The sequence below is a fragment of the Trichomycterus rosablanca genome, chromosome 26 (assembly GCF_030014385.1).
Source record: "Trichomycterus rosablanca isolate fTriRos1 chromosome 26, fTriRos1.hap1, whole genome shotgun sequence".
Classification (NCBI taxonomy): Eukaryota; Metazoa; Chordata; class Actinopteri; order Siluriformes; family Trichomycteridae; genus Trichomycterus; species Trichomycterus rosablanca.
The window spans coordinates 12,842,810-13,131,167 of NC_086013.1; the positions used below are offsets into that span (position 1 = coordinate 12,842,810).

General features: G+C 38.2%; 16 protein-coding genes across 33 annotated transcripts; 7 read left to right on the plus strand and 9 right to left on the minus strand.

The window, feature by feature from the left end:
- Positions 1-808: 808 nt before the first annotated feature.
- ftr83 (finTRIM family, member 83) lies at positions 809-10,028 on the minus strand. Of its 2 annotated transcripts, XM_062988728.1 has the most exons (8): positions 9,402-10,028; positions 7,260-7,355; positions 6,564-6,797; positions 5,169-5,328; positions 4,888-4,944; positions 3,967-4,056; positions 2,973-3,045; positions 1,438-1,526 (listed from the first exon to the last, which is right to left on the minus strand). In XM_062988728.1, exons 1-7 carry the CDS (start codon positions 9,975-9,977, stop codon positions 2,984-2,986), a joined length of 1,275 nt encoding a protein of 424 aa, XP_062844798.1. In that variant the 5' UTR covers positions 9,978-10,028; the 3' UTR covers positions 1,438-1,526; positions 2,973-2,983. The 2 variants fall into 2 exon arrangements, with proteins under 2 accessions (XP_062844797.1, XP_062844798.1); XM_062988727.1 differs by lacking the exon at positions 2,973-3,045 and having other exon boundaries at positions 809-1,526.
- A 16,228-nt stretch (positions 10,029-26,256) lies between these two features.
- ftr82 (finTRIM family, member 82) lies at positions 26,257-32,316 on the plus strand. 2 transcript variants are annotated; one of them, XM_062989102.1, is made up of 8 exons: positions 26,257-26,378; positions 26,489-27,133; positions 28,646-28,741; positions 29,124-29,357; positions 29,975-30,134; positions 30,616-30,675; positions 30,782-30,850; positions 31,411-32,316. In XM_062989102.1, exons 2-8 carry the CDS (start codon positions 26,528-26,530, stop codon positions 31,929-31,931), a joined length of 1,746 nt encoding a protein of 581 aa, XP_062845172.1. In that variant the 5' UTR covers positions 26,257-26,378; positions 26,489-26,527; the 3' UTR covers positions 31,932-32,316. The 2 variants fall into 2 exon arrangements, with proteins under 2 accessions (XP_062845172.1, XP_062845173.1); XM_062989103.1 differs by lacking the exon at positions 26,257-26,378 and having other exon boundaries at positions 26,398-27,133.
- Positions 32,317-35,256: 2,940 nt separating this feature from the next.
- ift22 (intraflagellar transport 22 homolog (Chlamydomonas)) lies at positions 35,257-37,461 on the plus strand. 2 transcript variants are annotated; one of them, XM_062989105.1, is made up of 5 exons: positions 35,257-35,510; positions 36,235-36,317; positions 36,402-36,482; positions 36,867-37,069; positions 37,177-37,461. In XM_062989105.1, the coding sequence occupies exons 1-5, from the start codon at positions 35,472-35,474 to the stop codon at positions 37,323-37,325; spliced, it is 555 nt and encodes a 184-aa protein (XP_062845175.1). In that variant the 5' UTR covers positions 35,257-35,471; the 3' UTR covers positions 37,326-37,461. The 2 variants fall into 2 exon arrangements, with proteins under 2 accessions (XP_062845175.1, XP_062845176.1); XM_062989106.1 differs by lacking the exon at positions 35,257-35,510 and having other exon boundaries at positions 36,235-36,312.
- A 256-nt stretch (positions 37,462-37,717) lies between these two features.
- atp5l (ATP synthase, H+ transporting, mitochondrial F0 complex, subunit g) lies at positions 37,718-39,356 on the minus strand. Its single transcript, XM_062989107.1, has 3 exons — positions 39,223-39,356; positions 38,562-38,722; positions 37,718-37,917 (listed from the first exon to the last, which is right to left on the minus strand). The coding sequence occupies exons 1-3, from the start codon at positions 39,272-39,274 to the stop codon at positions 37,819-37,821; spliced, it is 312 nt and encodes a 103-aa protein (XP_062845177.1). The 5' UTR covers positions 39,275-39,356; the 3' UTR covers positions 37,718-37,818.
- Positions 39,357-40,796: 1,440 nt separating this feature from the next.
- Positions 40,797-47,775, minus strand: nherf4b (NHERF family PDZ scaffold protein 4b). Its single transcript, XM_062988947.1, has 10 exons — positions 47,762-47,775; positions 47,415-47,476; positions 46,600-46,811; positions 46,248-46,452; positions 44,513-44,649; positions 43,255-43,459; positions 42,416-42,612; positions 41,780-42,019; positions 41,268-41,492; positions 40,797-41,026 (listed from the first exon to the last, which is right to left on the minus strand). Exons 1-10 carry the CDS (start codon positions 47,773-47,775, stop codon positions 40,982-40,984), a joined length of 1,542 nt encoding a protein of 513 aa, XP_062845017.1. The 3' UTR covers positions 40,797-40,981.
- Positions 47,776-56,079: 8,304 nt separating this feature from the next.
- abcg4a (ATP-binding cassette, sub-family G (WHITE), member 4a) lies at positions 56,080-75,038 on the minus strand. Its single transcript, XM_062988678.1, has 15 exons — positions 74,953-75,038; positions 69,712-69,949; positions 63,195-63,312; positions 62,495-62,627; positions 62,329-62,379; positions 61,801-61,946; positions 60,961-61,084; positions 60,309-60,423; positions 59,878-60,023; positions 58,866-58,964; positions 58,527-58,695; positions 57,815-57,915; positions 57,471-57,629; positions 57,238-57,356; positions 56,080-56,436 (listed from the first exon to the last, which is right to left on the minus strand). The coding sequence occupies exons 2-15, from the start codon at positions 69,938-69,940 to the stop codon at positions 56,211-56,213; spliced, it is 1,935 nt and encodes a 644-aa protein (XP_062844748.1). The 5' UTR covers positions 69,941-69,949; positions 74,953-75,038; the 3' UTR covers positions 56,080-56,210.
- A 2,742-nt stretch (positions 75,039-77,780) lies between these two features.
- hinfp (histone H4 transcription factor) lies at positions 77,781-85,152 on the minus strand. The gene is made up of 10 exons (XM_062988569.1): positions 85,063-85,152; positions 83,220-83,427; positions 82,616-82,845; positions 82,376-82,475; positions 81,670-81,822; positions 81,497-81,574; positions 81,066-81,186; positions 80,140-80,278; positions 79,897-80,021; positions 77,781-79,542 (listed from the first exon to the last, which is right to left on the minus strand). Exons 2-10 carry the CDS (start codon positions 83,386-83,388, stop codon positions 79,203-79,205), a joined length of 1,455 nt encoding a protein of 484 aa, XP_062844639.1. The 5' UTR covers positions 83,389-83,427; positions 85,063-85,152; the 3' UTR covers positions 77,781-79,202.
- An 886-nt stretch (positions 85,153-86,038) lies between these two features.
- Positions 86,039-90,654, minus strand: dpagt1 (dolichyl-phosphate (UDP-N-acetylglucosamine) N-acetylglucosaminephosphotransferase 1 (GlcNAc-1-P transferase)). The gene is made up of 9 exons (XM_062988566.1): positions 90,220-90,654; positions 89,665-89,785; positions 89,083-89,296; positions 88,696-88,842; positions 88,216-88,300; positions 87,885-88,073; positions 87,693-87,780; positions 87,083-87,238; positions 86,039-86,915 (listed from the first exon to the last, which is right to left on the minus strand). Exons 1-9 carry the CDS (start codon positions 90,372-90,374, stop codon positions 86,850-86,852), a joined length of 1,221 nt encoding a protein of 406 aa, XP_062844636.1. The 5' UTR covers positions 90,375-90,654; the 3' UTR covers positions 86,039-86,849.
- Positions 90,655-97,089: 6,435 nt separating this feature from the next.
- On the plus strand, positions 97,090-126,921 carry c2cd2l (c2cd2 like). Its single transcript, XM_062988536.1, has 15 exons — positions 97,090-97,200; positions 100,082-100,497; positions 114,662-114,757; positions 116,084-116,203; positions 117,372-117,485; positions 118,401-118,514; positions 119,216-119,318; positions 119,732-119,864; positions 120,862-120,926; positions 121,119-121,240; positions 121,362-121,533; positions 121,923-122,042; positions 122,172-122,302; positions 123,639-123,876; positions 124,358-126,921. Exons 2-15 carry the CDS (start codon positions 100,138-100,140, stop codon positions 124,609-124,611), a joined length of 2,142 nt encoding a protein of 713 aa, XP_062844606.1. The 5' UTR covers positions 97,090-97,200; positions 100,082-100,137; the 3' UTR covers positions 124,612-126,921.
- Positions 126,922-128,508: 1,587 nt separating this feature from the next.
- LOC134303355 (histone H2AX) lies at positions 128,509-129,130 on the plus strand. Its single transcript, XM_062988736.1, has one exon. It carries the CDS (start codon positions 128,560-128,562, stop codon positions 128,986-128,988), a length of 429 nt encoding a protein of 142 aa, XP_062844806.1. The 5' UTR covers positions 128,509-128,559; the 3' UTR covers positions 128,989-129,130.
- Positions 129,131-130,890: 1,760 nt separating this feature from the next.
- hmbsa (hydroxymethylbilane synthase a) lies at positions 130,891-139,900 on the minus strand. The gene is made up of 14 exons (XM_062989112.1): positions 139,727-139,900; positions 137,799-137,852; positions 136,426-136,498; positions 135,885-135,934; positions 135,588-135,643; positions 134,928-135,005; positions 134,756-134,833; positions 134,495-134,570; positions 134,208-134,321; positions 133,847-133,885; positions 132,771-132,890; positions 132,519-132,572; positions 132,294-132,380; positions 130,891-131,341 (listed from the first exon to the last, which is right to left on the minus strand). The coding sequence occupies exons 1-14, from the start codon at positions 139,751-139,753 to the stop codon at positions 131,171-131,173; spliced, it is 1,077 nt and encodes a 358-aa protein (XP_062845182.1). The 5' UTR covers positions 139,754-139,900; the 3' UTR covers positions 130,891-131,170.
- Positions 135,481-151,437, plus strand: arcn1a (archain 1a). Of its 4 annotated transcripts, none has more exons than XM_062989109.1 (12): positions 135,481-135,704; positions 135,995-136,150; positions 136,436-136,565; positions 143,755-144,018; positions 144,285-144,464; positions 144,803-145,002; positions 145,723-145,887; positions 146,184-146,349; positions 147,103-147,250; positions 147,364-147,472; positions 147,615-147,819; positions 148,484-151,437. In XM_062989109.1, exons 4-12 carry the CDS (start codon positions 143,821-143,823, stop codon positions 148,571-148,573), a joined length of 1,461 nt encoding a protein of 486 aa, XP_062845179.1. In that variant the 5' UTR covers positions 135,481-135,704; positions 135,995-136,150; positions 136,436-136,565; positions 143,755-143,820; the 3' UTR covers positions 148,574-151,437. The 4 variants fall into 4 exon arrangements, with proteins under 4 accessions (XP_062845179.1, XP_062845181.1, XP_062845180.1 ...); XM_062989111.1 differs by having other exon boundaries at positions 135,995-136,080; XM_062989110.1 differs by having other exon boundaries at positions 136,020-136,150.
- Positions 151,438-152,693: 1,256 nt separating this feature from the next.
- On the plus strand, positions 152,694-214,275 carry phldb1a (pleckstrin homology-like domain, family B, member 1a). 11 transcript variants are annotated; one of them, XM_062988404.1, is made up of 25 exons: positions 152,694-152,699; positions 167,585-167,686; positions 170,273-170,396; positions 171,615-171,785; positions 176,875-177,000; positions 179,130-180,406; positions 190,598-190,837; positions 191,777-191,914; positions 193,430-193,567; positions 195,000-195,128; positions 196,850-197,005; positions 197,596-197,706; positions 197,796-197,885; positions 198,286-198,405; positions 200,119-200,244; positions 200,892-201,038; positions 201,660-201,797; positions 202,020-202,094; positions 203,481-203,544; positions 203,651-203,933; positions 205,631-205,721; positions 206,030-206,176; positions 207,681-207,900; positions 208,999-209,084; positions 212,922-214,274. In XM_062988404.1, exons 2-25 carry the CDS (start codon positions 167,627-167,629, stop codon positions 213,060-213,062), a joined length of 4,398 nt encoding a protein of 1,465 aa, XP_062844474.1. In that variant the 5' UTR covers positions 152,694-152,699; positions 167,585-167,626; the 3' UTR covers positions 213,063-214,274. The 11 variants fall into 11 exon arrangements, with proteins under 11 accessions (XP_062844474.1, XP_062844473.1, XP_062844472.1 ...); XM_062988403.1 differs by lacking the exon at positions 152,694-152,699 and adding an exon at positions 156,222-156,472; XM_062988402.1 differs by lacking the exon at positions 152,694-152,699 and adding an exon at positions 163,248-163,342.
- Positions 214,276-229,044: 14,769 nt separating this feature from the next.
- On the plus strand, positions 229,045-233,570 carry atf5a (activating transcription factor 5a). The gene is made up of 4 exons (XM_062988844.1): positions 229,045-229,290; positions 231,110-231,355; positions 231,694-232,906; positions 233,106-233,570. Exons 2-4 carry the CDS (start codon positions 231,214-231,216, stop codon positions 233,290-233,292), a joined length of 1,542 nt encoding a protein of 513 aa, XP_062844914.1. The 5' UTR covers positions 229,045-229,290; positions 231,110-231,213; the 3' UTR covers positions 233,293-233,570.
- A 5,137-nt stretch (positions 233,571-238,707) lies between these two features.
- stk36 (serine/threonine kinase 36 (fused homolog, Drosophila)) lies at positions 238,708-253,096 on the minus strand. Of its 2 annotated transcripts, none has more exons than XM_062989004.1 (20): positions 252,833-253,096; positions 252,596-252,736; positions 251,254-251,331; positions 249,721-249,851; positions 249,256-249,505; positions 247,468-247,561; positions 246,814-246,980; positions 246,121-246,293; positions 244,927-245,068; positions 244,552-244,686; positions 244,193-244,369; positions 242,991-243,082; positions 242,745-242,808; positions 242,547-242,657; positions 242,369-242,440; positions 241,825-241,942; positions 241,619-241,742; positions 241,335-241,509; positions 239,770-241,230; positions 238,708-239,409 (listed from the first exon to the last, which is right to left on the minus strand). In XM_062989004.1, exons 1-20 carry the CDS (start codon positions 252,914-252,916, stop codon positions 239,275-239,277), a joined length of 3,924 nt encoding a protein of 1,307 aa, XP_062845074.1. In that variant the 5' UTR covers positions 252,917-253,096; the 3' UTR covers positions 238,708-239,274. The 2 variants fall into 2 exon arrangements, with proteins under 2 accessions (XP_062845074.1, XP_062845072.1); XM_062989002.1 differs by having other exon boundaries at positions 241,825-241,945.
- Positions 253,097-254,959: 1,863 nt separating this feature from the next.
- pou2af2 (POU class 2 homeobox associating factor 2) lies at positions 254,960-260,347 on the minus strand. Its single transcript, XM_062989005.1, has 5 exons — positions 260,335-260,347; positions 257,314-257,414; positions 256,002-256,044; positions 255,551-255,855; positions 254,960-255,364 (listed from the first exon to the last, which is right to left on the minus strand). Exons 1-5 carry the CDS (start codon positions 260,345-260,347, stop codon positions 254,960-254,962), a joined length of 867 nt encoding a protein of 288 aa, XP_062845075.1.
- Between the last annotated feature and the right edge of the window lie 28,011 nt (positions 260,348-288,358).

A 288,358-nucleotide genomic window follows, 5' to 3' on the forward strand; every position in this document is an offset into this window, starting at 1 on the left:
AGAAGAATCTGTGGTTTGTTTATTCTCTGGAATCTTTATTTAACTGATAAAAAAAGAAAGAAAAGTTTTCTAATGCTTTCATTGATCAACTTTATTGTATTTTGTAAATACATTTAGAGTTTTATGCCCGCAACACACTCCAAAATGTTGGGACAGAGGCATGTTTACCCCTGTGTTCCATCACCTTTCCTATTAATGAGACTTTTTAACGGTTTGGAAACTGAGAACACTAATTGTTGTAGTTTTGCAAGTGGAATTTTTGTCTTACTTCCTACTTGATACAAGACTTTAGTTGCTCAGGGGTCTGTGGTGTTTATATTTACAAACTACAATAAAGTTGATCAGTGAAAACATTGGAAATCTTTTCTTTCTCCTTCTGATAGAAACTAACTGATCCTAACTGCAAAGCTAGTGAGTGGAATATGTGTATTTAAAATGTATACATCAGTATTTTGGAGGGGGGGGGGGGGTGAGCATAATTGAATATTATCTTGGATATTACTACAGCCTTGTATCAATGCAGTTAGATGTGTTTACTTGTACCTGCTTCAGTAGTTAATGCAAATACAAATCAGTGGAGAACCAGTCATTTCAGATTGAATTTTTATTGTCTTTATTTGTGCATACAAATCAGTGTTGTGTTAATATATACAGTATACAGATCATCATCTTTGTTAACAAAGAAAAAAAAATTTCAATAAAAAAATATTTTGTTCAATAAAATGATTTTAATTAAGTTTGTTATTCTATCAAGAACATACATATTACATTTATTGGAGAATTAAATGTAATGCAATATATTCCGTATAATAATATAATAAAAATCCTCAATAATGTGAGGCCAACAATGTCACTTATTTAATGGCCCATGATATCACACTGTAAATAACTTAATTACAGGAAAAATACAGACCCAAAAAATCTGTTTTAAACTTTTACATGTACATGTTACATGTACATGTACAAAACACAGCTAACCAAGTAGACTATGCAGCAAAACTAAAGCTGACAGATACAGATGGCAGACTCATACCACACCCAGAAGCCAGGATAAACAGGCTCAGCAAAGGAGGCTTTAAACTGGTGTATAAGTGACATGGTTTCAGCCACGCTATAGAAGGACAGAGTGCCAGAATCATAGTCCAAGAAAACCCCAATACGAGAAGAGTAGGGTGCATTGATCTCCACCTGATCTTTGCTGTGGCGAGCCGAGTAGCTGGAATCAGAGCAAAAAAGGCTCCAGGATTTACGGTTGTAGCCAATGCGGGCTGAATCCCCATAGCCAGTTCTCTTGATGCCTTTGTATGTGATGCCAAGGGAGACACCCTCTCCGCTCCAATCCACTTCCCAGTAGTATGCACCACTGGACAGGGCTTCCTTGCACAGCACCTGAGGGAGGCAGTCAAACCTATTTGGGCTCTCGAGGTAGGACTGGGGGTCTCTTTTCAGTGCAGCTTTCCTGTTGCTTCTCGAGAGGTAGAGCTGTTTGTACGCTGTGTTTGGGTCGAGAGTTAGCTGGCAGGCATCTGTTTAACAGGGCAGAAAACATCAAAGAGAGAGTTAATCATTGTTAGACATGCCTGAGTAACTTGTATTAATGGTACATATTTCCTCAAGCTACAACAAAGACAGACATATGAAATCCAACAAATGAGAACACCCTTTAAAGAAATATTCCAGGGTTTTTTAGACCAATCTACCACATCTGTAGCATGCAGCTATTACCACACAGTGTAACTGTCATATTAAACTGTATACAAAAAACAGAACACTGAAATAATGCTACTAGAAATGTACTTTTACAAATGTGTAGTTTTAGCTTTGAAAAACGAGACTACACGTGGACCACTATTTGAGGTTATACACTACATATACTAAACCTTATACAGGAATATTTACGTTTTTGGTCAGATCAGCCTATTTAGAAAGAACATTGAGCAGGTGGGCCAACACTTTACTCACCTTCTCCTAAAAAATATCAGATACGTAGTTTTACTAACCATGTTTTTTAATGTTTTTTTGTCTAGGCTAACATCAAAATCCCAGAATATTTAGCAAATCCTCAACGTAAGATCCTTCACAGCCAAGTTGGTTGAATGAAAACACATGGACTATTGTTTGTTTATTAGGATTTTAACATCATGTTTTACCCTCTTTGGTTACATTCCTGACAGAAACGGTAGTTACTCATTACATAAGATTCATCAGTTCACAAGGTTATATCGAACACAGTCATGGACAATTTAGTATCTCCAATTCACCTCACTTGCATGTCTTTGAAAGAACCCAGACCGCCCCACCTGAGGATCAAACCCCTTCTTGCTCTAAGGCGACAGTGCTACCCACCGAGCCACCATCCCTGGACTATTGAGACTGACACCAATCTCACCCAGTCAAACATGCTCATCATACTGATTTTGTTTGAAGCAATTTCTGGGAGACATTTTACCATACCTCTTTAAAGTGTAAAAGCTCTGCATTACTTCTGGATATCTTTAGCAACACATTCTTTTATGTCTGTCTTATCCTAATAGCTTTATGTGCATAACATTCATTTATTTCAAGCCTTACAGACAGAATTCAACATCTGTCCAGAGGCTTCTATTAATATTAAGTTGCAAATAGTCGCGATTTCTGTTATTTTTCAGTTTGATTATTTTGTCTGTGGTAATTACTCACATGCACCAGATGGGCTGGTTAGAGACAAAGGTTAAAAAACACCAAAGTATGTCTAATAGACTCTAACAGACCTTAAATGACATAATAGACCCTAAAGGTGAGGTGAAGAGCAGGGCTTCTTAAAATAGGAATGCTGACCTGGAATCAGTATTGTTGTTGTTTTTTTTACCAGTTTAGAGGAGAAGAGTGGTGAATGGACAAATGGGCAAAAGCTGTTTTATGGTGGTCAGCACTTCTATATAAGGTGGTTAATGAGTAGAGACCCAACATGCAATAAAATAGAGTCTGCCCACCTCATTGGCTCTCAGAGTTGGTTGTACATAAGAAGGTTGCGGCTGTCTGAGGAACCATTTGATCGCCTTTGATCTAGAGGGCCGAGAGTGGCAGTACACAATTCAGACTGACTCCACACCCATGCACTTACATCAGAAATTCAATGACTTGTGCTACTTACCTGTATGTACAATGTTCAAACCTTCAAGGTGTTAATCTAACTAAAAGCTGGCCTGATTACTGGTGCTAGCTGGTAAAATTATTCATATTTTTATTTGTAGCGTTTGAAATATAATGCTATGAAGTAAGGAGAGTACAGTGGTGACTCCAATTATGACGACTAATCAAGGCGTAACAAGTCAAGCCAAGTAAAATTTGTTTTTATAGTGCTTTTTTTACAATGGACATTGTTTCAAAGCAACTTTACAGATTCTAGATGAAACGTTGAGCGTGTTTTTTGTAGCCCTGGCCTTATTGTACATTTCAGTTAGACAGGAACAACAAACCTTTCGGCTAAGCAGTTCCAGCTGGAGAAGAACAACAAACAGTTTGGAAGAACTTCCATGCAAATAAAAGTATGATGCTTTCCTTTCTGAGTGGAGTCACAATAAGCACCAAGCTCCAGGGAAAACATGGTGCGGTGAACTTTTAAACATACATCAGCAAAAAGGAAAAATAGAAAGGAATCCAGGCCAGGTTTGCTCACAAATTTTTCACACCAGTTCTTGGAATTTTCTCCCTCCTTTAACAAACCATACACCCACTTGCCCAACAAGTTCTTTCAGTCCGTTAAGGCACAAATCCTGTATCTAAGGAATGCTGCAGGACTACTCCCACAACAATCAGCCTAGGACTGGGCCAAATGCCAGCACGTCTCTTAGCTTTGTTGAAGATATAATTAGGTAGCCTATGTAATATCTTGCATGAATGCTGTACACATCTCTTTTACCCACTGACCTGTTTTGTGTAAATATGTGTAGTATAAGAAGCCTAAATACGTTTCTTAAAACTTACATTTGAGAAATTCGTCCCTGGTGCGAGGTGCCTGGCTGCGAGGCGCTGAACTTAGGGTCCTCTGCACCTTAGACACGTCAACTTCATCAGCTAGAGACAAAACATAGAGTAAGTGCAAAGGAAACGGGACAGTGACCATGATTATCTCATGTAAAACACTAATTTTGTAAAGGAATGGATGATTAAAGCCTAAAAACAATTGAAGCAAAAGGCAAAACTAATTAATTCTGCCCAACTTTTGACTTCAACTGTGTGTAGACATCAAAAGGCCATTTAAAAGAGTTCTGGGTACTTTCTGTTAATAAAAGCCTGTGCTGTCCAGTAATTGCCAAGTAATTCAAGAAAACAGTAATTTGCTACACTTTATGAGCTATTCAGTTGACTGGAAAATAACATAAAATCATTTATATTAATATACACACTATATAGACAAAAGTTTTGGGACACCCTTTCTTATTATTGAATTCATGTGTTTCAGCCACAACAATCTCTAACTAGTTTAATAAATCAGCTCTATAAAGAAAATAATGTGCTTCCAACTTTGCAGCAACCGTTTAGGAAAGAACCTTTCCTGTTCCAGCATGACTGTGCCCCTGTGCACAAAGCAAGCTCTATAAAGACATGACAATAAGCTTGGTTTAAAGAAACTCCAGCCGCCTACACAGAGCCCTGACCTCAGCCCCACTGAACAGCTCTGGAATGAACTGGGCACAAATTCCCACTTCTCAGAACAGTTGCTGTTGTTCTAGCTGAGAAGATGACATAGAGGTCAGTCTATTTTAATACCATTTGTTTTTGAAATGGGACGTCCAGCAAGCTCATGGTCAGGTGTCCAAATAAATTTGGTCATATTGTGTGTTTATTAACAGCATCTTCAAATCAGGTCTGGAGACCAAGATAATCTAATTCAGACAAACTCACCCTTGATAGACTTCCTCCCCTTTCGATCATCTAGTTGACAGAAAGGCATTTTGTTCACTGAAAAGGAAATGAGAGACATTAATAAATGAGTACTATGCTAGAAAAGAAGATACAGTGTTTTTATTAATATTACAGTATATAAATATGGGTCCATTTCTCATTTCTCAGTATTTTTGTTGTGTCAAAATACCTGGTAAACAAATTAAATAATATGAAATATAATTAAATAAAAAGAAGTAATCAATGCCACCTTTAAATAAAGTATTAGTGCTGTAACTGACCTGTGGTGGCCACTTTGACCAGCTCCTCATTGCCATACTCGTTCAGATGCTGCTTCAGCTCAGAAACAGCCTTAGTGACCGAGCCGAAGGAGAAGTATGGGTTGACGCTGACCGTGGGCAGCTCTTCAGCATCTGTCTGAGCATCAATCATGTGATAACTCTACAAAAAAAAGAGACCACATAATTATCAGCTGAAATATTAGGACCACCAAATCCAAGATTAGATCAGGATTTGATCAGGACAGAGACCAGAGAGCCAAATTATTATGGCCAGATGACTGACTGGATTGAAGTATCTCCAAAGCAGCAAATGGTGCTCATAGACGGCCTTTAGATTACCCACTGACTGTGGTACGAGGAGGAACAAGCCACAATGCAATGGAAGACAGCCGACTGGTCCTGTTCACCAAGATCATCTAGACGGCCGGGCATGTGTGCATATTTTACCCATACAGAAGCTACCAGCTAAAGGACCTGCTGGTAAATGTACTCGTACCAGATACCACAGAGGTCCTTTGATTGTCTTCTGGAGTCTATGTCTTGGCGGGTCAGAGCTGTTTTGACAACATATTAGGCGGGTGGTCCAAACGTTTTGGCTCATTAATGTGTGTACATTTCAGATGTTTATTTAAACTTGTATGTAATGAGTCTTTCAATCCTCTCTGTAACATGGAGTTTAAATCTCAGCTCTGCTATCAGCTGGCCTAAACAGACACACGATTGGCTTTCGAGGAAGGGACAATGGCTGGGTGGCTGATCACGGATGGCAGTGCATGGCTCTCCACAAGCACTACTGTACCCCCACTCCACCATCCCCCAGCAGGTAAAAAGAAGTGATTGCGTGTGTGTTTAAGGGGACGCTTGACAGCCTCAGCAACTCCTCAATCGTCTATGGGGGTGCCGGCACCAATAAGAGAGAGATAAGCTCCAACTGGTCACAACTTGGTAGAAACTTCTATATTGTTTGTGGCTTGGTGTCCTGATTATTTACATTAGCTTTTGCATTTTCTCCCAATTTAGTCATTTCCACTTCCCTATTATAATTCCTCTGCAGTTTGCACCACGCCCACACGAATTGGGTTTCTCCTCTATCCAACCTTTCCTACCTCACACGGCCAAGGTGGTAGCATTGCTCAAACCTTCCACAGTGATGAGCTAGCCTGCTAGTCTGCTGATTCACCAGAGCAAAACATGGCCTCCTAGTTCTTATCAATATTCATAAATGACATCAGCTGGTGACTTCTCTGTGCCAGTTTCCTTCATTTAAATGTATTTTTTATTAAGCAAAAACAGGAGACCATGTTCTTTTTCATTATGGACAAACAGGAGACTATGTTCTAGCACAAGCTTCTTCATTGCGAATCACATAGACGTTACACAGGGCCTATATTACACCTGGATGAAGTGAATGTGGTCCTCGGTGCGTGACAGCTGAGTTAGCTCGTTGTCTCTCCTCTTTAGGTCGGTGATCTCTTGGCTCAGACGGTCCATGTGGCTCTCGGCGGTATTAAGCGCCGATTTCTTATTGGATGAAATCAGTTTAGCCATTTCCTGCTGCATCCTCTCAATGCTGTGGAGCATGTCTCCAAAAAGTTTCTCGCTCTCCTGCAGTGCCCTCGTCGCTGAGTTCTGAAGAGAAAACATTCAATTATCATTTATTATGTACAGTAACTGCTATTGTATACAAATTTGTTGTGCTATTTGTTGAGCAAATGACAGAAGAAAATCTGGATTAATTTAATGTAGATTTAATGTAGATTATAAGTTTAAGATCCATGGTTTATAACAAGATGGCACAGCGGGAGTGGGGTTGATGCCACACATCAATGTGGGTCCTGGAAATCTGTGTTTGAGCCCTATTTTTTAAAGAGATACATTTGTTCTTTCAGTGCCTGTGTTTAGTTTCCTTTAAGTACTTTAATTTGCCAACATGAAGCTGGACTTGCTGCTCTAAATTGCCCCTAAGTATTAAGGTTTCAATCCACCTCTAAGCATTATGCATTTCCTTATATACTCACAATTCTTGGTCACTGTGGTCAGTAGTTTGGCTTTTCTAAATGGCTTAATTTCATTTAAAAAATCATGCTTTACCTTCAGTGCTTCCACAGCTTGCTTCAACTCGTCCATCTGTTTCACTCTGTCGTGGATCTTCTCCTGGATCTCGGCTTGTGTGGCACCCAGACGTTGCTATAAAGAGATGCACCGCAACGTGATGAATTTGCAATTCAAATGAATTGAAGTCATTTTATACAAAGTCTTTATTATAGTACAGTACATCTAACGTATTTATTTACTATGTTGGAAAAAACTGAGCACAAGGCAGGAAAACATTCTGTGCAGGGTTCTAAATGAGGTCCTGGATAAAACCCAATAAGAAAAGCTGAGAAAGAGAGTCATTTTCGGGGTGAGGGTTGCAAAATTAATTATTTATTGAGTTTTCTTTCATTACTTGGTTATCCAGTTCACAGACGTGGTGCCACTGAGAACACTGGGCATAACTGCATGGTTTTTTTGAGTCTTTATAGGGGGCCACTGAGGCCAAATTTACCACTAACAAAAATCAGCAAGCCATAACATTAGTGCTTTAATAGACACCATCTGAAATCAAATTCCAGTTCTTGCATACAGGTGGGTGATAAAATACCTGTTTATTTATCCACTTGTTATTTTATCAGGGGGTTCAAACTAACTCAAATATTTGGGGATTCTTAAAACATGATAAACTTCTCACAGATGACTGGAGGAAACGTTTGCACCCCCCAGTATGTAAAGGTCCAAACAGATTCTACACAAATTTGACTCACACATTGTACAGGGTTGACGCTACAACCTACAGCACTATTAAAATACTACTTGCATGTTGACTTGCCACCATTAAATTAATCCCAGACTGAAATGTTCTGCTTAGCACAACACATTCACATACACTCTTTTTATTTATAAAATAATAACAGGGATCCATGTGGGGTAACTGGAGTGCACTTTGAAAAGAAACAATAGAGGAATTCTGCCATGAAAAACAGTTAGAACCTTCCCACACTAGTAATTCTGCACAGACGACTTCTTTATCCTATTCCGGGTGGAGATCGCTCAAACATTGAAATGTTTGTTTTAGAAGATAGCCTATGGGTTGTTATTTTATATTCAATGAATTTCCTTGTGAGAGCTACTACATTAACATCATTGTGCAGTAATAAGGGTGAAAGACCAGTTTGATGGGGGGAAATGAAATACAAACCTACACTTTATAGTTAAAGTATTATGTTCAGGTGTTTAAGGCACACCTGTTGCTTACAGGTATAAAATGCAAGTATGTAAAATAATGTAGTATGCCTCCAAACTACGTGGCAACAGTTTGGTGAAGACCCTTCCCCACCGAGTGTCCCTGTGCATAAAGCAATATCAATTAAAGTGGTTTGATGAGTTTGGTGTGAAAAAACTCAATTGGCCTGCTCATAGCTCTGACCTTAATCCCACTAAACACCTAAATCATAAGGAAATCCTTAACAGAAGAGTGGAGACTGTTAATGCCACATTTAACAGATGGGCTAAATCCATTTTTTCATGGTTTTGAAATGGGATCTCCAACAAGATCATGGTCAGGTGTCATATAGTTAAAGTTATATATTGTTTATATATTGTTCCACTACCGTCAGCCAAGAACAGCAGTGGCTACAGTGGGCATAGGTTTTGCAAAACTGGACAACTGAAGATTGGAAAATTTGGATTAATCAATTGATCAAATGAAAAACAAGGAGCAACATGTTCTTGTCCGACAAGAAAAAAACCCAATTGGTCTTTTATGGTCTTTTTTGGTCACCTCAAGGTTTGATGTGTTAAGCCTTCGGCGATGCTTTTCAGATCACCACAGTTATATAACAGGGTAATTTAGTAACTATAGCCTTGCTATTAGCTTGAAGTAGTCTGGCCATCCCTTTTCTGTCCTCTTTCACAGATATTCCTTCCTACAGAACTGCTGCTTACTGGATGTTTTCTTACATACACATTAAACCATGGCTTTATGGCCTATTTATTATGCATATTGGCTCAGATATTTTCCCAAATTGTTGCCACAAAGTTGTATGCATGTAATTTATTTAGTATAATTGATTTTATACACCAGTTAGGAAGGTCCACATACTTTTGGCTACATATTGTACATGGTATAATGGATCATTAACTGAAAACAAACAGACCATTACTGATGACTTCTCTCTCTCACTTCACACTTACCTGCATCTCGTTCCGTTCCTGTTCAGCCGACACCATGTCATGGCCCTTGTGCTCCTTCACGGTGCATAACACACAGATACACATCTGATCGGTGCGGCAGTAAAGCTCCAATCCCTTCTGGTGCTGAGGGCAAATCTGCCGATCCAGATGCCCGATCTCGTCCACCAGCTTGTGCCTCTTGAACGTAGCAGACTCATAGTGGGGCTTTAGATGCTTCTCGCAGTACGAAGCTAGGCACATGAGGCAAGACTTGACAGCTTTAAGCTTCTTTCCAATGCAGATGTCACACGCCACATCTCTTGCTCCGGCATAGTTGTAATCTGGAGATGGAGGGGCCGGAGGGGCGGCTTCGGAAAGCTTAACGGCGGACAAACTCCTTGAGGTCTGCAGGCGACGTGGTGCAGGCCTCTTGTTGTAGCTGACCCTGCACTGTGGGCACAGGTACTGACCCGTATGGTCTGCATGGTCCCAATAGGTTCTGAGGCAAATGGAGCAGAAAATGTGGCCACAAGGAATGGACACAGGGTCCCTGAGGTCTTCTTTGCAGAGAAAGCAGATGTCCTGGTCGAACGACATGACCACTGATTAACTGAGAGGAACGGATCGTGACCTGTGTGCCTTTGTGACAGAGTTCGGCCAAAGTGAGACGAAGGCAACACAGAAGTTTTTTATATAGTCAACAGGCAGGTAAAGTGGGAGGACAAACTGGTTGAGCAGAAACTAGTACAACGTGAAGGGGAGTGGCAGGGAGTGCGGCCAGGCATCAATCAAAGAATAGTATGAAGGAAAGGTGAAAAGAATGAATGAAATCTATGATAGCAAGTTTCAGTGTGCCTTGTGAAGTATGTGTTTCTACCAGCGCTACATTTGCATCATCTGTATGACATTTTTATAAACAAGCCACACATCCAGCTATTGTTACGAGTTTATGTAGCTGTGGCACAGGTATGAATAAAATGCCACATTAAATATCCCACATGGTTTCTGTCTGTCCAAGGGTAACACAGATTACAAATTCTACTGATACATTTGAAGTCACATGTATGTGAGCTTAATAGACATCGTAATCCAAAACTTAAAAAATTAATAACAAGTTGGGCACCCCCTTTGTAGTCTCCACTTTTTTGTAAAGGTATTTACAGGATTTCAGATTGTGTTTGTGAGAATATGTGCCCGTTTAGATTAGTAAAGAGCCTGTGTAAGGTCTGCTACTGATGCTGAATAAGAAAACCTGGCTCACAATCAACATTTCAATTCATCCCAAAGGTGTCAGGTCAGGAGGTCAGGAGGTCAGGGCTCTGTGTAGGGCACTGGAGTTCCTCTATACCAACCTGAAACTGAAGGCCCAAACTGTTGACAATATAATTGATTTTATAAACCTGTCAGCACTGGGTGTGGCTGAAACACCAGAACAAATTAGTTAGGATAAGTGTCCACTTATGGTCCACAAACTGACCATATTATACCATAGATATATTTGTCATAATAGTCTCTGGATGTCAGTGGTTTCTGCTGTTTTCATCTGGGACTGCTTTAGTCTAAAATTATTTAATGAATTTAAATTATTTTAAACATTTGGGTTGTTATAGATTGACATACCTATAACAACAAAGTTCTATTATGCCATTAAACCTGTGACATGGTCTCTAATTTCTATTTTTATTGTTTACAATTTTATTGGTTATAATTTTTCTACAGCTGGTGGTTTTTCCATACCCATATATGTGGTGCTAATTTGACTACATCCATTAGATTAAACAACAAGCATTGTGATGAAAAAGGGAACCAGTTAGGACTGTCAATTGGAGCCATTTCAAGCAACGTCAGCTCCTCATGTTGTTTGGAAAAAAAAATACATGGAAGAGCATACATGAAACACAAACTGTCAACAAAGGTTTAAAGAAATTGTGCTTGGAACTGAAGCCCCCCTTCCCCCAAAAAAACAAGTCTGCCATAATTTTGAGGCTGCTCAAACACATATAACACTGTTTGCAGTCAAGCATAAAGTATGTATTTATCCTTTACAGTGCATAGATTTATTAAAGATTCTGGGAACCCAGAAAAAAAAACATTGCATTAAGAGCAAAGACAAAATCACTACTGAAAGTCTGTGACCTTTGATTCCTTACACGGTCCTGCATTACAAAGCAGCATGCTTATGTGATGAATATCAACACATGGGCTCAGAAATAGTATGACAAACTGTTGTCAGTAAACACTGTTCATAGCTGCATTTACAGATGTACTCTGGACATCCAAAAACATCTCAGTCAAGAAATGCTGCTGACTTGCTGGATTGATATATTATGTATTCAGTAAATCATTATTGTAGCAGTATTTACTAAACCATCTGGACAAAAATCTATTCATCAGGAGTTTCATGAATTAGGTATCCATGGCCAAGGACCCCAGCAATGGCATAATGGATTAAAGCACACCACCACTGGACTCAAGCAGTGAAAAAATATTCTCTTTAGGGAATCATTATGTATTTGGGATTGACATGCGTGGAGGAATGATACTTGTTAACACAGTGTCAGGTGTTAGGTTTGGTGGAGGAGGCATAATGATGAGGTGTTGTTTGTTTTGGTATGGACTGGGACCCTTAGTTCCAGTAAAAGGAATGTTAATGCTATAGTATACAATTGCATTCTAACCATTTTTATGCCATCTTTGTGGGGGAGTTTGGAGAAGGCCCCAATGCACAAAGTTAGTCCACTGAGTAATAGTTTGCTGTTTTTGGTATAAAACTAAGGCTTCAGTTACAAATACCTTGGAAGAATGACTGCAGTCCAGAAAATTTCATGTTTTGCATACATATGTATTGACGTCTGTACATTTGCTCTTAATAATAAGTGAGTTTTTGGTAAAACAGGTTTTTCTGTTCTTCTCTCAGTACAGGAATATGTGTCAAGATTCTTGCATGTGAACATCACCCATTTTGTGCACATTTACTTGATATTAATTATGTTTAAAACGTGCTTTTCCACCTGTGAGCTGTGCCCCCCTGGTGGGTCTTGGTGGTACTGCATGCCCTAATGCGTTTTGATGTGTACACTTGAAAAGTGGGCTTCCGATTTGGCAAGGTAGTGGGTCTTCTGATGTCCATGTTCATAGTTGTTTGTACCTTGATTTTCTGGTATTATTTTTGACTATTTTTGTGGAAAAGAAGCGTACCCAAGACTAGATCTTGACTTCGTGTTGAATCAGAGTATTCTAAGATACTAAGTACTAAGATAATACTGGAGATAAATAAATAGTGCAGGTCTGTTGGTTTGTTACTTTCAGTGTGCAAATTTGCATTAATTGAGTCATAATTATTAGATTTTAGGTGTGTAATAGCTAACCAATAACAACACTGACTACATTTTGTAATTGGTATTTTTATTGTTATTGTAATTGGTATTTTGTAATTGGGCAGTTGTAGCCTAGTGTTTAAGATACACAACTAGTAATCAAAGGTTTGCTGGTTTAAGCCCCACCACTGCCAGTTTACCACTGTTGGACCCTTGAGCAAGGCACTTAACCCTCAATTGCTTAGACAATATACTGTCACAGAACTGTGTCACTTTGGATAAAAGCGTCTGCTAAATGCTGCAAATGTAAATGTAGTGCTAAACAAACTGGTATCAATAATCAGATCTGGTATTGTCATCAGTTGGGTGGGCTACGTGTTGCAAAAGGTTGTACTCATGTGCTGAAGTATTTCCTTTGACAATATGACTAATTAGTGTTGCTGTCCTAATGCTTCCTCCCCCACTGACCACAACAAGTAGAGATTTTGTTAAGATATGACCTCACTGCTGCACTATCTGTGGGAGTTGCATTCTCAAGGGGCCCCTGTGCTAAAATCGTGTCTTAATCCAAAGCATCATGGTTTACTTTGGGGGTTTCTGTGATGGATATCCATTTAGTATGTGACCTTTTAATGCATGTCACCCTAGAAAGAATTTACTTAATAAACTCAAGCTATTGCATGGCTGTAACTGGTCAAGAGATCCAAGTTTGAATCTTAATTGTTCTATCAACTGGCTAGGCGGTGATATGGACCTGCATGCACTGCATTGCACACTTTTTTCCAATATTATTAGTTTCTCTAACTTATGGTTCCATCTGCCAATCAGCATTTATAACAAGATAATTCTAAATTCAGTGTCTCCAAGATAAGCTCTATTTTTTCACCCTTAATAGATAAAGTCGAAAATGAAAAAGCAGTTGTATTCTTTTTTATTAAATAATATTAAGCATAAATAAATAAAAGGGTAAATAAATGTCAAAGGGTCCAACTTTAGTGGACCTTTTGTCCAGTAAACTTTGCCCTATCCATTCTTCCACACCTTTCCCCAACTATGCCCAACCTCTACTTCCACTCCTTTTTTAAGAATTTTTATTACTTCCAAATGTGGCTCCAGTGAAAACTCTTATGAATCCTATCTAACTATTTTGGTAAATATTCAGAGCTGATTTTTTTTTTAGCTGGGAAACATTTCAGAGAGCACAACAAACTCATCCCCTGCTTATAGACCATGATGGGTTATTGAGTTTCTGTACAGGGTCTCAACGCAGGGCACAGAATGTGTCAAGAATGTACCTTGGCCTGATAAGCCAGATAACTACAATTCAGAGAAGAGAGGCCTGGAAAGAGATGTTTTCACCATGTGAAAAGGAGGATTATGTGTTTTTTTTGCCTAGGGGAGTCTAAAGCATAGTGCAGGTCTGTATGATATCAGCACGACATGCCATAAACTCCTAATCTTACTCCTGTACCACAGATTTAAGTGCTGTTAACTATAAACCAGGAGTGTGTAAAATATCATAGCAATGACTGAGATTTCTGCTAAATCACATCAGCATAAAGCACTATGGTTAGAATGAAAAATTTACATTTACGAAACAGTATAGAAGAATTAACTTAACCATACATATGTACAGAGTCATAAATGTTAAGTAATACTGTAAATTACAAAGCTCTTACTGCCTTCGTCAAATATTTATGAAAGCATTTGTGGCCTCTTTGATTTATTGCTGCCAAGCCCTCCACAATCATGTGAAGCGGAGTGATAAAACACAGTTCTACTCTGATAAAGCGCAATCACTTTCTGCAAATACAGACATTCTTCTGAATACTGCAATGCTTTTTTAGAAGAATATTTATGAATATGCAAATATATACAGTATATATATACACTCATAAATATAAGCATTGTACATAAGTAGCAATAGCATACAGGTAAAAGCCAGCCTGCTAGTGGCTAAATGTACTTGTATTGTTCATGGGTATAAATGACTTACATTTTGGCATTATCAGATAGGAGTTGCCCCAAAATAGCTATTCTTATGGCAGATTGTCATAATCCACGGGTGTTATTTAAAACCATTGACTCTGTTCTTAAGGCCCCTCAGCCCATCTGTTCAGAAGCATCCCCTGAAATGTGTGATAACTTTCTGCACTTTTTTATTGACAAGATTGTCGCAGCACGAGCTCCTACCACAGCTCCTGCCTTCGACCCCTCTGACTCTGTCCCTTGCCTGACTGTGTTTGATAGTTTTGAGCCGGTGACTCTGTCGCACTTGGAGGATGTGGTAGGCCATTTAAAGCCTTCTGGTTCTCCCTGTGACGATATGCCTCCTCACTTTTTTAAAGAGATTTTTCATAGTATAGGGCAACAGGTTCTGGCCATTATTAACAGGAGTCTATCCTCTGGTGTTGTTCCTGTGAGTTTTAAACATGCTGTAGTGCAACCCCTGCTTAAGAAACCTGGCCTTGACCACACGGTATTGGCTAATTATAGGCCTATTTCCAAGCTGCCCTTTATTTCAAAGATCTTGGAGAAAGTTGTTTATGCTCAGCTGAAAGTTTTTCTGGATGAGCATAATATCCTGGAGGTCTTTCAGTCTGGTTTTAAAACCCTGCACAGCACAGAGTCAGCGTTGCTTAGGGTTTTCAATGACATCCTCCTGGCCAATGATTCTGGTGACCATGTGATCCTTGTCCTGTTGGATCTAACCGCGGCTTTTGACACGGTAGATCATAACATTTTAGTCTCCCGGTTGCAGCACCTAGTGGGCATTTGTGGTAGTGCTTTGGAATGGTTTAGGTCCTATCTGACGGACAGAACTTTGTGTGTGAGTTTTGCTGGTTCAGACTCCTCCCCAGCTCCCCTGCCGTATGGGGTTCCACAGGGCTCAATTTTAGGACCCCTCCTCTTCTCACTTTATCTGCTTCCACTGGGCTCCATTTTGAGAAAGCATGGCATCTCATTTCATTGCTACGCTGATGACAGTCAGATATATGTCCCGCTGAAGAAGAAAGATGCTTTCTCTATTAAGCCACTTCTGTTATGTCTTAATGACATTAAAGCCTGGATGGCCTTAAATTTTCTGAATTTCAATGAAAAGAAAACAGAAGTGATGGTGTTTGGTCCCAGTGGTTCCTGTGAAGCCCCTCCTGTTGATTTGGGCCCTGGCTGGCAAAGGTGAAGTCAATCCTTTCACATGAGCACTTTCAAACAGTGATCCATGCCTTCATCACATCTCGGCTGGACTACTGTAATGCACTTTATTTTGGAGTCAGCCAGTCCTCCCTCAAACGTCTCCAGTTAGTGCAAAATGCTGCGGCCCGACTTTTAATGGGATCACGTAAGAGAGAGCATATAACCCCCATTCTGGCCTCCCTCCATTGGCTGCCCGTGCATTTCAGAGTACATTTTAAGATTCTGTTGTTTGTTTTTAAATCTTTAAATGGACTTGCCCCGCCTTACCTCGCTGAACTGCTCCATCCCCACACTTCTGCTCGGTGCCTCAGGTCAGCTGATCAGCTGCTCCTGGAGGTACCAAGGTCAAAGCGTAAGCTCAGAGGGGATAGAGCTTTTTCAATCGCTGCCCCTAAATTATGGAACAACCTACCACTCCATATTAGACAGGCCTCTTCACTGGCTATTTTTAAAACTAGTCTTAAAACCCATTTTTATTCCTTGGCTTTCAATCCAGCATGAGACTTCTCATTGTTTCTAGTGTTTGTTTTATGTTTTATAATTATCTATGTACAGCACTTTGTCACAGCTGTTGTTGTTTTTAAAGTGCTCTATAAATAAAGTTGACTTGACTTATATCTGTTTAAAATTACTAATTGCTGTTCTGCAAATGTGATGGAAAAGGTTTGCTTTGCTTTTAAGCTGCTCTCTAGAATCCATACAAATCTGTACCAAGTCAAGGATGTCATACATTTCGGTACTTTATTACATAATAAAACAGGCATGTCACTGACTAGTTCCTTGTTGTGCAATCAGTTGGGTAGCTCGTATGTTTGTTGTTGGTCAGCACGTAGCAGTTTCATGTACGAAAAGCTTAAGCTATATTGTAAATGCACGTCGAATCAGATGCTACGTGAAAACTTTGGGCACAGGGCTGGAATACAACCTGGATGGGGAAGCAATCAATCACAGAGCAAACTTACACATTTACTTACTCACTCACACCTAGGAGCAAATGAAAGGTTTTCATGACCCATGTTGCTGTGCTGTGTACTACCATGCACCACTGTGGTACCCAAAAAGTACCTTGGGTAACTAGATAGTCAGCTTTAAACTGTACACTCTTAAAAAGATTGTACTTTCCACAAGTATGCAAATGCTTCAAACTACACAAGATCAGTTTTAATCAAGTTCCAAAACGTGTCAAACACAATGCATACCGCAATGCAAGAGCAAGCTGCATTCTTATCGTTGCAGCAAGGAGTGATGAAGCAATCCATCACAGTGCATCACACTCTCACCCATTCAGTCACTCACACCTTGGGGCAGTTTACTATAGTATATTTACCTACTGGCATGTTTTAGGGAAGTGAAATTAAACCAGTTTCACTGATGTGTTTAGGTTTAATTAAAGTCCCTAGGAACTTAGCCATGCCATCCTTTGTGTAATTAATATAAACTGCCCCACCCAAAATACAAACACCATATAGTCAACAAACAATATGTTATTTCCAGAAACTTAAACACATACAGAAATGTGCTTAATAAAGTATCACAATTCTATTTTTAAAACCCACTAAACTGCAGGCAGCATTTTTGAAATGGTCTCTTTGTCTCTGCTGATTGCAGTGTAACTGGAACTGCTTCTCTTGTTACTGCAACACCTTCAGACTGCAGTGGAGGTTACTACACCGTGAGAACATGATCCGGCTCTTTATCTTTTCCCTTTTTTGGCAGGCCCCAACAGCCTTGCATCTAATCTACTGTAGCTGTGAAAATGACTGAACTGTGTGGTGTACACTCCTGGGCGAGATAAGTGGGCCAAATCCAAAAGAGCACAAAGTTTTTAAGAAAAAAAGAGTCAGAACATATTTTTAAATAGGCATACTTGTGTTAGTTTTATATCAAACATATATCTTGATATGAATTTAACTTTGCATATAAAAATTCTGTAATCTATGTAGTTCAGTGCAGGAGGGTGGCACTGTGGCTCAGTGGGTAGCACTGTCGCCTTGTCTTGTCGGTAGCAAGAAGGTCCTGGGTTTTATTCCCAGGTGGAGTGATTTGGATTGTTTTTGTGTGGAGTTTGCATGTTCTTCCCATGTCCGCATGGATTTCCTACGGGTGTTCCAGTTTTCTCCCACAGTCCAACACAGTCCAAAGACATGCAGTCAGGTTATTTGGAGATACAAAATTGCCCTAGTGGTCTGTGTGTGTGTGTGTGTGTTTGCCATGTGATGGAGTGGTGACTTGTCCAGCGTGTTTCCTACCTTTCGCCTAGTGAAATGCACCCACCGTGACCCTGACCACAATAATGAGGTGGTTAAACAGACAATGAATTAATGAATGAGTTTACAGCAGCAACAAGCAGTGGTAAAGAAATGGTGACAGAGATCACAGGAATGCATTTTCCTAATTCTTGCTCATTTTGTGACAAATGATATGTTGTTAGAACCAGTAAAAGGAATTTTGGGTTCGGCTCATTTTTATTTGCCCAGATGTGTAGTTTCAACTTCAGGGTTGGGCAGTTTTATTCTTAACACAAGAGTTTAGAATATGTAATAAAGTGCTTCTAGTTTAACGTGGGCTTTTTATGTTAAGATGATAATAAAACGAGCTGGAGACTTTTCTGTGCCAGTATAATAATCTTAGCTTGTGTAGTAGGGAAAAGTGTTTTGCATTGAAACCACACCTCTAACAACAGGGTATAGCTCTATCCATGTCTGTATTCTGTTTTCCTGTTACAGGATGCAGTCCAAACATCACTGCAAACAGTCCAGATGCAGGAGGAGGAAGCTTTCTGAATCAGACCACCAGAGAAAATAATAAAGAGAATCATAAAAACAGCTGGTGACACCTCAGTGCAGATACAAATAGGGTTAGTTTGGCTGCACCCCATATAAAGTACATGGAACAGTGGTTATAGTGTCAAGGACTAAAAGAACACCCAAACTGTCACCTTATGCAGAGGGTACATTTGTCCAGATAAACATATATAATTCAATAACTACTAAAAGCATGTTTGTAATGAATTAAAAGCTGCTGGAACATGGGTAACACAGTCTACAGTCAAGCTAGTGTTATAGTGCCATGGATGAAAGAAAGCTGTTAGTATTAGCATAGCATTAGCATAACAATATACAGGGCATTGTCAGGTAAATGTCACACTTTTAATTGATTATTTTAAATTTTAAAACCCACTTTAGTAGAAAATCTAAATCGACCGTGGCACTTGTACAAAATTTAAGTATTTACATTCACACTAGCATCTACCTATCGACCTACGTATCTATTTTATTAGTTGGAATTGGAATTTTTGCCTTGAAATCAACTTCACAGTATAGCTTGATTCATTTTTCTGTTTCTGGTACAGGATTCAGTCCAGACATTGCTGCACCCTTCACACAAGAAAGGTAAACCAGAGCACCGGAATGCCAACTTACCTTTTAAAATAGGGAATAGCTAAAGCCATGTTTACATAATTTTGAATGAGTTCAGAACAGCTTCAGGCATACCTGCACAGTTCTGAAAGCACAAATACAATAACAGGCAACAATATCAGACAGGTAATAGCAGACAGACACGGTCATGACTGGAAAAATGCTGGGATTGTACTATAGTGCACAGGCAGTCCGTCATTCATGCAAAATTGTGCTTTCATGCAAAAAAGAGTACAAGGTGAAGGAGAAAGCTGAACACTGTCTATTAGTTCATATGTTAATATTGAGGTGGTGTTAGTTAGTTTATTTATTATTTATTACCATTATTTTTTACACCACAACATGATGTACAGTCCATCGCAGGGCAGACACACATACACACACACATACACTCACCATTCACTTTGCAATTCAGTGTCTCCAATTAACCTGACTGCATGTTTTTGGACTGTGGGAGGAAACCGGAGCCCCCGGAGGAAACCCATGCAGACACGGGGAGAACATGCAAACTACGCACAGAAAGGACCCGGACCACCCCGCCAGGGATAGACCCAGGACCTTATTGCTGTGAGGCGACAGTGCTACCCACCGTGCCGCCCGGAAGCAGATCAATCTTTGTAAATATTGGAGAGGGGAAACTTCCCCACTGTCCCTCCCGGTTTCTACGTCCCTCCAAATGTAAGAAAAGGTTTCAATTAAATCGACAATTTAATTCACAGCTGCCAAACTACGCAATGAGTGGCACCTTTGCAGCCAGAGTCCTCAAATCTACTAAACAGTCTGCCCACATCACTACCATCCTCCACCATTCTGCTTACTTTTAAAGACCTTCATGGCCTTGCCATGTGAAAGGGTATGTGAAAGGCACTATATAAATTAAACTTATTATTATTTATTATAGACTTATAAATCACTGACCCTGCATTAAACAACAAGCTATTGCTAAAGCAGTGTTTATATTCTTTGAGGCAAACACCACCAAAGATACAATAATGGTTCATCCCAGCATACTGTATTTAATTAACAGCTACCAGAATGTGAACCTCACTCAGATTAAGGCAAATTGATGTAGAAAAGATTTTCTGGCTTTTCTGCCCACACCCTAATAACAGAGTATAGTTTTATTGGTGTTATTTTCAATGGGTGCATTGTGTGCTAATAGAAGTTGCAATAAAATCAGTCAGAATATTAGAAAAACTGTAACTAAAACAAAACAACGAAAACAAACATCCTGACCCCCACCATTAACACGATCATAAATTAAACATAATGCCTACATTCTTTGTTCATGGTGAAGGATTTCTCCCAGATGATTCTGCAAAGTTACGCAACAAAAGGATTGTTTTTATTGAAAGATAAGGCTTTGATTCTTTTTACTGAACAGCCTGTTTCACTGTGCAGGTGTTTGTCTTTCCATTCCTCCAAAACATCCAAAGCTTGGCTCCACTAAATGAACAGAAGCATCTGTGTCCATTAGACCTGGTCCGGCCTGTATTTTTTTCTCCCTCTGCTGCATTTGCACTATGCAACCTGTTCACTTCGACCTGGCGTTTCTCCAAACTTCAAGCAACACGCACCATGAACATTTGGCCAAGACTGACATCTTGGCTCAGGCTGACAAAGGTAACCATTGTTAGAGGGAAACACTTGTAAATACCTCGTTTCCATGCACCGGTGATCAGCAAGGGCTGAGGCAAACTTTTCTACATGCACATTATGCATTCCCACAGTTCATATATACATGGTCGCCCTTTCGGAGAACTAATGGCACTAATAGCATGCAGGCTCACTTCTGTAACCTTCATTTGACCCTGGCAAACTGAAACATGACCCCTGACCTGTAATGTACACAAGAGGGCATAAACTTTCCTGAATGGAATTTGTCTAACAGGGTCCCAAACTGCTTCAGGTCTTGCTTATGTTGTGTAAATGCATCTAGTGCCATCTAATTTGTACACAGAGTTAAAAAAAAACCTTTTTGAATTCTTTTGAAGTCTGCATTTCTACCTGAATTACAATGCATTGTGGTCAGAACTTTATCTAACTTGATAACTGATAATACTAGAAAACAAATTTTGTCTAAACTTATAAAATAATCAAATGTACTTTTTCTCAAGCCCGTATAGATCACATTGATTAATCATTGACATTCCAGGCTAAAAATTATGTGAACCTTGTATTTATTAACCAGTAGACCCTCCTTTAACAGCAACAGTCCCACTTGATCAAATTTGAACAACAGATAAAAAAATCTTTCAGTCCATTAATATTGCATGAACTGCCCTATTCACCTTCATGCCACAGCATATTAGCAACAGTCCAATATGGAAAAATATGTAAACCATGCCACTACCAGCATACAAGTCATTGGTTCACAAATCCACACAGTTCAGTCCTGCTGCTCTGTCTAGTAAAAGGTGTCAAAGGTGCAAATATCAGATTAAAAGCACAGTGCTGTCTGAAGAAGGATTATAGCACAAGAACAGCACAAATCTATTGAACAAATCTGTTAGTCACAGTTTATGTGCCAAAACACTGAACAAGAATAATGTGGAACCATAAAAGTTTTTTTAAACAAAGAAGTATGTGTTAATTTGTCTCATTTTCTAGCATTATGTGTGTTTTATTGTCTGTGACTGGAATGTGGGGAGAACTTTATCCAATAAAAAAAAAAAAAGTTTGTTTTGGATGAAACTCGGTGAGTCCTCTTCAAAACGACCTTACTTAAAAATGTGTGTTTATACATGAAATCTCAGAACTGTAAAAATTAGCTTGTACTGCAGTTCTGATCAAGAGATCCAGGAAATATTTTTTTGCTGCAAAAGGAGGTACTACCAGTAATGTGATATAAGAATGACAGTATTTTAAGCATTAAATGTGAATAAATAATGTGTAAAGTAAAGACATAGAAAGTCGAAAGATTTTTTTACAAATCTCAATTCCAAAGGATACACCAATTCTGAAATTGAGGCACATGTTCCAAAAAAGTGAGAAAGGTAAATTAAAAAGACATTTCAAACAGTTAATGATATAATGCTTGGATTTAAAAGAAAAGCATTGGTAAAATTTAATCAGCAAGACATTTGAAGGAAAATGAGGAATTTCATCCTCTACCGTGTATAATATCATAAAAAAAAACTTCAGGTAATTTAGAGAAATGTGTGTGCATAAAGGAAATGGACAAAAACTACCACTGGATGCCCACAACCTTTAATTCACAAGATGCCACCACACGTCTGTGATTTATATCAATGTATGTCTGGATTTCTTATAGACCATTTGTGGCTGCATCCATAAATGCAAGTCAAAGCTGCATTTGCACATGCACAGCAAATGCCATGTATTAAAACACCAAGAAACAAAGCTGACTTCTCTGGGCTTAAGCTCACCACAAGAATTTGACTGATGCCCAGTTGAAATGTGTATTGTGGTGAATTTGCTGAAGTTAAGTTTGTAGTTTAGGAAAATATGTGTTTATTATAATGATCTGTATAAAGATCAAACTAAAAGTAATTAATGCAGACACCCAGGGCCCCATTTTTGAAGATTTAATAGTGCACGTCTCCGAGTAGAAGATAAGCGTCTCCACCCTGAGAAGACTTCATCTGGCTCTGTGTTAGTTATTTAGCAGTCACAAGCAGACAATCGCAGGAAAAGCTGTGTGCGCCAGCCTTTCCTGGAATCTGATCAACTTAAAAAAAAAAGGAAGGAAAGAGAAACTGGCTTATCAGAAAGCACTCCAAATAAGGAGCGAGGCGAAACCGTCTACCCAGTGATGTCAGGTTACTGGGTGGAGCTGACGAAACTGGTCTTGTGCAGCCAGTCAAAATTTAACATGTGTCAGTTCATGCTCACCTGGTGCTGACCAAACCAGTTTTAAATCATAACAGGGGTGGGGGAGCAGTGTGTGTACTTTAGTTTGAATTTTAATGCACTTTTAAATTAAATATCTGGATTTTAATGCACTTTTAAATTAAATATCTGGATTGTAATGCACTTTTAAACTGATTATCCAAGCTCTAAAGCTCAAAAGCAGCAAATAATCACCATGCATTTATTAAAAGAAGATTTACAAAGTAAAAACACTCCAAATAATTAGATAAACACAATTTTGTTTCTTTTAGGACAGAATAAAACAAATTGGGTGCATCCAAGCTCAGCCCATCCTCACTGACGACGCATTGTGTTTGTAGTAGACATGCAAATGAGAGGTGGAACATTGAAACTAATGCCTTTCGAAGTATCATGTGGCAGATCATACAAACCCTAAAAAGCTAAAGAAAGTATCAATGGTCCTCCTAAACGAGGTATCAGGTGAAACGAAAAAAAGGTCGAGGGCGACCTCTATGAGCTGCCAAGCATGAAACTAATCTCAAGAATACTAATAAAACAGTAGACTGGCAATCAGTATGACACAAATACATTCCCTGAGATTGCTTCATCACGGTGGCATGACGTGCAGAATGTTCTTTGGCATTCAGGTGCGTGAAAACATGACAGAAATTTATGCTCAAGACATGCGAGGAATGTGAGACACAACAATTTGTAGTAAGAGGCGGAGAGGAGGTTTATACCTCAACGTCATTTCTAAAATGTGATTAAAAAAACTATGATGTCAAATGAGAACATTTAAAAGATTTAGCCAATTATAATAATTTAGCCAATAATAATAAAAATAATAATCAATCATTTTAATTCCATTATTTAGTAACAACACTATCCTGATCTGGGTTGCGTTAAGTCTGGAGCCTACCTGAAACACTGAGCCCAAGGAAGATTACGCTGTAGACAGGGCAACGGCCCATTGCATGGCATCATACGCTCACCAACTTAGTAACTCATTTACTCACTTACTACTAGGAAAAAATTAAAGAAGCCAGTCCTCATAATTCTCTTATTCAGAAGAACCCCAAACTAATGTCTTGTCAGCTTATGCCTAGAACTAGTGATAACATCCAAGTGTTTTGGGTTAATAAATGGGGGTAAACACAATTGCTCAGCATATGGGGTTAGCTGGCATGGTATAGTTTATCAAGTAGTATCATGTATGTGATACATAACAAATATCGAAACGTGCCAAATAAGCCTGCTCTGTCATGATAATAACAGTATGATTATATATGGGATCTGCATTTGCATATACTGAGTTATCTTCTTTTAAAATTTCAAATGACTGTAATAAATATTTTCACTAACTATAAGAACACTGGATGCAGGACAGGAATACGCTTATAAAAGAGTACCAACACATTGCAAAGCAACACATACTCAAATATTCACACATTTATTTAGACCTTGAGGCAATTTACAGCTGCCAGTTCACATTCTGGAAGTTGACTGGAGGTGATTATCAAACCCAGGTCCTCAGGGCCCATGTTTTATTCACCTTTGTGCCACTATTAATATTTGTATTTATTTTATATTTATATAACTAACCCCCACCTGTAATGTCTTTATTGTCAAAGTATAAAATATTACATCCACATTTTTAGCTGATGCATATCAGTAACATTTCTGTAATATGCACACAAGTCCAAAGTCCTCTTATAATAAATTACACAAGCCTGGACAGTGACTGGTACTTTCATTATCACAGTAGAAAAAGTCTTCTCATACTGTCCTAACAGCTAAATCTGAGTCACAGTGAAGAACTGTCCACTCCAACCTTCTTTGTGTCTGCCCCATCCTAAGCCAAATTTTAAATCAGTAAAGCCCCTCCCTAAGAAAGCATTTGGGATTTTTGATGTTGTTGTTGTGTGGTGAACAAAAAATGTAAATAATTGTACAATAATAATGCAAAACCCTGATTTCCTGTGTACATTTTTTACACTTTGTGTATTTAAAACTTACTAATTATAGTCAACTATATATATAGCAACTATATATTAATATCTATAATTTATTTAAGGCTTAAACATTGGCTTATTCTCACCTAGAGCAACCTTGCAACATTAAACATTAAAATAACATTAAAGTATTCCACACGCTGCTAGCTTACATTATCTGTATATTACTGTATATTGCCATCGGTATGTTAAATATATGTGTACCTCTGCTTATATGTACATACATTGGTCACTGAATACTGTACATACACACGTCCTTACATTTTCTATACATTGCCTGTATATAGTTTTATAGTATATTTTTGTGTTTCATGTTTAATGTTCTTGTGCATTGTCTGCAACTTGTACATTGCTTGTATACTGGATTTATACTAGAGAGATACCATCACTTGGAACCAAATTATTTGCGTGTATCCACATATTTGGCCAATAAATCTGATTCTGATTCTGATTAATCCACCAGCTAAAATCTTCATAGAAAGCTGATAGAAAAGGTTTTAAGAAATGTTTAAGAAAAATAAACTATAGTTTACATAATCAAGATGGGGATCAAACACATGACCTTAGACATGCCTTTAAATCCTTCTTTAACCTCAAATCTTCAGTAAAGGATTTCTTTGCAATTCTTTGTATGTTTTGCATAATAATAACATTTACTACATTCATGAAAAGTAGTGTGCAATTCGTATTGTTATTATGTTTTTTTATTAAAATTGATTTAAATTAGCTATTATAGTTAGCAATTATACATAGTGTATGAACTTTTATAGAGTATGGTTGTTTTAAACACACAACAAATGTATTCACAAGAAAACATTTGAAATCAATGAATTTAATATTATACATTATTTAAAAATAACATTTGACTTATATATTAGTTCTAAATATAGTATAAACCAGCTAACATACTGCACAACTATCAGTGTCTTTATTAAAGAATACCGAGTTTCATCTTGATCCCCTCTGGATTACAATTCACTCATTCTCAATAGCCCTGCCCTATTTTCTTTCACTCCACCCTCTTACACTCTTGTACTTTCTCTCGGTCTCTTTAAAAGCTCCACCAGTCCTGCTTTGACTCGTTTCTCTCAACCAGGCAGTGCTGTCTCATTTTCTCTCTGTCTCACGCCCTCTCTCTCTCTCTCTGTCTCTCTCTGTGAAGGAAGGGGAGGGATCTGCCTGCTTTCAATCAATAACTTGTGGAATTCGGCAATACAAGTAAGTCTGTCTCCAGCTGGCTTCACAGCTCCACAGATTGCAAACTTCCAAGATTTGTGTCTGTTTCTGTGTGTGCTTCTCATTTACCTGGACGCTCCCTGTTTTTCTAGGCAGGTGTTTGGACCCATTTTGCTTTCACTTGTCTGTACATGGGTGAGGTAAACATGGCTGAACCCATGTCCCCGGATTACTTCAGCTGCCACCTTTGTACGAGTCTCCTGAGAGACCCGGTGGCTATACCCTGTGGGCACAGCTTTTGCATGGACTGTATCAGTGGCTACTGGAATGAAGCAGACTACACTGGGATCTACATCTGCCCCCAGTGCAGGATCACTTTTACCCAAAGACCAGTGCTCAGGCCGAACGCGACACTCAGCAAGGTCGCTGAGAAGATTAAGAAGACTGGCCTGAACCTTAACCTGGTGCCTCCGAGCAATGGGAGCTATGCCGGCCCCTCGGACGTCCCGTGTGACTTCTGCTTGGGCAAAAAGTTAAAGGCGGTGAAGTCGTGCCTGAACTGCCTGGCTTCGTACTGCGAGAAGCACCTGAAGCCGCACTATGAATCGGCCACATTCAAGAGGCACAAGCTGGTAGACGAACTAGGGAACTTGGATAGAAAGATCTGCCCACAGCACCAGAAGAGTCTGGAGCTGTTCTGCCGCACCGACCAGATGTGTATCTGTGCCATCTGTACTGTCAGCGAACACAGGGGTCATGATATTGTCTCGGCTGAGGCAGAAAGAGGTGAAAAACAGGTGAGGAATGCTTTAAAACTGCTCTTTTAAGTGATACTGTGATTGTGACAGATACTGGTACAGAAAAGTGACAATAGTAATTACTAAGGTGTGACCTAATATGTGAGGAGGTGGATGTCTATCAGAATCTGTTAAACCATTCTTACTCTTTTTTTCACAATTTGCTTTCAGTCAAACTAGTTCAGTGTTCATGAAACAAGTTAGTCAGGAATAACTGGCAGGCAAATAAAAAAACGTGTCAACTTTAGAGTAGATTATTGTGAAACCTCGAGAGACCACAGTTTTCATACTATTGGAATAAAAGTCACAGCCAGATAAACTTATCACACCCTGGCGGTCAACCACACAGGGAGTGTCTCTACAGCAAGTTAGCCAAAGGTGACTGAGTGGGCTTTGCTCAGGAAACAGATTGCTCAAAGAAGAATAGTTTTTGTGTTTTTTTTTTAAACATGAGGGAGCTGACTGGAAATGGGATGGTCTAGGCTTGTGGTCTAGGGAGAGGCCAATCCTTCAGAATAAGGCATGTTCATTTGGGGAAGTCGAACAAGAGTTTATGCCTTGACCACCCCCCTAAACTTTTCTGTTATCAGTCAGAGAAACAGAAAGAGAGACCTTCTGCTAAACCTGGAGGACTGAGATAATATACAGATGGCTGCCCCCCTCAGAGCTGTCCTTAGGCCCGTCTCTTATTAAAATACCCCACTGTATTGAGCCATTACAACTGGCCTGTATAATGACACCGAGATTTGCTTTAGAGAGTACCTGTGGGAAAGTGGAATAACCACCAAAATCTACCCTTCAAAAGTTCTCACTTTCCAGGACAGTTACAAGACAGCCATCATCGTTGTTTGTTCAGAAATATTTTACTTTAATTTAATTTTAACTCTATCAAAACCTGGCAATCAAAGTCAGCGCTGGACCGTTCTGCTAAACCGTCTGATCCTGTGCCAGAACGGGAACCAGCAGGCGCTCACAGGGGACGGTTTGTTTATTCTGCTGAGATCAGAAGGACCTTATCACAGATTTAAGACCCCCTGTTTTTTCTCTCACCACACACTCCCTTTACTCACCCCCTCCCCAGATTCTCCACATTCCTTTAAGCTTATCTTAAAGAATGGTCCCGTGGTGTCGATGAAATGCTGCACCAAAGCCCCTTCTTCATTCTTCAAGGGGCCAGGGCATGTGCACCTTGAAATGCCTCTCCAAAAGGCAGGCCAGACTGGTTTCACATTCCCGGCGTGGTTGGCATTCCTGCGCTCTTTTCTTTTTTTACTGTTTCTCGAGATGGAGGCCCACATACGATATCTGCTATTAAAAACACTTAATAATAGATTCAATTAGTAAGTAGTAAGTACTTGTTAAGGTTTTCAAAACATGAAGCGTGATAAATGTAGCTTGAACCAGCTTAATATTTGGCATACAGTAAGATATGTAAATAATTTGAGTACCCAGTTCTTCTCAGAGCACAATGTAAATAATAATCAAATGGTCTTTTGTGTCGTTCCTTGACAGAAACTTCTTGGAGTGTCCCAAGCTGAGATTAAACAAAAATGCCAGATGAGGACCAAAGAACTGGAGGAACTCAAGACGGCCGTCGATTCATTAAAGGTAGGTCATGGTTTCAATGCTTCTTTCCAAAATAGCTAGTTCTAGTTTATCAAAAGAAACCTGTAACATAATCAGACCAGCTTATAAAGGCCAAAGGCCGTATTATCTAGCTATGAGCAGCAGTGACCCAGGGGAGAACCCTTATCTCTTTAGTAACTCTATAACTTCCTTATGTGAGGGAACACAAATAAACCTTGAGACTTTTCTATAGTCGTCCTTTTGTCTGATAAAAATGAAACCAGTTGTTGACACATTGTACCGTTTGGTCTAGTGAAGCTGAAGGTCAGGTAAAAAAAAATATGAACACTGAAGCAAAAAATTATTGTGTAGTCTAAACTGAAGAGATTAGCCAGTGAATACGTGTATTTGTTCGATTTTTTAGAGCTCGGCTCAAAGGGCCATGGTTGAGAGCAAAAAGATGTTCGACGAGATGATCACTTCCATTGAGAGAATGAGGGCAGAAGTCACCAAGCTCATAAACATTAACGAGAAGGCTGCGTTCAGCCAGGCCGAAGGGCTGATGGAGCGCCTTGAACAGGAGATTGAGGAGCTCAAGAAGAAAGAGACGGGACTGAAGCAACTTTACAGCACTGAGGACCACATCCATTTCTTACAGGTACGAACCCACTGGTTAGATTCTATTAAACAGCATTCCACTACTAAATTTGCTAATCAAAACACATTCTGACGCAATATACACTGTTAGTTTTAAGTTCTCTGCATTTGCAACCTTACTAGTCAAATTTATCTCTGGTAAAGAAACCACTTTTTAATCATTTTAGCAGTATGTATGGTGAAGTTATATGGAAATACCACACAAATACCATGCCATAGGGTGCAAGTGGTCCTGTAAAATTGCTTTACATTTGCTGGCTTTTAAACCATTTTAAGATGTTACTGGACCTAATGATTTTAACTAAATGATGATCAGACAGCACAAGTCATTGTTGCAGTAGCAAGAAAGTGATTCCACGTCTGGCTTTTCCCCCTTATGACACTGCCAGCTGTGCTGTTGAACTTCCAGCTAGTCCAGTAAGAAAGCTTGGACTAAAACAGTCTCTGCCATTACAACTGCTTTTTGCATCACAATCTTTAGACAAAATAATAATAATAATAGATTTAGTAATGCATTAAATACAACTCAATCACTGACTGTACTGTCAATAGGAAAATCTATCATGCAGTTATCGTAATAGTTTTTAACAAAGAACTTGTTTTTGTATTTTCAAACAGAATTTCAACTATCTCTGCACCCCGACTGATGATGGCTTCATTCCCAAAGTATCTCTGAACCCGGATTTTTCATTCAGTGCCGCCAGGAAAGCTGTAGCTGAAATCAAAGAGAGACTCGAAGAACTGGGCAGAGAGGAACTCGTGAAGATCTCAAAATCAGGTCTGAACACACGTCTCCCTAGTAAATTCAGTGCTCACTGCTAAACATTTTTATATTTTTTAAGAACAAAACTGTACTTTTTATTGGTAACTTATAACCAGTTAGAAATGTTAGATCTATTGCAACTTCTCTGACCTAACTCTAAATGGTCTAATCTGAAATTTAACAAGCACGTGGTCTGAGGTATGAGCAAACTCATAATCCACGTGGCACATGACCGTGAACTGACATGAGCCAAGGCGAGGGATCATGTGATCCTGTTAACAAAGGAAAAAGTAAATAGTACTTTGAATGGTGACCGTTTTGTGGTACACAAACTGAACTGTTACGGGTGAAGCTAGCATTTTATAAACATCCTTTTCTATTCCAGGAAGATGTTATATGTTGACACAAAGGTGCTGTTTGGGCAGCTCTGGACACTAATGAGTTTTACAAGCAAATTAAATGGTTTACAAATGTGTGTTTTGCTTGTGCTTTACAGTGAACGAAGTGCCTGTTTACACCCTGGAGAATCGTTCTGTCCGGGAGAAAAGCAGCCGAGGTAACGCATCAGAATAATCATATTAGCATTATTTAAAGCTGCTATATGTCACTGTATGGATTTAAAAGCTATTAATAAAACTTAATGTCATTTATTTATTTTTTAGTCAAAGATGTTCTTGCAGTAGACAGCGCTCCTCCTTCACAACCCAGAAGCAGGTCAGAATTCCTGAAATGTAAGTATATTTTGTTGAAGCTCTACTATAAGTGTACTTAAGTATATAAGTGTATTTTGTCTTGAATAATATACCATATGTTTGGCATATTTTCATTCATGCTTTCTTCCAACAGGAAGCATATAGAAGGGCATTTTTGTTGTTTTTATGGGATAAAATGTTTATAAATCTGTGTTAGCTACTCAATGAGAAACAGCAGGCCTGTGTACATAAATAACACCAACCAAAAATCTACTTACGGCCTTATGCACCATAACAAAAAAGTTTTCACTTTATTAATATACACATTTTTAACTGGGATAAATATTTTTCAGGATATTTGTGACATTTTAGTAAATTTCTAATTGTTCCAATTTTTCATTTATCCATTAACTACTAAGCTAACTACTGTCTCAAACTCAATTTGCATCACAGCACCCACCAAGTCAGCTGTGCCATTGTTTTCGCCACAATTTTTATGTATTTTTAAAATACATAATACATAAAAAAGATGGATTTTCAAAGTTAAAACCCATAGAAATCTATAAGAGATAACTAATCTTTTTCATTCGTACCCACAGATTTCTGTCAGCTCCGACTCGACCCCAACTCGGCCTACAAAGAGCTCTACTTATCCGAAGGTAACCGGAAGGTAACTCGAACCCGCAATCCACAGGCCTACTCTGACAGCCCTGAGCGTTTCGATAGCTTCGCCCAGGTCCTGTGTCGCGAGGCTCTGTCTGGTGGCCGCTTCTACTGGGAGATCGAATGGAACGGAGAATTCTCTGTCGGAGTGGCCTACCGAGGCATAAGCCGCAAGGGCAAGGGTTCCCTCTGTCTGCTGGGGTACAACGATAAATCCTGGAGTCTCCTGTGTTCTGATTCGGGCTATTCCGCCTGGCATGACCGGGTGGACAAAACCATTAACGCGCCTCACTCTCCGAGAATAGGGGTGTACCTAGACCACAGCGCAGGGCTGCTGTCCTTCTACAGCATCGGTGAGACCATGACCTGCCTTCATCGCTTTGAGACCACCTTCGACGAGCCTCTGTATGCCGGGTTTGGAGTTGGAACTTCGGTTAAGATCTGCCAACTGAAATGAACACTTTAAAGATTTAAGGAGATTTGTTTTCTCTTAAAAAAAATTTTTTTTTTTTTAATCCAGCATGAAGGAGAGAATATTTTTAGTTTTTCACTATTTGAGACTTTTATACACAGTATCTTATGTTTTATGTCATTTTTAGTTATCAATAAAGCCATTGCGGTTGCTTTGCGAATAAATAATTACTTAAAATTCACAGTCACAAATACCAGTAGTGAACAAAAACACTAGTCTGACACCCCATGTACCTTTTTGTTGTAAATATTGTTTTAAATACTAAACCTTGTATTTCTTCAGCCACCAAGTATCATTGTCATTTTTGTCATAAGAAGCTATGATTCATCAACAATGATATTTCAATTAAAGTTTTTACTAACTTTTAAAATGCGTCCTTGTATTTTTTTAAAAGCTCTCAGCCAGTCAACTGCAACATCAGATACATCCGAAGTCAAACGGTTACTGTCCACACTGTCCCCTACATATTCCAGCAGTTTTTAATTCATGGCAGATCTGTGTTCTGGTGGCAGTCAGATTCTCAATTTGTGTGTCAGGTTTATATTACCACCCCCTTGCAAATTTTTCACTTTCCATATTTTCCAATCCACTTGTGAATGTAGAGGTTATTATACTGTAGAAGCCATTATACTATTAGCAAGAACAGCAAATACAGACAAAACTAGATCTGGCTGTTTGCCACTGGCTGTTCCTGCACTCACAGCTGCATGCATGAAGTTTAGGAAGGAAACATGCTCCCAAGCCCTTCCTTTTGCATTTCACAAAACCAGTTCCAGGATGACAAACCTTCCGAGTATAATGGTGTTTACTGGATGATTCCCACAGCTGCTAAATATCTCAGTTCATTAATCAGCCAATGCGTGTAATAAATATTATTTTACCTTTTTTATTTATTAATAGTTTTAGTTTTATGATTTTGGCTCTGGGGACAAACAGCAGCCCTGATTAACCAAGATTCTGAATAAAGAGTGATATTTATATGTGCAGCAGAATTTATAATGGGCATGCTGTGGGTGACTATATGACTGTATTTGTATAATGTATACTGTATTGTTTCATGTAATCATCATTTTAAAAAATTAATTATATGCTTCCAACTATGTGGCAACAGTTCTACTCTTGTGTGACTGTGCTGCTGTGCACAATGGGAGTGCCATAAGACATGATGAGTTTTGTGTGGAGGAACTTGACTGGCCTGCACAGAGCCCTGACCTTAACCCCACTGAACACCTTTGGGATGTAATGAAATGCTGGCTGCAGAGTCTGTTCTCATCCAACATTAATGCCCGACCTTAGGAATTCTCTTTAGACGAAATGGGCACACCTTGCAACTTTAAAATGGAAAGAAGAGGGGGGCACTTTATATTAATTCACTTGGATTTGGATGGGATGTTTAAAAAAGAAAGACATTTAACAGAGAAAAGAAAGTATTCAGAAATACAAGCTTTTTTTTTCACTACTTTTTTTAGAAATCAGTCCTGAGTTAAAATTCCCTCTGTGTTTGCTGTTTTTGGGATCTAAGAACAACCCTCCTTTCTATAAACATGACAAGCTAATTATTGCCAAAGACTTCTGTTTAGTTTCATCTGATTACTGATGATTTGATTAAATGCTTGTGTACAGTTTTTCTCGTGAATTATTTAAGGTTTGCATGGTGTAGGAACAAAGATGATTGTGATGCACTTCATTGCCCATTGTTCACTGTGTATCATTTGTTTTTGCTGCATTTAGCTTTCTAAGTGAGTGTCTGCTTCGCTTTAGCTTCTTTATCATTAGTCTAAAACAACTTTTGTGTGGCAGAATATTAAGTAATGCAAACTAGTATAAGGACCTGTTTTTCTAAAACAAAAATCTGTGATTAAGTACCAAAGTGGTTCATTTTAGTTGACTAAAAGCTATTATAGTTTACATTTACAATAATAATCCTAAACTAAACACAGTGTATGAATATCAGAAATAGCATATGTACACTGTACACCAGCCTTTGACAGATAGTTAACAGATAGTTAAAAGAAAATCTGAGGAAAAAATCCACTCGAAACAAGATAGGAAAGTAATAAATTTTTTAAATGCCACAGAAAAGTATTTATACTCAAATAAATAAAGTTTTTTCAGTTAATGGAGTTATGTAATATGTTATGTTTAGCAGAAAGGACACTCCTAATTGACTGCCTATATATTTACCAATCATAATCTTTCTTGATAATTCCTTGCACCCCCCTCCTCCCAATTTCCTCCACAGCACTTTAAGTTTTTGTTTTCCCAAATAAATAAATAAAAAGGGGTGGGCGGTTTGGCTCCCCAGCACAAAAAGGAAGCCACCATGAACTCCAGCCCAACATTCTCAGTTCCCCTCCCTTCCCTTTACAGTCACATAAACACTCTTCATTTACTACAGTTAAAGGTGTGGCCTGCACTCGAAAATCATTAAAACACAATGTCATTAATGTGAAGCACAAGTGTGAGTGGTCCTGACAAGTATTCAATTCCATGGTTTAAGCTATACTTTTTTAACATATAGTTAAACACATGAAATTTACATGCACTTGTAAGGAACATGTATACCAGCTTTGGGATTTCCGTGTTTTCTTCAGCTGTTCTTTGTTCAAACACAAATCCATAAATTAAAAAAGGAGCATCTTACCAAAGTGGGGAGGAAAAACTTAAACAGTTACAAGCATATTTGACTTTGCATATAATCGTCTATGCCAGTAGCAGTCTTCAGCTTGCTTGACTGTGGACACTGGTGCCAATTTTCACCAGCTTCTTTTATTCTTTTAACACAGAGAAATTACAAACTATACAGTCATACATATAGTAAGGTGAAATTGGGAGGCTATGCAATAATTTTAAATGACAATGTCTAACATACTACACCATTAAATTGATAATGTAGGTTTCTGTATGTATATATGCAGAAAACTCATACAAATACAAAAACACTTCCCTGGTTAATGCTTCAAGTCAGCTCCTAAGTCTTACAAACCACACAGTGTTTACTATATAGTGCACTAGTGAGTAAGCTTTGCCATGCAATGGACACGCTTGAAAGCATAATGTAAATTATTTTGCACATTCTTGTAATCACACAATGCCCAGAACCCAACTCCCTACATAATCTAGTCTAAAACGCGAGTATAACAGAAAAAGCACTTTTAGGGAATAGGGAATATAAAGCTATTTGGGATACAGCCCTGAAATGTAGCCATTACTACGCTGAGCTACCGCTACACTGAGCTGACGCTGTAGCGCCCTGGCAACGGGTTTGTTTATATTAGCCGAAGGTCCATTCAGTTATCTAGATATCGCCGTGTTCACATAAATTTATTGACATTATGTATTGTATACTTACTATATTTAGTAGGTAATACATTATTGGTGTATCTTTAAAGAAATGATAAGCAAACATATTGCTTTAAAAAAAAAAAAAAAATTTATAGCGGCTAATTTAGCTAGCTGCCCTTAGCTAATTCAGTTAGCTAAGTTTGTTGACAAGTCAGTTCGGCGTCTGATTAACGTTAAAATATGTTAAAAGCGAAAATACTTATAATTGGACCCAGTGAGGTGAGTAAAGTTTCGTTTTTTATTTACTTATTAAATTGCGCGTATTAAACAATGTGTTTGTGTGCGCCCTGGTAAATTCCAAAAGTAAAGAAAAATTTATATTATCAGTCATGCCACACTTTTACATAATAGCATCTTCACTTTAGCTATTAAATACATAAATACAAAAACTTACCCTATTGAGATACTTCTTAGACTAAAGCTCAGAATGTGAGCTTGGAATGATCCAGTCTACTGGAAAGGTGCTGTGACTGATATGCCATGTTTGTTCCAAAGGTGATGGATGGGGTCAAGAAATAGTTTGCCGAAATTGGTGGCACAATAGCATTGTATTACTGGAACTGTATTCCATTGTAAACTGTAGCTACACAAACATTTGGTTAATTGTCATGAAATATCCCCTTGGGAAAAAAAAAAAGGTCCAGTCCAAATTATTAAAACAGCCACATGGGATGGCAAAACTGCTGCCAGTGAAACTACTCACTTGTGAAGTTCATGCTTCCTTTTTCAACTGATTGTGAATAAATTCCCATGGTGCTTAACTCCCCCTTGGTCCAGAGTACTCCGTGTATCAGAATGGCACAGCCCACTCTTTTACCATCAAAACAGTTCAAGATTAATTCTACTTCACAACGTTACAGTTGACCTTATGTTAGCCAATTGGAAAAAAAAATCAATCAATTAATCTCTTATAATATGTATAACATTATCAAATTGTTTACAGTGTGGCAAGACTGCTCTGGCTAATTTTCTTTCCGACACTGTGGAGACAATTGGGACAGATTACAGCCCAACACAGGGAGTAAGGTAAACTCCTTACAAAGTTGTACAGTTTGAACAGTAAACAATAAATTTTTTATTGATATGTTTGGTCATAAATGTGTTTGTAAGGATACTGGAGTTTGAGTCACAAAATGGGGCCAAAGATGCTGCATGTGAAGTAGAACTGTGGGATTGTGCTGGAGATTTCAGGTGAGTTTCTCAGTGTATAAAAAGGTTAGTGTAAATATTCTTTTGGTTAATTAGCCTAATCTCTAACTAGAAATGGGAGAGATCTAACAACCAGGTTAAAATGTCTTGAAACTACAACACCATTTTACTAACACATTTGTGTAATATTATTTTGCAGTACTGAGGGCTGGATGGACAAAGGTGGTGGGTAAATGTTAAGCATGAAGCTGTTTTTCTAATAGCTTGATGAGGGTAACTGATAGTCAACACCCTTATTTAATTATATTCTCTATTTTATGGCCCATTAAAGTTGCAAGGGATCTGCAAGTAATTGTAATGAATGACTTTCTTTGGACAGTTATTTTAAGGATTAACTTTTATCACTTGTTAATATTTTTGGTAAAGGTTTGAAGCCTGCTGGCCTGCTCTGATGAAAGACTCCAATGGAGTTGTAATTGTATTTAACCCAGATGTTCCAAGTCATCTTAAGGAAGTAGAGACCTGGCACTCCACTTTTATCTCCTCACAAGGTCTACAGGCTGGACAGTGTCTGCTCATAGCACACCACAAGCCTGGAAGTGGAGCTGATAATTCTCACCCTCAGTTAGGTATGACAGTTGAACCATAAATATTGATCATTACATCTAGCTAAAAAGAGAATACAAACAAGGCCGGCCACTGAAATGTTGAACTTCTCTGTAATTTTTGTCCTCAGCTCCTCAACTGAACAGACTGCCTCTTATTCATTCCAATCTGGAGGAAGACCCTGAGGAGGTTCGTCAGGAGTTTCGTAGATATTTGGGAAATGTTGTGCAAAGCTTGTCAGAAAGCAGAGAGCGGGAGGAGATGTCCATCATAGCATAATAGCATACATTTTTATATTCAAGTCCTACCCTCGGTATTCATGTGTATATAATTTGAACATTCCTATATAAGAACAAGTAATTATATATTAATAGTACCTATTACTCTTTTTCTATGAATAAATGATTAAAACACTCATTGTATACAGTTTATTGTGGGTTTAGATATTGTAGCAGTCTATTATGCTAGCCCACCACCGCTGACATCCAGATTTAAATCTATGCACAATCTATACAGCTACATTAACATAATGTAGCTATTCTGACCAATCAGCAAGGATTTAACAGCCCTGAAAAAGCCAAATAATACTGGCCTTGCATAAACCTATTTCTTTGAATTTCAGTGAAATTAATTCATTGCCAATCACTTGTGTGTGCAAAGGCAATCAAGACTTTTTAGTTTAACAATACATATTTATTTACTTCCTGCATTCCAAAAAGTTCAGACCGGAAACAAAGGGCTTAGGAAAACAAGCAACAAGGACAGTCCACATTTACACATCATATCCCACAAAGCCACCTTTTCCAATGATCTCGCCAATGTAAAACCACATCAGAACTTCTGTGGCGACCAGGCCGTTCCTCAGAGCGTCCTGTAAAAGAAAAAAGGAATTGCTTAATTGTTAAACAAAACAGTGACATGACACTTTGTTTTACTTTGGTAAAGACTATTAAAATGTTGCCAGCACATAGTTCAAGCAGAAGGCTGAGGGTCCAACAGTGGCTGTCCTACATAAATGTTTCTGTATTTGTTCCACTATTCCATTCCTTGATTCCTAGTATTTTCTTTGAATGAGAGAAAAAGCAATAGTAGATGAATCAAGACCAAAACACATTTAAACTTTATTTAGATGCCGAAAAATGCATCTAAATAATAAGAAACACGGAAGAGAAACAGATTCTTACTGATATGCAGTATTTTGAGCTGTTATATACAAGTGCACATTGTGCCGTAAGAAAAGATACGGCAGAATGTTCTGATGAATTTTGTTTTCTTTAAACTCATGTAGACAGCCTGGCACGTGTACATTGTTACACAGGATGCTCCACTGGACGATCTGCCTCACAACATACAAAAGTTGAAGGACCTGCTAGTAATGTCCAGGGTAAAAAAAAATTCACAAGACTTTCTTAGATGAGTCTATGTCTCAAAGGGTCACATTGGATGGATGGTCCTAATGTTTTAATGTTATTAGCAAGTACCACTGCTAATCATTTTTGGATCAAGCATGCTCACCCTGACTGTGGTCTGACCCAGGCGTCCTGCCTGGAAAGCCTTTACAAGGTCGGACACTCCAGCCACTGCCTTGGAGACCTCAGCAGGGGAAGGTGGCACCAGCTCCACACGGGCATAGTACCAGAAGGTTGATAGCCGGGGTTTTGAGAAGCTCACAGCAGCTTTAAAATAAAAAGAAAGTTATTCATATTAAAACATATGCATTAGGAAGAAATTGACTTTACAAGTAAACAGTTGGTATACATGACAGAATGTGTGGTTAACTTATAAGGTCACAAATATTACAAGAGTGACATTCTTTATTACGTTTACAAAGTATGAATTATGTCAACAAAACAAACAACACAGGAAATTAGTTTTAAAGATTAGCTGTTTGGACTGTATGGAATACTGTTAAAACTAGCAGGTGAATATTGGGCACTTTAGCTTTGACAGGTCTACCTTAGGCAAACCGGGGCTTAAAATGCAAAAAATCACTAACAATGCAACTTTATTCTTGTACATTAGTGTATTACTGCTAGTTAGTTATATAGTTAGCATTACAATGCTAACCAGTTAGCTAACGAACAGACGAAGCGCCATCGGTATTCAACAAGCACAACCGCTAACTGACTGAATAACAGTCGCTATTTCTCATTAGATGAAACCCAACGAGTCTTACCGCCAACCAAACCTGGCACTTTAGCAACCAGTTTCTGTACCGCCTGTGCCATGGTTCCTAGTCTGTAGATTCTGTGCAGCTCCTGCTTCACCACAGCCGGTCCCCTTCAGATGAATGTCACCTACACAAGGACCTCTATAAGGAGGAGACTACGTACGTGCCTGAATTCGCCTACTGAACTACAAAACAAACGTGCAAACAGATTTTACTTATTATTACATATATTAATATATTATTTTATATACGTCATATAGCTATGTTATTCTGACAAAAAGTCGATGTAGAAAATTATTTTTCTACCTGAATGAGCGCTAGAGAAAAGGCGGTCAGCGTTATATTAGCCTACAATACAAACGCTGTATCCCAAACCACAGCTTGTTTACTACGTAGTGCACTTAGTAGGGAGCCTTTTATTATCAGAACGCCAAAAAACAAAACAGGAGAAAAACATAACTTAGCCTAAACTGTACAGTACACAATGGTAGTAAATACTATTTTGTTGTACTCAAGTACATTTTAGTAGGTTGACCATACGTCTTCTTTGCTCTTTTTTGGACCTAAAATGCGTCCGGCATATTTTATTACTTCGTTATATTACACCGCTGCCTGTTTTTGGTGTTTACGTAACCCACCTCTATTTAGTTCTGATAAAACGCACCTGTTTTCAGTTTTTATATAACCCACCTCTATTTAGTTCTGATAAAACGCACCTCTTTTCGTAACCCACCTCTATTCATATTCCACCTCTATTTGTAATCCACCTGTTTTCATACCCCACCCCTATTTATAATCCACCTCTATTTGTAACCCACCTGTTTTTATACCCCACCTCTATTTATAATCCACTTCTATTCAAAAACCCACCTGTTTTTATAACCCACCTCTATTCGGTTGAGCTGTAACCCACTTTGTGGCATCACCAGCAGAACTTCAAATATCTTGTCTTTGTACTTTAAATGTGTGTGAAACTGATTTGCAAATGATTGAGGTCTGTTTTATTTACATTTTTTTTCTACTGTCAATACTTAATTACAATTGTTTTTCTTCTTCTTTAATTCTTGCTGCGTTTTCTACATCTGGACAGGACCCTGGAGCTTTGCTGCACTTTTACTACCTGTTGTGCCTTGTGCCTTGTGCTTGTGATTATTTATGTTTTTATTATTTATGTTTTATTATTTATGTGTAAAGGCCCACAAACCTGGGGTCCTAGAGATTAAGGTTCAAACCTAGTCACTGTCTGTGAGAAGTTTAGTATATTCTTATCATGTCTGAGTGGGTTTCCTCCCACCTCTCATAAGCAATAAATCTGATTCCTGGGGAAAGTGTGAATTAGTAAGTAAATGTGTGTTGCTGTTGGATGGTTTGAATGTTTTCTTGCCATGCACTTAGTGATTCCAGGTAGGCTCTGGACCTTTCATGACTCTGATCAGAATAAAGCAGTTACTAAATAAATAAATAAATACATACATTTTGACAAAAGTAATATGTCGGTAGGTTAATGCATAATGCTGTCACTCATCTGAGGTAACATTACTTACCAAAGGAAATTCAACAACAGTAAGCCTTTTGTCATTTATTTGTATTACATACAAGTGGAATTCAGTACAGCAAGACAATAAGTCTTAAGAATCAAGTTTTCTTTGGCAAAACAACAGTGAGCTAAATCCACCGTCTGAGCACAGTCTGGTGCAGTGATGTTAGATGATTTCTCAGCATTGTTTTTCAATGGATACGAATGCACTTCACAAATCTTCAGAGATTAGAGAGTTGGCTCTGGGGGAGATGAACTCTCATTGTTTTCTACCTACAAAAAATAAAGCTATTTCCTGTTTAATAAACATAGGTAAAGGGCAGCGGTAGCTCAGCATTTTAGGTACAGTAATCAGAGGGTCTATGCTTCAAGTCCCACCAATGCACGACAGCCACTGCCGGGTCCTTAAGCAAGGCCCTTAACACTTCATTACCTGAATTTTATAAGGTAAATAAGTTTGATAATAAATATGTGTGCATGAATGGGTGTTTTCTCAAATGTCTGCATATCATACCTCACATGCCCTGCTTTGATTTTTAGCTGTGATAGGCATGCCATTCTTTTTCATCCACTCATAACCTGGTTCGTCTATCAACAGTAAAGACAGCGAGTCTCCTCCTTTCTTTGCGAGTAAAATCACATCTTCTAAATACATTTCCTCTACATTCTGTCCATTTACCTCCAACAATACATCATCTTGCAATAGACCAGAACTCTCTGCTGGGCCTCCAGGTGTTACCTGCACATTATAAGGACAAAAGAAAACATATACAATGTAAAATACAGCACCTCTTCAAATTAGTGGATTTTCTTTGTTTTGGCCACACTCATACTCACACTAGTAGTACAATAGCAAACAGCAAATGAATAAGTATACATTATAGAAGTATATTTTTCCACATCATATATCCATTCTTAATTAACATTTATAATGACTTTGTATGTGTAAATATGAACAAAAGCTATGTACAGTACACTGTATGTGTTACTGACAGAAAAGCTGTTGGGTTTAAAACTGCTCTGTACCTGACTGATGAAGGTGCCAGGTTTCTGTTGAATGAAACCCAAATGGAAGCCGAATCCCACAGGGCCCCTCTGTATCACACACAATTTTGGTGTGGGCTTGACCTCCAGTTCCTCTTTGGCTTCAGCTGAGACAACTGAATGCTTCAGTGGTGATGGACTTTGCTCTTGAGAACTAAGATTTTTCTGTTGCTCATTTCCAGGAGAACAATCCTCACAGAATAGCAAAGGAGACAGGCCTAGCTAAAAAAATTAAAGAAATAAATTTAGGTATCCAAAACACATAATTACATGCTATATTAATGTAGCTTTTACATTTGCTTTGATTTATTAGTAGCAGGTTCATCAGGTAAACATGGACAAGATGAATTCTTACTTAATGAAAAGTTATTCATACAGTATGGTCTAATCTGAACTAAACATACACTGAAAATGTGTTAACCTATTAACAAACAAAATGTTTTTATGTCTTAACTCTAACACATTCTTTAATCATTCAAGTGAGTGTCCACATACTTTTGGCCAAAAAGCATACTTCCTAAAAAATATTCTTGCAACTATAGATGATACAAAACTGCTCACGTAATAAAGATTACACGTAAAAAAGACAAAAGTCTTTTGTGTTTTTCACATACACACCTTAGTATAGAAGTCTTGGCCATGGAGAGTTATAGAGGTGAAACTGACTTGTTGTCCACTGTCTTTAATTCTGTTTACAACATATTTGTGACTCAGATGATCAATAGATTCTCCATTCACCTCCAGCAGGAGCTCCCCATCCTTAATCCCTGCTTTATCTGCTGGACTGCCTGCATCCACCTCCCGCACCATGTGGACTAGACACAAATACAAACTTATAAAATGCTACAAACAGATGACATTTAGAACATTTGGAAATCCAGTGGAGTGGGTATATGCTATGGTTATACCAAGAGCACAATGTGCAATGAAAGAGTAGAAAAAACCCTAACCAGTGTGTAATGGCAAAATCAATCTCTAAACATCTGTGCCACCCGAGTGCCCTAGCTTATAGAACAACAAAACAAAGATAAAAAAAATCCACTTGCTGTTATCCAAAAAAGTCTGATTCTGGGATGTTTTGTAGAAAGCTAAGACAATATAGTCAATGCACCAAAAACCTGTAAAGCGTGATGGATAGAGCAGAAACCTGCAAATGATCCTAAATACCCCCTCCTTCTTACATGATTAGTAGATTCCATTTTCACTTCTAGCATCTTTAATACTATATTTACTATATTTCCACGACTCTCTGAATTCACCTCTATCTGAACTGCACTATGTGAAATTTCCACACAGACAGGCATATGGAATTAATAATTACACTAAACCTCTCCTCTCACTCTAATTTTAATTTATCTTTATTAATTTGGCAACTTTTAATTTAGAAGCAAAATCAATCTCAGAGATTGGGATCAACAAGCTCAACCCCAGTGCATGCTTGATTGTTTGTGTCCTACCTTTACGTCCTGCTGAAGTGGTTTCCTGCCTGAGCAGGAAGCCATAGCCATCTGGCCCTTGCACCAGGTGCACTCTTCTAGGCCTTTGTGGCAGACTCTGGGCATCAGCCATGGTGGGCAGGATGGTCATCTTTCTACGAGCATAGGTCTTCTCACTCTTGCTGTCTATCACCAGTACGGTCATGTGATCACTGCATTTCTTCACCTAGGTGATGATGATACATGTGTAGGTACTTCTTGGCTTTGTTCTGATGTTTAATGGCATGTATTATTCATTATATAAGAAAAATGAATTTAAAAACAAATGAAATTGCTAGAACCGCCCTATGCTACTTTTTAAGTCTCTTGCATATACAGTGGTTTAAAAAAGTAATCGCCTCTTTCTGATTCCCTCTAATAAATCCTGTTATACTTATGATTTTAAGGTATTAAATAAAACATACCAGTACACAAACAGATTTTGAAATACACACACAGTGCAAACAAATGTCATTTATTTAAGGATAAAATGTTATACAACACCTTCAGAAACAGGTGTTACCAAATACAGTAGCAGGTACTGCAACTAATGCTAAATCACTGTAGAGGAATTTTAGCCCACTCTTTTCTATAAAACTGGTATAAACCAACCACAGTGGGTTTCTTCTTGCTTTGCTGACCATCTAGACACAGTTCTTCTGTTTATCTAAACATGACTTGGCTCTTTTGTGACTTCATGGATGAACTGTCATTGAGCCCTTGAAAAACATTTTAGCTGGCTGCCCAATTCTGGCCACCTACTGTGTTCCAACTTTTCTTTGTTTGGAGATATTCTCATTGTGGTTTGGTGGAGACGGCTTACATTGTGTTACTGTTTCTGTAGATATTGTACTTTAATGTACCTGCTTGTTGGTAAAGTTAAACTTACAACATTACAAGCCTAGCTGTGTTTAATCTGCTAAAATGGATAATAAAGTAGAATAATCAAGTAGGTGATTACATTTTTACAAGGGTAATTTGGATGTTGAATACATTTATTTCTAAAAAAAAAAAAAAAGATTTATAAAATGTTCTTACTCAAGTATTATTTGCGTAATATGGTTAGTTTAATTAGCTGTAATCATTTACTGTATAAAATATTCAGTACTGGACCTTCAGAAATGGGTCAGTTACTTTTTAACACCAGTGTAGCTCTGTAATTGAATGTATTGTATTTTGTAGCCTGTAATTAGCATCATTTCGTGCTTGGACCTTTAAATAAGCAGTAGTAAATACACACCATCTTGCTAAAAGCTGAGTTTGTGAGTTCACCAGCCATGGCACCGTTTATCCAGACCAGTCGGTCTCCTTTATCTATTCCTGCCTTCTCAGCAGATCCACCACATGCTGGACTCATGGTGAACTTTCCTTTCTCACCTACAGAGGGCGCACACAGCATAAACACGTCAATGTACAGTACAGGGATGTAAACACATAAACACTGTTAGCTAAATAGTTTAGCATGTCGCATGTAGACTTTATGCATAGTCAGTGTTTATTACAAGTGCTAACTTAACATGCTAATGATAAAAATAATCTTTCTGACAACATTGGTGTAGTTATTATAAGACAATAAGCATTATTCTACCCTCAGAATGGAACATAAAGCAAAATATCCACATTGTTGTATCACATAAATTCACCAGGTGATGCTACATCGTTTACCATGCATTTAGACTTGGTACTGACTTGTGTAATTTAAGTTATATGCACTGTAACTATATCAAATAACAAACAATTTAATAAGAGTTTAATAAACTCTATATGGCCGAAAGATTTGTTGAGTTCTGTTATGAAAGAAACGAGCAACTCGATTAGTGAGTTCAAACACAAGTATTTATTACAAAGATAGTAAGAAGATCGAACAGGATAAACCCAGCCAGGGACCTTTTCCCTGTCACAGTCAGCTATCTGAGCAATAAGAAAAGGCCCAGATCTGAGATCGGACTCAGGTACTTATACTTCCTCTCCACCCTTCCCTGTAACCATCTTTCTGATTCTAGCTCTATCAGTCTCAGCTCCTTGTATGGTCATCTTTTAGGTTTACTAATAAACTGTAGATTACCTGACACACATTTTTGCTGATCTACATATGTCTGTCTCTATATGCACACTTCCTTGTCTGCATCTGCTCCCTTTCATTCTCATGACCTCGTCTTGACATTTTACTATTTTCAGTTCTCATTCCCTCGACCGGGTACAAAAAGATACACAAGTCTATATGATTTGAAACTACATAGACCCTGTGAAACTTTGAAAGACCACGGTTGGTAGTGACCTTTCAAGATTCCACAGTATGTGGCACACCTGACCATAAGCTTGTTGGCCACCCCATTCCAAATCCATGAGCATTATTATAAAGTTACAGCAATACATCGTAAATTTTTCTTGGAAGGCTTAGCACAAGATTTTATATACAGTATGTCTGAGGAAACCCATTTTTGTCTGGGTTGTCTCATGTCTGAGGAGCCCATTTTGTTAAAAGAAAATTAGTTGGAAGTGAAGGATTGGATTACAATTAATGCTCTGGTTTATCCCAGAGGTGTTTGATGTGGATGAGGTCAGGGCTTTGTGCGAGCTACTGAATATCCTTCACACCAAACTTTTCAAAGCTTTATGACTGTGCCAATTTCTGCTCACTGATGGAGCCACGAACAGCCTTTACAACTTTTACATTTACATTTTCAGCATTTAGCAGACGCTTTTTTATCCAAAGCGACTTACACAGTGAGTGGAACACAATGAGCAATTGAGGGTTAAGGGCCTTGCTCAGGGACCCAACAGTGGCAACTTGGTGGTGGCGGGGCTTGAACCGGCAACCTTCTGTTTACTAGTCCAGTACCTTAACCATTGAGCTATCACTGGCCCTCCTTTTATCCTATATAAAGTGAAGTGTGTCCACATACTTTTGGCCATATAGTGTATGTTTTCCTCTTACCGTATACATTACATATGGCCACTAATAGAAATCTCACCCTCCACCGGCAAGATGCTGAGACCCAGGCCAGCCGCAGGGTCTTTAATGATATGGCATAGACGAGGAGGTCTCCAGTCCTCTCCACGCTGAGCTCTGCACACTTCCTTCAGGTTCCAGCCCTGAGCCACAGCCTGTTCATACTCTTCACTGCTCAGGACAAGAAGGCACAGCTGAGGCCCACTCATCTGGATCCTGCGGGCAACCTGGAAACGAGAAAAAGTATGAATGACAGAGCTGTTTTATATCACTTAATAATTTTTTTGTCCTTGAAATTTTGGGGTACCAATAATTGTGGAAGGGATTATATAGTTTTAATGTTTCTGCTGGCTGCAGGTTTTATGGGCTCTTACCTCCATGTGCTCAAGATCATCCACAAAGTGTTCATTGACCTCCAGGAGACGATCCCCATCCCTAAGCCCACTCCTTTCAGCCACACCACCCAATTCCACCTTTCTGATCACATGACCTGGTCGTCCTTTCTCCACACGTAAATGGAAGCCAAAAGTCTCCCTGTCCTCTCTCTTCAGCATACACACCCTAGGTGTGGGACAAGAGGTAATCTCTGCATATAGAAATATTTGCAAATGTGATAAATATACAATATTGTTAAATTACATACAGAGCATTTTTGTAAAAGTATTCAGACTTTTTGCTGTGACACTCCAAACTGTGGTCAGGGGCGTCCTGTATGCTTTAATTCTTCTGGATATGTATCTAGAACTTAACTGGAGTCTGTATAAAAAACCTAAACATGGCATTTCACAGACAATCGCCATTCAGTCTGATGGAGATTAAGAGGATCTGCCGTGAACAGTGGGATAAACTGCTCAAACCCAGATATGCAAAGCTTTTACAGACATATACTTAAAGTATTGCAGCTGGCACTGCTGCCAAAACGGCGTATACAAAGTATTCAAAAATAGGTCTGGATACTAAAACGTCATGTTTTGAATTTTAAATATGTTTTTACTCCATCATTATGAGTGTTTAAGTGTACTTTTTTGGGTAAAAATGGCTAAATCTAAAACACAATAAAGTGCACAAAATCCATCTAACCCACTGTATGTAAAATTATGGATTGCATACAGAGCTCATTTAAAACATTTAAAAAAAAATAATAAAACATAACCAGTGAGAAACAAAGACATGCTTAAAGTTTCCATACCTGTATCTTCAGCAACGACCATGGCTAGATTATCTATTCCCTCCTTAGCATTAAAGACAAATCTGTTTAGTGCACATTAAAAGAAAAAGTCATTTATCTGAAACATGATCACAGTCTTCATACTAATAACCAATGGGATACAAATTGGTTTCATAAAACCATAAACGTTTGGTCATTATCAATTTTTCTCAGACAGGGAGGCTGTTGATTAGATATGCAGTAAGTCATATCAATGTGTCTTTGTGCTCATGCGTGCAAATGTCTTGAGGTTCAAAGTCTCACATTAATTAAAATGTAGGTCTTACACAAACTGAAGATAGGCAAGAACAAGACGAATCACAACTTACTCAGTCAGTTCCATGGCCTCTTTTAATACTGAAATAAAGATAATAATAAAATCAGGCTGATACATATAGGCTGATTATTCTTTGCAAAGTGTTCTGAACCATGCCCTATAGCTACTGAAGAGCTTATGAATTTACTTTGTAATTAGTTTTTGTAAGATGGGGCAACATAAAACGAATAATTTAACAAGGAAAAACAAACAATAACAGTAAATGGCAGCATTTCAGTCAGAAACTACTTTAGAAACTACCCATTAGAAAATGTAAAAGTTTAAAATAATAAGTAAAAGACAACACGTATAAATACAAATTGTAGTGTTTATATAATCATTCTATTGATTTAGGAAATGTATTGAAGATTTAAGAAATTCTATCACCTGTGTGAAAAAGTAATTGCCCCCCTAAAAGTAAAAACTGGTTGTGTCAGCCTTGGCAATACTAACTTTGTTTGCGAGACCTTGATTTTTGGTGATTAATGTAGAACCAATAATGTAGAACCTTACACAATTTTTGTTTCCTTTTTGCATATTTACTATTAATTGCTGAACTTTTTTATGCATTTGTTTTTGCATGTTTGTTACAGATTTTAACAAATTAAAATCACAAAACTACACCAAAGCTAACGTGAAGACTTTTCCAAGACCCATATAAACCAGGGAAAGTTTCTAAGGGTCATTACTCACAACTTATAGTTTTTGTTGAGGATAAGGTTATTAACTGACCAATACATAGAAAACTTTATTTGCAAACAAGATTCTGCTTCATCACTACAGAATGCAAGCGCGACTAAAAACAAAATGTTGCCTAAATGTAACAGACTGACAAGATCAACATGGGAAAACAATCATGTGGAGTACCTGATGAGAAATATGCATTTGCAAGTTCTCAAACAAAGGCTCTATTCATTAAAGAGAGAGTGAGAGTGGACATCAAAGTGGCATCTTTATACTATTAAATGTACTCTCAGAGCATGAGGAATAGACTGAATGTTCCGCAGAGCTAAGTTAACCAGATATGATTTAGTGTTGTTAGAAATGGTTATGTTTACTTCCCCCAAAAAACTTAAAACATAGCATGTGGGCCAATATGGAGTAATAGTAAATAAATTACAGGCTGGATTCCAGCTAACTGTGGCACCTAACTGAGAATAGGACTTCCAAGAACTCAGATCATTAATTTGTCTGACATACAGTATAAATGACATTATCAGCATAATCTCTCGGAAGCTGTTGTCTAACAAAAGTCATAACAGTGTAGGAACATCATGCTGATGCTTTCAGATAAAGAGGAAAAAAGTAGTCTATCCTATGAATATTTTATCAGGATATGTACGAAATTGAATCAGCAAGTCGATATTAATGCTACAGAGAACTGTATTACAATAAGTAACACAATAATTACTATGAAACAGAAAAGACTCTAAACAGAAATGAGAAGAGGTTAGAAGAGCACCATTATTACCTGAATTCACATGATAGCTGAAATGTGTGTGTGTATGTGTTCAGTAAGAGCACCTCCTCTTTTAGTGCTACACCCGGAACAAAGCTCCATTTAATAGTTAATCTTGATCTTGAATGCTTTTTCTCTGTGCCATTTTTGACTTGGCTTAATGTTTCCTACATGCATGCTCACACTGGGTTGCCAGTTTATTAGGTATACCTACCATGTAGAAAAGCACCTAGTAGTTATTGAGTTACTGACTATAGATTTTCTGTAGCTAAGAACAATTTTTGAGCAGCTCTTAAGCCCGTCCATCAACAAAAAGGGGCCATCAGTTGTAATAAGGGTAATTCTTTAAGAATGTGCTACATTTACTTAAGCAGGCTTTTGAAATGGTCTACTCTAAAATCTAGGGTACAAATGACTCCATACAGAGAATGACAAAATATACAATTTAACACAGTCACTGGATTTTTTAAACCACAGACTTAACTCTACCTCAGTCTCCTACGATTAAATTTACTCTTTGACAAGGAGCTTACCACCCTGTGACAAAAATATCTTTTTTTCACCCTATTTCCTTTATTGGTTGTAAAACATAAAAGCAGAAGCTGATGTAATTTACTGGGTGCAAGGGCACGTCCTTGTCCGCCTCTTGTTGGGAATATATGGGGTGGGGATTTATATTCATAAATCAGCATTAGGGAACTCTGTCACAACAATACACGTCTCACTGCTTTCTGTAGCCTTCAGTACTACTCAGTTCAATAAAAATGTCTCTCTTTTAGAGCAAGTCTTAACAAATCTTAGCAATAACACTGTTAAAATAGAATTTTGAATGTGAAGTTTTAAGGGCCATATTATGGGTCATATTATTATAAATACATTATAAACATTTTAGAATTTTTTGTCTTTGTAATGGATTTTGAGTAATCTATAAATTCCTTTTTTTTATTTTTAGCATCATTTGGCAAAACTCCTTGGCAGAAGGCTGAGAATCACACTGGATGGGGAGCCAATTAATCCCAGGGCATCACACACTCAACTACTCATTCACATTTACACTTATAGGTAATAAGCTTCTATAAGCTACTAAGTGACACACACACATTACCCCCTTTATATTAAGCCAGACTGTGGCAGGATGGAAGTCTAATGTTAAATGGTAAATCAATTTTAAAATAAAAAGCACTCTTAACAAGTACAATTTATAATAGTGGGGTCCTACAGGAATGGTGGTAGAACTTAATTTAACCTAATTTAAGCCCGATTTAGTATTCCAAACCTGTGACCTGTACTTTGGATCATTGCACTGCTGCGACACCCAACTGCATCCAAGAATAAAACTTTAAAGGGAACCTTAATTAAACCTTTATTATTCCATGTCACCAGTTCCACTGCCCCAGTGTATAATACTACCACCACCATCATGCTCAACAGTAGATACAGTGTTGTTGGGTTTGAATGCCCCACTTTAAGTTCTTCATACATACTTAATGTCATTGTAACCAAAAAAAGCTTTGCTTTATCTAGCACAAAACTCTCCCTTACACCCTCACCAAGCTTTTAACACAGTTTTTCCTGTAGCATGACAGCCTCTAAGCCCATGACAATGTGAAGCTTACTTGACCTTGAAAAAAACGCCACTGTTCCATAAACTTCGTATGTATGGAAAATAGTCTAATCTTAGGACATAATGTTGTTTGAAATGTGTCCAAGTTATATTCCTGACTTGAAACTTTATGAACCGCTTTCTGAGATTGATACAGGACTAGACATTTTCATGATAATGCATTTAGTGCAATCAAATTAGCCGTATTTATATGGGCACAGACATTTTACCAGCTCAAATCAATTTCAATCAATAACAAAATTAAAGATTATGCCAAACAGTTCATTACATTATAGAACTTTATGCACTACCAGTCTTAATGTGTAAATTAATGGTAATTATAATACTGCATATTTTTGGAAACCCAATAAACTTATGAAAAGTGTGTCCCAATAATTATAAAACGCTTGAGTGTGTTTCACTAATTGCAATATAAATTTCATAACTGCCATGAAATACTTGTTGTTTACAGTTGAATGGAAATTTCTGACTTTTAACTGTATGTAATGCCTTTTATAGACAGTCATCGGGTCAGAAAATGTTCAAAATATTTATACACAGCAAACAGGAGTAGATAATATATAAATGCATTTATTATAATCATTTAAACAGAGTTTGGTATATATAACTTGCATTTTAATGAGACAAACATAATTAAATTAAATAAAGACAATGAAAAGAAATGAAAGAAATCCCATCTCCGGTGCATGCTGTTTGTGCAATCAGCTGCGCAAGCCATTCCAACCCAAATGATTCTTTACTTAAAAAATTATTTCTGTTTAATTATAATTTCTTTTTATTTTTTATTTTGTTCAATTTGGCTATTTTTTTAGTCAGCAGCATCATTTGTTTAAAGATGAACCTTAAAGACATTGTATACTATTTATAGCATGCATGCTGCATCTGCAAAAAACAACTGGCACTGATGTGGCGTCGCTGCAGAGAATAAACAAGAAATAAAAATTAAATAGGCAATTAATAATTATGAGAGAAGATGGCACCCTGGCATCTATTGTTTTAAACATGGTATTGGAAACATGGCTAATCACACACAGGACGACTCTGTGGAACTTGAAATATAATGTTACCATAAAAAAATGCCTGACAACCACTGAAAATACCATAATACAGGGGAGAGGAAGGTATATTACGCACCAGGCACAGAACAATACTATTGCTATTAGAATCAGGTATTACCCAACTCTCTACATCACATAGACATTTAACGCATATCTTTCCTTTTATCTGTTTTACTATATTTCTGATTAGGAATCACTTCCAACTCTATCCATATCCAATAACACTACGGAATAGGCATTAGTTGGTAAACTGGTAGTGAACTGGCACCTTTACAATATTAGTACTGTATGATGTACAATTCACTAAATGTTTTACTTTTACAGACAACTGGATCATTGCACAGAACTAGCAACATAGTACTAAACCAATTACAGAAGCAGTGTGCAAAGTTTTGTGATAGTGTAAGAGTTAGAACCAGTGTCACAGATTATGTGAGCAAGTCATTATTACATCATAAAACAAAGAAACCATTTCAGACTATTACAGATAATCTACAGTGGTCCTTTCTGTGTGTGATCACACTAGTATTACATCACAAAAGATGTGGTGTAAATTTGCTTTGCACATTCATCATCTAAGGTTGTGTAATCAGGTTATGTCAGCTCACCATTATGACATCACAAAAGAAACAACTGTGATGCAATTATTATTTGCCTATACTACATATCAGGTTATGAAAGCAAATTATTAATACATCACAAAAGATGAATGAAAACAAAACCATAATTATGTAACAAAAGAATTTCTCTCAAATAAAACATTAGAAACACAATATGTATTGTTTTTTTGTGACAGAACATTTCACATTACATTTCAGAAGCACAAAAGAAAAATGAGAGTGCGCAAACAATCATATGTGCAATGGTCTTTTCGGTTGGCCCAGGTTGTGTTACCAAACAATAATTACATTCAAAAAGATACAACATAACAATAGAATTCATTTTATTCTACATACTGTACAATCTTTCTTTTAGTGTCATTATGCTTTTTGCATAAAAAAAACATTAGGTTACATTTGCAGGTTGTGTAAGCAAACAATTATTACGCCACAGATGAAATAAAAATAAAGAATGCATATATTCTTTTGTGATGTAAAATAGTCTGACCAATCAGAACGAACTATAATTACAACTATCTCAACTGATTTCAAGTAAATAATAAAAAAGCTGTACATTGTTTCATAATTGCATTGCTCATATCCAAGTTCTGAGTTCCATATTAGAAACATTTAAATCTGGTACCTAGCATTCTCATAATGCTGTTCTAAGATTAGCTGGGTGGCTGCTGTTATGTTTTTGACCACTTTTGTTTTTGTTAAATATACTTCCAGTGCAAATAACCAGTATAACTTAGACACATAACATATTTTACAGCTATACTGTAAATATGAACAAAAACGATGTATTTACAATTTTTATGACATTCATGTGAATATGAAGTATTGCAACTATATTACAATTAATATATGTGGATGCTACATGAAATGAATCAAGTTTTGGTTATTAATGCTGCAAATAAATAAGTTAAAATGTTCTCATAATAATTGCACCTGATTTTATCATAACTTATATTTCTATTAGCCACAAAGGTTTCTCTACAACATATGGCCAAAACTTTGTGGACACCTTTGTTAATAATCAGGTGTTTTTGCCACACCCATTGCTAACACGCATGTAGAATCAATCATATGCTTCCAAATTTCTGATCCAGCTAATGCCAATTTATTAGAATGGGATGTTCAGCAAGCTAATGGTCAGTTGTTCACCAAGATTTGGCCATATAGTGTATTGTATATTCAAAATCAAACACAAAAGTGGTTGAATATGTGTTTCCCTCAGAGTCGTTATGACAGTTATTTATGGAGTAATCCTAATACTAAACCATTTTTTTTTTTCTCTCAAAACAGTGACCCAGCCATTTTCAGTCAACACTGCTTGACGTACGGTGAACCTAGTCGAGAATCTTTGATTTCATTGATCCATTGTAATACAGTCACAAATAAGACAGCTTTTATTGCACAGTGGCCCTCTGAAAATATCCTAAAAGCTGTATGTGAGGCTGCAGAAGGATGGGATTGTACTAAAAAGCAATCATCAGTTTACAGTAATACGACTTAAATCAACAAATCTTAATACAGATATGAAGTTTCTATTTTTCCCTTGTGAATTTGCACAAATTTGCAATATTCTTTAGTTTTTTATATCTTTTATGAAATTTATGAAAACTGCATGATGCACCAATAGGAGTGAGATTAGAGCAAACTAGAGGAAAACTAGTTAAGAAAAAAGAATAATCCATGAACGACATGAATTCCTACTCTGCATCTTTGATTCCAGAATCCCCATGCGTATTGTATTTTCACATCCATTTCTAGCACAGCACAGAACATTCATAGAAAAATAAAATTAAATAGAAATGAAAGAGGTCAGCATTGCACATCTACATTTGTTTTGAATATACTCAGGTTATTATAATTGAGTATGAGACATACCACATAGCAAGATCAAAAAAAGTTTGCACATACTCGAGTCCATTATCAAGTAAGACGTTTGCATTGCATTAAAATATTGAGCAGGCTGACTACAGTGGGTAAGCAGTTACACTCATGTGTATAGAGAGGTGCTCTCAAATATGTATCGATGTACATCAAGCAGTATACAGTTGGCCTTAAGACGGCTGTCCATCCAGCATTTAGTATCTGGTGACACATAATTTGAAAGGCTTCCATTGGACGTGGAGCTGACAGCAAAATTAATACAGAGTATTTATACAGAGTAGTTTACACAAGCTCCACTTAATACAGCATGGAAACAGTCTTAATCAGCCCCGAATTCTGAGTAAGGGGTCAGAAATACAATGTCTACTCCTTCCTTCTGTCCAGAAATAAAAGCTCAGTATATATTATTTATATTGTAAGGTAAGGTCATGATGGTACCACTGACAGCTTGATTTGCTTGTTCTTGCTTTTAAAAAATGACATTTTTGTACAGTGTTTCATACATTAAATTCACATTCCTGTCTTGTACGTGTAGGCAGCGTGTCACATTTTGCATACGAAATCCATTTCTGTATCTGTCCACCAAAGAAAAAAGGAAAAGCACAAGCTCAGCCAGCGTCCTTCTCAGAAATGAAAAATGCAACATAGACAAATGCGTTCACATGATCCATCCAGAAACTGAATTCCTGATTCGGCAGATTGGATTTAATGATATCAGGCTCACAACAAGAGCACATGTTGTGTCCAGGCTACAGATGAAAACGATGAGATGTGAAAATGATCAATGTGTTCTAGGAAGACTACAGTGCTGAAATCGTAGATACGCTGGTTCGACCTTCCTTGCGGGCTACGATTTCCAGACCAAAGACGATGCAGTGATGTTAAAGGATGTCATGAAGTCGAGCACTTGAATTACTGCAGCATTTGAAAGTATTATCTGCATGGCTCTCAAGTGGCTTGACGAAAAGCCTTTTCACTATCATCAGGAGGTCTTAAGTTAAAGCCAAGGCTATGCCATAGTCGTCCACTGCTGGGAGTCCTAGGGAGTCCTAGAGAGTCCCTGCTCTCTTTGTTGGGAATAGGTCTTTCCTATTGTAATATCAGTTATCTGATAAGCTGTTAGTAACATGAGGCAGTTATGAGGCAGTTAGAGCCTTGGCCAAGTGATCTATTAACGCCATTCCTTTAACTAGCCCCCAACCAGACTAGTAGTAATTTTGTAACATGGTGACTAAACTGGTAAAAAAAATTAATAAATAATTAACTATATGGTAAGATGAGGATCTGGAGTAAGTGGCAAAGTGGGTAAAGGGAAATTTTTTGGCTATTTGACAGGCACTCCCTCTTAAGGCCATTCACATTGGGACAGTTCACAATATACAGGGCAAGTAAGATATTGTCAGTTGATACAGGTACTGTTGAATATGTCCCACTTCATTAAAATCCATCATGCTTCATAGACAGAATAAGCGTTTGGTCATCATGTTAAGATGTATGTAATATAACTAATAACAAAAGCTACCGTTCATATAAACAGGCATTTAAAAGAAAATCAAGTTCTTTGCTGGCAGCTATAAACCTGTGCTATTTCACCTGCTCATCAATTTAACATCCATTTATAAATAAATTCAAGTAGTGATTTTTAAGGATTTGAAAATGACTGGCAAAATGCTAAACCCAAATTTCGTTCACTGATCTATGATTTGACAGTTTATATTGCACAGGTTTGCCTCCATGTCATAAATTAATGCATATCGATTTGTATGTGCAAACTAAAAGAATTACAGTAACATAAACTAGTGCGCATGAGCTGATGTCAAGCCCTAACGTTCGGACTTCACTTTGTATCGCAGCACTAGGTAAGTGGCTAGTCGGAGGAGCAGGAAGAAAACCCCTAGAACTATGAAGTCCACGTAGAGCTTTGCATCCTCCACATCCAGCAGCTGCAGCACCTCTTCGGGCTTCTGGAACTTACACACCATGCCCGGGCACTCCAAGTCCGATCGATTCATACCATAAATTGAAAGGATCACACCCTCAAAGCCATACCTGTGAAAGCATGGGTAAATGCATGAGCTCTATAAGATAAGGTGTAGATAAAAATAATGACTGATGAGAAGGTATAGCTAAATTAAAACATTTTGGATTCCAGCATGGCTATCAACTATGAATTGAATATTTTGATCTTTACAACATTTTTGAATGATTTACATTTGTTGGGTGTAGTGTTGTCATTTTTTAACATTGTAAAGCCTAAACCACCAAATAATACTTTTGTCCATTTTTGGGTTCAGCCTGAAACCTTCACAGGGCCAAGGTTCCAGGTATTATATACTTTCACTGTGACACTGTGTCACCAAATGTACAAATACCATCTTCAGGGTCAGCAGGTTCATTTCAAGTTAATTATGTCATTTCAATATTTGATTAGTTTGCATAAATAATCAAATAGTGTTGTTGCTTCATGGAATTAATAATGCATGAAATGCATAAAATGACAGTTTACTGAGTTTATTGATAATGACCCTATATACCTGCTGTATATAATTTGATACACACATATTCAACACCATTTTACAACAAAATAAATTACAAAATATCAAGTAATTAAAATTTGCATTAATCCACTATATATTCCTATCAGTAAAAAAAAAATCCAATTTGTCCTATTGGTAAAGAAGTTAATAAATAAATAAATAAAACAATGTTTTTGGTTTGAATACAGGGTGTCGCCATCATGTCACCAAATCCAAAATTCCATGTTTAATGCTTGATTTAAACATAATTTACCTGTAAACATCCTGATTTGTGCTGTACATGTTTAAGCACGCTATGGTGACCCTCACTGACCTGACATAAGACACATAGGAGCTCCACTGCAGGTATTTGGGGATCGTGTCGAAGTTGACAAAGAAGCCAGAGAAAAGCAGGACTGGAATGGCTGTGACTGGACCTATAAATGTAGCCACCTTCAGAGAGATAGCAGAGAGGGAAAAATGTTGAGCTCAGAAAATCCTACCAAAAGTGGAAATGTATCTGCGTGTGTGTGTGTATATATAAGATATACAGAGATATAGTTATACCTGTAGGGAGGTGGAAGCAGCTCCGATAAGGAGACCCAGAGACTGGGCGACCAGGGCAGTGGAGGTAGACAGAGCCATAAAGAGCAGATACCTGCCAACTTCTGGAGGTTGTTCTGTCATCCAGTACACTATACTACAGTACATGATGGGACAGATGATCTGTGTGTGTGTGTGTGTGTGTGAGAGAGAGAGAGAGAGAGAGAGAGAGAGAGAGAGAGAGAGAGAGATGGGGTACAATTAGATTTACCTTGTAACAACTAATACAAAGATTATTAAATGTATCTTCTAATTTATAATGCTGACACAATACCTAATATTGATAGAAATAAATATTACTGCCATACCTGAAATGGAATGTCAGCCATCGTCTTGGCTAAGTAGTACGCCTTTAAACTGTACCAGTAGTTCAGATGCTCTCTCATAAACACTGACATCTCCAGAGGAACTGTAAAGTAGTAAAAACATAATGACTGCTGTATTATCACCAAAGTGGGCACTTGGTAGGAGAATGTAAGGCTTATATGACCTTTGGTACATGGCACATACAGCTGATGTAAAAATATTTAATATACACTTTATATAATGTTCACTATATGGCCGAAAAATGTTAATAAAGTAATTACATGCTTTCAACTATGTGGCAACATTTGGGGGGAAATCATATTGGTTCCAGCATAACTGGTTCATGAAGCAAAGTTCATGAAGACATGGTTTCATGATGTTGGTGACCTTAACCCCAATAGATCTAGAGAGCAGATTTAACTGGATTAGCATCGACAACAGTATAGTCAAGACTTACACTTACAAACCCCCAATTACAGCTGAAATACTTTTAAGTTGCAATTATTAGTTGACGTTATTTGACGATCAATGTCACATGAAAACAGCAGGGCTGTTTTGGCCACAGTCTGCCTCCTAGTGGATATCATGTGTAATCCTACAGGTAGAGAGCCAAGTATTTTAACAAGGTACCCATGTATTCCTAAAAAAAACAGTTCACTCTGCTTCTCTGTTAAAGCTCTTAAAACACACACACACACACACACACACACTTACATGTGAGGACGGTGGGCATAAGCGCAGCAAACATGAGGAACAGCATGGAGAAGAAGAGGAAACCGGTGTTGTTGAATACTTTGCTGGCATCGTTGCCGATATTTAGATACAGAAGTCCAATCAGAACACCAATACACAAGTGTGACATCACTCTCAAATGGGTTAACACCTGGAAACACAACATTATACATTTATATTTACAAAATAATCAACATTATAATAAAACATGATTTAACAACATTAAAATACTTTATACGGTTTTGTTATAAAATTTAAAATGCTTTTTTGTTTTAATAATATGATTAATATGATTGCTATAAATAATAATAGAAATCTCACCGTGTCTCTGCATATAGTGATGAATGTTCTTTTAAAGAGAATGCAGAACTGTGTGAGGGTACTGGTAGCAAACGTGTGTTTCTCAATGTGTCCTGAATCCTGTACAAAAAAGTGGTAAAAACAAAAAGCATTCATTTTATTACTATTATTAATTATTATTCATAAAAATATTTTTTTTAATTTAATTTTCATGAAATCACTGAACGTAATGCAGTGACACACCCCAAACAGGACGTCGATCTATAACCCCACCCTCAGTCAGGACATAGCCAGTCATGTCTGTATGTGGATGCCCAACCCGCCGATAGCACCGCTGGGGATTTGAACCCTGAGTTCCAGTGGTAGTGGGCTACTGTAATTTACCACTGCACCACCCAAGCACTCTTTATGATAATAATTATTATAACTGTTATTATTATAATAATGATAATAGATAGGTAAATATATCTTTTTTCTTATAATATAACTATGAATAAATATATTTATTTTTTTTAATCTGAAATTCATATGCAAGAAATAAAATGGTACAATGTATCTGGGACCCTCTCTGGCTAACGTATCATTTGGGATCATCTGGGATCATCAATCATGAAAAACTCACTCCATCCAATGCCCCTCATATTAAGGCATCGCAGCATTTGTGAATTACACTGAAAACAACATACTGGATTTTACATGCCATGTAGTACATAGTGAATTCTTAGATGCCTTAAAATGCTGCCTAGTAAGGTACCTTAAATTTAAAAACGGTATTCTGCCTAAATAACAAGGGAGCATCTGATGCAGCTTCCTATGTAGGCAGTAGACAGCAAGGCAGCTCACTAGGTTTTCTAACAGACCCAATAACTATATACTGGCCAGTAAACAAAAATCAATATACTTGTTACCTGTTCAAATATGTTTTAGAGATTGGCTGTAGTCCAATAACAATGCTGAGCATTAAGTGCTATCATATGTTTCATACATTAACCAGTGACCTGTCTCTTAACATAATATTTCTGACGACACTTACATTGTAACACTTAGAGGGACGGGACGACGTGGGGTCATTCCTATCAATAGAGTTCTTCTTGCCCTCGTCTGAACACAAGCCATCCTGCACTGCCTCAAACAGCACTGGATTCAAATCACCATACTCCCCTGATGCCACTTCGATTACTGCAGAAAAACAAGAGAAGACAACATAGATAAGGAGAAAAGTCCTGCAGTTTCTACTAGGTATTTACACTAGTGAGAAATACTTATATTACAGCACAGAAAATGCTAGTTACAGCAAAATAAAAAATGAAGGAATTCCCGCAAGGCACTGTTGCTATTGCTGCTGTATTTTAGGAGGCTACATTCATTAATTATTCATTCGAATCCACAGTCAAAACAAGTCTTTTTGCTTAAATACATCAATAAACTGATACAAAATAAACCAATAAAACACTGTGGACATACTGAAATCTGCAGGATTGTGGTAAGTTGGGCAGTGCAGGCCAAGGTTCTTCAGATATGGGATGAGGTATGGCACTGTACCCTTATATATGCACTGTCCCTCACTCAGAATATACAGCTGTAACAGAGGGCACAGACAGAGCAGGTTATAAATTCGATTTGAATAAACTGCACAACATTACGTAATGAAAGACAAAAATCTGAAAATGTAGTAAAGTGAATATTTTAGCACATTAACTAATAGCAATTTAAATTACTTGTTTTCAAGGATTAAAATGTGGACACTTGGGCACCCAGATGGCGCAGCAGGATAATCTGCTAGCACACCAGCACAGAGATTCTAAGCTCCGGGGTTTGAATCTCTAATCTCTAATCTTTTGAATCTCTAATCTCAGCTCTGCTACTGGTCAGCTGGGTGCCCTCTAGTAGGCACAACTGGCTAATGCCAATTGCGTCAAGGAGCACACAGGTCTGGACGTGGCTCTCCATACATGAAGCTGACTTATACGCAAAATCAGAGGGGACTGGTGGACTGCGCACACATCAGAGAGAGTCTCTGATGTCCCACCCTTGACTGCTGTAAGGTTTTAATGTTTTGGCTTTTGGTGTATCTAATGCATAAATCTGATGGTTTGCTTTTGGTCTACTGGTTTACCTGGTCAAACTTTTCAAAAAGTTTAGCGCTGGGCTGGTGAATGGTACAGATGATGGTTCTTCCTCCCTGAGCAAGAGACTTCATAAGGGATACCACCTGGAAACAGGATGCGCTATCCAGACCACTAACATGCATTCACGCACACGCACACACGCACACACACACACACACAGCTTTAGACCAGTACTAATATAATGAGCAATATAAATGTAACAGTAATAACTGGATGTATGAAGTAAAATACAATTAATTAAATACAGTCTCTCTTAAAGGAATACTCTCATGCTTTCAAACATAATCACTGTCCAGCACATTTTTACAATATGGGCTGAAGAAGGAACACAAACACTGAGGGCTAAATGCACATTGATAAGGTGATGATGCACAATGCAAAGTAAGAACTCACATTTAGTCTGGCATTAGAGTTCAGTTTACTAAAGCTGTAGCTCATTACGCAAACTGCACCATGTACCACTTAGTAAAATTGTGTAAATAGTCAACCATAGAGCTAAAATACAAATAACATATAGTTTTAGAAATAAATAGACACATTAGTGAATAAATCAAGTAATTATAGGTTTTTAAACAAATATGCAATGTTTTACCCTTATAAAAAACACTATATAGAGTCACTTTCTATCTTTAAAGTTTTCCTAGTGTCCACATTATGTTCAGGTTTTATTTATTGACCCACTTTTAAGAAGATGAAGTGATTAATGAAGATAGTAAAATAAGTGTAATATTAAATGATAATTGCCCATACAGACAAATGCACTGGACAGAGATGACATTTAAAAAGACTGGAGTATTCCTTCAATAAACACATGAAGTACAGGGCACCTGGTTGGCTCATCAAAGAACATGACTGGTGGGTTGTTGACCAGCTCAAGAGCAATGGCAAGTCGTTTGCGCTGACCTCCAGAGAGGGCGTGAGTACGAGTGTGGGCGCACTCCTGCAGGCCTAAAGCTGTGAGGATTTCCTTTACCTGTCAAACACACAATCTAATTAACGACAACCTGAAATAAAAATAGAGGGGTTGTGGTTTGTGTATTGGGGTTGCGTACAAAATTGTTAACAGTGATCTGACAGGTGAGGTAGATTGCAAACAAGGATCTGATGTGATCCTGCAAGTTAACTATGGAATATTTAATTGCATTTATTAAGCCTGTGCAATATGATGTGTTCTCTTGAAACATTGTCATTAGACGTTCTCCACTGTTACCCAGCCATGAACGACTCCAAACTTCCATATCTTACCTTTTAAATCCTGTCTTAATTAGGCATAACTTTGCCACCATTATGCCAATGTGTTTTTGTCATTGATTGATCTGATTGATCTAAAATATGCACATTTTAAACAGACTCACCAGCTCCTTCTTCCTTTCCATGCTGTCATTTAGCTTGAGGTTGACTGAAACCTTAAAAAAAAAAACATACATCTTATAACCAAGTGGATCTAATTACTGGAACTGAAAGTGATTGTGCCTAATGAGTGCGAATGTCTGGTATGTAAACGTGTGCTGACATTCTCACCATCATGGCCTCTCGTGTGGTGAGGTGTGGCAACAGCATGTCATCCTGCATGATGTAACAGGACATTTTCCTGAAGGTGCGGAGGTCCCTAGGTCGCCCATTTACCAGGATCTGACCCTCCATGCCTGTCTCCCTGGGAGATAGAGAAGTCATGTGGAAATTGAGGTCAGGCATGACGACATAGTCAGTGGAAACCAGTTAGTCCCTTTTAGTTTTGTTATTTTTCAGTACACATATCCACTTTAAATGTACACGTCTTTTGACTTTGTACTAATAAATATACATAAACAGAATATGTATATACTGTATATGCATAAACAAAGATAAAATACTGTTGCAAGTCTATTTAAGGGGACATTATAATAAAAATAGATCAATTTGCCAAGAAAAGAGGGTAAAAATTAAACCAAAATGCTAAAAAGCTAATGAATAATAAATAAATAATAATAAAGCATAAATTAAACAAGAACAGTAGATATAATCCAGAAGGACAAAAGGAGAAGCCTGCTGTGCTGTGAACTGATAATAATAATTAAACAGTCAGAACAAAGTGTACAGGTGCATGAGACCTCTGGGAAATACAGCAAGAAATATAAATATGTATTCAAAATGCAAGTGAAATGGATTAATGCAGGTAAAATGACAACATGAAGGCAGTAAATAAAAAAATGAACCCCTATGTTAATATGTAGACACTCACCTGTATCCAGCGAGAATATTCATGAGGGTAGACTTTCCAGCTCCAGAAGGTCCCATGATCCCGATGAGCTCTTGGCTGCAAAATTTCCCAGATAAACACTTGAGAAGTGCCTTGCAACCTGCAAATATGTATAATAACATATCAGTATTGGATCATGTATTGATCCGGTTCTCACTGCATTCTTACTGCAACCAGTTCTGCTTTCTGCATTTTTATAATGACAGGGATTTCTGAAAAAAACAAAAACCAAAGATCGAAACTGTCCAGAATAGGGACTTATTTGTCATTCTTTAGAGATCTGAAAGCTGGACAGTAAAAAGGAGGGACAAGAAGAATATTGATGCCTTTGTTTTAGGGTGAAGACTTTTGAGAGTACATTTTTAAGAGAAGAAAAACAAATAAATCCTCAATCAAATCAAACCAAACCTCTCACTCGAAGCCCAGATAACCAAACTGAACCTCACTTATTCTGGAAGCACTATGAGAGGAACCAATTTATTTAAAAAGTAGAGTTGAAGGTAAAAGAGGAGGAGGATGACCAGCAACAAGATGGATACATGGATGGATGGATACAAAAACAAGAGAAACAATGAACAAGCCATTATGAAGCCTGAGGACCTAAACAGAAGACAGGATGTTTTGGAGAAACACCATCCATATGGTGACCAGGAGTCAGAAATGACTTGACAGCACTAAATGATAATGACAATAATAATAACAATGGACACAGAACATAGAAAGAACATGTGAAACGTCTTACGGACAGTGACCAGAGCCAAAAATTGAGCCACATTCTTACAACCCAATAAAAACATATAAATTAATTATGAATAAACATTTGAAGACACATAGTGTTCTAAGCATTCAGTGACACACAAAGAAAAGATTGAAATCCCAGATGTAATTTAATAACATGTCGCTTTACCTAAACTGTAGCTCAGATAGTAAAATTTACTAACATCACTTACATTACATTCAGAATAATAACACTACAAGTATTTTGTGAATGAAAAGTTTCTTCAGGAAGGGCAGTTAAGTAGGAGACATTGAGGCAGCAATTATTCAACAATTTAGTGTCAAATAATCCTATGTATGTCTGCAAAAAGCAATTTTCCCTTTAAGGTCCTCTGCATTTTCTTTCTCACTGACAGGTACAAGGAAATTGTAATGGTCATTAAGAATGCAATACTTTACTCCAACCCAGCACTGTGGTTAGAACACTGAGTGATTTTCCTTTCTCAGCTTTCCATGTAGATGAAACTGCCTTCACTAGCCATTAACAGCAACTGTTTACATCTTATGACACTGTATAATTCTTTAGTCTAACCTTAAACTTTGTAACAACCTTAGCATTAAATACCCCCTCCTTTGGTTTTAAACCTAATTTCTATTCATTACATCTGTAGCAAACAAGTGACTATGTTTACTTGTAAACACACTTACCTAAAAACAAAAAGAAATAGTAATAGCAATAATCATCAAGACACTATTATTCAGCATTAGTCTCATTAAGAATAAATTAAATCAAAGATAAAGTTCAAAGCAGGAGCACTTTGATACAAAAAAGAATAATATGCAGCCATTCCTTAAAAAACCCAAGGGACACATTTTCGCACTAAATGCACAAAACTGCCGGAATGCTTTTACAATTATTAGAAGCATGCAGCTAAGCCATGGATGATTCAGGGAAAAAATCACGTTCACCATTTAAAATAAAATAGAAAAATGTTTCCACTTTAAATTTACACATGTTTTTTGTGTATATTTAAATAATATGAATTTATATTTTATATGAATTTATATATATGAATATATATTGGTTAAAAATTCAACCAAAATGCTAAAACACTATTGAATCATAAATAAATTATAATAAAGTATGAATTAGCAAAGAACGATATAGATATAAGGAGGACAAAAAAAGAGGCCAGCTGTGCTTTGAACTGATAATAATTATTAAACAACCAGAACAAAGTGTACAGGTGCATGAGACCTCTAGGAAATATGGCAAGAAATATAAATATGTATTCAAAATGCATTAAATGGATGATGTAATATTTTTGCAAGCAAAATGACAACAATATATCACATTTTATTATACTACTTTCCACAGCCTTCGTCTTCCTAAATTTTTTTATGAATTCATATAAGCATGAGATTTGCCAGCATTGCATGATTGATAAAAAAAAGAAAGGAATGCTATAGATTCTCCCACTGACCAGGGCCAATCATACCCCAGCTCCTGGATGGCTTACAGATAGTCTGCAGTCAAACTTGTGACCTCAGTAGGGTAATGAATGCGTATTTATAAACCACTGAAAATCACACATTAAAACACATTTTTACATATTTTTTTTTTTTTGCAATATCTTGAGTCATACAGAAATAAACAGTGTCACAAATCTTAGGAAAAGCTAAGTTAATCACGAAAACAGACCATGAGATACTGATGGAACTGTTACATGCATGGTCTGTAGTACTGCTGGATGGATGAAATCATTCTAATTAGACTCCTAGTTCTCAAAACTGCCCCTTTGTTATGGCAGTATAAATTATGTCCAAACCATGTTTAACCAGAACATAAAACATGTGAATGTGTTAAACCGCTCTATATGTAAAGTGCTTGGTTTGATCGGTGTGTTTTATCATGGAAATTGAATCGAATCAGCTAAAGATGCCTGGAAACACGCTGCTCCCTGAAGGCAGGACGACTGCATTTTTTTATTTTAGTAATTACACCTAATCATCAATTAGGGAAGGATTGCAAGTCCTATTCATATTGCTTTCATGAGACAAACTAGTAGCATGTTTCTAATTCAATGCCGGTAAAAATGGCACACGCTAAAGAAATGAGTCATCCAGTGTCTTGTAAAAGTATTCACCTCCGGTTCATTTTTCACATTAATGATTCTCATACTAAGATGATGTAATGAACCCCTTTTCAGGCACTGTAAGTAGAGACATAATGGACATTCAGGACTTAAACATCAGCTCCCTTTGCCAGCAGTGCCATCTCCGTTAATTACCCTCTGCATGTGCATCTTCTGCCCTCGGCTCTTAAATCTACCTTCTTGTTGTAAAACACGCCAGGACAGGAGAGCCGCGGGTGGGGGTAACACTGACAAGGAGACAGAGATTAAATGAGAGAGAGAGAGAGACCAAGTAATATACCCGCTGTATACCCTAATAACTTCCTGTTCTGTGCGCAGCATGCCGATGATTCAGCTGTGCGACGTGTGTGGCATACTTATTACAAAGAGTGGGTTTAATGTCCCGCATTCTGATTCACCTGATGAGTTAAAATAACACTCTGATTTAAGATCCAGTTCATGCTGATGTGACTCTACGCCATCAGTCTGGTTTCCTGCTGGCATTCATGAAAGAATCAGTTCTGTCTTTTGTCCTTTATGTCTCCTCATCTCTCTATCTGTATATAATTTATTTATTCATTCATTTATCCGATTCATCCACTTGATCCGATTCAGGGTGGCGTTTGGTCCACTTTACTGGGCAAGAGGTAAGAAACACACACAGGCATATCTAGGGCAGTTTAATATCTGCAATGAACCTGATTGCATGTATTTGGTTTGTGGGAAGAAACCGGAACACCCGGAGGAAACCCATGCATACATAAGGAGAACATGCATCCACACACAAAGGACCCAGACCGCTCCACCTTGGAATTGAACCCAGGACTTTCTTGCTGTGAGGCGACTGTGCTACCCACTGAGTCACTGTGCTGCCCTGTATATAATGTATAAACTAAACAGACATTAACACTCAACTTATGTCTGACTGTAATAAATGCAAGCTAATGTCATTTAGTACCAGAAATCCATCCAGTCTGTTTTTATGAGATGGCAGAAGGACCTGGAGGCATTTGACATTCAGAAAATTGGTCCTTGGGTGGCTCAGCGTTCTTATGTGCCAGCCCACCACCCTTGAGATCTCTAGAGTTTTAATATCATTTGTGTTTTTAAATTGGCTGAACGTCTAACAATTGGCACAACTGGCCGTGCTTGAGGGAGAAAGGTCAATGGGGTTTCATATTAGACCAATAGACCAATGACGGCTGGCCAAAGCACCTGCACGAGTGGTGGATGATTCCTGGAGGGCATGGTGTGACTTTCCGTATGGCGAGTCGGAGGGGGCGCCGTGACTAGACTGGGAAAATTAAATAAATAAATATTACTTGATTCTGTTATTTTAAATAAGATGTGCCATTTCTATACATTGGGGATTAGAATTTACTGAATAATTAATTATTTACAAACATCCAAAATGTGCCTAATTCTCCACCTGAAAAAAATTATGTTCACACCCTGTACTAATGAAATACAGCTAAACTTTAAATGTAATAGTCCCAAAAAAATTTATTTCAGTGTAATAAAATAAGGGGAGAGAAATAATTAGATAATGCCATTGCGTGAATTAATCAGAATCAATTTTAAACGGAGCAACTGATGTCTGATTCAATTGAGTTACACACTTTAGTATAAGCAGCAGCTGATGAATGTGACAAATTCATGACTGTGTAATGTGTGTGTGTTACAAATAAATGACAGCCACGGGTTTTGGAAAGGCCTGGATCCAAAAATGCTAATGACAGTTATAGAACATTCGTAATCCAGCAATTCTGAATGACAGAAGGCTAAGAAACAGCAGCTAGCAGAAGGCAGACAACATGACATGGAGAGAGAGCAATGAAAGGCAGAAAGCTGTTGAAATACATCAGACAAGGAAGGAAGAAAGAAGGAGGATCAATTGATCAGAGTGGAAGGAGAAGAGATAAAACACGGAGAGATGCAGCATGACATTTAAACTGATATGTTGAAGGAGGAAGACAGAAAAGCCCTACACTGGTTCCCCAGTTTAAAGGAATGCTCAACCCAATCTCTATTCATTGTATCTGTGATGTTTAATGATTCCCACAGACAATGATTATAACAAGGTATTATGTGAGGAGAAACTCCTAACATGTCTATGTTTTGGCTTTTATGGGCATTTGGGGCGCTAGATCATTGTTTAACGTTCTGGTACTGTAGCTGCCACGACCACACTTTTGTTTTTCAGTTTTTCCTTGAAGGGTGTGGCAGCTTTATGGATTGTTTAGCTGCTGCTGGTTTTCTTAGCTCCCAAATCTGCTCCTTCTGGTATTTAAGTCTGTAAAACATGTAGCTGGCGAACTTGCACCCAAGCACTATTTAGTTTTTTCTTGGGTCTGTTTGTTGTTTCCCTGAGTTTCTCAATGATCGGGTTGTGAAGAGTCCAGTGTTTCTGCTCCAGCAATGTGGTCACTCGTCTGTCTTTCCTGTCCTGTTTTGGGCTGCAGTTTTGGTTTTATCTCATAAGTTATATTTTGTTTGTTTAATTATTGTCCTTTCTGTAGTTTGTGTGGCTTTTGCCTTGGTTAAGTTCCCCTGCTTTTGGGTTTATCTTCTTACATGGCAGGTGCAGGGTTACACCTCTGTCACTAGGTGCCCACCACCCTATGATATACAACAATGATATAATTGTTTTATACTAGTTTTAACATGTGCTTTGTCAAACAGCTGTAATTTCTTGGAATGTTTAAATAAGGAGACTGACAGCACCTTTGGGTGCCAGGTCCAGAGCAGTCCTGCGCAAATTTCAACTTTATTTTTACTTTTTACAGCAGCCAATCAGCAGCAGCATATATAAAATGTTAAGTTTAAGCATTTAAAAAACTATCAAGTGAATATTCGTGGCATTGTAAGAAAATATGGCTCCTCAGACTTCTAACAGCTAAAGAATTAAAGGATAAATGTACATATGGTACTAGCTTTCCTTTGTTTTATGGGTGGTTGCAGCATTAATTGTGAAACACTGACTATAAGGTGACAAAAATGGGGGCATGTGTGTTATTCCATACATCAGAGCTTTTAAAGGAAATCCATTACTGGCAAATAAAAAAAAGTCGGATGAGGTCTGTGTCAGGCTGCAGCCCTGCAAACAGTGAGGGTTTTAAGTATGCAACAGATGTTGCAAGTGCATAAGAAATAGGCTTTGTCTACACTGGTGAGAAAAAGCAGGGGTAAACAAAGCTTTTTTTATTGATAACTCCATCACCCAACCCAGCAGTAAAAAACAAGCCAATTTTTCTTCCAGAAAATCATTTTGTGAATTGGTGTCTGTGAGCTGGTTTCACAAGGTAATCCTTTTCTTTTGTATTGATGAAATAAAAAAAAATCGCTTAGAAGGTCACTTGTTCAAACCCCACCCAAGCAAGTTTACTACGGTTGGGACCCTGAGAAAATGTTGTATGCATATTATGTACATTTTGTGTGGATTATTAGCTTTATAGTATTGTCCTGTATTGTGTGAAGTACTACAGCAAAAAAATCCTTATATATTTCTTGTATTACTCTCTGCTCTTCCCTAAATGTCTTCATTTCCTTTCCTTGTTTGCTTTTCTTTGCATCCTCTGAGGAAAGAGCTAGCAATCAAGGATTGAAACAAAACACAAAGGAAATGGGATGCATACAGACCACCATACCTCTTCTCCTCCAGCAGGGTCCTTCATGTATGGTGTAGGAGAGCTCGGTGAACTCCAGGTCTACAGCCGAGCGTTGAGGCAGGTGTGAGAACCTTTGTGCATCTTTAATGTGGTTCTCCACTTTCTTAAGGTGGGTCAGCATGGCTGCATCCGAAGTGGGTCCTCCCGCCCGCTTAGTCTCTTCCATCGGGATGGAGACTGACCCTTGTTCTAAAGACCTTTCAGCCATACCAGCAGTCTGGAAAAGACACGTTCATGTGTAAGTGCAAAGTTCAATTATTGGGTGTTTCCACCCTGACCAACTGACTGATCATTAATACGTTCTGTACCCATCCCCCTCTCTGGGGTGCATTAGTTAGCTAAAATTTTACTTCAAGCAAACCTAAGAAACTAGCTGATTAATAAGGTGTATTAAACAAGGTAGATAGCGGCTACTCACATTAACATACACAGCCTTCTCTGGCTTGTGCAACTGCAACATTAATGAAGATGTGACCAATAATGGGAGTGAAGGCAGGCAGACGAGATGAAAAACAGTATGGTCCACTTTAGGAGTGTCTAAAATTTTATTCTTTCAGTCATGAAAAGTTGTCCCCCGCCCTCAGTTCTTTGTGTTAGTCTGCTGTCTGTGCATTTAAGCATTGGTTATCTGCCTTTTCAGTTTCCAAGTCATCTTTCCTAGTTCCCAGTTATTTGTCTTTAGTTCTTCATTTTAAGCTTCTAAAAATGTTAGCTATTAGTATTGCTTTTCCAGTTCCTCATTATTTCAGTTTAAAGTGACCTTTGGTGACTGTGCACTACTTGGTCAAAGGTGTGTAGCATGGCATAAAGACATTATCGATGCCTTAACCATAGACAAACATTAGTAGTAGAATGGTTTGAAGAGCTTGGTGACTTCTAACATGGTCCTGGCATAGGATGCAACCAGGTCCAAGCAGGGACCATAAAGACTGGCTTGACTTGCACAAAGCCCTATTTGAAATGAACTTCAAAGTCAGTTTCAAGCCTAGCCTTCTAGTCTGACCTGAACTGAATGGGCATTAATTACCACAGACACACTCGAAAATCTTGAGGGAAGCATGCTCAAACTGCATGCTCTTCAAAACACACACACACAGTGCCATGTTATGGTCTCATAAAATAACAATTAATTTGCCAATGCTAATTTACCCACAGGTTAAGAAGCTGCGGTCTGTTGTGTAATATAGTTATTATCTAATGTAATAATGTGAAATATTCAGACCTGTATAGTTATATCACATGCACTCTGCCAGTTATTGTGGATATGGTGAAGGATGACTCATCTGACCATTAGGTCACTAGTACCACATCTCTAAACCACTGAACTCTTAAATGAAGGTTGTTCTTTGCATTGAGGCATTCATGCACTGCAGTACTACTATTAATAAAAATTTTAAGCAGATGTTGCTGAACAGTTTTTCCTGCCAATCTGATCACGTCCAGTATTGACAACCCAGCCAGTTTCTCCACTTATTTATTTTCAGTTTATTCGGTACACCAAATGCCTTTACATTTTTAACAAATCATGAGTAAAAACAACAAAAACAATTTTTTTTTGTGTAAGTACACTATTTGGCCAAAAGAATGTGGCCACTCCTTTTTTTTTATTATTGACTTTGAGTGTTTCAGGCACACCATTGCTAATCAATTATACTAAATTAATTATATTTCGATTATTTAGGTGTTTCAGACACACCATTGCTTATTAATAATGCTAAATAAATTCCATTTTCAACTTTGGCAACAGTTTGAGAAAGGGCTCTGAAACTCTAACTCTCTCAAGCTCTTATTTGACATCACTTAAATTGTGATACATGGGCAGGTCTTTAAGTTTTGGTATTTTTTCTGAGTTGCTGAAGATGTCTACGACTGCATGTGGGACTGCAGCATTTTCAACCCCGGAAGTGTTGTGTTAAAATTGTGGATCTGATTACACGCCCACATCATCATCGCGCTGATTCTCAAGAACTCATACCCACCACACTCAGACAAACACACACCCACACATTCGCACTAGAGCGCTGCAGATACAAAGATCTAAAAAGGGCACAAGTGTGACAAGAAAACAGAAGCATGGTGCTGAACCCAACCAGGATCTGAAAACGAACTTTTCAGACTAAACGTTGGTCAATTATCCTATACCCAAGCATCCATACAAATAATGATAGGATCTTGAAGGATCAGGCCACAGATTCCATCTCACAGGGAAAGCAAAAAGACCAATGTGCATTAAGGGGAAAACAGTATTGACCGCGCCGAAGAGGCCGGGGCATCAAATGCGTTATAGTGTTACGCATCAATAGCAATGCACTTAGGCTCAGCTTTAACACTATCAAAACCAGCTCATGCTGCTGAGCTAAAACTTACCTCATCGCTTCTTCTTTCTTTCTAGAGTGAATACAAAAGCAGCTAGTTCATCATCTTACTAACCTACACTTCTAGTTTTGTTATTTACCACACCTCAAATTTTCACACAATCTCTTTAGACTTTGTAATTATGAAAATGTTTTAATTAATACAAACAAATAGTTTTTTGCATTTTCTCCCCCAAGTTTTTTCCCGATCTAGTCATATCCAATTTCCTGATTGCATTACGCTTCCTGACTGAGGAGAGCCGTGACTAACACGCGCCCCTCCAACATGTGTGCAGTAGCTGACTGCATCTTTTCACCTGCACGAGGTGGGTTCATATGCAGATCAGCTTTGTGAACGGAGAGACACACCCTGATTACATTATCACCTGTCTCTGTGCAAGCTCCATCAATCAGCCAGCAGAGGTTGTAACTGCATCAGTTATGAGATATCCCCTCTGGCACCCTCCCTGATCTAGTCACCAGCCTGGGTGGTGGAGGAATATGATAGGACATGAGATTACAGTACAGCTCTGTCACTGGTAGGTCATAGGGAAAAGAAAATGAGCAGCCTTGGTCAATTCTGATTTGTTCCTCTTGGTCTTTAAATTCAAAAGGTTTTGAGGTGTCTCTAATGGGCTAGCAATTACTAAATATTCTTTACATCAATGAGATCTAAATCAGGAGATTTGTATTATCTTGGCTGCATGTTAGTGGATGTCATATTGGTTTTAGGTTTTGGACTAATCACATAACATTTTTGATACATCTTTTTATTTATGTTTTGTTAGTTAAAAAGTAATGAGCCAGTACCATTTGCACAGATGCAGCCCCATATGTGTCTGTAGAGTCAGTGGTGCCACCAAAATGTCAACCTGGATTTAAAGTTCTCTTTAGAAATGATTGTAGAAGTTTTCTTTTCTGACACTTGTTTTCATTTATCTAAATGCTCACAGCATCTACTGTATATAGTGGAATGAACTTTAAATAGCTGAGTCTCATGTTGCCATAAAACATCAACTGAGAATGCTACTCTGAACCGAACACTAACATTGCACTTATATTTCAATTGTGTTCTTAGATGCTTATTTGTGCTGCAGTGAGGAAATGTTTCCTGAGGGAAATACAAAGTCACTCTGGATAATTCATGGTGTAGGCTAAAGGGTTTCATAAATATCTATGCAAAACAGCACTTGAATGGAAATAGCTCCAGAGCCACAGCAATTGGGTTAAACAAGGAATCGAAATTATAGAAAAGAAACTATTTAACATCAATTTAATCAGCTGTGTTTTATATGTATATTTCAGATGCACTATATGTTGGAAAACCACAGTAAACATAAAAAACAATTTCTAATTGTTTTTTTAACCCAAAAGTACATTTCAATGTTTCAGTCACAGAAAAACATCAGTTGCAGAAATTTTACGTGTGCATGCCATTCTTTGGTGATATTTATATATGGTGATATACCATATATTGGTGATATACTTTAGTAATATTTCTTAAATCCAAGACAATAATAAAACAGTAAGAAAATAATAAAAACATCTTTACTTTTTTCCTTATTAAAAATGAGCAAAATTTAAAAAAACTTATTAGCAGGCTAATTAGAAACATCATCAGGTTCTCTTGCCATTGTAAAACAGAAGGTCAACACACGTGTTTAAAAGACAAACCACAGCCACTGTTTTGGCTTTCCCTAAACCTGAACAGTATGTCAAATTAGTACACTTTCAATACTGTTAGCACTTTGGCTATGTGGCCAGAAAGTGCCAGAAAGCCCAAGGTTAGCAACCAGCCCAATCAGCTTTCTGTCCAGCTCAAGGTCACAAGTGCAATTTCACTACAAAAACCTCAAATCAGCTTTTAATTCCCAACAATTTATTTAACAGTAGTTGAACTTGGCATGTTATAACATAATAACCGCAGTTCTGTGCAGATCATGTATGTGCCTAGCATACAGACTGACAGCTAATAAGCCTAGCAGATATAAATGAATGATATTTTCCAAAACGATCTTGACATATATTACTAGATTTAGATCAGTGTATTTAATCATAGCTAAACATCAGAATACACTTTAATATTTACAAAATTAATTATACAGCTGTGTAGCATGCAGCAAAGAAGCTGGCAGCTAGTTGTTATAAATGGCATCATGAATACAATTAAAGTTTGGATGCCTCTGCCAAGAAGCTAAAACTGTTTGTAGTTGGATCTATCTTGTCCAGCAGGACAATGATCCAAAATATAGATCCTAACCTGCACAAAAAAATGGTTAGCTGAGCACAGAATTAATGGCTACTTCAGTTTCCAGACCTAAACACTATTGAAATTTTGTGGACTGAAAAGGGAAAGTGGGGCGGCATGGTGGCTCAGTGGGTAGCACTGTTGCCTCCCAGTGTCTGCGTGGGTTTCCTCCGGGAGCTCCGGTTTCCTCCCACAGTCCAAAGACGTGCAAGTGAGGTGAATTGAAGATACGAAATTGTCCATGGCTGTGTTTGACATTAAACTTGTGAACTGATGAATCCTGTGTAACAAGTGACTACCTGCCCTGTCATAAATGTAAACAAAGTGTGTAAAACATGACATAAATTCTAATAAATAAATAAAAGGGAAAGTTTGCAAGAGAACATGAATGAAATTTAATGATCGGAAGAGATTTCATATGAGGATGGCTATCAGATTCTCTAATCTAATTAAGCATTATAGAAGAAGCCTCAGTGATGTTTAATAGCCATATCAAATTCCTTACTTATTCAGTGTGAGATTTACACATCTTTATAATGGCCAACAATTCTGAAGCCAACTTCACAAGCAAGCATACACAGGAACAGATCAAGGTACCAATAGTGTGGTGCAACTCACTTTTTGTCAAATAGAGATGAAGCGGCTAGTCTCCAGCTGGCTATTCCTCTTATTTACCTAGGTAGATATCCGATTCATACAGACATGCCCCAATGCATCAGACAGATTCAGCAGCACGAAGTAAGATGATGCCAGCTCTTCTCCTTTAGGAATCATCTACAGCTGACATTCATGACAGCCCAAAACATGCATACCGGTTATGCAGAATTCATAATGCATCGTGGTTAAACACCAGATCAAGAGTAATATTCCGCTACGGGACAGTCGGCTGTCATTTCAATCCCGTTTGGTAATACAGAGCACAGGCGCGTTCACTTCCGTTCCCAGCGTCAGCATCCAGTCATGATGGGTACCGCAACAGTCCGACGGTGGCGTCTAACAGCCGATCAGATCCTCTAGCATCCGTCGTGGCATAGACAGAGGGTATGATGTAGACCTCACAGATCCAGATGTTCTAGATTCAGATGTGCTGACCTCAGATTACAGCACAGGTTGGCAATAATACCCTCCCAGACCCGTTGGGAGGGGTGAACAAGACGGGGAGGAAAGAGGCAGGCGAGTGCGCGCGTGTGTTGGTCGGGTGGGGTGGGGTGGTGGTTTCTAGCAGCTCACATCTCTGCAGAAACATCAGGGCTGATTGGCGCGGTGCCACCCTACAGTCACGGGACAGGTGGGCATCTCGAGTTTCTCTTGGTCCAAGACGAATGCTTTTCAATCGTAATTTATTAACTCGCCCAATCCTGCTCAAGGTCGTGGTGGTTTCAGAGCTTACCAGACAGTACTGGGTGTAAGGCAGAAATACACCCAAACACTACACACGTTGTTACTTGCTTACAATTAAAGGCATTTTTATTGAATACACCTTCTGCATCTTTTGGTAGGTAGGTGTAAACTTATGTGTACATGGAAAGAACATACCAAAACTACTTAACACTAAGACCAGAGGTTAGGTTAGAGCCAAACTACCCACAATATCATTGTGCTGCTATAAGATGTGACATTTATTCATTTAATTTGCTAATCACTTTTCCTGACCAGGGTTATCATGGGTCTGCGGCATACCTGCAAAGACCTGCCACAAGCCGGGAATACACCCTGGGCAGTCACACAGTCAGGAAAGCCTTTTCTGCAGCATAAAATGGAGAAAGTATTGTTCTGATCATAAGGCTTGTCGCTGATCCATATGGCCAGACAATTCAAGCTTTGATTCGTCACTCCATAAAACTGTGTCCCAGAAATCTTCAGGCCTATCAAAATTCCTTCTGATGTATTGCAGTCGATCCTTCCAATGCTTCTTGGTCAAGAGTGGTGTGCATCATGAAGCTCTAGGTTGTTAAGTGATTTTTTTATGGTTGCCACTGGCAGATTTATCTCAGCCTTCATCAGGTCATCCTGTAAGTCTTTTGCAGTAACACTAGGGTTTTTTTGTTAACCTGATAAGATTGCTAAGGCCTCTGTATAAAGTTTTGGCCATTGTCTTACAGCCAGGCTGGTTTGCTGTTGCATAATAAGTTTGGAACTTTCAGACAGTACCCCCAATGGTGTCTCTGAAAACGTTCAAGGTCCTGAAATCTTTGTATGCCCCCATTCCCTTTTTGGATGAAATGATGTCCTCTCTTAGCCTTTTTGACAGCTCATTTGTTGGTACTATGGTTGCAACACACCTGAACACTTGAATCTCTGGGTGGTGATTATATAACACATCACAGGCTAAGCAAATTGAAGTTGTTGAGTTCCCAATGGTGTAATCAAGTTGTAAACCTGTTGCACAGAATCACATATTTCCCATTACAACTGTATTTACTCACTGTTTACTACCTAAAAGTAATTTAAAATTCTCACATATTGCTATAACGTGGAACCAGGAGAAATGTAAACAAGCCAGTCTAGCTCTGTGTTTTTAATATACTTTCTCTTTTAATTTTTCTTTCTCATGACTCTTGATATAATTAGACTGTTTTAACAATTAGTTGTGTTTTTCAGATATTTCCACTTTATTTGCAATTTAAGATGTTTTAGTATGAATATAGATTTATTTGTCTTATAATTATACATAATTCTAGTAGTACACCGTGTATCACAGTTCATCATATTAAACACACTGACGTGTATCAACAGCAGTTACAGGCGGTCACTTTAAATAGCGCAGTGCGCATGCGCTGGTGCTGATGCTGCAGTGCTCAGGTTATTTTCGGTCAGTGAGCGGGGTTACTCGCGTTCAAACGACGCCCTACATCAAGCTTGCAAACGAAACTGAAATCTACACCTTTCTCTCAGGGACTGCCCTTTCTTTGCTTTCCCCTCCCCAAATGTATTAATACTAACATTAATAAAAATGTATACCAAAATCATCACATCTAAACCTGGACTTTATTTCTTGACAACAGTAATGGCCCAGGGGGAGGACATGACAGAATCTCTCTCCAGTCCAAATAATAAATCAGGATATTTGTAATCTCAGCACAGTGTTTAAGATTTAATAAACCTTTTATAAGGATGTTAATCAGTACCCTGAGCTACACATGATATAGTAAGCACCTTTTACAGACCCACCAGTTTGGACATTTTTGAGTATGGGTTATTTTGCGACATCTAGCGGTTATATTGATAAAGAACACAAACTTTTAATCTACTGACCACACAAGTATAAATGTGATGAGAACAGACATCCAGTTTAGTTGAATACATATTTAGTTGATATGCTAGCCAGGCCAGTCTTCCTCATAAAACAAAAAAAAATACTAGCTCCGTTTACAGCAGGCCTGCCCCATACCTTAGTATAAATAAGTGTGAAGTGAAAAAATGTCAAGAATTCAGACAGTTTTTTTTATAAACGTTTATCAGTAGCATCTCCAGTTATCATGCCTTACAAACAACCATCAGAAAACTGTACAGTGTAATTATCAAGCCTACAAAACAATTTGTTCATTCTCAGTCATTGCTGTACCCACAAAACTGAATTAAAAAGCAACCTTTAAAAAGTTTAACACTTTCTAACAAGTCGGACACAAACACAATGTAAGACACGTCCACATCATTATCATCCCTTTGTCACAATAGTGCATAAAAACAGACACAAGCACATACCCGAGTACCTGTGCCCATACGTTTCATTTTAATCAATGTAATCAATGTTTACCTTTTGTGCAAACTACAGGATGGAATGTAAAGCTATGGGGCATGGTCAAACCTAGTGCACACTACACAAAGCAAAATACTTTAAATTGCTTGACAGCGCACACTGCATGACTTGTCCTGCAAATGTTTAGCGATGCACAACCAGGCAGCTATGTACATGGTTAGACTATCCTCTTTTGCTGAAACAAATACAAGTGAAGCAAAAGAACTAAAATGCACAATACAGTGCAAGATTAAAGCTGCACTGTGAAAGCATGAGTAAAAAAACACTTAACAGAATATGTCAACTCGAAAACTAAAAGGTGTATGGAGTGTTTTATTGGGTGTGTGAATTTATTCAGTGGTGCTTTGGCTAAAGGCCTGTGTCTTAAACTACACTAAATAAAGTACACATGTTCATTTAGTTCTCAAATGTTCTCAAAATATTCACTGGTGGGCATCGGTTAAGGTACTGAACCACCAGGAAACTGCTACTGCTTAACGCACTGTTTCTTGGAATGTACCATTAATTGCGAGTTCATTTGAATAAAAACGTCCAAATATAAAATCTTAATTTACTTTACAACTTTACAACAAGTGGAGCAACACATTGGCTGGTAAAGTAGATGCTGCACAGCAACATGGGTCTAAGGAACGTGGGTTTGATTCTTGCCTTTAGTTATTGTGTGTAAAACAATCCCACCATCAAATAACTTGTAGAAGGTAGACTAGCTGCTCTCTCTTTATGTTAGTAAGTGTTGTCCTGCAATGGGCAGCTGTCATGGTAAGGGTGTTTCCCTGGCTTGTGTCCAGTGTTTCCATGTGACACCAGATCCATCGAGACCATAATTTAACACACTATTTATAAGATGTTGTACTATTTGGGACAAAAAAGCTCCCCTTTACTTTGTGTGCAGTCTGATGAATTGAGTTTGGGATGAACACGGCACACTACATAACTGACGGTTGCTAATTTCAGACATGCTGAAGAAACTGCACCGTAAATGACTGATCTGTGACTGGGAGAACTGGCTCAGTGAGCAGTGCACACTACAGAAGTGCATACGATGTGCCAGGTCTTCAATACAGGAAAGATTGGGCACCTCCCTAAAATGACTCATGTGCAACAGGCATTAGACCACCTCCATGCCCAGCTGCTGGGCTGTATCCTGCAGTTGCTGCATCACTGATTCCTCCCTCAAATCATGTGAGGATGCTCTGCTTCTAAGGACAAGCAGCCCATTTTCATCTCGCTCGCCCCCCTTCGAGTTCGATTCTGTAAATGTTCCATCTGTGTTAACAGAAAGTCCACGGTCCTCTGACTCCTCCCCAGACTGGTGGCACGGTGTCTGGGGAACAGACTCGGCACTGTCCGCTTCTCCTTGCCGCTCCCGCATTAGCTGCTCCGTCAACTCTACGCTCTCGTAGCGGATTAGCTGCAGCCGCATGAAGCCGTCCTCGTGCTCCTTATACCTACACATCAAACAGGTAGTATACAAATTTTAATGTAGACAGATATAAGTTGTTCGGCATCTGATGGGGGAAGTTTACAGTCTATAGTTTGTTCTCCTGCTGTGATTCTAATCGGTCTGCCTTTTCATCGCCAGCAATGCCGCAGTGTCGAGACCAGACGATAGCACTGCTGAGATTTCAACCCAATATCTCAGCGGTAGTGGACTTGCGTTTTTTACCATGGTATTTTGGGGTTAAATCATTGGCACCACTGAGACTCAAACACAGGTATCTCAAACACAGCATGTAAGATGGCATCACCACCCAAATGCTTAAAAAACTGAAATAAGAAAATAACATAATAGAAAGGAATACCTGAATCTGGGATGTCCTGAGGGCCATTTAAACTGGTGTTTCTTGCGTAGGTGAGCAGTGAGAGTATTCCCTCTGGTGAAGCACTGCTCACAGACGTGGCACTTATAGCGAGGAGTGTCGTCTCCCTGAACACACAGCAAAAGGACAGTCATAAAAAAGATTGGATGATCATCTGTTCGTTGACTGCAGTAATCAAGTTTATGGATTTGAACACGATGTGATTCGCTTAATCGTTCGGCTCACCTCGTGCACACGTCTGTAGTGGTTTTTGAGCGAGTGAAAGGAACGAGTGAAGTAATCGCAGTCAGCAAAGTCACAGCGATAGGATGGCTCACTGCTGTGCGTTTCCAGATGTTTCCGCAAGTCTATCAGGTTCTTACAACTGAAGAAAAAAAGCACATGAGAGTATGACCGTACATAACAAACAAAACACCAAAGAAATTGCATTGCTGCTTAAAGCTATTCTCCTAAGCCTTATAATGGTTGAGCCCATTACATGAGGAGACTAATAATACCCATCACACTAGCTGTGTTATGCCATAACGGTAAAACAAAAATCTACATTACATAGCAGAGCCAGCGAAAGTGCATTTCCCTGGAGGGCATTTTAGATATGTATGGATCCAAATCTACATAACAGACGCCCCCTTCCACATGTGTGCAGTAGCCAACCTCTTTTTTTTTACCTGCATGAGGCAGGGTCACAAACTAGAGTCACACACTAATCTCCATTATCCCCTGACTCTGAGCTGGCACCATTGACCAGCCTGCAGAGGCCACAATTTACAGCCCACCCTCAGACATACCCAATCAAGTCAGTGTAGGCGTCCGGCCGGCTAGCAGAACTGAGAGAGCTCTAGATCTCGGCAGTGGTAAGCTAGTGTGTTTTACTGCTGTGCCACCTGAGCACTCATAATAAATCCTTTTTAATAACACAAGGCAAGTGCTTACATAAATCATGTACATAAGTCATTTTTCATCCAGCTTATTAATTATCGCAAGTTTACAGCCTATACTGTTACGGTCCCTTTACTTCCTCGAGTGATTATAAATGTAGTGTTTTACTACACATCTCTCACTTGTAAAGGTCAATGCCTACTTTTAGACCTTTTTGAGGTCCAGGACACTACCTAAGCTTTATAAAAGAGGGGAGGGGTAATTTTTGTTACCTGTATTCACAGTAGTCACAGCTGTAGGGTTTCTCACTGCTGTGGCGGAACTTGATGTGGTTTCTTAGTGAGGACGGTGAGGGACACGTCATGTCACACAGTGGACACTTATAATGGTTAACTGTTCAAAGAGAAAAAACATCTTTGTTCTTTAATCAGAATTTTTTTTAACATTATAAAGATTCATGTATGTAATATTTTATGTATGTGTTCAATCATTCATGTTTACCTAAAACATTGGGAATAAAGCAGAAATACAATCTTGACTGGGTGACAATACATTGCAGAGCAACACAGATTTCACAAAATTCTTTACCTTTGCCAGGCCTTCTCTTTTAACATCAGGTTTTCACTGATTTTTAGGTCTGTGATTTTAGATGAGTTCATCAATCTGTTGTGAATGAGTAGTTCGAATGAGGGAGAAGACTTACCGTGATTCCTCATGTGGTCTCTTAAAAGCCTTTCTGTGGCGAAGCGCTTCGAGCAGTGAGAGCACTGAAACCTTTGACCTACACACCAAACATTATTAGGTTGGTTGATAGCACTGCTAAGATTAACAGAATAATTTCTGTTACTACAGCTTTATGCATGTTATAATGCTCACCCTCTATAGAAGTCTGTCGTCGGATATGGTCAAAGAATTTGGTGTTGTTGGCAAACATCCCGCCACAAGATGGACACGCCACCAGCTTCTCTTGGGTGTGACTTCGCATGTGCTCCCGTAACTTGAACCGGCCATTAAAGGATGCCTCGCAATCTGACAGATTACCAAAAAATACATTACATACATTACAAGATACAATATATGATCGAAAGTATGTGGACACCACTCATAATTAGAGATGAGTAAGTACAAAATGAAATAACTTTATGGCATGGCAATCTTGGTTACACAAGATTCACCAGTTCAAGTTTAGTATCAAACACAGTCATGGACAATTTTGTATCTTCAATTCACCTCTTGACTGTGGGAGGAAACCAGAGCTTCCAGAGAAAACCACTGCAGACACAAGGAGAACATGCCACACAGAAAGGACCTGGACTGCTCCACCTGGAAATCGAACCCAGGACCTTCTTGCTCTGAGGTGACAGTGCTACCCACTGAGTGGTATGTCAAACTGGAAATCCTTGACCGATGGATGTTAATCAAGCATTCTTAGTTTCTTGAACAGTTCTATCACATTTCTAATTTTTCCTATTAGGCATCTGCTTTGTGTGTAACATACAGTACAATTTACTTTAATATGATATTTTTTGGTGTATTATAAAATCATAACCTAATGTACATATTGGTTTTAATAGTTATTTACCTTTCCAGCCACAGTACATTATGTTCTCATTATTGACCTCCAGACAATGTGCATGCATCTCCACATGTCTGTAGAACCACTCTGGATTATCCATGTTCATCTGTAAAACAAACACATTTTCTTTGATTAAATAAGTACCAGCACCAACATTCTAGACACTACTCTTACACACACACCATGTAAAGCAGTGGTTTTCAACTTTATTTATTTTAAGATGCACAAATGTTTACGAAGTCTCACCTCACAGTGCTCCCACAAGCAGATGAAGCTCTCCTGAACCTCAGGCACAATGTTACGGTTCTGAAGACCAAGTAAGCAGACACCCATACCTGGATTAGCCTTCAGCATGGCTGAGCCCCATTGTTTTAGCTTGGTGTGGTAGCTGTGGAAAAGCATGTGTCTCAGCAACTCTCCATCATACTGCACTGAGCAGAAGCCACAGTCGCGCCACAGGCAGCTTTGCACCTCCTCTGAAATAAAGCAATTTTTGACTAAAAATAGTCTATATCAACAAAGCATGTTAATCATTCATTCATCTATCATTAGTGCTTTTTTCTGATCAGGGTTGTGAGCCAGAACAGGGCATCGCACACTCATCCACTTAAACAATCTAATTAAATCTATTAGACAATGTGGACCAACAAATCCACCTTCTAGATGGTTTTGAACTGTGAAAGAAAACCCAAGCAAACTCTTTACAGCTGATGAATATGGGGCAAGGAGTGAACTACAGTCCCCAGGTCACACTATGAGGTAAGCCACCATGTTCTCCTAATACATTTCTAGCAGTTGAATTGTCCATATCTCATGCCGTTTTAAAATCCAGGGCACACAATGCTCATACCTGGTAGATCTGGCTCCTCGCTATCCGTGTCGATGGCTCTGTAATGGTCTTCCACATGCTGACAGAACTCCTGCATTCCACAGAATGTTTCATGGCATGAACCCCACTCACAGGCTAACTCTAGCACAAACTCCTCCCTGCGGGGCGCCCGCTTACATGGTGGAGCCATCACGCTCAGGCTGGCTGAACTATAAATTTCTTCAGGTCACTGAAAAACAATGTAAATGTAAAAACTGTAAAAGATTTTCTAACCAGCTCACATTTAAATTTTAAAAAGACAGTATTTTGTAGAGCTTACTAACTAACACTGGTACAAAAGACACTCCTGTTTTTATTCTTTTATACTGAAGCTCAAGAGGACAGAATGAAAAAGAGGAAAAACTATGCACCACTCGTCAGGATGCCTTGACTAGCCACCTAGCATTTGTAATGACAAATGAGGAACCCCATTAACAGCCCTCCCTTAGGCACAGCCAACTAGGCCTGGTAAGCACCCGGCAACTTATAAGCTCTTGTACAAAAGACACTCCTGGTTTTATTCTTTTATACTGAAGTTAACACATACACAAAAGGCAATAGACTTCTACACAGTGATCATACTAAACACCTATTTTTCTCGATTGAACAGGTTTAACAAATAAATTATAAATATATGCTATAATTTGCAGAAAATGTCAAAGTGTAAATGTAGTCCCAATTAAATATAATGAAAACGAATTAAGTCCCAATTATATCTAATAAAAAATATTTTCCTTTAAAAAACGTTGACAAGAAATGTCGATTTTTTGTTAAGACTTTATATAAGTGCAGATTAAATGAAATACAGTGAGTAGATAGAAAGATAGAAAGACAGACAGACAGACAGACAGATAGATACATAGATAGGCACTCAGACAGATAGACAGACAGACAGATATATAGATACATAGATAGGCACTCAGACAGATAGACAGACAGACAGACAGATAGATAGATACATAGATAGGCACTCAGACAGATAGACAGACAGACAGACAGACAAATAGATACATAGATAGGCACTCAGACAGATAGACAGACAGACAGACAGACAAACAGACAGATAGATAGATATACAGACAGACAGATAAATAGATACATAGATAGGCACTCAGACAGATAGACAGATAGACAGAGAAACAGACAGACAGACAGACAGATATACAGACAGACAGATAAATAGATACATAGATAGGCACTCAGACAGATAGACAGATAGACAGAGAAACAGACAGACAGAGACAGAGAAACAGACAGACAGACAGACAGATATACAGACAGACAGATAAATAGATACATAGATAGGCACTCAGACAGATAGACTGTTCTCCACCGCTTAATGAAAATTTAAAGCATTCGTCCTCGTAAAGTGCGTTAACACAGAAAATAAGCAAGAATAACAGAAGAAAATACTTTTGAAATGAAATATTAAAATAGAGGAAAAATGAACCGGTGCTGCATGGTCCTGGTAACAGTGTTCCATACAGCGCATCAGTCAACATATGAGTTTATTTTTCATTTGACTACATTACACAAATCACTGCTTAAATGTCAGCTAAGATATAAACCCCAGTTATTAAAATGATTTTTCTAGCTGCAACATATTTAAATTGACTTGTTAAAAAGTAAGCGCGGTTAGTAAACATGTACGGAATACCGTGACTTTGCGTTAGCCATTCATTATTTTAAAAAAAAACAGTGGAACTACAGCGCTAGCTGGTTGGCATTAGTATAAAAGCATTCATACGTAAATGCATTGCAATATGCTGTGGTAAATAATATGGTAAGACATGTACATTTTGTAAAATTGGATAAAATGACCCACCTGCTGCTGCCTACTGGCATTTCCTCACTTTATCACAACAAACGAATTAGCATCATCGCCGCCTGTCACATCACAGCCAATCCAGTTCTCTAGATCCAGTGCGCTTGTAATATTCTTCCCTCTAAAATGTCTTATTTAAATGGTTCCGGACGTGCGCACTGGCAAGTTTATTTTATATGGTGATCAGTACATAGTGATTTGAATTTATACAAATTAATTAGTTTTGTTGCTACTTGTATTTAGTTGTTTGTTTTTATTTATTTATTTATTTAAGTAACCAGGCAGGGTGCAGGAAGCGTGTTTGCCTCATAGCCTACATTTGGAATGTTCTCGTCCTCTAATGGGTTCTATTTTTATTCTTTTTTAGGACACTGAGGGGTAGATAGGCTGCAGGAGGCAGACAGAATGGCCTTGGTGGGTGGTATGTTTAGAGTGAATGAATGTGAGTACCTGGTATACCCTGCAAACACAAAATGTTCACTACAACATTGTATTGATGTACTTAAAAAGTCGAGATTAAACACTTTTAGGGGTTAAATAATGTTGTTTTGGGAAGGTTATAAAGTAGCTGCCTACAACTGCTTTGCAAAATTACAGTCATTGTAAAAAACACTTAATGCTGATATCCACACAAAACTGCCAAATCAGGTATGTGGACCACAGTGCCCGGCTGTAGTAAACCCTAAATATGGGAGCAGTGAAAAGTAGAAAAAATAAATGTTTATTCTGGTTATCTTTGTCTTATATTGAGCTTGGTTTAAAAAAGCTGAAACGATTGTAAGACATTTGCAAAAATAAGTCATCAGGAATGATAAAATACTTTTCACAGCACAGTAGATGAACAGTATATAGATTATATATTTTTTACCCAAATACTTTAATAATACACCACAAAGAGCAAATTGCTCAATTAACAATCAAAACACTTTCTTAGGTTTGTATATAGCATTTCATTTACTACAGAAAAACCCTTAGCCAACATCTATTCAAATTTTAATACAAGAACTCACCGTTGGGTATATACCTGAAGCTTAATTGTACTTACATGTAGTGTTTTAATTTAAGTACAAAATATAATACACTATATGATCAATAGTATGTAGACTCATATCCTAGTTATTGAGCTTAGGCATTCCAGCCACACCCATTGCTAACAGGTGTACAAATTCAAGTAATCTTTTACCAAATATGTGGCAGCAGTTTAGGCAAGACAATTTAATGTGTACTGACACTTTTGGGATAAACTGGGCTGTCGATTGTAAACCAAAGCTCCTTGTCCTCTATCAGTGCCTGACGATCACAATGTTCTTTGAAATTCGTATTTGCAGAAAATCCCACAGGCACACTTTAATGTTCTGGAAAAGCCTTCCCACTAGATTGTAGGTTGTTATAGTAGCAAATGAAGAGGAAGCAAACTTCAGAATGTCAAACAAGCATCTGCTCAGTTCTTCAAATACTTTTGACCATATAGTGGATGTTACACATTCGACAGTTAAGTGTGATTGTCAAGTCAAAAAAATTATTGCAGGAATAAAAATGTAAAACTTAAAATATTTTTATTTCAGTGTCTTGTTCTTAACACTGTGTTTTACTCCACAAAACAGGACTTATACGCTGCTTATTGTGTCCAAAACCATAAACTCTATAACGGTAATTAAATTATACAGTGTTGTTCCTCATGTAGTGGAATTAAAGCAGACTTGCAGTCATTCAAATCTGCTGTAACTTTGTGTTTTTTCTGTAAAGAAGTTAAATTGTCTGTTCTTATAGATTTCATTTTTTGAAGGCTAGACGTCATAGAAGAGTCGAACCAGATGATACCGTATCCCAAAAGCAATCACGCTCCCCAAAACCTGTGTGATAGATGAGAAGAAACAAAATAAATAAATAACACAACACAATTCCATGGTTTGTAAAAGTATCACAAAGAGCATTTTTGTTTCCACTGTTTTCCTTTATTTCATAAATAAACAGTGAGATATTCAAATAAAATTAAATAAAGTACTTAAGCTGGACTCACCTGTATTAACAACATAATAGCTGTGAGTTTTCTCTCATGTGTGGGTCCTATGATCTTCAGCACCAGATTAATCAGGGTCATGTTATTGCACTCGATAAACTCATCATCTCCCTCCTGACCCCTGCGCACATCCAGCAGCCATAACGTTTCTGCCACCTGCAGGACAATGAAAACTACAGCTTTATTTATTACACTCGAGCCCTGCTGCCCAGATGTTTCAGTCTGTATCTATAAAGAATGTTTGAAAAGCAAAATCCTATTTCCTCTTATTCTTTTATTTTTTATGCAGTTGAAGCTCTATGATAGATTGGTGCTCTGTTTATAAAATTTCTGCCCTGCACCCAGTGTTTCCTGGTGATAAACTGGTTAATGAAAAATGTAATAAGAATACATGGTTAAAACCAGACAGTAAGGTGTTTTTTTATTCATGACTTTAAACTGTCTTCAAAAAACAGTATTATAAAGGTTGTATTATGTGTCTGTTGCGCCAAATTGTTCTGACTGCAAATAGGTAATAAGATCCAAGAGTCGCAGTAGCAGAAATCTGGACGATTCTGGATGACCATGCCTAAAGTGAAATGAATCACTGATTATTGTGTACGTGATTTACCTTTAATATGAGCTGCCCCAGCTTGCCAAGGTCCTTCTGTTTGAATTTTGAGAAGCTCATTCCAAGCTTTCCACTGTCTGGCTGCAGCCTGTAATAAATTCACATTTATACATGTTGACTTTCACCAACCTGTACCAAATTAGCCAAGACATATTGACAAATGCTACTTTCGTAGCATTACTTGTATTGTACCTGGGCAGACGATGTCTCGGACATGGAACTATGTGGAAGAGCTGAGGCAAAGAGTAGACGAAGTTTATGACTTGAGGGATAAAGAAGAGCAGCATGGTCTTGCTGAAATGGCCAAGAATTCCCACCACAGCAAAGGTCATTCCAGCAAAATAGCAGAAGGTGTCTCCTACAAACACTGAAGACGGATACCTGAGAGGAAAGAAACACTAAATGTATCAGCATCTGCTGTTTGTTAAACTAAATAACAGAAACATCACATCAAACAGTAAATTATGTATATTATCTATATAAGGTAGGTATTATCTAGGATAGGAAGGGATATCAAACAAACCAGTTGTGGTAGAAAAGAGCCAGTGTGGTAAAAAAGAAAGGGATCATGAAGTACAAAGAGAAGACATGGTCATCTCTGTAGTCTCCTGCAATGGACAAAGGAGATGTTAGTTTAATCTCAGTAAAACCTTTACAAAGTCTGAAATGACAGGGACCAATTCTATTTTACTTTTTTACTAACTCAAATCCCTGTTGTGGTGTGCTAGTTTCATAGCTACTGTGCCACCTTCTTTGTGTGTATATATTGCTCAAGGGTCCAACAGAGCCAGCATTCAAGCCCACAACCTTTTGAATGATTACACAAAGCTCTACCCACTAGACTACCACTGTACCCAAAGATGACTGACAAGATGTAGGAGGTCAAATTGAAGGAGAATTCAACAATGTGCTGCCCTGTGATGGAATGGCACCCTGTTCAGAGTGTTTACCTGCCCCACACTAATGTGGTGCCATTTATCTACTGCTCACCAGCTCTACTCACCATTGAGCTCCAGTACATTGAAGATGATGATAGAGCCAGAGATGAAGAGAGCCTGTCCAGACTCAATGCCATTAATCCCGGCCAGGATGTTGATGGCATTAGTACAAAACACAGCCAGCATTCCCATATACACATAATACAGGATGCCTGGAAACAAAGGGTAAATACTAATGTCATACTTTCATATACAAGTACACATTTTAACATGATGAAATGAAATATATTTACAGTGTGGGGCCAAACGTCTAAAATTTCCATTCAATTTTCACAATATTTTACAGTGCATTTTGTGATGTTTCTAAGGTTTGTGATTTGAAATAAAAAAATAAATGTATTTATATTCAAGTAAGAGAGTTACATTATTTAAGTAGCATGACGTAAACAAACCCAAATCTAGGTGCAGGCCCAGCAAGGCCCGAAATGGTTTGGGCACCACTATGACAGTGTTGCCAAAGTTGGTAAAGTAAACCATGAGGAGAGGCAGTGAGGCCATGGTGGGCAGCAGCAACTTGTGCCTCCATCGCAGGTTCAGTACATCATCAGCGAAGCCAAGAAAGATCATGCAGCAAATAGCCAAGAGAGCACCTATCAGCTCCACAAACTTTACAATCAACAACAGAAAACATAAATGAATCAGCAGTGTAACAGCAGAGGAAAACAAGATTTACACATCAAAACCATTTAAATTAAAATGGTGACAGAAAACTTTTAGGAAAAACAGAGTTTACCAAGTTGTTTTATTGTTTAAGAGAATCAGCAATAAATTACTTTGGTAAAACTCAATTAGGAAAAGTAAAGAAACTTAAAACTAAACAAAAGCATTCTAAATTAAAATCCCACCAAATTAATTGCCTGTGCAATGCATTATTCACCAAACTGCATGTAACGTGTAAAAGAGTGCAACTGTCTTATAAAGACAACATGAATGAATGACACAAAGCCGTGTCATTACCAATTATTCATCCATACCTCATTGTGAGGAAAGCCCTGACACTTCTCTCCCACAAAGCAGCCGAGGAAAGGCACAGGGATGAAAAGAAAGAGGATTATAAGGAAGACAGTGCCACTGATCACACCTTGAGACTCTGGCCTAAAATGATGATGAAAAAATAGAAACAAAGATGAATTAATTATTAAGGGTGGACCACATAAATCACATTCATATCAAGTATGTTCATTATATCACAAACTACAACTGATATATAAATCTGCTCATTTCTAAGACTGTAAACTTTTAAAGTAAATCTAATTTGAATCTCCTTTATGATTTTACTCAATCATCATCTGGTCAGTGGAAGTCCCATAAGGCTCTATTTCAATTGATAAATGGGGTACAAGGGGTTAAAAAGTGTACAGATTAACAGATATCCTTCAGTCAGTAATTGTATGTCCACAAAGTACATCTGTATATTAAGTGTACCTGATTAAATGCTCAGTAAAGTGTGTATTACTAGTCTAGTCCGAATGCTCATGAATGAAACTTAAAAAAGGAAATCAAAGTGGTAAACAAAATGCTAGACTTACACTTCCTTTTTTGTGGTTTTGTTAAGGTCCAGACCGTATAATTTGGCAGATATGAAGTGCTGCTTGAAGGCTGGGATGAGTTTAAGTGTTGCAAAGCAGCCAACAGCAGACATGCAGCAGTTGATAATGAGAGGCAATGTCGGGATTTGAGACATTTTGCAATATAAATAGTACAGTCAATCGATAGTAAAGTAATGACCAAGTTCCCTGTAAACTTTTGTTGTCTGTAATTAACACGGATCTGTTTTTGTAACACTATTACACACTCACACTAAACATGTTTCCTTCTATAGAAACCTAAGAAACTTCACTATCTTCTTGATCAGACTATTGACTTTGTACATCGATTTAAGCTAGATCTGTGCTAAATATAAAATCGGTTGCCCTGTATAACATTACTTGATGTCTTGTTTGTTCAGGCGACCGCTGTGTCATGTTGTTTCAACATGTAATTTAACTACAGTAGACACCACTTTTTGATCAATGAATGACAGCTAACGTGCTAGCTAATGCTAACTGAGCCGCCTGGCTAACTATCTACCAGAGCGGCAGGATTACCATTCTCACATTTAAATTAAAAATATAGATTATTTAAATACAGTTTATGAACTTTCCAGTCAGAACACTGCTGGTATAAACAAAATAACTAATGTACTAAGCCAAGAGCAGGCGACTCATTTTGACAGGAGTAGCCGTACAATCCGAAACATCCACGTCTACTTCCGTCAACAAGTACGCTGCCGAAAAGATGGCTCTGTCCCAAATCTTTAGCAATACCCTACACGTATACTACTTAGGGTGTAAAATAAGTCGGTGTACACTCTGTATATGACAATATCTAAACATACAGAACGCATTTGGAGAATTGAGTGGGCTGATTTTAAGTTTAATTCTGTGGTTTGTGCTATAAACACCAAAGAAAATTATTATGACTTTAACGTTCTCAATAGTACACTACGTAGGATAGCAGTTAGCTATTTGGGATTGAACCATTGGGTTGTGGACTTCAATTTTAAAGCGTTATTGGAGGTGACAGTATTTGTGCAGTTTTTTTTGTTTGTTTTTTAAAATCAATTTAAAACTAATCTGTTATTCACAATACTGACCCTGTATTTACATGGTATCGGATCGATACCTAATTTTGCAGTATCGCACACCACTACTTTACTGGTTGCTCATAGGGAGGGCTTTGAAAGTCACGTGTCTGTTACGTCACCGGACGTATTGTTTTTGTCGGCGATACAGTGAAAGTAGCAGCAAAAACTCGTGCTTTACTTATTTTTTTATTCTTTTAAAGCAGTAAAAGCTGGAGAAGCAGATGCGAAATAAGAGGAAACCAAACCGAGACAAACTCAGGATGCCAGGGAGCGATATTTGGATAAATGATCATCTGTTAACAGCATTGATAAGCTAAGTTGCTTGCAAGCGGGTGGAACAGCGACCACGTGGTAAATGTTTGTATTGTTTATGTTTTTGTCTGTGTCTCTTTACAAGTACAAATAAAGTACATATATTGAAATTTTACAGAACTGTACTTGATTACTGTCCTGATTTGCGCACACACTTAGACTGTGGTTCATTTGCATACTTAAAGGATTCTGTACATTATAAAATGTAGCCTAATTATCATCGAAAAAAGAAATAATGCAAACCACATTTAATGTTAGTCCATGGTTTTGTTTTGTGTCCTTGATGCCAGTTTTAAAGCTAGCAGAAGCATATATCATCAATCTCCCTGCTAAAACTTTATCTTGGATCTAATTAATATTTTTTTTCGTTCGTAAGTTTTTGAATACTTTGCACATACAGAAATGGTGCAAATTTATGGAAATAATAGTGTAAATTATATGTACATGAAGGAAACGCACCTTACGCACTTTGCGCACCCTACGCAAATTCACGAAACCATACGTAAGCGTAGGTCAGTTTCGTGAATCGGAGCATGCGTAGTGAGGCTCTCATGTTTGTTTTGATGAATAAGAGCTCTTTTCTTTTGACTTTGTGCTTATAAATGCAAACAGGTTTGTATCTATTGTATTTTGAATTAACAAGTACACATATATTCGGTCTCTATTTAAGAATGACATATTAATTCACCCAGCAAACACAACTACGTGGTAACCGCTTGCTGGTGATACGCTATGATAGTAATGTTGTGAGAAAGAAGAAATCTGACCGCTTTAAACATCTGAATTTATCTACAACCCTACTGAGAGCAGCTACTTACGAAAATGTATGTATTACAATATTAACATGATAGAGTTATAAATACAGAGTGCTTTTAGAAACAGAGATCACTGCAATTAGCTTAGCAGCTAACACTAGCAAGTATCGGTGTTTACCTTGTATTGTAGCGTCGGCAAAGGCTTTACCCAGAAAGCCTTGCGGCAGTGGTGTCTAAGCTCACCGTAGCCGTGTATCCCGTTGTTGGGAGTGGGGTGGCTGCGGTGAGGGTTGGGTAAGTAGCTTATATGTTTGTCTGTTGTATGAATGTATGTGTGTATGAATGAGTGTCTGTCCCTAAACCACTGAGTGAACTGCCAAGGGCAGCTCACTTGCGGCCCTGATGCTATCCTTTCTGCTCGCCGGCGCCACAGTATATTAACTCACAGCTGTAATGTGTTTCGTATAGTTAATGTACTAAACACGGTGCACAAGTCTTTATTGTATATCTTTTATAATAATAGTTATTATGTCTGAGCTGTTTGGGTTTTAGTCAGTATCTCAGATGTGAACTAGGCTAGGTATTGACACCACACGGCTGTTCTAACCTTATCAGGGATCGATCGATCCAAATATCGATAGTATCGATACTTTAGTTTTACTCTTTCTCCGCTATATTCAGCACATTTCTCTCGTTTTATAAGACAGTAGAGATCATAGCTGCGTCCGAAATCGCATCCATACTTCCATACTGAACAGTAGTGTGTTCGTAGTATTCATTAAAAAGTACCCGGATGAGTTACTGCATGAGTATGTAAACACAGCACACTGCGGTCCGATCATCCATCCCATAATATAACTGGAACTGATAGATGGTGGAGAGTCGGATCATTACAGTGCAAGTAAATAAAAACATGTTCAGCTCATATAAAAGCTCCCGGTCTCTTGTGCTCACCTTCAGTGTTCAGGTTAACAGTGAAACACTCGATATTCCTCAGTGCTCAAAACACAACATGGAAACGTGTTTAATTTTATTCTCTTCAGTATTTGAGCTCCTGTACAAACGCTGTTGCTGTGCAGCCACTTTGTTTAATGTTTATTTACTCTTCTTTATATAGTAAACCTCCCTGGAAGACGAGCTAACCCGAGCTAGCAACTGGACAAGTTACCTCAGAAAAGATCCACATGATAGCGCAGAAACACCACAAACATTCAGAAAACAGTTAATTTGGTCAAATTTCCGTTTATTATCAACACCGTCATACATAGTGCGTACAAATTATTATTTTCATATATGGGACTGCAATTAATTATTTCATATAAATATAAATAAACCATTTTCTAATATGCATTAAAATGAATGATGTAAATACTGAGTCGGTTCAGTGATTCACTAGTTGCTCATTGGTCTCAGTCACGTGTGTTTAGAGCTGATGACGTCACTGATGCGCCATTGTGTGGACATTGTTTTGGTCGGCGATACAGTGAAAGTAGCAGCAGAGACACCTGCATTACTTCTTTATTCTTCTGTTGCAGTGAAAGCTGGAGAAGCAGACAAGAAATGAGAGGAAACTATACAAACTCCGATAAATGATCATCTGTTAACAGCATTGATAAGCTAAGTTGCTTGCGAGCGGGTGGAACAGCGACCATGTTGCACTTGTAGCGGTAAATGTTTGTATTGTTCATGCTGCTTGAATGGATGTGCTATCTTTAGTTTTTCTGTCTGTCTCTTTACAAGTACAAATAAAGTACATATATTAAAATCTTACATAAATGTCCTCGATTATTTGCACACACTTAAAAACAATGGTTCTTAAATCAAGACGATGGTTCATTTGCATGCTAAAAGGCTTCTTTATGAAAAGGGCCCTAAATGCGAAAATACGCCCGATTTATTTGTGCAATCAGACTGAGAAATGAAAAAGTGGGTAGTTGCAGGGAAATGTTGCCACAAAGTGTAATTGTTCATTGTATTGATTAAGTAAAGGGTATTATTAGAATAATGCATCATACCAATCAGGCAGAAATCATTGCTCTTTACGCTGGCATATAAACCTATAAATACATACAATATGTAGTTCTTATTATTTTCAGAAAAATAAATAATGCAAACCACATTTAATGTTAGTCCATGGTTTTGTGTCTTTGATGCCAGTTTTAAAGCTAACAGAAGTGTATATTTATCCCTGATTAAACTTTATCTAAGATCTAATTAATATTTTTTTCGTTCTTATCTGACAGAAGAGTGTAAGTTTCTGAATACTTTGCATTGCACATACAGAAATAGGGGTGATTTTTATGGAAATGATAGTTTAAATTATTTGTATTTAAAGTACGAACGCACTTTGCGCAAAGGTCGGTTACGTAAATCCACGCATGCGCAGTGAGGCTCTCATGTTTTGACGAATAGGTGCTCTTTTCTTTTGACTTTGTGCTTATAAATGTAAACAGATGAGCATCTATTTTTAAATTTAAATAAACATGGACAAACATATTCGGTCTCTATTTAAAATGTACATATTTATTCACCCGGTGAGCTAAGTAGTATGAGTTAACCGCTTGGTGGTAACGTTTAACCTCAGAAGTGACGAGAAAGTAAAGCATCCAGAAAGAAATCTGACCGCTTTAAACATCTGACTTCATCTACAACCCTACTGAGAGCAGCTACTTACAAAAATGTATGAATTACAGTATTAATATGATATGGTTATAAATACAGAGTGCTTTTGGAAACAGAAATCACTGCAATTAGCTTAGCAGCTAACACTAGCGACTAAGCTAAACACGTCGTAGTTGGCTAGACTAGGTATTGACACATTTACACGGCTGTTTAAACCTCCAAATATCCAAACGATCCGAGTATCGATACTTCTTCAGTTTTACTTTTTCTTCGCTACATTCAGTAAGTTTCTCTGGTTTGATAATAAAGTAGAGATCATGTGTGTACAGACTGCAGGGGCTCGCCCCGCCCCTCCCCTCCTGCTCTGCCCCGCCCCTCCTGCTCTGCCCCGCCCCTCCCCTCCTGCTCTGCTGTGATTTGTTGTGGAACCGTCACGTGACTGAGAGACCGACCACATGCAGCAGTGAAAGAGAGAGAGAATACAGGCTGAGAGAGAGAGAGGAGTGTGGTGATGTTTTCAGAAAAATGCCATAAAAAGGGATAAATTATGTTTTGTTATTATATAATTGGTTCTGAACAAAAACCTCAGTTCATTATAGTAATAAATGCCCCAATCATAAACCACGACACATTGCTGTATCGCACACCACTACCCGACACACAATTCCCGTTTTGTTTAATTTACTTTTTTTTTTTTTTTACATTTTCAGCAGACGCTTTTATGCAAAACGACTTACAGTACTGTGACAGTATACAGTCTAAGCAATTGAGGGTTAAGGGCCTTGCTCAAGGGCCCAACAGTGGCAACCTGGCAGTGGTGAGGCTTGAACCGGCAACCTTCTGATTACTGAACCAGTACCTTAACCACTAGGCTACAACTGCCCTTATACAAGGGTTTAATCCCAAAGGTGTTTATTGGGGTTGTGGTCAGGACACTATTAAGGGCCAATTTTGTCAAACTAAATCTTTATCAATCTTGATATAACAGGAAATCACCTTTTCTAAACGGTGGCCAAAATATGCAAGCATATAGGCTTACTTTATTTTACATAAGTTATATTAAACACCTGCTAGCAATAGTTTTGGCTAAAACACCTGAATTCAACAAGAAGTTTGGTCATGTTGTGTTTTTTTAATTTAGCTGTAATGGTAGAAACTTTCAAATATTAAGAAATTTATTTATTAGGATTTTAACGTCATGTTTTACACACATTCAAGACAGGACAGGTATTTACCTAGTCCAGTAGCCTAGTGGTTAGGGTACTGGACCAGTAATCAAAAGGTTGCTGGTTCAAGCCTCACAACTGCCAGGTTGCTGCTGCTGGGTCCTTGAGCAAGGCCCTTAACCCTCAATTGCTCAGACTGTATACTGTAACCGTACTGTAAGTCACTTTGGATAAAGGCGTCTGCTAAATGTCAAAAATGTCAATGTAAATTTACTGGTTACACAAGATTCATCAGTTCACAAGTTTTAAAGTCAAACACAGTCATGGACAAATTTGTATCTCCAATTCACCTCACTAGCATGTCTTTGGACTGTGGGAGGAAACCCACACAGACAAGGGGAGAACGTGCAAACTCCACACAGAAAGGACCCAGACAGCCCCATTTACATTTACATTTTCGGCATTTAGCAGACGCTTGTTTATCCAAAGCGACTTACAGTTATGACTGAACACAATTTTGAGCAATTGAGGGTTAAGGGCCTTGCTCAGGGGTCCAACAGTGGCAACTTGGCAGTGGTGGGGCTTGAACCGGCAACCTCTTGATTACTGTCCAGTACCTTAGCCACTGAGCTATCACTGCCCCACCGGGGGATCGCCAGTGCTACCCACTATTCTGTCAGATAGAAGTTTTTGTTTTGTTTTCGATGACAGACCGGCTGTGTTTGAATGGTATGCAGACTGGCAGCTTTGGGCTGGTTGTAAATGGCAGAATCTGATTGGCTCATGGTCGCAGGTGCTGTACAGCGATTGGCTGTGAGGATCAGGGGCGGTATGTTGGTTTACAAGCTTAGTGGCCTCTCAGTGCTCGGACTGTAGAAGCTGCTGGAGCAGCGGGCAGTCGGATTATCGAACAGCGAAGGCAGCAGCACCATGACTGGCTGTCAGTGGCTTTATTAACCGCCTCTGCTGTCTCTCCTTTGCTCTGCTTTTCTCCATTATGCTAAATTAGGTGTTCAGCGAAGAGAAACGGTATGTGTATTGTTTATTCTTTCAGCTCACCGGTCTGTTCTGTCATTCTGCGTTTTTGCGTTTTGATGTTGCTAAACAAGCTAGCTGGCTAACTCGCAATGATAGTAAACAGCGGTTTAGCAGTAAATTGCACCTTGTACTAAAGGTAAAGATGAAAGTGCTTCACTATATTTGCATAATTGTGAATGCAAAATGCTGCGTGTTTTTATTCGGACCCGTAGCCGTGCCAACTTGTGTTGCCATGCTGCACTAAGCCAAAGCGCATTTGGCTTCGGTTCTGGTGTAATGTAAAATAATAATGCCAAGTGTCAGTCAGAGAAATGAAAGAGTCAGAGAAGCTGCATTGCTTGGCTTTACCCACTCAGACCACTAATAGTAAAAATACTACTACTACTAATAATAATAATCTATAAAATATTTGAATATATATCTTAAAACTTAACATTCCACGATGATTTGAGCATTTCCACCTAAAAGTTCCAATCAGAATCTCAGAATCAGAATCTTTATTATTCTCCAAGTACCAGATGTACAAGGAATTTCTTTTGGTGCAGGTGTCAACATACACACAACAAGTTAAATAATAAAGAGGGACACTATATCTGAATGTATAATAAACAATAAACAATATAGCAGCAGCATGAACAGTACAACATCAGGCAAAGTGTGCAATGAGGATGTACAGTACGGTACACTGACAGACTAAGTAAAAAAATAGAAATATCAATATCACTTAACATCCCCTTATTACAACATACTAACTATTTTACATTTATTTGGGTCACAGGGAGGCACGTGGGCTCAGTGGGTAGCACTGTCGCCTCACAGCAAGAAGGTCCTGGGTTCAATCCCCAGGTGGTGCGGTCCGGGTCCTTTCTGTGTGGAGTTTGCATGTTCTCCCCGTGTCTGCATGGGATTCCTCTCACAGTCCAGAAACATGCAAGTGAGGTGAATTGAAGATACTAAATTGTCCATGACTCAACTTGTGAACTGATGAATCTTGTGTAACCAGTAACTACTGTTTCTGTCATGAATGTAACTAAAGTGTGTATAACATGACGTTGAATAATCCTTTTAATCAAATATTTGTGTCACAACCCTGCATTGTGTTTATGTCATGTGAACGTGTGGAGAAACCTTGCAATTACTATGGGCTGATGCCAACATAACCAACAAATTACATTCTGATAATTCACATATCCCAGCTTGTTTGGAAGCTGGGGTTAGAATGCAGGGTTGTACAGCACTCCTGGAGCAGGGAGGGTTAAGGGCCTGCTCAAGAGCCCAACAATACAACAGTGGCTGCTTAGCAGAGCCTGGATCCAAACCCATAACTTTCCAGTTGATAGCCCGGAGCCTGAGATACCATTGTCACTACAGCTAGGTTATAATAGGATGATAGGGCTGGTAATAACAAGCCATACATTCTTTGTTGCATTTATTTTTGCATTTTACTTGTTATTTAAGAAAATGAGCATTTGGTGATTTGAACATTGGTTGTTTACAGTGTTGTGCTGTACAATGAAACTGAAACATAGTTTTTGTTTCGTTACTGTATACCTTCTAAAAGTGTTGTTGACAAACTACAATACTAAGAACTAAAACAACACTGCAAATGTCAATTGGTATTTTAGTTGGTATTATAATTGTCGTAACCATTTAATTGTAGATACTGGGTATAGTTAAACAAGATTTGGAATTTCAATGATTTCTTCAATTCTTTCTTTATTGTGACTGAATTGGATTGTGCACAAACATTTAGTTCTTTCATAGGTCATGGAAAATTTAAAAATATGACATCTGGTTGATTCTGTTCATAGAGCAATATAAATAAATAATTCAGTGGTATATAAATAATTCAGTGGAAAATTCTACAATGTCGTTTAACACTAATCCATCCCTGATTATGATTGACTACAGCGTGACTTCTTTATGCCCATAAAACTGGCATAGGGATAGTTTTACTGCACCTGTTAAATAGAACATGAAACACCGACTAGCCTATTGCTCAAGTCAGAAAGAGAAATCAAATCATCACTTTATGCTAAGTGACTGTCCTATCCAAGAACACAAAAAGGTCTGTTATGAATTAGAAGCTGCTGGAACACAGGTGTGACTGTTCACATTGTCATGGGTGTAGGAGGCTGCAGTACAGGAAGGAAGCCCTTGCTTTTGTTTATTTTTTGTTTACTTTGTCAGTCATCAGGAACAAACTTGACTTGTTTTAAGTTGCCAGTTTTGAATCAAGGGCTTCTTTTTTGTTCAGCTTCTAAGCATATGGTGTTGTGAAGCTTGCTTGACTGTGGTCAGTGTTACCCACATTCAAGCCTTTTCTATCCTTACCTCTATCCTCATTTGTGTTAGAACCAGTTGGCTGCATGTTTGGGATTGTTGTCTTGTTTAAACCTTCAGAATTTATATCCTTAACTGATACTATTCTACTCTAGTAGTCTTGGTGCATTTTTAGTGACTTCTTTTCACTGATAAAAGAACGTGAGTAGTTGACAGTTAAATGATAACTGACAGGCTTGTAGCATCTCATCAAATGATAAAACACAACATTGAATTTCATATTAACAAGTCCTTATGCTTTATTTAATAAAAAACAGAATAACATGTGAATATGCCAGTAATGTAGAAGAGTAGGATGAATGTAAACACAGTAAGCAAAACCAGTTCAGCATTCAGAATGCCAGTTTTACAAGTTGGTAGCAGAAGTTCATTACAAGTACTAAAAACATGCCAATCATAATTATTAACGATGCAGTCGGTGTTTTTAATCTTTACACAGAGCTGGCGCGTGTGCACCAAAGGCAGTTTGCTGATTATCAAATGATGGATTGGATGGTGTTCTCAGTAACCCTCTCTGATTTCTCCACAGGGCTCTGCATTGATGCATCAGATGTTCCAGCCCATGCTGAAAATGGGACTAAAGTGATGAGGGAGATGATGAACTCTGAGGATGTAAGCTGGCCGCTGCTGGTGGCTCTCTTTTGCGTCTCCCTGCTAGTTGTGCTCACCTGGCTCGTCCAGTTCTCCCGCACTCTGCTGAGATCCAGAAGGGGTGCCAGGGTCGTCCATAGCAGAGAGACAGCATGGCAGCTTCCCCTGCGGCTCACCCACCACACACTGACAGGAGGAGTGTGGGGTTTGCTCCTCAGGTACCGGCAGGGCCGCGGCGATGCTGAGGCTGGTGTCAAAGGTCTTTTGGCTTCACTTTTCACATTCAGGTCTTTCAGAGAGCACTGGCAAAGAGCGTGGGTGAGAGCCCTCAACGAGCAGGCCTGCAGGCAAGGGGTGAGTTAGCTCTATATATTCCCTTATCTGACTGAACTGACAGTCCAGACAGTTTACTCGTATGCACTCGTTGCACTATGAACACAATAAACGAAACAACATGGTCATACTGACTGGACTACTGCTGCTTTATACATAAAATCTTACTTACCATTCCAGTATAGCATACTTATCATATATGTGATTATACTGTTATAAACATTTACATTTTCGGCATTTAGCAGACACCTTTATCCAAAGCGACTTACAGTACTGTGACAGTATATTGTCTAAGCAATTGAGGGTAAAGGGCCTTGCTCAAGGGCCCAACAGTGGCAGCCTGGCAGAGGTGTGTCTTGAATTAGTGACCCTTCAGTTACTAGTCCAGTACCTTAACCACTAGGCTACAACTGCCCTATAAACTGCTGTGCTCAGGTCATGCAGCGGTCTATTATGCAAGCCCACCACCACTGAGCTTCGGGTTCAGGTTTTAGCTGTGCTGCCAGCCAGCCTGGCATCTACATATACATGATTGTCTATGTCTAAGAGCGGGTGGCTGAAGCCCTGCGATTGGATTGGTGCCCTTTTCCAGGGAATTCCTGCCCTGCACCCACCCAATAAATGCAACAAACTGCTCATTGTTCTCTTTCATTTTGAACTTTGCCACCTAATTGTACATGTAATGTCACTTTGCATCATAAATCATGCACTACAACCGGTCCTGCCTCTACTTGCTCAGTCGAGCTATGCATTACTGCTGTCACTATATTGTTTCCAGACACTGTTATGGTTTGCACATAGTTTTAGAATACTTGGATGTCCATACCCTTGTCTTAAATTTGGACTTTATTTCTTTCATTATTTATTGATTATCGTTTATTATTAACAAGTGACAGGGTTACATTCCAACTGCATTGATCATGGCCAATGACAGTGAAGATCTTCATTCATTCATTCATTATTGGTTTTTGTCTGGCAGCAAATATTTTACATTGTGATCCCTTGAGGCATTGTAGTAATACACATCATATTATAATATCCAAAACAAAAACGATAAAGCCATGAGAAGAACAAGTGTGACTGGTTGCAGTGCACACACACTTATGTACTCACACACAACCCCCAAATGTGCCAGTGGCTCAGCCTTGTGGAACAACTTTCACCTGTTAAGTATGAGTGAGTGAATGAGCAAGTGAGCTATAAGCCAAATCCTTGACTTATAGTAAGAAGGGATAATCTACACTAAAAATCCAAAAGTCTTTGGACACCTAACACCCAAACATTACATCAAAAACTATAGGTTGTAATAGTATAGTTGATCTACCTCTTTGCTGCTTTTCATTATATTTTGTAACATTACTACAGGGATTTAATTACATTTAGCCATAAGAGATAAGACACTAATAGTAATAATAGACCTGGATTCTATGTGCTGTTCCAGTTCATTTCAAATGTGTTGAATGGGATGGAGGTCAGAGTGTATTTTTTGTATATTACTTGCACTGAATGTCTGAGACTGTTATTCCTCCTTCATCAAACTTTACAGTGGCAGCTACTGTAGTGTTTTGGATCTGCCAAAGCCATCTGTCAGAGTGCCAGATGGTGAAATGGGATTTATCACGACAAGGAATTCAAGTGTAATCCTGGTGTGCTTTACACCACTCTGCCTGCTCCCTGGAAGTTGCATGATGATCTTGAACTGTTTTTTTGAACACAGGACAGTGAAGTCCTGTATTGTGAGCTTGTGTGGCTGAGCTGTTGTTGCTCCCGATGATTTCTACTTCACTTGCAGGACGGATTATTATTGTCTACCTTATTGTTGTTAAGGTGGCATCCTATGTTTGATTATGACTTGTTAGAAATAGATAGTGTATAAAAGGACAAATGAAGCAATGGATATTTGTTTATCTTGCCATTGTGTTTTATTATGTGTTTTGATCTCTTCTTGTACAAATTTTTACAGATGAGCAAATATTTATAGACATTTGAAGGAGTGTGTACGTGCACTTTGTTTAAGGTGGAGTTATTTGTAGTGTGTAAGCGTGTAGTAGTGAGACTCTCAGAGGTGAAGGATTTAACCTCACGTCATCCAAAGCTGCTGCCTGCTTAGCGCCAGTTGGTGTCCCGGCCACTAGTTGCTAAGCTTCATGTATAGGGTTGCCAGATTTCTGCCATGGGAAACCCATAGTCAAAGACAAATGTTGTTAAATTATATTTTGTTCTAAACCCCACCATTATGTAGAATTGGACACTTTAAACACTTATGTGTAGGTGGTGCGTTCACACTGAACCCAAACTACTAAGATGATACTGAACTGCTGTTTAAATTTCAGTTATAAAATGTACTTTTTTTTTTCCAAGCTTCATTTTTTGTCCAGCATTTATGAAGCTGCAACTTTTGTCTGAGAACCAAATATGTTTCACACTGGCAAGCGAGTCTTTATATCCTCACCTCTGACTAATTATTAACACATGATTAATTATCTCATTTACAGAAAGAACTTTGTCAAATTACAGGCACTGCCCTCTTTGCTTTGATATAACAATTGGTCCATCCCTTATCACCCCACACCGTACTCTGCTTTATTGTGTTGCGGCTGCTATAAATGTAGGTGCACACTCCAGGGGTGGACATAAATTTCACAGCAAGTCATAATTCTTCACTGTGTTGTGCAGACTGTTGTTGTGGTTGCCCAGAAACATAAGTCTGCTAAGAAGAAGAAAGTTAGAATAATTCATCCATATGCGTGATTTGTAATATTGTGCATTGAATTTAATTTTCTAATGTCATTACCAAAGCTGTTTAATGTGTTTTCTTTTGGCTGCACCCATATTCAGGGGCCGCCACAGTAGACCATTCTGGTCTGCATACCTGACCACCTTTATCCAGGTTTAGGACTGGCACAATGGCTAGGCTGTCCTAACCCCCCCCCCCCCCCTTCCCCAGACACAGCCAGTCATGTCTCTCATGTAAGATGCCCAACCGGCTGATAGCACAGCTGTCATTCGAACCCTGGATTAGACCAGTGCGCCACCAGAGGACTCCCATACATTCATATTTTAATGTCAGCTCTGCATTTGGAGGCTGGCGGGGCCATTCTGCCTTTCCTCAAATCTGCCAGGGCCACCAGGAAATATTTTACATATGCATTTGTGCATTTGGTGGGACTAGAACCCTCAGCCTTTCCATTTGCAGTTAAATACCTTAACCACTAAGCCGTATTAAAGAAATGTTGTGTCTATATTGCTCTTCACAAGGCAAGTATGATTAAAACACTAACCCAGAAAGTTACTTGTCCATCCCGACACTCTCTCACACTCGCGCTCACACTCTCTCTTACTCCGTTTCTGTCTCTTTGTAAGAATGACATCATATCTCGTGAGGCTCATGTACCATATGTGCCAGCTTTTTATTCATTTAACTGCATGTGTTTTCCTTTAAGTCAGTGAGTCATTGGTTCATATTTAACAGCCTCGATCAGTCTGTCACATTCTAAACATTATTTCGTTTTTACAGGTTTTGTACATTTGTTATGCAGTGTGGTCGTGGTTTGAATTCTGCCAGTGTCTGACAGCTGTTGTGCCATGTGTTTAATTTTGAGATTGAAGGCGGCGTGAGCAAACTGTAAAGTATCTTGACTCCTGCAGCCAAATAAAAAACATTCACGATTTCCGCTGCTCGTCATCTAACTTTATCATTAATAACCAAACAGAAAGCACGCCCACTGATCTCAGGTCAGTTTAAAAGGTTAATCTCCAGCAGCAATTTGTACATCCTTCTGACTGGTCAATAGTGTATGAGATAGCCAGTTGGCAGAAAGGTCTCCTATGCTATATTTATCTCTGTCTGACTTTGATCTTTGATAGTCAGTTCCAAGATCAGTGCCATAGACTGCCGTGTGGGCACAGGATGAGAGAATGAGTGATGTCCTCCCTCCCACACTTCTGCATTTCTTCTGCCCTGTCAATACTAATTTCTTTATTACATTAAAAGTAATTGCCCTCTTCTGATTGCCTCTATTACTGCACATTCGTCACAGTAAGTAAATTTGGGGTTAAAACAATATTGAATAAGCTCGGTTGGTGCAGCAGTAAAATCTGCAAGCTCACTACTCCCGAGATCCGGTGTTCAAATCAAGGCCTTGTTCCCTTTATTACATCTGTCTTTAACAAATCCTTGACATCTGGTATCGTCACGTCCCTACACGTCCCTTTTAATAAGGCATTGGCTATGAATAAACCCACACTGGATGCCTCAGATGTAAACAGTTTCGGACCCATATTGCTCCTCTTTCCTGTCCAAAATTCTTAGTTTACCACTCTGTGGGTTTACAGTGGTGGTAAAACAATGCTAATGGCCCTTAAGATTTTTTTTTTTTTCCACAGTCAGTAGGATTTTCTGCAGAAGAATGCGAATTCCAGTAGAAAGCCGTTTACTGGACCGTTGTGTAATTGAAGTTTCTGGTTGAGAGCCAAGTGTCGAAACAGCACCTCTGGTTTTCATTCTGTCAAATGCTGTGAAAGCTTCTGCAGTGTGTGATGTTTTGTGCTTCTGTGGAGTCAGGGCTTTTTTTAGCGACTCATTCTTTTAAATGGAGAAGTCTCTCATGTACCACTTTTTACTGTTTAAATTAGAGATAATTGGGTAGCACTGTCTCCTCACAGTGCTGGGTTTGATTCTGAGGGTGAGTGGTTTGGGTCCTTTCTTTGAGGTGTTTCATGTTCTCCTCGTGTCTGTGTGGGTTTCCTCCAGGAACTCCGGTTTCCTCCCACAGTCCAAAGACGTGCAAGTGAGGTGAAATGGAAATACAAAATTGTCCATGACTGTGTTTGTAACACAGTCATGGAAAATGTCATGGACAGTAACTATCTGTCCTGTCATGAATGTGTGTAAAAATGATGTTAAAATCCTAATAAATTAGTAAATACATTAGAGATAATTGTTTATACATTTTGCAATGGATTGTCCTTTGTGAACTAAAACGTTGACTCATCTGACCACAGCACACATTTACACTGTCTAACAGTCCATCTCTGATGAGCTTGGACCCAGAGACCTCTGCAGCGTTTCAGCATTGAATTAATGTGTAACTTTCCCTTTGCGTAATTGCATTAAGTGTATTAAGTGTGTTAACGGTTTTCAGAAGTACTCCTGAGCCTAAAATTGCTTTTGGTTACATAACTATAAAAGCCCAAACATGTAATAATGATTAAAATAGAAATAATTTTGGATCCCCACTGACAGTGACTAAGATGACAGGCAGAGTTTAAAGCACTACACATGTTCCTGTGTTATTGCTGTAATGCTGAGGATTTCCGTATTGCTCCATGGAAGTGGCACAATATTGTTTGTTGTTAGTCTTCTCACACTATTGCTCCAGTTTCAAAACCTCTTTAGTTTGTAATTGCTACCTGTCTGTGTTTAATCCCAAATCATTTGTTAAACAAACTGTAGTACTGTCAGAAGAAAATGTGACAAATCAACTCGGCCATTCACAGTTGTCCTAAAATAATTTAGTTGTGGGTGCAAGTGACCTGTGAAATTGAAAGCTTCTTTGCTATTCTGATATAACTTATACGGGACAGTGGTGACCTAGTAGGTAGAGCTATGGTCTATCAACTGAAAGGTTGAGAGTTTGAACCCCGGCTTTGCCATGCAGCCACTGTTGGGCCCTTGAGCAAGACCTTTAATCCTCTCTGCTCCAGGGGCGCTGTACACTGGCTGACCCTGCGCTCTGTCCCCAGCTTCCAAACAAGCTGGGATACGCGAAGAAAGAATTTTGTTGTACTGCACACATGTATTTGTATAAATGTCAAATAAAGGCATTCTAACTAAGACTTCATTAAATGAAAAACATTATTTGTTTATCACATTTTAATCAGCTGACTCTTTCTTTCAGCTGCTGCATTTAAAATAAGAGAATTTCAGTTCAAGCCTATTACTTTTTTCTCCAGAGTTTTGAATCTGCTCTCACACTTTCCATGAAACTAAATCTTGCTCATAGCCTATATTGAATGGATCCTCAGAGGTTTCCTTAGGTTATTCATTGCAGATTGCCAGTTAAACCTCTCCGTCTGTGAAATGAGGTTTCCAGGAGAGGTTCCCGTTTTGGAAGCTGTGACCTAGTATTTGCATTATATAATAGACCCTAGATTTAGATTCTTGTTCAAGAGCTTTAAAGGATCCTGTTATTCTGAAGTATCACACATAAATCAGAATTATGCACATCCTTGTAGACTGATAGTCATGTGGTCCAGAGAAACAAATAAAAAAAGAAAATGCAAAAGGTTAATATTTCTTACATCAGGGCTTTGCAGTGACATTTAAAATGATTACTCAGGCTCTAGGTTTAAACAGAGAATGCTCAATGAATCATCCCAGTAACAGAAAATGCAGGTGTATGTGGAAGGATTTAGATGTATGAGGTACTGCAGAGCTGAGCTGAGCTGCTATATGTGTGTGTTTGTGTATTAGAGTTTTAGTCATGAGGGAAAATTATAGCTTACACTAGGTCAAGCCTGACCCTCTGAGCACACAGCTAGCCATCTGTCGTCATAGCTACAAGAAAACTGACACCATGCTTTCTTAGCCAGCCATGGTGACCACCTTTAAAATGCCCATCTATGTGTCTGTAATTAGACTTGTTACATAAGGGTAGCTAATGTGTCAGATATTTTGGATACACTTCTTATAAGTTTTTCCATGGGGCTATGTGGTAACGTGGTCGTGAGTGGTCGGTGTTGTGAGGCCGCCGTAAGAACTTGCCAGAGACGCGCCGTCGGGTCATAGCAAAAAGTTGATATTTTATTGAAGTTTCCAGCGATAATTCACAAACATTGGAAAAAGAAAAGAAAAAGCATGATGCAAAGGCTACTGCAGCCTGTACCTTGCTTTACTAGGGACTAACTTAGCACGCAACAAACAATGATGCCCCTCCGAGCTGCGGTTCACGCACCCAGCTACTCCACAATCAAAACTGTCCCCCATCTTGACTAGATGGGCGCTTATAAACGGGATGCCCCTCCCCCTTTCCTGGAGCATACCATTTGTGGGTCACAGACAGGATCCTGAAACAATACATTCGTTCACAATACCGGTATTATCAACACTATTAGCATATGCATATTTTTAATGAGCTCATCTGTATAATCAACGTGTGCAACTTGAGCCCCCATCCAGGACTAAAGGAAGACAAGCATCAAGGCTGTTCTCTGTTCTAGCGCCGAAGTGGTGGAATGAACTTCCTCTGTCTGTCCGAACATCTGAGTCTCTTGCTGTCTTTAAAAAACGATTAAAAACCCACCTTTTTACTAAACACTTAGGCTGACTTGTACTTATTTACTAACATTTTGTTCCATTCTTTTCCATTTAAAAAAAAAAAAAAAAAAAAAAGACACTTTGGTTCTAACAGGTTTTAGCAGAGTTGTGTTCTTTGACTGTTGTTTTCCTAAACTTGAGAAATGAAATGTTCACTATAGAAGCACTTCTGTAAGTCGCTCTGGATAAGAGCGTCTGCTAAATGCTGAAAATGTAAATGTAAATGCACACATGTCTAAGGTAACTTGGTATTCGAACAGACTGATCTTTCCCTAGTGAGTAAAGGTGTGCTGTTCCCTGTGATGTGTCTGGCGCCTTGACATCATCACAGGCTATATCTCTAGTATCAGGATATTGATAGCCTTGGTCCATTCTGTGACCATACATCTCCTAATGTAGACGACATTAGGATGACCTGCAGTATATATGAATATCAGCTCAAAATGACGTAAACATAAAATATGAAAAAAATAATTATGAGACAATTTATTTTCATGAAATGCATATAAAAGTATGTATGTGCTCGTTTGGTGCAGAGGTAAATTATGCTAGCCCACTACAAATGGTATCCAGGGTTCGAATCCCCAGTGGGCTATTGTGCATCTACATACAGACGTGGGTGGCTGCGTCTGAGATGGAGGGATGGCTGAGGCCCTGAGAAGAGTTGGTGTCCTGTTCGGGGTGTGTTTCATGCCCAGTGATTTCAGAAAGCCCGGACTGTCTTTTTCTGATGTTACTGACCATCTGTGACCAGGACTAAACGGTCAATAAAATGAGTAAATGTATTATTTCATTTCATTTTCATCGGCTGCTTTATCATGGTCAGGGTCGCAGCAAGTCCGATTCCTGTTCCACAGGGAAACAGTGGGTGCAAGCAGGAATACCCTGAACAGGGTGTCCATCTAGGCAATCCATCACAGTGCTTAAGCCACCCAGAGACAAAGCCTGTCATGTCTGTGTAGATGGCTGGCCAGTTTCCACATTTAATTAAGTTATTTGAATGAAACCTGTCTATGCTATTACATAATATATTTGAATGATTGATCTTGACTTTTAATTGTGGTCTTCTTATATAATCATTTAAATAATGAAGTATGTAAAAAAAAGGCCTAATTGAAATTTATATTTGCTGTAGAAATCAACTGACTTTTTATCATTTGTATATTTTATAGGTAAGAGAATTAGTTAAACAAGAATATACTGACAGAAATGTATTGTAGTTACCATGTCATCAGAACCATGTAGGTCACATGATGCCCTCATATTTCAGATGGCAGACGTGCCATCATAGATCACTAGAGGAGGTGAAAAGTTCAGAAACCACTATGTTTGTGTGTTGGGGGGGGGGGGGGGGGGTTTGCCTTTGGTGGGAAGTCAAAGCAGTAGAGTTCAGTACAGCATAAACCCCTATTTACTTAGCGCCAAATCACTCCAGACATGTTTTTGAAATGTTTAGGTGCATCATATGGTGTTTCTTACACTTTTCTGATGCAAGTTTAGCCTCCAGTTTATATAGACAATATCTACCAAATGATGAGATGCATCTGCCTTGTCTTGATCATCCAGGCCAAAGCTAGACTTTTAAGTTGTTCACGTGTGTGAGGCTGAGAATGAAAGGATGGAACGCTGTTATGTAGAAAATGTCTCCTGCCGCTGGCAACCTAGATACAAGCTTGGAAAAAAAGACTATGAGCTCAAGGTCAAAGCTATTTCTCATCTCTCTTTCCATCTCCCCTGTCCTAGTTGTCTCTGATAAACGATGCTGGAGAATTCACATACAAATTTTTGATCCAATTAAAAAGCACATGGATCAGGTTGTAGTCCATGAACTAGAACATTGATTTATTCCCACTACTTCTGTTGCTTGTTGTTTCAGCTTCATAATTTTTCAATTTCACGCTTTTCTCATGGAGTGTTTCACCTGACTCGCATTTTGCCTGCATCTGATAAGAGAAAACAGGGAAACTGCAGGAGGACACAGTTTCTGTGTTCAAGTCATAAAAGGAAAGCTCAAAAAATGAAACATCTTTTCTTAAATTAGAATGAAATGGAAAAAAACAATGTTGAGTATTACTGTGATTACTGTAAAGAAGTATTTCCCTTCTCTGGCTCTAGTAACCCAGCAGTCCAATGTCCTAGCCCACCACCGCTGTAAATATCATCAGTGCTTTCTACTTGGCAGGGTGTCTGCGGGTGCATTCACATGAGAGGCAGCAAAACGGCTTTTTTTTTTTTTTGACTGTGCCGTTGTTTCCTATGGAGTGTGGCAGTGCTGCTTTGCTCAAAGTTCACCTTATTGAACTTTGACCCAGTTTGGCGCTTTTCAAAGCGCCTCTAATGAGACGAACTGTTTGATATGACGTAGTAAAAGCGACTCAAGCTGAACGAACAACGCTTAACATGCACAAAGCTTAATGTGACTTATTGTACTTAAACAATTCGTCTGTGTTTTTACACATTGCGTCCACAGAATTGGTTGGTAGTTTTCCAAACTCAGTTACCCAAGTCGTGTTTTTAGCTGCATTACACTTTATGACTAGTCACATTATGACTAACTGATTGCTAACTGAATTGCCGTAGGATTGCTAAGACTGCCTCATAGTGCAAATTAAACAGTAAACTTGAGACACTACATGAATGCTATTTCACGGTCCGTAAAACGATTAGGTAGGGACTTAGTTATGATGCAGTGACTTCTGTTGTCTTACGGTTTTAGTTTAGACTCCTAGAGGCACTTACACAACCTTCTACTATGGTGATAATTAGAAAACAACTGATATTTCACACATCACATCTTAAAGAAGGCAAGCCGTAACCTAGTGGTTAAGGTACTGGACTAGTAATCAGAAGGTTGCTGGTTCAAGCCCCACCCCTGCCTGGTTGCTGCTGTTGGGCCCTTGAGCAAGGCCCTTAACCCTCAATTGCTCAGACTGTATACTGTAACTAATGTAAGTCGCTTTGAATAAAGGCGTCTGCTAAATGCCGAAAATGTAAAAGTAAAGCGATGAAAGTTGATTTTGGTGGAATTATAGCATTCATTTCCAAGGAGGTTTGCAACTTGGTACTACCAGGCACAATTTGTGTGATGAGCTACAGCTTAAGTAAATTCACTTCTAGTGTCAGACACAGTATGATCTAGTTTTGCTCCCTTGTCATAATTGTGCTTGGTTTGACAGGATTGAGGCGCAACCGAGTGTATGAAAGAGGGGTCAGGGACAAAGCGACTCAAATATAAAGTGACACCACATCAGCTCTGCTAGGAACACTGTCATCTCATATACACACACAGACACACCACACACACCCAAACACCCTTCACTCATTCATGATAAAATGAAAGCCCTGTTTTATACTCCTTTATAGAAAAAGCAATGTGTAGCTTAGTCATTAATATAATTTCAACCCTGATTTAGTTCTGACTTTATTTTAATGTTTATCGAACCAGTTTTAACACAATGTGCGCCATAGGGTGCACCCTGGCCTATATATTTGCCTTCCAAAGCAATTATTTGACCTAATGATTTCTGGGGGGCGGCACAGGGGCTTGGTGGGTAGCTGTGTCACCTCATAGCAAAAAGGTCCTGGGTTTGATTCCTAGGTGAAGTGGTCTGGGTCCTTTCTGTGTGGAGTTTGCATGTTCTCCCCGTGTCTGTGTGGGTTTCCTCCAGGAGCTCCAGTTTCCTCCCACAGTCCAAAGACATGCAAGTGAGGTGAATTGGAGATACAAAATTGTCCATGACTGTGTTTGATATTAAACTTGAACTGATTAATCTTGTGTAACCAGTAACTACCGTTTCTGTCATTAATGTAACTAAAGTGTGTAAAACATGACATTAACATCCTAATAAATAAATAAATAAATGATTTCTGGGAAATTTAGCAATAAAAGTGCCATGAATGTCAATCAGTGAACATTCACTTAGTGCCACAATTCCTCTGATGCTGTGCCATGTCATGACTTTGAAACATGTCTTTAGGACTTTTTTTTCTACTTTTTGGGTACCCACTATTCCCACTACTCTTTTAGTTGCTTCATGTTGCTTCAGAACATCACGTTTAAAGACCTGACTTATTTTTTTAAATAATTTAATCTGCCACACATGAGTCATACATAATTCGATTGTCAAAATGTAATGTCTGATTTGTTTGATTGGAAAATTTGCGGAAGGGTTCGGCAGCTGCCATGCAAAGATTTGATGTAAATTTGGAGGGTTTGTCGTTCTATGCAAAGAGCGGTGATTTGACGTGCCTGACATTCCGGGCAGCACTGAGTTTGTGTTATGATGTAAGGAGCTTGCCATGATTTAAAGTAGTGGTCTACAAAATGGCTTTTGTGTTTTGAATAGCTAAGCTTGAACCCAACCTTTTGGCTCTTGATATAAGGTCAGAAAACAAGTCTTAATGATAAGATGTTTATAGAAGCACATGATCTCAGCCCTATCAAGAATATGGAAAGGTAAGGAAAGTGCTCACAGAGTTGTGCCGGAAGTGGCTAATCTGTCAGTAGTGTTCTTTATAACTAAGGCCCTACCTAATTCACAACTGTGAAATGAGCCTTTTCCCGTGTAATTTGCAATTTGCTGTGAAATTCAAAATGTAAGTATTTAGCGATTTGACATTTTTCATTCGCATAGCATTCATGTGTCTTATTTTTACTGGTTAATAAGGCGTCCTAGTGTAACCAAGCGTCTTTAGAGTTTGCTGAGTTTATAAAGTAAGAAATAAACTGTATATAAACAAACTATGGGGAGAATAATGCTTTACTAGCTTGTTCTTTTGAGCACAGCATAGACTACATAGAGATGATCACGTGTGTAGAGAAGCACCTTTCCATTGATTATGGAATCTCCAAAGGGACAAAATACACTAAATACATAAACACATATATCAAAAATGGTCAGCACACTACACCACAGAAAAGTCTGTTACACTAGCAATCCTACAGCAATTTAGTCAGCAATCAGTTAATCAGGGTCGGTGGGTGGTGGTGTCAAAACACAAACGAGAATTTTCAACTATGTAGGCAGGCTGTGGTGTGTATTGTAGCTTCCATTTATGCTATCATTTGTTTATGAGTGTTATTTAATGACTGTTGTGAAATGTGCCACTTTTCTGTAGAAATCTGTGATTTTTGAAAGACGAGATCCGTCAAATTTAGCACATTTTCCTGTGAATTTAGTAGGGCCCTATTTTAAGTGTATAATAACTTGTGGTCTTTACTGTAAAGCAGTTTGTAAAGTATTGTCTTACAAGAAAGGCCTCAAATGTGTCACTGGGCTGAGTGATTTATTATATACTGTAAGCTGAACCTGGTGGAAGCTGATAAACAACAACGACAAGTGTTGTGGATTGTACCTTTAATCTTTTAATGCTAAAAGCTCAAAGTACATAGTTATGGAACGGAGATCCACCCATGCTTAGTCATTGTTTTACTTTTTGCCAGCATACCATTCATTATCTTACATTCCTGTCATGTGATTTACAGTAACCTGTACAGCACAGGTTAAAAAACACTCACACACCCCCCCCACACACACACCTTTCCACATTGTTTACTCTGTTTATTATGCATTTTTTAATGGTTATCAAAATTAAAACTCATTACAGCCAATACATTAGCACACCACTGCTGAGAGCTTGAGATATCGAGTTAAAATTTCGGCTTTACTATCGACTCGCCACTATCGACGTGTCTGAGAGAGATGTTGGTTGAACGGGTTCCTCATAGCTGCTGCAATTGCGGCCTCTGCTGTGGCATGGTTGATTCATGGATAGTTGTGTGTGACTCTCCATACGCGATACTACTCTCTGTCTCTAGCAGGTGAAAAGAAGTAGTTGGAGACTGAGTGGGGGTATGCTTAAGTTGAGGTACTGGATATGACTAGATTCTACTGGAATGTGTCATTTTGCCTATTTGTGATGTCAGGCACTGATGTTAGACAGAAAGGCCTGGCTCAAAACTGACTTCCAATTCATCCCAAAGGTGTTCAGTTGCATAAACCATCAAACCATGTCTTTATGGGCCTTGTGCTGGAGCAGATAAGGATCTTTCTCAAACCGTTACCACAACATTGGAAGTGTAAAAGTGATGGCTATGGCTGAAACATCGGAACTAAGTAATTAGGAGGGGTGTCCGAATACTTTTGGCTGAGTATAATGTATGTGTTACATCTGAGATAATTAGGCCACTTGCAGCTGCATTGGGAACACAGCCCTGGGCATTTCTGTTACTTCACATTTTGCATGCTTACATTGCTTAACTGCACTTGATTTCCTTTTGTACTGATCTGAGATCAATAATCTCTGCTAAGTTTGAATTGTTGTTGGTCAGGGCTGGAACAGAGAAGACAGGTCCTGAATCAGCTCTTTTTACACTTGCTGTAAATTTCCTTTAATGCTGCATTATATTCTGAAAGCGCTCTGCTCTGGCTTGTACTGGCTCTTTGACAGTTTGGAGTCATGGCTGCCTGCCATTGTCACTTGCACTGAGTGATGTCACATCCTGGGAATGGGAATTGCTGACCAGTGTTTTTGGCTTGCAGCTCCTGTGTGTCTGCAGAGAGAGACTGGGCAGGAGTTTAATTTGCAGCATGTTATCTCCGCTATTTATTCTGTAATTTATTCTGCCATTATTCATCAGTATTCTGAGATTTATTCTGAGGTATTTATTCTGCTGCTGTGATGTAGAATATAATGTAAAGTTTTCACAAGAAATGGGCATTCCAATGTATTTCAAATGCAAAATCTGGAATAAAAAATTTCCCCCATTGAAGTCTGCATGCTCTGATTATATGTTGATCGTCCTCTAACAGTGCAGATACTCTATCAGCTTGAAAACTCAACGGTGCTCCTCTGGTCTCTCTGCAGAGCTCAATTCAAATCACCTTTGATGACAGCCTTCAGCTTCCTGTGTCTGCGTCCATCGACCATGTGACCTGCTCAGACCAATCAGCGCACAGCATGGTAAAAATCCAATATTCCTATTTATGATCATGGGGAAAAAATAATCATCACTGGTATGCATTCAAATGTAAAAATAAAGTTACGCATTTCTAAGCACCCTTGTTAACAGTGTATATGTTGCAGGTTACCTCTACTGGTATTGGCACATGCCAGTTTTTCATATTGGGTTGCACCACTTTCACACTAGATGGATGGATGGATGGGATGGGATGGGATGGGAGATAGGACAAGAATAGGATAGGATAGGATTAATCCAAAGGAAATTAAGGAATCCCAAGGGAAATTAATAACGTTAATAACAATTTAAAGCATTTTAAACATAAATGTCACCAGATTTGGCAAAAGTTATATTTTTAATCTGCTTAATGGCTCATTATTAAAGCAATTCACTCTTGATGATTCTTTAATGATTCCTCAAAACTTGGCTACCAGCAGATTCTTTGCTGGTTTACAAACCAGGTGTAGGCCAGCTGTAGCCTAGTGGTTAAGGTACTGGACCAGTGATCAGAGGGTCGCTGGTTCAAGCCCCACCACTGCCAGGTTGCTGCTGTTGGGCCCTTGAGCAAGGCCCTTAACCCTCAATTGCTCAGACTATAGACTGTAACTGTAATGTAAGTCGCTTTGGATGAAGGCGTCTGCTAAATGCTGAAAATGTAAATGTACGAACAGGGCTTTTAATGGTCAGACATTCAAGTTTGCCGATATTTAGAGAACTCAAGTGGTGCTGCCGTCTAATGTGCTAGCACTTTGTCTCAAAAAATCTTGAGCTCCAGTTTAAATCTCAGCTGTGCTCTTGACCAGCTGAGAAATGTTGATCAAATAGGTTCCCCATTGCTGCTGCAAATGCATAGAATGTGTCACAAGTCAGTGACACACCCTGGACAGGACCCCAATGCATAAAGGGTATCTTCTCTTCCCTGGGGGTGCCCTTGCAACTGTTTCTAAGTTGCGTGGAATATTGTTAGTACTGAGTTACTTTGCAGTACCCAGCCAGATGCAGCCCTTTAGCATTAGCCTTTTAGCAGCTTCCTATTCCAGTTATCTGAAAGTAAGTGCAGTCAGATTTATTGTAGATGTTAGCAAAAAGCTTGCTTTTGTAGAAAGCTGCAGTTTACGTTTTGTTTAACTGTAACCATAATGTTTATTTCATAACCATAAATTTGTGTAGGTGTTAAATTTGTGTTAGCACACAGCTAACAGGTTGTGTAGCATAAGCTTTTTCATCTGTAGAAAGCTACAGTTTACAGTGTGTTGTCATCTAAAAATGATTTGTGTGTCAGTTGTAATTGTACTCTTTAAGCTCTTGTAATTGTGTTCTTTCTGCAGGTTCTTCAGTGCAAGTGTTCGGTTGACAGCGTAACCTTCCCTCTGAGTGTCACTCAGCAGTCACCGGCAGCCGTCTCCATGGATACATACCAGGTTTCCATGGAACCCATGCTGGCCCAGGTAAAAACTACAAATGAAGTGGAATTGCATTCAGGACTTTTGCATGTATGTGTGGAATCTAAATCATTAATCCAATTTAATAGAGCCATATTTACTTAACAAATGTATTTGATTTAAATGCCGGGTCTTTATTTTGATCTACACAGAGTAATTAGCTTCACACACTTGTGGTTGTTAGCTATATGGGATTGATCTTAAGGCATTGATTAGGCAGCAGTGTTACACTGAACTGGCTGCAGGCAGGTTAAAGACAAGCTTATCTTTAAGGCAAGTCTAAAAGCTTTAATGAAAGTGGAGTAACATGTTACCTGTCCGAGTTTCGGCGACGATTGTATAACAGTTTCGATTGCACGGACTGGCTGGAACACAAGATGAAATCAGATCTACTAAAATATCTGATCTAGCACTTGGTTCAAGTACAGCCTTAGAACCAGCAGCGTGTGCTGTTGGCGGGTTGCCTGCAATATCAGTTTACACAAAGCGCACCTTCTGGCATCTCAATAATTTAATGTTGCCTAAATGTGACTTTGGGGATTACAGTTCAAACAGTTCATGTCAGTAGACGATAACGTTTCTTCATTAATTGCCCTTGCAATTGTGGAGCATTCTAATTAGCTGCTGTAGTTGTGCTTGTTAATATTAGTTTGTAGAAAGCATATTTTTAGATGTGTGTTTTGGATTATCACACCCCACAACCACTTAGAAAATGTGAAAACTGAGAGTGCCACTGATGTCTATAAAAAACTGGTCAGGACACAAATGTAGTACAACCTCTGAGCACTGAGCAGACATACTAACATACCGAAAATATCAGACATTGATTTGCATGCTCACTGCACACTTTAGGAAAAATGTACTGATTTAGGACAGCCATATACATGATATGAGCAAAAGTATGTGGACACCTGATAATAAGCTACTTGTACATCCTATCCCAAAACCACAAGATTGGATGCAACAGCCTCAACCCATCTGGGAGGGCTTGGGCATCTTGGGGTTAAAACTGCTTACCATGAATAAAACCATCTACTGATTAAAGAAAAAAAATAGCTCTCGTCTCTTACTGCACATCTATGATGGGTGCTAACAGGCTGTGCATCCAGGGTCTATATTAATATCACCTTATAACTGCTTTTGTAAAAGCTGGTGCGTTTTGGATTTGCTGTAGTTGCAGGTCTGTCTGGAGGAGGTGGAGGACGAGGGTCTCCTGGTGTCCTGGATGTTTTCCCAGCAACCCTCTCTTTCTCTGAGTGTGACACCACGACAGAGAGTTCAGAGAGAGGTGAGGGGTGTACACCTGAGCTACACAACAGCTTGGGATTTATTAACGTAGTGTCTGGAGGAAGTAGATTAGACTCCCCACAATACCTTAGATAGTAACAGTACCACATGTCCTCAGGGGACTTTCTTTTACTCTGGACTTACCAGCACTGCAGTGTTTAGTTTTCCTCACTGCTACACCCCTAGATGAGCCTGATAAATACTTTAGGGTACATTTCAAAATTGATTACTTATCTGCATAGACAAATTGATATAAAGCGAGTTGCTCAGATTCCCCAGAATCACAGGACGCAATGCACTAACACACCCCGGACAGAACGCCAATCTATCGCAGAGATTTGGCTAACCAGACATAGCCAATCATGTCTGTATGTAGACACCCGACTGGCCTATATCAATGCCGGGAGTAGAATCCTGGATCCTAGCAGTAGCAAGTGGAATTTAACACTATCCCTGGGCTAATTCTGTATTTATATTTTACCCAAAATCATGTGAACACATTGGTATTGGTCCATATGTGCCTTTTAGCACACGGTTTTGTCTAGGCTCTTGTGTTACAGAATCGTAAACATTGACCTGAACTAAGATTAAAACCATTTGATAGTTTTTTGATGTTCTCCTCTGTTGTTTTCTCGGCTGTGTTTTTGAAGATACCTTGAAGAGATTTTGGCCAATCTGTAGATTCACCACTGTTTCAAATTGATGAGGTCCAAGAGCCAAAAGAATGACCTTTTAACCTTTTCCAAAGTGATAGATTTCAACATTTTTCTCAGATCTTTCTTAGATTTATGATTTCAAATCATTCAAAGTAAGAGAAATTCAATGATTGAGGCAGACCAGAGAGAGGGCAAATACTTTTTCTCTATAATTTGGGTAATATTGCTTGTATGTGTATTTTTTATTTGGCTGTGTATAGGACTGTCAGGTCGAAGTGGACATAGACATGATTGCGAAGCTGGTGGAGGAGACTCTGTATGCCACCCAGCCTGCCATGATCCTCAACCTCAGAGCATGTGTCTCCAGTCCTGCTGTAAGAACACGCACTACAATAACCTTCTCTGATGGTTTAGATGCATGGATGTTTTTAAATAAGCCATGTGTTAGATTAATTATTACTTTAGCCAAAAGAAAAAAAAGTCCTCATACAAAAAATTGGTGTTTGTGGTGCCACTGATTGTTGTTGGGGTTTCGAGTGGTAGCTGTGACTGCAGTACAATCTAAAACTTCATTTTTCCCCAAATCATTTCCCTCCTCATATGTTCAGTCTAATCATTGTCAGTCTAATCTAGATTATTCATTATCAGAAAAACAGCATTGATGATGTGAAAGAAATTCTTTTTAATGATAAAATATGTGACAAATTATAACTCAGGATCTTAGCCAGAATTAAATGATTTAAAGAACTTGATTTTTATGTAACACCAATGACAAAAGTATAAGACAAAAGTTCAATATAACTTATTTATCATTTTCTTAATTAAATTCTTATGCATGTGTTTTACTGTAATGTATAACTTCAAAATTTAGTTTGGAATATTAATTTTACATTATTTAGAGTTTTCCATTTATATATAAGGTTATTTGGACAAACAACAAAACCCAACAAGAAACATAAAATAAATGAATGAATAAATAAATCGAAATGACTTCTGATTGGCTGGCTATGTGTGGGTATTTTACAAATACATTTACTAAGCATAATATATAATGAACTTGAACCTCTGCTTTTAGTTTCCCAGAGAAAAGCAAGAAGTAAACAAGAAATCACTGCAGCAGAGCAACGATGTCAAACGTCTCCTAGTGCGCCATTTAAAAGCCTCCAGTATCAATAAAGGTACGCCTGTTTTATTGGTCTAAAAATCATTAATTCATTAAATATTTTATAGGTTTTTGTAGCTTTCTCCTTACAAATATGCTTGGTTAGAAATATACATACAGCAATTTGGATCATTGTTCTGAAGATGTAGAAGGTTATATGGTTTTGCCCTTTACCTTGAAGCATTGCTTCTTAATTTCTTGTTAGTGATTATGATCAACTATTTGGTGTATGTAAACTTTAGATACTCTGAAAAACAATTATAAAGATCATTAAAATCTCTAGACTTCCATGACATACATCTTATATGTTGTGCTTTTTAAAAGTTAAAAAAGTAAATAAAATGTCAGTAATCATAACTTCATTGCATCCAGGTTTTCAGAATGTCTATTTAAATTGCATTTAAAGCAAGTACTACTGTTTGCCCTCAGGATGCCAGGCTCATGTTGGTGAGCTGTGCTGTGTGCTGAGCCTAGATGCCCCAGTGATGGAGAAGAGAACCCGTTTCCTCACGCCTCCATCCAGCCCTGGAACCATGCTGGACTGGGCGGAGGATCTGACGCTGTGAGTGCGCTAGATTATGTGTGTAACCGTCTGTGCATGCACAGCAAAGTCTGGTAAATGAGAATCTGTACGTCTCAGAGCACAGCTGGAATTGTATTTGAGGTTGAGAACACATTCTCCACACTCTGCATTAATGGATTTTGGCTGCTCATTTGAAAATATCAGTGACTTTAATCTAGGTTCATCTTTACAACTTTGTTAATAATCAGATTACTTGGAGCAGGAATGATACATCTGATACAGTACTCAGAATTTGGCTTACCTATATTACAATTTACGTTTACAGCATTTAACAAACACTTTTATCCAAAGTGACTTTGAATTGTGACCAAAAACAACTCTAATTGAGGGTTGAGGGTTTTGCTTAGATCTCCAACAGTGGCTACTTGGTGGTGGTGGGGCTTAAACCAGCAACCCTCCAATTACTAGTTCAGTATCTTAACCGCTGAGCTACCACTGCTGTATATGTCCAGGGTATCTCTGCCTTGCGTCCAGTGTTTCTAACTGCAACCAGGACAAAGTCAGTCCTAATAAGGATAAAGTGGTTGATTGAATGAAAAGAAACTTCAAACTTTCATAGTATTTGGTTTGTTCCCCTTTTTGCTGTAATGACAGCATTCATTCGAGCTGGCATAAACTCCACAAGATCCATGTGATCCCAGCACAAATTCATAAAATTCCAAAGATCTTGTGATGCCAGTGAATGCTTGGCTTTCTTTGTCTTCAGATGACCCCATAAATGCTTTATGGGTTTAGTTCAGCTGACTGGGGAGGAAAGTCCATGATGGTCAGCACTTATTGACCTTATTTGGTATTCAAGCTTGCAGTGTGTTTTTTGGGTTGTGAAATACAAATCCATTTTTTTACACCTGTAATGTGTGTGACATAACACCTGAACTTAGTACTTAGGAGGAATGTCCACATTTATACATGAAACTTCTTTTAATTGTTTGATACACAATTCAAAATCTGTGATGTTTTTATTCTCCTCTTCTAGGGATTTGCAACCAGAAACCAAAGAACTCAAAGTTAGACTCGTGGAACGCAACAGCAAAGGAGAACGTACGTCAGTTCTGAGTGTGAAAAACTCAACATACCTTTTAGTAGATTTCACTTGTAAATAAAAAGCTAATCAAAACATTCTAAGATAACTTAATTATGGTTCTTGATTAAACATGTTAAACACTTGGAATATATTATTAGACTCGATTAATTAAGAATCATGCTCAGGTTTTTCTCTGTCTTGTTTTGAAGAATTCTTGCCAGGTCATGCTTGCTTATCTCTGGATATTCCTAAGAAGAGTCCCAATGGACACCAAAAGCTTTCCATTACATCAGGTCTCGGTTTGGCACCAACAGCTACTGTAACCTTGGAGGTGGGTCTTTTGTTAAAACGGCTCACTTGCTGTTTGTGAAGACATAATCTAGAAGACAATTTAGTGGATACTGTGATATTTGGAACACAACAGCTTTCCTCTGCTCTCTTTTTTATTGTAGCTCCTCTACGTGAACTTGAACGACGTTCGTGGATGTCACAACGCAACACCACTTCGCTCCTCACTCACACCGTCTAAAAAAGTGGATGTTGATCGCACCATCATGCCTGATGGCACCATTGTCACCACGGTCACCACCATCCAGTCACGGCCGAAACTGGATCGGAAACTGGGTAGATTTTTCAGACTTCTATATAATTCACTGTATTGGCAACAGTATGTGGATTTCTGACCGTGAGTTTGCTGCGCATTCTGTTCCAAAACCATGGGCATTTATTTGTGCTCATAAGTTTAAAAAATAGTTTTTTTAAAGGTTCAGCTTAAAGTCCTTGCTTACTTCTCTTCGGTATTAAATAGATTTTATACATTATGTAATGCCTAATCCCTTCCATAATACCCCGCAGGCAGGTGAATAGCAGACAATATGCCTGACATTATTATGCAAACTTAATTGTTATCACAGTTTTTTGTAATAAAGGTTTAAGCACTTACTGGACCAGCAAATCTCTAATGACTTACTATTATTTCCCTTAATGTCCTTTCTGCGCCTGTGTGTATGTAGGAGATTCTCCCAACAAGTCTCCGTCAAAGGTGGAGGTGACTGAGAAAAGGCCGACAGTGCTGACAGAGAACTTTCAGAGACAAGCCAGCATCAGCCCCACACCCAGCAGTCAGTCCTCCAGTAAGTGTTGCTTATTAATGCTTATGAAGCAGTGCAGTCTGCCATTTAGGTCAGCGTCTGTTATAGCAGTAATTTATAACAAAAGCTGGGAATAATAATGGTTCTGTTTGTGTGTGCGCATCATTGCAGAAAGCCCCCTTTCAAATGGACTGGACCCTGTAGCTGAAACAGCTATCCGACAGCTGACAGAATCGGCCAGTAAGGCAGTAAAGAAGACGCCCACCAAACGCAGCACCCTCATCATCTCTGGGGTGTCAAAGGTCAGATATTGTCATTCTTATTTACGGCTTTTATCTCTCTAGTTCTGTGACTATATACAAACCAAGTAGTTAAGAGTTGTATGTAGGGTTAAGGAGGGTCAATCAAATTAGGTATGTGAACCAGAATGATTCGCTGTAGTGACCCCTAAATACTGTACAGCAGTGCACATGTATGCCTTTTCTTATAAATGCCCAAAACATCCATCTAAACGCAGCTTTATGCCCAGCACCAATAAATAAAGAATAATGTGATTTACCTACTTTAGGATGGCATGCTGCACAGTGTGGGTTTCACTGTACTGGGATTCCAGGCTTTTATTTGGAGTTTGCCAGCTACCTTTTCTCTGCTATTGCAATACCAAATACTATGAGAAAACTCTTTAATCAAGCCGAAATTAAAACTATCCTCAAGGTTTTGGAAAAATAGGTCCAAAAGAGTGCGTCTAAAGAACAGCATATAGGAACAACAATTGACAGGGACTATAAACTGAAAAATGAGAACTATATTGGGTGGCTTAAATACTTTTAGTAACCTCTCTGTCCTAAAAAGGGGAGTTAGGCTTTCAGATGTGCCTAGCTCCCTCTAGTGGTTAACTGATGTTACATTTAGTGTGGCACCAAAAGCATTTCCCCCTCCCATTTACATACAGTACATAGTCTCACAATTTACATTCATGGCATACTCTGTGTATCAGTTTTCATTAATCAGTGTTTCTAGTGTGGTAAGTAATACAATATTTGCGATTTGTGTTGTTGGCGTACATGTATACAGTTGCAATTGGAAATATTTAGGGGGTTGATATTTCTGATTGCGTCACAATACGTGGGAAACAATTAGTTATTGTAAGCCAGTAAGCTAACTCTTCCGAACCCTGGTTCCTGAGCTGTGCCACTAAGTTAATCGTATTTAATCAAATAATGCAAACTATCCTCACTCATTCTTACACACCCATGTTGTAAATAAGGATAAGTGAGTGTTTTATGACTGGTGCACTGTCCAGGATTTATTCCTGCCCTGTTCCGGTTGTTTCCAAGATAAATCTGTTGCAGACAGGAACAAATAAACAAACAACATTTTAGTAAATTACATGTTTTTAATTTAATTTTTTTAATTGAATATTTGAAGCAAAATGTTTAAGAATTAATAAAAAATAGATTTTAGAATTCAGATAGAAGAGTAATCTGCAAGAGGTACATTTTTCTAAAAAGTACAGAGACTCTTTACACCGTTTCGGGACTCATCAAGCATTCACTAAGCATTAGGACCTACTCTAACATAAGGCTAGTGCAATGACATTTTGAAATTTATCCATCATCTCTTCCCCCCCCCTTGCAGGTCCCCATTACAGAAGATGACTCAGCGCTGTCGGTAAGCTATGCTGCAGCTATGGATGCCGCCTTGCAGGGGGAGAATTCTACTGCAGCGGCCCCCAATCATCACGGAGCTGCTGCACACCAGGAGGCAGAGGAGACCACGCCGTCTGATGCATCTGAGCGACCGTCCGTAGACGACGTGGAGTCTGAAACAGGCTCCACTGGAGCACTTGAGACACGCAGTCTTAAAGATCATAAAGGTGAAAGTTGAATCAAATTCACTAATACTTGTGTACAAGAATGTGATTTGATTTTTGATTTCTGAAGTGTAAGTTATTGAAATATATACAGGGCAGTGGTAGCTCAGTGGTTAAGGTTCTGGACTAGTAATCAAAAGGTTGCCGGTTTAAGCCCCACCTTTGCCTTTGTTGGGTCCCTGAGCAAGGCCCTTAACTCTCAATTGCTCAAATTGTTCAGTCATAATTGTTAATCGCTTTGGATAAAAGCATCTGCCAAATGCAGCAAATGTAAATGTGATGTAAATGTACATACAAGTTTTATATCTGCTGTAAAATTGGTTACGCTTGCCAGTTAATTGCAAACAGTTACATCAGTATGTCATTTACATTGGGCTATATGCCCAATTATTAATTGCTTGCATCATATTTGGTCAGAACTGTCCATCACGTCTGCCAAATGCTCTTATTTTATATTATTTTATATTTTAATTTTGGGTTGCAGTGGGTTTCCTGCGCAGTGGTTCCAAGCTGCTGTTCCGCAGAAGGCAAAGAGAGAAGGACCCAAACCTAAGCCAGTCTCATGAGGACATCACCAATGTGGGCAAGGACCCGTCCACGGTCTCCTGCTCTTCCAGCGGGCGCAAGAAGTCCGGCAGCTTTTCACGTCGTCTCATCAAGCGCTTCTCCTTTCGCTCTTCTAAAAGCAAGGGCAAGAGCAGTTCTACGAACGGAGGAGCCAGCTCGATCGATAACTGAATTACAAACTCAAGGGAAAATGAGAGTGATATAAAAAAAGAAGAAAAGGCATGGTGCAGGCGCCAGTCAAAAGATTAAGACTAAGAAGAATGCTTGAAATAAGAAGTTTGTGCTGTGCGTGTTTATTCTTTAAAGCATTTTAACCCTTCATGTCCGTCATGACTCAGGCAGACATGTGCTGTATCTCCGCCCTGGCTGACATGGCTAAAACATGAAAAGAACAAAGAGGTTTGAAAACTTCTAGATGACGTTTGATTGTATAAATGGTCTATTTAACTAGGAAAATCTTTAAATAGCTGCTTTTATGGATTATAAGGAGGAAATGTGATGAGTGAAAACAATGAAATGCTGTATGAGCTGTTCAGCACAATGGGGCAAAGTTTAAAAAATACCCATCAAAGCCTCCCACTTCAGATTTCTATGTGTTTTATTATTTATTGATTCTCACCAGCTGCACTTTGGAACTTTATCTGATTGTTTACAGTGCTGAGCAGCTTTTTGTTCATTTTTGTGTTTGTGTATGTTGATTCTTGACACTAAATTATTACTCTTTATCAAACTGGGTTACCTGGGTTAGTTATGTACGCTGAGGCTCCGGCTGGATTCACACTTACTACATTTGCATAATTTCAGCTTTCTTTAGCCAGCGTGGGGTTGGTGCAAGGGACAAGAGAATTTTAGTAGGAGGTTTGGCAACAATGAATTGAAAGAAAAATAAGGAAAAGGCCAAACAGGCACATTTGAAGGAGGATATTAAAAATTTTAAAACTACATAAGCCAAATGGTTTTGGTAACAGTAGCCTAGATCTAAAATGTTGCACAAAAGAACCCACCAATTAATGAACAAATACAGAAATACATGCAGCAAATGACTACCAGTTGCAACTGCTCACGCCACACAAAGGTAGTGCATGTGAGTCCAGCCGTATACTGTGTGTGATTTATTTTGCTGTAGTTGATGGCAATTTAGATCAAATATTACATTCATTATTGTGACATTTTTATTCTGTAAGGTTTATTTGACTAAAAATTTAAGTATATATCAATATACATTTTACATATCAACTAATGCATATTTGGTTGAATTTAAATAAGCATAGCAAAGTAAACTGAACAAGATTTGTTCATCAGAATATCAACTTATAAAACTATAAAACTTCAGGGTTAAAGCCTATGAAAGCAAATCCTCAGGGGAAAGAATGAACAATTTTTATGAAAAATACTCCTCCTAAATTTCTCTTTAATTTTAATGAAGTTCCTCGATCCTTTCTGTCTTTAGCTGCAATAACCCCCCTGCATGGATAGCTTAGACAACCCTACCTTAACACGTGCAAATTGTGATGTTGGAATGCTGATGTTTAAAGGTGTAAATAGTCTTTCTAACGGTGTAAAAAGTTTTGAAAAAGCAGGCAGTTCATTCTCTCTGTTATTTAAATCTACTCAACAGAACGGCCTGTTTTGAGGACTGTTTTGTTCTTTTTAACTTTCTAGCTAAAGAGATTTTAGTTATTCATATAAATGTCTCACTCAGCAGATAAAGTACCTGTTTACCTCTTAACACCCCCAACCAGTTCTGTGACTTTAGGTATGTGTTTAATGCATGATCTTGTACACAGCTTTAATCATAAGGAAAATGTGGCATTCTTTAAATTCAGGCTAACAATGAGTGTGTTTATATGTGTAACGATCATGATTACGAAATTTTAAGCATCAACAATTATACAGAATCTTATAACCTGCCATATGCTCTATATAGCCAAAACTATGTGAACATCTTACCGTGATCTTGTTGGAATCCCATTTCAAAACCATGGGCATTAATAGTAACTATAACCTGAGCATCTTACAAGTGTCTGAACAAAATATAAAACACATCACCGTTTCATATAAACAAGCATTTATTCTGTATTTGATGAAAAACAGTGTAATCTAGTGAACATCTTAACCAAGTCCGTGGCTGGATTTCTTTCAGTAACTTGACTATCGGGGCTGCTGATTCCCTATCACCAGTTACTTACTGTATGTGCAAACATTTGATGGATTAAACAGGTCTAATCATTTATAAATCTACCCTCATCAGATAAAGTAGTGGAACTGTAATCTACTTTTGTGCATGTAAACACACTTGTTTTCAGTTGATAGCCGGAGAAAAACCAGTGTATCACTACCTTTAGGCTCAGAATGTTCTTCTGTACAACAGTGAGTGACCTACAGAGAAGAACTGCCTCAGATATATGGAGCGTTATATTAATTAACATGTGAAAAATTCAATGTTTAATTTATTCTGAATAAATTATTTTTGAAAATGCACCTTTGGTTTTTCTTATAATACTGACTGTGTCCTACGTGAATTTTAGTGCACAAAAAATACACAGTTCTGCTTCACAATAAAAATACACAATTGTGGTTGACTAATGTAAAATCCACTATAGATATTATATTTTATATCTATATAATTTGATAAACCTTTGTGACTTTTCATTATATTTATAGTTTTATATATGGGGAATATTTTTTCATTTCATTTTTATCAACCACTTTATCCTAGGTAGAATCACATCAGGTCTTAGTCCACCCAGAAACACTTTGTCTATTTTTTTATTTACATTTGTTACATTTAGCTTACAAATAGTGATTGTGCAAAATGTGTTGTGAATTTGTTTTTGTGTAGTATTCAAAAAATTAACTAAATATGGCAGACATTTGACAGAAAGAGTCCAAACTTTTGTAAAAGATTGTAATCCGTGGGCCACCATGAGGAATATCTGTTTGTTTATTAGGATTTTAACAATTTTTTCATGTTTTTTACACTTTGATTACATTCATGACAGGAACGGTAGTTACTCACTACACAAGGTTCATCAGTTCAAGGTTTTATCAACTCAGTCTTGGACAATTTAGTATCTTCAATTCACCTCACTTGCATGTCTTTGGACTGTGGGAGGAAACCGGAGCACCCTGAGGAAACCCATGCGGACACGGGGAGAACATGCAAACTCCACACAGAAAGGACCCGGACCGCCCCATCTGGGGATCGAACCCAGGGCCTTCTTGCTGTAAGGCGACAGTGCTACCCACTGAGCCACCTTGCCGCCCCCCATGAGGAATATTGATGAGATAATAGTTCCAAATTAAGGTTGATGGCTTAAGACCCACCATTGCCAGGTTGCCTGACCATTAATCATTGATTGCTTAGATACATTCATCACAATTTGAGGCTTGTGGCTTACATGTACATTTACATTTTCAGCATTTAGCAGACGCCTTCATCCAAAGCGACTTACAGTACAGTTACAGTATACAGTCAGCGCAATTGAGGGTTAGGGGCCTTGCTCAGGGGCCCAACAGCAGCAACCTGGCAGTGGTAGGGCTTGAACCAGCGACCTTCTGGTTACTAGTCCAGTACCTTAACCACTAGGCTATGGCTTGGATAAAATATTCTGATTTTAGACAGAAACAATACCTAAAACTTTATGGATTTATGTTCTACATTTCTAAATCGTGCATAAGAACAAAAAAAAACAAGTACTTTCCGTTAATATACTATATGTTTGTTTTTTATTTTATTAAACCATTTAAATGTGCTTCTACTTTGCACCAAATGGCGGTTATTTAAGATTCAGTGGGAGCGCGTTTCATTGGTTTAACTTTTTGAATTTGCCGCGCAAACGTACAGCACAGAACAAAACACCATTGGTAGTTCAGAAAGACACGAGCAGCCAATCAGATTGTAGCAAGTCTTAGCTCGACTCTGGTTTGCTGTCCAGTTTGCTCTGTTTATGCACAGCCAATGAGAATTTGAATCCTGCGAGTGGCCGCCTGGTGAATAATCCAACGACCAATCAGAATGTGCGGGCGGGTCTTACGAGTCTGTAAATACTGCGGCACCAGTCCTGAGTCATACTCGGCGATTTTTCGTTAGCTTGGATAGCTGTTTACTGTAGAACCATGTCTGGAAGAGGTAAAACCGGAGGAAAAGCCCGCGCCAAGGCTAAGACGCGCAGTTCCCGGGCCGGGCTCCAGTTCCCCGTGGGTCGTGTGCACCGTCTGCTGAGGAAAGGAAACTACGCTGAGCGGGTGGGTGCTGGTGCGCCGGTGTACTTAGCCGCCGTGCTCGAGTACCTCACCGCTGAGATCCTGGAGTTGGCGGGTAACGCCGCCCGGGACAATAAGAAGTCCCGAATCATCCCTAGACATCTTCAACTGGCTGTTCGTAACGATGAGGAGCTGAACAAACTGCTGGGAGGAGTGACCATCGCTCAGGGTGGTGTGCTGCCCAACATCCAGGCTGTTCTGCTGCCCAAGAAGAGCGGCCAGGCCGCAGCGACCTCCGGCAAGGCGGGAAAGAAAGGATCATCTCAGTCTCAAGAATACTGAACGATCAACTCCTGACTCTTGCTCCAACCACCACCAAGTTAAAAACAACAAAGGCCCTTTTAAGGGCCGCTCAACTTGTCTATATAAGAGCGGATTTCTGTGTTTTTCTATTGTTCTGAATAAATGTGATTTCTGTAACACGCTCACGAATCAGACATCGTTTCTTTACAGTCTTGTGATGCACTGATTCTACTTATTTATGTTTATTTAATATATAATGTTTGTCCATGGTTCACCCTGGTGGCTCGGTAGGTACTAGTATTGTCGCCTCACAGCACGAAGGTCCTGGGTTCGATCCCCAGGTGGGGTGGTCCGAGTCTTAACAAGGTTTGTAAGGCCATGTTAATCTGTACAATTCTCTAAACTTGTAAACGATCATTTTGATGCATCAAACAAATCCCATTTGCCGCAGTGAACCGTGTTGCCAACTTGTATTTAGCGAGTTTTCAGACCCATCTAGCGACTGTTTCTGGAGTTATTGGAGACTTTGAAAGTACACCTCCACCCACATACACAGCAAATCAAACTGTTTTGTTTTATAAATGGAATATTGTTGTATTTTATTGTATTTTATGTTGACCGCCGTTTTATAAAAGCAATAAGCCTTTAATAAGCTTTATTCTACACACTTCATTGCACGAAACAGCCACCACCACGTTACCCAGTCCTGGCTGCTCTTGTTTAATGGTTTTGGATGCAGGTAAAACTGGGAGACTAGAGAAACCAGCTCAAACCAGTTTGAATGTGTTTCGTCGCTAGTTGCTCAGAAACTGACTGGTTGCTAACGGATAATTTATGGCGTTTTATATTTTAACTTTGAAACAATATTTCACTGTACCCAATATTTAGGGACACCCCTTCTAATTTTCTAATACATTTTATTTAATAAATCAGTTCTATAAATGAGATTATAAGCTTCCAACTTTGTACCAACAGAGGAATGAACTGGAACATCAATTGAGACTTTTTGACCAACCAGTAGACCAACATGTTTTATTGTGACACATTTGTCACTTAAAATAATAAACTTAATTGGCTTAAGTGGCTTTTATTTAAAGCTCAATGTTCTAAATTTATATTTAATGCTAAACAAAAAGTATACAATGCTAACCTGTTTCTTAGCAGCTAGCTGTGCCACTTGCTAGATGAGGTAGCACACTAGTCTATAATGTGTTAAAGATTGTATAATCACAATAAGAAGTCTCAGAATGCACCTGACCCAAACCAGGAATATTTACAGTCATGTTTACCCACTAAACAGTACAGAACTGATTCCGGAAATAGTTATTGAAATGAAAATGTAACGTGCAAATTTGGCTTTGTATTGGCTGGCATATGTGAAAGGCTAACAGAGCTAACAAATACAGCAATGTCCCAGTGTTTCATGCATCATGTCTTGAAGGGGTTATATATTCAGGCCATTCACCATTTATTATTTATAATTTTAGCTGGACAAGTTTTAAAACAAAAGCTATCCAGTGTCCTGCAAATGCAGAGGCACCCCGGGACTGCAGAGTTTAGCATTTTAACTAATTAGCAAGGCCGCCTGTTGGATCATAGGGCTAAGGTCATAGTGTATTTTTATGATCAAACATTAAAATGGACTGGCAGTGTATTAACTAAAGTATTTAGCCTTAAAGTCACTAAAATATTCTAGAACCAAGTACTTCTGTTGATGGAGAGTATTTTACAGAAGGAACTGTGCTGTAATTATGCCTGATTTTTAAGTTGTATGACTAAACAGTGCAATACAAGCATTTTGATTCCCTTATTATATCCCTTAATATAAACAGCATACTAATAACTGATTTCCTAATATCATCAGCATCTGTATTTTGCGTAGAATGGACGAAAATTAAAATGTTCAAAGTAGTAAAAATAATGACACAACATTTTCAGTGATTAAAGACAACATGTTGTAATCACATTGGTAACAGCAGCATATAAATCCAGTTAAATATCATTTATTTGTCTATGATTTTCACTTTAACCTAAAGTTCTGTGTATATCTATGATTTGTGTGTGTGATGTTCAAATGTGGCAGTGTGTGCATACTTGTGGACCCTGAATTTAAGGCACAATCAACAATAAACTTGTCTAGACTTATTATGTTGAAGATGACTGGCACCACAGAGGCTATAGTGTGAATAAGCTGCCTGCACTCTGCAGTAGCTGAACAACTTTACTGAGCGTCATTAAGCTGCCTGGCTGTGGTGAGGATGTCTTTGGCTCCTTTACTAAGCAGGAAATTGGCAAGATCCACTCCCAGCTTTTCTGCAGCATCCAGGGCTGTTAGTGATATGGTGTTTGCTGTGACTCCGACATGAACTTGCTCTTCTGTGCCGTCACGCACCTGAAATATAAAACAAGAATTGTAAGCAGCTTGGAATCAGTTGCACTTTTTCTGAAAGGCCATAAAGGGTCTCAAGAAATGCTCTTAGACACATGGTAAAAAAAAAACACTGGAACAATGAACTTTAGATGTGCTAGCGTTGGACGCACTACATCAGTATACTTTTATAAAGCAGAATGCTCTTTATTACTCTGTATTTAGTCTCTTTCAGCATTAACTAACTTATAATAAAGGAACTAGAATAAAAGCAGTCCATTTCACATTTAAAGCATAAAAACTAGCTGATAATTGGACTGTAAAATGCATATGTTATGCATACGTTTGGTAAAATTATGCATACGATTTGCATTGTTTGGCATATTTGTTAAACAGTACAAAAATGTGTTTACTGTTTTCATTGTATTATGCTAGTTCACCACAGCAGGAGATCCAGGTTAAAATGTCAGCAGTGCTATTGGCTGGGCGGGCATCTACATAGGATTGGGTATATCTGAACACTCTGTTTAGGCTAATGGATCTGAACCTACCGCAACCCTGACCAGTTGATTAAAATAGGAAAAAAATGGATTTCTGAGTAGATGCACAGTGCTGACAATAAACAATGTAGTGCGAGACCACTCATCTGTGACAGATCATGTAGTACACATTACCCTGTGATTACAAAATGACAGAGCTGTGGAGTTTGCACTGTTGCTATTTGAGTTTTTGAAAGGTGTAGCATGCACGACCGTAAGTTTTCAAAGTAACCATGGCAAATCACATAGGTAGGGTGCATGTTTACAAAGCAACTAAACACATGTATAGTGCACTAACTGTACAGCAATGCTCTTTAAAGCCGTGTAGTCTGCACTGGGTTTGAAACCAACAAGCATTTCTATTGAAAACCTTTACTGACTTGAACTGATGGCTTACAAAGTCTGAAAGAGAAAAACGAGTGTGTTTGAACACCTACCACATCATCAAACTGAATGTTCGTCTGTATGGTGTCCTTCAGGCACTCAGCACCATCCAGACTGTAAACTGCACCTGTCAAATAGAGCTGCAACAAAAAAAAAGTTTACCCCACACGGATGCACATGCAAAAAACAGCTGCACACAGTCAGGTCAATGCACTGAACCTAAAGCAAGTTGAAAGGTTATGACAGTTATATAAATATTTAAAAGTGTTTTTATTTACCACTGAGCTCTTAATTTCTGTGTAGACAGCAACAGGTACACTGCAGCCTCCTTCCTAAATACAGAGTGGAGTAAAAAAATGGAAAATAAAAATTCCATTTAGCTATTTAACAGTGCTCAGGAGTTATTTGCCAGTATAAAAAAACACACAGTTTAAGTCAACATTCCTGTGCAAAAGTGTACCAGTATGCATCTATGTATGTTACACTCCTAGGATACAGATATACTGTTATTCAGAATAAAGAAGACTAACCAGCTGCCTGAGGAAGGCTCTCTCAGCAATGCAGCACAGTACAGTATCCTGGTGGTGTAGAGCAGACACCATTTTTAGAATGTCCCGGTCTTTTGCCCTCACCTCCACAGCCAGCGCTCCCTGTTAAATGTAGTAAGTTTTAACGGCAAGTAAGATGTTACTTACAATAAAGAAGACTTTGCAGTTTGGACAGAAATCTTAGTCTCCATGTGATTTTCCCAAGCACCCAACCCCCACAACCAGCACAAGTCCCCGCACCAGTCCCGGAAAGCACATATCGTAGCAGCAGCGTGAAGAAACCCTGTCCGACCTGCCCTCACTCAAACACGGCCAGTTGTGTTTGCACCAGGTTGTGGCTCTGCTGAGATTCGACCTCGTGAGTTACAACTGTTCCGACTACTGTGTCACCCAAGTGCAGAACGCCCACCTTTAAAATAATGGTTCAACGGGACAAAGAGAAAAAGGTCTGAAGTATATATTTTTTTTAAAAACAACGAAGTTTCAGTATTTCAGTGTCGAATGTCTTGTTTTCTACTTTGACTAGCAATAATTTGCAAATTGTTTGACCTGTATTCTTACTTTTTTATCTTTTAGGAAATTGGGTTTGCAAGTGTATTACAGATGTTGGATAACTTGGTCCTTAAACAATAAATAAAAATTGTGTCTTTCAAAATATGTTTTACAAAACCTGACTGTACATAAGTTGCAATTTTTACATTTTACCCCATGTCAGTTTTTTTAAGTTTTAAATTTTAATCTAATTGAGGTGTCTCTCTCAGCTGCAGTGTGTTTATACCCTTCACCAAGATCTGTTAAGATCCAAACACCAAAGAAGTGTTACGCACTGTTCAGCAACCGTCGACACACATGTTGACAGGTGTTTCCTTGCAGGGCAAACCATTAAAAAAAACAACAATCAAGATCGTATCTTTTCATACTTAAATGGAGCAACAAAACTAATCATGCTTTAAATGTACCTCCCAATCTGAAACAGTAACATAGTGTGGGAGTTGTTTTGAAGTAAATGTTATGAAAAAAAAAAAAGTTTTAATGGTTTGTCATTTTTAGCCACTCACCTGGCCTACAGCATACATGCAGTCTTCAGGACCCAGGACCTAGAAGTGACCAGGGTAATCAACACTCAATCTACAGTAACTGGAATAATAGTGATAATACACACTTGACACAAGACATGTAACTTTTTTAAATCCATCATCATATTTATAAAGGTCAACAATTTCTCATCACGTGTGTATTCATCAGGATTCCTAAACATTTAAGTAAACTTAAACATGTTCCTTTTTACATTTTTCTCTTTTTTTAGTTCAGATGTATGTACTTGACTTTGGAAGTTATATAGAATTAATTTTTACCCAAGTGCTTACCCATTATACCAAGTAGGGCAATAATTCAGGTATATTTGTGTGATTGAAATACCTGACTGATCCGGTTCTCCCAGCCCATGCGCTTAAGACCAGCTGCAGCCAGAATTATGGCATCATAGTCATCTTTCTCATCCAGCTTCTTCAGACGAGTGTTCAGGTTTCCTCTCTAATTCAGCCCAGTTAAGGTTAACAGTCTGAGAAACTAACAAAACTACGTCGCTGTTGCATGCTGCGATACAAGAAACAACTTCACACACACACACACACACACACACACACACACACACACACACACACACACACACACACACACACACACACACGCATGCAAAAGGATACAATGTTTTCAAATTCCAGCTGAGGGAACCTCTTCTTTAGTTGGGCTGCTCGGCGGAGGGAGCTTGTGCCAATCACACTGAAAGAGTACCAAGGTCACAGCTCGTGAGTGCTCTGTTCACTTTATTTTGGGAAAATGGTCCTCAGCCATAAACAGACCAGCAACTCATTTTCTAATGAATGCTAAAAATGTCAATGTGGGTGCAATCTGAAAATATAAGCTAAGTCTTATTAATCTCAAAAATTAATTCATAAAGATTCCACCTCTTTTCTGGTAGGCTGTTGAGTGTGAGTCCAGCATTTTTCGGATGAAGCACCACAGCATCATGAGGATTTTCACGTCTGAAATTCAAATTCAAACAACAAAATTCATACGTGCAGCTGTATTTAAAAGCTGACTTTGACTGTTTTGTGTTAGGGAAGTTCAATAACGTACTTAAGAACAGCGCCGATGGTGAACCCAGAGGGCAGTGAGGTAGGCAGGTCTTTTAAAGAATGCACCACAAGGTCCACCCTGGTGTTGAAAAGAAACAAATAACATCTCAATCAGCATCATGATGCACTACAGAGATAAGTGTGTGATTACCACTTGGAATTAGTAAATTTGGCTATTTTAGCCACACCCTTTTCTTACAAGCCCATCAATGTAAGCATTTAACTGTGCAAACTCACACTGGTAATAATGAGCTTACTGATCTAGCTGCACTAGACTCTCTACAGAAATGATGTTCATTCATTTTATTTATTTGTACTTCTTTTCTGGTCAGGGTCACAGTGGGTCTGACACCACCTGGAAACAATGCGCAAAAGGTTTAACCCCAACAGGAACCAATTCATCACAGGAAAATAAACATTTACTCTCTTAAACACTGAAATCTAGAAGGAATTTGAGCACCCAGGACACCAACTCTGCATATTGTTTTGTATAAAGACGTGTACCCTGTTGCTATAGCAATGCTTGTACACAAGATGCCACCACTTGCTTAAAAAATATTGATCCAAAAGAAACGTTCAAAGTAAAACAAAGAAAAGAAAGAAAATCTTAAATATTCTGCTATAGGGCGTCTGTATGGACATGGTTAGGACAAGGACTTACTCGTTTCTGTCGAGGGCGTTTTCCAGCTCTTTGGTGAACAGGCTCTTCTCTCCAATCTGTAACAGCAAGATGCTTTGAATTAAAACATGTTGTGAACCAGGACTTCCTTTAACCAACGTAAGTGTCTGAGTTCACATACGCTCTTTTAACAGAATCGGCACAGCCTTCCCACAAAAGTGAGGAAGGTGGGTTGAGGAGAAGTCCAAATAGCTCATGGTCAGGGTCCACATAACCTTTTGTCATCTAGTACAGCTCATTTAGCTTTTTTAGATGATTGTGTGTAGTCTTGTACTTTACCTTAGACAATGCTGTGTCCAGGATTTTGTCTCCGATTGTTGACATGGCAACTGTAACACACATAAGAAAACATTTAACAAAAATGTAATTGTGTGCATTTCTGACTTCAGCACTGATCAGGATTCGTCTCAACAGGAGACGAGGAGTGAAGTGGTGTGGATTACACAGCCCTGAAAACACAATAACTCAACTGTCTGTAAGTATTGCTGAGAAAAGAGTGAGGACAAGACAAGAGAAAAGAAAAAGAGACAAGAGCGGAGAATGATGTAAGAATTATCTTAGACAAAGAAAAGAAACTGGAAAACATGTATAAAAATATAACTGTGAATGCAGGAAGTTCTCTGAGAACTTCTCATTCTAGATCACATTTACTGATGTCAAAAGATCAGAAAGCAAGAAAAAAAGCAGAATTAAAGGAGGAAGAGGAAAAACAAAGTGAAGAAAGAATCAGAACACACTGTGTTGTTAGGTTTAGGTCTTTAGCTTTTGCTTCATCATTTACAATGAAAATTAGTAACTGATATAACTCATCATCTCATACCTATCTCCAGCTGCAGGTCTGGATAAAGCTTCTTCAGCATCTCTGCCACACTGTCAGTCTGGATACGAGCCAACTGTAACATCAACACTTCCAAAATTAAAACAAGAATCAACACAGCCTCTGCGCAGTAAACTAACTGGGTATCATGCACAAAATACAGACTACACATTTATATGGACTACGGTGGACTGGCCTAAGATACTTTACCTACATACAGTCAAATATACACTATACAGCCAGAAGTATGTGGACGTGTGACTATAAGCTTGGCGCAACATCCCATTCCAAAACTGTGGGCATCGATATGAAGACTGAGGCTAAAACAGCCCTAACTCATCTGGGAGGGGTTTCCACAAGACATTGGTTGTCTGTGGGAGTTTTCACCCGTTCAGTCTAAACAGCATGTGTGAGGTCTGGCAGTAATGTTGGATAGGAAGGCCTGGCTCATGTTTAACACTCCAATTCATTCCAAAGATCTGTGGGGTTGTGATTAGGGATCTGTTTGGCTCAAACAACAAAGTCCATTACAAAGATGCACACAGCGCGCACAGTCTTTGCAACTGTAGTGTTTTTCAATAAAACATAATCATTAACACCACTCTGTGATTTGGAACACACAGCAGTCAAACATCTTGGAACAAAGAAGTGTTTCGTGTGCACATGTAACCACATTATTGGTTACATGACTGCTAGAATAATGCCTGCTGGTGTGGCAGGTGTCTTTATATGCGCTACTGTAGAAATTCAAAATATATTCAATTACTAGGTTTCATTGAATAAGATTTGCATGGCAGGAATTTAGCTCTCTAACTAGGATAAATAAACACACAAATGTGTTTGTAAAAGTATGTGGGTACATTTTGTATAAAATGTACATACATAGCTGCATTTCAATAAACTATGCATGGTGGGTACATTGTCAATGCTATAACTTTGGGTTTGTAAACCATGAAACCCTTTCTAGCCCCCTAAGCCCTAAAAAAGTCTGGAAATGCCCTGAACCTGAAGCTGTTGTTAACGATAACATAGATCTGGTCACTGTGATCAGTGTAGAGACAAATGAGTACTTGTACTTATCTGATCCTGGCACCTTGAGTGACACACCCACTTATCCACCCCACTCCCTAACACAATTAAGTTAACTGCTTATTTAATACATTTTGGACCATCATGGTGAATAACTTTTGCTAAGCACTATCAGTGTTATGAAACATAAATTCTACATCTTTGTTTTTATTATACGTTATTATTATTTATTTTATTAATTTATACAGTACATATATTTTAGGACTATTAAGATAACCATATATTCATATTAAATAAAACCTAAACAAATTAAATAAATAAAATGTATATAAAAATCATGTACTGACCTGGCTCTTCCTGGTCCCCATGCGAATAATCCGAGTGACTTTTCCATTTCCTTCCTGGAAAGCAAAAGTCAAGTTAAAATTCTCAGTCTGTCCACGATTAGCACCAGACAACAAAACTGTAAAGTCTTTAAACTCACTCGTGTGTACTTGTATGGCCCTTCCATTTTATCTGCTGGTAACTTGTTAAAATGTTAAGACTGTCCGAGATGAAGTGCCCCTGCTGCCAAGGCTCAACTAATGAATGAACTTGTAAAGAATGGTGTCTTTTCTTCCAGGGCCTGTCCACACACACCCATTTGTCTTCTGGCTAATGCTGATAATCTAACCACCATCTAGCTCACTGTTAAATGGGCTGAATGTGTGTAGCATTAGATACGTAAAAATCTCTCACACTTTTACAACCCAGCTTTTGTTCACTGCAGTTCACTTTAAACCAAGAACCGACATATAGGCTGAATATCAAATGCAAGGGCACTATATGTGGAATAAAATAGTTTGTTTGTTCATTTTTTTCATCTTCAATAACTGCTTCATCATGCTCAGGGACATGGTGTGTCCAGAGCCCTTCAGAAACACTGAACACAAGGCAGAAATAGACTCAAAACAGGATGCTAATAAAATTGCCAGGTTATAAAACACTCACCTATTTAGTCATTTACTCACATCTAGAGGCAATGTAGAGATGCCAATCTACATTATGTAGCAGAGTACACAAAGTTTGTTTGTTTGTGTGTTAGGATTTTAACTACACTTTATACTTTTGGTTACATCCATGACAGAAACGTTAGTTACTCATTACACAAGATTCATCAGTTAATCAGCACAAGTTCATATCGAACACAGTCATGGACAATTCAGTGTCTCCAATTCACCTCACTTGCATGTTTTTGGACTGTGGGAGGAAACCGGAGCACCCGGAGTAAACCCACGCAGACACAGGGAGAACATGCAAACTCCACACAGAAAGGACCCGGACCGCCCCACCTGAGGATCGAACCCAGGACCTTCTTGCTGTAAGGCGACAGTGCTACCCACTGAGCCACTGTGTTGCCCAGTACACAAAATAAAACATGCATACTTGGAAATAACATGTCAAAGCCCTCATAGACTCAGAGAGTATTTAAATGTCTAACAAGTAAATAATTAAAAACAGGCACATAAACATGAAATTAACTTGCCCACGTACGCCCCATGTGGATTATTTACGGTACACCTTGTAAACCACAGTTGGACCACATTGTCACCATTTTTATTAATTAGGTATATTTTGTTTTGTGTTTTGTTTTGATGCACTGTTTGTGCTGTCTGGATCAGGGTAAAAATCATGAACAAAATATGGATTGTTTAAAAAAAGTTTGACTGACAGCAAACCACAGAATACCGAGCTGCAACTTTTCTCCACAAAGTGATATGAAGTAAACACAATGTCACACCTTCATTACTTGTGAATGTGATGTTGCTTTTAACCTATTCCCAACATCAAAACACAACGTTGTGTGTTTACTGGATATGCTGTTGTAAGTAGGGTCAGGTAATGAATGAAGGAATGAATGAATGAATGAATGAAATGCTGGTGGGATTTTAGTCCAGAGCCTGAATGTGTGTCAAAGGTTAAAACCTCCAGTTATTTACAATCAGCTTAGATGTCACAGTTTACACAGTAATCTTGCAAACATAGGGATTTGTTATACAAGTCGACTACTTAAAGTATTCAGACTCATAATAAAATGCGAAAAAACAAAACTACAACATTTACAACACAGATAAAATTATATTTGCTTTAACCACGTTTTCGGTTTACTTTTTCACCTGCCTTTATTTGCTCCACAGACAAAACCAACCAATAGAACGCCGCTTAAGTTTTGATTGACATTCCGGACGACCAATCAAAACTCATAATACGCCTCAAGCGGTAAAAGTTTACTTACTTCAGTAGAATTAGTTTCTTCAGACATTTTCTTCGCCGAAAAACACGTCAAACTATAAAAATACCTGTCTTATATCTGTCGTTTAACAAACTCTAATCATTTATGCGAAGAAAAAGTCATTTTCAACATGTTTAACTGACAGTATCAGCACTCATGACCTCGTCACCAGACTTCCCTCTGCTGGACTTTGAGTTAGGGCTGTTTTAGAACATCATATCGGCGCCAGAAGTTGCGCATTCGACTGCGCATTTTAATGAGGACTATTTAGCAGTCATTCAGTTACAGTCTGTGCGTGTGTGGGTGTGTATTAAAACTGGAAATATTAAATATTAAAGCTAAGATAATAGGGATTTATAACTCTCAAAACCTTTCTGCATGATTAGATTTTACTTTATCAGTTAAATCATACAACAAATAAAGAAAATAATTTTGTAATTATTAAAGCATCACAATTTTTGACCCCCATACTGCTGATCTTAAAACAAATCACAACTTGCTTCAGCTGTGATCTATTATGTAAACACCACCCAAAAATGTGACATTGACCTTGAACATTTCTAGAGACACTTTTGGGAGTATTGCCAAGTGAAGAGCACAGCAGCAAGTCTGCCTGGCCATGGGAAAAACCTAATTTTCATCCAGAGGCCTTAGTCTCTTATCAGGACAACAAGAAGAAAAACCTTGTGTTACTGCAAAAGACTTACACAATTACTGTAAAAATAGGTCAGTGACAACCATAAGAAGATCACTTAACAATCAAGGACCTAATTGCCAGACTCCCCTACAAATGCCACTCTTGACCAGAAATCATCTATACTGAAACTGTTTGGCCGTATGGATCAGCAGTGTGTCTGGTGCAAGAAAGGCGAGGCCTAAGACCAAAAGAATACTCCCTACACTTAAGCATGGAGATGGATAATTGATGATGTGGGGATGCTTTTCATTTTGACCACGTGACTAGCATACTGGATTCACAAAAATACCAAGGCATTTTGAGGAGGAATGTTCTGCCTTCTGTGGAGAAAATGCACGTTGTGAAAATTGGATTCTCCAGCATGACATAATAATCCCAAGCACACTTACAAGTTAACCAAAGCTTGATTAAGGAAACAGTTCTGGAAAATCTTGGAGTGGCCTTCTCAGTCTCCAGATGGGATAGATAGATAGATAGATAGATAGATAGATAGATAGATAGATAGATAGATAGATAGATAGATAGATAGATAGATAGATAGATAGATAGATAGATAGATAGATAGATAGATAGATAGATAGATAGATAGATAGATAGATAGATAGATAGATAGATAGATAGATAGATAGATAGATAGATAGATAGATAGATAGATAGATAGATAGATAGATAGATGTTTTGTTATTTCAACTTTAAGTTGTTTACTTATGTTAGCAAAACTTGCTTGTATGCATCAATCAATATTCTTTCTTTGATTACTGAGACTTCTTGCTGTATATTTTCATTTAATTTTATACACATCACGCTAACAGCTTCTAAAATGAGGTGGTTGAATCTTTCCAGTTGGTACTGTAGTTATACTGTGTAAACTGGGACGCCCACTGGTGAACGTGTACTGTTTAATAAGTTGCCGAGCGACTCTCTGCTGATGCTGAATCTTCCACATATTCAACACTGGCTGCGTTTCAAATAACGCACTACTCTTCATCAGCGTGCACTATGAAGGGTTATAGAAACAGAGCCGTACACTGTATCTAGTGCACTTCGTTTACAACATCAGGTAATTTGGGATGGGCGCTGAGTTTTTTACCTTTCTGACCGGCTTCTTCCGGTTGGAGACGTGGCTTAGCAGCGCTTCTGCCATATTGAGCCGCGGACCTGCAGAACTCACATCAATACCTTTTTTATTTGTCACTACGGCCGTGTTATTTAAAAGAGGCAACTGTTGTCGGAAACAAAAAGTTAAAATAAGACACTGAAAATGGTAAGTTTATTTTATTTGTGCTTTCATTTACAAATTAATTCAGCGACGAATTCTGGTTTTTCACCAGGCTAATGCTAATCTAGCAGCTAAAAGTGGATAGCAAGATATTATGCAAACTGTTTTACGCTTCGTTGAATTCATTTGATAAGATTGATTGAATATAGAGACTTGAAATGATAGTTAATGTGTCGCTGGGATTGGTTTTGTTTCGTTTTGTTAACAAGGATAAAAGATCACAAGGTGTGTTATAAATGTCAACATAGCTAGATAGCTAAGCCAGTCAGCTAATAGTTTTAAGCCCACCCATATTCCGACAAACCACGCCTTTTGCGCTTCTGTATTTGAAGTGTAGCCGGTGGGGGCGGGGTTTGTCCAAAAACGGGTGGAAATGAATCGCGGACACATCACTGTCAAGTGCTTAGCTAACTAGAACATCTGTGCGCGATACCGACATTATTTTTGTTAAATTAGGTAGAATTTTGTATTTTGCTTGTCTGCTGCACCAGTGTTTTAACAAACAGACGATGGAAAATCATTTTACAGCCACGCAGATAGCCAACATCTGCTTAGCCAGTTTATTGCTGACAGCTTTATGCGTCCAGTTTAATGCCAAATGTCTTATCAATGGACACGATTAAGATTTTATAATTTAATCCTAATCTTTAATCATTGCATTAATAAAAATGGGAATAGTAAACTTAGGAAAAAATAATCTTGGTTGCTTTTATCATTCGCTGCCATTGAACAAAACAGTGATACAACAAATCTAACATTTTTAGCAACTGATTGCAGGTGAAAGAGATCTTTAATATCAGTTATTTATTTGTATCGGCTTCATTGTGGTTTCCTAGAAGTGTGTCTAATACTAATAAGAACAAATTTAAAATGCTTTAAATTAGGACTAATTTAATATGCTATTTAGGACGCTGTCTGTTTTCCAGCTGGCTTTTTTTAGATTTTGAACACTTATGGTCAGGTTTTTAGTATGACTTTTCTGATTTGAGATTCCCACTTTAATCACTTCCCCATATGAAGTGACCTTCTAACTATCCAGAGGTGGTTTTTTTTTTTTTTTTTTTTACTTTTGAACAGAATTATAAAACAGGCTTAACTTAAGCTTGACTATTTCACTTGCATTCAATCCTAAAATTAAACATGTGCTAGTGATGAAAACACTCATACTTGTGCAAATAGCAGTTTCGAATAAGTCAGTTTGCCTAACAGACACATGTTTAAAGGAAAGGGTACAGGTGGTAACAGAACAAAATCACAAAAACATTTTACGACGTATTAGCTACAGTTCACCATGTAACAGTATCTTCTAAAGGAACACATTGTGCCATCATTTCAACATGTTTACTATTTTTAAGAACTTCAATTCATTTAAAAACCTCAAAACAGTGCTTCCCAATAAGAATCATTTGCATTCTAGATCCAATAATATGCATCTAGATCCAATAACAGTATTTAAAGGACATTTTACTTAATTACTTAATTTTAAACCTTTCCTATAAGGTAAAATCATATTCAAATAATTTGAAGAATTGTTGCAGCTACATAGAATCAAGATTGTGGACATATGGTTAGAAAGAAAATACAGAACTTTTCATTATAAGCTGTAACAATTGTTAATACAGTTCAATTTAGATTACAAAATGTCGAGCACACACAGTTATTGTCAAGGACATTGCAGTTCTCTCCATGTCTCCAAACTGTTTTTTTGTGTGCTCTTGCTTTTGTATGCTGTTCTCATTGTACTTGTCTGTTTAAAAACACAAACTAGAATGTTAATGGTCTGCCTAAAAAGCAGTCCAGGCAGCACTGGACTTCACATCTGTATAACGAGGGAGTGACTGTTTGGACTGTTGATGGCAGCATTAACAAGGTTATTCCCCATCCAGCCCCCGGCTGATTGGGGGCTCTGCTGTGATTAGTATATTGGACTGTGGTTGAAGTATTATTTTTAATTAAAAACACAAAAACGTGAATCTGTGAAAACAGTACTGCTGAAAAAACTGTTATTGTGAATACTGTTCATTATGCACTTTATAAAATTGGTTGTGTTTGCAGGTGCTGTTGGCTGCCGCAGTGTGCACCAAGGCTGGGAAAGCTCTAGTATCGCGGCAGTTTGTGGAGATGACACGGACACGTGTGGAGGGCCTGCTTGCTGCCTTCCCTAAGCTTATGAACACAGGCAAGCAGCACACATTTGTGGAGACAGAAAGTGTGCGCTATGTCTACCAGCCTCTGGAGAAGCTCTACATGGTGCTGGTTACCACCAAGAACAGCAACATACTGGAGGATCTTGAAACCCTCCGTCTTTTCTCACGTGTGGTATGTGTCACGACAATTAATTAAAGCAGCTCAGTTTTTACCCAGTGATAGCTGATGGTGCTCTTTTAAAGATAGTTCTCTTTTATGGTTTCCTTGTTTTTTATGAAATAGCAGGAGAACATGGATAATTTTCAAATTGTGTATGTTTAAATTTTGCTAAAGGTGGAGATGCTTTCTTACACACAATGTTATTCAGTACTGTTTTAAATTGGTTAATACAATATCCTAGATGTATTTGAAATAATGTGACATGATGTGATGTACAGATTCCTGAGTACTGTCGTGTGCTGGAGGAAAGCGAGATTTCAGAGCACTGCTTCGACCTCATCTTTGCTTTCGATGAAATCGTTGCCCTCGGTTACAGAGAGAACGTCAATCTGGCTCAGATCAGGACCTTTACTGAAATGGACTCACACGAGGAGAAGGTTTTCCGTGCCGTCAGAGAGGTGAGAGACTGGTGGAGATGAAAAGTGCCACTTTAAGAAATGCTGACGTGTGCAATCTGCTGATTCTGTCTATTTAAGCACTAAGCATAGCTGCAAAGCAGAGCAATCAGCCAGGCCTGAATATCCACATCTGTGCTGTTCTTGAATAATTTTCTGTGCTTCATCAGCTTATTTAACACTTATTTATATTCTGGTTTAATGTACTAAGCTGCAGATAGTTGTTTTTCTCCTTTCAATTTCCAATGCACTGCCATTAAAAGGCAGCAATAAGATGTTTAGTCATTTAATCACATTTTATTTTCATAATAAAAAAAATCTTTCACTTGGTCTCTCCTCAGACCCAGGAGCGTGAGGCGAAGGCAGAAATGAGGCGAAAGGCAAAGGAGCTGCAGCAGGCACGTCGGGATGCAGAGCGCGGAAAGAAATCGCCGGGTTTTGGTGGCTTCGGCAACAGCAGCAGCAGTAGCAGCAGCATGACCATTATTACAGACACACTCAGTGAACCAGAGAAACCTAAACCTACCCCAGTGCCCATCGGGTACACCCATGAACATTACATACATACATATACACAAATTTATGGCTCTAGACCCGCAGTGACCCTGATCAGAATGACACAGCTACTGAAGATTGTAGTCTGGTGAAGTAATGACCTCTAGTAGGGTTTTTTTAGGCGACCCACATTTTGTACCTGATTTCTGCCGCGACCCAGACAACTCCTCAAATTTAACAAAACAAAACACAAAACGAAATATACTTAATTAATAAAAATGGTGGCAATTCGTCCCCATTGTGGTTTACAAGGTGTAATGTAAAGCCTCCACAAGGGGGCGTTCGTGTACAAGTTCTTTTTTATGTCTGTCGTTTATGTTCTTTTTTAACGAATGTCTGTTTAAATTTCTTTATTTAATTATTATTAATTTTGTCTGCGACCCATTTAAAAAAAATAAAACCCTGCTCTAGAGCCCTATGCATCTTTGTAACTGGATGCTTTGATTATTTGACCACACTACATGCTCCAAATGTGTTTATAAAAACACATTGAATTGGGATTAAAATAATGTAAAAGAGGAGCACCTGTAAAAGCTCTAAGTTCCCCAGGTCCCACTGCCATACTAGTTGCGATTCAAACTAGACTCTAGACACCTTTTCAGGGCTGTAAAAACGTTCACACTAATACTGATGCTGTCCTGTTTTTTTTCTTGTAACACCTAAAGCTTTATCGTCCAAATAATTCTTACACTGTCTGTTTTTACAGGTCAAGCGGGCCCAGCAAAGCCCTTAAACTGGGGGCCAGAGGAAAGGAGGTGGATGACTTTGTTGACAAACTTAAGTCAGAGGGGGAGAACATTATCCTGCCCAGCACTGGCAAAAAACATTCTGAGGCCTCCAAATCTTTGCCTGCTCCAGTCAACACTGAAAGGTACACGGTGTGCCACACAGTCTGCTCTACATATACGAAGGCTAATAGTACAGAGTTGCTTGCACTCTAATAGTTAAGAGCATGTTGTCTGATACTAGTTCACTGGGAAATCTACAGCTTTTTGCACAAGCAGCTAGGTTATAGCTGAAATGACATAACATATTTACTGATGGTGAAACTGTGGATTTGTGGCTTTGAAAATCAATATAGGTATTAATAGTAGAATTCTGATAATGTATTCTAATGTAAGGTCATTCTAATGAAGCTGTAATTTTTGTGCCATATTTTCTTTGCAGTGTGCACTTACGGATAGAGGAGAAGATCACACTAACATGTGGTCGTGATGGAGGGTTGCAGAACATGGAGGTGCTGGGCATAGTCACTCTCCGAGTGTCTGATGAAAAGAATGGGCGAATTCGATTGCTTATTAACAACGATGATAAGAGGGGTCTTCAGCTGCAGGTGGGTTTCAAAAGCATGCCTGTATTTTATCGTTTATTTTTGTTATAACAGACTTACTGTCATTCTGAATGTATTTTTCCGACAAAAATAGGTAACATTAGGAAATCCATTATGAAATAAGTGGATAAACAGAGTGTAGATGCTGCCAGATGTTTACTTTAGGAGGCACGTTTTTGATCACTGCTTCTTAACATATTTATAAACAGATTTTAAATAGCATAGACACAGCCAAACCCAGCCGTCCGAAACACTAACACACGCGTTCGAATATCAGCAGAGCCACCGACCTGACCGGGTTTCCATGCAAACACAATTGGGTGTGTTTGAGGAAAGTTGGGACAGGGTCTCTTCCCGCTGCTGCTGTGATATCTGGGTGGCTGCACGAGTGGGGGGTAATCACATAGAGCTTAGTAGATTTTTAGGCTCTGTGTGGGAACCCAACACTCGCCAGTGTTAAGAAGCAGCCTTAGATTAGACATGTTTTGGAGCGGATTCACAATCAACAATTGGATATGACTAGATTAGAAAATAAAGGTTGTGTGTCTGTAATTGAACTAAAGTAAACACGTCAAGTATTAGCATTTCATTCTCTTTTTTATGAAGTGGCTTTATCTGCCATTGTTACTTTGAACTCCATCTTTATGAGGTTTATAAAATACTAATTGACTATCTCATGAGAGATACGTCTGGTTGGGTGAGACTGGGACAAAAGTAACCTTCACTAAATCAATAAAATTCAATTCCCTCCCATAGACCCATCCCAATGTGGACAAGAAGCTCTTCACAGCCGAGTCACTAATTGGCCTAAAGAATCCAGAGAAGTCGTTCCCCCTGAACAATGACGTGGGGGTGCTAAAGTGGAGACTTCAGACCACAGACGAGTCCCTCATACCTCTCACAAGTGAGTGTTGCACTTTTGTCTTTATGCTTGGTTTGATTTAAAGGTTTGGCTGACTTTTTAGTGTTATACTGCAAAGCATGTTGATTTTATTTCTTATCTCTGTTTCTCTGCAGTAAACTGCTGGCCCTCAGAAAGCGGATCTGGCTGTGATGTTAACATTGAGTATGAACTGCAGGAGGAATCGTTGGAGCTCAATGATGTTGTTATCTCAATCCCCATACCGTAAGTCTACCTAATGTGTATAATCTTCTACGTCTTGCTTAACAAATTGTTTATTTAACAAATGCCAGGAAGATTCTCGGTTATGTTTGTATTTGCCATAATTGTTAAAGATATGTATTAATAATCAATTTTTTATTTGCAGATCGGGCGTGGGTGCCCCAGTAATTGGCGACCTGGACGGAGAGTACCGGCATGACAGCAGGCGGAATGTTTTGGAATGGTGTCTGCCCATGGTGGATGTGAAGAACAAGACTGGTAGTCTGGAATTCAGTGTAACCGGTCAACCCAATGACTTCTTTCCCGTCAACGTCTCCTTCGTTTCTAAGAGCAACTACTGTGACATTCAGGTAAAGAAAGAAAAAGTAAAAAGAATTAGTGGAGACCAGTTGAGATTTTTGGCCTTTAAGTCAGTAAGATTACTACATTCTTAAGCATTTAAGGAACATGCTTTCAGACTGATCCGTGCGTTAAGATTAGAAACCAAGGCTAGTTACTCTTTAGAATATGACCGTGTTTTGTACAGATCTGAGATGTAGGTGAAATCTAGTATGGTTTAACTTAGAGGTATATTTTTTAGACATGTTTCAGTTATAATGGATATACATTGGCTGAGTCTAACCAACATGAATATTTGTAAATTATAATGGGGCGGGGGCTGCTTGTGCCAGCTGGTATACCTAATTCCAAACAACATTGTTGTAAGTACACAATACTGGCTTTTACATAATTTGTAAAAACAGTGTGTTTTTATAGTGCAGTAAAGTACAAGGTATGAAAACATTTTATATCGACCCCATTGCACATTACTGCCTTATCACAACAGGTTGTAAATTGTGTAAATTACTTTAAATCATGGCCCAGATACTTGCAAATCCTCAGCTTGCTGTTAAATTATTTGTGTTTTGTTATAGACAGGAAATGTTACTGTGCGTGAGGCCTTAAATCATTAACACAGACTAGAACCTCATTAATTTTCAGATAATTGACATCTTTTACTTTTTCCTCTTGCAGGTCACTAAAGTCTCTCACGTGGATGGCAACAGTCCGGCACGGTTCTCAACAGAAACGTCCTTTGTGGTCGACAAGTACGAGATACTGTAAAAAGGAAACCCGCCAACATAAACTTGAAAGAAAAATCAGATTGGTGGACTGATGGAATATAAACATCGTACAAGCTAGAGAGAGAAATAGAGCATGAAAAGGTTGTTACTAACCTTTTTGTGTTCAGCAGTACTTAAACAGGACTTGAACTTTTTCCCCTCTAAAACATAAAAAGGCCCTTTCGACCACGGCTGGCAGCGAAGGCTGTATTTATATCTTTTTAAAAACGTGAATAATCTTATGAAGATTTGAGATAAAGTAGAACGCTACAGACAAATAATTCATTTTACTCCAGATGACAGTTGTTTGATAGCAGGTCAGCACAGAGGGGCAATTTTACCATTCTAGAGGAGAGGGGTTGAATAGTTTATACCAACCTACTATTACTTTAATCACTTGTATAGACAATGGAGTTTGAAGAAGGTTTAACTTGGCATTAAAGGGAATGTTAGCCAGATTTGTTTAGTTTTTGCATTTTTTTTTGAAGGTTCATCTTTCACCTTTGTCTGGGATTCTTCATAAAGGCCATTTAAATCTGTTCACTGTTCTGCACTCATGGACTTCTGTCATTTCTGTTAACAGCCATTGACTGAAATTGTCACTATTGATATATCTGCTTCTTTCTTGCATCGGCAGGACCATGTGTTATCAAACGGACCTCATTATACGTGTCTGGGTTTGAGATTTTTTCCACATATATTTTGTCTGTGTATTTGTATCTTGTCTGGTATGACGTGGCCTGCTGCAAGTCCAAGCTTGTATCTTTGTCTGCTCTTTTCTCTCTGCTTGGTCTGCATTGTCTTCACTGTTTTCATGCATTTATTTTAGCCTGTGGCATGTCATGGCATTCCTATCGGTTCTTGAAGTCACTGTACAGGGTTTAAATGGTTTCAAATGTCAGTCGAAATGTGTTTTGAGCTTCATTCAGCTTGGCAATTGTGCTTTTAGCTTGTGACATGAACAAACACAGATTTTTGTGTTTGTGTAGAAAGTGCAATACAAAAGTCCTGGTCTTTTGAAGTCATCTGGGGTCATGTTTACTGGTAATAAAAACTGCAGGGGACATTAATGCCTGTAGTTCTGTTCATGGTTTGTGAATTAATGTTAGCTCTAAAGTGTTCTTGAGAAATACCAAGAAGGAAACAGAGGCAGCAGCTCTAATATGGCAAAGCTTGAGCAAAGTCTCTTAAGCCTCTTTATTATTGTAAGAAAATTTCAGTTCTTTTTGACCCAGAAAAGTAAACGTTTGATCTTTTGATTGCAGACCGTTTATGAGTGCATTTTGTCCTTTTGTTATTTAACTGCAATTAGAAACGGCTTAATTTGCTCATTAAATAAATACTTGGTGAAAATTCGATGTACTTAGTTTCCCTTTCAAGCCTGGTTTGTGCTTCACAAGAAGGCCATCTGAGACAATATTTAAATATTGTGGGGTCTGGTTTGATTTGTAGAGTTTAATTTGCTGTCCAATAAATACGGCTTTAGTAGGAGGGTGGGGTTATAGATCTTGGTGCACTTACATCTTGTTTATGCAGGTGTGTGAGTTAAAATCACACCATTTTAGCGCTGTTGGATGATGAGAAATCTATACTTACAAACTATCAGAAACATCACAGAAAATTAAAAAATATATATATAAATAAACAAGATGTGCCTCTTGCGAGAAATACACTACCTGGTAGATTAAACTATACATGTGATAAAATGATGTCCCAGATGATGCAGTAGTTTATGTAAATCTTTTTAAGCTAATTAGAAAAAGAACTATAATATCAAAGAATGTAGTATCTCTATCAGCATCTCCTCAAACCACAGGCTGTGTCCTAAACTGCATACTAAAACATAGTACACATCATTGATAATGTACTAATTTGGCATACTATTTAGTTCCATATTTTGCATGATTTATACATTTATATCAAACCCAGTCAAATATTTACTGGCCAACCACTGAGGCACTGCTCATCTCTAGCACCCACTAAGCGATCCAAACCTGTTTCAGAAGGCTGTTTGAAAGGAAGCATAAACCAGGAATTATACCGTATGTAGACGGCCAAGACATGTTTGTGATTCCATGTTTGCTTCTGGAGTTTTGTGCTAAATCTACAGGGCTGACAAATATTGGACATTTTATCCAAAACATATTTTTGTGTGAGCCAGGGTGGTGCAGCAGTCTACAATGGTAGAGACCGTAGTTTCTAGCCTGGCCTTCTAGAAATTTGTTGGCCTTTGTATTGTAAAACTAAAGAAGCCTGCATGAGACACTGAATGAACTAACCTTGCTAAATGACAGTATGGAATTCATGCAAAATTTTAAACTTTGATTCTTCATTGAACCTATGAGCAGGGAGCCTTATCACTAATCATGCCATACACTTGTACAGTACAAACACTGAGATTTTCCAGTCTCTCGCTCTCTCTTTCTCTCCCTCTCCAGTAATGCCTGGAGTCTCACCATAGCTTGAAAAGGGAAAAAGAAGTACGCTCAAGTTTTGCTTTTCTTTGTCTTGTCTGTTTTGTTGGAATCGTAGTGCAGGTGGGAAGTGGAAAGATCAATCTGATTTTTTATAACTGTAAAATAATGAATAGGGTAATGATGAGTAACATTCCAGTGTATACGTATTAAAGAAATGATTAAAGTGTTTAAAAAGACCTAGATCAAAAGCCTTTTACTTTGATGCTTCTTAACTTTGATGATTATTACTTTCATTCTGTTTGTGTTCTTTTAGTTTAGGTAGAATGTGGTTGTCTGTCTTTATTATCTGGAATACAGTGAGACCACATTTTACGGGTAATTAGTGTGGAAACTTCAATAAAGGGGTTATGCTGGTGTAGCAGGTACGCACTAGTGGTTTGAGAATGTGTTAAGAGTCTGGCATGTTATTTCCACGTATTTTTCTTCTGTAAATTCTGACAGTACTTCTCCTGATACTCTGGTTTCCTTCTACATTATCCCAAAACACGTATGAAGTGAAATGGCATTTCTAAATTACCCAGAGGTGTGAGTGAATAAACAAGTAAATGAGCGCAAGGCAAAAATGCACCCTAAAAGGTCAACAGTTCACTTCAGGGCAGCAGCCAGAATTAAGTCAGAATTAATTTGCAGAAATTAGCTTACAGAAATATATACAGAAACATTCAATTCGAATTTACATTTATCCAAAGAAAAAAAACATTGAAATGATATTTAAAAGTGCTAGAAGTTAAAGTATAATTCTAAGAATTGTTTAACGGAGCACCATCATCTTTTGAAAATGATTTGGTATACAGATATGTAGATATAAATTCAATGTAAAAATACACATTGCAGTACATCTGGGTGCATTCCTCACTGTGAACACTTTTTGTATACTAAAAGTACAGCATGTATTGTAGACAGGCTAAGATCTATGTATTATCTTAAAATCCAGCTGGAAAGCGATTCTCTGATTGGTGCTAAACTCAAAAACAGATTCCAATCTGTCTGGTTTTACTTAAGATATTATGTCTGCATGATAAGAAGATGGAAATGAGCAAACAGCAAGGAGGAACATGTTGATGAGTAAGTGAGATGAGTTGGAGAAGTAAGCAACGAAACCACAAACCTCTGGGAAATAAAATCACTCAAGAGGCGTCATAAACTGCCACCCCCATCAGGGATGAAAATCATGTTGGTTATTTATAAAGCTGGCTATCCAGAAGGGACACTCACAGCTTGGGCAATAATTACAGTTCTTTAAAAGACTGGTATTGCATTTTTTTTCCTGTGAATTATCTGAGTGGGCATCTTAAATGCCCTTATTTGGAGTATGGGAGGGTAAGGATGTGTCTGAAGACTCATTTTTTCTTCCCAGTTTAGAATGAATGAATACAGTTTGTGTATTTTTCCTCATCTCAGCTGCCAGACACATCCAGTGGAATACGTTCAGTCTTGAACATGAAAGAGTTTAAGCTACTAGAATGTGTAGTTAATTTCTATTGCTTTTCTGAGGATTGTACTGGATTCTGAAGAGCTTGTTGAACACTGGATCATTTAGATGTATTGAATATTTTTGTCCAGCTTCTTGAGAGCTTCACAATGATTTGCAATGCCAATATGCCCTCCAACAAGAACCACCCAGTGGCTGCTAAGAGGGTTCGTTTTCAAGTAAGTGTAACTTTTGATGAACAGTTTAAGGGACGTGTAGGTCATGGTAGTCTTTCAATTTTAATAATTTCTCCAACGTTAAAGTTTCTGTAACTGAATAATTCAAACATTATTTTATTAAAATATATATTTTAAGTTCTTTAGGATTATTGTTGGTTTTTTAAAAATAGTGCAGCAACCTCAGTAACTGTTGGTATAGAACGTTCTATATTTTCATTTAACTTAGCATGTAGCATGGTCTTTTAATTCCTTGTTGGCGACTACAGTTTTGTGCCTATATACTGTAAATAAGATTAATTACACCTTACAGAGTATGTGGAACAGTAGTCTCTTTGCCAGGACAGGGAGGAAAATACAAACTGTTAGCTTATGCTAAAAGGAAATTTGTTTTTTTTACCACACCAAATTCAAACCATGTCTTTATAAACCACACTTCGTGAAACACACAGAAATGCTTGAATAGAAAGGACCTTCCCCACACTGTTGCTGTTTGAGCTGTTAAACTGATATAATTACTAATTACAGTACTATTTTACTAATAAAATGATTTTATAGAAATGGCAATGAATAAAGCGAAGTATTGCAATACATATAATAAACACAAGGTGGCGACATTTTATCACCACAGTTGATGCTTAGTAGTTTTTAATGACTCGGTCAGAGAAAACGACACCCTGTAATTTAAATGAGGGCCATCAATCCAAATGCACCCCTGGATTTTTAATTACTGCTATTAGATTGAATCTTTCACTTTTGACTTAACAAAAATTAAAAATCAATAATTAAAAATCTGTCAAATGTGTAATTTGCATAATTGACTGTAAAAATACTGTGTAGGCTTCACAGACAGCCACATATTGCTCGCACCATTTCTTATTTTAAGATGTCTGACACTCATGTTTCTAAAATTACTACTATTGCTAAAGATGAATAATTTGGCTGTTTTGGGTACATTTTAAGATCAAGGACATTCAAAGATCAACCTCACACAACATCTGATGCTGAGACTCAATACTGCCAGTGTGAGCAAGCAGTGAACAAACAGCTGTAAAATGATGCCACACAGTTAGTTCAAGTATAGGATTAACTTGTACTGAATGGTACTGAGGGGGTTTTAATTCAATATTTGGTCAAAAATCTTGTCGAACCAATTAATTAAATTAATTAAACTAATTAAATCCACACACCTGCTTATAAATGTTGAGAAAGCTGCTTTCCTCTCACAAGCCCTGAGGAATTCTGGTTAACCTTTGGATGATTATTTCCGCCCCCTATGAACAGCAGTGCTTTTAACTCTTAATAAGCACCTTTTAACCATGTATTACCATTAGATTTCCAGAGTGAGTGGCTGGATTACTAGGCAGGGTACGTTTCATTTGGGAAAGATGAAAGACCATGTAAGGTAAGGATCCTGGCCCTCCGGTGCACATAAAGAAAATGCTAATAACTAACTAACTAACTAACTTACCTGAAACCAGGTTTTAATTTAAACATCAAGCCAGTCTATTGTAGTTTTTATGTCTTTATTATTTATTGATGTATTCATAATTTGGAGTTCATTTGTTTGTTTTGTTAAGTTCTTTATATAATTTGTGTAGGTTCATAAATCGTCTGGGTCAGAAATATACAGACTGCAGCTCAGATGCTATAAATTAAGAAAAAAGTTGTGATTTTACATGATCATAGCTGGTGCTGTGCCTGGGTCTACATAAACAGGGTGTGTTTAAATAAACCCATGAAAAGAAACCATAAAACTGTCACCATATGCTGAAAGACTACTATACTAGGTGGTACATGAAAGAAATTCTCACAGTCATGTTCTACAACCTAGTGGAAAGTCTAGCAGCAAATAGTAGCTTAGTCAGTGTTAATACTCATGGTTTTCGGGGTGATGTCTGGGTGTTAAGTTCTCACAATGTTTGTCCAATATCATACAACCATGGAAGGACTGAGTCCGTTCAGTGTTTTTTCAAACCCACAATCCAGACTGTTTATTCCATCAAAATGTCTCCCACCCAGTTTTACCACAAATGTTAACCCACACAATGTATACTCCAGACATGGGTGGGCAGAACCGCTCCTGTCTGTGATGGAATGTGAAGGTTGGTGAATGTTAGGGGATTTAAACTGCCATGTCACACCATGAGGAACTTGAACATATTACATTATATGGAAAAAACTAAAACAGCATACTTTTGTCATTTATTTATTTATTTAGAGGTGGGAAAGTTTCACAGAATTTGCCGGGGAAATCTGGTGATTATTTGCGTCCACACTTTTCCTGTTGACCCAAGAGCTTTTCTTGGAAGAAGCTTTTATAAATGTCCTGCTGTAATACTGTGTATGCCATTGAAAGTTATGTTTAGTATCTCTGGTTTGTCTGTGGTGGTGATATTTCTGCAGAATAAGAGTGATAATTATTTTGAAGCTAAAAAGTACCACTGATGATTTTAGTTCTTGATTTCACTTCTGATTTACACAGTAAAATGTTACAACAGACAATAATTCAGATAATTATGAGACTTGTATATTTATATGGGCCCAGAAAACCAAAACCTGTCCCAAACATCTTTCTAGGTTGACTGCACTCATTACAAAGTCCATGGAACTGTGGCTTAGCCTATCAACTCTCAAATATTGTTTACACACTTTGTTTATCAGCCCTTAGCTTGTGGATTTTTCCAAAACAGATTAGACTGGTATTTTTGTAGTATTGATTTAAAAAGAAACAACAAGACAAATACCAGAATGTTGGTTTACTTTATGTTTACAAATGGGGCGGGGTTAAGACCCGACATTCACACAACCACTACAGGGTGCTGCTCACCAAACTGGTGACATAAAGCCTTCTAGAACCATTGTAGAATGTCCATTGATTGTGCATATTTTTCCTCCAACAAATCCAAACATGCTGAACTCATATCAAAACCCAAGCATTTGACATTGAGGTGCCAGTATTATTTACATCTGTAGTTCAGGGTTACTTTAAGTTTTTGCCCAGATGTCTCCTATATCTTGGCTGAAGTAGCTGTATTGTCTCTCACATGTATCTATGCTGTATAGATGCCTTCTGTCCATCTTTCTGTCTAGCTGCAAGTCTCTCTGCTTGTCTGTATGTCTGTATTTCTCCTTTTTATTTCTTTCTGTCTATCTGAAGGTCTCTGTTTCCTATTTTTTGTTGTCTTTTGCTCTGTTTGTCTGAAAGTCTGTTTCTGTCACTCTGTCTTTCTGTATGTCTGTTAATTTTAGTGTCTTACTCTGTCTGTTTTTGTCTCTGTATATGTCTCTTTTTCTCTTTGTCTCATTTTGTCATTCTGTCTGTAAACTTCTCTCTTTCTATCTGCCCAGCTTTCACTGTCAGCCTGTAAATATGGGTTAGAGTGACCTGTCCTTCTCTCTTACTTACTCTCTGCTCTCATCCAGAGTGTGGACGTCGTCAGCTGCAGGAATAAAAGGCTGCCTTGTGCCGGCACAATAAAAAAAGAAGAGAGAGAGATGGAGGGAGGGAAAGAGGGAGGCCGAGGTTGAATTGGAGAGAGGGAATGAGAAAAATGGGTAGGCAGAACGATAGAAAGAGAGACTGTTTAAGTGACAGAAGGGACAGAAGAAAAAGGGAACGTATTTGTCTCCTATTACTTATTGCAAGTGATCAGCTTTGGTTTTCATTCCACACTTGTAGAAGTGCACATTTGTTGGAATTATAAGTGGAGGAATATTTGACTGCTACTAAAGAGCCGACACTTGTCACTGCACATCCAGCACTTAATAAATAGGTAAGGAGCATTTTTCTGACACTGCTAGCATTGCAGTTTGCAGCATTTGTGGGGCTATATGTACAGCCTGTATAAGAGTTAGAGCGAGTTACTGTATCTAATTTAGCTTTATAAAATGATGATGTGTAGAAAATGGTGTTACTGAAGCAGACAGACTTTGCACTACTTTGTAAATCTGTGCGTGTAAAACTGCAAGTTTGGCATTTTTTTCTGACTAAACTGTCAAAAAAAAAGAGGAAGAGCTAGACAGGAAAAGGAAACAAATTATGTGGAGTAAGCAGAACACTCATTACATACATTAAGGCAAGGTAATCTCAAACTCTGACATCAAGACTTATCGATCAATCACTTTAGCACTTTTGGTTGTACCACTTGAACACTAAAACAATTTAAGATTAATGTGTTTAATGTGTCTAAACATACATTTAGCATTTAGCAGACACTTTTGTCCAAAGTGACTTACAAGACTGTGAAAGTATATTGTCTAAGCAATTGATGGTTAAGGGCCTTGCGCAAGGGCCCAACAGTGGCAACCTGGCAGTGATGGGGCTTGAACCAGCGATCTTTTGATTTCTAGTCCAGTACTGTAACCGCTATGCTACAACTGCCTTTTTGTTATTTCTGCTCTCGTGTTATGTAAGCACCACTCCTTATTGTCATGACAAATCATCATATGTGATGTCATAGCTTCTTAGCTGTGATGCAAGCTGTTGTCATGACATCTCCTTCTGTTAAGGTGGATCAGCTGCTCTAAAATTTCTCCAAGTTGTGAGCATGCATGTGTGTTGTGCTCTGTCCATGGTATTTCCTGCTTATTTCAAGTGTTTAGGTCATAGAGGACCCTCTGAAATGAATGAAGAAATGAATAATTGTCATGCACTGTATGTGCTAAATTACCTGAAATGCAAAGAATGCAAGCTGCCTGTTACTTCACTAAAAACCTTAGTTTGTGGTTGATGACTGGCTGTAGTGGCGGTCACATGCGCTTGTATATCATACGGCTATTACATAAGGATTAATGCATCACATGTGAATTAAAGTACAACAAATAAGGTCTGTGAGTGATGGAGTGAGTGATTAACTTAAATAAACTGCTAAATCAAGACCTTCCATAGCAAGCAGATTAGAGCTGTGACCTCATAATGAACAGAAAATCTATTGTCTCTGTGGAGATAGCACTGCATGTTTCATTAGTCAAATGACACACATTTGCAATACCCAACTACACCATCAGCAGGTGTTCTACAAAAAAAAAACCTTCAGCATGTATTATCTATGCATCACATGTGTAGTGTATGGGTTATTACAAACCCCATTAACAGAAACATGAACATTAAAATGCAATCAAAAATCTATTTTCATTGATGAGGTTAATTATATAGGGTGCTTGGCTGGCACAGTGGTAAATTATGCTAGCCCACTACCTCTGGAATCCACAGTTCAAATCCCCAGTGGTGCTGCTGACCAGACATAAATGCCTATGTAAATAGAAATCATCAAAATCCCAAGACTGTCATGAAAATCATGTCATGTCATGTCAAAATAAATGAACGATTTAAACTCCAACTGCATGTAAAAGTCAGTTCCACAATCCACACACAGCGAATACCTGCTGCAGTTTTACTGTGTGTGTGTGTGTGTGTGTGTGTGTGCGCATGCGTGCACAGCCTTTATGAATAGGAGCTTTCATATGGGACAAAGACATTAGGCCACAAACTGGCCGCTAATGTGAGGCAGCTTTGTGCTCCAATAATGAATTGTTTCACTGGACTGTAATGGAATAGTGATTGAATGACCAATAAGAGCTAGAAAGAACCTTTGTCTGTGCAGTGTCTATTTCATGACTTGTGTTTGCCTATACTGGACAGTTTTACTTTTAGGATCTGTGACAGGCACTCCAGAGCATGAAGTACGTCGCAAAGGCAACAAGTGAACAAAAAAGGGGAATTTGATGCCAGGACAGGGCAGGTGAGACAGAGCCAGAATGGTTACGGTGGCTTTTTCATGATTTCCTGCTCTCTAATAGCTATTATCCAGCACAGGTCACACCAGCTTACATAACAGGTGCTGTTCAAACTGTGCTGTGGTTATGTAAGCAAATGCATTTTTACAGGTGTATTTTTGTTTTCCACAAAGACTTTATTTAAAAGTGCTTGGCTTTAAGCGTCATAGTCTTAAAAACAGGGTAGAGGTAGACCTTAAAGGACAAGACTATGTACAAACAGGGAGTACATTACAGAGCTGACAGTGCAGGGCTTTGAATATGTTGCCCTCTTTCTGACTGCATATTTGACATTTTAGATTATTAAAAAAAAAAAAAAAGGTTGTTTTGATGTGAAGTGGAATTTATTTTTCCCCTAGTAGTGCAACAAAGCATCCGTACAATTTCGGTTCATTCAAATCTAATCAAATTTTAATATTGCTTCAAAGTTTCAAAGTTCTGAATTAGTTGTAAAATAAAAACTCTAATTGCTCTTAATAAACCATGTTGATACAAATAACAATACAGTATCACTTAAATAATTTAAAACAAATCACTATTTTACATCTTACAGAACCCACGTCTAGTTTGTCACAAATCTCTAACAGTGCTAAAAAGCCTTGTTGTAGTGACACTAGGACTGTCAAAAACCTAATAGACTGCATTTAAATAGTAAGTAAGTAAGTAATTTATTTATAAAGCACATTTACATCCAAAGTGCTGTACATGTTGAAACATAAAACACATATGTAAAAACAACAATGTTATTTACTCAAAACATGTAGCATTTCATTACAGTCTAATATTAACTGGGTCTGAAATCAGCAATTCTAATAAGCAGTATTGTAAAGCTATACAATACTGGCAATATAATATTTTTTTCATAAACCTTTTTTTTTTTTACATATTTTAATCCCTCATCCTTACAGTAATTGTTTCCTGTTACTGACTTAATAGGCCCCCGTGGGGACATATTTATATAAACCTGAATAAGTAGCTCAATAAACAGTTTAAATGGCAAAACACAACAGTGAAAAAATATGTATAGAACAAATGAATGTGCTGTAATGTCTTGAAAGATTTGAAATATTTTTATAACATTAGCTTACTCACAATGTCCGGGGTACATGTCAGTATGAAGAAACATCAAGAGCACACGCTTTATTTACTTTGCCTCACAGATTTACAAAGGAAGACTAAGCATTGCATGAAGGAAAGGTCACAAGAACAAGCTAAACAGCATCTTTAAGCTCCAGAGTGCTTTATTACAAACATCTACTAAAACCTTATTCAGGAGCAACTAGTGGCATTTAGTCATGAGGAAACTTCTGCTTTTGATGATGACAGGGTGTATCTGTTTGCTATGGCTGTACCAGATATAACATATTCTCTTTGGAATTTTAAAGCATTTTAGCTTTGTGGATTGATGCTGTCATATCTTAGACTCTTGGATTGATTATCAGATATAAAATAGTTTTGATCTACATTCTTTATTTTCACTACTCCGGAGTAAGTTCATGGTGTGCTTTATACCTAGGCTTAAGTGCATTTATTTGATCATAGAGATATTGTGCTGACGTTTCTACCAGGGACAGTTTAGAACTCAGCAGTGAGTTTTAAAGCCAAGGACAGTTGATTTTTAAGTTCCATGTGCTTTTGCATTCAGCATTCCTGCCCTAATACCTGTTACAGCCTTTTCTTTAACATTGTTTTCAGATTTAAGTCTTGAAGCAAAAACATTTGAGATCTACGTTTTGACAGTACGTGGCATCATCTGGGTTTATTAAATAGGAAAATACTTCATTGAACCAAAACCAGATGAAGCAAGAATTTGGAGCACATTCCTTGCTCAAAAGCAAGACCAAGCCTTTTGTCACAATCTGTTTTCACATGCACTAGCAGTTTACTTGTCTGAGTAGTGATTAGTTTTTGCCACGTATACAGATCCACACATTACCAGAGTTTGGCTCAGAAAGTATGGGAACTTCATCTCCTTGCTTCATCTGACAATAAAATATCTGTCTTTGGGAAAAATGCTGAAACCATTCATTTGAGTCAATTTTCCTCAGTAAAGTATCTAACTAATGCTGTATGGACGGTGCTCTGGAAAAATGTGTGGAAAAAGTAAAAGCTAATACTTAATAACTGGTTTCACCAAATACAGCAGCAAGGACAGCAATGACTGCCTTCATTTATATTACTAAACCTAATATCAGGTTTTCTCATTGCTGTGAAGGAATTTTAGTCCATAACCCAGTTACCCATATAAGTTCTATAGCTTATACAGCTTTGGATCCCTTTATCATACTAATATTCACTATAGGGCAAAATGTTCAGGAGTTTCAGCTGTACCCACTAATAACAGGTGCATCCAATCACTTTTACAAATTAAATTGTGGCTAACTTTGTGGCAGCAGACTTCTGAAGGCCATTTTGGTTCCAGTTAACTGTGCCTCTGTACACAGAGTGTGGTCCATTAAGACATGATTTGACAGGTCTGGTGGAGAGAAACACCAGGTTTCACCAAATAATTAAATCCTCATTGGTAATAAAGAATTTCTAGCTGTATGACTTTGGTTATAGTTCCTTAAAATTTCTTGGGATATAGTGACTGACTAATGATTAAGTAAAATGTCTGTTGTGTGTGCTGGGAGGCCAGACAAGAATTGGCCAATGTGTCTGTTGGGTGGGGAAATGACCGGACTATGTGGGTGGGGTCTTCAAATGCTGTGCAAAGACTGAGGCATCTGTGCAAAAAGTGAATGAGCCTCATGTGCGAATCCTCCGAAGCACGGGCGTAAAAGAAGGGTTCTGCTCGGACTGCGCACGCATCGGAGGAGCCAAAAGCTGCCAAAAATTCACTGAAAAGTCATTGATGCAAGCAAAGACTTTCTAATAACCCTGATTTTTTTAATAATACATTTTGCATTTTAGATAGTTCTGAGAATTTCTCAAGTGAAGAGGAGGACTAGTTGATCATGTTCTTCCTTTGAAAGCTACTGGGTCTTGGGGTCGTCCCACAGGAAACATCCCCTGCTCCCTGCATGTTTAGATCCAGCTGTGGTTGCTTGGATTCCACTTGACTTGTTTTTCTTGATGTTTTGACTGTTTAGACTTTTCTCACCATCTGCCCCACATACTATCTCAAGCTTATCTGGCAATGGTCTTGGAAAATATGATAGTGTTGGTAAATATTTTCTCTGTTATTTCTTATTCGTTTTCTTTTCTCCAGCAGCAACTTCACTTTACTTAAAATTCCATGGTGACCATTGTGTGTTTAGAAATGTTTGAGACGTGTTGTTGGGTTGAATGAGTCATTTTGAAAAGTGGCTCATTAGACAAGGTTAGATCAGAGTTTTATCCAGCTGTTTTATTTGCTAGTTTAGGAAATACCTTGTATTTTCGGCAGAGGAAGTGATCTAGTAGCAGGAAGTCAGCCAGAGGAACTCCAGAGAAATATCAATGCCTTTTTATATCCTCCCACATTAAAGCAGCATGAATGGTTTCCTATTTATGTTTTTTTTTTTTTTTACAAATCCCAAAGCAGTAGTGATGGTTCAAGCTGTTACTCCTAACTGCCAATGATGTTTCTACTGTCAGTGGAGTTCTGCTTTATTATTATTTAGCAAAATTCGTAAGAGTATATAGCCAAAACCAATGTCATATCCAAACCCATGGGTGTTAATATGGAGTTAATTCCTCTTTAGTAATATGACAGACTTCACTATTTAAATATTATAAACAAGTGGTGTTGAGCAATAAGAACTACTCAATCACTATTCCAATGCAACCCAAAACTGTTAAATGGAAAACGTTACGGCGCTTTGCCGGCCAGTCAACTTTTTCCACACCAGACTCAGCAACCCATTTCCTTATGGACCTCATTTTGTTTGTCATCATGCTGAAATTCAAAGTGTTTTTCCTAAGCTATTGCCACAACAGTTGATATTGCACAATCTCTACAGGGTTTTTGTGTTTTGTAGCATTTACTTTTACCGAGTCCTGCTTAAATCATCACGAATAGCTCACGAGTTAGCATTATGCTTTTAGGCATTTAGTGTTCTCCTAGCTTGATCTAACCTATATTCATCTGTCAGGCTACCACATGGACATGGGTGACTCATCATTCAAGGGAACCTATTTTCACTCCTCCATAGTCCAACTGTTGTGTTTTACACTTTAGGCAATGCTAAGAATAGTGTATAGTGGACACATTATGTAAATTATAAAGCAATTTTACATGACACGTTCAATCTGTGGTGCAAACACTATTACCTGATGATGTTTTCATGTTTCAGGGTGATACTCCCCTCATTTTTTGTTCCAAAAACAAAATAAAGTCAGACACATTTCAGGGCCGTCTCCAATCATCAGCTTTAAACATTAGTAAAGTTTTTTAACTAAAGTAGATCTAAAACCTCTTTATTTTATGTAGAATTTTTCATTTTGGTCTAATATCCCACCACACACCATTCAGGACTTGTATGAAGGCATTCCACGAAACATTGAGTGTTTTTTATAACTTCCTGTAGGATATCAAGATGTCAGTATGTTTTTTAGGAAAAAGGTCATTAAACCATTTGCTCAACTTCACTCCGGAAGCTTCCTGGAGTTTACCTTTGCTTCGGATCATTATTATTTATTCTCAGTGAGTTCACTCTGTCTCTCTGTATCTCTCTCTCTCTCTTGTATTTCTCATATCTCCTCCCAGCTGTGTTGACAGTAGTAGTTGTAACTCTACTCTAGTGTGTTTAGTCAGAGACATGGACTGGTCAGCAGAAGGCACAGACAGGAAGAGGACAAGAAGTAAACAAAGTATACAACATTCACACTAAAATTCAGATTAAACACACTTATGGATTTTTATTTGATGAAATAATTGAAAGATGGTGAGTTAAGCTTCTTATTTGTGAGGTTTTAAGTTAAGTTGTTTTTTTAATTCAAGTATTTTTCATTTTGATAGGCAGTGTTAAACATGTTTTAAATGGCTGAATTTAGATGTTACTTTTGTATTGTGTTGGATTGACACAGTTTCTGTTTTTGGATTGTGATGTCAGAATCTAGACCAAATCAGGTAGGAAATCTTAAATTTTTTATTGGGCAAATTTTTGTCTCACATCCTTTGTGCCTACTGAACGTCATGCCACGTTCTGAGTTTGGAGCTCCATTTGCTATATTCCGACACTGTGGTTTCTTCCCTAACACTATTCTAGTGCATGTGCTGTGTGTATTTATTTGTGTACGTGTGTGATTATAACTCGTGTAAGAGGAACCCTCCTGAGTGCACGGTGTGGTTGAGGCTGAGGCTATTTTCTGCTTTCAGGACCAGGGCACGGCGGAACGACTGCCGACCTAATGACATGTTTCAAAACCATGTTGAACTGTTTGCTCACATAAACCATGTGAGTGTGTGTGTGAGTGTGTGTGTGTGTGTGTGAGAGAGGCACTCTGAGATAAACAGTGGTACCAAATTAGCTAGTTTTCCACCCAGTTCTTTGAGAATAATGGTCATGTACAAAAATTGTGTGTACAGTGTGTGTTGTTGCTATGAGTGCCAGGTTTTCTACCATATCAGAGGTATTGATGGCTATTATTTGTATCTAAACCCTCCAATATTGGTCAGTGCAGAGTGTGAGAAAGCTGTTTGACTTCTCTACAATTCTTGACACTGGATCTCTGAGATCCTATCATACATAATTTTGTGAGAGACAAATGAGGCTCTTATGGCCTTTTAGATGTATATGGGTTAATAAAAGAGCAGTGGAAACGGCAAAGTGGGATTTAAAGGTACGATAAGAAAAGTATGCTTAAGGGACACTGTCTGTGTAGTATGTACAAAATGTTGGAAAGTTTAAGAAAACTATTCAACAAGTTTGTCTATATGGAAGAGCTACTGTACAGTGCTATGAAAAGGTATTTCAATAGGTTTTAAGTCAATACTTTATCTAAGCCAATCCATACCTTTCATTTCTTTCTAGACTTTTAAGGAGGGACTTGCTCTTTTTGTAAGACCCACCTTATCCTCAAGATTTAGATTATGGGCAGATGACTGGACATTCTCCTTCAGGAGTTTGACAAAATTAATAACTCTGCCAAGTATAAAAATGTTCTACTGTCAACTCATCAGTCCACAGCTCAGTCCAATGTGGGACAAGCATTTTTGTTAGCAGTTTGACCTTCAACTTGCATTAATGGCGTTTTTATTAGTGGAAATTTTACAGCGAACCTTCCTTGAGGCATATAGATCCTTAGATGTTTGTCAGTCGATGAATTCCTATGGAGTAAAAGTATACTGTATAATACATGAAAATAGGGAACTTTTTTGACAATGGCATAGCGTACTGCTTGTTGAGATTTTTTAACCTAGCTTACAACATTAAAAAGATGTATTTTTTCTAGTAACGTTTAGGTTCAACAGGTTTGGCCGTCAAGCATAGACATGTCTCGTCTTATTAATCAATTAATTAATTAGAACTTACATTTGGAGTAACTGTTGGAATAAGTAGATTTTTATACAAGGCCAGCTGGTGCTGGATACCAATTTCCTTGGATAAATACATTTAGTGGTCAAAAACAAAGCATAGCTACCATCTCATGATATAGGAAACATGTCTGACTGATCAGATATAATACCAATATTATCATGGCATACAAGTCCCTAATAAGTGTTTGTAAGCATTATATTCAGCTGTATGCCAATGTTTTTTTTGCCCAATTAAAATCCACATGCTGTGGCAAACCTGTCTTTGCTTGTCTACTGAAGCGAAGCTTTAAATTCCAGGGGGTATGCCAAGAGAGAAGTTCTGCACTCTTAAAAAGAAAGTTTCCAGAATTTTATATTCAGCAATAATATGTTTTGTATCTCCACTTATCTATGACCTTAAGCTGACATGAACTTATGACAACAACGTTTCACTGAGCTTTGAATGATCTGACATTTGTAAATATGCATTCAAAATAGTTAACATACTCATCATTTAAACCACACCAAGAGACTTGGGACTAAACCTGCCAGGTCTTAATTTGATACCTGGTACCTTAAAACTAATTTGACCCAAGAATATAAGACTTGAAATTTAACTTTAATCTTAGTTTAAAGATGAAAGATTTGGCTGTGAGGTTTGAATATGAGGTTTAGGTGCCCAAGATTGCAATTTTGGGTCTTTAAAGGACGCAATGCACTCATCTGTCCCTGTTTTGGTCTAGACTTCATGTCAGTGATTCCTAACCTTTTTTCAGCTGGACTACAAAGGTGACCAACAGTGTTTAAAATGGGATTTTGCGGGCCACACACATGCATTGATGTATAGGATAATAGGTCTGAAGTACAGGCGTGTGGGCTGCAACTTGTGTTGTAGCTTTGGCTTCCTAATTTATGTAATTAGACTACCTACATAATTGCTTACTTAACATAATCATTATGTAAACTCCTAATTAAATTAAATTCCTTTCAGGAACACTTAAGGACTTGACTTGTACTCGAAGTTTGTAGCAATTTAGTGACGTGGGACTTGTTTTGTCTGGGAGGGTATACCCGGCTGACTTGACTTAAGATTAAACCTGACAATATTCTGAATATTAAATGCTCTAACATTTGTAAATAAGCTCTGTAAATGTTTGTTTCCACAATATTATAACTTACTCAATCATGCTGCTATAGTTTAATAAAATTATTAACTTGATTACCCCATCTAGTTTAATTTGAATCAGGGTTAAGCTGAGCTATCAACCAGCCAGACGTCCACACAAAACAAGACTGGCTGTGTCTAAGGGAAACATTGGTCAAATGGGTTCCTTATTTCTTCTGCAACTGCGGCCTCTGCTGGCTGATCAAGACATTACTCTACATATTCGATACTGCTCTCTGTGAGATGGAGAGATTGCAGCCATAACATTCTCCACTCTGCTCAATGTTGGATGAAAAGGCCTGAATCACAATTAAAGTTCAGGTTCATTCCATAGGTGTTGGGGTTAAGGGCCTGTGTAGACCATGGAGTAGAGGAGTTCCTCTACACTATGCACCTTTCACTAACTGCCACATATACAGTAGTATATATTAGATACACTCACAATTTCCATCTATCCTTGCTTTCCTGTGCACAAACCCTAGACAGACATTTTAGTGAGTCAGTGAAAGCAGAAGAAGATTACAGCTGAGTGATTTGATAAAATGAGTAATCTGCTGTGACGCGTCTGCTGAACTATCAACTAACCTGAGGGCCATATGCGCCTATTTATACCCACATGTGCATATATCCGCACCAAAGATCAACTTCATTTGTTCCAGCTGTGTGCGTTTGACATGACTCACACAGATTTTGACTGTGCAAGCAACTCAAATGCATGCATGGACCCATCCTAAAAACTGATAATTACCGTTAGATATTTAGATTTGGCTAAAACAAGCAGCCACCTGTGTGTCTTGAATTTTAATAATGCAATAAAAGGTGATCAGTCCGTTTATAGAAGGTATTGTAATCATCCCAGATGGCCTGGGTGTTTAGTCTCAAGTCTGCTTTTGGTTTAGAACAGTCATTTAAGAGGAAGTCAGGAAACAGTGAATTTCTTGCCATCCATGTGGTATAGACTTGGCGGCAGGGATTTTGTTCTTCATTGTGAAGAAAACTATTGTACATTACAGCTGTGGTATATAAACTTTTATGTTCAACATTTAAGTCTAAACATATTCCTCTTGCTTTGTTACTACCCTAAAAGCTGTAATTTTCCCTATGTGATTAAAAACGATCCCTCCATGTATAGTTTCATTTAAATTGTAAGAAACATGTATGTCGTGGGTGTTTTGGTATTTCAGAGGCCCTGTCCAATTCCAAGATGACTGCTTCTGCTCCTAAATAGAGTTACAAAGGATTCACAAGTATAGTGTGGTGGAATTTCAGTGGCAGGAAGAGAGACCCAACACTATTGAAAAACTTTGAATAATTTTAAATATTGATTGAGAGTGAGGCCTGACTTTACAAATGCTCTTTAAACTAAATTGACATTCAAATGTTTATCTTTCTATCTGTAATATGTCCGTCAAACTATTAATTATGTGTCAGGTTTGATTTAGTGCAAATCACATCCTTGCTTTTACATTCATTACTTATATGACGTGTTGTTTTTTGTAACAGGATCTTCAAGGGAGTGATGAAGTGAACAAAAATCCAACAGACATGGACACACTGAACAGGAACATTCCTGATCATGGCCGACAAACTCATCAGGTGCTTCAGGTAAGTTATCTTCAACTTAACACAAGGCTGTAGCCGTTTCTCAAAAGGCTGTTAGCTGTTTCTCAAATACAGTACTTTTATAATTGGGTTTCAATGGCTGACCAAGTTCAACATGCTCATGCACAATGACAAGCATCAGCTGAAGTGGCATTAGGCACTCCACTATTGGACTCTGGGGCAGTGGAAACATTCTCTACAGTTCTGGTTCATATTTTACTTCTGTCACTCAGAAGAAAAGTGTTACCTTTCTGAAAGGATTGTGCACACTGTAAAGTTTATAGGGTAAGAATAACAGTCTGGCCTGCTTTTGGAGGGTAAAATTAAGTGGCCATTCGTCCATGAACTTGTTAAACATCCTTTTTAAAAACCATGGCCATTAATACGGAGTTAAGTTCCTATCTGCAGCTCTATCAGCCTTGACTTTTCTAGAAAGCCTTTCCACAACATTTTAGAGTGTGTTTTTGGAAATCTCTAATCATGTAGTCAAAAGAACATTTTTGAGGTCAGGCACTGATGAACAAACAGACCTGGCTCAGAATTGACATTTCAGTTAATCCAAAAGGTTAGGGCTCTGTGCGAGTCACTGGTTGTACTTCAGGCCAAGTTTGTCAAACCATGCCTTTATGGTTCTTCCTTTGTGCCACTTGAAACAGTCATGCTGGAACAAGAAGGACCTTTTCCCCACCTGTCACATATAATTGTTAGGAGCATATAATTAGTTTTTTTAAATATATTTTTTAACCTGTGTGTGGTTAATACACCTAAACTTAATAATTAAAATGGCTGTCTACAGCCTATTGGTCATAAAGAGCTATTACGTGTCTTTAGTAAAGCATTTTTTACTTTACTTTAAAATTACAACTTAACTATTTCCTGCTAATTTATTCAACATTTCCAATACAAACCTAAATCAAGCCAGAGTAGATGTTAAACCAACAATGTAGTTAGAAACAAAAACACATCCAGTCCTCTTTAAGCCTTTAAAAATGTTCACTGGTTGAGTTAGACACAATGTGTCTGCTAAAAGAAATGTCAGTGGACAATAGTGGTAATTATACACTGTTATGTATAGTAGCAGTGCTAAGAGATGAAAACAGATATGGAAGCTAAAACAAACTCCTGTGGCCTTTTCGGCTTACCGTGGTAATTCAGCCTCTTTCATACTCTGCTGTTAGCCCATAATGAAGTACCAATTTATTTACAGTCTGGTCCCTACTTCAGCTTTTTCTTAGACCATGAGACCCAAAACCAATTTAATTTAAAATCGAATGCAAGTTTAATTGAATAGATGTAATAAAACAAGCCCTTGGCACAGAAAAGTCACCAGTAGCTTTCAACCAATTACTAAAAAATCGAATTATTAGGCAATGCTACAAAGTAAAATTGCATTATAAAACTGTCTATACCATTAAATTATTATTACAAGTTGCTGTATGTATATTTATTATTTCCAGCATTTTATTAAAAACCCACAACAACTAACAACTCAAAATAGTTTTAATTTTTCAGTCTAAGAAAAAAATAGTTGCATAAATCATTGAAATCCTACAGTATAACTACATAAACAATACTAGCAGATTATACAGACACCTGATCCTGGGCTTGTTGGACATCCTATTTTAAAACCATGTGCATTAACGTAGGCATTAAATGACATTTTAGCTTATTTGTTACAAGCATGAGACATGCATGAGAGAAAAAGTCCTGAAACGCATTTATTGGTCACATTGACTCACTGGGTGCAGTTATGCATGCTGTTATTGTGAAATGAAATGAAATATATAACAGACTGTTTTTTCACAAGGCCAAATAATTTGTTCCGTTTCAAAGGAGTACTGAGACTGGGACTAAATTGTTTGTGCAAAACTATGAGCACCATTTATGCCATCTGTTCTATGACTTTTATATTCCCAGTTCCTACAACTTATAGGGAAACATAAATAGAATAAAATGCTGTCATTCTACAATACATGTCCATGTCACTTTTCAGAAGTTCTGGCTCTGAGTTTGAGCCTGTTTACTTTAACGGTAATTTATAGATTTTCAATTTTCAATTTAATCCTTTCAACCACTTCAGAGCCAAACCTGATAGTGCTAAGCCTGGGTAGCTCCATTAAGCTCTTAGCCTTGCCCTGCTTTACTACAAAACCCTAATCTAGTAAGGCTAATCTTGTTTGATCATTGGTCATTCAAAAAATGGCAGGTCACTTTGGTCAGCTGTTTGGACTTTAGTATACAATGTGCAGACGATTATAGTGCAAGTTTCAAAAATGTAGGAAGGCTTTTTTTCTTTAACTGCTACTGTCTACTGCAGGGCACCACACACCCATTACACAATTAATTACACCTTAAGGGTAAAAGTAACCACTTTTTTTATCTTCTGCATGTTATTACAAGCTGTATTGAAACCATAAGATCTAGAGGAAATCCATGTGGATGTGGGGAGATCAAAGAACCTGTTTAAACCCAGGTCCCTAAAACCATCCTTTATTGGGTTAAATCTGTAAAATTACAAGCCATAATATCTTGTTATTGAAGCTACTATTCGTTAAACATCATATGTATTTTCTTTTACATGTGTTTTAGAGTACCCCACTGGACCTAATTGAGACCGGTAAGATTCTGAAAGTTCAAGCAGAGCGTCCTCATTTAGTCAGTTTGGGAAGTGGACGTCTAAGCACAGCCATCACACTGTTACCCTTACCAGAAGGTTTGTACTGAATAACTGAATGACAAGAAGAACAAGAAGAACACATGCATATTTTTGGTCATCTAATATAGTTTGCCATTGCAGTGCTGTTTGGCTATGTCATCTGCACTGTTCTAGTGTACTGTATAAGATGGTTACAGATCATTTTTGCAGCATCAGCACATTCCACCATGATAGCATTTACCTGTAAAACTGCAGTTCCATTATTGCTATTGAATTCACTCGGCAACTTGCCAGTCTAGAGATTAAATGAAAGTGACCTGAGAGCTAGGAATTGTGGACAATTAATAGGAGAACATCTAGCAGAGCAGCAGGACATACATGTTTCTGTATTCCTAGCTCAGCTTTACAAAATCTCATCATTCAAAGAATGACAAATAGAGGACTTTCATTCCCCTGTGACTGGAATGGGAGCAGGCATACAGAATACAGTCCCAGTGGGGCAAAATGTAATACACTGCTTAACTAATTCGTATAATGTAATATTGAAGCTTTAGACTGGTATACTTTTTAACTGCTTCATGAAATGCAACACAGTCATTGAGTGAAAAAGGTAACTGTGAATTACATGACTTGAACTCTCTGTTGAAAAGAACTTTATTAACTCAATAGTCCAATTAGAACTTGATAATCATGTCAGTTTATACTTACAGAATTTAGCTGATGATTTTATCCACAGCAAGGCCAAAACCAACTGGCCAATAACAAGGCTAAAACCAACTGGCAAAGGCACCACTATTTTTAAACTGATGGCTTTGACATACAGGAGCAGGACAGGAAGTGAGGAACAACTAAAAAAGATGCATGGTGGGCATGGCTGGTCCCCTCCTTTCCCTTTTCTGTCTTTTGAATCAAAGTAGAGAGGTGTGAATAAGCCCCAGCACTTGCAGGCATTCTTTGAGCAAATATTTTCCGGCGCTATTTTAATGATAGCTCGGGTGGCACAGCATTCTATTACACTAGCTCAGACATGATTGGCTATGTCTAAGGGGATGGTGGGGATGACTGAAGTCCTGCGATGGATTGACGCCTTGTTCAGGGTAGTTCTGCTTTGCGTCCAGTGTTTCCTGGTGTACCAGGACTCACTGCAACCCTGACCAAGATAAAGCAGTTAATAAAAATGAAATTAAATTTGCATATGCCAGAATTAAACTACTACTAAGATAATTAAAGTATTCTAAGCACTGACTAAGTTACATTTGTTGTTCCTTACTGCAGGGAAAACTACTCTAGGCCATGGGAACACTGACATCAATATCCAGGGTCCAGGAGTGGCTGCCCTGCACTGTTACATTGAAAACCAGGCAGGAGCCATCACCCTCTTTCCATGTGGCAACCCCTGCACCATGGACGGCCTGGCAATCACAAAACCTGTTCGACTGTCTCAAGGTACACACATGCTGAAGCGTTTCTCTTTATTTCACTTGGTTATGCTCTTTTTTGCCACCAGTTTTTATTTTCTTTTGCTTTTATTTTAGATAAGGCATGACAATGTAGAAAAGGGATCTTATAGATGCTCCTTCATTAAGGTGCAATGCGCAGCTATTACTGTTATTGAGTTTGAGTATAAATTCTGCTTTCTTCAGTTTTATAAATGCATTTTTTATAACTTAAACCTATAAATTAAATTTATCACGTGTATGTTAACAAGCACGCAATGTTCAAATACTCCTGTGATCAGCAATTTTTAAAAGCTCAGTTTTCCTTAAATCACTCTAAAACATAAAGAGTGGTAGCTCAGCGGGTAAGGTACTGGACTAGTAATCATAAGGCTGCTGGTTCAAACCCCACCATTGCCAAGTTGCCACTGTTGGGCCCCTGAGCAAGGCCCTTAACCCTCAATTGCTTGAATTGTGTTCAGTGATAATTGTGAGTCGCTTTGAATAAAAATTTTAAATGATGTGTTGGGGTTTGGCATTCTAAAACCTGGCATTGTATTGTGAATGCAAAGTAAATGCATTTAAATGTACATGTTAACACATGACTGTGGTGTTACTTCTGAAAGGTTTTACCAAAATTGGCTGTTTCCTAATAAGACCCTTACTGATTACTGTTCATTTCAGACATTCTGTTGATAAAAATGTGGATTTGTGTGTTAAGTAGAACATTTGTTTTTCATGGATGAATGGAATTAAGATGGTAATGCAGAATTTGGCATATACCATGGAAAGGCTCTTCTATATGAAACCAGACATTTAGATTGAATTGTAAAGTTCTGACAGAACAGTAGGTAAAGCTTTGGTATTTCACCACACCTAAGTATTTAAGCTTGTACGGGTGGCGCACTTGAGGCTGAGTCTGTTATAGTTGCAAGGAGGGGGGTTCCGACATTATAGTGTGTGTTGCAGGTCAGATTAATTCACTTTAAATACAATTTTATTAACAAATTTTGGGGGGGGGTGATTCCGCCCCTCCTCCTCCTCGTGCTCTACGCACTACAATAATAATATTGCAAGTGCGTGTGCGTGTGTGTGTGTGGGAGAGAGAGAGAGAGAGAGAGAGAGAGAGAGTTGTAGCAGCTGTTCAACACACCGCCGTGTTGCTGTTCAGCCGTATGGTGTGTCAGTGTTAAAACCGACTCTTTTTTTACCGGTTTGAACTCACCTAACTCGGTTCTTTCACTAACTATGCGCACGCTACTTAACTGGTAGCAAACTCCAAAACGAAGGAGCAGTTTATCTTAGAAGGTGAAACATTGCATTCGGAGTTTTGTTTCGATTTGGTCGGGTTTGGTTTGTAGCTTGAAGAGTCGGACAGGTGGACATCTGTTCTCTATTGTGTGAAATGTCAGAAGAAGAGTCAATAAGTGCAGAGACATTTCCATAACAAAGCTGCTGGAGACTCCACACGCGCGAGCTGCACTGAAAAAACTACAGAAGAAAACTAACAGTGCGGTTGTTTTAAAAGCTTTAAATAATACCTGACAACCGTTTATAAATGTAAGTAACTTCAATTTTTATCATTCTGAGTGTGAACTTTGATAGAAAGCGTAATTTCTTAACGTTTTTGTGTGTTTTGGATGGAAGCTTGGAGCAGTTTTTCCAGAGGTAACCTAATGTTAACATGATAGAACTGTGTTAGCCAACATTACAAACCTCTTTTTCATTGCTTTGCTTTAAAACGCAAGTAATAAGGCGTTATAAATATTATTCAGTAATTAAAAATGTCGTTATAATGTTGTAATAACTAATAGTGGGCGTTATTTATAAATCTAATGCTAACATTCAATTGTATAGATATGACACTGTTCACATACACATACTGTGTGTGTGTGTGTGTGTGTGTGTGTGTGTGTGTGTGTGTGTGAATGACACCCATCATAAAGTGATTTTATCATGTCTGTATGATCTGAAGTAAGGTCCTAGTCTTCCATGTGTCACCTACAAGTCACAGTGTGCCACACAGCTAACTTTATCATTAAGTTTTCATATTATTATGGTGAAAACGTGTCTCCTCCTTTTACAGTTATATTTTTGTGTATTAACTGGGTTAATTGCTGTAATTGATGTTAAACGTAATAATATCCTGTATGCAGTGTGTGGAACATTGTAGTATTAAACCAGTGTTAAGCATTGACAGTGTTAAGTGTTGGACATCCTTAGTGAAATTCCATGATTTACTTAATTTATCATATCCTTTACAGTAAACAAACTTGAATATGACATATTCTGCTAAATTGGTGCTGCTTTTATTTATTTATTTAATTTTATTTCATTTATTTTAACAAAGCAAAAATGTGCCATAGCCTCTGCACACAATTTCAAGTTTTGTAATATGTTAAAAACATTTGTTCTCATGTGAGAATGTGTGAGAAAATCAAAAAACATGAAAACTGACCATCTGTGACGAAACTTTTGCAGAAGGCTGTATATTCAGGCCATTCAAACAAATACCAAAGCAAACAGGCATGCCCCCCTGGGGTGTCTGTAGAAGGTAAAGACATTGGGGACTTGGGGCACTGTTAAGTGATTATTGACATGGCCTTGTAAGATAATATCTCAAGGTTAAGAAGTAATTACAAAATTACATTTTTTTTTTACTTTTTTGTGTCATTACCAAATGATGACCATTTACATTTATCTATCCAAAGAGATATACAATTGTGACTGAATACATTGCAAGCAATTTAGGGTTAAGGGCCTTGCTTAAGGGCCCAACAGTGGCAACCTGGCAGATGTGGGGCTTAAACCAGCAATATTCCAATTACTAGTCCTGTACCTTAATCTCTGAGCTACCTCTGCTTGTGAACTTGTTAACTATAAATTTGCTGTTAATACCTCATCATAACTACCTGACCTGAATTACCACTAATTTTAAACCTCTGATTAGTTAAATAGAGTTATTACTTGCAACGCTACTGGCCATCACAGACTGGTAATGCACAATAAAGTTTATCTGTATGGAATATTGTGTCCTGAATGTGATTTACAAATGATTGTGACCCAACTGTAAACATCTGTGTTTTAGTATAACCAGCCCTGCTTTGCTATACTCTGGTAATTGCAAGAATTCTCATAAAAATATTTGCTATAATGAAGTGTGCTGGATTTAACTAATAGGTGCATTCAATCATACAATTAATTTTCATACACAAATATTAAAAGTAGTGAGACTCATACTTAATTTCTAAATTACCTTTTATGTGTTACTGATATAGGATGCAAACCTTACTACTAAGTAAATGCCTCCGCAAGCATCTCAGCATTGGACTCTGGAGCATCATCTTCACAATACTAAAATTGATTTATTAGGAAGATGGCTTTAGGTACTAGAAATTCTTCATATCATCTACAGTATCTTTACCATTGCATGCTTATCATTACATTGGACTGATTCTGGCTTTATTCGGACTTGCTGTCATGAATGCACTTGTTCCGAAGAAAACGACAGCATCGATATGAATTTTCTGTTAGACAGTAGACGACATGCTCTGAATATGAATGATGTTAAAAAAACAAAATAATGTTTTAGCCCAGGCTACCTACGTTATTGCATTGATATATTGGTGTTGGTGATTGTTCATATCTGGTACTCTAAACCTGTGCTGTAATTTATAACCTGCTTGTTATTATCAGCAGTTCCTGTGCTGCCAGTGGCCATTATATAATGGATGTCAATATTGTAAATTTATGGCATGTGTGACAAAACTGGTATCGATTCATCTGTCTTTTTAATCTTGGATCATCTAAAGTGGCCTGAGTGGGTGGGTGGGGGAGTGTGTGTAGCACCATCATGAATTTGTTTAGCTGTCACATATTTTTAACTGTTTGTGTTCCATACTAAAGTATTTTAGTTAAACAGAAATAACAGCATATGTTTTTAATTGTAGCACAAGCTAAAAAAAATGGCCCAATGAGACATTAGAGTAAATTACTGATTACTGATACCGAGGAAATTGTAAAACCTTCCTACACTATTAGTTATCATCTTGCACTTACTTAACCTAGCAATACGCTGTCATACTAGCAAATTTGTCTTTTATATGTGGAGAAATGGTACAATTAGATGGAATAATACAATTCTAATTAAGTATCAGCACATGGGGCACTTAAAAGACCTCTGGGTGTATTTTCAAACTTGAAAGTTTTTTTTTCTCTGTGTACTTCATTCTTCCTGAATAAGCTATTATCATAGTCTTTTACATACACATTCACTCATGCACAGTTATAACAATAGCACATCTGCTGTGTTTCCAAAGCATCATGCTGCTGACGGGAGTTGTTTCCTATTAACCTTTATCCGACCTTAGTTTGCTTTCAGTCCGGCTTTTTGACTGCATCTCTGGTGGCTACAACTAATCCAATTATTATTATCCATCAGATAAAAATGAAGCACATGCCAGTATGACCGTCATGAAGTCTGGAATAATTTTTCATAATACATCGTTATATTTCTGACAGTCATACTTGTCTTTTATATATATATTTTTTTTCTTTTATATCTTTTATTAATTATGCTACAGACTTTACTTTTAGGGTAAATGTCAACTTCTGTTAAGGCTTAGATTAGAGATAAAATATCCAAAAATTGCATATTGTGATTTTACTCCTCTACATTTTAATCTCCACATATACACGTATATTTAGACAAACTAGTCAAAAAGTGTGACTTGTGAAAAACTTGGTTCTCTTTTAAGCTTCTCCTTTTCCCCTTACTATTTATACAAGGTCCCCTTACTTATAGGTCCTATGTGCTAACATTACCGACATAAAATCAGGGTATTATTTAACTATTAAAATGTTTACCTACCATTAAAAATAACTAAAATATAGTAATATGTAGTAGAGCAGAGTCTAAGGACAGCCACCTTGAGGAAGCTCAAGGTCAGATGGACATATACATTAGGCCATTTGGTCTGGTAGACACATAATTCTGGCCATTTGGTCAGATGGACACTCACTTTTGACCATGTGCAGCCCCTCACTTTCTTGTGGCTGCCTATGCTAATGTCCTTTTGTTTCCTCTCTCTGTGTTGCAGGGTGCATGCTTTGTTTTGGACAGTCTGCCTTTTTCCGCTTTAACCACCCAGAGGAGGCTCTCAGGATGAAGAGTATGATGCCAGTTGGAAATTCTGACCCCATCAGCACCTACAAAGGACATTCAGGTACAGATAAGGGTGTGCAGTCTTATTACCCCTACTGATTAACTAATGCTGAGCACAGTCTTTTCATGTTTAGTTGGATTTAACATAAAGTGTTGTGATACAGTGCAATGATTTAAATTTGCTGATAAAATATGGCAACACTTTGATGGCATGCATACAAACAGGCTTTAATCTGCTAATCCTGAAGAGATTTATTCACAAGCTCCATTTAGATGATTAAAAAATATAAAAACTGCTGAAACAACATAATACTGTAATGCTGGGGGGAAATGTTGCATTATTTCAGCTTACTGAATGAAGCACTGACCTTAGACATATTAACTCTTTGGACTTTTGTGCATAGCGCTCAGGTGGCATCAGTTATTTAATCTAGCACAAAATCCAGAGATCCAGGTTTAAATCTCAGTGGTGCTATGGGCAAGTATTTCTGCCTTGCATCCAGTGTTTCATGGTGGAACTGGATCTGCCATGACCCTGACCAGCCAGGATAAAGTGGTTAATGAAAATGAAATGAACAAATGGCCTTTTGTGCACAGGAAGTGAAAACTGAGAGGACAAATAGCTCTGCTGGAATGAATAAGTCTCTGAATGCTCTCAGAAGCTTTTTGTATGGACGTGTAGGCTTTAGAAATCCCCTTTTGCTGACTTTGACCCTGCAGGCGTGAATTCCATGTTGATGTATGTGACGTCACGATGACAATGATGAGGTTAATGAAGGCATGACCCGGCAGGTGCAGGGTTAGCATTTAGAAGTGTGTTGCTTTGTTTTTTTAACAGCAGAGCCAGTCTGTGTGCGGCAGGATGTTGAGACGTAGGGCTTTGTGTTTAATCTTTTATTGTAGGCCTGCCACGATTATGATGTTTCATGTGACGATTGTCAAGACAAGTTCTTGTAATTCCAGCTTTTACATGTACCCCGCTGTGATTTTAATTCTGTCTAAATTGGTCATGTCTTTATTCCTCCCTTCTTACCTGACGAAATGAAAGGAGCACTTTACGCACTGTGAACTCACTTGTGGTCTGATCATTTTAGTCCTGTACAAATCTCTGCAGTTCTTTTGTCACATCATCTCACATTTGGAAGAAAAAGTATTTTAGTTGTTGTTACTGACCGTAGTTAGTTGTCCACTGCGCAAATCCATAGTCAAACAAATACCTAATGATACAAAAAGTAAAACATCTACAGGTTGCATATGAAGACTTGTTTATTACTTAGTGGGGTGGCACGGTGGTGCAGTGGGTTGTGCTGTCTTCTCACAGCAAGAGGGTCTGGGTTTGATTCTGTCCTTTCTGAGTTTTTCATGTGTGTTTCTGTTTTCCCCGGGTGCTCCGGTGCTCCCACAAAGACATGCAGTCAGGCCAACTGGAGCTACTAAAACTTGCCTTCGGTGTGAGAATGTGTGTGTGTGTGTGTGACTGTGTGAGTGTCTGTGGGTGTGAGTGAGTGTGAGTGTGTGTGTGTGTGTCTGCCCTGTGATGGACTGGCGACCTTTCCAGGGTGTTTCCTGCCTTTCACCTAGTAAATTGGACCCACCATGATGTTGACCAGGATACAGCAGTGGTAACTTAGACAATGAATGAATGAATGTTGTGTAGCTTGTATTGGTTCATTAAAATCATCAATGTTTTTGCTGCTAAATAAATCTTGTGTGTATGGAGCTTGGTGAAATGACTGCACAAAAGTAAGAGGGTTACAAAACTAGGACTAGAACTAAGACTAGTAGGAAGTCGCTGCAGCAGAGTGTAAAGAGTTAGGGGTAGGAGTGTACGTCAGAGAGTGGCACAGTGCGAGGAGTATGAGTCATAATGTAATTCAGGCTCCATTCTCTTCTGTCCGCTCTGACCTTTGTACCAAGGGAGGCAGTATGGCATGCCACACCCAGTTCTTTGTATGTCTATGGGTGGGCTCAAAGCAGTGATCAAAGGCAATTGTACACGTCTGTATTTTTCAGTGTGTGTGTGTGTTCATGTATGTGTGTACATAAATGTTTGTAAAAAAAAAGGTATTGGATGGTGGTCCTAGTGTTTTGACTCATCTCTATGTGTGTGTTACTTATATTTAAGGAGGTTAAACAGCTTTTGTACATGAATTTGAACCATAATTTTGTGTTTGACTTTCTTTTTCATAGATCCTCTTGGACTGCCCAATGGCAACAATCAGCCTGCTCCACACAAGAGGGTTCATCCAGGGCACAGCACTATGACCCATTCTATAGACAAGGACCTCCAAAACATTATGAACTCTCTTACTATGACTGATTCTAACTTCTCCTCCTTGGTGGCTGGAAAACTTTCCGAGCACCCCATTCCGCAGTCGCCTCTTTCCCCAATGTCGAATGGAGGAGGCCGGTATGCCTGTGCATCTCCAACCAGCCCTGGAGCCATGTCAGTGGGTTCTAGCTACGAAAACACCACTCCTCCCTTCACTCCTATTTCATCTCCATCGGTCGCCAGCAGTCCTGGCCCTCGTGTGGACCCTGCAAACTCTTCACATTCTACTTTCTGCCACAATAAAGTCCAACCACCAATTCCACAGCCACGACACACAGTACCTCAGAATGGCAGTAGTAGTGGAGTTCGAAAAGTTCAGGAAAGTCCTAGACTTTCAAGGAAAGCCCTGACAGAGGCTCCATCAAGTCCCACAGCCAGTCGTCTAAGCCAAATCCAGGATCATCAGGCCAGAGGGGGTGTCTCTTTTGGGTCTGTGGGATTTGGAGATCCAGGCAGGGCCAACCTTGCCATGTTCATGGGTTCATCCTCCTCTGCTTCATCCAGTCCTCGGTCTAGTGTGGGCTCCTCTCTGCAGGAAACTCCTCCAGTTGATTTCAGCACTTACACAAACTCATTCTCAATGTTTCCTGCAGAAAGTCCTAAGTCCACACGCCGAATCATCGAATCATCTAATGGCACTTCAGTCCGAGAACGTCCCCCACCAAGTCCCTCCTCACCACGGCGTGGGTTGCAGGGAGTCCCTGTTCTAACTGGAGCCTTACATGGAGTTCCCCTCTCCACTCGCAGCCAGTCCGGAAAGGGTGTATCGGATAGCCCTCGACCCCACAGACAAATCACAACGGGGGAAGACGCCACTGGAACAAGGGGGCTACGTGCCAGAAGCCCTTCCCCTGTATCTGGTCATCAGAGGGACCACACTGGTGGAAGTGGAGGGAGGCAAAATGGGAGTATTGGAGCTACACAGAGTTCAGTGTTGACCACCAAGGTTGAAGTGTCTCCCGTCACCAGCCCTCACAGCCAGAGGAAGACCACCAAGGAGTCACGGGCTGTCCAACCGCGAATGCGGGAACGCAAAAACAGCATCTCAGAGATCAGTGACAATGAGGATGAACTGCTCGAGTACCATCGCTGGCAGCGTGAGGAGAGGATGAAAGAGCAAGAAATGGAGAGACTGGTAAGTGTTTTGCATGTTTTGTCTATTCAGTTGGATGAGTGTGCTTGTGTGTGATCTGTCCCCAACAGAACAATAGGCTGATTGGTCTTTCAGCAATTTGTTCACATGATCATGGCAATCGTAGCCAAATGGTGGAATTAGTTGTTTTCCTATCTGTTATTGAACAAACCTATTTTGCTCGATATTTAACTCTTTTACTAAACAACTTGTAGCTAATTCTAGCAGATGGTATTAGCACAGCATCAAATATGGAGTTTGTCAAAGTCCAATTAGGGAAAAGAATAAGACTTTTAAGCCACACTGTTCCTCCTAGTTTTTTAGTTTCATAGTCTGTTCATGTTTGGGTTTATACTGTCACCACATAATCAGATGAGGACCGACCACACGTGGCTCATCCCACACATGTTTGACATTAAGTCATTTTGGTCAGTCAGTTGGTTTTTTGGTCTGTCAGTGTCTGTCAGTCTGCTAAATTTACATATTGGTATTTTAGTACAGTGGAACAGCACAAGTACAAATCAGTAGAACAAATTAGCAAGGACATGCTCAAATTTGATCAGATAATTCCTGGTCACATGGCAGCGAAGTTCTGAAACTCCAAGGCAGTGCTACGTGCATAGATCCACACCTTGGCCATGTGCCCAAAGACTACACTTAGAAGAAAGGAGCAAAGTGCCTACTGTGTAATTTAGGATAAGGTATCTGCAGTGGCGTGTTAAGATAATTGCCTCTTCTTTAATTGTATGTTTTCACACTAAATGATTTAAGATAATTTTACAAAACATGGAATTACACAAAAACAGCCCAGATTGTAAAAGGTCATTTTATTATTTTTTTTAAGTAAAAATAATTCCACATGCGCATCACCATTGTGGAAAATAAAATGCAGCAATGGTTACCCAGTCAAACAGTTCATCTGATTTGCTACATCAGGACCTGGATGACTTGAGGGAACAAATCCACTTTCCATTCAAATGGTAGTGAGAAGATGTGAGGTGTGTCAATTTGTGAGCTGAAGCTGATGCAGTAAAACTGAGATTCAAAATAAAAAAGCAAATATCTGTGTGGGTTTTTTTTCAGTCATCACTATTGAAGGTGATGCTACCAATTAACGGGACAGTTATTTTCTCTAAGGTGACATTTACTCTAGATAACCGTGTCCCTTAAATAAAAATGTGTTGTTTTACCCAAGTGTGTTTTGTGTTATATAGCATTCGGTTTATTTATGTGCAGTCATTTAGTGTGACAAATATGTAATAACAGTTGGGTAAATGACCTTTTCACAGCACTGTATTGTTCATAATTTTACGTTATATACATGCTGCCAAAGTATAAAAAGTATGTCTATAATACTGTGGAAAATACTGGTGGTAAAGTTACATTTCATGGAGCTATAAGAATACTGTATGGAGAGGAGATGTTAAATGTTTGTACAGAAGGGATTTCAGTACTGGATTCTGTGGAAGTTGGTGGGTGGTGATGAGTAGTTTCTAGCTGAGGCGTAGATCAGTAGATGCCATAAATTCCAGACTGTCTTGTAAAGAGCTGTGGGTGGAGGGTGTGGCGATCTTAATGCTATATTTACCCAACACATCAGAGGCATCAGACTGCTTCCAAACACACATCCTCTTCATCTAATTACTAAAAGACATTTACTCCAGTACAATCCAATTTTTTTCTGTATGGTTTCCTATTTTTTAAAGACACTCAAGCTACATTGAAATTTATTCATGTTGTTCTTCTAGAGAACTTTTCTTGGCAGATGGACTGTTGTTCTACCGTTAAAGCCATACGGCTTTCAAAGTCCCTAAGAGATACACAGGAACTCACACACTCATGGAACCCTAATTATGCGCAGTCGAGCAGCTGTCACATCACAGACTAATTCTCCTTATTCCCTTAAGAAAAGTTATTTTAGGAGACAAATTCTTCAGGACAACAGAGAAATGAACACAAGTAGACAGTAATTTACTGATCAAACTCAACACTCAAACACTCAAAACTGTATGTCCAGAGGTATGTGGACAACCGAACATGAGCATTGTTGGACTTAGGACTATTCATAGGAAGGAATAGGAATATTAATGGGAAGGCTTTTTTTTACAAGAATCTGTAGTGTGTCTGTGGGAATTTGTGCCCATTCTTTCATAATAGAAATTGAAAGATCATACAGTGATGTTGGAAGAAAAGGACCGGCTCTTAATAAATGGTCCAGTTCACTCTCGAAGTGTTTACTTGGGTTGAGATTGGAGCCATGATTTCCTATACCATTTACTTTGTGTTTAGTGGCACAGTCATGCTGAATATGACTTAAGGAAACAGATTTTCTTGTAGGGTTGAAAATTTTGGAATGCCAGTCTGATAACATTTCTTTTAGCTAATTTGAAATGGAATTGCTTTGCAATTTGGCAGTTTGTTTTGGATTATTCAGGAAGGTTTGTGGTGGACAAGTGATAGTGAATTGTCAACTTTTTATGGTCAGCAGTTAATGGTATTTATATTATTTTAGATAGTGGTAGCTTAGTGGTTAAGGTACTGGACTAGTATTTAGAAGGTTAAATCATTTGTTTGCCCTATATGTTATACCTGTTGGCCAATGTGATCTTTCCCCACATCTGATGTGATTTATCCACAGCTTAGTGACTAGCTTTACGCTTACAATAATTGTAAATAAACTACTTGTTGACTTACATGTTAAGTATTGATTTATTGGACATGCTTTCACTACACATATGTATTGATGATTATATAGGTTATTCCTACAATGCATAGGGCAGTTGTAGCCTAGGGGTTAAGGTACTCGACTAGTAATCAAAGAGTTGCTGGTTCAAGGCCCACAACTGCCAGGTTGCCACTGTTGGGCCCTTGAGCAAGGCCCTTGACCCTTAATTGCTTAGACAATATACTGTTACAGTCCTGTAAGTCGCTTTGGATAAAAGCATCTGCTAAATGCCAAAAATGTAAATGCATACACATTTTGTGTGTACAATTATTGACTGCAGCCCATCTGTTGCTACAATTTTGTTCCCTTTTGTTTACCAGCCTTTACCCAGTTTATCAATTTAAAGGTACCGCCACATAACCCCCACTCACCAGACGATTTTTGGGTTTTGCGTTAACCACATCACGGTTGGTGAGGCAGCACTCTAGCACCCCTAGTGGCTGAAATGCCTCTAGTCGCTTCACTACTTGAGATACTGCTCAAAACTGTCTTACGTGCGTGTTTATAAACATAAGTGTAGAACCAGTTGGCATTGCACCATGTCTGCCCAGCACACGCGTACACACATGTACATGTGTGTGTATAAACATAAGTACAGACCCAACTGGCATCGTGCCATGGCAATGTGCAGCCCGGCACACGCACACACACGCGTACACATACACACATCTCCCAACATCAAAGTCCAGTACTGCATATGTGCTCTCTCACTTTCGTTCTAAGCAGTTTTGTATTGGAGGTCACTCCTTATTCTTCCTCTCTGTGTCACCGTGGAAACTGAGAAGATTATCCATAATGCTGAATGTGAATCACAGCAGTTTTCACTAGAGGGCATCCTGGTACCATGTTTGTGCTGCCTGAAACTGCTGCGTGTGATCATTGTTTTGTTTACCTGGAAAATCACTTGATATACAGTGTATCACAAAAGTGAGTACACCCCTCACATTTCTGCAAATATTTCATTATATCTTTTCATGGGACAACACTATAGACATGAAACTTGGATATAACTTAGAGTAGTCAGTGTACAGCTTGTATAGCAGTGTAGATTTACTGTCTTCTGAAAATAACTCAACACACAGCCATTAATGTCTAAATGGCTGGCAACATAAGTGAGTACACCCCACAGTGAACATGTCCAAATTGTGCCCAAAGTGTCAATATTTTGTGTGACCACCATTATTATCCAGCACTGCCTTAACCCTCCTGGGCATGGAATTCACCAGAGCTGCACAGGTCGCTACTGGAATCCTCTTCCACTCCTCCATGATGACATCACGGAGCTGGTGGATGTTAGACACCTTGAACTCCTCCACCTTCCACTTGAGGATGCGCCACAGGTGCTCAATTGGGTTTAGTCCATCACTTATCATCATTTACCTTCAGCTTCCTCAGCAAGGCAGTTGTCATTTTGGAGGTTGTGTTTGGGGTCGTTATCCTGTTGGAAAACTGCCATGAGGCCACGTTTTCGAAGGGAGGGGATCATGCTCTGTTTCAGAATGTCACAGTACATGTTGGAATTCATGTTTCCCTCAATGAACTGCAGCTCCCCAGTGCCAGCAACACTCATGCAGCCCAAGACCATGATGCTACCACCACCATGCTTGACTGTAGGCAAGATACAGTTGTCTTGGTACTTCTCACCAGGGCGCCGCCACACATGCTGGACACCATCTGAGCCAAACAAGTTTATCTTGGTCTTGTCAGACCACAGGGCATTCCAGTAATCCATGTTCTTGGACTGCTTGTCTTCAGCAAACTGTTTGCTGGCTTTCTTGTGCGTCAGCTTCCTTCTGGGATGACGACCATGCAGACCGAGTTGATGCAGTGTGCGGCGTATGGTCTGAGCACTGACAGGCTGACCTCCCACGTCTTCAACCTCTGCAGCAATGCTGGCAGCACTCATGTGTCTATTTTTTAAAGCCAACCTCTGGATATGACGCCGAACACGTGGACTCAACTTCTTTGGTCGACCCTGGCGAAGCCTGTTCCGAGTGGAACCTGTCCTGGAAAACCGCTGTATGACCTTGGCCACCGTGCTGTAGCTCAGTTTCAGGGTGTTAGCAATCTTCTTATAGCCCAGGCCATCTTTGTGGAGAGCAACAATTCTATTTCTCACATCCTCAGAGAGTTCTTTGCCATGAGGTGCCATGTTGAATATCCAGTGGCCAGTATGAGAGAATTGTACCCAAAACACCAAATTTAACAGCCCTGCTCCCCATTTACACCTGGGACCTTGACACATGACACCAGGGAGGGACAACGACACATTTGGGCACAATTTGGACATGTTCACTGTGGGGTGTACTCACTTATGTTGCCAGCTATTTAGACATTAATGGCTGTGTGTTGAGTTATTTTCAGAAGACAGTAAATCTACACTGCTATACAAGCTGTACACTGACTACTCTAAGTTATATCCAAGTTTCATGTCTATAGTGTTGTCCCATGAAAAGATATAATGAAATATTTGCAGAAATGTGAGGGGTGTACTCACTTTTGTGATACACTGTATATGTATGATCAGATTTAAACAGGAATATTACACTTTTAAAAACATCCTTAATGTTTGCTGGACCAGCTTGCAGTGTGTCCGGGGCCATATGGAGGGAACCCTGGACAGTCCACAACTCACTCACTCATTTACACCTATGGAAAACGTATTCCTGCCTTTGCACCCAGTGCTTTCAGGAGGCACCAGAAGCACCATGACCCTGACCAGGATAAAGCAGGAGGTAAAAACTAGGCAGCCAACTGTCAAAACCTCTTTCCTCATGGTGGAAAGGGGTATGGTGAACAGTGACCTAGGTCTTTGTGGCCTGGTTTAGACCATTGCCTCCAGTCAGTGTCTGTGTGTTTCATCCCAAAAGCATGCGGTAGGTAAATTGGCAAATTTAAATTTGAATGTGTGTTGCTCAGGGATGGAAGTTGATTTATTTCTGCCTGTATATGACACTTTTACATGATCACAGCTGGGCGTCACAGTGGCGCAGCTGGTAGAGTAATTGCTGGATAGCTGGGTTTAACCCTCACCTTTGGTCACTGTATGAGAGGAGTTTTGATGTGTCTGTGTGGGTTTCCTCCAGGTACTCTGGTTCTTCACTTGCATCATGTAAAAAAGGTGACTGGCTGCTGAAAAACACTCCCTGGTGAGAGTGAATGATTGAGTGTGTGTAGCCCTTCAATTAGTTGGCTTCCTGTTCATGCCATACACCCAGTATTTCTGAATGCTGCCAGGCCGACTGTGACCCTGAACATGATAAAGATGATAGTGAAAATAAATGAATAAATACTGTAATGCAGCAGAATAAGCTGGGCTTGATTAATTTATTGGTGTATTGACCTGTCTTTTTAGTTAAAACCTCTCACACAGCAGCATCAGCCTGTCTGTCTCTATGTCTCTCTGAGTGGCTGGCCCGTGTTTTGTGTTTATATGTTGGTGTAAGTGAGAGACACACATAGAGGGTAATTGGACGCCTGTCGTATACTTCTCTGCCCATTAGCAGGATTTGGCAGGATTTGGCCACCATTGGAGCCTTGTTACTCCTGTTATCATATCATCCACACTAACACTAACACCTCCTTACTGGCTGGATAGAAATCCTCTTAATGATTTTGAGTAAATGTAATAAATCATCAGATAACTGCATGAACTCAGATTTCTCTCCAGAGTGCAATAAGCAGGGGTGTGACATAGCAACTTGTTTGGGTGAAACACAGTTCCAGTGTCCTGGGGACACATATTTAATCCTCATTTCTGGTCACTGGCTCTGTTCAGTTCTGGCATGTATCCCGTATGTGAGGGTCCTCTGCAGGGTACCCTAAACTGCTCAGAGGTGTGAGTGAGTAAGTAAATGAGTAAGTGTGTGTGGCACTTTCATGAATGTGTGCACGGAGTCATTTAAAGCAATTAAGTTGTTAACATGCACTTAGTTGTGCTCGGGTGGGACAGTGGTCTATCACACAAGCCCACCTCTGCTCAAATCTCAGCGTTGGTATCAAACTGATTGGTTATGTCTGAGGGGGTCTATTTCTGAAGCCCTGCGATGGATTGGTGCTCTGGCCAGGGTATTCCAGCCTTGCTCCCATTGTTTCCTGATGGAACTGGACCCACTGCAACCCTGCAGTGGTTGCTGAAAAACAAATGAAATGAAAAAACATGCACCTAGCAGATGTGTTTCAGCAGATGGTTGTCTACTTATTCCAAAGAAAGAAAATGTTTCCTAAGAAAGCACTTCTGTAGATCATTCTGGATAAGAGCATCTGCTAAATGCTATAAATGCAAATGAAGTTTCTCTGTAATTCTTTTGTATGACTAAAGGACATATCTTTATGCGCATGTAAACATGACATTTTAACTTGTAAATGTAAAATGATCCTGCACCTGAATGATCCAGATTAAAATAGTTGAGAAGCTTACAATTTAAGTGTATTACTTCTTTTAATATTATCAGAATAAAGCCCCACCACATTAAATTATTTTTGGTATTATGGCTAATTTGTCCTCCTAATAATGTACTTTCACAATTATGTGTTTGTGTCCATGCAACAAAGTAACATATAAAGTAAAGTAATGCAGTGGTGATCAGTGTGTTAAGGGGGTGGTAATGGCGCTGATTTTGGTTTTTCTATCATTTTGATATTTCTTGATCTCTTTAGTAATATACAGTATTAATATAATCCATTCGTAAAATATTTTACCTAAGATGATTATGATAATAATAATAAAAGAACCCTTTAAACAAGCAAAATTTAAACAGCCTAAAAATATAGAATAACGTATTATTAATTATTATTACTTGCTAATGGAAACACTTTGGTTCACTGTGCAGTTAAAGAGAATAAAGCTTGTAGGTGCTGTTGAACCAAACAGCACTTATGTATTGAAGGCTAAATGTACAAGGCAACTAAATATCAGTGGCGAGATACAGTATAAGCATGGTGAAAAAAACAATGTGGTCAAACTACATGTTGAACTACACATTGCAATAGTTTAAATAATTACTGCTGAAATCAGAGAATAACCATATAATCGTGGTGTATGTAAACACGCTCACTGATACTAAACAGTTGCTATTATACGTAAACGAAGAACATTTTGAGTCATTGTTTGATTGTATTTGTTCAGTCTTACCCTTGAGATGCCTGAGGCTGAGTGTGCTAACAGAGAGCACTCGTAATAAAGTAAGCTGTGCTCTCAGTTCATGTGCAGCCCCTTTTTGTGTTTGTTTGGGCAGAAGCATCTTCACCAGACGTTCCAGCTGAGCTGACACTCTCTTTGTTAAGGAGAACGTTGTTGCTTAGCTACACTGCAGTCTGCATTTTACAAGCACTGCTTTTCTGTTTTGACTATCCAAACAGGAAAGACCTCTTCAGATGCAGATTTAGGAGACCAAGTTCTATTTACGAGCTGATTTTACAAGACCCCAAGTTATTTACTAAGCAGTGCTCTTGAACTGATTTCAAAAAGCAATATCACATTTGTATCTTTAGACTTGAAGAGTTGATTTAAATAGTTTGGCAATGTCTCATGGTTTAACCATATGAAATAAAAATGGAAATATTTAAGCCAGAATGCCTTTTTCATATCTGTAAAATCTGTGATGTTTTGCTGTACTTTAAAAAGAAATTAAACACTTAATTTCTGAAAGTGTCTTAAAGCACACTTATATTGGACATTTTGTGCACAGATTTTTCACTTTTGCTTGATCTATCCTCATCTGCATATGTATGAGGACGAGAAGTGCATTATGCATGTTGGCAAGAACATAAACCATAAACTCTGCCTGTAGGCTCTGGTGCCAGTTTTATACATAAAATGAAAGGTTTTCTGTGCATAAGCAGATTTTTCTATCCAAACTGACATGATGTGCAAGCAAATAATGATTAATGGCACAACAGTAGGTCTAACAGTGGCAATTTGGTGGCGGTGGGGCTTAAACCAATGACCATCTGATCACTGGCCCAGAACCTTAACCACTAAGCTACTACTATCCTACATACACAAAAGACTTACCCTTAGTCCTCAGAGAAAATTTTTAAAAATAACTTTAACTAGGGAATTCCTACAAATTTGTTGTGCATATCCCACTATGTTTACTAACCACCACAACCTCAATTCCAAGTGAATTTCATTTTTTCTATTACAAAATTGTGGTATTCACACATACAATACGAATTTAAATGCACTTTTATTCCATCTATAGTTCTTTGGCACAACGTTTTATTACACCACAAAACAGCTGATGATCAGTTCTTGGTTTATTAGCCATTTGATTTATTCTACCATGCACAGTGACTGCTGCTGGACAATCAAGACTGATGTTTAGGTTTCCACTGTAAATATCTGCCATTTCTCTAGCTAAGCATTCGAACAGTAGACAAAATCCAAGTATCCAAGTGGTCCTTTAAACCATAGGAGCCTTAAGGGCTATACAGCAATATCACAGTTACTATTTTTAAATTTGTCTCTTAAAAAATGTTCCATCCACCGGGACTCACACTCACAGTCGGATGTACCGACTTCACACTTATAAACACATACACACTCCAAAATTTGGCAGTTTGTTAATTACACAAGTGTAAATGAAAGCTTAGTCCACTTATTAAAATTTGATGAAGTGAAACTCTGTCCTGTGAAACTTGTTCTCTACGTTGCTCTTGTATGAGCTTGCTGTTCTGTCGTGTTATTTTAGTAACACTGTGGCAGAGCTGGTATCAGCTAGTGTGGCGGCTTTGGGTATTGTCAGCTGCCTGTGTAAAGTATAATAAGTTTCAGTTCATAGAGCATTTCAGATCACAGACTGAGGGCTTAGACAAAGGGTCCAGATGAACAATAGAGAGATTTGGAGTGAAGACATTGAGAGAAGTAGAGATCAAACAGACACAAGGGCACACACACACACACACACACTTAAACACACAAGTGGTGACATATGTAGAGACTGGCAGCAGCAGCTGACTACTGTAGCAGGGGTGAGGGGTCACATAAGTCTACAAGTTGGGGGGTCACTGAGAGTTACTAAAGTGGGAGGAGCAGCTCTTAAGTCTGTGTGTGAGCATGGTTTCATGCATTTGCCAAAAGAAGCTCAAACAAGGTGGTCAGAGGTGAACTCTTTGCCTAACGTAATTTGTAATGTCCCGGTTCGCTGTTTGTACGTAAGTGATATACTGTATAATATCATGGATATCAAATATCAATATTTCATGCCTATGACTGTAGTGTGCATGTTAAGCTGTCAGCTGTGACATGGCAAGTTCTTGTGCTATCAGTTTCTAGTCTGCTGAAAACTGATCAAGCTTCACAGCAGCATGTGTGAAGACATAACTGGATCATTTCAGATGTATGTGTGTGTGTCTGTGTGTGAGTTTTCATGCCGATAAGTCTGCTCCTGTCTTAAGTGTTTAAATGTGTGTTTATACAAGAGAATGGTCGATACTACTTTTGTAACACTCTGGTTTGTTTGCAGGAGCGACAGAGGCTGGAGACCATCCTGAGTCTGTGTGCTGAGTATAACAAAGGCGATTTACCAGCCGGCATGGAAATGCCTAGGACGGGACAGTTCCCCGGAACAGAGGTGGGGTCTTTCCAACGACCTGGCCCTGACCTGATGGGTGTGTCCCCACGAACTAACAGTCAACGATTAGGAGAAGCCGATGATGAGAATCTGCAAGAGGAGTGTAGCAGTACTGAGAGTCAGCACCAGGAAGTGAGACAATATGATATTGGTTGTAACATTACTATTATGATTTTTTTGAAAAATGTTTTTTGGTAATGTTTTTCTTTTTAATACTTAATTTTACTAATGGTTTCAAAACAATTGTGACACTGCTGTTTAGCTAGACGTGGTGAGATCCAAGTGGTTTTCTGGGTGCCTTATTCCAAATATGGGAATGATGGTATTTATATTATAGGTGCAGTTCCTACCTTGAAGAATTTTTCAAGGAGAACTATCAGGGGATTTTGTTCTTTATAAACAAACACTCATCCTTTAGCACAAAATATGGATGTTAGAGAGTTCAAAATAGTAATGGGATAAAGGGCAAACCTGTTAAATCCTTCTTTATATATATATATATACATAGTTTCTTCTTTGCGGGCTTGCCAATCTTTTTTTTGTCTTTTATTTGTTATTTGTTTGTTTTTTGTTATTTTGGCCACCTTCCTTATTTTCTCATTGCCCTTTTTGTTTGTAGCTTTTAGCCCTGGTATTGCTCTACGTTGGTTAAGCATCCTGCATATTGTTTTTCCAGGTGTGGGGGTACACATGGCATCTCAGTGATGTTACAAAAACGTTTAATAATGTTCTGGAATTTCTTGGTGTTCCACTTCTGTTCTGGATACTGATTTGCCCAGTTTCAGTATTAATTCCTTACTATGCAAATCTAAAAAAAAATACTGTTATCCGTGTATCTCCCACTGCCGTTGTATCCCCCACTGTTAACATACACATTCACACAAGGACACTCTAAGTACTTTCCCATAAATCTAATCCCTAAAATGCACTGTAAGCATTTTCAGAACCGAGTCTCTTTCTACAATTTATGTAACATAATGCCACAAGAATTCACACATTACACATTATGTACACAAACCCTTTTCTGTGCTTGTTTCACTCATGCTCTCCATCTGTCTGGCTTTCCCTCAGCATGAGGACACAGCAGGTCTGGGACAACAGGAGTTAGGTTATCTGGTGGAGGAGCGCATCAGGATTCTTGCTCGAGTGGATGAGCTGAAAGCCCAAGTCACTGAGCTGGAGCAACAGCTTCAGGACTCCAGACAGGAGGTACGACTATAATTACACAACCGTCTATAGCTATTAATTCAAATGAGTATACTCCTAAAAGTTGGATCTAGTTGCATTATTCTTTTACAACACCAAAAGACAAGTTTAGTTTGAACCAGCGAGTTTAGTTTAATTACTGCAGACTTACCATACAAACATCATCCGCACTTCTGAATATTCATTTATTTGGCAGGACATTAGAGGGTTAGAACCTTGGCAAAAGCCCAGCAGTAGGTGCTGGTTCTGGAACCCTTCTACACTGATGCACTGCAGAAGAGCGTTAGATTGATTTAAATGCTGCTGATCTTAAATGTGCAGCCGTAGAAGTTGCTCCCTAATTTTTTAGTTAAAAGTGACCTTATGTACCCAGACTAGTAATGCTCGAGTTTCCAGGTAACCATGTTTTAATGCTTTTTACCATTTGAACGGCGATCAAATTGGTTGTTCATTTTCCACAAGAACCTGCTCAGAAGAAGAGTAATATAAGCTGTTGATTATGGTTGGAGATTGCAGAAGATGGATGCATTTTAAGGTCTGCAAGTCTCTAAATAAAAAATTAGATGGCATTTCCACATTCCGCATTATCAGACTATTTGTAAGAAAGGCTTTTCTTTTATCTACCCACTTATGTACATGGTTATGAAATTCATACAGTGCCAGGAGATTCTGCCTCCAGTTGGATCTGCAAGCAAAATGAGGATTAAAACTGTCATAAACTCTATTGAGAATCTGTGGTATGAGCCAGGATAAACTGAAGAGATTCTGTAGTGAGAAGTGCTTTTAAATTCCTGGTCTGGACTTAAATAAGGAATGACTCAGTGCTAATGTGTTGGCTTGTGATGACTGCACAAAGTACCAAATGCAAAGGTGGTTTTGTTCATTTTTGCCTTAGGTTTTTATTTTCTTAGAATGTATTTACATCAATTAGGGGCTGGAATTTTTTTACCACAGGCAGTTTTGCATTATTGTTTTCACGCATCTTTAACAAAAGTTCCATTAATCTAGAGCTAATCATATAAATTTCATTTCATTTTCATGTTTTACTTTCATCTTTATCCTGGTCGTGGTCATGGTGGTTCTGGTTTACCCAGATGCACTGTGCACAAAACACCAACACACCACTGACAGGATGCCAGTCCATTGCGTGGCCTCGGCCATCCCCTCTCAGACATTGTGAATTATGTCTGCTGGGTATTCAAACCCTGGATCCCAGCGGTAGTGGGCTGGCATAATTTACAGCTGCGCCACCTGAATGCACTAACTGTATAAATAAGTAGTCATATTAATTATTCATACACAGTGAATGTAAAGTAGATCTCAAGATGATTAAAGTGTAAACTGATTGTGGATGTGTATTAAATGTTTAGAGAGTATTCAGAAACAGAGCACGTCATTTAATGTGTGATTTATTGTAACATCATTGGAGAAAGCTGACCCATCTGTGCAGCCAACCATCGCAAAGTGATGACGGTGTAGTGACAACATGACATTATTGTATTCCGCTTTTTTCCGTAGGCTGAGATGGAGCGGGCATTGCTGCAGGGCGAAAGGAAGGCTGAATTAGATCAAGTGGAAGCAGAGTTAGGACTTATCAATCAGCTTGAGCTCAGACTAAGTGAAGTGGAGAGAAATGTTCAGAGAGAGAAAGAGAAGGTAAAGCTGTCATATACATCTAAAGGGAAATGCTGGTTTGAGATAACGAAGGCATTCCTTCCTGCCTTTAAGCATTTTGCTTTGTTCTCAGAAGGGAAGAGCAGTTTTGCCTGCAAATGTTTCCTGTTTTCTGCATTTTCCTCTTCAAATCTGTTTGTCAGGGCTTGCTTACTAACCTCTTTCTAACCTTAACAACCTAACTCCTTGTGCATGCTGCAAGTGGGATTGCCTTAAGTTGTGATTGGTCTGGTGCTGGGTGATATGTGGGTTGTTTTTGGTGAGATGTTTGTAAGGCAATACTGGTTAGAAAATGCTTGTCCACTGTTAATACCAATGTACACAATTCCTGATAGTAAACAGAAGTGATTATGTGGTAACATGTATGACCTGTGCTTTATTAGGTTAGGTAGCCACATATAGTAGAGAGATGTAGGAAGTAGAGCAAGAGTCCTGGGGACCTAGATTTGAACTTGACTCCAGGCAATGTCTTTGAAGTGTCACAGGGGAAAATCACCATGGGAGTCATTAAAGCTTACATCTACAGTGGAGACTGGCTACTTCTCAAACTGGCTGTGCACAAGTAAACCTTATTATTCCATATGCATTTTTGTATTGAGCCTATTTTTTAAACATCCCACTGTTAATGCTAGGAGCATAACAGTGCTCTAGTGCTCTGGGAGCCTAGTGGTCAAGGTATTGGACTAGTAATCCAAAGGTCACTGGTTCAAGCCCCACCACTGCCAGGATGCCACTGTTGAGCAAAGCCCTTAACCCTCAATTGCTTAGACAATATACTCTAAGTACTGTAAGCTGCTTCAGAAAGAAGTGTCTGGTAAATGCTGAAAATATAATGTACTGTAATATAACAGCCAACAATGTCCTGTCTTCAGTAAGTGTCCAATGATAAAAGACTAAACGAAGATTGTAACATTAAGCCAGTAAGATTAAACTGTATTAAGAAATCCCACCAACACTACTGCACATGATGCACTCTGTTATACTAGAACAACACAGACTAGAATGTCATTATCATGTTAGTGTTAGTGCAGTGCCGAGAATGGTCCACCACCCAAACAACATCTGGTCAATAGGGGGCCAAAGGGGGGTCAGTTTTGAGTAATAAATGGGGTACCAAGAAATGGTATGCAGTTAGTAATTGTATACAGACAGTTCATCTGTACAGTAGGTTTACCCTATAAAATATTCAGTAATGTCCATACCAGATAGGTGTACTTAACAAAGTGCTCAGTGAGTGTAGTTTTGCACTCCTGAACTAGTAAAATTGTCTAACTAGGGTCTAGTGCTCTAATCAGCATAAGAGCATAAGCAGTAGTACAGCAGTGTTTTTCGGGGTTATTTCCTCCTTCTGTACCTGGCTTGCTGTGTGTGTGCTTGAGTGTATACGTGTGTCTGTAAATTTGTTGTTTCATAGGGAAAAGCTAATATCTCAGCCGAGCGTGATGTCCTGACCAGGCTGAGAGGCGGATACAGTGAGCTGAAGAGCCAGCTACACAAATGCCCTGAGTCTCTGAGGGAGCACATACAGGAACAGCTTGCCAGGGTCAGTCTCAGCTTTTACGGAGCATAGACCACCAACACACAGACAAGGACACAACATAAAAGGAACAGAAGAACCAAGAGAATAGTAAACAAACTCAAGTGGCTTTAAAAAAGTACAAAACCTTAGAGGACAAATGTAGAGCGGCTTGTTTACAGTGATTGCTTATGACAAACAGTCACACAAAATTTTATATTTATTACCTACATGGCCAAAAGTATGTGGTCACCCATATCTGCTTATTGAAAACTCCCATTTGCTGTTACAAAAACCAGCACTTTTATAAAGGCTTATTACAATATTTTACAACATGACTGTGAGAATTTAGCTCCATTTAGAAACAACAGCATAAGACAAAAATAAAATATCTTTTATATATTTTTCATTTCTTTAAAATGACGCACTGGATAACAACTTTGCAAACATATGTATTTCTCTAAACCAGATTTATTTTGTGATTTTGTGATTGTACAATTTAATGCTCGTTTTCGAGCAACCACTTCATCCTAGTTAGGACTGCGGCGGGTCCGGTTTTACTAGAAAAAAACTTGGCGCAAGGCAGGAATACTATGGATAGGGCGCCAATTCATCAGAGGACTTCAGCCAATCCCCCAATAGACGTATCCAATCATATCTGTGTAGACGCCTGGCCAGCTGATAGGTGTAATAAACAGTTGCACGGCTGGTCTGTTACAAATAGTGATGAGCTTACTGTAGGTGAATAGAAGAAAGTGCCTGGTTTATGTATAGAGGCTGTATATTGATGTGATCAGTAATTCACTGTTATAAATTATTACAGGAGGCAAACACTCATCATTTGAATATTGAAAGATTTAAATAAATAAATACACATTTATATATTTGACTTTATCTACTTATTAAAAATGTATGTTGTTTAAAAATCAGAACCCACTGTTTAAATGTGGTGTCCACATATTATGGCCATGTAATAAATCATTAATATTTGTAGACATCTGATATGCATATTTTATAACTCCAGTTCTAAAGCATAAGAAAAAATAACAGTATTATGAGTTTGAACGCCTTTCTCAGTGATAAAAGTAACAAACTCTCAACAGAAAACAAACTTTTAAACATTAAATGCACAGTTACATTTTTTAATTGCTGATTGTGCCATACTGGGAAAAATTGTGCAAAAGTTATCCCACTTTTAGTATTTCGTTTAATTTGTTAATGTAGTAACATCACCAGACATGGAATTTGACTAGGGGTGTCCAAACTCTTGAGAAGGACTGTATATCTTTGTACTACTAGTACTGTTTAAAAGTAGCTGTTGGCCGTTAATAACATCACATTTTCCCTAAATGTTTTCTTTCATCACTTAAAATCACTATGTGGTATTGGAAAGTTTTGAAAACTGTCTTTTATCTATTCTTGTGAATTCTCATTTGTGTCATATTTTAAAGCCCTTGCATGTTGTTCTCCTACAACAGTGTGTTTGATTCTTTAGCAGATATGCTAGCAAATTCATGCTTGCTTGCTTTTTAACGAAATGCTCCACTAACCCACTTATACGGCACAGGATTCTGAGAATCCTAACATCTATTTTGTTCTTTATTCCCAACACAGCTATCAGAAATGCAGTTACACTGAATATCCAGCAAGTCACTGAGACATTTTTGTTCACCTCCCTGTTTTTTTCTTGTCCACCTGTTGGTCTGTCTGCGGCCACGTCTCCTCACGGTCTATCCATCTGTCTGCAGAAGGCGGAGGCTCTCGAGTCGAGCTCTAAGCGCTTTGAGGACCTGGAGTTTCGCCAGCTGGAGCGCGAGAGCAGTCTGGAGGAGGAGAAAGAGACGCTGAGCCGGCAGCTGCTACAGGAGAAGGCAGAGTATCAGCGCAGCGTGGCAAGGCGGAAGGTACGACGATAATAAAACTGTTGCTGGAATGTATAGTACTGGGTAAAGGGGCCAGTAAAAGACAATTTGTGACTCGTGTCTGAAAGCATAGAAAGTGTCTAAGTAGTCGTTTTGTGATACAGTGGTTGACTGCATTTATTTCCCCTTATTTCACTTTTATTTTTAAATAAAACCTTTAATTGGGTTCTGTACATCTTAATCAAGTGTGACTTATAGCAAATATGTGAGCTGTTGAATTCTTGATTCTGATTGGTTGAAAGGTTGTATATTAATGTTGTATAACATCAAGTATGTAGTGCAAATAACAAGTATACAGTTTCCGTAGGGGGGGGGGGGGGAGTATTAGTTATGAATTGCTGCTTATTACATATACTTACTGTTGGATTTACAGAAGTTTAGCCTGTCAGGTAAAGTTTTGCAACTTGCATACATTAGATAGATAATAATACCTTAACCAGGCCACTTTGGAGTGGTTTGGGTTTTAAAACTGCTCATCTATTAAGTGTAATATGTTTGTGTCTATGTTGTTGTCTATCACCCAGGCTGTGATATGTCCACTCCAGCTGCATAATGACTTCTTATTTATCTAGGAAAAAATGGCTGCACTTGAGATTCATGCCAACCAGCTAGGTGTGCAAGCTGCTCAGGACTGTGAGAGGATGGCAAAAGACAGAACTATGGCCCTGCAAATGCTGCAAAAGGTTAGTCCAAACTATACTAATTAATTCATAATTAACACCTGAGTCTTTTCTTCACAACCTGTTAGTGAAATGTTTTATCACCTGTGCAGGAAAAGGAGAGGCTGACTGCACTGGAAAAGAGATACCAAAGCCTGACAGGAGGAAAGAGCTTTCCTAACATATCCACCACCATGAAAGAGGTAAGAACACAGCCTGCACCAGCAGAATTTAAATCCTATCACAGGCAAAGACTCTTTACTGCAACATTGTCTGATAATATCAGACTGCTGACACTATTTACCGGTATTGATCTGTCAGGCTCTGCGGACTAGTGAGGAAGACGTGTTCCTCCTCTGCATCATCTATATTTATGAGTTGCAGTTTGTTTGGTAGCGCAGTGCTTGCAAAGCCTTTCTGTGATTTACTTTATATTACTTAGCAGTAGTGTAAAAACTACTAGGCAATCATTTCCATGACATTGCCCCGAGTTCATCTTTTAAATATGTAAGAGTACTGAAAAAGGTAAATGCTAATTATAGCAGCTTCCAGACATTCAATGTTTTTTTTTTTCTTCATAAATGACTCTGGCCTTTGAAACAGGAAGTGCTACATATCAACGAACCTGACCTTTTAAGCGAAGTCCCCCCTCAACAGCCTCCGGTCCCTGTTCCCAGTACCCAAAGCTCAGCCTCGCACTCCTGTCCAATCAGGCCTCAGGAGGTAAACAAGAGGCATGCTGTTGCATGTCTGGAGTCACAATCAATTCTTGGGATATTGACATAGCACTTAATATGGATGGGAGATTAATGCAGAAGCAATTATGCTAACCCTGTTGTTATGCAATACCTCTAATGGAAGATTCGAATGTAACTCCAAAATCATTAACTGCATGGTACTTTACTGGCATTTCTCTCCTTATGTTCTACTCATGAATATTTGTCTATTAGACAGAAAGCTGGTGTGTATTTCACTTTCATTAACAAAACATGATGTTCAAAGTCATCCTAAGCTCTATAAATATTTTAAATCAAGCTCAGCATGCACAATGGACACATTTTGAAAATAGTTATAGCATTTTGTCTGAGAATAAGAAAGCTGGCTTCTCAAACGGTCTAACAGGCCACAGCTTGTAAAGAGGCGGCGGCTGGTCTAACGGGTCTCAAAGGAAACCAGTTTTAGCCTTACCCTCACTGACTGGTGGCTGCTGTGTATAAAAGGAGACTCAATTAGTGGGTGACATCTGGTGTCTGAATTTGTAGGGGGGAAAAGGTGAAAAATAACACAGAATAATTTTGAGTTAGTACAGAGTATGTGATAGGTAAAGGTTATTGTTGTATTAGAAATGAAAACCAATTACGTTTCGATATACAGATGTAGGCCAAACAAATAAAGTAATCAAGTACAACAAATATAGAATCAATTACAACAAATACACAAATTTGAGGCTAATGAGTCCCATGAGATGTGAGCTAGCATATTTATAGTCAGTTAGCCAATCAGGCTGTTCATTACTATCAAATAAATAACTGAGAATGTATGTCATGGCAGACCTGGGATTTAAATAGTTTCTTTTAATTTAACTTAAAAATGATAGCCCACAAAAGTCCACTTGTTGGTTAATATATGTTGGTTTTTAAAAATATAACAAAAATAAGCCAACAATATACATATAGTAAATTATGTATAAGGGGAATGAATAAACAGTTTTTTGGCTTTGTTTTTAATTACTTTTTAAACAACCATGTTAAGTAATTATTTCATTAAAAACATGATTTTCAAAACCAGTTTTGGGTGACTTTACAGTATAGGTGCATGCTGCTCTTTATTCTCTTGGCCTGTTTGACTGTCTGTGTCTATGTGTATTCATGCAATGAAAATGAAGCTGATTTACTGTTGAATAGGTGTGATGGTTGATTCATTGAACATTCATCTTGTTTCTGCATGACCCTTAATTTTGCTAGTGGGCTGCTGATTATAACATAATTGCATTCAGAAAAGACTGCAGTTTTTACAGAGGAATGTTGAAAGTTAAAAGGTTAACACTAAATATAGTCAGCTCCAGAGTTATAGGCAGCCCTGGTAAAGATCATTAAACAGGTCAAAAAATGTTTGTTTATTTACAATACAGCTATCAGATATGCAATTAGAAGTACATTAAAAAAAACATTCTCCCCCTCAGACCTCAGACATATCCAATTATGCCTGAATGTAGATGCTGTATTGCTCTTTTTTTACCCATCTTTAGAAAGGCTGTCAATAATTCTGGAGCACATTTATATATATTTATGATGAGCATGTTCATGATCCACTGTGAGTGAATGTGTGTAAGCATGCCCTGGTGCGTTGTTGCTCTGGGCTGGTCTGTTGCTGTACAGTATATACAGGTTAAGATGTCAGACGGTGGCGTGTTTGTGTATGTGTGTGTGTGTTTAGGAGTACCTCAAACTTTCAGATGTAGTTAAGATGTATGGCAGTGGTTGTGTTTCAACCCAAGCTACCTCCCCTGCTTCTACCAATCCATGCCATTCTCTTGCTGTAACACCAGATACCCCTTGTGAGGTACAAATATGCTTCATACGCTCATTTAATGTCAGTTGATATTCATATTTCCTTCCTCTCTGTGATAACATCTGTCAAAATGTCCTATTTTTATTTTCTTGATTTTAATTCTTTTTAAGTTTTCCCATTTTAACATTCCACTTTTTTCTTACTTCATTTATTTATTAGGGCTGTCATGTTACCATTTCACTATTAAACTGTTGAGAGGATTTTTAGGGATGGATGTATCATAACTTGTAAGCATCTACATACAGACATGATTGGCCATGTGTGTGTGTGTTTCTTTGCAATTGCCGAAGCCCTGCGATGGATTGTCCAGGGTATTCCTAGTGTGAAATAAAGTGTTGGCAAAAGACTTCTGTTATCACCATTTTTACTAGTTAAATCTCTTTTGAAAAATGTTGTAGGGCATGCATTCAGAGCATCACACCATAAAATTAGGATGTTGCTGTACCTCTCAGTTACCACAACTAAATTCAGATCCCTGACAGCCCTAATTTTAGTCCTTTTAATAGAATCTAGATCATCTGGCAAGCTCATTTTTAATTTTTAAACATAGCACCCTACTATATCTTTTCTGCTTTTAAATTCATTCACCATCATTCTCTTTCTTGTGTGTGTCTGTCAAATGATTTTCCTGGGTAAAGGAATATGTGACAGTTAGTCAGTTGAACCAGATCTTCGGGATGCCCAAGGTTGATCCTTCTACAATGACACCTATCCAATCATTCCAAGCTTTAGGAGCTGACCCTGCTCTTTCTAGCAACATGTCACAGTGTGACCCTGCCCAGGAGGTGTGTGTTTACTTCTCATGCTGTTTCTATCAGTTCCTTGCTGTGTTACTACAAATCATGTATCATGTAAAAGATGTAGATGCCACTGGCAATATATGTCCAGCCGTGCAGTGTCCAGCCCTGCGAAACACTTATTATGTAAAAGCAGCTTAATCAGACCTGGTACATTACTCAATTTTTCTCCATGTTTTCCTTTGTTTATTGTGATTTGTAATGCAGATAATTAGCCTGAATTTTTCATTTGTTCAAACCAGAGCTAAATCATTACCAAATATTTCTTTTTTGTTTTGTTTACCTGTTGTTTTAATTTGTCTACAGTATATGCTTGTGTACAGTTTTTTATGTGAATCTTGGTGCTACTTTTTTAGCAGAGGAGTTTTGCATGGGGTGCAGAACCAAAGACGATTGGTCTGCAGTTACATTACATTCTGTTTTAATCGTTTACTGTGTAACTATTGTTTCTGGTGGTTTCAGCACTGAAAATACGTCAAATTAGAAAAAAAAACAAATTGGTTGGATACTTGTTTTCTCTCACTTCAGCTGCATGTATTCAATCATTCTTTCTCTTTCATCTTTCTTGCATCTTTTGCTTCTGCCTGCTTCATTTGCCTTGCTCCTAAGGCTGAGAGGTGCAGGCCTTTACCACCCAGGCTGGATTTAGAGCGCTGGTACCAGGACATCATGGCAGCAGGGGAGCCTAGCCATGCTTGTCCTCCCCCTCTCCCAGCTAAGTCTTTCTCCACCCGTAAGCCTACCCAGGTAATTCCACTGTCTTAGATTTCCTCCCTGTGTCTTTGTTTTTCTAGTTTCTGTGCTCACTTGCTTCTGTCACATACTGTCGTTGCACCAGAGATGTCCACTAACTATCTGTGCTGGTCAGAGTGCTGTTTTGTGTTGGGTTTAAACACTAATCTACCTGTATTTGTGTCGTAGTGGTACACGAGTGTGAGTGTGACATATTTCATTTGTCCGTGTTTCTAGATGTACAAGTGTAAGCAGGATAGTATGTCCTCACAGCCCAACACTCCAAAGTCAGGCAGAAACACTCCAACAAAGGTAAATACACTTTGCGTACAGGACTACATTGCAGTTTGCAAGCAATGATATATTTAATAGACTGTCTGCAGATCTCATCTGTAAGGCTCATACTAATGTGTTAACAAATAAATAGATTTAAAAAAAAGTTTATTTAAACAATAACAACTGAAGAAATGCTGAGAACAAACTTAAACCAATGACAATAAAAACTGATTGTCATGAATTTCACTCACAAGGAAGATCAAACAAGTCTGTTTTCGTATATGCTCACATGGTGTGCATCATTACCATCACCACAGATGAGGTTCTGAGGTTCACATACTGCTGGGAGCCTCACAAACATCACAAACTTTAAGCAAATTTCTAAAATGTATTTACTTTTCTATCAACTACAGTTATGCTGAAATTCTAAAGAGAATATGAGTGTGCTATGGGGACAGTGTTACAGTTACCAACTAGAAGATTGTGGGTTGAATCCAGGCTCTGCCATGCAGCCCCTGTTGGGCCCTTGAGCAAGGGTACTGTGCACATGTACAGTATATGTATATATGACAAATAAAGGCGTTCCATCTGCCATGGATTATGACTGTAAACATGCCAATTTCATGTATTTGTTGGCATATTGTACTATGTACTAAGTGCCATTCCAAGTCTATTCCAAGACAATATTAAAACTTTGATAGTGTGCACCTACAGTGAGCAGGTTGCGAAAGAGAGAAAAAACAACAACAGAGAGATCCAGCAAAACATGTTTTGTAATAGCCTGTGTAGAAAATCTTCTGTAAAAAAAATCAGGGCTTCTCTGTAGTTAATTGGTTTATGTTCATAAAAAGTCTGAGCCTTTATGCTCTAACAAAATTATTGTGTAAGTCAAACAATGAATGTATATTGCAAATATAGATAATATATAACTAAAATGAGTGGAACCTACTGAGCTGTGCGTTACGTCTGTCTCCTGATTTCCCTATATCCTCTCCTCCCCCTCTTCCTCATTCTCTTTCATTACACGCTGTAGCAAAAAACATTGCAATAGGCTAAAAAGGGCAATTTTTCTTAAAAACGAGGTTTAATGACAGTCAACATTTCAATGAGCATATGTAACCTTAATATTTGAAGTATAAAGATAACATTTTTATTACCAGAAAGCCAGTTGTTTCCTCTTTATGGCAATATGCAGTATAAAAACTAATATGGGTTCAAGTCACTGATGGGACAGGTCACACATGATACAATTAATGAAATATTTTAAATGACATTTAATTAAAACTGACATTCTAGGCTAGATGCACTAATCTTCTCAGGGCAGCTAGCGGCGCTCAGTCAATAAGGCAGAGTACTTTCCAATAGATGTCAATAATTCCTTGTGAATAGTGTCTTTTTAAATTACATGTGTTTATTTATCAGAGTCTGCCAGACTTTTCGACCTCGTACCCTGAGTCTGACAAGAAACTTGCACTTGACGGCAAAGGTAAAATATTTTTTTAAATATAAACTTTCTCTGCATCATATGTCCTGCTCATTCCTGCTGGTTACTGTGTAACAGTTGACTTTATAATGCTTTCTTTTTTGCCAAGGGTTTCAAACATGTGGTGATTCCAGAATTCGCACCCCTGATCCAAAACAGAGGTTTGAACTGGAACCACAGTGCCACTGGGGGGCACCTCAGGGCTCTTGTTTTTATTCCCAACTAAACGGCCCCTACCCTGCCGCAGCAGCCCCTATAGTGCACCATTCCATCCTTCACCACCAGACACCTCCTGCAGGTGGCCCAGCGTACGACACACTGAGTCTGGAGAGCTCGGACAGCATGGAGACCAGCGTATCCACCGGCAACAACTCCGCCTGTTCACCTGACGGGTAAGAAACAGCAAACATTTTTTTTGTTATTTTATTTTTATGTTTTACCATTTTATCCTGGTCAGGTTCAACATTACACAAAAATTACTTTTGAATGATTTGCAAACATCAACTGCTTTTAGACACAACATTGGTCCTTACTTTTTTTTATCCATTTCACGTGTATTTATCTCTACTGGAAATTAAACCCAACAAAGCTTTTAAGTTTTTCTTAGGTTCTGGGCAGTTTATTGATCGACATGAGCCCCAAATAATTGGCCTTTTTACTCACACCCTTAAGAGATGGTATCCATGTCTCTATGGGAATTCTTGTCTGCCTCTGTTCCCCTGACAACAGGTCATCCTGCCTGCCCAATTTTACCCCTGCGCTACTCTCTCTCTTGTTAAAAGTTACCTGTCCAGTTGCCATGACAACCACTAGCCATTCAGAAGACAAGAAAATGTTCACCTGTTCAAAGTTGGGTCATGTCCCATGGAAGTTGAAGAGAAGAGTCCCAGATTATGTATTCTACTTTTTATTGGAGAGTAGAGTGGAGATATGTGGAGTATTTTGTCAGCTGGGAGAGGGTATTCTCACCACTTTGGCCTGTTATTCAATTGAGTCGGAGCTTGAAAAGAATTGTAATTGTTTGATGTTTTCATCCTTTTTGATGTTTCTGTATGTCGTAACTACAGCTCCTGGGTCTGTACATTACAGTCTGACTTACCTTTTTCTTTTTAAGCTAGACTAATCGAGGGCATGTACCTGGTGTGCCATCATGTGAGCTTTAATGTGTGTTTGTGTCTGTGTTGTTGGGTCATTGACAAATAACAGCTTTAGAAAGTAAAAATGGTCATTAAGGAAAAATCTTCAGATATAATTTGTATATATTTATTTTGTATTTGTATTCGCAATTCCTTTAATGTGTTTATATTTCAGTCATAGCGTTTGTTTACATTTTAAAAACTGGATCTTTGAATATGAGCTTTTAAAGCACAGTAGTCAGTTATGAAATTTTTTAATGGATTTTGCAGTTTCATGTCTTAACATAAAGTCATGTCAAACAGTTTTGTTCTGAATTGTATTATTTAAATTGCTCGTCTATTTAGATGAAATTGGACACAGTGTTGATATATAGCATCTGCTGTAGTTTCGATAATATATTTATTTGTTTCGGACTGAGGCCCCATGTTTAATAAGCATCTGGGGTGTGTTACTGCATTGCACCCAGTAATTCCAGAGAACAGGACACACCATGACCCAGACCAGAATAAAACATTAAACTTGAAATTAATATTTTTCTCTTTCTTTAGTCTGTTTTAGTTTTTTTTATTTTACATTTCTATATGTTTTAAGTTTTATGTGTGTTTTTACTAAAGTTTTATTTTCTTTCGGTCATTTTAAATTAGGGCTCTTTTAAGTCTAATTACTGGTGTGGGAATAACGTTTAGTCCCAGTGCTCCCAAAATGAAATGTAAACCATTTATCTGTCTAATTATGAATAATGTAAAAGTATTTACACATTTAAATGTTTTAATTGGAAAAATATTAGAAATGATTAGAAATCTAGCTCTTATTTTATTTAAATTGGCTAAAGAGGAATAATTGGACTTATTTAGTTGTAGCTTATTATGGAAGTCTAGTTAGTTATTTTATTCTATGTAAATGTTTTTTTAGTAGAGCTTGTTAACGGTAATAAATCTGGATTGTGTTTCAGTGGCAGCGGCTTGGCTGGGATGAGGCTGGAAGAAATGGAGAAGATGTTGAAGGAGGCTCAGCAGGAAAAAGCGCGACTGGTAGAGAGTCGCGTGAGTCCCATTAAACTTTAATTGTCTGTGAAATATAATCTCTTGTATGAATTTTAATATGGAGCTTTGACTCCCTTTGCCCCTGCTACTGTGAAAATTGTTTCTCACCTACAAAGAGAGAGTGACATGAAAGGCAGGCTTTTAACAAGTTTTTCTGGAGTAATACACATATTGACATTCTCATGTGAAATGATTTTTTTAATTTATCCCCAGTTACTTCTCACTGTGGGCTTTCGCAAATTATTTTTTTCCTTCTGTCTGTTTCATCTTTTTACTATTAGTTCAATGGTCCTCTGTTTTTGTCTCAGGAGAGGGAGACTCAGGCACGAAGGCAGCTGCTGGAAGAAGAGAGAAAAAGGCGAGAGGAGGTGGAGAGGAGGCTGCAGGAAGAGACGGCGCACAGACAGAGACTAGTGGAGGAGGAGGTCAAGATGAGAGAAAAACAAAGCTCCCAGGTCTGTGCAGATCTGTGAATGGAGTAGACTTGAGAGAATACCAGCTGCTTTAAGATCAATGGCACACTTAAAGTGCAGCTTGCTCGTTAATTCTTTCAGAATTAACATGTCAGAAGATTTTTTTTTTAGCATTTAGCGCTTAAAACAGCATACTCTTACACTGATCAGAGAGGGCCAGAGGTGCTCGTGTAATCAGTAAACTGTCAATTTACATGTTTAAACAGACATGGGATGCAACAGAAAATATAGTATAGAGCCTGACCCATTAAATAATTAAAGTAGCAGTTAAAAACCTTACGTAAGTTAACGTTTTATTTAATTAATCTTAGCAAGATAAACTTTTTTACTTTTTAAGTGCTCCTGGTGCTTGGGTGGTGCACAGGTCTAATGCACTCTTATAGTGCATGGTATAGTTTACCACCTAATCTTTAATCTCAGTGCTCAGCATGATTAACTACGTCCGAAAAGAATGTGAATGGCCGGAGCCCTGCATTGGATGGGTGCCCTGTCCAGGGCATTCCTGCCTTGCGCCCAGTGTTTCCAAACCCACTGCGACCCTGACCAGGATAAAGTGGTTGATAAAAATGAAAAGTGAACTGAAAAAAAATACCTTTAAAAATAAAAACTGGCCATAATTTCATAGGACAGAATTTATTGGTGGTAGCTCAGTGGTTAAAGTACTGGACTAGTAATCAGAAGGTCCCTGGTTCAAGCCCTACTACTGCTAAATGTCATAGATGTAAGTGTATATAACAATTGAAATTAAAAACCCTCCACTTTACTAAGCTCTTAAGCTGAGAACTAACATGTACTTACTAGCACTCTTATTCATTTCTTATTTTCCAAAAAAAAAAACTTTGTTCTAACAAGGTTTTAGCAGATTTGTGTTCTTGGACTGTTGTCTACTTAAACTAGAGTAGGGAAGTGTTTACTGTGGAAGCTCTCCTGTAAGTCGCTCTGGATAAAAGCTTCTGCTAAATGCCTAAAATGTAAATGTCAATAAAATTTTAGAAATAACATAAGAAAAGTGAATTAGAAAAGCAGTGACCGCTGACAATACTGACATTACTCACAATAAAAAAAAAAAACATGACTGCAATGTTAAATTGCCCAACACTACTGTTTATACATACAATGTTTACAGGTCATTATTTTAAGTGCTGGGTGGCAACCGGGGGGTCCGCTGAGAGAAAACTTAGAAACTGAAACACAGAGTGCAGCAGGTACATAAGAACACAGACAGATGGTGAAGAGAAAAGCAGGTGGCTAAGACAAGAAATTACAAGGACAAGGCAATATAGTCATTGTATTTGTGCACATATGTTCATGTTTAAGACCTGTTTTCAGCCGCATTTAAAAAAACATGATTTATTAAGTGTATTTTAAAATGCTTTTTGATTAACATGATTGTATTTTTATTTGTATGATTAATCAAATGTTTATGCATAATACATTGTGAATATATACATTTAAAATTAACAAATGAATGTTAACTGTGCTGTAGGCTCGTCCAATGACTCGCTACCTACCGATTAGGAAGGAGGAGTTTGACCTGCGCTCTCATGTGGAGTCAGCAGGACACTGCGTGGACACCTGTCCCTTTGTTATCATCTCAGAGAAAATGTGCAAAGGACACTTGGTGAAAATGGGTGGCAAAATCAAGTCATGGAAGAAGCGCTGGTTCGTCTTTGACAGATTAAAGAGGACCTTCTCCTATTACGTTGGTAGGTATTGAGAGTAAGTTTTCTTGCATGCCCGAGCCGAGTCCCATCTGCTTCAAAGCGGCCGGCTTACAGCTGTGAAGCACATTCTCATGTTAATGGACATTCTTCTTAACATTGGTATTTCCTTCTCAATTTCAGCAGGTCTGTTTTACACACACGTGTAGCTTATGTGTGTAGCCTTTTCACCCTCTTACTCCCCATGTAAGTCGTAGCGATGATGATGATGATGAAATAAAGTGCAATACTTTCTGCAGCCCGGAGTTTGTGAGGAACGGGAGGGGGGAAAATTTACCCCCGACTTGTTCGTGACTAACAACTCAAATTCTTTAAAAACAGCCAAAACCATTTAGCCTACTACTAAGCGCAATAAAAATATAGTAACACTAATGTGTTTTTAGAATATTTTTGCACATTTAATGCTTCCATGAAGGTGAACCCTTACAGCACACGGCAGTGCTTTAGAAGTAGTGGTAAAGCTTGGCATTTATGAGTGTTCTTTAATAAAGTAGATGTTGTTTTTCTAAAAAAAATCTAGCTTTTATTGGGTGGCACCATTTAAAAGCTGCTGAGGTGGTTTTAGGCGACTCACTTTATGTGCTCCAGTTTTTTGTGACTACAATGTACATGTTGGGTTTAGTCTCTGGGGCAGTGCTGAGCCTGACAGATTTATGTCAGCGATAAATAAACCCGTTTCAGCCCAAGTGCAAATGCAAAACAGTGCATGTAATTAGAATTGTTTTTCTGCGGCATTTAAATCATCCTAACTGTCAGTGTGCCTGTTTAAAATCAATTTCATTGCCATTTCTAAATATGAAACAGAAGGAGCATTTTTATAATGAAGTAATTAAATGGCTGTAATCAGTTAACATGCTGCAGGAACAAAGTGCTCAGCGCAGCCCTCTAATATGCTAACTCGGTGTACATGCAGAACTACTCAGGTACAGCAGTGTTTTTGAAAATTTTTAATACTTTTAAAATCCAACCAGAAAATATGAAGCAACAAATTGACTGCAGTCAGTAAAGTTGGTGTATTTTGTAATGTCCTCTGTGTGCTCTGAATTGAAAAGTTTACACTTCAGATGTTGTTTCTGCTTTCAGACAAACATGAGACCAAGCTGAAGGGGGTCATTTATTTCCAGGCTATTGAGGAAGTCTATTACGACCACCTACGTAGTGCCACTAAGGTAAATAGATTCAGTAAGATCATATTTTGTTGCTGGATTTACATTTTGAGTCAGCAGTGATAATGTTACATAGTAATTTAGCACAATCCAGTCCCTTTGGTGAGCCTACAATGAAAAAAACTCAGTGGTTATGGTACTGGACTAGTGATTAGAAGCGTTCTGGCTTATTCACCACCATGGCCATGTTGCCATTAATTAGTTCTTAAGCAAGGCCTCTCAATTGCTTTAATTGTGTTGTTCACAGTTGTAAGTTAACTTTGGATACAAGCATTTGCTAACGCCTTAATTTCATTGTCAATGATTAATATTCATATAGGTTTAAATAAAGGTGTCCTAAAGGTGTTTTTCCTCATTTTCATCAATCATTTTATCCTTGTCTGAGTTATGTTAGGCTTAGTTCCACTGGAAATCTCTGGGTGAAAAGCAGGAATACTCTGGACAGGGCACCAGTCCATTGCAGGGCTTTGACCATCCCTAATCATAGCCAATCATATCTGTGTAGATGTCAATAGCACTGCTGAGATTCAAACCCTGATACCAGCAGTGCTGGGCTAGCATAATAGTCCGCTTTGCCACCTGAGCCCCTATTGCTAAAGGTGATTTAGCTAATAACATGTTTTGTAATTGTTCTAGTTTTGTTTTTAGTTATATTAGTACTACATTTTACATTTTCAGCATTTAGCAGACGCTTTTATCCAAAGCGACTTACACAGTGAGCGGAACACAATGAGCAATTGAGGGTTAAGGGCCTTGCTCAGGGACCCAACAGTGGCAACTTGGTGGTGGCGGGGCTTGAACCGGCAACCTTCTGTTTACTAATCCAGTACCTTCACCACTAAGCTATCACTAGTACTAGATTAAAAGTGGTAAAGCTGTTTGTGTGTATGATCTTTAAAAAGGAATTAATGAATGCACATGCTGCACATGTACATTATCACTGAAATTAGTAACCTGGGGACAGTAAAACAAACACATTTGTTTTTCTCCAGAATTGTTGGTATAGTATGCTTCTGAAATGTTTTAGAAAGATACTCTGTTTACCCAGCTGGTAACAACACACATGGATAATATAACTTATGTGTTTAATCCACCTACTTACTTGATTGACACAATAAGGGCAACTGCTGAGAGTCTCCTCCAAAATGTCTCTTACTCCTCATTGATGCGCATGGGGAAGAAAGCCTAGCCCATCTGGTTAGTTCCCTCAAAAGAGCTACTGTAGCACAAATAAAAAAATGCTGGAAAAGGTCGATGTCAGCTGTGATAGAAAGCCAGAACACAGTGCATCACAGCTTGCTGTGTGTAGGGCTGGTTACTTTGCCTATGCTGACCCCTGTCCATCACAACAGTGCCTACAATGAGTACTTGAGTAGCAGAAAACAAAACTAAACCTTTGAGCAAGTAAATAAGGTGGCCTCGTCTGATGAAACATGTTTTCTTTTACAAGTGGATGGCCAGGTGCGTGTACATCACTTGTTTGGGAAAGAGAATACACCAGAATACACTTCTTTATGGAAGTGTGCTTTCAGGAATGGTTTGATGAGCTTGACAAACAATTGTAAGATGTTGACTTGGCCTCCAAATTCCCAGGATCTTAATCCAATCAAGCAACTGTGGTATGTGCTAGACAAAAAGTCTGATCTATAAAGTCCAACCTCAGAGCTATATGAGCTAAATAATCTGCTCCTAACAGAGCTAAATATACGTATATTAATATGAATGAGGTAATATACCATAGGGTGCACCTGGTCCTGTAAAATTGCCTCATTTGTTTGGTGATATAGAGCTGTGCAAAGAGACATTATAGGTCTTTATGCTTTTAGCCAGGTAACTACCCATACCATTATGGATCAAATCTATGAATTGTCTTCTTTCAAATGTAAAGCATGTGGCTTTTATGTGGCGTTTCTGTTATTTAGTCAACCCCATGTACAGTGTATCACAAAAGTGAGTACACCCCTCACATTTCTGCAGATATTTAAGTATATCTTTTCATGGGACAACACTGACAAAATGACACTTTGACACAATGAAAAGTAGTCTGTGTGCAGCTTATATAACAGTGCAAATTTATTCTTCCCTCAAAATAACTCAATATACAGCCATTAATGTCTAAACCACCGGCAACAAAAGTGAGTACACCCCTAAGAGACTACACCCCTAAATGTCCAAATTGAGCTCTGCTTGTCATTTTCCCTCCAAAATGTCATGTGATTTGTTAGTGTTACTAGGTCTCAGGTGTGCATAGGGAGCAGGTGTGTTCAATTTAGTAGTACAGCTCTCACACTCTCTCATACTGGTTACTGAAAGCTCCAACATGGCACCTCATGGCAAAGAACTCTCTGAGGATCTTAAAAGACGAATTGTTGCGCTACATGAAGATGGCCAAGGCTACAAGAAGATTGCCAACACCCTGAAACTGAGCTGAAGCACAGTGGCCAAGATCATCCAGCGTTTTAAAAGAGCAGGGTCCACTTAGAACAGACCTCGCATTGGTCGTCCAAAGAAGCTGAGTGCACGTGCTCAGCATCACATCCAACTGCTGTCTTTGAAAGATAGGCGCAGGAGTGCTGTCAGCATTGCTGCAGAGATTGAAAAGGTGGGGGGTCAGCCTGTCAGTGCTCAGACCATACGCCGCACACTACATCAAATTGGTCTGCATGGCTGTCACCCCAGAAGGAAGCCTCTTCTGAAGTCTCTACACAAGAAAGCCCGCAAACAGTTTGCTGAAGACATGTCAACAAAGGACATGGATTACTGGAACCATGTCCTATGGTCTGATGAGACCAAGATTAATTTGTTTGGTTCAGATGGTCTCAAGCATGTGTGGCGGCAATCAGGTGAGGAGTTCAAAGATAAGTGTGTCATGCCTACAGTCAAGCATGGTGGTGGGAATGCCATGGTCTGGGGCTGCATGAGTGCAGCAGGTGTTGGGGAGTTACATTTCATTGAGGGACACATGAACTCCAATATGTACTGTGAAATACTGAAGCAGAGCATGATCCCCTCCCTCCGGAAACTGGGTCGCAGGGCAGTGTTCCAGCATGATAATGACCCCAAACACACCTCTAAGACGACCACTGCTTTATTGAAGAGGCTGAGGGTAAAGGTGATGGACTGGCCAAGCATGTCTCCAGACCTAAACCCAATAGAATATCTTTGGGGCATCCTCAAGCGGAAGGTGGAGGAGCGCAAAGTCTCGAATATCCGCCAGCTCCGTGATGTCGTCATGGAGGAGTGGAAAAGCATTCCAGTGGCAACCTGTGAAGCTCTGGTAAACTCCATGCCCAGGAGAGTTAAGGCAGTTCTGGGAAATAATGGTGGCCACACAAAATATTGACACTTCAGGAACTTTCACTAAGGGGTGTACTCACTTTTGTTGCCGGTGGTTTAGACATTAATGGCTGTATATTGAGTTATTTTGAGGGAAGAATAAATTTACACTGTTATATAAGCTGCACACAGACTACTTTTCATTGTGTCAAAGTGTCATTTTGTCAGTGTTATCCCATGAAAAGATATACTTAAATATCTGCAGAAATGTGAGGGGTGTACTCACTTTTGTGATACACTGTATATACTGTATGAACACATAAGTTCGAGAATCCTGTGATACAGGTATCTTAAACTAATTTATCTGCTGCTATTTAACAGTAGTCCGGTAGTCCAGTAAAATAGTTTAATATCTTAAAGTAACAAAATTGCAAATTGCATTTTTCCCTGAACATTTGTTTAGGGCGATGAACTCTTAATCATTACTCTATCTGTGTGACTGTTTCTGATGTGTCTGAACTACAATAACCTTGTCCTACACTGTTCTTTGTTTTGTCCCAAAAGAGTCCGAATCCATCCCTCACTTTCTGTGTGAAGACCCATGATCGGCTGTATTTCATGGTGGCACCTTCTCCAGAGGCCATGCGGATATGGATGGATGTGATAGTCACAGGAGCTGAAGGCTACACACAGTTTATGACCTGAGGGAAACATGACTGAACACTCAGCTGCAAGAGTGTGAGTGGGCAAGACACGTCAGACAGGAAGTCCGATCTGTAGGAGAATTCATTCTTTCCGCTGATATCTGAACTCGAGCCGCACTGCAGCCGCCCACGCTGATTGATTTGTGTGTCATCTGGATTGGATGGAGTTGAATGAATGCATATTGACCGGAGGAGGACAGGGTGCTGCAGGTAGGAAGATAACAGGGTGCTGCTTATAAAAAGCCGTGCAGGAGACTGTGATAAAACATTTTGTTACTCGGTCACTCGTTTAAAAACTAGGAATTTCATAATCCGTTTGGGTCTATATGTGCCAACATTTCCATGCCATCACTTCGCCTTGCATTCACTGGTTTAATAAAATGGATCACAAGTCAAATCTTAGATTTTAGACTTTTCTATGTTTAATGTTTAAAATCACTGATGCTTTTTTATTTGAACATTTATACTTTACGTACTTTATGTATACTTCATTGCTGTTAACAGTATTCTGTTGTGTATCTTTGTAACTCAAAGTATCATAAAAACTTATATTCCTTATAAATGAGTCAGTAACACATGTTTATGTCTATTTTTCCCAAAACAACATAATAAATACATGATGTATAATAATGTACTACAATGCCTCCTTTATGTAAACTTATTTTAATCCAAATAAATGAATGCTTAAGACCATGAGCTTGCTGGACATCCAGTTCAGAAACTATGAACTTTAATATATAATTCAATGTTTTACACACTTTTACAATGATATATTTTTAGTCCAGTATTTTCCTTCATTTGATTTCATTTCATTTACCTCAACTTCTATATCCAGGTCAGGGTGGTGGCAGGTCCATTTTTACGGGAAACACTGAGGAATACCCTGGACAGGTCGCCAATCCATCACATTCTGCTTAGATTCAAACCCAGACCTCAGGGGTGGTGGACTGCATAATAGATTGCTGCACCACCTAGCACCTATGCAGTATTTTATATATAACTTATATTTAGTCCAATATTATATATTCTGATGAAAAACATTATTCAGAGTACACTAAAAAATTTTAAATACTTTTTAATACTTAATGGATTAAAATATAATAATAAAAAAAACAACCACAAAAAATTTTAATGTTTAATGTTTTATTATTTTTAACACATGCAAACTTTCAGTTTTACATACTTGAATAATTAAAATAAATATATTGTTATAATCTAAGTTGATGTATTATCAGTGTGTATATTAAAGCATTTTTCTGTTACCATCAAGCTGAGGATTTGATACATTGGTGTGGTAAATAAAATGAGAATTTGTTAGAGGTATTAAGTATTTTGTACCTGGTTTCAGGGACACATTTCGTGGACTTCATGTAACATATTCGAATTTATTACACTTAGCCCTATGCCTGGTTTTGTGTGTTATTTCTCCCACCTCTCACAATCAGCTGTAAATCTGCTGAGCTGGGAGCGGTTGCCAGGTCACAGTTCATCATGCAGTGCATGGTTACTTTTTAATTCGGTCTTTGTTGATTTTACTTAGATTGTGATTTTTGTTCGATTTCTGTACATTTGGATCATCATTTAAACTTTATATTAAACTATTTACATTTTATAAGAAAAAAGTATGTGATCTGCTGGACAGTTTTGGGCCAGTTTTGTCACTCAACCTTAATAATAGTGGCATAAATGGATAAAAAGAAAGGTCCCAACTGCTTGGAACATACAGGAACCTGCTTGGAACCTCTCACTGTATCTACTTCATCTGGAGCACGCAGCAGTATTTCCTGTCGTTATTGTATTTATAAATCTATCCAGCAGAGAGAGCTGTTTTCCTGTCTGTCTCTGTGCTCACTGCTCCGAGCATCAGTTGATTTCCTCCATCATTAAACCAACAGTTTAATGTGCAAAATATCATCAGGGTGTTAATGATGCCATCTGTATAAATCTTCACCAATTAACTCATCAATCCTACTCATTAAGCTGCCCTTAAAAATATCTGAATAGTACACATGAATGTACACTCTATTAGTATGTGTATATGCACACCCTCTTGTAATTACTAAGTTCAGGTGTTTTAGCCTCACCTGTTGATAGCAAAATGATTTGTTTCCAAATTTGTGGCAACAGTTTGGTGCAGACTCTTTTTTGTTTCAACAGGACTATGCCACTGTTCATATAAATCAGGGTCCATAAACACAAGGTTTGGCGAGTTTGGTGTAGAGGAACTCCAAAGAAAGCCCTGATCTCAACCCCACTGACCAGCTTTGGGATAACTTGAGCCAGGGTTACTTGTCCAACATTAGTGTCTGACCAAGCAAATGTTGTTTTGACTGAATTCTCCCATTAGAGTAAAGCTGTTGCAGACATAAAGAGGGGACTAACTACTTAAAAATGGCCATGGCTTTGTATTTTCAGTACTTTTGCCCATTCTGTTTATATAAAGACACACAAAGCAAAATTTAAGTATTTAAACTATTGTGTAAGATCACTATTGTAGAAAATTTTGAAAATACAGATAACATAATTGAATAGAATTATTATCATAATATGATAAGAGTAAGAATATCATGAAAGAGGAAACAGCATCTGAAAAAACACAGATCCAGACTGGCTTTTTGGTCCTCCGACTAACGTTACAGACGCAGCATTTACTGCTGAAAAACTAAAACCTGTCAGACTCCCGTGTTAAATGATTATCATATTATGATCCTCTACTTATGAAAGAATCTCCAATCTGTTGCTCTAAAATTGACCTCCTTCAAACTGCTGCCACAAAGCTGGAAGAATATAATTATATTATAATAATAATAATAATCTATAAATAAATGTATACACCTGGTAACAGTGGGTAAGCATGAAACACCTGAACTCAAAAATTATGAGGAGCATCCGCATACTTTAGCCCATATAGTGTACATGATAAAGTACAGTAAATAAAGATGTGGTGTGTATTACAGATATATCATGTTTTTTAAATAAGTGATAGATCTATGTTTTTTAATGACAAAAAAACCCTATCAGGTAAAATGTAGAATATTCTGATGCTGTAATAAGTTACATCACAATAAACTTTACTGGTAGTATCAGGACTTTTCTTACTCTCAACTCCATTGTTAAAAATAGGAGTTAAACTCAAGGACACATTAATGTTTAGCTTGAATCTCAAATGTTGGTAAGTTTTTAACTGGACAGTCCTACTCATACATAGATATTATTATGAGTTGTAGAATATAGTAATATTACAATGAATTACATCACAAACTTTTCTCACAATATCTCGGCTATATTCAGTACTTTCAGACTGCTGACTGTTTGTACCTGCTGTTAAGAGGGCGTTCAGTGTTCACCTCTCCATCGGGGAAACAGGAAGCGTGGAGCAGCGGCCTGTAGTTCAAAATGAACTACAAAGACCAGTCACCACCATGCTAATTAGTAAAACCTAAGACACCTGGACTCACGGCTATATTAGCGTGTTTGTAGCTCAACGAAGTGCTGAGTCCTTGTTTGAAGACTGAGCCAGGTTCAGTGTGAAAGTGAAAAGAAAAGAAAAAAAAAGAAGAAGAAAAAAAAAAAAACTAACAAAAAGCAATTTTCAGAAAGCCTGAAGCTATAGAGTCAAAGTGAGTAGTGTTGTTGGTGGGTGAACCGATGGCTGCTCATGTTACATTTCACAAACAAAAAAGTATTAACAGTAAAGCTAAAGTACGAATGCGTTAAAACGTGAACTGTGTTGCTTTTTGTACATAAATAAAGTTTCCTGAAAAACATACTGAGCGGGTTTCAACCTCAGGGCTCAAGGTAGTTCAATTCGATTCACTATTTGATTCAATCTACTGAATCGGTTTGTGACGAACAACTCTGAGCCCTGAGTTTGAATCCATCTTTTTTACGGATCAAACAAACCGATTCAGTTGATTGAATCAAATAGTGAATTGAATTGAATCGAATAGTGGCCACAATGGTAGGTAGGATACACCATAGTCACAATCAGCTCACTGCGGCTGATTCTCCTTTTCTATTTTTTCTGCCAGTGCGTCTTAACATTTCATCTTTCTGTGCAATCCACCACCTCCTTACAACACTGAGTTTTTGGAAACAAAACTTTTTGTTCAAGAATTTCCTGTTCAAAGGAAAATGTAACATCTCGGTTGGTCTTGTGTGGCAGTTCTGATTTAGGCTACTATTGTAAGCCTTTTGTGTACTGTGATTTTTTTAAAACCAGTTTTAAAAGCCAGGTGAACTTTAATAATTTAAACAGATGATAAAAATGAGGATTACGAGTCCACTGCACATGTGAAAATATTAAAAAGCAAATAATTTGCCAAACAATAAACATTTGTCATTGCACTGCAATAATATGTCCATTATTACAATATTTTAATGGTATGAAGATGGGTTCAACCTTTATTTATTAATCATCCATCTTTAGTTACTTATTATTTCTAATCAGGGTCGTTGTGGAATACAAGACAGTGCAAGATGGGAATACACTCGCAGTCACCCAATCCATCACAGGTTATTACACATTTACCTATTTAATTACCCACTTACACCTATGAGCAATCTGAAGCAGCCAATCAATTATGTGATTTTTCTGACAGTGATTTCAGGCACCACTTGCTGCACCACTGTGAATTGTACCATTAGGTGTATTGTTCCATTTTTATTGGTCACAGTGCAGGTTAGTGTTCAAAAAGTAAGTCTTAATCATACTTTGTGTTTTTATTCTGCTAGATTTAAAATAATGAAGTTGATTTTTTTATATACCTTATTTCATGCATTGAGGAATCAAAGTCATTGTTCAAATGTAGAAGTTTTGGCTGATGCATTCTGTACCTATTCTACTTTCATTATAAGTAAAGTTTTAGTGTGTCAGATACTGTAGTTTTTAGAGTGTGAAGGGCAAACTGTTTGAGTCAGACCAAATGATTGACTTGGATAGTCAACAGAACACTTGAAGGACATACAAATCTTCTCTGTTGCCAAGATTTCTGTCCTTGTCCTGCTGTGTGATTAAGTGAATTTCAACTAGTATCAGGGCTTTTGACTGTATCTAGGCAGACAAATCTCATGAGTTAACATGCTAAATAAGTTCAATTTGCTTGACAATTCTTTGAATGAAAACTTATAATGAACTTATGGATCATCTATACATTAGAACCTTGACAATTCAGTTTCTAGATGTTTAGGCAAGCATACATTATTGCAAAAAGTATGTAGACATTACTGAGTTAAAAGTGACCCTTACTGATGATGTATATAAAACATAATATTAAATAATAATATTAATATTATAATAATATTAAATAAACTATATGCATCCAACTTAGTTGAGAACACTTTTACTGTTCCAGCATGACTATGCCCCTCTTTACAAAGTGGGGTCCATAAAGACCTCTTAAAAAATCGGAAAGAATTAGAATACTAATAGGGAACATTCCTCACTTATCAACAGTGCCTGAATTCACAAATCCTCTTTTGACTAACTGGAAACAAATTCCCACAAACACACTCTAAAAACTTTTTAAAGCATTCCCAAAAACAAAAAAAATAGGCTGTATTAGCTGCAAGGAGATTCTATATTAATGAGTTCATGAGCAAGGGGTTGGAATGAGATGACTAAAAGATTAATGGTCAGGTTTCCCGCAATGATTAAATTGTGCAGTTACCTATAATATTTTCACAGCTTACTGTTTTGCATAACACTGTACAAATGCCTGTAAATTATTTTTCTTATTATGACAGGTTGTTATTTATTAGGCATGGGCCTACCTAGTGATTCATGACTCTAGTCGCAGGGGAACACCCCAGCTTTTTTTAAGATGGAGTTGGCATGACGGTTGCTGATCCACTGAAGATCAGCTTGACATTGGCAGCCACACAGGAATCAGTTTACCCAGCTTTCAAGCCTTGTAACTGGCACCCCTATCTGAGTGAAGCTCCCCGGCTATGTTTTTTCATATAAACAAGTGCAGAAGGTGCAACAGCCAGACAGACAGGAAAACACCCACACAGCCAAGTAGACACAGCATGTAATACATCCAAACAACATGGGGGCAGTCAAAAAAGATACAAATGTCAAAACTGCTGAGAGTCCAATCGTGAAAATTACTCGGAATGATTTGTCAGTTTTTATTAATGGATAGAACTGAGATTAAAATATCCAGTGTGGTATAGGCTGTGACTAAAACGATTTCAAACAGAAACCTGATTATGTGCATATAAAATAACATTGGTTAGAAATCGAAACAAAGCACACAAAATATAAGAAGATACATAAAATGGAACAAAAACAGAATATCTATATTATTTTAAGCAATAGGGCTTCAGATTTTTAAAGCCTGAGGAGAAACACTGGGCTTATGTCAGTATCAGTAGAAACTAATTTCACCACTGAGGTACCAGGACACACATGCTTTGATAGCACAAGCAAGCCAACCAAAACCAGCTCGTCACTTAAACTGCTCTGAGCAAATTAAGATATACTGGAATTAGAGGCCCACTTTTTTCTTTTTTTCCCCCTTAGTTCCATTAGTGCCTCAGGGAACAACGGTCAATGAGCGTTTAACACTGCAGTCGATCAGGCACGACAGCTTCAGTTTTTCTTGGCCACTGGCTTAGGGGTCAAGCTGGATTGATCACAACGATTATCTGCCTGAAGTTTCCTCATTGTTTCAGTAGCAAGCTTGTTTTTATAATACTGGTTTGCCTGCCCAGCACCCAATCCATCTTCTTCAACATCCAGGCTTGGAACCAGCAATACCAGAGTGTTGAGGTCGAATAAAGAAAAAATGTTTATACTGGTCTGATTGAAAGATACTAGAGAATCTTTTTCATAAATCATTTATTTATTGTCTGTTTTATCACCGCTTTATTCTGGCCAGGGTCACGGTGGGTCTGATTCATTGGGTGAAAGGCAGAAACCACACAACAGAAACACACTCCAAATGGCCTGACTACATGTCTTTGGACTTGTAAGAGGAATCCAGAGCACCCGGAGAAAACCCACATGGATACAGAGAGAAAATTGCAAAGTCCACACAGAAAGGACCTTGGCTGTCTTGCCGTTCTTGCTGAGAGGCAACAATGCTACCCACTGCACCACTGTGCCACCCTCTTTTTTAGAAATGAATTAAAAAAACTACATGTTACGCATGTGTTTATGTTAAATGGTCCAGAAAAAAGCCAGATGGTTTAAATTCTATTTTATAACATTTTTACATTATCTTAAATCATTTAGTGTGACAAATAAGCAGTAACTTAAAGGGGTCACTTTTTATATAAAATACATTATTTGCCTTAACTTTGTGGCAACAGTATGGGGAAAACCCCAGAGTCCTGATCTCAACCCTTGGTCTCTATTGGACACTTTTAAGAAAAACTAAAATGTTGATTTGCAAGCCCAGCATTCAAATAGATACACTTTAAAATTGTATTTATTAAATTGCTCATTCTTACATATTAAAAGCTGACAGAAAAAACACACACAATGCAGCATTGAAGAAAAGCCTACCCATAACAAGTCTGTCTTTTTTCTTTGCCCTCGCCTTGTTGCTGGGTGTTTAACATGTGAGACGAATGGGATTACTCACTCAAACAACTTTTAATGCTTTCTCTAAGGAACAGGGCATTCAATCAATGCAACGTCTGCAATAAAACTAGACCTGCCTGCTTTGCATGCAACACACAGCCTATTAGTTAATTGCCCATTATCACCAGTTTTATTGTTAAGTACACTCATTAGACTAAATAAGTAATCTGTGCATACATTATAAGCAAATTGTGCTGCTTATTTTGCTAAAATTTCCCACAAACACCAGTTAAGAAAGAAATAATGAAACAAATGAAACACAGCAGAGAATCTTTCGCTTCCCACTGGGCCAAACACATTGTTATGTATAGTTGTTTAATACAGTATCAAGTCAATTGAGCATCTTCAAACGGCTTGATCACATGTGCCAGGGAGTGAGGGGGATTCAGAGACAACAATGTATTCTGAGAGATGTGCTGATGAAATGGTGATGTAACCATGACTAACATGTGCCATACATGAAGTTTACGTGCTGTTTGTGCTTTCAAGCCCCATTACTTCTGGATGGGGGGAACCAAATGAAAACAAATAAACAAACAAACATCCTACTGAAAGCGCTCTGAGGGACTCTTGGCAGAGTTTCAGGTATTTATTGCCTCATGTGCATGCCAAAGCTCTCGTTCTTTGGAGAAACATCACAGTGTTCACATTAAAGATGCATTACCCTGTAGCCCAACTGCACATATGATTCATTCATTCATTTTATTCACTGCTTTTTTTCTGAACAGGGTTGCAGAAGGTCTAGTACCACCCAGAAACAATGGAAAACAAGAATACACCCTAAACACAGCACCAATAGCATGGTAACAAATGCTTACACATTTACTTATTTATTCTCGATTTGGGTAACAATTAATAGTAGTCATGTAGTTTTGCATGCTTTGGGAAGAAAACCTATGTTGAAATTGGGAGAACATGTAAAACTCCTCACAGACAGTGAGCAAAGACTGTTGTATGGCACTTGTTTAACTTGCAATACTTATGGTTTAATAGAAATAATATAGAGGCAAGCTTTCTTTACTGCCTTGCACAAACTGTAATGACAATATGGTGATGGGAAAGGGCAGGTAGACAGGAGACCACCGTCTGTAAGTAATTTTGCATGTACTTTATTACTGCATTGGTTCTCCTGAATATTTTAGTTTTTGGGGACCTATTGTACATGCTGCCTTATGATAAGGAGCAGTGGTAGCTCAGTGGTTAATATACTAGACTAATTATCAAAAGATTGCTGGTTTACGCAAGGCCCTTAACCCTAAAGTGATTTTGTTATCACACCGGAACACCCAATACCTATAAAACAAAACAAAACAAATAAACATTGGGTAATTCTTTTAAATGCGTTACAAACCATGGAAGTGCATCACATTGCAAGTTTTAAGAATTTTTTTTACTTGTTACTTTAAAAAAGGGGCGGCACGGTGGCTCAGTGGGTAGTACTGTCGCCTCACAGCAAGAAGGTCCTGGGTTCGATCCCCAGGTGGGGTGGTCCGGGTCATTTCTGTGTGGAGTTTGCATGTTCTTCCCGTGTCTGCGTGGGTTTCCTCCAGGTGCTCCAGTTTCCTCCCACAGTCCAAGGACATGCAAGTGAGGTAAATTGGAGATGCAAAATTGTTCATGACTGTATTCGATATAACCTTGTGAACTGATTAACCTTGTGTGTAAATGAGTAACTACCGTTCCTGTCATGAATGTAACTGAGTGTAAAACATGACATTAAAATCCTAATAAACAAACAAACTTTAAAAAAGAAAGAAATTTCCCAAAGCGTTTATTGTTAATAAACTGTTGCCCAGTCCAAGGTGTATTTTCACCACTGTAAGATTTTATTTTAAATGCTTACATATTTTTAACTTGAAAAGTAGACTTACAGACAGCTGCCCTCTACTAGTTAAGATTGTACCTAATGATACACAGTACAACAACTTTTCCTGTAAATGATTCCTCCTAGGTGGGTAAGGGAAAGAGCTAGTTAACTTTTTTGTGGATTAATTCAAGAATTGTTTATTAGTTCTGAAGGTACTCTGAATCTACTGACCAACATAAAGTGGCTATTGATAAATAAATCAGGTGATACTGAGATAAATAAAAGAAAATACAAAGCAACATGACCTGATAGTTTAATGTACCTGAATGTACCCAGTATAAAATCACTTCTCTGGCATTCCTCAACAAGTGTTCATTAACCCACACCTCAGTTACACCATGCTGGTCAAATTTTTCCTATTTCCAGGTATAAATTGCAGGATCAGCTATTGTTGCGTGCGGCTGTAGATGTAAAGAAGTAGATGGACAGCAGTGACTGATGCAGCAGCCACTTGATGAAGTTTGAAGGCCTCGGTGACTGAGGTGAGGTAGCATATGTGCATTGCTGACTTACTCCTGCGCTTTGAGCAAACAGGGCGCCCCTGCGGACCAATTAACGCGCACTGAGACAGGAGAGTCAGCGCTTTCCTGGGAGAAGATCCCGCACTTCAACAGCCATTATTAGCTCATTCCCGACTACGTTACGACTGCGCTCGCCAAGATTGCATCAGGTCTTGCTTTTTTCACAAGTCTGAGGCCGAAGAAGCGACTTATAAGGGGAATTACAGTATCAGAGCACCTTCAGAGGAGCACTGCTTTGATGTTGTACCCAGCCAATAACATGAGAGACGCAGCTCATTGATCATATGAGGGAAACTCATGTGGACGTGTGGAGAACATACCAAAACGCCAAACGTACAATAACAGAGTAACAGAGTTCAGCAGCAAAGGGGGGGGGACATGACATGAACTCAACCACAACCTTTAATTCATTCTGATCAGCTATCATCAGCACATACACACACACACACACACATATATATATATATATATATATATATATATATATATATATATATATATATATATATATATATATATATATATGTATATGAAATTTGTTGAGGGGGCCCAAAATTTTGTTTTGCACTGGGGCCCATGAGCTCCTAGTTACGCCACTGTCTGGCATTAATGGCACTTGCTGCACTAACGTTAATTAATCTATTTATTATTAATTTATCCTAGTCAGTTAAGTCAGTTGTCCCTGAGCTTATCCTGTAAGCTTTGAGTTTCAGGTTAGGTCCATCACATGGTAAATTAGAGTCACTAAACCATAGTGACTTAGTTTTTTTGGGTGAGATAGTAATAAACTAAAGTACCAGAACAAGTACCAGACATCTGTGTTATGAATAAAAATGCTACCGCTTTACTTAAATAACCCACACTGCATGTCTGTGTGAGGGAATTTTCAGTAAAAACAGTGAATACTATGCGCTACTGGCTCATGTCTGGTTTAAAATAGGCTTCCTTAAAACTGGGTTGCGTGGATGGGCCTTGATTTGGATGCTTGTCCACATGTTGCATGCTCGGTGTGTTAAAAACAAGGCAACATGTGAGATAGCGACTGTGCAGACCGTCGAGCGGCTCATGGTAGAAGCGCGGCCCGGGAGAGGGAGCGCGCATCGCAAATCCCATGGCAACAGCAACCAGAAAACAGGTCTAAAATAGGGGGCAGTGTTCGCTATTGCTATAGCAACAGGAAGACGAAGCTCCTTCAATCAGCTTTAGGATTTGCTGAGGCTGGAAAAACAAAGCCCGTTTCTTTACAGAAGCGTTATCAGCATGGAATTAAAATCAGTTAGTGAGATGCAGACTTAATCTGACATCATAAAGACCCTAATCACGTGCCAAGAGGCCGTTCAGGGTGAGAGAATCTGGGGCAAAGCTGGCATCAACTAATGGCAATTAATGCCAACTTTGAACTACACTACTTTATATAATGTTTTAATTTGGTGTTAAGTGCAAAAGTCACCCATTTAAAGTCAGAAACAAAACTTCATTTTAGCCTTAATGGGTGTGTTCGAAAACCTAGGGAGCTGCCTTGCTGTTTTACTGTCTACACAGGCAGCTGCCTAAGTAAAGAGGATTCTAATAAGTCATCGACTTATAAGGCAGCTTATTCGAACGCACTACTTAGACAGCGATAACATCTGGTTCCGCTTACTAAGCTAACACAGTTAGCATCATGCCATTCAAACCAATGGGATGCAGTCACCTCACTCTTGCGAACACACAGCGACAAAGCTGCACACCAAAGTAACTCACATTTTCCAATCGGACCGTTTTAAGGGGTATTTAGACTGAAAACTGCATAAATAAAATGTTGAATTCTATTGAATATCGACTGTTTCCTCTTAATGCCCACAATGCACATTTGAGCAGAAAGTAATTGGCCCCTCTAACATAGCCTCTGGCCCCTGCCTGCCCCCCCCACCTCACATGGTCTAGAACCGCCACTGATGGGATGAGGTGGCACAACGCATTAGCATGTCAAATAACATTTCCCTCTGTGTGCAAAAATGGTTAAACTGTCCCCGACAAGTCAGAACTTCCAAATAAATACACCTGTACACGTTTATACAAATAAAAATCAATGATAATTTATTTACGTTTGAAAATAACTCAGTTCGGTTCTCCGCACCTTCCGCCATATTTTTTATTTTTCTGTGAGCAAAGTGGTGCCGCAATGAATGCTGGGACTGCCTTCACCGTTAAGGCAGCATCAAATGCTAACTCGTTCTTGAGTCAAAATAGCATTGGAATTTTAAGATACCTTACTAGTGAGCATATTAAGGCATCTAGGATTTCAAACAGCCTCCTTCTCGGGAGCACGCATAGGATGATGTAAAATGCTGCCTATGTAGAGAGCTCACTAGGTTTTCGAACTCACCCAATGAAAGGTTGTAAAGTTCATGTTACATACTAATTAGGTTCAAATGCTTTACATAGAAGTTATGCCCTGTTGAATTGTTTGCCTGTTATCAAATAAATAATCATTAAATTAAAGTTATTTTAAATTGTATCTTTATGACCTGCTTTAACATGATCAGGATTATACCAGAACCTACCTGAAACACTGGGCAGAATCACTCAATCACAGCTATGACCAATTTACAGTACACAGTCCACCTACTGACATATTTTGAAGATGGGTGAAAAACAATAAACGTGGACTCAGGCAGCTGCAACTACCAACAGTGGTCCTTACCGCGGGCAAGCCACAAACCAGTGACAGGTTGTTGGGCAGCCAAGACTCATTAAAACCTGAGGACATGAAGGCTATGGCATCTGTTGTCACAACACATGGTATATTGAATTGTTTTGTGTCTAAGGCTGCAGTTGCAGGCTAGTCAACCTCCCATGCTAACTCGTGTCAACCATCAATAAGCATCAACAATGGCCACACAGTCACTGGCAGTAGAAAACAGAGATGTGGAAGAAGGTTCAACTAGTTCTAAGAATTCTGTTCACACCTAGATCATGGGGATGTCTGGACACATGTGCATTCTTTACCTGGCACCAGGATGCACTGTAGGATAATCCACCTTACAACTTACAGAAGGACCTGCTGGTAATGTTCTGATACAAAATAGCACAAATTGTCATTAGATGTCTTGTCAAGTCTCATGAGTCAGAGCTGTATGTGACAGCATATTAGATGTTTGCTCCTAATGTTTTGGCTCATCAGTGCATATACCAATGTACTGAGCAAATGTAAAGTGTATAAAATCAAGGAGGTAAGAATAATATTGAATTGTATCTTCAATAATAAAGACCAGCAGTTATTTAAAAAGATTCATGTACATTTCTGTTTCTTCAGAAATATTTCCTATCCAACATTTCTGACAGGTTTATTATTGCACCATTTGCTCTGTCTCTCCAGGCAGTCTTTATTATGTTCTTAGACATTACTTTTGAGAACATCTCTCTGTCTCCCCGAGAGATATTGATATTATTCCACCTGCTGCACATATGGAAAAACTGTATGCTAAGTAGTGCGTTTAAATATTTTTTCTTGCTTTATCATCTGTTCAAAAAGTATGATTTAGAATAACAGGACAATACATGCTGGTTACAAACAACAGCTTTTACTTGCCAGGTTTAAAGGGTGTTGGTTTAAAATAGTTCTGGTCTAAGCTAGGGTCTTTAGTGGGGTTCTTCTTGTCATTGCTTTAAGATAAATTAAAAATTAAATTCCAAAAAAGTTGGGACAGTAGGAAAAATGTAATGAAAAAGGCAGCATTTATTTGAAAACTTATTTTGATCTGTATTCAATTGAAAAAAAAAATGGTCAGTTTGTGTTTCCCTCTCATTTACTCATTCTAAGTGTGATGGATGCAACATCTATCAAAACTACTCAAATTATCTTTGTGGTTGTATAATGTAGTTTATAATCCTCAACAGGTTTTTAATAGAAGACCGGGCTAAAGACAGGCCAGTTAAGCACCTGCACTCTAAACAGATAACCTGTATGTTAAAAACTACATCCTTTTCATTTTATAGTCTATTGACGCCTGGAGCCTTACTGAAATTATAAAATAAACCACATATTGTTTTGTTAGGGTTTAAACCATGCAAACCTACTTTACAAAACCTACTCTGCAGTTTGCATAGAAATAGGGGTACAGAATTACTGTTGACAGAGGACAGAAATATTTTTGTCATGTACTGTAATAAGTGTATTCATTTAAACTAGTCCAATTTATACAGGCACAGAGAAGTAACCAGCTTCTGTCAATTAGGATTAATTAGAATGTAAATATAGTTAAGTGTAACCATAGTCATTATTTGCAAAACCAAATTAATAACTTAATTAAAAATAATTTAGAATAGTTTCTGTGTGTATGACGCACCATATTTTCAGAAAACTCACAAAAACTTAAATTCAAATTCATTAAAGACTTTTTGGATAATTACGAATAAGCCAACCATTCAGTCACAGGACAAACAAACAAAAAACATTTGCAGAGATTATCAAAATACATGGAATATACATCAATAAGTGCATGTAAATGTTTGTACACTTTAACACACTAGTGCAATAGCCAGTTACTGCAGCAGAAAAGTATCTCAGCATCAAGATCAAGACTGGTATCTGGCCGTCAAGTGTTGAGTGATCATCTTAGAGTTGACAGATTTGTCTCAGCCTTCATCAGGCCATCCTGTGATTCTGATGCAGTAACACAGTGGCTTTTTTGTTGTCTTGAGATTGCTAAGGCCTCTGAATGACATTTTGGGCTTTTTCCATTGCCAAGCAGGCTTGCTATTGCATCAAGTTTGGAACTTCTGGTCAACACTCCCAATGTTGTCTCTAGTAATTTTCAAGTTCTTGGAAAATTATACACGTTGCCCTTTTGTTGCAATGGACTGATCTCCTCAGTTTTTGTGACAGCTCCTTTGTGACTTTGTTTCACTATACGCATCTGTCTGTTTATATAACACATCACAGCAAATTAAAGGTCGTAAATGACTTCCCAATAGTTTAGTCATGCCGTAACCCAACTGTAAGTTATACGAAGTGGCAGTAGGTTTTAAGATCAGCAGTATTATGTAGGAGGTTAAATAACTCCATTGCAGGGATAACTAATATCCTGCTACTGTAATATACTACATAATTCACTTTCTTTGATCATTTGTTGTATCATTTGACTAATAAACACGTAATTGAAAGCGATATCTAGCTCTGCTTAGAGAAATCATTTCTTATTTTCTTCTGGGGGTTGGAATGAGTTGCTGAGAGAACTTTTTATTCAGGATAAGTAGTTGAGGAGGCTGACACACAAATTCCAGAGGTTTCAATTGTCAGTACAAAACGTTTTGGCTGTTTGATTTTACATTTGACCACTGGCTGAGCAATCTGGGAGAACTAAAAGGACTGAAGGCACTGTGATTTAGAAGAAATATGGTATAATTAATAAGAAAAGAATAATACTGAGCACATCTCCAGCATGCTTTTATTCTACTCTTATAAGTTCAGTTGTAGTTGTAGGATCCCAAACTTCTCTGTTGTTGTACTCTCGGGATGTTTACGTGCACCATGTGCGTGGAGGGCGCTAAAGTAGGAAACCAGTTGGATAAAACGTCGTGTTTATTTCAGCCAATCATATACGGGATAAACGAGACTCCAACCAATAGGAGTGTTGCGCTTTAACAGAGCCAGCCAATCCGAACGCGATGTTTAGCGCTGATGCAACTAAGCTGCAACAATAGCCTTGTATCTCCTGGGTAGTGAAAGTGTTCTTCCTCAATGTAGGAAATTAAATAGTTCCTTTGAATCAGGACGGTATCAAATGTTTAGCTCAGGTGGATGAAATAAACATACAACACACGTATTTTTATTGTGTCTAAATAACCATTGCAATTTCAACAAGCAGGTGTTCAGGAAGTGTTTAAAGAGACTTTAAGTCATGGTGACAGGACGCGTCAGTGAAAGTTGAAGTCATGTTTGTTTAGGCGTTATTTATTATAGCGGAGCATCAGTGTGTCTGTGTGCGTGCGCGCGCGCAGTCGGGGCGGAGGGATCTACTTGGTGAGCGCGTGACGCAGCCGGTTGCTAGGTGTGGATGACCTGCTGATGCGCGTTCACTCAATTAAGCAGATTCTCAGTCATCAAGTCGATCACAACAAAGCGGGAGAGAGAAAGAGAGCGGCTGTATTTCTGTCCTGTCCACAGCGCAGGAAACATGGCTTTCTGATTCCACCACCGCGTCCACTCCTCCACAAGCGCCGTGCTTTGCTCTAGCAACGCACCCCAACTCATAAACATAATGGAGTAAGTGCTAAATTGTTTACTTTGTATTGTTTGTTTTCACTGAGCTTGTTGCTGCTGCTGCTCAGGTGGTGCTTGCTTGTTTACTTGCTTGTTTACTTGTTTGCTCTTTCTTGTTTTGGTTAGTAGTCTACACAGCGAGCTTTATTTTGTCTGCACCCAGAAAGTTTTGGCTACTTTTTTCAGTTCAGTCAACTGTTGCCCTTGGTATTGTTTAACAGCTCTGTCTGACTTTGTATCTGCTTTTGTTACTCTGTGCTCTTCTGAATAGATTCAGGTCCTGGTTGCTTGGTGATGTGTTTTTCTTTAGACTCACACTTAATAGGTCATCACAGATAGATGTCTGTCTGAGGCACTACTTGACTTACTTAAACATTCATTTATCAGATCAAGTGAAATATGTGTGTAATTTGCTCACAGGTCCATGTTTTCTCTAACCTTTAAATTCTAAAACGACCAAAAGTTACATACTGCATCTAGACAGTAAAATAATAATAACCCTGACTTATATAGATCTACGTTATATAGATTAAGCTTGTTGAGGTTGGTCAACTGACAACACTTAAAAAGCTGTTAGGTACACTGCAGGTACATTAATTCCCCAAGGAAGCTACAGTGTAAAAATAGATGCTCTTAAAGGTTCCACAAGGTCTAGTTTAATGAAATTTCTTCAGCGTAATGTAATAACAAAATGTGCTTTATTTAAATGTTGTACTTTAGGAGAGAAGCTTGAACACAAAAGGGACAAAGAGTTTAGCATATGGTAGAACTACTGACAGCTTGCATTACGTCATTGCCATTGCCTGCACTCCACGTGTAAAGACTTATTTTCAGGATTTTGTACTTTATACACCTTCAGTGACACTGACTGTCCACTACATAAAAGTTAGGTCTGTGATTAAAAAGCACAGGGAATTTACTTAAGATACATCTAATAGTAACAGGATTTTGTTTAGTCAGACCCTCGCGACAGGATCTTTTTTGAGGGTTCAGGATGAAAACAAAGGGACAGAATGTGTAGAACATGGTAGAGCTACAGACAGCTTGGATTGCATTATTGTCTGCACCCCACGTGCAAACTGAGCTTCACTTTAGAGTTCAGAACTGTTTTAGTTTAGTACCTGATAACGTCTTAATATTTACGTCTCAAGATACCTTGCTGCTTGTAATGAAACTGCATTGCTGCCAGTTTCACAATAGATTATTTTATGAGTCTCAGGTTACACTATAAACAAACCTACCTTGGCTGAAAGAAGTGTTGGAAAAAATATTTAACATTTATTCTGGAAATGCCATTTATTCTCTTGCCTGTCATGTCATAATTCTGGCTAATCACAACTGTAATGGCTGTTTACTGTACCTTACAGTTGCTGATATCTGTTTAAGGCATTACATTGGCTCTGTATGACTTGGGTAGAGTAGGCTTATTTGGCACAGATTAAGCATCCACTTGATTCACTGGGATCTCAGCTGAGACACCTAAGTGGGCACAGGAGACTAAGATGGATGGATGGATGGAACAGGTCTAGTGGTAGCCTAAATTGGTCCCCTGAGAATAACAGATGCTTCCTGTGATGCTGAAATGAAATTGGCCATTTACCTTGTCGCACAACTGTGATGGATACAATTTTCCAAAAGTGTGTACTGGTTTTGAGTTGTCAAAGCTTTTAATTTTTTTTAAATGCAGAGAAACCAGTGCAAGTCTGAAAAACAAAGCTTCAAGCATAGTTGTCCTCTTCAAAATGAACATTATTTTGGAAAAAAATAGAGAAAAATATATATCCAGTTGTTTTTCCTTATCAATGTACCTTCCTGTTTTTAGGTTTCATAATGCGTACCCAGCCCTATTTTCTGTGGCTCAACTCTCAAACTACATTAACACCCATCAAACGATCGGACAGTTGAAACGTACAATCGACGGACAGGATGATGGCAATGTCAGCGCCCATATGGAAGGCTCTTCTTGGATGCCCGGCAGACCCCCTCGCTCTCTCTCACCCACAGGCTAACCACAACCAATTGGAGAGGCGCAGAGGGGAGGGGCCTGAGGAGAGACAGCATTTAATTGGTGAGTTGCAGTGAGTACAGTTTTTTATTTTCCCAGATTCAGGTGGGCACCGCACTGCAGCACATTTTCTCCTTCTTGAACAGTGAGTAAAACTACCAATGTGTGTCTGTTTTGAACTGTTTTTGTGTCAATTTAAATTGATTTAAGAAATAGTTATGATATCGATTTTTTACGATTTAGATTTATGAACTATATTGATTAATGCTCTGTAAATTTTAAACAAAATACTTATACAAGAAAATAATAGTGTCCATGTGAGTGGTTGTTGTTTGTTTATTTTTTTTTATAGTTTGTTGTGCATTCGATTTAGTTTTCATTATTTTTCTTACTCCTAATAGGTGATGGTCTCAGTGACTGGATGACGGAAGAAGTGGATTTCTCCTCGTACCTCCCAACCCCTCATCCCTCTCCCTCCCCTAGTGCATCCCTGCCCCCGTCACCCCTCCAGAATGACATCCAGGTACCCTCAGATTTGGAGGTCATGACATCTCTGCTGCAGGAGGAGCTTGCTCAGTTGGAGGATTACTTCCTGTCTGACCCGCTCCCAGAGAAAGCCTCTAAACTCGGCAAATGTGATAAGGGGCCAACACCAGTGGGTCCACCATCATACTACCAGTTACCCTATGCATCATATTCATCTTCCAGCCAATCAGAATCTAGCCCCTTACTTGTTACCCTAGCAACTGGGGAACTAGACCTGCTGAGCCTTTGTGGGGGTCCCATCGGCCGATCGAAGACACCTAGACACTCACCTTACAGTTGCAGCCGCCCCAATGTCAGCATTTGCGGACGCAAAAGAGTTTCCGATGGGGTAAAAGTTAGCGAAGGCTATGAGAATAGCATTTGGAGTTCCAAAGGAAATACCTCAGGTAACTCAGCTGTTCCACTGAGTGGGACGTACAGCTGTGTGGAGGATGAACGGGTGGTTGGCAAAGGGTACTGCCTGGGCAGTGCAGTGGAGATCCGAAGATGTGCCATTTTACCCAAAGAAGAGAAGAACTGCCACTACACAGAAGGCTCCATTGGTATAAGCAAGATCGTAAATGGTAGCTATGGCTTTGGTGGGCCAATTCAAGTCCCACACAAGAAGGAAGAGATGTATGGTACCAGAGAAGTCAACATAAATGGAATGGGCGGAGGTGCAGAAATAGAAATGATGCCTGAAGGCAAAACTGGCATTGGTGATATTGGCAAGATTAACATGCCCTGGAAAAGTGAGACCAATGAAGGCTGCTACATTCAAGGAAGACCCCATGAAGAGGCCTACCATAACTTCTTAGAGGCCATCAATGAGCCAGTAAAGGCGGAAAGTGTGGACATGCATCGTCAACATAGCAACTTCCATTGCAGCTTTCTAGAAGATCAAGGCCCTGATTGCTTGAGTGGTGACAGACATGGACATGAGATGGGTGCTCCTTGCCCTAGAGGCATCTGTGCATTAAAGGAAGAATCATGTATCGTAAAACCAGAACTTGACATGTCCATCATGGAGTCCGGCCATGGAGAACGCAAGCAGAAGAAGAGAGATCAGAACAAAACTGCAGCTCACAGGTACTGTATTTACAACAAGTACCATAAGTTAGTACCATCAATAACCACTGTAAATCCTAAAAGCCAGAAAATTGATGATAGGCGGGCATGAAATCTCTTTTGAATGATTTTGGCCAGAGTTTTTTGACTACAGTATTGTTATTAGGAGCGTGGCTAATCAGTAATGCCAGTCTTTTTAACATTTTAACTTGTTAAACAGATATCGCCAGAGAAAAAGAGCAGAGTTCGACTCACTGGAGGAGCAGCTTCATGGCCTTGAAGGAAGAAATCGAGAACTTCGGGACAAGGCTGAATCGGTGGAGCGGGAGATCCAGTACGTCAAGGACCTTCTCATCGAGGTGTACAAGGCCCGGAGCCAACGCCTTAAACAAGAGGCCAGTGCTTGAGCTGAGGCTTTGTAGCCTAAAAATTTATGATTGTCCTGCAAGTAGAATTGATAGCGCTGACTATAGAGAGTGGATTTTATGTTGGTCTAATTGAATGTCTTTTTGGAAGGGGACAAGGTGTACTTTTGCACGATACGTTAACTAATTATTTACTTTTCGTTACAAACTGACAAGTCCATTAACAGCTGCAGCACAAACTTTAACTTTTTTAATTCCAGTTAAAAAGCGAACAAATATGCACTGTGATTCTGTCATTAATTTAATGACAGTCAGATTTTTGTGGGCCTTTTTTCCTTTTTTCTAGAATATATAAAACGGGTCCTTTTCTCGTGGTGTTTTCAGGATTGATTTTATTCAACGCTGAACACGAGTTAACAAAGCACATTTTTAGTTTACACAATACTACAATCTTAACACAATGCCAGACAATTATCTGCACTAAGCTTAATTTTTTTTGAAATGCTAATGATTTAAATTTTTGTTTTGTTATTTATAAGCTGTTTTAATGTTTGTAGCACTGCGCAATAGAGGAATTCTTCCATTTAAAAACAAGCACTGATATTAATAAGCAATCTTTCCAAACCTATATTGAGTTTCAGGGAAATCTCTTTTCAAAATGAATATTTCCCAAGGGAGGTATTAGCCTGAAGTTTTATTTTGTGCATCCCCATTATAGGTTAGTCCTGCAGCTCAGGTATGCAATCTATGTCCAAAGTCATGGAAGTATGTCAGTTTGTAACCTGCTGAAGATATGGCACTGCCTAATGTTATGTATGTGGAGTTCATGTTTCAATTTTGCATGCCTAAGATTTTTTAAAGGATGCCTTTGTTGTTCTAACACAACCAGGATGTTTAACATTACAGCATATTTCTCATGGAAAAAAAGATCTGTAGCCTCTTTGACTAGTCATTTCATAGAATGAGTGACATTCTGATATCACAAACTGCTGTTTGGCCCAATGTCTCTGCTGTAATTGCGAAAACAATCAGGGTTTGTGATTTGTTTTGGTCAGATTTAAAATGGGGATGATTCAATCTTTATAGTTTAACAGCCTTTTTTTACTATTTGACTAGAATGCTTAAAATGGCTTTAAATATTTAGCTTTAGTCATTTTTAGTTTCTCAGCAATATTTATTCAACATTATCAATGTAATCGATTATTTAAAACTAATACAATTCCTATACCATCATTAAAATTTTTGTAAACAATTATTCAAGTCTAAGCTGATGTATATAAATTATTTTGGTGGTATTTTGATTTGTATACATGTGGAACCACAAGAAAATTGTACCGAATTAAAACAATTGGGAGGTGCTTTTACTTTCCTTCGTTTTGTGTCCAAATGAGCCATTTAATTGAAGCTTCTTAGCTCAACACCTAGCAATACATTCATTATTACATTTTAAATCAGTAGCATAGACATTGATCGAGTGTATCGGTGGTAAATCTGCTTCCTCTGGACGGTTTAATATCACGATGAGGAATGAGCAGATTGTGGTGCGTTCACTTGCACGGTTGAAAAAGAAAATGCGAGAATGAGCCCCTTATTTTACACGTTTACACCAGCTAAAAGACCAAGATGAGGCATTTCGATGAGCCACTATAACTGATTGCTTTGTGTATTTCTGTCATTTCTTTAATTGAAATAAAGTGATTTGTGTAAACAGTCCTGCATCTCAGAGCTGATGAGTTCACTTACTGTTCTTCCTTCACACGGTGCACCAGTACAAGCTACAAACTGCCGCACAGCAGTACATTTAGAACAAATAAAAAAATGCACAAACTACACGAAAATACAAACCAATATAAATATACCAGTTTAATGTTCCTGATTTAAACAAATGTCGGAAGTTTTAGGAAATTAGAAAACAATATAACAATATAAAAAACTGCGTAATGCGATTTGACGGGTGCAGAAATAAGCCAAATGAAATATAAATGAAATATAAAGAAAATTATATAAAGAGAAAATAATTTTAACATTTATTTAGCTTTTTCCATCAAGATCATATCAGTTAAAATATTTTGCGTTTCTTTTTAAGGTGAAAAATTTTAAAATGTGCCAGAATCGCTGTTTTTCGATGCCAAAAGTGTCTCCTAAAAAGTGTATTAAATAAATATTAAACTGTTTTAGCACGATTTACAATCCCCTGTACAAGTCATGTTATTACGGTATTGACATGACTTGTACAGGAGACTGGAAACCCCATCATAATATTACCTGGGCTCAGTTTTTACAGCTAAATAGACAAAACAACCCCATCGGAGTTTGGGCGTGAATTTGGCGCAGTTACGGGGTAAAACAATCCAATTAAATCAAAAATATTTGGAATATTTTAAAGTGTAAATGAACACTGTATGAGAAATCGGCAAAAAAGACTGGAGAGATATGACAGATTTAAACAAACACTTAATGTAGAGGTTTACAGTATAACTCAAAACTCAAGTCCTGATGTAGATATTATGACAGATTAAAAAAGGCAAGGCTTAGAATAAATCTGGACAGATTGTAAATGCTTTTCTATAGTGTCAGTTTGGACAAATCGTGCTTATTGTGCACCGGCTTTTTTAGATGAGAAACGCTGCATCACACACACAACACACACACACACACACACACACACACACACACACACACACGCACACACACACACACTCAGAGTTAAACCATCGGATGAATCCAGAGACTTCGTTCTTACCAATGTGAATAAAATAACAGTTGCTTTGTACACATTGCAGACAGTATTTCAGGTTCTAAATACATTCTAATGTTAGACATTTATTTATTTCTCCATTTATGACTTTAAACTCTATATAATGTTCAACCAAAATTCAGTTTGTGGCTAGACAAAATGTTACGTTCTGTATGAAATATGGAACTTAAAATTGCACAGACATTAAAACATGACCGTTTAACAATATCAGGCAAAAACGCACAATTTGTCTTCAATAAACGTCTTTATTTAATCCTCAGTAACAGGACATAAAACTAACGAAGATGGCATTTTGCTGATTGTAATCTTTATAAAAAAATCTAATTGAATAGGCTATTTAAACATTATTATTTTAAACTGAATACGTTGTTAAACATTATTCTTACAACGTAGAAATCAGGAAAAACCAATGTGTTATTACAAGAACCGAGACAGCAATTTGTAAAAAAAAAAGTTAAAAGTATTTTGTTTAAATATATCATCTAATTTTGTTATTTTACTTTTTGCTAAATTGTTTCAAAATAGCTAAATAAATAAAAAATATGAACAATTTCGGGAAAGCGGAGCTGGTTTTAATTTTGTTAGAAAAACAACTAATAGCAGTTTTAAGTTTTTAGATAAATATTATATATTATAAGAATTTTTTTTAGAATTTGATTGTCACTTGCTATGAAAGACTATAATGAATAAGCAAGAAATTAAAATAAGAGCGTTTAATGAATCCAAATACGATTATTAGACGTGTGCAAGAACAATGCACAGTATAAAACATGCTAAACAAACACTTCTAAATAATTTCCATTTATTAAATAACACACTTGGTTGTTTTACATCTCCATGTTTTTGTACATTTTATTCAGTATTTGTAACTGTTTTTATTTTACTTTTAACTTACAGGAACGTAGAAGTCCGTGATGTCCCAAAAATCACCTGAACATGCGCGTCTCAATCAGTCCCATTTTCTGTGACTTCCCGTATAAAATTATCGTGTCAAAAACCCCCAAACTCATCCAGAGGCAAGTTTACACACCGATCAACATCTTACATCATCATAATTTATTATTATTTATTAGGATTTTAACATCATGTTTTACACTTTGGTTACATTCATGACAGAATAGTTTCTGATTCAAGATTCATCAGTTTAAAAGTTTAATGTTAAACAGTCATGGGCAATTTTGTATCTCCAATTCACCACACCTGCATGTCTTTGGACTGTGGGAGGAAACCGGAGCTCCGGAGGAAACCCACGCAGACACAGGGAGAACATGTAAACTTCACACGGAAAGGACCCTGACCTCTCCTTTCTGTGGACCTTCTTGCTGTGAGGTGACAGTGTTACCCACTGAGACACCGTGCCCCCAACATTTGACATTAAAACAACATTACAATGAAGCTAATTACAAATACTTTATACGTCTTTTTTTTTAATCTTTTAATCACAGACAAGCAAAAACTCCACATTGTAACTGCTTTCACACAACCTAATTTTAGATGACAGATGTTTGATACATTTTTCTAAAAGTCACAAACTTTTTTTTTGTGTCTGTCAGTTGCAAAATCTTTCTTTGTTTGCTGATGCGTGTCAACCAACCCACATCCAGACAAGTTATCCGAAGTGGAGTATAAACCAGCAAGAATGACTTAAGTTCTACCAACTTTACACGTCATGTTCTGGCTACATATTTTCAGAAAATTTCAGGTGATCCCTTTTAATACAAACTTTGGTATGTACTAATCAGATATTTTTGTAATTAAGAATTTTAAAAGTGTGCCAGTCTGCCACACCTACATCAAGACAAGTCTATACTTAATTCATCTTATTAGCTACCTATACAAATTAAACAAAATGTACTTAGTGTTAATTACAACTAAAATCAATGGTGAATATTTCATAATGTATTTATTCAAGGCATTTTAACACACCTGTGGCTTCTATGAAATACAACTTCAACATCAAACTTTTTATTGGATGTACATTTGTATGTTCTCATTCCGTTACATAATATTTGCATATTTAGAAATTTCAACCAACACTCACACCAAGACACGCAGATACCTGAGGGTCACACCTACGTACAGGTCCTCTATAACTAATTAATGTTAAGCCACCAGCAATTCCTATATTAAATACATTATCAAGAGCAAAATTCAGATTTAGAATAATTTTTACTGTCCATTTTTTTCTTCTAAGTCACAAACTTCATTCTGTGTGTGTCCTTCAATCAGACGTGTAATATTTAGACATTTTCATCTGCACCCACATCAATACACACATTCTACTTTATGTTAATGTATAACTCATATTACTGTTACTCAAAAATCAACTACTTTTTTTATGTATTTACTTACGTAACATTTTGTACACAGACAAAATGTTTCAATACCTTACAATATTGTAACTTCTTGTAACTGTAAGGTGTTTCAATATCAGGATGCACATCCACTCTGCATACCATCACTTCCGGTCTGTTTGTTTAAATCCAGACCAAATTCACAGGTGAAACCATTTATGATACCCTAAGAAAGAAACTTAAGTCATCTGAGCCAGTATGTGGCTTTATAAGAGTTACATAGATAGTGTTTTGCGAAAGTTTAGACAAAATCCATGTTTTGTTAAATACGAAAAACATAGAAATGAATTCTTTAGCAGACTGTTACTTGGGTGTATTAATAAACACATTAATGCATCAGTCATCAAGAGGTCAGCCTTTCTTTATTTATCCAGATAAACACAGTTTAAACCAACCCTTTGTTTTCTGTTAGTGTTCCCAAGCAAATTTTAAAACATTTTCAATATTTAATAGAAAAAGATCAAAGTAATCTATTTACAAGTATATATTACAAATGTGTTTATCATAATAAATTACAACCACAGTTTTTCAGTATAAAATACAACATAGGTTAATCAAATGTGTACATGTGCTGAACATCTGCTGATTTATCCTCAAATATTTAGGACTACACTGTGACTGAATTTTATTTAGACAGAAATTAGTCCTAAACTGTGTGTTACAGATTAACTACTGTACCTGCAATACAAATTAGCTGTAGCTAAAGCCATTCCACTTTTATTGTAATGCATTCCCGAAACAATCAAAGTACCAAGTCTAAAGACTCTACACAAAAAACAAACAAGTAAATAAAAAATAACTAATTTGTAGATCATTCAGATTGACCCCAATGGTCAGATACACACTCTAGCACCAGACAACACTGAAGACATTAGTTATTACTATTGGTGATACTGCATTATATCATATATTTTACCCTGGTGTTGAGTCTGCTCTGCTATTATTATGTTTTGGCTTTGCTTGGCCCATCCATCTGTGATTGCTCTGAAGTGGAGAGCACTGGGACATGTGGTGAAGTTTAAGTCCAGCATCAATGGACTTCAGAGCCTTGTGGAAGAAAGAAGTCAGAATATAACAGTAAGACATGCTGTTAAGGCCTTTACACTTGTTTTCCCAAGTCCTTAAGCACAATTGTCAGAATGATGCAATTCTGCTCAAATGTGTCTACACACTATTTCTTAGCTTAAAGCATCCAGGGGTAAGTGTAATTGTTATGGGGCACCAATAATCTCCACAAGTACAGTTGTGTTCTGCATTTAATTGCTACTGAACAATAAATTATGAATATTACGGTATTGGATTTCTGGCCCATAGGCAGCGAACATAAAATAAATTAAATCACAGTTGCTTGTTTTTATTCTGTGAAAAATATGAAATAGATTGAAGCCCACACTTGCTTAATCTCACCTGCTGCAGAGCATCCTGTTGACTAAATGTGCATAGGGTGGCCACGGCTTGTCGGCGCACAGCATGATGGGAGTCTGTACGGGCCATTCGCAGGAGCTGATTGGAAGCGTCTTCACAGATTAGCATCTTTTCACCTCCTGCAATGGCAGCTAGGTTACCCAGGAGAACACAGCCATGCCGACGAATGACTGCATCAGAATCAGAGAGAAGAGAAACTGCAGGAGTTGCTGCTCCCATTGCAACGTTGAGCCAATTCTCCTCTTCTTTAGAACTTAGGGGCAAGCCAGGGGCTTCCTTTAGACCATGTTTGATACCCTCGACCCTTCTCACTCTTTGCCCTGTGCTTGTTACTGCTGGAGCACTCATTGTCCTCCTTTTACCAGGTTCTTTTTGTAAGTCCTGCTTGGAGGCCTTAGACCTGAATTGTTTTTCAATAATGCCTAGCCACCTTTCTACAGCCTTACAGGCACTCCTGCGAACAGATGGTGCCGAATCAGACAGAAGACTTATCAAGTCCGTGAACAATGCAGGTTCTATGGTCCAAATTGGGTGTGCCTTTTGTCTAATGTAGTCTTGTTCCAAATATGGTTCTACGCAAGTCAGGAGGTTACAGCCAGCTGCTCGTACGCCATCATCACGGTGGCACAAGGCCATTCGAAGCACAGCTGGGTCAACAGGTAGGCCAAAGCAGGTTGAATCAGGTGTGTATCTGGAGTGGCAAGTTTGAAAAAGCAAAGTGAGAAGCTGCACTGCACACCCACACAGTGATTCACTTTGCAGCAGCTTGAACAGAAGTGAACTTGCTGTTCTAACCTTGGCTTGAAGTTGACCATTGACAAGTGATGCCCTGTGACTATCCTTATTTCCAGTATTGCTGCACATGCCATCCTTCGGCTGTTCTAAACTGTCGATAAGCCAACTCATTTCCCTTTTGTGCTGTGTAAGATGTTTTAAATGGTCTGAAAAGCCATTCTGAAGCTCCAAACTGTCTAAAGGTTCCTCCATAACATTCATCCTCTGCTCTATACTATCTTGAAGATGTTCCATGCTCAGCATTCTTGGATTTTGCTTAATATTTGACTGATCTCTTTCCTTTAATTTCCCAGACTTGCTTTTGGTAAGCAAAGACTGTACTTTAGAGGGATCCCTCGTGGCCAGACATTTAACACTCCCCTTTATCGTGTGTATGGTTCTCTGAGGCTGATCCTCATCTCCTCTGGCCAAGTCTAACCTGCCTTTATGAGGGATGCCATTACGTTTTGGCTGCTCTGCTGTGCTCCCGGACTGGGTGAGGTGATTTAGGTTTAGATTTTGGCTAGGCTCTGTGCTCTGGGGGAGAAAACCATAGGCTTGGGCTGCTGTGATAAAGCTTGGAACTGTGTACTCTGGACAGGAGAGGCAAAGATGGCACAACAGTAAAAGAGGAAGCTCTAAAAAAGCCAGTGGCTGGATCTGAATCACCTGGAAAGCACAAAAGCAGGAATGTTTAAAGGAAACAAAATACTTTATAATGTCTAAATTTGCAAACGAATCCTTGCCAGTTAGAGAATTGGATGTTTACTTGCCTGAACTAACTCTGCAACTATATTCAGCTTTTGATATGAGTCGAGAATTACTGCCATTTTCTCCTGGGGCAGCTCCAAAGTAAACGGAAAGCAGAGTAGGTGGCAGCTCATCTCAGATAGGCTATTCATATCAGAGCCGCCCCACAGGAGACCCCTTTTAGAGTCTGCTAAGCTGCTGAAAATGAGAACAAGGAGGCGGGTCACAATTAACTTCACTAGAGCAAACTCTAAAGAAGTTAAGCTTACAAAAGTACAAGGGAAATCAATCTGGGGGTCAAACTGACCTATCAGTAGACAATAAGTGAATGAGAGTGGAAGTGAATGTTTTGTTGTCGAACAAATACGGCACACAGTCATACGGCTCTTTGGAAAAGGCAAACAAAGCAACAGACAAAATAGTAGAGAGACCTAGGACAAGCAAAATTATGGAATTTATTAAAAATACAATTGATAATATGAATAAATTTTTTTAATATGTATTTTTTTTTACCATTAACTGAGAGAAAGTCTGCTCTGGGTGCTGAGCTTTCTAGTATAGTGCCAATTTTAGTCCACAACTGACTGCAAACTTCAGAGTTTAAAAAATCAAGCAGGACATCACTCGTATTCTGCTGTCAAGAGAAAATGTTATGTTTAGAGATGGTATCACATGTAGTACATTAGCAAGCAGTTAGTGTAGGGGCCTGAATGATGATCCTCAGGCTAAATTTTCAGTCTTATGAAGCAGAGATATAACTGCTGAAAATTACGTGCCTGTCTGAAGTATAAATAAATTCATACACGTCTAGTTTAATACTTTCATGGTTTTAACACTTTTACAGGTCTTAAATGCAGTTTAGCCCATAACCTAAAGACACATTTGAGGTCAAGTGTTTATATACATCAAGAATTCAATTACTGCTGCATAGAATTTTTTCTGTCTGAATTATGATTTAATCTGAATAGCAAATTTGCTGAACTGCAGATTTCTCATTTCTTACATTATAAACAGAACAAAGAAATCTTAACCGTACCAATATTTTGTTTGCAATTACCTCAAAGACAGAAAGAAATAATGCCAGGACACCATCGCACATGCCCCAGCCAGCAGGTAAAGGGTAATGAGACTTTAAAGAGAAAACAAACACAGTATGACAAGACAAGAATAAAAACACACAAGAAAAATATCACAGCATGACATTTATCTTATAAGTTGGGAATTAATGCCTGTACCTTCTCTGGTTCTGACAGTAAAACCTTCAAAACAGCTGTCAGTGTGTCTATGTGGACATTAACATACACACCACGATGAACAAACAGGCTTAACACTGCAGCTGCTAGTGGCTAAATAAGATGCACACACAATCAGGAATCTTTTGAAAAAATTAAAAAAGTTAAAACAGTAAAGTGTTGCTGAAGATGAAGACTTACTGCTAAGAGGTTCGGTTCAGGACGAAGTAATATGGACATAAACAGCTGGCACAGATCTTTAGCTCTGGAGAGAAAAGTAATTATTACAGAGCTAACAAATTAAAAAATGAATAACACCCAACCATCTGTGAGTACAGCAAATGTAACTGGTTATTATTTTACTAATTGTTTTTACACAAGCAAAGTTTTGACTTTCTGGACTTATTTACAATATAATTTTCTTTTAATTACAACACTTAAACTGACCTTTCCTCATTTAATTCCCAGTCTGGGTTTCTCTCCCAAATTAGCAAAAGCACAGACATCAGCTCCCCCAACACCTGTTCACTCAATTGCTTCTATAATCATAAAAAAATACATGAGGATTAATACTCAAAATAGCAATAATGGGAACACTGTTTATTAGTGCATCAGATCTGTACAATTATTCTGCCTCTCCTGCACACGGCTACAAGTTGCATAGTTTAAGTATAACATAATAAACAAAATTATTGCTTTATTAGAATCAATAATATTCAAATTTTAACAATCAGTTGTTAAATAGATATTTAAATGTTCAGTTAGCAAAACAGACTTGCTTTTTAATCATTTTATTACTCACCACATTTTTATGAAAAGGTAAACCTTATTACCAGCCACTTTATTAGAAACACCTGTTTGTCATTGTAACAATCACCCAATTATGTGACAGTATAAAAATTTAATAACACATTATAGACATGGGTTCAGTTAATGTTCATACTGAAGCATGTTTTTTTTTTTTTTTTTTTTTTTTTTTTTAAACTGAAATCTTTCAATTTACAAAATTATCCAGACCCTTTATGTAACACTATAGAAACATCTTTGGATAAAATTACAGGTGCAAGTTGTTCCACACGTGGATTTGGGTAGTTTATGCTATTTTTCATGAGAGATCCTTTCCAGCTCCTTCAGATTGGATGGTGAGTGTCTGTGATCTGTCATCTTATGACTTCTTTTAAGTTGTCCAAAGTCTTTAGACATCTTTTAAGGCAAGGCCCTAACTCTCAGTTGCTTCTGTAATTAGCCATAACTGTAAATCACTTTGGATACTTGTGTCTGCTAAATGCCAAGAATGTAAATTATCTAATCAAAATACAAAACTTTAATACTTTACTTTTTATTTCAATATGTGAAATTATGATTTAAAAACTGTATTTTGGGTTTCCCTTATGATGTCTTAAATAACTGTGACATGCAAAAAAGAAAAGAAAGAAATCAGTGAGGATGTAAATAATTTTTAAGGCACTGAAATACAGTATATGTTTAGTAGGATAGCAAGGCATTTCCAAATTTATGTAAATTCACAGCTCCTGGAATTTTAATGCGGTACAAAGAGACGAGATGAACTGAGATGTTAATAAAATACATTTCTAAAGTATTCACCCAAATTATTCAGCTTTCTAAAAGTGCTTTTCATGGTCAATTACCTTCATCACATGAGCACTGCTAAGAAACATCTCAATCAGACCAATCAAAATGTGGAGTAGATTCAATTCTTCATCCTCTCTCTTGTCATCTGCAGTTTCAGACGTCTGGATTATATTAGTGAGGATCTTTAGAGGCTGAAGGATAGCAGAGTGCTCGTTCAACACCCCGTAATGAAGCTGTGCAAAGAAAGCGGTGTAATAAAAGTAATCAATTTAACATTTTATTTTTATAGTAATAAAATATGGGTTTTGGCTTGAGGTTACTAAAGCACAATATTTATAGCAAAGACCCTGCAATCATTACTGGTAACTAATAAGACTTGACTTTAATTAAAATATACAGAGTAATTTTAGCTTGCCTGGTCCTTGGTTGTCAGGAGCTTGTTCTTCAGTTTCTGATAAATAGAGGGGTCCACAGGGACAGACAGGTCATTGAGACAATCTGTCAGTTCAGCCAATCGCTGCCACTCTTCATCACTGTTAACGTCTTGATCCTGGGTGAAGAGCAGAAAAATGTGGTGTAGCTAAATAAATCAGCGTTTTGCTTTGTGCCACTGTTCTTATTTGAAGATCATACTTCTTACAGGTGACATTTATTGTAATATTTACTTTTAACTTTAGTTGATAGATTATCACTTTCTCATTTAGTTTATTAAATACTTTTTAGAAGTATTAAGGAAGTGTGGTGACTTTTGCATGTTACAAATAAATCAGTTAATTTAACAATAACATACATCACTGTCCATCCTAACAGAAGCCAGGCTGGTATGTCCAGATTTGGAGCGTCTCACTATTTGCCTGGGTCCCACCTCAACAGAAGGAAATTCCCTCTCATAGTCCCTGCTAATAGGACCCTTACATGGAGCCGAGTTTACCCTAAAAATACGAAAGAAAAAACAAAATCAGCAACAACACTTTCTGTATACAAGTTTATGTCAGATGAAGTTGGATTGCCAAAAATTACAACATATTGCCGCATGTAGATTTGTTGAACATTGATAAGGTTGCCATGGTATGTTTTTTGTATGGCAAATAAAAGTACATAGTGAGTGTGAATAATTGTCTACACCCAAGCTCATCTTAAACGGACCAACAGAAATTGAAAACGTGCTGTGGTCAGATAAGCACACATTTCAGCTTGTTTTCAGGAAAGACAGACATCAAGTTTTTAAAAGTTTTCAAGTTGCCAAAAACGAAAAAGACCCTAAAACCTTACATGGCGCGGGTGACTTGAATATGTGTGATTTGGCTGTGCTTGACTGGTCTGCCTGCAGTCCAGATCTGACTCCTACTTAAATTACATAGAGCATCATTAAGAGAAGAATTATGCAGACCAAGCAGACCATGGCGGCCTCAGACTGTTAAGCAAGAATTGGCAAAAATTCTACTTGCAATATTGCAGCAATTTCTTCAGTTTCCGAATGGTTAAAGATGTAATTAAGAGAAATGGTGATGTAACTGTAGTAAACATGCCTCTGTCCCAAATTTTGTGAGTCTGTTGCAGGGATCAAATTCTAAATTTGTTTATATTTACAAAATTAATTAAGTCGGTCAGTGAAAACTTTGGGAATTGTTTATTCTTACTTATGTTACGTATTACAACATAACTAGCATGTAACTAAAACTTATAGTATAGAACAAGTTTTAATTTGGTTGAATGATGATTTTGTCACTGTGTTTCTAAACAAAGTAAATTTAGTGTGACACATCTGATCAAATAAATGAATTCAAAACTTTATTAAAAACACAACACAGCATATTGGCTTAAAACAAAAATTGCCAAACCTCTCTGAATTCACCATAATGAACAGAATGCTAAAATTTTTGATTCTTTATTGTTTTTATCATGGTGAAATTGCAGCATTCCTCTTTCACGATTTTTTTTTTATTTCACTGAGGCACATTCAAATTCGGAGCACAAATACTACCTGGCAACACCAATGTCATTGGTATGATGCTGATTGGCTGCTGGATGAGCCGAATTTCGACACACTGTAAAGGTGCTGCCCAATGAGCGGGTGCTGGTGGGGGCTCCTCCAGCCGGGGCAGTTTTGAAGCAAGGTTTGCTGTTAACGAGTGTCTTCCCATTCTCTACCTGGTCCTGAATAAACAAACACACACCACAGTTTCAGTTCTGACTAAAAGATACACTTACTTAAAATTTTACTTAAAATTTAATTTTAATTACACTGGGACAGTTTAAGTATTATTATTATTTTAAATTTTTGTTATTATAGTACACAGTACAACTATACACTAAATTTTACATACATTGTGTTTTGTGTTTAAGATTTTCAGTAATTAAAAACAAATTAACATAACAGTTCTATCCAAAGGTCATTATAGAACAGAAACATCCACAAAACATTCTTGCTTTTACACTCATTAGACCTGATATATCCAATTCTGCAAATTACATATGTATGATTTGAATACAGGATGGTTAGTTCAGTTTTCAGATTTAAATACCAGACTCAATCCCATCTTTCTAAAACTTAATAAAACTTGCACTATTTGTATATTTCCTATAAAATGTAACAGACTGTGAAAAAATTTGTAGAGTGCATGTAAAACTTCAGCTTTTGCACTTTGTATTGAACATAAATTGTTAGTAAATGAACCTGTTTGTTCTTATGCTTTTTTCCCTGCAGGTCTCTGGCTTTGCGCAGTAATTTGCCCTCTCCACTGCGGGGTGTTGCTTTTTTAGCCACCTGCTGCTGCTTCAAAGCCTGGACGTCTGGAGTAGGTGTTACAGTCAGCGGGCTGCTTGAACCCTCGTCTGGCAACACTGTTCAATCAAATGCAACAATTTATTCAGTAACTTACTACTATACTGCAACATACAGTCAACTGCACGTGTATTAGTTACTACTACTCCGTTTGATTAAGGACACAGTAGGTAGGAACCTGTATACAGTAACTGACTGTAACACTGATCCGCTGCAATGTACTATTTGAAAGCCACATTTGGTAGTACATCAATCTAAATGGACCACAGTATGGCCACTAACTAACCATTATTATTTTACTAGCGTGTTGGGTGCTTTATACCCTTGAATAAATTTGTAATATAAAATATTTATATTAACATAGTTCTGTGCTGTCACACGATTTATGTGCCTGAATGACAGACAGAATTTTATTGAGCATAAAGTGCATCTACATTTTTAAATCTCTGATAGTAAATAAAATACTTAAAATACCAAATCTGTAGAGAAAGTCAAAAGGTAAAAACTCAGTTTTGGAAAAAGCAATAAAAAATGAAATGCCCTCACCTATGACTCCATCTGCAACAAAAGGATGGTGAAGTAGGCCAGGCCAGGCCAGTCTTTTCTGAGGATCTTTAGTTAACAACCCCTTCAGAAAACTCTGCCAAACAAATAATATTTAAACAATTATTAATACAAGCTGTTTAATCATTTAAAATAAAATTTATGATGAAGGAAATTGACAAAGCAGTGGTGCAGTTGGTAAAGTGGGTACCACACAGTAACATGTCCTGAAAACCAGTACTATTCCAAAACATGCAGAAAAAAAGTGACTGCACTAAAATGGTGCAAACATTCCTGGTGATGTTTCTAGACTATGTTAGGATGATAATGCCCCTGTGAATGCAAAGTCAAATTATCCTTCATTTGTTTGATAAACACTAGTATGAAGTCAAGCTTCTTCTATGGCTTCCCTAATCATAAGATCTAAATAGGATAATTTATTTATTTATTTATGTTTTAACGCCATGTTTAACACATTGGTGTCAACTTTGATCGTTTCTGGCATGTGTGCTTGTTCTCTTTCTTTAGTGTATTTTGGGCATTCTATCAAGATGTGTTTTATTGATATAGGTGTTTGGCAGGTTTCACAAGTTGGGGGTTTTTCTAAATAGGATTAAACCTTTATAAAAAATCTAGAACAGACTGTGATGACTACCTCTTTTTAAACATAAAAAGTTTACATTGAATTATGTTTGTTTTTCCCATTTAAGTTCAAAGAGTGTTCGTATGCTTGTCTCTCCCACCCACAAGTCCTTTGTCTACAGACGAAGAAACGGTACAATATTTAAGATGAATGATTTATAAAGGTTTCCAAAAACAATTACAGCAACTATCTGTCATCAGCAGAACTGATGTGATTCACATCAAAATTCTAAAATCAGAAAACACTACGATGATATAGTGAATACTATGATATTGCATCACATGGAGGGGAAATGCTGTATGTTCCACACCAGTGAGTCTCACTGGAAAAAGTTAGCAATTGCAGCACGTGTGTAAGGCATCTCGAAGTAAAGCACCCAGGATACGTCTTAGCTAATGAGATATCCAAAAATTGATTTCAGTGAATAGAACATACTAAATATTTCTAATTTATCAATTTTTTAATATAGTTCTTTATTGTTGTATGAAATGAATTCACATTCAACATGTAAATTATAAACTATATTTACAAATGTAACAGAAAATATGTATATTAAGGCATTTGAGGCATTGAGATTCCAAGATTTTGTAATCTTGTAGTCTTGTTTATAATTAAAAGGCACAAAATCACATATCCACTGCAAAATCATGTTTGCTATATTACCCACCCATACCAGAATGTTATACAATTGATTGAGAAATTGCATCAGATTACACAAATATCACTGTAATTAATCCAAATGTAACATCCAACAAAAATTCTAGTAATCAATGTATGCTTTTGTTTATTAGAATTTGTGGACTGTGACTGTTTAGATTATACTGTGAGCAGAAAACTTTATTATAGTAAAATTTATCTAGTTATTATAGTAAAATCATTATTATAATCCAGTTTCAGCCAATTTTTCATTTTTGGTAAACTAAAATAAAAAAACTACATTATTTTATCAGATATTAAAGAATGATTCATTAATTACAATAATGGTGTATAATAAAAATATATATTATATATGAATATTATATATTATTATTGTATAATATATTATTATATATTATAATGCTATAATAATGTATTATTGTGCAATTCAAGCCAAATGTATACATTTAAATTCACCATGATGTACACATGCATTTTTAGTCTGTAAGTACCGTGCAGTCCTGGCTCATGTTCTCCGGCCATCTGACTGGATCCTTCACAATAAGCTGCACAAGTTGAAAGATTGAGTTGGTGTAGAATGGTGGCGCCCCTGTGTGGAGCTCATACAGGATGCAGCCCAAAGACCACAGATCAGCAGTGTGGTCGTAGGGTTTCTCCTCTACCAGTTCCGGAGACATGTACAGAGGAGTGCCCTTAATGGAGGTCAGCACCAAGGTGGACACGCTCATTGCCCGTGCAAATCTACAGAAAGTCAACAATAAATATATGCTCAACATTTGAATCTTGTTTGTCAATGCGGAAAATTGAAATATCTAGGTAGACGTTTTAAATTCAAAGTTTGTATTTATTATATCTAGTGGGAAAACATATTTCTTCCTACATTTTATTTCCCTGGAAAATGACAACATATAATAACTGCTAATAAGCCCACATAAACAACTTTGTGTAATACAAACCCAAAGTCACAGAGCTTCACTACTCCTCCCTTGCCCAGAAGGATGTTCTGTGGTTTCATGTCGCGGTGCAATATACGATGGGAGTGCAGGTAATAAAGGGCTGATACCAGCTGGCAGGCTATCGTACGCACCTACACAAAACAGAACAATGGTACAAGCATTAAATACACTAGACCTGACCTGTATGGATTATAAATCTTGTTAGCTAATAATGATTGTCAGAGCTGATAGATAAAGAGCAATTCTACATTCTTGTGCATTGGTAAACACCATCAGTTTCACAAATAATGACTTGTAATATAGTTACTGTACTTTATATTTACATTTTTATGTACCTTATTGTTGTACATCTAGGACATGTAAGTTAGGTGATTGGAGATACAAAATGACCTAAATACGCTTGTCATAGACTTGTATGTGGTGGCAGACCTATCACATACAGCTATTGACTGCTCTGTGCCTATAAAAATAATAATTTAATTAGCTAATTTAACAACACCTATTAGACTAAGCAGCAATCTTTGTAATTTCAAGTTGAGGAGGCGTTGTACAGAATGATGAAAAATCGCTCACAGCTTTTTACACAGAAATTTCAGTTGGAGCCATTTCTAAGCAGCCTCGGGTCTCGAGATCATCAAAGTACATAACACAGTGACCTTTTCTGCCAGGGCCAGGAAGAAAACTCAAACTGTCACTTCATGCTGCAAGGAAATTTATCATCAGATGGAATCTAAGAACCTCTAAAAACAGGTGTGCCATAAAAATGAAGCTGCTACAATACTTTGCATAGTCAGATAAGTTTTAGATTGTCATGCAGGAAAACAGCCCCTGCTCCAAAATCAGCACCTTAAAGTTTATATTGAACACATGGAAAAAGAAAACGCATGGCAAACCTTCAAACCCATGGTGACATAAAGCTTGTTAGAATAAAGACAGTGTCACTGGACAATGTCTATATTTTCGGGAATAATTGTTTTATGGTATTTATCTGAATTATATCAGTGTTTGTAATTTTACCCAATTAAGATGCTGCGACAACCTGAAAAGGTCTGTTCACGCACAAACTAAACTGAACAACCATTGTGCAATTCTAATCAGAAGCTACAGGAAACATAATGTTATCCAAAGATTTTTACTTCTTCCAGCCTAGACAGAGAATAATTAGTGAGTGCTTCCAACAAAGACATAATGCTGTTTATTTTTGTAGAGTGCACAATGGCATTATTAAATGAGCAGCACCCAAACAGTCATAGAGTCTGAAACATGCTCATGCTATGTCATCATTTCTTAGCTGAATTTGTTTGCATCACCCTCCAATGCATTTTCTATTCATGGATATGCCAACTTCCCTAACTCAGCTAAGAGTTAAAAAATAGTATCTTTTTTCAAATGGTTGCCAATTAGGTTTTGCATACATTTTGAATTTTCATAGAAAAATAAGTGGCGATCCATAACGGAGCTCATGAATAATAAAGACTCACAAAGTGCACATTGAATACTCTGTACTAAGTAGGCCTGATTTTCTTTACATACCTGACTTTCAGGTAGACTTCCATCATCCTCCAGGATCTGAAATAATTCACCTTCAGCATACTCAGTCACCACCACCACCTGCCACATAAATAGCAATGACCTGATTATTGCTAAAACAAATTCTGACTTGGGTCTACATTTGAATATAAGTGTATAATTATTAAAGTTCCCCTGAATAATAAATGTACTAATAAGCCAAATTCACAGTTTGACTTCGTGATAATTGTTTCCACCAGTGATGTCAAATATACAGGTACAAAAGAGGCCAAGTAAAGTATCACTGTATACAATACACTGATGCTTAATACAGCTGAGTGTTCAAGGCTGTATACATTAACTGCTAAAACACCACAGTCACGATCAATACGTGTTAGATGCAATAACAATTATTGGGATTGTACAAATTCTCAAAATCACTCAATCCTGGGGTTATTACACTCTGGACTGTTATTACAGACCCACAAGTTTGGACTCTTCTTTCTGAGAATCAAGTTTTTTTTTGTGTCATGACCACTAAACTCTGAAATTCACTCACACGGATCCACTATATGACCACAGTATTCTATAGTTAATTTTCAGTAGCCACTATATTGTGGACAGGGTTGAAGTTGGTCAAAAGAGTACTGAAAGACACAGAACAGGACACTTGGACAAAGCGGCAGTTCATCACAGAGCTACAGAAACACTCATGGCAGATTATTTAAATTAAAAGCACTGTTAGATAATGTGGTGGGGCAAAAGTCTAGCTCATCACAAACCAGCTTCATGAAAGACAAGACCTCCGATTTCACAATATTAAATCTCTCTTATCTATGTCTACATGACATGTAGTAGGAAACTAAAGCACAAGAAAGAACACTATGTGGATGTTTAGAGAACATGTTAAACTCCACAAAAAGTAGCAGGGAATTGGGATCAAACTTGAGTCAGTCCTATTCTTCTCCTAATATGCAGCCTAATCATATCTGTATCCAGGTCATACACCAAGTTTTCCACACTGCCCTTTAAATGAACTATTTAAAGGAGTCTCGTTTTACAAACCTACTTTTTGTACAGTAAGCGAATTACCCAGCATGGAGTTAAACTCAAGCTTCTTCATCATAATCAGCTCTGTAACAAATGACCTGCGGGACTTTATATTTTTTGCTGCCAACAACGTCTGAGCACTACATTACGTTTTGCCTAACAGTGTCATTACCAGGAGATTTGAATAGTAAAAATGGAAACGCTGGCAGCAATTTTCGTTTGAGCCGTTGCGCTAGATTCTCGGCCAAATGGGATTGAGTGTATATGATGTTTAACAATTAGGGGAGACCTTAAATAAGTCAGAAACATGTTTTACCTCTGTGTGTGTCTCAAAACTGTCCAGAAGCAGAACTACGTTGGGATGCTTCAGTCCTCTCATGATCTCTATTTCTCTTTTCAGACAACGCAACTCTTTATCGGAGCGGCCCACTTTAGGGATGAACTTCAAAGCTACTACCTAAAAAAGTGGACATTTTTGTTGTTTTGCATGAAAAATTACACTTCAACATTTTAAACATGAGTATTTCCATGGTAAGCAGATTTTGTCACAAACCTGTCCGCTAAATTTCCGTCGACCTTTGTAGACTCGGCCAAACGAGCCTTCCCCTATCATCTCCAAAACATGGTACTGCTCCATTATGGTTCATATAAATAGGATGACCAATAAGTCCGTCAGGTAGTTAGTTAAGTGGTCGGGTAAATTGTTACCTGAATATGTTATTTAGCTTGTTAAATGTTTTTTGTCAATTGACAACATTCCCACTTGTAGCCTATTTGTGGCGAATAATATTGCTGTTACACACTGCTACTATTTCGATAACATTTTACCAGCTTGTACGGCAGCTAGTCAACCTAGTTAGGCGAGTGAACGCGCCGGTGCAACCGTTAGCTTAGCTTCTTAGTCAGACAACCACGCTAGTGCAACAGAAATGACACCATCTCTTACTCAAAGCTCAGAGTAAAGACATAATACGAGCGTGCTTTTGAGTTTTAATTTTAAATCATGTAGATAAAGTTAAAGTTGTATAACACACACAAAATAAACTTCATAAAAGTTCGGTTATTGCACCCTCAACACTTCAAGAACAAAAATAAACAGCGCCTAGCAACAGCATAGCGGACAAACCACGCTCCCTGTTAAACGTGTCCCTTTTTATTTCTGTGTTTGTCCATTATGTTACATGTAAAGCACAGTATTCAACATTATGTTCAGAAATAGGGTTCTAAATGATTAGTTCAAAGTTTTATAAATTAGACAGTTTGTACAAGTTGAGAACAGATCAGGCAATAACGAGGTTTTCTATTTACAGCCCCAGACTAGCGGGGCTTTGCCTTAACAACCCTCGGCGTTATAGCAACAAACCTACCAGAATGCCAGAGCAAGCAGGTGAACTATGTTTACCTTCCCATAATAATGCATATTGTCACATCATATCGACTTTTAAAGTTTTTACTATGGTAATTTTCACCATAACTTATTTGTACTTAGTACTTTTTATGCATGGGTGACGTGTTCAGCATTGCAATGCAAGTCAGATCAGTTAAATCAGATAAATCCTGAATCCAAAACCCTCTACATGAGGTGTGAATAAGCCAGAATTGTGCTTACCTAGTCTAATACACCAGTACAAGTCAGCAGTAATAAAATACAGAAGACACTGTGAAACTTTTAATTCTTAAATTATGTTTTAATTTAATTTCTCCCATTTAATTTATAATTTTTAACATTTAACCAAATTCTTTAATTATTGCTTAAAAATAATCCATGCCTAAAATATATTTATTTAAACATGGGCTCTGATTTCAGCAATTAAAAAAATAAGTTTTCACAGTTTAGATGGTTTTGATCTTTAGGAATCCTGATCTAACATAAAAACTGTGCTATATGAATAGATTCAGTTTGGTATTGTTATATGCACAAAAAAGTACAATACACATACAATATCTAACAAAACACAGCCAAATTCTACTGCTGATGATAACTGTGTAAATCCATATTCTACATCAGTGTTTCACTTTTTAAATCCAGCGCTATTATTTTTCCACAACTAACAAGTCCATTGAGTGAATGCTGTTCTGTTTATAATTAATTTGTCTCATGGTTATCTACTGTGAAAAGAACTGTGTGACCAGCTCCTCAAAAAGAAGAGATTGTCAACAGAATCACAACACTAAATAGACAGCAACACAATTGCATTACAATTATTTACTGACAATCAAAATATATAAATAATGATGTAATTAATTCACCCAGTGTAGGATGAAAATCCCGCTGAAAGCAAGAAAATGCACTGTTTTAAGATAGCCAAGAATAAGTCTGCTGACCCTTTTGAATTTGATCTATTACCACCTTCAAAAAGCTAAAATAATAATTTTAAGAAGAACAACTATATGAGCATATGTAAGTAGACAGTATCATTTACATAAAATCATCCACAGTTTTCATATTGCATGCCATCTTGATTCAAATTCTGGTAGACATTTTTAAGCTTTACATTTTATCTTTGCGGCTATTTTTTGTAACTGAAGAAAATGTCATTCCAACCCAGTAAACTTAACTGTATTCTATTTGGCTTATTAGAAGTTAATAATCCACGAGATTGCTGTATTTCATGTTCTTCTTTATGGGTTTAGTGTCCACATAATCAGTTCAAAGTATACGTAAGTGCAACAGAAGCTTTCAAAAAGCCCTCCTTGACTCATAGGACATCCATGTTCCATCATCCTTGGCCCATCCCTGGGCAGAAGTGTCACTGAGAGACACTCCACCACTGCTAGCCTCATCTGAAGACACAGATGCCATCTTAACCACAGACAGATCCCCAGGGGCACCCATGTATGATGTGCAGGAGTAGCTGGAGACTGAGCTGTAGGAGGATGCAGGGTAAGGGACATCTTCCAGTGTTTGCAGAGTGTAAGCCTGAGAGCTGGAGGGAATCGATCCGGTGCTTCGACGATATGGTGAGGAGCTTCCAGAGTCAGGACCACCCAAAGATGGGGAATCTGCCACTGGCGCTGGGCCCTCAGGGCAAAGACCCTCAGACTGACTTATGTGATCTTCTGAGGGCTGCTCCCATGGATCTTTCTATAAAATGAAAATGACAGAATTAAGAATGTGTCAGGGATCAGTAGCAAATAATATCCACGAATTGTATTTTTTTTACAATACATGTAGAAGATGACAAAATCTTCATAGGATGTGGTAAGGGAAGTGTATTTTAAACATATCACAATCCATGGGCAAAGTATCTGATAAGTAATAATGTAGTACCAGCAGCAAATGTGACGGTGTCTCTCCAGACAGAGAAGGTAGCAGTGTGGACAGAGCTGTTGGTGAAAACAGTGGCCCTCCACCAGCTGTGTAAGCAGTTGCACTTCTGTAATCCCCAAATGAATCTTGCTGGTAATAGCTGTCAATGAATGAGGGGTAGCTGGAAGAGTGCTCATATGTGAAGGCTTTACTGCCCAGGGCTGAAGAGTAGGAGTCCGAAGTGTACTGCTTCATGGGGTGGCACAGATCAGAATCTGGCAGGAATGGTCTGCGCATGCTGTAGTATCCAGGAAGCATGTGAGTACCTGTATAAGGAAGAAGGAAGTAATGTTTACATCATGAATATCAGTAAATTAGTTCTCTCCTTATTTGCAGTAGGTAGATTGGGATGAGTGTAATTATAGAGCTGTGTAGGAGCTTTATCAGATGATCATAAGCAGAATGATCTCACCTGGCATTTGTACAAAAGCAGGCTGGGAAGAGCTGGCTGCTTGCTGAAAACCAGACAAAAACAAATATGTAACTAAATGCCTTTAGGCACGTCTGTTTATGTAGTTGTATGTATGTCACAGATCACTCACATTTCTAAGCACATGTATAAACAGTCACAATGACTAGTATAAGTAACAAGTAAATAATAAAAATTCTGACAGATTTTAGAGTTCACGAAGAACAAGATGGAATCTCTTTGTGGAGCACAACAAGGAATCACTGTCGTGCTACTCTACGTTTGCTCTATTTTAAAGTCAGTGTGAACAGTCAAAGACAGGAAGGCTCTAGCACACAGGCTGATTCTGTTGAAAGCCAGGCAAATTTTGTGGTAGGATATTTGAATGTCATTTGCCAGTGTCACAATAGCACCCCCACCCTATGTGTGTGTGGTAAGGTGCGCTTGCCTACGGTGGTGTGAGCGCCTTCAGGGTATAAAGAAATAATTGCACATCCCAAATGACAACGGGTTTACAGATAATACATGAGGACAAAAAGACTGGGAATCGACTTTTGGTATGCTTATATAATTATAAATGACTTAATGTTTTACAATTATAAATTGAACTAATGCAGTCTTACTGATAAATATTTATAATTAAATTTGAGCTATATTATGTTTTGGGGTTTGTTTAAATAAGAAACGTATCTAAACAAAGCAAAATACAACTTGACGATGTTTCTTCTGGTCTGTTGGCAGTGGACAATTGTGTGCCAATGCCATGCGCTTCTCCTGAGGAATTTGCATAAGGCTTGATTAGAGCCATTAGTTTAAAGTGTGTGTGTGTGTGTGTGTTGGGGGGGGGGGATAGGAGGGAGTACAAGGGGATGTCCACATGTTAATGCAGCAGTGAGCAAGGCATAAGGAAAAGCCTTTCTGTTTGACTTCGGTTAAGCCGTAGGTCTGTGCAGTGACCTGATGCTACATTTAACCGTTTGTCTGCAACAATGGCTCATTTATCTGGACCCTTTCAGGAAGACAGCCCTAATGCTGGCAGGTGCACCTGATACTGATCTCTATAAGGTGACAGGAGATGTCCAACACATACCAATGCTCACAACTGGCGGTTTCCCTTCAATGCACCACAACATGCTACAACAAAGCTAATGCGTAGTCAACCCCACAAGTCTTTGGATTCCATTTAAGAGATAAGGGTATGAGTGATATAGATGTGAAATGCTCAAGTATCAATACTTTGCTTAAGAATGTGTAAGTAAGTATTCTTTGGGGGATTATAAAAAAAAAGAAAAAAGAAAAACAATCATGTACTTACATTAAATCGTGGTACTGTGGTTTGTCTTGATCTTTTCTCTGCTAGCAGGTCTTTGACTGTGTGTTTGACCCTTACACCTTGGTACACTCTCTTGGAATACTCTGTTATGATAGGGAGTATTTTGTATGAGTGTTTTGATTTATTATTAAATATACTTTTTACATATATAAATATGAACAAAACATCTACAGTATATTCAAAAGCATTACCATGTTATAAAAACACACAAATTAATATTAGTACTTTATTACAAATTACATTAGATCAAATTCATTGTTGCTCCATTTATGTTTACTTTGATCATATTAAATTCCCCAGTACCATTTCAGTAAAGCAGACCCATACTTTGTTAATTAACTGTGAGGATCATATATGTAACCCTCTTTCAAACTTAAGCTGAACTATAGCCAAGTATTTTTGTTTACCTGAAAATTGTTCTGATTTGCTGATTGACTAATGAATATCCTTTTCTACAAAGGAAATTTGTGTGGGCCTGGGAATAAAAAAATCTTCCGGTACAATTCATTTCTAGTTTACTGTGCAACTGTTGTTCTTGCTGCTTTCAAGCTGTCCTCCAAGTCTTTTAATTGACTGTTGTTGCTAGTGCTAGTTTAAGAGCATGATGTGAAATCTTGTGTGGTGCACAGGGCGCAAATTGATATAACCTTTCCACTTGTAGAGTATTAAACACAGAATTTAAGGTGTTTGCTATGGCTGTCTTGCTAAAACATTGTTTAATAGGCCTCTGAGAACTTTAGGAAGCTCTTTCCCCTCCACATATTACATGAAATTATCCCAACCTGGGGAAAGTTTAACACCAAACGTTTACCTCAGCATTACATATATATAACATACATTTTTACATATACATTTTGTTATAGTGTCTGATCCCCCATCAATTTAATTTCCAAAAAAATGGATATTTGTGCTGAAGGTATACAAAACACATTTTATTTTTTGGAAGATCTTTCATTTTACAACACATTTTTATCCAAAGTGACCTAGAATGGAAGCATGGTAAAGCAAAGATTTAAACTCTAAACCCTCCAATCAGAAATCCAGTACACGTAAAACCTTTTAAAAAGAGTCTTAACCACTGTACCACTGTCCAGCATGTTCTTATTCTAATGTACAGTGTCATAGTCAAAGTTTAAAGTTAACCTGGGGCTGGGAAACTGGCCAACACCAAATATATGTTAACCTTTGATTGCTGGTTGTACAATCATAATAATGAAAGCAAAATGGCCACAAACTGACTAATATCAGCTATATCTCTTCATTACATATAATGTTGACAAGATTATTTCCAATTGAAAAGCATATTTACTAGCATTCCGTGTAGTTTTCTTTTGTAGTGTAAAAGTTATTTTGTTTAACGATTGGTGTGCTTCATGCTTATTTTACAGTACAAACTTACTAATGTCATCAAGTAAAACATTGTTTTATGGAACCTTGACTATGCACTTATTCTTCCTGGTTGTGGCTTAGGCACACTTTAGTGATAATTTACCAACAGTTTATATTTTACCTACAACAATAAGGATAAAAAAAATTAAAAGCTATTAGTTAAATAAAATGCTTTACTAATTAAATTAAGTTGCTGTTTTGACACACAACGTTCCAGTACAGCTGGCATGAATAAAGTTAATATTGTTTGGTTGTTTTTGATTAGTAACAAATCATGTAATTTAAAAGTATTAATTACAAATGCTTAAGAATCATATTTATTAAAATGCTTTTAATAGAAGTCACTAAATACAGAATTAGCCTACAAGGTTTTATTTATAAAACAAAAGAAAAAGAAAAAAGAACATAGCTAAACACCATTATTTCAGTGCCACAGCTTGCAACAATCGTGTTAAAATGTATTTGAGAAAAATCTGGTCTTCTGTGCCCTCAAACAATACAAAAATAAACAATGTATACATGTAAGTGGTTAGTCATTTTTTAAGTTTTATGCCTTTAAAGAGAAGATATTTTAATAAATAACTCTTATATGAGTTAAAAGTACTATTAAACTAATGGAGTATAGAAGAGGTCCTCAAATGTTTAAAATGACCACTCATCAATGTGCATTTTGCGTAGTTAAAAATGCTCTAAAACTGTTGCATTTATTGTGGACTTATGTTCAAAAACTACTTATGCACTGCTGTCACACTGGGGAATCTTAAACACTGGTACAAATACAGTATACTGAAGCTATAAAAAAAGTACAGAATGGATTTGCATGTTAAAATAAGCAAAAAGCAAAACGTGTTAAATGTTTTGAACTTGACCTGGACTATAAGAGAGGGATGTGGACATACATCATATAAAAGTCTCTAATTTTAATTAACTCTTCTTACATGGGGTGGTTTTCCAGACCAGGATTAAACCAGAAGTAAAAAGACATTTCAATTTGGTTTAAGACCGAGCATGATCCATATCCTGGAAAATTGCAGATAATTTTTTAATGCCATTTTCCTGGACCAAGCCTTGATCCTAGACTAAAAGACTTTAAAAAATGAGTTACCATTTACATTTTAATTTAGTTCAAAATGACAGGTTTAATCTATGTTCAGGACTGGCCCAAATAATACTTTCTTGAAGCAATTTCAAATACATGTACTAAACCCTTAATTAAACCAAAATTCTAGACTAAACCGTACTGTGGTGGTAAATTACTGTTGATATTTCAATTTAGTCCAACACGACTCGATCCAAGAAATGGGTCCTTGTCACTGTAGATACGAATTGTCTGTAAGATGCTAAGTCTCCCACTGTATGCCAAGACTGTTTTTTCTACCAAATTATGGGCACAACAGCAACAGTTTAATCATGGTCTTTGCATTTCACCACAAACCATACTTACTTTTAACAAGTTAAAATAGTATGTAAATGATCTCGCTGCCACCACTGTTAGTTCAATACAGCCAAAATACTTGGAAAAAATCATTTCTGGCTTACGATAAAAATACAGAACCTACTATAAATGATAAAAAAGCATAGAAAGAGATTTAATAACTTGTAATAAGGGCTCACCTGTCTCCATCATGACTTGCAAGTTATGGACGACTGTATGTTTTCAGAATGTCACTTTGTCTTTCTAGTCCTGCACCAATGATACATTGAGCCATTTAAAAACCTTATACAGACATGCTCATGGAGGCCAGAGTGTGCACCTATTCATTTATAGCTCCTTCCTAGTGGCCCAGCTGAAGCTTCATGATTTGTGTACATGCAAATAAATGGCTGCAGGACGTTTCTCGGTCATTTGCATCCGAGGCTAGCAGAATAGATTAGATGAACTTGAGTCAGGCTGCAGCAAAATGGAAACTGGAACGAGCATGTTGGTTTGATAAGGGATGTGACTTGCAATGTAGAGTGCTAATATATTATATTAATATATATTTTGTTTATTTTTTATAGCAGTTATAACTAGGACATAGATAAATGAAACACATCTTCGGCATTTGTAAAATATTCTTAGTCTAAACTTACAAAGACCAGGGTTTTCCCCTCTGCATATCAACGGCTGAATTGTTCACCTGTAAAAATGTGCTGCTTAACAAAGTGTGAAAATTGTAAAATTGATCCCCAGCACAAAAAAGAAAATAAAAATCAGATTTGTTGAATTTCTGTATTTTGTGCTGCAATTGATGAAATCTTACTGATAGTACAGAGAGCAAATCAACAAATACTGCCTTCAAACTAAACCTTAGATAAACAATAGACAAATGTCAGCTCCTAGGAGCACACAGAAAAGTCAGACCTAAATGAATTTCCATTTTAGTTGTGGTGGATTAGGGTCAAAAACCAAGGTACCCAGAAAAAAAACACACACACAGAGATTGAACCCAGGATTTCAGGAATCATGTTGCTGTGAGACAACTACTCTAACAGCTTTATAGATAAGACAATAAGAAAATGAACAGCCTAATATTATGAACCTCTGCATTCTAAAACTTCAACCATGTTAGTTTTCTGTCAGCGCTGTTAACCTGTTTCAATTCTGTGGCTAGACAAAATATTACAAATTATTGTATAGTATTGATGTAGGAATATTAGATTGTATCTTTTGTGAAATAGAAGAATAATTACTTATTTTTTTTTAAATAACTGGAACTGTTTTAAAAATAATGGTTTATAGGTTTCATTTATTCTGGTCTGGGTTGTGTCAGGTCTGGTTTCACTGGGAAACACTGAGTGCAGGGCAGAGATACCCTGGACAGGGCACCAATTCATTGGAGAGCTTCGGCCGAGAGCTTCCACCCCATCTCCCAAGAGCAACTAATATATGTTAATATATCTGTAAGCTGTTATAGGGTCCTTAAATAATTTAAACATGCATTTTTTCTAATGACTGTCACACCTAAAGATTTGTATAAATTTTACTACAAATTAACATTTTTGCATCAAAAATAATGAAGAAACCCACTCAGAAAAAAGAAAAAAAAAAACTGGGGAGTTGTGCAACCATTATACATTTTTTTTATTATGGCAGTGTGATCTGGCTCATTGTCTTCCTCTTAGACATCTCTTCTTTTAAATTCGAGCTTCCCAAGCTCCCCCCTTCCCCCCCAGCTGCATGTAGTAGGGAAGCTATCAGTGAACTGGAGAGCCATGTTTCTTCTTTGGAAAGCATGTATCCTGACTCATAAAATCATAAAGTTGGCGGACTTTAACCATTTAACCATACAAGTCTGTTATATTTATCTCTCAGACCTCGTGTGTTGTGCCACAGTGCTTTAGAGAATCTTTGTCCTTGTGCTTAAAATTGCAAGAACCTCTTAAATGAATGATTTTAGACCCATAGCACTTACTCAGGTTGATATGAAGGCATTTAGTTGTATCATCTTTACTCATCCTAAGTCACATACAGCTTCAGTACTGAATCCATATTCACCACCGATCGGTTGACAATGATATTAATTTATCTCTTTAATACATTTAGACATTGCTAATAGTTATGTACATGTTCTTTTTATATACAGTGTATCACAAAAGTGAGTACACCCCTCACATTTCTGCAGATATTTAAGTATATCTTTTCATGGGACAACACTGACAAAATGACACTTTGACACAATGAAAAGTAGTCTGTGTGCAGCTTATATAACAGTGTAAATTTATTCTTCCCTCAAAATAACTCAATATACAGCCATTAATGTCTAAACCACCGGCAACAAAAGTGAGTACACCCCTTAGTGAAAGTTCCTGAAGTGTCAATATTTTGTGTGGCCACCATTATTTCTTAGAACTGCCTTAACTCTCCTGGGCATGGAGTTTACCAGAGCTTCACAGGTTGCCACTGGAATGCTTTTCCACTCCTCCATGACGACATCACGGAGCTGGCGGATATTCGAGACTTTGCGCTCCTCCACCTTCCGCTTGAGGATGCCCCAAAGATGTTCTATTGGGTTTAGGTCTGGAGACATGCTTGGCCAGTCCATCACCTTTACCCTCAGCCTCTTCAATAAAGCAGTGGTTGTCTTAGAGGCGTGTTTGGGGTCATTATCATGCTGGAACACTGCCCTGCGACCCAGTTTACGGAGGCAGGGGATCATTCTCTGCTTCAGTATTTCACAGTACATATTGGAGTTCGTGTGTCCCTCCATGAAATGTAACTCCCCAACACCTGCTGCACTCATGCAGCCCCAGACCATGGCATTCCCACCACCATGCTTGACTGTAGGCATGACACACTTATCTTTGTACTCCTCACCTGATTGCCGCCACACATGCTTGAGACCATCTGAACCAAACAAATTAATCTTGGTCTCATCAGACCATAGGACATGGTTCCAGTAATCCATGTCCTTTGTTGACATGTCTTCAGCAAACTGTTTGTGGGCTTTCTTGTGTAGAGACTTCAGAAGAGGCTTCCTTCTGGGGTGACAGCCATGCAGACCAATTTGATGTAGTGTGCGGCGTATGGTCTGAGCACTGACAGGCTGACCCCCCACCTTTTCAATCTCTGCAGCAATGCTGACAGCACTCCTGCGCCTATCTTTCAAAGACAGCAGTTGGATGTGACGCTGAGCACGTGCACTCAGCTTCTTTGGACGACAAACGCGAGGTCTGTTCTGAGTGGACCCTGCTCTTTTAAAACGCTGGATGATCTTGGCCACTGTGCTGCAGCTCAGTTTCAGGGTGTTGGCATCTTCTTGTAGCCTTGGCCATCTTCATGTAGCGCAACAATTCGTCTTTTAAGATCCTCAGAGAGTTCTTTGCCATGAGGTGCCATGTTGGAACTTTCAGTGACCAGTATGAGAGAGTGTGAGAGCTGTACTACTAAATTGAACACACCTGCTCCCTATGCACACCTGAGACCTAGTAACACTAACAAATCACATGACATTTTGGAGGGAAAATGACAAGCAGTGCTCAATTTGGACATTTAGGGGTGTAGTCTCTTAGGGGTGTACTCACTTTTGTTGCCGGTGGTTTAGACATTAATGGCTGTATATTGAGTTATTTTGAGGGAAGAATAAATTTACACTGTTATATAAGCTGCACACAGACTACTTTTCATTGTGTCAAAGTGTCATTTTGTCAGTGTTGTCCCATGAAAAGATATACTTAAATATCTGCAGAAATGTGAGGGGTGTACTCACTTTTGTGATACACTGTAATTTAGCTCAGCCTTTAATACAGTGGATATATCCAGACAGGAAGCGGTCTGTTTAAATCAACAATTTAACACTACAGTCATTGTCACCTAGCACAGACATGCCTCAGGGTACCACCCTGTTTTAACCAACAGTAGGTAAGTATTTGGCAGCAGTAATCAGCTTATATGGCTATAATAAAAAGCCATGTGCCAATGTGACTGTTTCTAGATCTCAGAGCAGCTACTCCCAACTCTGTCCCAAATGTTTGTGAGAATGTAGGAAAGTCTGTGCTGTGTATTAGGGCATAAGCTTACTAATGCAGTGGGGTGTATTATCCACATGGGAGCACTGTCACTCCACCATACAGTCAGAGGTGAAACTGGTCAAAAATACACATAATGCTCATGTGTCCCATGTTACCTTGCACTGGTCTTGTGCTAAACACATTTTAAATACTAACACAACATCTGTTTATTTTTAGGATTTGAACGTCATGTTTTAAACTTTGATTGCATTCATGACAGCACAGGTACTCATTACACAAGATTCTTCAGTTCAAGTTCAATATGAAACACCTTCACCATGTGTTTGGACTGTGGGAGGAAATCCAAACTCCACAGAGAAATATCTCGGATTGCTAAACTTGGGAATCAAACCCAGAACGTTTTTGCTGTGAGGTGAAAGTGCTACCCACTGAGCCACCATTCCATGCCGATAGGTGGGAACTTGCAAACCCTAAAACCAAAAGTCACAGTCATACTGTATTACTGAAGGGTGGAAAGATGAAAATATGAAGATGTGCAAAAAGTATTTTTATTTATTTGTTATTGTTTTGCAAAACTAACCACATTAGCTTGTTTTAAGGGTGCTATCCTTTCCAGAAAGCAAACTTCTGTTATTGGTTGGCAGACAAATATGGTTCATTTCCAATATATTCTTGACTTTTCAATTAGTGCCTGTTTTATTTTTTGTGATAAAAACCCTACTGTATTATTGTATTATTTTACAAAGATTAATTTTAATTGTTTAAAACTACGAGTTTAGAAATACTTTAAGTTTAGCCAAAGCCTGAAGCACCTATTCCCACCTATGTGGGAAGGTCTACACAGCAGGGTGCTAATACAGATGCAAAAAAGTTGGAACGTTTGGAATTAACTTCATCCAAGTCACAATAGCAAACACATTTTGAGAAAAACCTATTGCACAGAAACAGACTTGATTTGACACGTCTTGATAGAAAATATTAATAAAACATTCACAGGTATATGTAGGCTACACACATTTTTTAAACACACTCCAAACCATGATGCTCCCTGAAGTTTTTTTTTCATGTGTGACCCTGACAGGATTAAGGGGTGGTAGGGTTCAGACCCTAAATAGCAATGACCTCATAGGTTACTTAATCACTTAGCCAGATTTTTTGGGGTTCAGTGAGACCTGGCACACCCAGGCTAAATTACTGCCGGTTTCTTGAATATGTTGAATATATACTTAAATATATATAAACATTATTTAAATAAAATCTTTCAGCAATGTGAAGTAGGCTAAGTTTACTGGCCAGTAGGGTGCAGTTGCTAGGAAAGATCAGAGATAACAGGGGTGCAGGAATGCAGTTCGAGGTCAAGTGGAGAAACATGATTGGACAGCAGCAGAGTTGTGATCCAGACGGCCAGAAAGCTAATCAGCTGCTTTGCGTCATTTGTTAAGAGCCAGACACATGTAAGCTTTCAAAGAGTGATTTAAGTGTGCTGTGATTGAGTCAAGTCAAATTTGTTGGTCTAGTGCATTTTACATTAAACATTTTCTTGAAACATCTTTACAGATTCCAGGTTCACAAAAACGCTAATGAGTTGAGGGCCACGGTGGCAAAGAAAAACTCCCAAATATTAGAAACCTTGAGAGGTACCAGACTTAACAGGGACTGTCATCCTAATAGGGTGTCCAACTTGTTGCTGTTTGGTGGGTGTATTAAATTTGGAAGTTAGTTTTTGAACAAACAATTACGTTTCAATTTAATTTAGTCACAAGGACAAAAAGTAGTTACAGAAATAGCTGGAATGTCCCTTACTCATGTGTGTAAATTTTCTTTGGGGTCCATGTTCAGCATGTGTAATTTTTCATTCATTAATCAGTCGTTTCTAACCGTTATATTACTGGATTACACATAATTGTGATTATTTTATGAATAGTTTTTTGTACTGAAAAAACACATCACACATCCGTTTGGAATGTAGGCTACAGTAACAGACCATGGAAAGCATTTGTAGCTCTACAAATTTGACCAAATTTAGACAAAGTTCAGAGCGTAAACATCACTGCTTTGTATACATTTCTTGTCAGGCTGTAGCGGCTTGAGCTTTCGGATCATCTGGAGATAATGATCTGAAGTGGAGAATATTACGACAGCTAGAAATCGAGTGCGGCTAATGTGTAATCCCACACACCACAGAATCACCTCTACATCAGGATAGTAGGATTCTTCAAGCATGTGCTGTCTCTCCACCAGCGTTAAGCACTCAACACGCCAACAATAATATTTGTTTGCACGCACAGTGTGTATTTATTTGGTGATTCCCAGAGCCAGAGAGCGAGCGCCTCTGAAACTGGCCCTTCATCACCAGACCCCGGCCTGTTTTCTGAGTATAAACAGTCATAAAAAGTCAGGTAATATAATTTCAGACACTTTTAATGTTAAGAGCCGAATGTTTGTGCTTAATGAACAGCAACAGTGCTGTAAAATCTTTTTACTAATTTATTTTTTTACAATGGAATTAATAGGCGCTTTTGCCTGAGGTGTTTTCATTGCAAGGCTAATTATACATAAAAATGAGAGCATTGTGTAACAAGTTCTTTTATATGGTCCATAATTTGGATGGGAATTTGGCTTTTTTCCTACAGTATACTTTTATCCCATACCTCGCTGAATAGACATTTTTCTGTAAAACATACCATCTGAAACAGTCAGCTGTAAAGAGATCAGATATAATGATACAGTATTATATAATTATATATACTGATCAGCCATAACATTATGACCACCTCCTTGTTTCTACACCCACTGTCCATTTTGTCAGCTCCACTTACCATATAGAAGCACTTTGTAGTTCTACAATTACTGACTGTAGTCTATCTATTTCTCTACATACTTTGTTCTTCAAAGTATCTTCAATACTTTTCACCCTGTTCTTCAATGGTCAGGACTCTCCCAGGACCACCACAGAGCAGGTATTATTTAGGTGGTGGATCATTCTCAGCACTGCAGTGACACTGACATGGTGGTGGTGTGTTAGTGTGTGTTGTGCTGGTATGAGAGGATCAGACACAGCAGCGCTAACTAACACACCACCACCATGTCAGTGTCACTGCAGTGCTGAGAATGATCCACCACCTAAATAATACCTGCTCTGTGGTGGTGCTGTTGGGGTCCTGACCCACCGGTAGCAATGCCGAGTTTCGAACCAAGGAGCTCAGAATCTCGGCGCTGGTGTGCTAGCAGAATATTCCGCTGTGCCACCTGGGTGCCCACACTTTAAAAAAAAATCTAGCATTTGTAGAGCCAGGCATTGAAGTTGGGTGAGAAGACCTTGCAGGTTCTAATTCATCTTGAAAGTGTTTAGTGGAGTTGATGTTAGGGCTCTGTGCAGGCTCAAACCATGTCTTCATGGACCTCACTCTGTGCACAGGGGAACAGTCATGCTAGAACAGGACTTGTTCGAACTGATGTCACAAAGTTGGAAGCATCGGGTGTGGCTAGAACACCTGAACTCAAGGTCAGCTCAGGTCAAGTTTTGCTGAATGTTTTAACATGCAGGAATATGTCAAATATCTCAAGGCTAGGTCTGGAATCTATGTCTGGGATGTGGCTCAGTAAGTGGGTTTAAACCACACAGCCTGTGGTAATCCAGCTTTGCACTATTCTTAAGTATGACATCGTCCCTGCTATTGCACATGTGTTTATTTTTTGCCTGAGCTGGGCTGTTTATGTGTTTGGGGATCAGAATAAAATTGACGGTAAGTATAGTCAGAACTGCTGTGGTTTTAAATTACTTTTAAAGAAGGTTTGGCAGTTAATGCCGGTGTCTCGGGCTCAGAATGTTCTGGAACTGGTTGTGGGCTGTTGGCGTTTTCACGCTGTCTGTACAGCAGTCAGACTTGAACCATACTTTTGAAGGCTGCAGTGATGAAAATTGCAGGCTGATAGTTAAAATGGGATTTTATGAACAAAAAGTGGTATAAAAACTGTTCCCCTTATCAGATTGAGTGACCAGTTAGTGTATGAAGCAAGCAAGCAAGCAGTCAAAATGCTTCTAGCTATGCCAAGTCTATTATTTTGTTTCAGTGTTTCAGGATGCAATTCTGAATGCAAGTGCAAGCTGAATTTTGAGTAATGGTGTGGTATGTATTGTCTGGTGAGGCTTAAATTATTAATAATTGAAGTTATAATAGTTTATATAATAGATTATAGATTTATATATATAGATTTAGATTTGGTGCTTCTACAACTACATTTGGACTCCAAGGCCATGTTTGCTTGCATCACCATGAATATTATAGCATATAACACATGCTAAAATCTTATGCGGTGCATCAAGAGATGCTAAAACATCTGTATGTCTTTTACACTCAGAGACTGAGCAGTTTAATTAAAAATCGTGCTGAGCCAGAGCTAGATCAGCAGTACAAATATATTTCTGACGGTTTGTTAGCTCTACATTCCCTCTGTCATTGAAACTGTCAAGTGCAAGTGAAAACAACTACAAGACTGATTTTTGGGTGAGTATATCATTCCTGTGAGTACTGATGGTAAAATTCATCCATTCATTGGCTGTTTTACCCCAATCAAGGAAGGCTGCAGGCTAGCACTTGCCTCCCATCTAAGCCAAGAGGCTGCTGATGAGCAAGAAAGAAGTTTTTTTCCCCAAACCTGGCAAAGATAGGTAGGTACAGGCATACGAGTCCAATTTATATGGACAGAGAAAAGTAGTGGTCGTCAATCACAACTACTAGGAGCAATTAGGAGGCAATGCCACAATATTTAATGGTACTAACAAATTTAAAGTACCATTTAAAGAATTTAAGTTGCTGTAGATATCTCCAAAAATCCACAATAATGTTATAAAAAAATCACATTTGTACCACCTTTTTTTCGGACAAAGAAGTATGCTACCCAATCATTTAGTAACAGAAAATTAACAATTGTAGAAACTGCCTAAGCCTGCCACTACATATACAGTATGTCTTTTACAAAAGTGTGTACTTTTGACTTCAGTTGTAGCTTTGCTAGTTTTTGTGACAGTACAGCTGAACATAAATTTAAACTTTAGGTAGTTTTTTGTTGTCTTAACAGATCAGGTGCTGTATAATCTTTGCTCTGGCTATTTACACATGCTGACAAGAAGTAGGCACTTTAATTTATCTCCCCTTCTGCTCATAAAATGTGGATGTTTGATTTTAGTGTCGTTTCACAGAGAACCCAGCCAAGACCCAGACTGTCGTTCTACACTGGCTACATCTGGAAAATGCTTAATTGTCAGAGAGCGATGTGGGACCCAGCACAGCATGTCAGCTTTTCAGAAATGACAAATAATCTGGAAAAATATTTGACCCTTTTCTGTCTTGACTGCACTTAGGGTGAGTTGATATAGCTAGACATGCTTTAATGCTACTGTCAATGATAAACTTCTGGGACTGGCAGGGTAATAAGCTAAATTATCTGCTTGATCCGTATTAATAGGCCACTTGAAGTTGATTCAGAGAAGCTTCAGGCCAGTCTACATCTGTCCATTTGTATGTTCCCTGACATATTTTATCCAGTGAGACAGCTTAATGGAGTTGCCAATAATCTGTTTATCCTATTTGGAAAAAGACTTTAGAAAACTGTGAGTAAGCTGTGTTCATAGCTGTCTTCTTCTCCTGCTGAATTATTAGTCTCTAAAGGTATTCTTTAGAAGATTAGGTTTGAGAACATTGCAGTTGGATCTCCAGGGATGTGCCCTCGTAAACAGTCGTGTGTCCTGTTTTCCCAGCATTCCAGAGTTGGAGGTCTCCAATACCTTTGTGTGTGTTTGAAAATCTAACATGGACCTTTTTTTCAACACATACCCTGGCAAAGATTGAAATGGAACATCCTTAAACAGACATCTTATAAAACGGGTCATTGGATTAGTCATTAGATATTTATTTATATGCCAGTATGTGCATAAAATATAACATTTTAGATGAAATTATGCACTACACGGCCCAAACCTGGAATCTCTAAAGTGTGGACTCCTAACATTACTTTCCTAAATGCTTGTTAAGCATCTCATTCCAAAAATAAATGCATCAATACATAGTTTATATATAACAGTCAATTTTTCTGGAAAGGCATTGCGCTAGATTTTGGAACATGACTGCACTGATTCACTTATATTCAGCCACAAGCATTTCTTGATATTAAACCCTGGGGTAAACTTGCAGGGTATTTTGGCTTAATAGAGTGTTGAAATGAAGCGGGACCATGCTTGAGCATTTTGTACCTTTATGATGTCCTCGTATGTGCCCTAATGCTTTGTGGCTGAGCTGTTGGTGCTCCTAGACATTTTCACTGTACAATGGACAAAACATAAAGTTAACCAGGTAGAATCCCATGCATCTGTTAGCATTCATTCATTCATTCATTCATTCATTCATTTATTCATTGTTATTAACTGCCTAATTCTGATTAGACTGAGCCACAAGCATAATTTAGGTCCCAATATTATCTGTACATAACAGACCATACTGTATAAAGTAATGCATATGGACTATATTATATATTTATAATGAAATATATAAAATTAATATTAATATGCTATTTGAGTAATTTACAGCCAAGAATGCTACGCAATTAACAGGAAACGAATCCTGACAGCTGTTTGTTATGTCAGATGATGTGCTAGTTTGGGTTCATCCATCAATCAGTGTGTATGTATTACATGTGCAAGCCTTGCAAAGCATAAAAGGTGAGCAATTACATAATCTAAGAATAAAACAAGCTGATACTCCCAGGGCGATTGCCGCCACACACACATCACACTTAGTAAATACTATTTAGGTGATCTTGGGCACCAGATACGCACCAGACCCTGATCCGCTCTCCGGTGGCATTCGAGGAATAAGTGTCCCACTGGAACCAAAACCTAAATCCAGACAGAGGAATGTGCTAAATGGTCCAGTCATGTAAACTGGCATTGCCATGAAGTCACTGGATGGGCTTTTTGTTTTCAATTACCACTCAGATCTAGTTTCTTCTAAAATGTGGATCAAGAGATCTCTATTCTGGTGTATGGCGTAAACACCCAGAGGAGAGCTATATTTCTGCCTGGGCCTCAAGTCATTACAAAAACATCTTGGCATCATAGTGTAGTCTGTTTGTGTGAACATGACTTCACATCTTACTGTCCTTTTTATAGCTCTGGATTTTATAAACAGAGGATTTTTGGTATACTAGATTACTAGACAATCTAAGGTCATCTGATCAGATCTTATCCTGAACTGCACCACTTCATAGCATCACTTATACACTAACTCAAACTCATACAACTAACATGTATGTACACTCGGCAATGATATCAGGTACATTTTCCAAATACAAAAAGTTTGTAAGTGTAAAATTTCTTAGTGTAATGAATTATAATTTAAACTGTTTGGAACATGCTGGCTGCACCAGTTAATCAGCATAGAAGTGGAAAGGTGGTCTTTTCTTTCCTGACAACCTGAGTACTCTGGATAACTTTGGCATATTTAAGAGCAGGGTTTATCTCCACCTGTTTAGATTAGCTTTTAATTAATTTACATTTATTTTAACATGCACTTTCAAATTGTTGTTGTTGTTTTTTTTTTTTTTGCTTTTACTGCTTTTAATGTTGCATTTGCACTTCTTTCTTTTAATTGTTTGTTTCTGAAGTCTTTATTTTGTTGGTGTCATTTGTTAAGCACTTTGTGAAACTTCCTTTGATAAAGTTCTGTAAAGATAAAGCTTATTGTTATTATTATTATTTATTCTTTTTTTTAATTAATCGTATTTGCACTTAGAGTGTGAATTATACCAAACTGTTCTACTTTAACATTTTTTTTTTGGGTGGTGGTGGTGGTGGGGGGGGGGGGGGGGGGGGTGTCCAAGTATTACTTTATTAATTAGGAAGGTCAGAACCCCCAGTACCCTCCCCCAATTCGAACCATACCTGCACTTTGACAGAATTCAGATCTTACCTTAAGTGCAACGCCAGTAGGTTGTAATACTCCGTTTTAACAGCAGGTGGTGCTCATGCAACATCTTGTGACATGATTTATTTTCGCTCTTCACGTTTAAGGGTTTTTATGATTTTTAAGTCTCCCCAGAGCCTGAAGTTGCACAGACTAAGTGCCTGAGGTAAATGGTGTGTGAATAGATTGCACCTGGGGAAAACTGAGTAAAGCGGACATGGAGGCAACAGTTTTCTGCCTAAATTATTTATGAATTAATGAATGATTCTGCTGTTAGCTTCACAGGTGAGCACTGACGTTCCTCTGGTAATGTCACGTGGGTCTTGTGGTGACGTGAGAGTTAACGATGGGAAAGCTGATATATGGTAAATGAATAGATTTGGTTTGATTAGATCTGGTGGTATTTAAAGACATTTTGAAGAACTTTCTTTTAGTCGACCTCAGTAGTGTGCACTGGCTTTCATTCATTCATTTTCTTGGGGCTGAGTGAGAAATTATTGGATTAAATCACTGAACATCTTAAAGTACATATGAACTAGGAATTCTATATAATTCCAAATATTCAATGTAGAATAATAACTTTGTTTCGATCCATATTCACAAAACTAGGATAATCTATCACTATCATTCAATCATTTATAAGCACATTAAAACGCACCCATGCCATCTCATATTAGTGAACTGGGCTAAACATTTGAAATATTGTACTGTACTGAATAACATGTAGAATGAATTGACAAACAATAGCATTGTTACTTATCTAACCCCTGCAGTGCAAACTATGTGTTTTGAAATATAAACAAGTTATCTCATTAAGCATGCTGGCAAGCTTTCCCTGCCAGTTTAGAGTGATTGCTGCTTGCATTGGACACAGGTACAGACAAGGGAGTTATATTACATTTAGTATACACATACTGGTAATTTTAAGGGCCTAACAGTAAGAGAGGGTTTTAATGGAATGTTTTTAATGTTTCTTTGTTATGAAATGATGTATTTCTGTCTTGTGATCAGTGCTTCCAGGTGACAATGGATCCACAGCTACTATGACCAGGAAAAAAAGGAATGATAAATTGCTGAAGCTTTAACTGTCAAGTCTTTTTAAAATAAAATCCACCTCATATGCCAATACGATCTGTATCTGTATTCTCTAACGTTTGCATACAATGATCAGCAGCGCCACCCTTAAAGACAGAAGATCAGTTTTATATTTAGAAAGCACAAAACTAGTTTATCCAACCCATTATGAACATACATGCACCATTTATACTCTTCACTTTTTAAACACATCAACTGTATTTAATAAACTAATCTTACTCTGCATTCTGGATGGATAAAAGCTATGGTAAGCATTAAGGACACGTTTTGTTATCTCCTGGTCCAAACTTGAACCAGGACTGTGTTACATAACCCAACACTCAGACGATAATTTGTAGCGTGGTTCCTGGCAGGCCGGTCTTTTTATGCACTGGCAGAAGTCACTGCACTCTATATATTGGAACTGTGTAATGTTTCATTTTAAGTGCTGCGATACTGAAAGGCTGAGACAGTCTGAGAGTCTGATAAAAAGTAAAAGACAAAAAGAAACGGAACATGATGTTTCGCGGTATGTGCTGGCTTCAGTACTACAGTCGAGAAAACGTGGCAGCACTATGTGATGTCAAGCCAACCTGTTCTGACAGCTGATAATCGATTTTCCTCATCTTTTCTTAGTCCGACTGGTCTTATGAAAGATTTTGTATTCAAAAAAATGCACAGGACTTCTGGGAATTGTAAACACTCTGCCACTTTACATGAGAGTTACCAGAATCTTGGTAGTATTATTTAAGTAAAATTAACATATAATTTCTTTTTTTTTTTTTTTCTAAAGCTTCTTTGACTTACTAAGATTTTAATATGCAACCATACAAATGTGCTTCTTAAAAATACCCATGACAATTTTGGATCTTAAAGACAGCCGTCTGTTAGGGACACTGTGAGTGGGAACAGGGTATAAAGACTAGAAATGTCCTGCAAAAAGCCTAATAATAATATCTAAATACAACAGGATAGTGGTGCAGCGTGTAGAGTGGGTGTCGAATCAAAACGTGTTTTCATGTTTTACTGCCACTTTATCCTGGTTAGGCTCTTAGTGGGTCTGTCTATACTGGGATCCTTGAAATCACTGGGCACAAGACGGGATGCCCCCCACCTGTCTTATACATAGTCTGCACCATATTTAATCTTCAGTGGGTAGCACTGTCGCATCACAGCAAGAAGGTCTTGGGTTTGATTCCCAGGTTGAGGGGTTCTGGTTCTTTCTGTGTGGAGTTTGCATGTTCTCCCGATTGTTTGTGTGGGTTTCCTCTGGGAGCTCATGGTTTCCTCCCAGGTGAATTGGAGATACAAAATTGTCCATTAACTGATTAATCTTGTGTAACCAGTAATTACCTGTCCTGCCATGAATGTAACCAAAGTGGTAAAACATGACATTAAAATCCTAATAAAATAAATAATTCTGCATTGACTCGTAACCTTATATTTATTTACGTGAACCTCCAGACCGATTAGCACACTCCTTACACACACCATCCACTAATAGAACTGTTATTTGAGTCCACTACTGTGTAATTAGTGTCACCAGAATGCACTTGTATACAGTATATGGCCAAAGGGATTTGGACACCTGACCATGAGCTTTTGTGGCAGGTACAGGTTGCCAAAATGCACTGGGAAATTGAGCGTGTACAAACTTAGTCCAAAAATGGGGCTTAAGCAGGTCTTACAACCAGCAATATCATGGGAAGTGTATATCAGGCACAGGCCTACTACAAGGAAAGCTGTTTTGCATTACTGTTGCTTGTTGCAGAATGCCTGGATGTATGAGTGTGTTCAAATAAAATTCTAGTTGCCTCTTCCAGCATCACTGTGATCCATCCAAATCCACAAAAATGGTTCAATCAGCACGACTGCCATGGCCATTCCAAACCCCTGACCTAAACCCCCTAAAAACTCTGAGCTGAATAGAAGTACGCAGGAGAGGAACTGGAAGCATGTAGATGTTCTGTATTGATAAGCTGTTGCAGTGGGTCTGATTTACTGAACGAAAGGCAGTTAACACCTCAGCCAGGTTGCCAGTCCATCACAGTCTTTGAACTGTGGTAGGAAATTCCACAGAAAGGACCTTGGCTGCTCCACCTTGAAATCAAACCCAGGACCTTCTTGCTGTATGGCCATAGTGCTACTCACCGAGCCACCATGCCACCCTTCGTTCATTTAATAACCTCTTAATCCTAAGCAAGGTTGCAGTGGGCCAGGCACCATCTACAAATACTGGGTGCAAGACAGGAATTCACCCCAGAGAGGGTGCCAGTTCTTTGCAGGGCGACACACAAGTTTGATTTCATCATATTTTAGTCTAAATTTGAACAAATAAATCACACAGGCTTTTTTTCATGACCTCTTTTACTCTTTTATCTTAATCAGGAGTTCTAATAATTCTAAAGCTGAGTATAAAAATAAGGACATTATTTAAAGCATGCATTTGCTGTTTTGCCTGTCTATGTCTGTCACTGAGAATGCATATGGCTAAGCAAAACAAATGCCTTCCATACTGAGCGCTATTCCTGGAAAGGAGGCACGACCCTTAGAGCCCTGTCACACATATTACAGTAAGCACACACCAAATTGGAAAGCTGGAAAAACAAACACCCACATGCTCAGACAGCCCACTGCAAAACACTGCATGTCCTGCTGGGTTTTTAAGCTGTTCCTTGTACTTATGTATTTTATCTAACACAGCCTGTGTCTGTACTGTGTATTGCATTATGCTTAGGGTGGTAATACCAGCCTGTCATGTAGTCTAAATATTAATACCACAAACTAAATTGACCAACTATGCTGCATTTATGTAGGATTATTAGAACATTTTGCATGGAAAAAAGGCTTAGCAAAGTGACTGTTGGCAAAAACAACTGTAGCTTGATATAAAGTACATAAAGTGGTAGTCAAGGTTTATGTACACTGTAATGACCCAACAATGTGTTTCACAATATGAATCATTTTATTTCATATCCGTGTTTTACCTCTGAGTTATCCTGGTGGCAGTGGGTCCAGGTTTCTCCAGAGTCACTGGGCACAATGCATTAACACACCCAGCACCGGACGCCTATCCATCACCAACACCAATGTGCCACCTGAGTGACTTAAAATACGAATGATTTCTAGAAATACAGTACACTGTGCACTTACTGCTTGTTTTAAAAGTCTCCATCACCCTTTTGTGTCAAGTAAACAAAACTCACGTCTGGACCTTGAGTGCTGAAATAAAACAAAGTCAGAAGAACTATTCAAGTTTTCCTAATCTTACTTTATTGCTTCAGCCTCAGCTATTGTTTTGCAGACCCAATAATTCAGAAATCAAAACAGTGGTGACATGATTCTTCGAGATGAAAAGGATGCATGCTACGAACTTTTTTGTATAATTCTCCGTATTTGAGTTTAACATCTGTGAAACATTATTGAAATCTTCATTGGCTTTGACTTGCTTTTATCAGATCTGATGAATCAGTCATGTTCAGTCCTGCATAAGCCAATAGTTAAAGGAGACAGAACAAAACCTTAGAGGGAGTGCTAATCGCAAAAGGGTAGAGAAAGTTTAGTCTGAAAGTAAAGGTTTTGCAGTGTTGCAGAATCACGTTTATGTATCTGCATGCATTCATGTCAATAGATATGTCTAATGTATGCTTTCACTCTGTTGTAAATGAGGTGCAAATGTGAATTGATATGCATAAATGTTATTACCATTACTAGTATACTTACTTTTATAGCACGTTAAAATGTTTAAAACAAATCAAACTAGTCAAATACATTGTTGGTAAAAGAAGATCATTAGAAGGAACATGCAAGCACATGTTAGACACCAAAAGCTCCAAAGCTCCCCGGCTGGAGTACACATACACCCAAACCTAGACCTGCAATGGACTGGCACCACAATGAATTGGTATTCCTGCTATGCCCCCAGTGTTTCCTGGTTAAACCGAAACCACGACAATCCTGACCAAGAAAAAAGCAGTTATAAAAATGAAAAAAAGGAAAATCTTTGGTGGGATTTAAAAGATGCAGTTGCAGCACAAAAGCCATCAGAAGAAGAATGCCTATATTTGTCATGTATACAAATACAGGTGTACAGTACAGCGAGATTCTTTTTTCACATATCCCAGCTTGTTTGGAAGCTGGGGTCAGAGCACAGGGTCAACCATTGTACGACGCCCCTGGAAGGGCCTTGCTTAAGGACCCAACAGTGGCTGCATGGCAAGGATTCCAACTCTCAGCCTTTCAGTTGATAGCCCAAAGCCCTATTCACTAGGCTACCACTGTACCACAATGAGCTCAATGAGCTGGAAACTTTTGCACAAGAGGAATAGGCAAAGATCCCACAAGAGAGGCATCAGAAGCTTACCGAATTCAAAAGGATGTTCCACCAGGTACCACCTAAAGGCTGGTTGTTAAATAATAGTGCTCATGGAGATTTGTCAATTTGAACTCAAAATGACGTTTTCTGAGACTTCTTGTTGCATATTTAGAATAGAACAGAATGCCTTTATTTGTCATATATACATGTACAGATGTACAGTACAACGAAATTCTTTCTTCACATATCCCAGCTTGTTTGGAAGCTGGGATCAGAGCGCAGGGTCAGCCAGTGTACAGCGCCCCTGGAGCAGAGAAGGTTAAGGGCCTTGCTCAAGGATCCAACAGTGGCTGCATGGCAGGATTTCGAACTCTCAACCTTTCAGTTGATAGCCCAAAGCCCTATCCACGAGGCTACCACTGTACCACAATTAGCATTTCACTAACCACCCCAACTTTTCTGGTTTTAAGGTTTGTACAAATACTATAAGTGATACTTGAATGGAGTTACAATATAATTATTCTATTTTTTAGCACCTCTATATTTAACATTTACATTCTTCCTCTAATCTTTCTTTTCCTAATAATCAAATTTCTTTCTGTATACAGTATATATTTTTTCGTTTTGTTCATCTGACCTCAAAATGACCACATGGTTTTGACTTTTGCTGTAATAATAAATTTTCCCAGAAGGCCTGCGTGTCTCATCAATCTGTGACTATTATTACGGTGTCAAAGATCAATCGGAAGGTTTCCCGTTAACAATACTCATCATCCCGCTTCAAATATAACCTCATTGCCAAGAAAGACCTGTTTTTTTTTTTACCCACTTATTAGACTAAACATGGTTTGCTTATCAGTGAAGCTTGCTGGCAGTGTCAGTTGTAATTATGATGTTGAATGTAAATATTATTGGTTTGTTTTTAGGGTTTTTAAGGCACAATGGAAAAACTATTACAGCTATTCTGTAAAACCCTGGAAACCTTTCAGTGCACAAATAGTCTTTAATTGACCTCAGGATTCAGAATATATTTATTTCATTCATATTTCTTGAACTTGAATGCTAAAACAGAATGGTGTAGTACTGAAAAGCAGCCAAAGGTTTTAGTTCAAACTAGCCAATTAAATGAGAAATGAGCTGATTTATTGACATTTTAATTTCAGTAATAAGTTAAAAACTGGTAAATCCATTACTATTGCTGATTCTAATAATATGATAGTAATAATTCATAATAATTCTGATAATATACTGTGAAATTTGAGTGAGCGTGTATCTATTTAAATGATAGATAGATAGACAGATAGACAGATAGATAGATAGATAAACAGACAGACAGACAGACAGACAGACAGACAGATAGATAGATAGATAGATAGATAGATAGAGAGATAGATAGACAGATAGATAGATAAACAGACAGATACAGATAGACAGACAGACAGACAGACAGATAGACAGACAGACAGACAGATAGATAGATAGACAGATAGACAGATAGATAGATAGGTAGATAGATAGATAGATAGACTGCATGTTTTTTTGGACTGTGGTAGGAAACCGGAGCTCTCGGGGGAAACCCATGCAGACACGGGGAGAACATGCAAACTCTGCACAGAGAGGACCCGGACCGCCCCACCTGGGAATCAAATCCAGAACCTTCTTGCTGTGAGGCGACAGTGCTGCCTAATATATATACATTGTTTTATATATAGTGGTAATATACAGTTAATAGTAATAATACATAGATAATACATAGATAATAATAATACAGATTATAACCGATATTTACATATAGGGCTAGATATAAGAATGAAAAATATTAAAGAGGAATATGTAGGCTTGGATTTAAGATTAGTTTTAGTTTAACGTCCCCACCGTTTTGTGGTGTTAAACAATCGACAAACAATTCATCCCAAACATGTTCAGTAGGGTTCGAGTCAGGGCTCTGTGCAGGTCACTGGAGTTTCTCCACACCAAACCATTGGAGTCTTTATTGATTTTGCTCTGTACACACAAGTCCAATTCTGTGTTTTTTCAGGCCCAAAAATAAATACAAATTCGTTCCCTGTAGCTTCAAAAGCTTTAATAAACAAAGCAGCATTTATGAGAAAGAGTTGATTATCTGGGCACCAAACAGCAAAAGCAATCTTAGCTATCGTTATGTAATTAAGCTTAAAAATTGGATCAGCAGCCAAAAAAAGATGAAAACCGCTGTTCTAAAACATTGGATCAGTCTGACCGCATGCCACTACTACTTGGTCATGTTTGTGTGTCTGCTTCTGTGTTTATACATCAGTTAAACTGTATTTCATCAGGTTTGTTTCAGGACAAACCGGCTTTTTTGCTGATCAGAACATCAACAGTTCCAAATATCAGGCTAGATAACCATAGACGGTAAATCTGAGGACCAAGAGAAAGAGAAATATAATGCATTTTTTTATTTTGAGCAGAAATCTTTTAACGCATCATCTGTAACAACTTAGCAAAGCATTTAAAACATCTTTATTTTTCATAGAATGTTTTAAAATAAAGCCAATGTATTTGGCAAGAGACTAGTGATGTTTCACCAAATACAAATGTCATGTATAAAATAAATTCATACGCACCACGATTATATTGCACATCTTCTATTTATTACATTGCACATTTGTATTGAACTTCTGTGAGCTCTTTTATGTAGATCCATTTTTCTTTCACTATTGTTTTTTTATTTATATATTTTTTGTATTCTGTCTCATATATTGTATTATTCGTTTCTGTTCTATTTTGATTGCCACAAACTTATGTACATGTCAAATTCCTTGTATGTGAAAATACACTTGGACAATAAAATAATTCTGATTCTAAAAACTTATTTACATTTCTTAAATAATGTATACTAGCCCACTAATGCTGAGACCAGGGATTCAGGGTGTCAGCATGGAAATGATTAGCTAATGTCCGACAGGAAAGGGGTGGGGGTTAATGGTCAAAGCAGCCTAGCCATTGGTAGGTGCTCTTGTCGAAGTGCTCTCAGTGCTGTTCCCATGCCTAGATAAAAATAAGACAGTTGCGTCAGGAAGAACAACCGGTGTAAAAACTGTGCCAAGTCTGGTATGTGGTGGTATGCAGGTGGATTAGCTGCTCCAAATGACCCCTCGCTGTAAATGAGTGTATGTGTGCATGTGATGGATTGTATACCTGACTTGTGTGTAGTATGTCTAGGTGGTGCTGGACTCACCTTTACCCTTTATTTGTTAGTGAAAATATATTTTGTACAGTTGTTTGCAGTTTGGAATGCAGAGTACATGGTGGCTGTTGTGGTTTAATTTAACCTGTGGCAAAAAGTCATGGTCAGTCATATTCCTAATTGTAGTGATTTTAATCAGAGTAAAGTGGAAGAGCTGTACCTGTGCCTGTGTTCAGGAGATCAAATGATTATTTTAATGGTTCAGAATACATTATTTTTAATGGTTGGGCACATTATTACAAAATGTCTTTTGAAGGCTAATTTCAGACTGTTAGTATTTCCAAAGAATCAATTTCGGGCAAGTGCGCAGGCTGTTTGTAATTCAGACGGGTAAGTGTATGATCTCATTTTTCCTAGTATTCAGTTTGTGCAAAACAGGGAAATTTACATTGTTAACAGGAACAATTTGTTGTAGACGGAGGAGGCAGGACACAAGCGCATAAGAAACATGGTAATCGCTGGCATTCCATAATCAGAGGATGAGAACCACACAGATCGTTACATAAAGAGACACAAACACCGGATACAAAAACAAGGAGCAGGGAATAAAGAAAATATAAATCAAGAAAAGTAACTAGAACATGAATTAAAATAAAACTATTTCCACTAATCTTTAAGACAATAGGGAACAGGTGTATACAGTGAGTAAGGGTGAATTACAGCAGGAGGACAGAAACACACAAAACAGTTAAAGCAAACGTAGCTTCGTCATAGTTACAGGCTGTAGTGATAAATATGATTAGCATATTTTTAATGTAAAAGGCTTGTATATAAACTTCAGGATAAATTTGGTGCACAGATACCCTTAACAAACACAGCCTGGATCAGCTCTCTGTCACAATAATGCAATAGGAAATATGTACATGTAGGACATGAAGTGGTATGTTCAAAATGCTTTGTTGATAAGTTGTTTACTTGTTTCATGTAAGATTGTTTCAGTCAGCTCCACTCCTTGAAATGGGAGATATCTTTATCTGGTCTTTGCCTTAGTCAGTAGTTGACCACCAGCTAGATGCACCTCTAAAATCTGTTCTACTTAGAACTGTATACAATTGCAAGTGTAACTCAGTTATGACCTGGGGGCTGCTCTTGTTCATGCTACAACAGAGACCAAGGCAGGATCAGCTTTTTGTGGCATTTATCCCTTTTTCTTTCAAAATATTCATTTCTAGTCAATTTTCCACTACATTTACTCTGTTGCTAATATCAATGGACCCTCCCAGCAATAACAGACACCACTAAATGACTTGGAGTGCACAATTTTTTAAGAAACACTCCAAAATCTTGTGCAATCAGCTAAAATAGTATTTGTGGAGTCAAACACTGATGTTGGACTTTGAATCGATGTTCCAAATTATCCTACAAACTTTCAGTGGACTTGAGTTTCTGACATGAAATCAAAACATGTATTTAGAAGAAGAAGAAGAAGATATACTTTATTTGTCACATATACATATACAGGTGTACAGTACAATGAAATTCTTTCTTTGCATATCCCAGCTTGTTTGGATGCTGGGGTCAGAGCGCAGGGCCTGCACCTTACGGCGCCCCTGGAGCAGACAGGGTTAAGGGCCTTGCTCAAGGACCCAACAGTGGCTGCATAGCAGAGCCTGGATTTGAACCCCCAATCTTCTGGTTGATAGCCCAAAGCTCTACCCACTAGGCTACCACTGTCCCTGTAAAAAAAAATTATCGGTCCGTGCTGTGCGTATCCACAACACAGAAATCCGGCTTTTTTATGGACCTGATTTTGTGCACAATGGAACAGTCATGCTGAAACAGGAAAGAGCCTTTCCAAAATACATGTAATTTATATAAACAATATACTTAGCCTTATATATGGCTAACACACAGTGACTCTATAATTAGGATGGGTGCCCTAGAGTACTTGAAAGAGTCGTGGATTGTGTTAATGCAGAATTGTTTGAATTGAATGCAGAATTGAATAAAATAGAATTGAATTCAGAAATGATTTGAAACAAGATAGCATTTTAAAATAAGTTAATGCAACAATTCATGTCATTCTGGAGGCTTCACAAATGTTACAGGTAGTACAATTGCAAATTCTAAGCTCCTTCACTGGCAAATGATATCAATGACTTTGCCATCTGGACTTAAATCATTGATCAGCAGGAAATTGCAGCTGCAAACTTTAGTACAATCTCATCCACTGCCATAAGCACATTATTACCTACACTAATACCCATCCTGATGGAGATGAACGCCATCTGCTCAAAAGATTTGTCGAATTTGGAATTTGGAAATGACTAGAACGCTAAGACTCCCATGGATTGAAGAGTGAGGCTGTTCTTGGATGTCACTGCCAATGCCAACAGAGCTCAGATTAACTAAGAGAAGTGCTTGCTTAGTGATTGAGATCCTGGACTATTAATTTAAAGGTCCAAGGTTCAGGGCCCACTTCTGCCAAGCTGTCACTGTTGAACCCATGAGCAAGACTCTTACCCATTAGTTGCTTAAATTGTATCCAGTGTCAGTGTCAAGTCCTCTTGTATAATAGTGTTGGCTAAACGCCTAAATACCTGTATCTGTAATTACCATCAGAGCTGTATGGAACTAGGGTTTACAGCAGTGATCGCTAATGTCAAGGAGTACACGGTCCATGTGAGTCAACCTGCTGGTGCTTGCATAAAGCACAGCTGGTGAGTCTTGAAAGAGAAAAAGATCTTTAAAGTCGGCCAAATCTTACATAAGGGCCAGTGCTGGAAGAGTATGTTTTCTATTGCTGTCAGATGAGGGGGGAATCTGTGATATTTCACAGGGCTCATGCGCATCCAGTATTCTCAAACACACATGTCCATTGCTTATTCTGAGGTGGTCTTTCACAACCAAATGGGGACCTGAAGCAGGTCCCTGTGCAATACTTACATTTAATATAGGCTGAATTCCTTCCATCTGGCCTGTTAATAATGACCATGAATGGTACTTTTTGTCTCATCTGTAAAGAAAACCTTTTATGGACGTGAACGATCCTGTCGAAGACGCTGCTATCGTTGAGTGAGAGCGAAAATGACCTGCAGGCCATCACTGATCTCTTTATCATATGGGTCTGCCAGCAGCTAGAAAAGGAATGAAATGGCCATTCCGGTCATTCCAATGGAATATTTAGCAAAAATATGATAAAAAAAAGTTTATAGCCTTATTAATAGACAGTGGCCTTCCAACCTGACAGCTTTTAAAGACATTTTGGGTTTATAGAAATAACTTTGGGTCTAAAGAAGCATAAACATCTGGGCAAGCATAATAGATTATAAAAAGTATAGCATATGGAATTCCAGGAAATAATTGCTTTCCCTGAGTTTCTGTAAGGAACTGAGAATTACTCAGCTACCTGACTACAGGGGAAGTGATGAACCTGTTGCAATAAGTTTTTTTAAGGATTTAAAGCCAGAGATAAGCTACATGAGCTACATGAAATAATATCACCAGTTACTTACCTGTGTGTTTACAACATTCAAATCAATAATAGGCCAAAGGGTTGACTGATACAAATAGATGAACAATAAAAGAGCCATTAAAAAGTCTGAAGACCCAAACTGAAGAAGGGATATCCTGGAGAAACACTATCTATACAGTCACCAGGAGTTGGAATCTGTGGGCACTTACAGTACATATTCCTCTGACTGGTCCTCTGTCCAACATAAAATAGGCAAATGAAACATTTCCCCCTTCATACTTTTCTTTAATAATGTGTAATGCTGTAAAGAAGCAAAAAATGTCATTTTTTAAGAAGCAGCTCCACAATATTTCCATCTTCCCCATCTTAACGGCGAGACAACGGTGAGACCTAAAAAGACCAGATCTAAGGTGTAATGAAAGACACAAAAACATCTGCAGCCCACAATGAAGAAAAGAGATAAAAAAAAATACATAGAGCAGAGTTGAAAACTGGTTGTGACAATATGACAAGCTGATCAGATCACCTGTGACAACCAAGTTCTTGGGAAAAGACATTGAAAGGAAACCAAAAACAAGTGAGATGGCAAAAACAAAAACGAAAGGGACCCCACCCGACCAACTTGTGTAGCCCGGGTCTAAATGTGGGGCTCTGGAAAAGGCCACCCCTGGGGCAACTCGCTTGTGCAGGGTGGTTCTCTCATGATGGACACCAAGTTCCCTGAACTGTGATAAATAGAAACACTTCCACTTGGCGTGAATTAATGCCCAACAAGGTGCAGGTGACTGTCAGTAAAGAGAAACCATCACATCAATCATCTGTGCCTCTATGCTTCCTCTGTTGGGATAAATGGCAAGGCAGAAGGACATGAATCCATAATCAAGCCCCCAGACGATCTCCAGTAACAGAATGTATGTATGAATAAAAGTAGCTGTATAGAGCCACCCTGATACCTCCTATTAAACATTCTAGTATTGCCACTTCATCCTAAATGTCAAGACAGGAACAAGGACGTTCCCTTAAATGTTTTTAGGTGTAACTAACCCTGGAATGCAAACACAGGAAAGAATTCAAGCCAAAATAGATCTAAAAAATCTTATTGTCCTTGCCAAACATTTGAAGGTCTCAGACTAAAAGGAAGCATCCCAGAGGGCTTTTAGTGAACGATACCAAGCGAGAATGGCATATGATGTAAAAACCATAGCTGTCAACGTCTTTCCGCTAGCAGACATTTTAATTGATAGCAGCAATAGTAAGTGTAACTTTAATCTGCAAAACAGTAAATCCTGCTGAACCCTCTGCCCTGTCTTCTTTCCTGGACTAATTGCATCTTTGATGAGTAACTTGTGCAGCAGATGCAGGCCTCGATGACAGCTCGGGTTTTGGTAGACTTTCAACATGTCAGGCATTTGGATGAAATACTGGGGCTGTTACATTCATAATGGGCCACACAGGATAACCTGTCAGAGATAGCACACACCCCACTGTTGCCTGTTCCTCAAATCTGGCAGGAAAGTGACAAAATGTGTTGTATTCTTACCTTCTAAATTATCCAAGTTGTTATCTAACAGTTTGTTATTTTTATGGCCATGCAGCTTGCCTTGAGTAAAAGAATTTTTGAGTAAAAATATGAGAGCAGTTAAACATAATAACAAGCATAAAAACTTTTTCTTTTTTTTATAGATTACCTGCGGCTCACTCCTAAACTTGATTTTGGCACTTGTTAGATCGTGGTAGATACAGCTTTGATTTATGAGCCAAACCTGAGCCATTTTTCTGACCTCTAACTGCAGAATGTCAGCACGTCCCGGATGAACTGATCTTACTCTCCTGTCCAAATTCTGTCTGCACACTCACACCATGCTTCTGTCATGCTGAAACGGCCTGTATAATTTTATTTTTAACCCGTTGTTCAAATAGGGTGTTACAATTAAGTGAAAGGTATACAATATTTAATTACATGTTTAAATTTAATAATAAAATATAATAATATATCCACTCCACATTTTTACACACTGTTTAGTGCATAAACAAAATATATGTAACAATGTATTTATATTCATAAAATGTTGTATATAATATGTTTCAGAAATGCAAAGAGAGCAATGCAGTAACCCCAGACAGGACACCATTCCACCACGGGCCTCTGCCCCCCTCCTCAGACATAGGCAATCATGTCTGTATGTCGATTTCCAACATCTGACGATCCAGCCAACTTTCATCTGAGCACATGCACTGATCAGGCATAACATTAAAACCACCTCCTTGTTTCTACACTCACTGTCCATTTCATCAGCTCCACTTACCATATAAGAGCACTTTGTAGTTCTACAATTACTGACTGTAATCCATCTGTTTGTCTACATGCTTTGTAAGCCCCCTTTCATGCTGTTCTTTAATGGTCAGAACTCTCCCAGGACCACCACAGAGCAGGTATTATTTAGGTGGTGGATCATTCTCAGCACTGCAGTTACAATGACATGGTGTTGGTGTGTTAGTGTGTGTTGTGCTGGAGACAAGGAAACAAGGAGGTGGTTTTAATGTTATGGCTGATTGGTTTATGTTGGAAGCATGTTTTTCAATCAAGAAACAACGCCATAATTTTTAGAAAGAACATCTCGTAATTATAAGAAAATATCTTGTTGTTACGGAAAAGTATGTCATAAAAACTACATAAAGTGTTCTCAAGAATATGTTATTATTATGCAATATTATGTCATAATAACAACATGCTGAAGGGTTTATTTTTCATTCTGCTTGGCAGCAATACGCTGCTTATATTGCTCATAAGGTATGTGTTTATTTATTTAAATGTGTATTGCTTCACACGTTGAACTGGTGAATAATAATATTGTACTGTTGCAGTTAGACCTGAGGGGGGCGATATAAACCTATTTTTATTGCTTCCATGAAACCAGGGCAAATCCTGAATCACAGCCGACAGATAGAGCTGTGAGACCAGCTGGACTTTATCGACAGACACCAAACGCAAAATAAACTGGAAGTAAACTGGAGAACCTATAAAGAGAATCCTGGTTCTACCTGTTCCACTACTGGTTTAGTCTACTGACATTAGATACAGTAAATTATGCACAACATCTGGCACTGGTCTGGTTGATGCACCTGGCTAGTTCTGGCTAGCACACCAACTGTTTAAACTAGGTGTTCAGATCAGACTTATATTTACATTTACATTTTACATTTTTAGCATTTAGCAGACGCTTTTATCCAAAGCGACTTACAGTACAGTGACAGTATATTGACTAAGCAATTAAGGGGTTAAGGGCCTTGCTCAAGGGCCCAACAGTGGCAACCTGGCAGTGGTGGGGATTGAACCAGCAACTTTTGGATTATTAGTCCCATACCTTAACCGCTAGGCCACACCTGTCCCTTATATCTATTGGGAATAAGTTTCTTTTATACTCTCACATAAAGCATTCTAATTTTTTTCTCTTTTTTTCTCTTTAAGCACATGGTGCCGTTCCAAACTGCGACTAAAATACCAGGGGATTTTGTCCACTAATTGACTAGGGTGCCACCCTTCCTACAGTCTGACCCAAACTAGGAAATAAATGTTTTACTTCTTCCTCCTCCATGTGTTTTGTGGTCTCACTAAAAATAGTACCATTTTTATAAGGGGTTTTAAAGTTTGAGACCACTAGTACCAGTGCTATGTTACAATATAATATTATATTCAAGAAAAATGAAAACTTAAAGCATGTTTCGGTGGTCTCAGACTTTTGGTCACAGCTGTATATAAAACTACTAAATGTTCTACAAATATTAGTTTTATGGTTTAAAATATCCAGTTCAAATACATTTTCAGGCTGGAATTCACAGCTTAAAGGTTTGTTGGTCAATATTATATGGTTCATACTATTACAAAATGAGAAATAAAATATCAGTACAACACAACAAAATAGAATTGTTTAAACTATCTAATTAAAGCAAGTTTATCATAAAACAGAAAAAACAGCATGACTTTTAACAGTTTTCCCACTTGTCATTCTATTAACAAGCCCGTGAGAGCACTTTACTCCACTACAATCCTTACTGATTACAAATACAAAAATGGTAGACTCCCTTGTTGAATGGTTAGCAATTTAGAACATGATGGTTGCTGGGAAAAACACCATCCACTGCTGTTGCTAAAACTGTGACTACACTCAGAGTACTTGGCACTGATTGGTCAG

Excerpts from the sequence above, each read along its gene's own strand:
- ftr83 (XM_062988727.1), bottom strand. The coding sequence starts at position 9,977 with ATGTCGTTCGACCAGGACATCTGCTTTCTCTGCAAAGAAGACCTCAGG. Across the intron at positions 7,356-9,401 it reads AGGAACGGAACGAGATGCAG|CAACGTCTGGGTGCCACACA; the intron begins GTAAGTGTGAAG and ends ATCTCTTTATAG. Across the intron at positions 6,798-7,259 it reads AAGCTGTGGAAGCACTGAAG|AACTCAGCGACGAGGGCACT; the intron begins GTAAAGCATGAT and ends TTTTCTCTTCAG.
- ftr82 (XM_062989102.1), top strand. The coding sequence starts at position 26,528 with ATGGGTGAGGTAAACATGGCTGAACCCATGTCCCCGGATTACTTCAGC. Across the intron at positions 27,134-28,645 it reads CAGAAAGAGGTGAAAAACAG|AAACTTCTTGGAGTGTCCCA; the intron begins GTGAGGAATGCT and ends GTTCCTTGACAG. Across the intron at positions 30,851-31,410 it reads CAGGTCAGAATTCCTGAAAT|ATTTCTGTCAGCTCCGACTC; the intron begins GTAAGTATATTT and ends TCGTACCCACAG.
- ift22 (XM_062989105.1), top strand. The coding sequence starts at position 35,472 with ATGTTAAAAGCGAAAATACTTATAATTGGACCCAGTGAG. Across the intron at positions 35,511-36,234 it reads TTATAATTGGACCCAGTGAG|TGTGGCAAGACTGCTCTGGC; the intron begins GTGAGTAAAGTT and ends AATTGTTTACAG. Across the intron at positions 36,318-36,401 it reads AGCCCAACACAGGGAGTAAG|GATACTGGAGTTTGAGTCAC; the intron begins GTAAACTCCTTA and ends TGTGTTTGTAAG.
- atp5l (XM_062989107.1), bottom strand. The coding sequence starts at position 39,274 with ATGGCACAGGCGGTACAGAAACTGGTTGCTAAAGTGCCAGGTTTGGTT. Across the intron at positions 38,723-39,222 it reads AGTGCCAGGTTTGGTTGGCG|CTGCTGTGAGCTTCTCAAAA; the intron begins GTAAGACTCGTT and ends TTTATTTTAAAG. Across the intron at positions 37,918-38,561 it reads TGGGTCAGACCACAGTCAGG|GACGCTCTGAGGAACGGCCT; the intron begins GTGAGCATGCTT and ends TTTCTTTTACAG.
- nherf4b (XM_062988947.1), bottom strand. Across the intron at positions 42,020-42,415 it reads GCCAAGACTTCTATACTAAG|CTAGGCCTGTCTCCTTTGCT; the intron begins GTGTGTATGTGA and ends TAATTTTTTTAG. Across the intron at positions 41,493-41,779 it reads CTGGCACCTTCATCAGTCAG|GTAACACCTGGAGGCCCAGC; the intron begins GTACAGAGCAGT and ends TATAATGTGCAG.
- abcg4a (XM_062988678.1), bottom strand. The coding sequence starts at position 69,940 with ATGGCTGAAAGGTCTTTAGAACAAGGGTCAGTCTCCATCCCGATGGAA. Across the intron at positions 60,424-60,960 it reads TTTTTGAAAAGTTTGACCAG|CTGTATATTCTGAGTGAGGG; the intron begins GTAAACCAGTAG and ends CCTCTGTTACAG. Across the intron at positions 58,696-58,865 it reads TCACTATATGCAGAGACACG|GTGTTAACCCATTTGAGAGT; the intron begins GTGAGATTTCTA and ends TTGTGTTTCCAG.
- hinfp (XM_062988569.1), bottom strand. The coding sequence starts at position 83,388 with ATGGCTCCACCATGTAAGCGGGCGCCCCGCAGGGAGGAGTTTGTGCTA. Across the intron at positions 82,476-82,615 it reads GCTTGTGGGAGCACTGTGAG|ATGAACATGGATAATCCAGA; the intron begins GTGAGACTTCGT and ends TTTGTTTTACAG. Across the intron at positions 81,575-81,669 it reads ACGACAGACTTCTATAGAGG|GTCAAAGGTTTCAGTGCTCT; the intron begins GTGAGCATTATA and ends TTTGGTGTGTAG.
- dpagt1 (XM_062988566.1), bottom strand. The coding sequence starts at position 90,374 with ATGTCTCAAATCCCGACATTGCCTCTCATTATCAACTGCTGCATGTCT. Across the intron at positions 88,301-88,695 it reads CAATGTACTGGAGCTCAATG|GAGACTACAGAGATGACCAT; the intron begins GTGAGTAGAGCT and ends TGTCCATTGCAG. Across the intron at positions 87,239-87,692 it reads TGGGGCAGCTCATATTAAAG|GTGGCAGAAACGTTATGGCT; the intron begins GTAAATCACGTA and ends ATTGTCCTGCAG.
- c2cd2l (XM_062988536.1), top strand. The coding sequence starts at position 100,138 with ATGAGGGAGATGATGAACTCTGAGGATGTAAGCTGGCCGCTGCTGGTG. Across the intron at positions 119,865-120,861 it reads TGGGCGGAGGATCTGACGCT|GGATTTGCAACCAGAAACCA; the intron begins GTGAGTGCGCTA and ends CTCCTCTTCTAG. Across the intron at positions 122,043-122,171 it reads ACCCAGCAGTCAGTCCTCCA|AAAGCCCCCTTTCAAATGGA; the intron begins GTAAGTGTTGCT and ends GCATCATTGCAG.
- LOC134303355 (XM_062988736.1), top strand. The coding sequence starts at position 128,560 with ATGTCTGGAAGAGGTAAAACCGGAGGAAAAGCCCGCGCCAAGGCTAAG.
- hmbsa (XM_062989112.1), bottom strand. The coding sequence starts at position 139,753 with ATGTCTGAAGAAACTAATTCTACTGAA. Across the intron at positions 135,935-136,425 it reads AGACCTGCAGCTGGAGATAG|TTGCCATGTCAACAATCGGA; the intron begins GTATGAGATGAT and ends TGTGTGTTACAG. Across the intron at positions 134,834-134,927 it reads ACCATCGGCGCTGTTCTTAA|ACGTGAAAATCCTCATGATG; the intron begins GTACGTTATTGA and ends TTTGAATTTCAG.
- arcn1a (XM_062989108.1), top strand. Across the intron at positions 147,251-147,363 it reads GTCCCTCATACCTCTCACAA|TAAACTGCTGGCCCTCAGAA; the intron begins GTGAGTGTTGCA and ends GTTTCTCTGCAG. Across the intron at positions 147,820-148,483 it reads GCAACTACTGTGACATTCAG|GTCACTAAAGTCTCTCACGT; the intron begins GTAAAGAAAGAA and ends TTCCTCTTGCAG.
- phldb1a (XM_062988402.1), top strand. Across the intron at positions 197,006-197,595 it reads GCAGCGTGGCAAGGCGGAAG|GAAAAAATGGCTGCACTTGA; the intron begins GTACGACGATAA and ends TTATTTATCTAG. Across the intron at positions 201,798-202,019 it reads CCACCCGTAAGCCTACCCAG|ATGTACAAGTGTAAGCAGGA; the intron begins GTAATTCCACTG and ends CCGTGTTTCTAG.
- atf5a (XM_062988844.1), top strand. The coding sequence starts at position 231,214 with ATGATGGCAATGTCAGCGCCCATATGGAAGGCTCTTCTTGGATGCCCG. Across the intron at positions 231,356-231,693 it reads GGAGAGACAGCATTTAATTG|GTGATGGTCTCAGTGACTGG; the intron begins GTGAGTTGCAGT and ends TACTCCTAATAG. Across the intron at positions 232,907-233,105 it reads AACAAAACTGCAGCTCACAG|ATATCGCCAGAGAAAAAGAG; the intron begins GTACTGTATTTA and ends CTTGTTAAACAG.
- stk36 (XM_062989002.1), bottom strand. The coding sequence starts at position 252,916 with ATGGAGCAGTACCATGTTTTGGAGATGATAGGGGAAGGCTCGTTTGGC. Across the intron at positions 249,852-251,253 it reads GAAGTCTACCTGAAAGTCAG|GTGCGTACGATAGCCTGCCA; the intron begins GTATGTAAAGAA and ends TGTTTTGTGTAG. Across the intron at positions 242,809-242,990 it reads TGGGAATTAAATGAGGAAAG|AGCTAAAGATCTGTGCCAGC; the intron begins GTCAGTTTAAGT and ends TTTTCTCTCCAG.
- pou2af2 (XM_062989005.1), bottom strand. Across the intron at positions 256,045-257,313 it reads CCACAGTACCACGATTTAAT|CAAGCAGCCAGCTCTTCCCA; the intron begins GTAAGTACATGA and ends TCTGGTTTTCAG. Across the intron at positions 255,856-256,001 it reads TGCTTTTGTACAAATGCCAG|GTACTCACATGCTTCCTGGA; the intron begins GTGAGATCATTC and ends TTCCTTATACAG.